Source organism: Nyctereutes procyonoides, unplaced genomic scaffold, assembly GCF_905146905.1.
Source record: "Nyctereutes procyonoides isolate TBG_1078 unplaced genomic scaffold, NYPRO_anot_genome, whole genome shotgun sequence".
Classification (NCBI taxonomy): Eukaryota; Metazoa; Chordata; class Mammalia; order Carnivora; family Canidae; genus Nyctereutes; species Nyctereutes procyonoides.
The window spans coordinates 56,871,375-57,105,162 of NW_026575131.1; the positions used below are offsets into that span (position 1 = coordinate 56,871,375).

Here is a 233,788-nt window from a genome sequence, read left to right on the forward strand (position 1 = left end):
CCTTACAGTGCCTCCTGACCCGAGCTGGCATGGGCCCCTAGAGCCAGGGCCTTCTGGGTCATGCGCTGCTTATGGCCACGGCCACACAAGAACAGAACAGCCAGATGGTCGTGTTGGCCGGGCCCCTGCGGCTTCTCTCCTCCCCTCAGTCCCGCCCCAGCGGCTTCCCGAGGGCCCTTCCAGACCCCCACCCTCACTGGCCAGCTCCAGGTCATCCTCAGGAGTGCCTGTCCATGTCTCGTCCTCAGGAAGTCTTCCGTGACCCTTGCTTCCTAAGGGTGCTTGTTAGGACTCCCCATGGGGGTGTCCCTCCCTGATTTGTCACCCAGGAGGGCAGAGAGGGGCTGTGGCCCTGTAACCCCTTCACTGCCTGTGGGGGACGTGCAGGAGGCCAGTAGCAGTCGGGGCTGGATGGGCGCATGTGCCACCCGCCCAGCATTGCCACCAGAGAAAACGAAGCCGGCTGGCCTCCAGCTTATCGTGGGGATCTGGGCTCTGAGGCTGCTGCTGGGAACTCGGTATCAGCCACGTGGCCTCTTGTGCACCCCTCTCCTCCCTCCCGTCCCATCTCCCCGCCGCCTCCGGCAGCTCCCTAATCAGAGGCCTCATCCCAGAGCCAAATCCTCAGCAGCTGGACAGTGGAGGGGGGAGGCACTGGGCGAGCTGCGGGCGGCAGCCCCCGGGGAAGGCTGTGACCCAGAATCCGCACACCCAGTGTGCCAGCATCCTGCCGGCCGAGCCTCTGCCCATGTGACAGTCGGGGGCCTGCACCGTAGAGGGTCCAAGACCTGGAACATCAGCTCTGGTCACTATGGAGTTGGCCCAGAAGCCTGGACCCCAGGGGCGGGGCGGGGTGGGGCCCGGTGGGGCAGCCAGAGGCCAGAACAGGGCTGCCTGGCCTCCAGTCCCTAGCCTCTGCACACCCAGGGCGGCTCGGCCTGGTCGCCCCCTGCCCCGCCATCACACACCCCTGCGCTGCACACCACCCCCCCGCCCTCCCCCGCCCCTCAGCAAGCGGTGAGGGCAACACCTGCTGTTCACAGCCACAAAGTCCGGGGCTCAAGTCTCCTCCCCTGGTGGCCGCATGGCTTAGCAGAAGTGTCCCCACCTCTCTGAGGTCCCATCGCGTAAGTTCAAGGAGAGGCATCACGTACGGACTCCGGCCGGACATGGGGCCGCAGCTGCGTGGGGCCCCGGTTAGCACAGAGCTCTGCGTTCAAGTCTGAAAATGAGAACAGGATGCTCTGGGGCCCTGGAAGGAGGGAGTCTCGCCCCTGGGGGCTCAGACAGCTCCCCAGGAAGGGGGACAAAACGGGCCTGTCCCACTTAACCACACCGTCCTGAACAGTCCGTTCGACCTGGTTTGTGAAAGACGAGACAGCCTCGCTGCCCGTTACCGGGGCGTCCGCTACGAACTCGGCTTCCTCTGCCCAAGTGTAAAGCGACTTTCTACAAAGAGGAAGCTCTCTCCACTTGGTGCAGTAGGGCCACCCGTTCTCTGCAGCTGTCCCCAGCCACAGGGGGAGTCTGCACCCCTCAGAACCCGGGGAGTCGCTCTGATGATTAGGGCTGTGGTGGCGGCGACTAGGAATTTGGAGCCGCCTCCCTCCCCCCATGACGTGGACGGCACCCAGCCCGAGGGGCCCTCGCGGGAGCACCGAGGCCAGCGCCGACCGCCCGCGGCCTTGTGAGGGTCGCACACGCCCGGCCCAGGCGCCCCCGCGGGGCTGAGAGGCCCCCCGAGTCAGCCGAGGTGACAGCAGCAGAGGAACGTGCAGCCAGGCCCCAGAATCACGAGGGAAAGTAGTCGGATGCCGCCGAGCCCGGGTGTTTGTGACGCACAACGGGCCTCAGACTCGCCGACACTGAAACAGTTGGGCGCGGACACGTGTGCTCTGACCCCATTTGTTCGAGACGATGGCGGTGAGATAGACCCCGTGTTTCTGTGCTTTTGTTTTTTTTTTTTTAAGATTTTATTTATTTATTTGAGAGCAAGAGAGAGAGAGCACGAGCAGAGGGAGGGGCAGAGGCAGAGGGAGAAGCAGGCTCCCCCTGAGCAGGGCGGCCGACACAGGGCTCGACCCCAGGACCCGGGATCATGACCCGAGCCGAGGGCAGGTGCTTCAGCGACGGAGCCCCCCAGGCGCCCCCTGTTTCTGTGCCTTTAAATGTATAGAGAAAGATCCGGAGGGATGGTGCTGCCCTGAAATTAAAGATGGTGCTGGAAGGGGGGTGTCAGCCCCTTATTAATGTTTCAGCGTCTCACAAGGAGAGATTTAATATTTAATATTATATTGGAATGTTAATACTTTGCGAGGAGCCAGAGAAAGAGAAGGCCAGAAACCGGGAGGTGCTGGGGGAGACGAGGGCAAGGCCACCCGGCAGGCGGGCAGGCGACACTGATCCCACCCCCACCCTCCCCACCTCAGCCGGCCGCCCGGGCCACGCACCGGCCTTGGCGCACGGTGGGCGCTGCGGCTGCCGGACGGGGCCTGGCCCTGCTCCACGTGCACACGGTCACCCGGCCCACGGCTTCCGGGTGCGGGCCGAGAGGCCTTGGGTGTTGTTGGCCGAGGCCCTGCTCTGGGAGGCGGTGCCGGCGCCCCCAGAGGACAAGGAGGAGGGGCAGGCCCCAGCGTGAGCCCAGGCCCCCCGCCACTCCGAGATCCTCGAGGACACCGCCCCACAGCAGAGCCTGGAAACTTCCGAAGGCGGGGAGGATGGCGATGCTGCTCGCGGTGAGCGCTGCCCGTCCCCACCTGGTCCCCAGCTGCCTGGCGCGGTGGCTCTGGTAGCGGGTAGGCCGGTGCGCACCTCCTGGTTCGCGAAGGCCTCCCCCAGACCCTGTCACGGCCGCGCTGCTGGGCTGCCCCCCGCGGCCTCTCCCCCAGCCTTCCCCTCCTGTGCTCCGAAGCTGCCCGGCCGCCGCCCGTCGTCACTGGGGCGCAAGGCTGGGAGGGGGGCACGCAAGGGGGGCGCACAGGGAAAGGAAGTAACCCCCTGCCCTCCCCACCCGGGCCCAGGAGCTCGGAGGGAGCGATCCCCTCGTGCTCACGCCGCCGGTCCCTTCCACAGCCAAGGAAGGACCGCACGCCGACCGCCGAGCACCAGCAAGAGGACCCGGATGGGCCGAGTAGCGTGGGACCCTCCGCCGTGGACCCGGAGCCCCCCACGGCCGCCGATGCCTGTTCCCAGGCCTCCTGGCCCGTGAAACGGGCGAGCGCTCAGTCGAGGACCCGGACGTAAGGGGCTTTGCACACGGGCGAGCTTGCAGGCTGGGGGCCCGCTCGTTTGGCGGCTGTTTGTGGGGCACTGCCGGGCCCGCCTCCTGCCGCCCCCTGCTGCCCCAGGCGTCCTCTGACACCCCCGCAGGGACCGGGTGACCGCCCATCTTCCGTGACCACCAAGTGCCGCATGGGACGTCCACCCGCCGGGGGCTCCGGAAGCCCCCCCCTGCTCCCCAGGACTTAGGAGCCCGGGAAGGGCAGCGGGTGGGAGGTGCGGGCAGCGGAAGTCCCGTGACTCGGGGCTCCCTGCGGGGTTGTCGCGGCCGCCATCCGGAGCCTCACGCCCCTGAGGCCGAGGAAGCAAGCTCTGTTCATCACGTGAGGATACGGGGCGCCGACAGCGGAATGGGGAGAGCGGGGGGTGCAGGGAGCCGGCGAGGTCCCCCTTTCAGGAAGCTGCGCCGGGTAAGCCGCCCGCAGGTGGGCCTTAGGGGTCAGCGGGCTGCTCCCGGGCTCCAGCGCCGGTCACCCTCGTGGGGGGGGGCAGCGGGGACCGGGGCGTAGGCCCAGTACCAGGGCCTGACGTTCAGGGAGGCGTCCTCCACTTCCCCTCGGTGTCCCGGGGTCGCAGGACTCCCCGTACCTGCTGGGGACCCTCTGGGGGGACCTGTCGCCGACTCCACGGCTTCCCGCACCAAGAGCGCGGCAGCCACTGCCGCTGTCCCGGGACGCCCGCGCCCTCCTGCCGCCACCGTGTCTCATCGCTTAGAACATCGGCGACGGGCTGCGGGCCGGTCCTCGCCCTGAGTGAGGGCCCCGCGCCACCCCTTGCCCCTCGGCCGCGCGGAGATGAGGGTTCTTCAAGGTTAGGCGAGCGGCGTGGGGCAGCTCCACAGCCCGGTCCCCGTGGGGAGTCGCTCGGTCCTGGGAGGGGCGGCGGAGCCTGTCGTCCCGCACTGTCCGGGTGGCCCTGAGCTCAATGCAGGAGCAGGGCCTGAGGGGCGTGCTCTGTCCCGGATGCCCTGCGGCGGGACGGGGCGTCTGGAGATGCAGGAACCAGGAGCCCCGTGGGGCCTCCAGGTGCCTGGGCTAAGCCAGTGTAGGGACGGGCCCCCGGACCTCCCCACTGGCTTGCAAGGGGCAGGATGGGGTCCTGGGGGACGCTGGCCTGGGGCCGGGAGGAACGTGCGTGTTAAGGCCTGGAGGCCTCGCTGGGCTCTGGGTTTACTGGGGTGCTGCCGTTGGCAGGGTTGATTATTCTTGCCCTTCAAAGGGGTTTCTACCAGCGTTACAAACCGAGCGTAGGGCACGTGGGGATTAACCAGATCCTGTCCCTGCGGGAGATGGCGAAAGGCGGGACCTGCTCGGGCCATAGGCTGGCCGGGGAGAGGCCGGAGCTTCCGCGCGGCTGAGAGTAGCTCCCGGGGGAGAGGGAGCCCCCCAGCCCCTCCACGGGGGCCCACGGGGTGGCCGTGGTCTTCTTGGGAGCATCCAGAAGCCTCAAGCCTGTCAGGCAGCCGTGGCCATGACTGGGGAGAGATGGGAGCGCGGCTCCTTTGGGCCTGGGGCTGTCCCTCTTCCAGGCCCCCATCCCATGGCCCGTCACTGGCTGAGCCCCGCAGCCCTCTGTCTGGGCTGCCCGACCTCAGGCGCCCCTCCCGAGGCTCTGGGTGCACATTCGTGGGCGATCGGAAGAGGACAGGATTCCCCTCCTGTCACACAGCTCGCTGGCCTGGTGACACAGCCCTCCGTGCCTTCCCCGGCAGGTGCGGGGGTGGCAGGCGGCCTGGCCGAGCAGGTGCAGAAGCCCCGGGTTACGGCGGAGGGCACGAGGCCCCCGGGCGGCCTTCCAGGCGAGATCAAACGTCTGCGTCAGGCCCGGGAAGTGTTGGGTGGCGGGTTGGGGGGGCCGGGGCTAGCGGCGCCGGCTGGGGCTTGGGTTGTGCCATCCCTCCTCTGGGGCCCTGTGTCCGTGGGGGTCGCCCCGGGGGCCACGCAGGCAGGACGGAGGGGCTATCCGTACGCGGCCCCGTGTGACAGCGAACACCACCCCTTTATGGCCAGACCTCCCCGCCCTCCGGCTTATCCTGGGGCCAAGCTGTGTTGCAAAATGGGAGCATCCTCCTGCCCAAGTGGCCCGGCCGGAGCTGGTGGCAGCGTTTCCCGATGCTTCCGGGGGGCTGGGGGGCATTGAGGATGCATGTGGGGTCTCCCACGGTCTCCAGGGACAGCACCCGGAGTCGCCGCCTGCCTGCAGAAATGCTCTCTGACCCTTCCAGAAACTCCTGGTCACCTGCGTGCGGCTTCGGTGGGAAGGAGCGAGTGTCCCTCTCTTGCTCGGGGCTGGAAATCGGTCCCTCACCAGTGCTTCCGGGCCAGCGGGTTCCCGGGTAGGCGGGAGAGAGAGCGCAAGGGAGGAACGCAGCCCCCCCCCACACACACACACACAAGGGAGGCGGCAAGGGGGGGGTGGGCTCGCCCACGCAGGGGGTGGCTCGCCCCGCTGTGACCTCCTGCCCGCACTCCGGACATGAGTTGCTGGAGTGGGTGCGGGGGGCTTAGGAGCGATCCGTGCCCGACCCGGATGTCACCAGAGGCTCAGAGCCTGGTTTCGAGGAAGGATTCGTGGGCAGTGGTTGAAGGGGAGGGTATGCGGGTGGGCCCGGGCTCGGTCTCTGTCCATCTGTTAACGGGGGACACAGCAGCCCCTCCCCAGGCAGGGATTTCTTGGGAGCACAGTGTCGTGTCTATTCTCCCGTTCGTGGTCGTGGCCAGGGCCTCTGGCCCTCCTTGCCTGCTCCACCTCCTCCACTGGGATCCCCCTCCTGGTTTCGGAGCGCTGCCCGGTGAGGCCTCGTGGGGTGGCTCTGGCTCTCGGGGAGGGGACGCTGTGCACCCAGGGCCTCTACTCCCTGCCCTGCTCCCACCATCCCTCGCCACTTGCTCAGGCCCCAAACCTCGGGGTCCCCCTGGATGCCTCCCTCCCCGCACATCCCTTCCATCAGCAGGTGCCGACAAGCCTCCCTTCGGAATCTATCCTGAAGCATTTAAGGAACAAATCACAGGGACACCCGGGTGGCTCAGCAGTTGAGCTTCTGCCTTTGGCCCAGGGTGTGATCCTGGAGTCCTGGGATCGAGTCCCACATCAGGCTCCCTGCATCGACCCTGCTTCTCCCTCTGCCTGTGTCTCTGCCTCTCTCTCTCTCTCTCTCTCTCTCTATGTCTATCATAAATAAATAAATCTCTAAATAAAAAAAAGGAACAAATAACATCCATCCCAACCCTCAGAAGTCAGAGGAGGAGGGAACACACACCTTGCCCCTTGTCCACTGCACCGCAGCCACAGCAGCCTCCCTGCTGCCTCCCGTCCCTGCCTCAGGGCCTTTACACATGCTGTTCGAGCTCCTGAGCGTGTTTCCTCCCTATGTTCACAGACCTCATTCCCCCACTTCCTTCAGACTCTTGCTCCATGGAAGACTCTCTGACCATCCTCCCCAAACAGCCCCCTTGAGCCTTGACCACCGTCGGCGCCTGCGTAGTTGGTCTCACTCACCTGGAGGCTCTGTGAGGCGGCGGCGACTGCATCCATCGCAGTGAACTCTGTGATCCGGGTAAGGTGCCGAGGACTCCGGGGTGTACGCGGCGAGAGTTGGGTGAGCGGTCGCAGAATCAACAGATGTGCTGCCGGGAGGGAGACAGAAACAGGGAGAGACAGACACGGAGACACCCTGTTCCCTAAAAGAGATGCGTCGACCAGCGGCAGGGAACAGACTGAATGTGGACCCAGCTTGAACACACCGAGAGCATTTTATGGGACAACCAGGGAAATCTGACACTGGCCGGACACTGGAGAATATTCAAGAATTACTGGGCAGCCCCGGTGGCACAGCGGTTTGGTGCTGCCTGCAGCCCAGGGAGTGATCCTGGAGACCCAGGATCGAGTCCCGCATCGGGCTCCCTGCATGGAGCCTGCTTCTCCCTCTGCCTGTGTCTCTGCCTCTCTCTCTCTCTGCATCTCTATGAATAAATATTTAAAAATAATAATAAAAAATTTAAAGAAATAAAGACCTTTCCATATCCATATCATTCTTAAAAAAAAAAAAAGAATTACTGCTAACTTTTTAAAGGGTGGGGGCACCTGGGTGGCTCAGTGGTTGAGCATCTGCTTTCTGCTCAGGGTGTGACCCCGGGGTCCTGAGATCGAGTCCCGCACCGGGCTCCCCGCGTGGAGCCTGCTTCTCCCTCTGCCTGTGTCTCTGCCTCTCTCTCTGTGTCTCTTGTGAATAAATAAATAAATCTTTAAAAAAATTTTGTAAAGGATGAAATGGAATTGTTGGATTTGGGCTTTTTTTTTTTTTTAAAGTCCTGATATGTTAGATGTGGACAGAATCACACACGTCTGGGGTGTACTGCGGTGGAGCCTGAGGCGCACTCACGAAGCCCCAGGGCCCCCGGGCGATGGGTTCGTGGGGGGTTCGCTGTACGACGCCCTCGGCTTTCGCTTGTGTTTGAGAATCTCCAGGAGCACCCGGTGGGCTCAGCCCATGGAGCACGGGAGTCTTGATCTCGGGGTCGTTGAGTTCGAGCCCCACATTGGGCAGGGGGGCCTATTTAAAAAAATAAAAATAATAATAAAATTTCTTTCTTTTTTTTTATAAAATTTCCATAACAAACAGTGATCGTACACAAGCGGTTCTACTGGGATCTGCAGGGGAGGCTGTTAATTTCCGCGTGTAGCAGAGCAGAGTGTGTGTGGTTTTTTTTAATTGTATTTATTTATTAATGAGAAGCACAGAGAGGGGGAGGGAGGCAGAGACACAGGCAGGGAGAAGCAGGCTCCACGCAGGGAGCAGGGAGCCCGACGCGGGACTCGACCCCGGGACCCCGGGGTCACGCCCTGGGCTGAAGGCGGTGCTAAGCCGCTGAGCTCCCCGGGCTGCCCAGAGTGGGTGTTTTTAAGGGTGGAGGCTGAATTCCATTCTGAAACGAGAACATGCTCCGCGTGGGATGTCCTGCGGCAGGGGGACGCTTCTCAAAGTTTCCGTGCTTAGATCCCTCCCACGTGGCCACACGAGGCCAATCCTCATGACCCCCACCCCGCCCCTGCCTAGAATCCTCTGGGCCTCCCTACTTCCCTTCAGAAAAAGCCTGAGTACCTCTTTTTTTCTTTTTTAAGATTTTATATATTAAAGTCATCTCTATACCCAACGTGGGGCTCAAACTCACAACCCTGAGATGAAGAGTCACACGCTCCATGGACTGAGCCTACCGGGCGCCCCCGAGCGCCTCTTCACACTCACCTTTTCTTGCTCCCTCGCTCTTAGATTTCCAGTCGCACTGTCCCCTTGTTGTGACTTTGTTAAATCAACAATTCTTTTTTTTTTTTTAGATTTTTATTTATTTATTCATGAGAGACACGGGCAGAGGGAGAAGCAGGCTCCCTGCAGGGAGCCTGATGCGGGACTCAATCCCGGGACCCCAGGGTCACACCCTGAGCCCAAGGCAGACACTCAACGGCTGGGCCACCCAGGTGCCCCTAAATCGACAATTCTTCAGCAGAGCCCCGGGGCACTGGATGGCGAGCCTGTTTCCATGGAAGGACCCGAGAAGTTCAGGACTCCCGGGCCCGGGGGAGCCGGACAGGGTGCCGGCAGTGAGAGCAGCAGGACCGGGCACATGCCTTTTAGGGTCCATGGGTTTTGGGGTCCCTGGGCTTCAGCTGAGGGACAGCAGGGGTTTTGGTGGGCTCGTCGGGGTCCTAGTTAGGGGGCCCCCTGGGGAAACCCCCCCTGCGGTGGGGAGACTGTCGATCCCAGGGCAGCCATGGGAGTCATGGCAGGGGCAGGCGCTTGGTGTGCCCCAGATGCACCCCCAGGGCGTGCGCCTGTCTGAGGGGCCGGTGCCAGGCTAACCCCCCCCCCCCGGGGCCCACCAGACCAATCAGAGTAGACACCGAGGCAGCCACACGGAGCCACGTGACTCAACTCCAGACCACCCTTCCGTGACACTCGCCTTGCAGGCCGGACCGGTGACCCCTTTGTCTCCCCAGTCCGACCACGGAGCTGCGCCTGGGGACCCGGCATCCCAGGTGCACGGCGCACAGCGTGCGGAAATGCTGACCCCGTAAATCATACCCGATAATCGCTCCTGGCCGTTGAGCGTGGAGCAGTCGGTCTCGCAGGTACGACCTCCCCCGTTCATCCTCTGACAACCTGGAGGGACTCGCTGTCATCCCCACGTTGCAGGTGAGGCCCCACCGGGGCCCAGAGAGGTTAGGTCCCCAGCTCGAGGTCACACCGCGGGGACAGGTACCTGGGGCCCAAGGCCTCCGTCCCTGCGCGCTGGCCTCTCGGCAACCGATGACTCCACTCCAGCTAGAGGGGAAGCCGTTCGTCCGGTGCCACACCTGCAGCTGCCAGGCCGCCCGCCCCACAGCCTCCCTCCCCGGCCACGACCACCAATCCTGCGCATCATGCTGGAGGGAGAAGCCACGGGGAGAAGGGATTTTAATTTTATTTAATTTTTTAAAAGATTTTATTTATTCATGAGAGACACACAGAGAGAGGCAGAGACACAGGCCGAGGGAGAAGCAGGCCCCCTGCGGGGAGCCCGATGAGGGTCTCGGTCCCAGGACCCAGGGGTCACACCCTGAGCCAAAGGCAGGTGCTCCACCGCTGAGCCCCCCAGGCGCCCCAGGGATTTTAATTTTGGAAACAATTACTGCCCCCTAAGGGCTCCTGCTGGCTTTCCCAGGCAGCAGGGCACGAGATGGGCGAGCCTGTGACCCAAGCACACCCCACCCAGAGGAACACAGCAGGGCTCCAGGAGCCCCCGGGGCAGGCTGCCACCTCCATGTCCCCCCCAAAGGCTTTCCCATCTGCAGCTGTGCTCCCCTCCAGGGTGGTCCATCTCCACGGCAACATCCCCAGCACAGGTGGTCGTCACCCTGGCAACCAGGTGCTACCACCCACCACGTGGGAGGCCTGACCCACCCCGATTCCACATGGTGCCCTTCCCCCGCTGGCACCCTCCTGCTGCAGATGGTGGGCACACCTCCCCCACCCTGCTAGACACAAGGGAGCAGCAGAGGCCAGCGTGCACGCTCTAGCTGTTTGCTGAGCACCCACTGTGTGCTCTGGGGACACGGCAGCGCATGAGACAGGCACGGTCCCTGCACTCTGCGGGTGCTGCCCTGGGACACACCGCGAACAGAAAGGAGAAGACGAGCCGTGGTTGCAGGAAGTGGTAGGTGCCAAGAGGAAAACTGGGGTGCCACTTCCCCACTCAGAAACCCCACCTCGGGCAGCTGGGTGGCTCAGCGGTGGAGCATCCGCCTTTGGCTCAGGGCGTGACCCTGGGGTCCCGGGATCGAGTCCCACGTCGGGCCCCCCGCATGGAGCCTGCTTCTCCATCTGCCTGTGTCTCTGCCTCTCTCTGTCGCTCATGAATAAATAAATAAAATATTAAAAAAAAAAAAGCAGCAGCAGCCCCACCTCTGGGAGCCAGTCCACGGCCGTGAACAACACTTGGGTCGCTCAGCCCTTCAACCAGTATCTACTGGACGCCTGCCGTTCCCAGAGCCACGGCAGCAAAGGAGGAAGCGTCCACGATAAAGAGGATAAATCAGTAAATTACAGAGTATCTAAGTGGGGAGAGCACCCGGAGCAGGCAAGGGGCGGAGACGGGAGCCAGGGGCGGCGGGGAGGACGGGTCTAAGGGCGCTGCGGCCGAGGGAGCAGCCGCGTGCGGGTCCTGAGCCGCCGCTGAGGCCTCCCTGCCCACCCCGCAGCCTGGCGGGGGCAGGATCCCCATTCGAACCCCAAACCCCGGGCCGTGGTCCCTGTCCACTTGTCTGCAGGGCTGGCCCCCAGCGCCCCTCCTCGCAGAAGCGTCCCTGCCCCCCACCCGCCCGGGTTGGGCACTGGGTGTCTCTGCTGAGATTTCCACCCGCTTCATGATTATTTCATGAACCTGCTTCCCCCGCCAGCCGCGGTGAGCCCCCTCATTTCCCGGAGCGTCTCCCCCCTCCAGCACGCGGCCTGGCACACCATAGGTGCTCAGTAACGCTCTCCTCCAGGGGTCCTGGGAAGTGGGTGTTGGGAGGGGCAGGTGTCACAAGGGACACCCAGAAGCCCGGGGAAGGGAAGTGACCACCCGAGGCCGCATGGCAGGCCCGTCACGATGACTCGTCTGTGCGGCCCAGGCTGCTCCTGGGGGTGGGGAGCCTCGCGGGAGGGCTGCCCACATCCTCCTTCTGGACCTCTCTGTGGTCAGGAAGGGAGCCACCCCACCCCCTGTCCTGCGGGGGGCCCTGGCCTGCGGCCTCCCGAGATGCAGTTTCTGGGCCTCCAGCCAACGCGACAGTCTGGGAACAGAGCCTGCTTGAGTCACAGGTGGCTGAGCGGACGCCAAGCTGCCATCCAAGCAGCTGGGAGGATGCGGCGGGCAGGGAGGACCGGGGGTGGGAGAGTACAAGGTTACACACCCAGGGCCCTCCGCTCACGGCCCTCCCTGGGGACAATGTCATCTCCCAGCCTCGCTTTGCTCATCTGTGAAATGGGACCGTGAGCGCGGTGAGCAGCAAAGGGCCTGCGTTTAAGACGAGCTGAGCACTGGTGTTCCTAGTGCGACGGGAGTGAGGGTGCCCCCACCCCCCGGGGCCCGCCGGACTCCACAGCGCACTCACCCCTGGCTGGTGTGGGACAGGCCTGTCCTGGAGGCTAGGACACCCCACTCCTAGTCCCATTCCTGCCCTGTCTTGCTTCCACGCGTGACCCGCCGTATCCCACCTGGCGGATGGAAATAGGGGCCCCGCGCTCCGTGACTCTAGCGTGTGTTCTGACAAGACGCCTCGCAGCAGGTGAGGCGCCTCCCGAGCTCAGGGGCCCCCACGGGCCCCCACACTATTCACAGCAGGTCCAGGTGGAAAGGCTCATTCTTCCTGCGAACATCCGCTGAGCACTCTGCAGACTGCCACGCGGGGTGAGGGCACAACGGTGGGAAAGCCCGGTCACTCACACACATGAGGGACTGCAAACTGGCCAAGGAGGGATGAAGGCAGAGGGCAGAGCAAGTGCAGAGGCCCTGAGGCTGCTGGCAGCAGCGCAGGCTTGAGGAAGAGCCGGCCCTGGGGGGGCGGGGATGGGAGGAAGGGGCAGGCGGTGGGGCCTGGAACACACTCAAACACACTAGGACTTCACACTTGATCCCAAGGGCAAGGAGCCCTGGTGGGTTCAGGAGCACCGTGGTGCGGTTTCCCCGGGAAGGGGCTGAGGCAGGTGTGCAAGGGCCTGGTGGTGGTGACCAGGACTGAGGGCCTGGCAGGGCAGGGAGGAGGGGGGCAGGGCCGGGAGCAGCCCAGCGGCCCCCCCTCTTCCCTGCACCGAGGCCTCCACGCACCCACCAAGGCTTCCGCCCCAGGGGTCCTCGGGAGTCCCCCCCCCCTTCCGTCCCTACTCCCCCCTCCCTGCGGCCCCTCCCCCTTCCAGCCCCCATCCCTGCTCCCGCCCCCAGAGCCTACCCCTGTCCCTGCCCCGGGGCCTGCCACCCCCGACCCCCTCCCAGCCCCCCTCCCAGCCCCTGCCCCCATCCCTGCCGACCCCCAGCCCCCGCCCCCCACCCCGCGCACGTCCCGGCACCTGCGCGCACGTGGCCCCGCGCGCCCCGCACACCTGCGGCCCCGGCGCCGCGCACCCCAGCCCCGAGCAGGCGGCGCGCACGGCCAGCGCAGCCCCGCGCGTCCCCGCGCCGAGAGCCGGAGCCGGAGCCGGAGCCGGAGCCGGAGCCCGAGCCCGAGCCCGAGCCCGGAGCCGGGAGCCGGGAGGGCGGCGGGGGCGCGCGGCGGGGGCGCGCACGGCGGCCCGGGAGGCGGCGGCGGCGGCGGCTCGTGTCGGCTCCGGGCGGCCCCCGCGCCGCAGCCCGCCCGTGTCCGCGGCGGAGCCGCCCAGGTGAGTGGCCGCGCCGGCAGGCGACCCCGCTCCGCCCGCGCCCCGCAGTCCCCCCCCGCGCCCCATCCCCGCCCCGGGGACCCCCGCCCCGCGCGCCCCTCCTGGGCTCGTGGCTCCCCGCCAGGCCCCCGGCGCTGCCCCTGGAAACTTTGGGGGCCACTCCCCAGGCGGGGGTCCCCCGGCCGTCGCCCGGGGCGCAGAGGAGCGGGGAGCGGGGTGGGCGTCTGTGAGGGGCAGTGGGGCCGCTGGAAGGATGCGCCCCCTTCCACGGGGAAGACGGGAGCGCTGGCTGGGTCTGGGGGGTGGGGGACGATGAGGATGAAGGCTTCAGCCGGGAGGTGGAGATGCCTGGAGATGCCGGGGAGAAGGGGGCGCCTGGGGTCCACACCAGGACGCGCTCCATCCCTGGGGCTGGGGACAGCTCAGCCTGCTGGGGAGGTATTTGGGGGCGCAGGGCTGAGCCCTCTGCACCGTGGGCCTGCGTCCAAGCAACACCAGAGATGGGGTGGGAAGCGTCTCTCCGTCCCCTGGGGTGGGCCTGGGTGACCCCTGGGCCTCTGGGGCCTGGCCAGTGAGGCCACTGAGCCCCATTCAACAAGTTGGGGTGGGGGGGACAGCACCTTGTGCCTGGGTCTGGGCCCAAGGAAGGACCCGCTCCTTACTTTGGAGAGCGCCTTAATAACTGGTTTCCTCAGCATGTTCTCTGGGCACAAAAGACGGGTACCCTGGCCCCCCACTTCTGGGGTTTGGGCGCCAGACACTGCTTATGAACAAGCAGACCCTGGTGATTCCAGATGTGAACAGAGAGGGTCAAGGACCTCTTGCTTCTGGCAGGGGGTGGGGGGTGAGAGGGGGGGCGTCTGGTGTGCCACGGCTGCAGGCAGGGGGACCTCTGGGCCTGCAGGTCGGTGAGACCTGGAGCAATCCAGCAGGGCTCCCTGGAGGAAGTGTGGAGGCTGGGAAGGTGTGTGGCGGGTGCATGGCAGGAGGCGGAGGACACAGGGTCTCAGCGCAGGTGAGGTGGTAAGCGGGGGGCGGGGGGGAGCTGGGCACCTCTGGGACAAAGCAGCAGCCGGCCGAGGCAGGGTCCCAGCTGCAAGAGCCCCCCGGGCCGACCCCGTGGGCTCCTCCCTTGGACGCAGCTCCACCTGGACGACACGGGGTGACAGCCGGGGACTGCCCAGACACAGGGGCTTGGAAGGGCTAACCCTGCATCGTCCTGGCCTCCTCCACACCCCGCAGCAGCCCGAGGGGAGCGCCCCTCTCTGACCCCCAGCACTGAGGCTGACGAGACCCCACGCGGGTGCGGGCTGGCGGCCGCCCCGCGCTCTCCCTCCCCGCCTCAATTGCTCCTCCGTAGAATGGGGGTGGCTGCTCCTCGCCGCCCCCGGATGGAGCCCGGGATCGGAAGGTGCGTCGCTGAGTGGGCACGGAGAGCAGACGAGCAGCAGCAGCTCCACTGCGCTTCCCACAGGGCTGTCATTCCCGGGCACCCCTGAGTCACCACTAGTCACCAGGTAGACACCTCCCGGGGAGCTCTCCAGGCAGAGCCTGTCCCAGGTGGGCCCCGAGCGAGCCACCCACCACCCCCACCTGTCAATCCCCGGGCGCAGACGGGCGCCCTCTGCCCTCCAGTAGCGCTCTGGAAGTTTCACGGAAAGGGGTTGGCGTCAGACCCACGTTCAAACGTTGACTCTTGAGCTTAGTGACGGTAGGGAGGCGAGCTGGACCACTCTGACCCTCCGTCTCCTTTTCTCCAAATGGGCTTTATTCCCACCGCCAGGGCTGGGCTCGAGGGCAGCCGCCCCGCGCTTCGCGGTGGGCACAGACAAAGTGGTTCTGGATCCAGAGGCCTCACCGGTAGAGGCCAGCTGACGGTGCCCGTGCGTTCGCTGGCGGGGAAAGTGGGTCGGGAGGCCCCCCGGCCCCCCGAAGGGTGAAGGGACTAACAGCAGACGGAGGCTAATTAGGGCTTAATGAATTGTCACGGATGGAAGCCCAGGAGGGCCTGGATCTAGGACGGAGGATGCTCCGAGTGGGGGAGGGGGCAGGGTCCGCAGCGCGTCCCTGAAAGTGGGCCTGTGGCTGGGCCCCCACCTTCTGAGTCTGTCTAGAAGGTTCACCAGGGGATGTTTCTAGGTCCCTCCATACCAAGCTCCCCGGGTGCCCTCCTGCCCCAGTCGTGGTGGGGGCGACGGGGGTCCGGGTGCCGAGCTCCCACCATGTCTCGCCTCTGCTGCTCCCCACCGCAGGTTCAGCTGCTGCCTCGGGGGTGGGGCCTGGCTGGGCGTCACCCAAGGGCATCTTCAGCATCCCCCGGCCTGGCAGGGGCAGGAGGATGTGTCCCCTGTGGCCCGGCCTGGGAGAAAGGAAACTCAGAATAGGGCAGATGGGTGGAAAGCGCTGGGGGTCTGGCCAGGTCACCTGTGTCCAAGACGGAGGGGCCTGGGTACCCCCGCCACACTCCGCCTCCTCCCTGGCTTGAGAGCTTTGTGGCGAATCAGCCCTGGACAGTTGGGGGGGGGAGGAGAGGCCCCCCCGTTCCCCAGGTCCCGCCACAGTGGACGGATTTCGGGACCCCTGCCCGGGGGGGTCTGCACGCTTAAGCTGGTGCTGAGGGCAGGGTCCATGGGGAGCTCGGCCGCATGGCCCTCCCAGGCCTGGAGGCAGGCACAGCTCCGCGGGGACCTCGGCCCGTCCCCTCGAGACTGCCTGGGGCTCCCGGGGCCGCTGTCACCAAGTGCCACCAAGTTAGGGCTTAAACTGCTCACACTGATGCTCTGATGGTTCTGGGCTCAGAAGTCCTGAAACCCAGGTGTGGGCAGGGCTGGTCACCCCCCCCCCCGGGGCCCCAGGGAGACCCCCTCCACCTTGTCCCACGTCCAGAGGCGCCCCCTCCCCAGCCCGCAGCCCCTCCTCCGTCCTCACGCCAGCAGCCCGGGGCCTGCATGTCTCTGGGGCTTCCCTGTCTGCCTCCCTCTCGGGGGGACCTGATGAGTACGCGCAGACACCCCAAGACATCCAGGACAGTCTCCCCATCTTGAGATCAGCTCATCGTTACCCTCAATTCCGTTTGCAAACAGAATCCTTACGGCCACACGGGGACAGACACAGGTCCCAGGGTGCGGACACGGGCTCCCTGGGGCGCCCGCCGCGATCTCCCGTAGTGTGGCCTGCACGTGGCCTGTCCCTACGCCTTCCCCGTTTATCACCCGTCCACAGAAAGGCGGGCGTGTGTCTCTTTTGTTCAAAGCCATTTGCCTCAAGAACTAGAACAGCACCGGGCACGCGGCCGGTGCCCCCAAAGCCCTTGTCGGACGGACGGACGGACGGACGAGTGAGTGAAGGAGGCGAAGCCCTGGCCGGGCGCAGAGCAGGGTGGAGGACCCGAGGCTCCCGGCCCCGCCAGCACCCAGGGCTGACTCTTCCAGAAGGATCCTACTCCACAAAGCACTTCTGGGCTGGCCCCCCCGCCCCCCGTCAGCCTGGGGGTGGCTGCCATCAGGGCCGCGGGGGAGCCCCTTTCACAGAAGAGGAACCCGAGGCTCATGAAGTCTCTGCCCGAGGCAGGTGGGCGCGTGGCCGGGCCCCCAGGAGCTCCGGGATCCGCAGGTCCTTTGCCAGGTTCGCGGGGCACCAGCCCAGTGCACGCTCTCGGGACATCGGCCCCCGGGGTGACGGGGTCAGGCCACGCAGAGCAGACGCGCCTCAGGCTCTCGCTCGGAAGCCCTCCTGGCTGCTGCTGCTCCCGGCGCCTCGGTGGGGCCGAAGCCCCCAGCCCCCACCCCCCGCCCCCAGACACGCACACGGCCCCCAGCCTCTCCTGCCTGCTCCTCGGGCACCCGGCTTGTTCCCACGTTGGGGACATCGCGCCTGCGGGTCCCTCCACCCGGAACGCCGTTTCCCCGGCCTCCTGGCTGACCCCCCGCCCACCGTTCAGGCCTCGGCTCCAAGACGCCTCCCCGGGCCACATCAGACAAAGGTCAGGCTGTCACACACCTGCACTTGTCCCCAACCCTCTACTTGGTGTATTCATTTCCGTGATTCTTGTCCCTTCGCTCACCCTACGCGACACTCAGGGAGGGAACCAGATACAGGGGACCCCACGGTGTGCGAGTCCACGTGTGTGACACGTGCAGGACGGGCTCCTCCACGGACGGGGAGGGGGCTTCGGGGGGGCCTCAAAGGGGACGGGGAGTGACTGCTGATAGGGACGGGACTATTTTTTGGGCTCATGGAATGTTCTGGAATCAGATAGAGGTGATGGTTGCATAACACTGTGAATGAGCCAAAAGGCGCTGAAGTAAGAAACTTGAAACGGGAAACGTGCACCCGTGGAGGCCCGGCGCCAGTCAGGTCTCCGGAGGAGAAGGGCGCTCCGGGTGTGATGGGGTGGGGGGTGCGGGAGGAGGGGTGCAGCGGGGGCGGCTCCCCGTGGCCGGGGCCCCCCAGGAGAGGCCGGGGATGCGGCAGGGTCCCCAGGACTGGAGCTCAGGGGGGTCATGCTGCCCGAGACACAAAACTAGGCTCATCAGCTGGTATTTGCCGGTACTTAGTCGGGGAGCCGGAGGAGAGCGCCCCCGGCCCAGGCAGGGAGGGAGGGTTTGGAGCATAGGGTGGGCGTCACCGCCCCCCAAGGCCACGGCCCCGGAGCAGGGAAGGGGCAGAGACAGGGTAGGAATCTGTCGCCGCGCCCCCGGCTCCTGTGGAGGGGATGACAGGGCGGCGCTGGGGAGGGTTCCGGAGGGGACACACCAGGTCACTGCGGGAGCGGCCGCGGGGTGCGGGGGACCAGCCATGCTGCCATCCCCGAGTGACTGTGGCTCGGGTGTCCGGGGACAGGCGAGGGCCGGAGGCTGCGGACCAGCGTCCTGCCAGCCCCGCTGCGGCGTCACTGCGTCACGGTACGGGGCCCCCATGGGCCGGCCTCTTGTCCTTCCTCCCCGGGCTCGTCCTCCCCCGTGTTCTGTGGCTTCTGTTTGGTCAGATTTCTTTCCAAAGTAAACACAGCTTAAAAAATTAAAAAAGTCCACGTTCCTGTCTGGGCCCGCAGCGCCGCGCCTGAACCGGCCTTGGCAGACGCTGTGCCCCCCACCCAGGTGCCCCTGAGCCCCCTCGACCCCCCCGCCCCTTTCCTGGAGTGCCTGGCAGCGGTGGGACGGGGTGTCGGGTGGAGGGCGGCAGCGGCGAGCGAGGGGACGCAGCACCACAGGCTCTCCGAGGTGGCGGAAGCAGGTCCTGCGGACTCCGCAAAACCGCGTCAGCTTAGCCCCGAGGCGCCTGGGGGGCTCAGTCAGTGGAGCCCGTGTCCCCTGATCCTGGGGGTGTGAGCTTGAGCCCACGAGCCCCACGTTGGGGGGCAGAGATGACTTACAAATAAAAGAAAGATGGAGAGAAATAGACCAGGACGGGGACTGTAGTACAGAGAGTCACCAGGGAAGTGACACGGGACGAGACTCGGAGTCGGGGAGGGAGTCATGTGGGGAAGGTGTTCTGGGCAGAGGGAACATCACATGCAAAGGCCCTGGGGCAAGACCGGGGGACCAGCACGTGGGAGGAACAGGCAGGAGGCCTGGTGTCTGGAACAGAGTGGGCGCGGGGGAGGGCAGGGAGGGGACGGAGCAGGTCGTGCTGGGCCTTGGGGACCTAATTATATAGTAGGGGGGGAATTCTCTGCTACAGAAAGAACCGACCAGCAGCTCTGTCCCCACAAGAAGCCTGGGTTTGGGGGCTGGCCCATGCCGTCCGCCCCCTACTCGGAGCAAAGCCAGAGAGGCCCCAGCTCCCTCTGAATCTGGCTGTCGAGGCCCTGACCCCAGTTCCTGGGGTGGGGAGAGGACGGTTACCCCTCGACCACAGGGAACACGCAGGCTGGCCAGGGACCTGGGACGAACCTCAGGTCCAGGGACACGTTGAAGGCAGGAGGTTTCCAGACACGTGAGATGGGCGGCTGAGCAGGGGGCCACCCACCTCGGCCCTCCTGTCCCCTCCTGGGACACAGCCTGTCCGTGTGCTGGGCAAGGGCAGCAGCACGGGGAGCGTGACCTAGAAACACAGCCTCGGAAGGAGGTTTGCCTCTGGGGAAGGACTGGTGTCCCCACGATGCCCGGGTCAGAATTAGGGACAGCTCCGCCCCCGTCCTGTGCCCCAGCTGACCACCGCTCGCTCCCGGGGCTGTTCCATGTGCTACGTGAATTCCCAGGCATGTGTGGGGTGGTGGGGGGGGGGTGGGCACCTGCACCCGTACTTATGTGCCCGCCCCAATCTAGAGTCCAGTCTGGTGTTCCGTTTCATTTTATTTTGCCATAAGTAGGATTGTAGCTGTCTGGCAATCCGGATTTATCTTATTTTGTTTTATTATTATTTTTTAACCCCCATCTAACTGCATCTCCGTGGTCTTTCCTTGGGGGTGCATTCAAATCTCCTAGAGTTCCACAGCGACCAGGGATTACGTGTTTTTTTTTTTAATCCCCTCTTGATGAGCACTTAGGTTAGTCCCGTTTTCCCTCCTTATAACCGGACCTCCGCTGTCTTCCTCTACCGACACCCGCGCATCTCCTTGACTCCGCAGCAGGACGCGACCCGGAATTCGGCCGACCCCCTGCTGATGGACACGTAGGCGGGTTAGCGCCAGTTTTTCCTGGTTTCAGATGACCCCATGACCCCGCAGCCAGGCTGCCCGTCCCTGCCCGTGTGCCCCCTGCACGCGCTCGTGCCGAGGACACACGGCTGCTCACTGAAGCCGTCACAGGGCCGCACAGAGGCAGCGGCTTGAATACACGGGGACGTATTCCATCGTGTTCTGGCGGCCAGAAGTCCAAGTTCAAGGGTCCGCAGGGCTCTGCTCCCCCTCACGTCTCTGGGGACGGGTCCTTCCTCACGTCCTCCGGCTCCCCGTGGCTGCTGCTGCTCCTCGCTGCCCCGCAGCCCCCAGCAGCACCTCCAACCCGCCGTCGCGTGGCTCCTGCCCTGTGCTTCTGCGTCCACGCCTCCCCTTTGTGTCAAAACAACCGGCGAGTGGCCCCAGTGAGGGCCACCTGACGCCTGCGACCTTGTCTGAACCAGATGGGTCCTGCAAAGTGCATTCACCCCCACCCCCCACCCCCTGGTTACATAATTCATCTCCGGCATTAAGCAAGCGGGCCCTCGGGGCCCCGTGGGTGCTCCTTCCCCATGGCGTCCCGGACGGATGTTCAGCGGATGAGGGCCTATGGCCTGAGTCCCCGCGGGAACAGGGCTCGTGGGCCCCGGCGGGTGCTGGGGGGCTGCAGCTGCTAAGGTGCTGGAAATAGCCGGCCGGCTAGTGGGCGGCCCCCTCCGGCTGCTGTCTGGCTGCACCGTCCGCACCCGCACCCCCACCTGCATCCCCAGGGCCAGGGCTGCAGCCCAGCAGTGGAGGGAGGAATAAGGAGGCGGGGGAGGAGGGTGCCAGTAGGCCCAAGGACCGTCCATGCCACATGCCATCTGGCCACCCACCCCCGAGGCCGGCTCTCACTCCTGCCTCAGAGCCTTTGCTGTTCCCCAGCCCGGAGCTCCCTTCCCCAGACGTCACGGACTTGGCCTCCTGTGAGCATCACAACAAAACACCACAAACCGAGTGGCTTAAGGTGACAGAAATCGATTCTCTCCCCGCTGTGGACGCCAGAAGTCTGAAACCAGCCCCTGCAGGGCCACGTCCCCTCCGAAGGCTCCAGGGAGGATCCTCTCTACCTCTCCCAGCTTTTGGTGGCTCCGCACAACCCCCGGCGTTCCCCGGCTTATAGACACGTCAGCTCAGTCCCGGCCTCTGTGTTCACGTGGCCTTACCTTCTGCTCAAACGTCACCGTCCCCGGTCTGCGGCTGCACCTCCTTCCACCCTGACTTCCAGGCTCTGCGGCGGTCAGGCCATGGAGACCACGGGCTTGGCTTGGAGAGGTTATGGCCCCTGGGAGGAGACCGTGACCAGGGCTCTGAGCTAGGTCATAGTCTCATGTGGTGGTTGGCCTGGTGCAGACACACAAACAGGGAACGGAGGGAGGGCAAGATGGGTGCGGGACCCGGTGAGGCCTCCGGGCAGGGTGCGGGGGGTGGGGGGCTGACCAGGGGAATATTTGGACCAGCCCTGTCCCCACCAGTAGCATGTAGCCAGCCGCAGGAGGGCAGGGTCTACGGCTGCCTTGCGCTCCTGTGTATTGAGAGCCGGGCCGACAGGAGGCACCTCATCCATGTTTGGGAGGGCTTGGACCCCACATCGTACACTGTGTTTGTAAAGTTCTCCTCCAGTTCAATAAACACTCTCTCTGGCGGTTTTTTTTAAGTGAGATCCAGTTCACGTAACAGAATTTGCCCTTTTAAAGTGTACATCTCAGGGGCTGTTAGTGTATTCGCAGGGTTGTGTAACTATCAGCCCTGCATGGTTCCAGAACATTCTCAGACCCAAAAAAGCCCTGTCCCCATCAGCGGTCACACCCACTAGCCTGCCCAGCCCCGCGCCCCCACGGGCCCCTTCCTGTCCATGGACGAGCCCATCCTGGACGTGCCACACACGTGGGGCCTCCTGTGTCTGGTTCCCTCCCTGCCCGTAGTGGCCTCAGGGTCCTACGCGTGTGGGCACTTCCCTTTGGTGCCAAAGGGATGTGCCCGTGGATGGTGGACGTGTGTGTGTCCGTTGGATGCACGTTTGAGCAGTTTCCACCTTCCAGCCATTAGGCATGCCTCCGCGATGAACCTGGGTGTCCAGGCCTTTGCGCGGGCGAGCGTCCAGGTCTAGGGTGCACGCGCCCCAGAGCGGGACTGGGGGCCCTCGGGGGATAGATGTGTCCTGCGCGCACTGCCAAGCGGCCCCGGTGCTAACGCTGCCCCCCCACCGCAGGTGCCCACGAGGATGGTGGCGCGGCCCTAGGCCCAGGCTCCGCACCATGACCTGCTGGCTGTGCGTCCTGAGCCTGCAGCTCCTGCTCCTGCCCGCGGCCCCACCCCCCGCCGGCGGCTGCCCGGCCCGCTGCGAGTGCACGGCGCAGACGCGCGCGGTGGCCTGTCCCCGGCGCCGACTGACCGCCGTGCCCGACGGCATCCCGGCCGAGACGCGCCTGCTGGAGCTCAGCCGCAACCGCATCCGCTGCCTGAACCCCGGCGACCTGGCCGCCCTGCCGCTGCTGGAGGAGCTGGACCTGAGCGAGAACGTGATCGCGCACGTGGAGCCCGGCGCCTTCGCCAACCTGCCGCGCCTGCGCGTCCTGCGGCTGCGCGGGAACCTGCTCAAGCTCATCCCGCCCGGGGTCTTCACGCGCCTGGACAACCTCACGCTGCTGGACCTGAGCGAGAACAAGCTGGTCATCCTCCTGGACTACACCTTCCAGGACCTGCGCAGCCTCCGCCGGCTGGAGGTGGGCGACAACCACCTGGTGTTCATCTCGCGCCGGGCCTTCGCGGGGCTGCTGGCGCTCGAGGAGCTGACCCTGGAGCGCTGCAACCTGACGGCGCTGTCGGGCGAGTCCCTGGGCCACCTGCGCGGCCTGGGCGCGCTGCGGCTGCGGCACCTGGCCATCGCCGCCCTGGAGGACCAGAACTTCCGCAGGCTCCCGGGCCTGCTGCACCTCGAGATCGACAACTGGCCGCTGCTGGAGGAGGTGGCCGCGGGCAGCCTGCAGGGCCTCAACCTGACCTCGCTGTCCGTCACACACACCAACATCACGGCCGTGCCCGCGGCCGCGCTCCGCCACCAGGCCCACCTCACCTGCCTCAACCTGTCGCACAACCCCATCAGCACGGTGCCGCGCGGCTCCTTCCGAGACCTGGTGCGCCTGCGCGAGCTGCACCTGGCGGGCGCCCTGCTGGCGGTGGTGGAGCCGCAGGCCTTCCTGGGGCTGCGGCAGATCCGTCTGCTCAACCTCTCCAACAACCTGCTGTCCACGCTGGAGGAGAACACCTTCCACTCGGTCAACACGCTGGAGACGCTGCGCGTGGACGGGAACCCGCTGGCCTGCGACTGCCGCCTGCTGTGGATCGTGCAGCGCCGCAAGACCCTCAACTTCGACGGGCGGCTGCCGGCCTGCGCCTCCCCGGCCGAGGTCCGCGGCGACGCGCTGCGCAACCTGCCCGACTCGGTGCTCTTCGAGTACTTCGTGTGCCGCAAGCCCAAGATCCGCGAGCGGCGGCTGCAGCGCGTCACGGCGGCCGCGGGCGACGACGTGCGCTTCCAGTGCCGCGCCGAGGGCGAGCCGGCGCCCACCGTGGCCTGGGTGACGCCGCGGCACCGCGCGGTGACCGCCTCCAGCGCGGGGCGCGCGCGGGTGCTGCCCGGGGGCACGCTGGAGATCCAGGGCGCGCGCCCGCAGGACAGCGGCACCTACACGTGCGTGGCCAGCAACGCGGGCGGCAACGACACCTACTTCGCCACGCTGACCGTGCGGCCCGAGCCGGCCGCCAACCGGACCCCGAGCGAGGGCCGCAACGAGACGCAGGCGGCCGTGCGCTTCCCGCTGGACCTCACCACCATCCTGGTGTCCACCGCCATGGGCTGCATCACCTTCCTGGGCGTCGTCCTCTTCTGCTTCCTGCTGCTCTTCGTGTGGAGCCGCGGCCGCGGGCAGCACAAGAACAACTTCTCGGTGGAGTACTCCTTCCGCAAGGTGGACGGGCCCGCCGCCGCCGCCGGCCAGGGGGGCGCCCGCAAGTTCACCATGAAGATGATCTGACCCCGCGCCCACCACCGCCGGCCGATGGGCACCTGTGCGTCTCCCGGAGGCCGCGCCGCTCCCGGCCGAACGTCCCCTTTTTTTGTAGAGACCCGAGCACGGGGCTGTTTTTCCATCAGGACACATCTTTTGCATAGTTTCTCAAGCATTTTCTAAAGGTTTCACCGTGTCTTCCTGCCCCTGCTGTGGTCGCTGAGCTGAGTGCGGTGGGAGTGTGGTGCGAGTTCAGAGACCCCAGAGCCCTCACCGTGGGGGGTTCGCACCCCGTGGCTGGGGGGTGCCGCACACACACACACACAGCGTGCACCCGGGGACAGAGGTCTGCATCCAGGACGTAGGGGGCCGCCCAGCCCCCAGGGGAGGCACGTGAAAGCCTGCACTGGTCACACCTCACATCAGCACACAGGTGGTCACACCCAGGACACACAGCTCCAAAACAGAACACACACACCTCCACCCGGCTGACCCTAAACAGGTGCCCCAGGCTGCAGACCTCACCTGGAGTGTGCAGGGCTCTCGTGAGAGCACAACCCACACCTGGGACATACCCACTCACACTCAGGACACACCCAGCTCACACCTGGGACACACAGACCACAGCTGAAACACACAGCTCACACCCGGGACATACGCAGCTCACACGCGGGACATTCAGTCACACTCGAGACACACACAGCTTAGACCTAGCTGACGCTAAACACGTGCCCCAGGCTGCAGGGCTCACCATGGGGACCCAGGGCTCTCGTGAGAGCACAGCTCACACCGAGGACAAACAGCTCATACCTGGGACATGCACAGATCACACCTGAGACACACGGAGCTCAAGCCCAGCTCCTACTCCACTGGCCATCTCTGGGGGAATCTCAGGGGCTGGACTGAGGTCTTCCCAAGGAGGTGATGCCCCCTGGGGGCCCAGCACACGGCGTGCCAGCCCATGTCCCACCCCCAGGCCCCCCCCCGGGACCCACTGGCCCAGCAGGGCGGGCTGCCCACTAGGAGAAGCCATCTCCCTCGCTTCCCCACCACCCCCAACAGCTGCCACTCCCTTCCTCTGCCCACGCCACACCAGAGGGGCAGCCCCCCTGGCCCTGGCTCAGAAGCATGGTTACTGGGGTGTCCCCCCTCCAGCAAGGCAGGTGGAGTGACCTTCAGTCATACCCCTGAGCCAGCCTCAGATGCGCCCCGGTACAGCCCTGCCGTGCCCAGCCCTGTGACCCACTGTGCATGTGGAGACGGAGGCCAGGGAGTGTGGGGGGTTTCCCGGGGGTCCTGTTCAGTGCACTAACAGGGCAGCAAGGGAGAACAAGACTGGGGTGGGGTGCAGGCTGCAGGGGGTCTGGACCTGGGCTCTGGGGAGAAGGTGGCAAGAACTAGGGCTGGGCACACAGAAGCTCGGGTTAAGAAAGAACTTCCCTGAGGTCACTGCCCTGTTACCCTTCAGGTAGTGAGTTCCCCCATCATTAGGGGTAAGCAACCAGAGCTGACGTTTTACAGAAATCCTCAGACACCAGACAGAGTCCATCCATGACCCTGCCTCTCCCAGGCTGATGACTGCCCCCCACCCTCCACTTGGGCCAGATGACCGGCCATCGCTGGAGGAAGGGGCACAGGAAATAGTGTGGGTGGGAGCCCTTGACTAGTAGGGGGTGGGCCATCCACCAGGAGGTTAGGACTGTATTTTTTTTTAAGATTTTATTTATTTATATATGAGAGACCAGAGAGAGAGAGAGAGGGGCAGAGACACAGGAGGAGGGAGAAGCAGGCTCCGTGCAGGGAGCCCGACGTGGGACTCGATCCCGGGTCTCCAGGATCATGCCCTGGGCTGAAGGCGGCGCTAAACCGCTGAGCCACCCGGGCTGCCCCTAGGACTGTATTCTTAAGGACCTGTAGGAAGCCAGGAAACCAGGTCTGTTCCCCGCCCAGGTGTGCACTTAGCCGGGGCCGGAGACCCCCCAGACCCCCCTGGCATCCTCCTCTGTCAAACAGGCCCCAGGTCAAAGCCACTGCTGCACATACGGAGCCCAGGCCCATGGACGGGCTTGGTGGTGGACTTGGATCCTGGATCCTTCAAGGTCTTTGCAAGACGAGCCAGAGAGGAAGCCGGGTCGGCCCCGGGGGCTCGGAGCACAGGCTTCAGGCGGAAGTTCTCGGGGCCGCGCGGCTGGTCCTGCTCCCACAGCGTGCAGCCGCCACCCCTGCCTCGGCCCCTGCCTCGGCCCCACTTGTGGCAGGACGTGGCGACGGCCGAACGGGGCGTCCGGGGACCCCAGACTCCACCCGAGTTGGGCAGAACCGACTGGTTTTCTCCCTTCACATCCTCCTGACCTTGGTTGCCATGACAACCCCAAGGGCCCCTCAAAATGACATCCAAGTGCCTTTAGCATCATCAGCGACGGGAGGAGCATGTTCTCAGCAGCGTTGGGACCTGCAGAACGGCAGCATATTGGGATCTCCCACCCCCTCCGCCCACCCCCATCCCAACATGAACCAGGACCCCCCCAGGCCCCTCCTGCTGTATTTGGTTGGAATCCAATAAAAATGAAGCCGATTTAATAACAGACTTCAAGTGGTTGTTGTTAATTCTCACGGGAGGAGTGGGGCTGGGGGGGCAGGGGGCCGTCTGGCTCCAGCCCGAGCACTGGCCCTGAGTCACCAGGGGCAGGGGGCAGGTGGGGACAGAAGGACTTGCGGTGATGGCCTGACAGGCGGCATGTCGGGAGCGCCCGTGCTGTTCCAAGTGCCGTTCCCGGCTCCTGCGTTAACTCCTTCCCCACAGGTGACAGCCTGAGCGCTGGGCCTCTTAGGATCTCACTTTACAGATGGGCAAAGCGGGGGGTCAGGAGATGGAGGGCATGTGCCCAGAGTCCCCAGCCGAGGGGAGGTGGGGTCTCCCAGCTGTCCTTCCCCACCCCACTCCAGGTGGCGGGTGGGGGGTCCCAGCAGTCTCCCTGCTTCTGGGGGCTCAAAGGCAGCTTTTTTTTTTTTTTTAGATTTATTTACTTATTTGCATAATCTCTACGCCATCCTGGGAGCTTCCCCAGCCCTGGTCCTCCCACAACAAAGCCAGGAGGAGCCTTCCCTGGTTCAAACCAGGTACAAGGCCCAGGATTTCCTGAATCCCGTCTCTCGTGCTTGGGGTGGGGCTGAGGGGTCCTTCATCCAAACCAAGGACCCAAACCAAGGAGGTGCTGCTCAGAGGGTGTCCATGGGGTCCCCCCTGAAACATAGGACACGGGTCTGGTCGGCACACCCAGGCCCGGAGGTGGAGGTGGGGTGGCCGCTGAAGATCCCTGCCTCGATGTCCCCTGCGGGATGGAGCGGGAGTGGTGTGCAGCGTCCTCCAGCTGTGGCCGCGCACCACGCTCCTCCGCGGCACAGACCAGGTTTCCGCGCCTCCAGGGAGACCCCGGGCCGCACACCGTGACTCCGGTAACGAAACTTAATGGTTTAAAACAACTGAGATTGGGATCCCTGAGTGGCGCAGCGGTTTGGCGCCTGCCTTTGGCCCAGGGCACGATCCTGGAGACTCGGGATCGAATCCCACGTCGGGCTCCCGGTGCATGGAGCCTGCTTCTCCCTCTGCCTCTGTCTCTGCCCCCCCCCCCTCTCTGTATGACTATCGTAAATAAATAAATAAATAAATTTAAAAAATAAAAAAAAATAAAACAACTGAGATTTACTAGTTGACAGTTCTGGAGCTCAAAAGTCTACAGTGGGTCAGCGGGACTGGTGCCCACCCCCTGGGGCCCCAGGGCGACTCCCACGTTGATGCACGGTCCACGCGGAGAGGCGTTCCCCTTCCTGAGCCTCAGCAGGGTGCCCAGCGGGTGTGAGCTGTGCACTCTGCTCTCCCCTCCCGCAGAGGCCCCTGGGAGCATCTGGGGCCAGGCCACCCCGAGGCAGGTGGGGGCTCCCCACGTGCCACCCGCCCACCACCCTGCCCCATCCCGAGTGCAGAAGTCCCTGGAGGTGTCACCCCGGTCCCAGCCTGGACCCCACCCCACTCCCCGCTTGGCCAGGTGGCCACCACAGCCCGGCTGGGACCAGGCTGGGGGGGCGGGGGGCAGTGAGGCCCTCACCGCAGGCACAAAATCTGAGCGGATGCCCGGAGCTCAGCCATCCAGATCAACGTTCCATAAACAAAATTAATTCACGTCCCAGATCCACAATGAACAAAACATCCATCTTTTATTTTTTTCTTTTTTTAAAGATTTTATTTATTTATTTATTTATGAGAGACAGAGAGAGAGAGGCAGAGACACAGGCAGAGGGAGAGGCAGGCTCTGTGACGGGAGCCCGACGCGGGATTCGATCCCAGGACTGCAGGATCACGCCCTGGACTGAAGGCGGCGCTAAACCGCTGAGCCACCCAGGCTGCCCAACATCCATTTTTTAAATAAAAAATAGGATCTGCCCTGCCATGACCCTGCCCGGCCCCGGTTCTAATAAAACTTCATTTATAAAAAGAGCCGGGCGGCCGGTGGCCGCGGTTAGCCAACAAGGTTCCCTAAAGATCACGCGAAAAGGCCCTTTACCTTGATCACAGAGTGGGGTGTTCTGGCCTCGCCTTCCATTCCGAGCCGGGTGCCTGCCCTGCATGCGTCTCCCCGAACCGCGGGCAGAGCCAGGAGCTGGCTGGGCAGCCCCAAGGGCCTCACGACGGGAAGAGCCAGCAGACGTGTGGGCGTCGAGGAGGCCGTGTCCCCGGCACCTGCCACCCTGCCTGGGGCCCGGAGTTTGTGGAATCCGTCCCTCCTCTGGGAACCCGCACCCTGCCTCCCGTCGCGTGGTTCCAAAGCCACCCAGTCACGGGGCGCCCCGCCGATTAAGGCCGGAGAGCGTCAATTCTATCCTTTCTGGGAGCTGAGCACCCGAAAACAGAAGATACGGGATCAAGTTAGGGAACCGCATGCTGGAAATGCCACGGGGTCAGCAGGTCAGTTTTGCCCAAAATGTGGCCGGAGGGCAGGGGCGGGGGGTGTGGGAGACGTTCACAAAGTGGCTTAACCTGCTTCCCCCTGCCCAGGGCCTGGTGGGCACGCACCGCCCCGGACCAGCCCCAGGACCTGTCACCACGCCTGGGCCGGCTGTGTGACCCCGCATGGATTCCCTACCCTCTCTGGGCTCAGTGCCCCAAAGGGAAAGAGGGGGCGCAGGGAGGGAAATCCAGCCCCAAACATGCCCCAGCTGCGATGCAAACATGCCGCTGCGGCCGCGCACACGGGGGGCTCCTGCTTCTCCCTTCGGAGCTGGGGCACCCCTCACACCCTCAGCCCGGCCCGGCGAGCCTCCAGCCCAGACACAGCTGGAGCGCAGGCGTCGGGGCCCCTGGATGTGCAGGGTCCTTGCTTTTCCACGTGTGGCAATCGTCATCTACCAACCGTCCCAGGGCGCAGGAGGCCCCGGTGGGTGGGGGGCGGCGAGGGCAGCGGGCGGCGGGCGGCGGGCAGCGGGCTCCGGGGCTTCTCCGATCTCCGCCCCCCGCAGAGGGGGAAGGAAAGCCACGAAAGCCACGCAGGAAAGAGGCGCCCTGGTGGTGGTCTCGCTGCCCAGCGTGCCCGGGGCTCCCTGCCCTGGCCCCGGGGGGGAGCCCAGCATGCGGAGTCTCCCCCCTGACCCCCCGGGTGTGACCTCTGGGACCGTCCCCGTGTCACAGCCCCCTGTCCCCCAGCTCAAGGGCCACGGCGGGCGGCGAGCCCTCTGCCTGGAATTCCCTTCCCATCTTCGAGGGAGGCGTCCTCTGCGGGCAGGCGGGGGGAAGTGATGCAGCGAGCACCCCCCTCCCTGCGGTCTGACGGTTGCACAGTGCTTCCGGGCGGCCGCGGGCCACAGGTCAGCCTGGCAGGCCCCGGGCGGCAGCTCCCCGGAGGACCCCCCACCCTGGTCACTCCAGTCCTGCAGGTAGGGCCCCCGGGGGGTGCTGGGGCCGGGAGTGGCCAGAGGCAGCACCTGGAGGGCGGGCGGGGCAGGGTGGGGGTCCCAGCTGCTGAGCTCTGGGAAGGAGGTGCCCCTGTGCGGGTCCCTGGGTGCCGTCCTGCCTCCCCACCCCCCATGGTCCACCCTCACCCTCGACATTCTGTTCTGTCCACGTCACAAAAGCACAGGGTCCTTCCTGAAAGATTGAGGGGTGACTTCCCTGCCTCCCCCGCCAGGAAGGGAGCCCAGAGAGGGCGGCGGGCCGACCCAGGACCTCCAGCAGGTCAAGGGTGGGAAGGAGACGGAGACTGCCCCCCACTCGCACCTAGGTCCCCGCCCCGCTCGCCACCCCGGCCAGCATGAGCAGCCCTGAGCCACCGACTGGGACCCCCGGGCCTGACGCCCCCACCTGGCCGACTCAGCCCACCTACAGCAACCTCGGTGAGCCCCCGGGGCCCGGCTGGGGGACGCGGGCCGGCGGGGCGGGGGACCCTCTGCCTGAGGGCAGCTGAGCTCCCTTCTAGCGGCCGGTTCCCCACCTTTCATAAAACGCTGCTAAAAAGGGGAAAAAAGCTGGGATGATGGCGTGTAAAAAATGAGGAAGCCGGAGTTCACAGAGGTGCGGTCAGGTGGCCAGCGCCACGCAGGGACCCGGGGTTGCCGGGCGTGGGCCGGACACTTCTCGGCTTCTGATGCATCGCTCCTGCCCCCTCCCCTGTGAATTGGGGGCGGCCTCCGTAGCCCGCGGGGCGCGGGCCACTAGCATTCTCTTCACTCGGCAGACCGGGCAGTCCCGGCCGAGGGGTGGAGACGGGTGCCCAGGGCCACGCTCGGGTCCTCACCCTCTTCCGTGCTCCTCCCTGCAGGTGAGGTCCGCGCCCAGCTGCTGCCCTCCAAGGCCTGCCGCCCCCGGGCACCTGGGCCCCCCCCGACCGACCCGCAGCCCCTGCCCCCGCCCCTGCCCAAGAAGACGCTGTGCAGGACCCGCTCCCTGCCCACGCACAGGGTCCCCAGCGCCAGCCCTGCCCCGGCTCCGGCTGGGCAGCCTCGGAGGCCTTTCCTGGGGTCCCACAGTGTGGACGAGAGCCAGGCGGCCAGTGACAAAGCTTGGTCAGCCTGTCCCCCTGCAGAGCCGCGCTTTGGCTCCCTGGACACCTCGCTGGGCGCCCCCTGGTACGACCTGCACCGGCCCGAGGCCATGCGCACCATGCTGGAGGCGCGGCAGCTGGAGGGGGTCCGCGCGGTGCGGGCTCGGCTCCGGGCCCGGCTGCTGGGGGGCCACCCGGGCCCCTGCCAACCCGGCCACGGCTTCCGGCTCCTGGACCGCTCGCCCTGCGTGGAGAGCGGGGACGCCCTCTACTACCGCATGGTGCGGGTGGGCGACGAGGCGTGGCACATGCTGGCCGCCAAGGTGAGCCCCGCCACCGCCCGCCTCCTTGGGCGCCTCCCCAGTTTCCCAGCTTGGGGCTAACGGGGCGGTGCAGCTTGGCCGACCCGCTTACTCTGCAACTAACGCCAACTAACACGCTCGGCCCCGGAACCACGTGCCTGAAGCGTGGGGCCGTGGACACGCGAAGCGCCTGCGCGTCCCAACCCCCCACGCCTCCCAGGAGCCCAGGAATCTGCACTTTAACTCGTTCTGCAGTGAACCGTGGCGGCGCCAGGCGGCCCCCGAGCTCACCCGCCGCAGCCAGCTGACCGCCACCACTTAACTACCCTGCGACCGTCCACATGTCATCTGGGCGCCCTGAGCCCCGCTGACTTCAAGGCGCCTTTACCCACCCAATCGCCACACTGACTTTACAGTGCAACTATCACCATATTTGTCATAACATCCTACCATTTTTTAAAAAATATTTTATTTTTATTTATTCATGAAAGAGAGAGAGAAAGAGAGAGGCAGAGACACAGGCAGAGAGAAGCAGGCTCCATGCAGGGAGCCCGACGTGGGACTCGATCCCAGGACCCCGGGATCACGCCCTGAGCCGAAGGCAGAGGTTCTGAGCCACCCAGGCGCCCCAGATCCTTCCATTTTTATGTGCCATTCAGGGGAGGAAAAGAAAAGATTCGTACTAAACCTAGCACCCCGCGTCAGACGCATCAGCATTTTGGAGGATCCTCACCCATTTGACAACATGTGCGAATAGGGGCCCGTTTTTACACCTGGAGCTCGGAGGGAGACCCTTGTTGCTGGCTGTGCGTTTCGGAGACAGTTGGATCCTGGCTCCAGCTGGGAAGGCCCTGGGGGTGTATTTTTAAAAACAGCGTCCCCCAGGTGGTTGTAATGTAATTTCCAGAGCTGATGCTCCCCTGACCTTCTAGAAGGAGCTTCACTGTCCAGAAGGGCAGTCGCTGGCCGGGTCACTTCTGAGCACTCGATATGGGGCTGGTTCCAACTGAGATGTGCCCTCACCATCAACTATTCCTGGGTCTCGAAGACTAATCTATTAGTGTCAAAAAATAACCCTAATGTAAAACATCTCAGGGATAGCTTTTATCTACGCCCACAACCGTTGCATGGTAACCTATTAGGTATATGGGGTCAAATAAAACAGAGTATGAAAATTATGTTAAAAAAAAAAAAAGTAGGGATCCCTGGGTGGCTCAGCGGTTTGGCGCCTGCCTTCGGCTCAGGGCGCAATCCTGGAGACCCGGGATCAAATCCCACATCGGCTCCCTGCAGGGAGCCTGCTTCTCCCTCTGCCTGTGTCTCTGCCTCTCTCTCTCTCTCTCTGTGTCTCTCATGAATAAATAAATAAAATCTTAAAAAAAAAAAAGAAAATCATGTTCACACTTCTTATCAATTTCCACATGTGGCTACTGGAAATGTTTAATTACACGGTGGCCTGAGTCGTAATCCTACTGGACAGGCCGGCCGTGGCACCTGAGCTGCCCTGTCCCTGGCGCCTCTGGCGGGCAGCATTTTGACCCCCGAACACTGTGCTCCTCAGCGCGGCTTTCCTTGAAATCGCGGCGACACGGCGACAGGCATCCGAATGAACATCTAACTCCTGGAGGCCACGCGGCCACTGGGCTCCGGAAGCGCCGCGGGGGCGGGTAGCGCTGGGCGGGCTCCCCGCGGTCAGGCCCTGATGGCCCCCCTTTGCCCCTCAGGTGTCCAAGCCCGGAGCGGAGGAGCCCCACCCCTGGGGCCTGCAGCTGCAGGCCTCGCTCGCCCCGCACTTCAACCTGCAGGGCCTGTGCGGCCCGGTGCCCGAGGGCGCGCTGCCCGACGTGCCCTGGAGAGGCCCGGTGGTGCTGGCGGCCGAGGTGCCCGAGCTCACGGTGACGCAATGGCTGGCGGAGGCGGGCAGGCGGCAGCGGCCCGAGGAGTTCCCCTGGGTGGTGGCCGTGCTGCTGCTGCAGCTGACGTCAGCCCTGGAGCACCTGGAGGCGCGGGGCGCCGCCCTGGCCGAGCTGCGGCCCGAGAACCTGCTGCTGGTGGCGCCCCGGGGCTGTGCGGCCGCCGGGCCCCCGCGCCTGCTGCTGGCCGACTTTGGCCGCGTCCGCCCTCGGCCCCCGGGCCCCCCGGGCGCCCACGCGCTGCAGCTGGGCCGCCTGCTCCGCGCCCTACTCGGCCCCGCGGAGCCCTGCGCCTCCCCCTTGGCTGCGGGCCTGGAGGCTCTGGCGGCGCGGCTGGGCCGCTCCCGGCCCTCGGCCGCCCAGGCGCGGGGTGCGCTGCAGGCGCTGCTCTGGGGGCCCGGGCCCGAGCTGCACCGCCAGGGAGCCCCGCTGGGGCCGTGGCTGCAGGTGCGCCGCGCGCTGCTCGTGCTGCACCTGGCGGAGCGGGCCTCGGCCGGGGAGGCGCCGGGCCTGGAGGACTGGCTGTGCTGTGAGTACCTGGCTGAGGCCACCGAGGCCTCCGTGGGCCGCGCCCTGGCGCTGCTGTGGGACTGACACCCCGACGGACAGGGCCTCCCTGAGCGAGCGGACAGCCTCTTCCAGACGGGGCCGGAAGGAGGGCACCTCCTCTCCAGCGCCCCCACTCCTGCTTCTACACCAGGGACTTAGGCCCAAGGCCTCCCCAGGAGAGCGGGGCCCGGCGTGTCCCGAGGCTTTCCGATGCCAGGACCTTCCAGCAGGCGTGAGGCTGCGCTGGCCGCGCTGGACTCTGGTGCGCACCGTCCTCCCGAGAAGGTGGACGCGGCCTCCGTGTCTGGCCCCGGAGCACCCCTTGTGCTGAGGGTGCCGGTCATTCTGAGCGCGTCCTTGTCAGGACCTGCTTGGGGTCCCTGGGGGAGGGGACGCTCCTAGGACCTGAGACGCCCGAGCGTGGCCTCGCTTCCCCGCGCTCCACCCTCCGCGGCCTCCTCGCTGCCCTTCTGTGAAAGTTGGTTCTGTGCAGCCGCCAGGCCTTCGCGTGGCTCTTCTGTCCAAGCAAATAAAGTTGCCGCTCCTGGGCCCCGTGGCTCCGCCTCCTGTCGCCCGCGCCCGCCCCCGCCCCCAGCACCTGTCGGCACCTGGGGGCGGCCACCTGACCACCTCCCCTCCAGGCTGTGGGTTCCCGAGGGGGGAAGCCAGGCTGAACCCACAGCAGGTGTCGACGTGCACACGGGACGGCGGCATAAACCGGCAAGGACGACGCACGGGGGAACCAGAGGGACAGAACAGGGCCTCGTTTACACCGCTGAGGAACACACGACCCCTGAAGGGTCCCACTGCGCCTGCCTAGGGCCTCCAGTCACGGCCCTCACTTCCCCGCCCCCGTCACGGTTAGCCCGCAGGTATGACAGGTTCCTGGGCTGCTCAAACGTCCCCCCCTGGCTCCTTAGGACCCAGGATACAGTGGGCTCCTCCCCAGGTTCCCCAAGCCCCGGCCAACCCTGCCGGCCACACTGCCCACCCTTGGAGCTTCCTGGCCTGCAGAGGAGCACCCTCCCCTCTCCTCGTGGGCTTCACACTCCTAGTCATCCCTCAATACCCCAACTCCAAAGCCCTTTGTCCAGCCTTGACTCCCCCCAGGCTGGAGGGTTGTGCAGCTCTGCGTCTTCGGACTTTGAAGGCCGGCCCCGTCCTCAGGCAACATCGCGCCCCAGCCCGATACTCCCCAATCCCTATGGGTTCTTTTCCTGCCCCATAGAAGATGCCCTTTCCCACCCCCACCCAGCCCAGGCCTGGGTGTGAACCTCTGGCCATGCGCCCAGATGTGGCCAGCAGGTGGCGCTGCGGCCCTGCCCAACGTAGCCTTGGGGGGGGGGCCTGACCCCAGCCCACCGGAGGACCCCTCCTCCGCCCACCCTCCAGTTGTGGCCCCTGCTGGAGCTCCTGTCCCAGCACCGCCCCACAAGGCCCTCCCCAGGGGCCGCTGTGCACACGGGGCCTACACAGGTGCTAAAGCGGGGGGCGCAGGACCAGACACCCCACACAAGTCCCAGGCAGCAGGCCTGGGGCACAGGTCGCAGCCCAGGGCAAGCAGAGGGAACTCTGCCAGCAGCCATGGCTGGCGTCCCAGATAAGGGCACCAAAAAGACGCCAGAGCAGGGGAGCAGGAGGCCCAGGTTCGGGTGGGGCAGCCTGACACCCAGAGCCACGCTCCACCCCCCACCCCTGGAAAGGACCAAGGACCGCTGGGAAAATGAGGCAGGGTCAGGAGAAGTGATAAGTGAGGGGGTCAGGAAGCTCAGGACATCCCCCCCACCCCCAAGCTCTGCAGCCCCCCGGGGTGGGGTGGGGGGGCCGGGGGAACACCACTGAGCCAACACAGTCTTGGAGGTGTCATCACTTTTATTCAGTTTTCAGAGCACTAGAAGGGTAGATTAACACCTATCTTTTCAAGGTAAGAGACCTAAGATTTCCAAGAGCCTTCAAATAAGAAACTCCTCCTCCAAATACAGGGACAATCGGAATCATCTTAAACCAGCAATAAAAAAGTAAAATATAAACTTTTATTTAGAATTAAAGCAAATACTTCAGTATCACAAACACAATATTAAACTTCAAGAAATATACCGCTAATTTGGAGTGAGCGTTTATTTGCACAATTACAACATGCGGACAAACCCAGCAGAGATGAGCAGGCCTGCGGTTGGCGCCCCCAGCGCAGCCGTCGGTCCGCCACCCGCACAAAGCACAACAGGCAAAGGGACCGCGGTCCAGGGCTCCGGCGGCGGCAGAGCACAAGGGCCGCAGGCGGCACTGCCACTACTCCTCCTCTCCCGAAGACTCTCTCTCAAACGTGTAGGCCATGAAGCAAGCGTCGGGTCTCTTGGGGACAAGGGGATGCCCCGGTCTCACAATCTCAAAGCCCAAAAAGCTGAAGGTCCGGAGCAAGGCGGCTGTGGAGAAAAGGCAGTTAGAGCAGCCGCGGGGCCCCCGGGACCCTGGGCTCTGCGCCTGCCTGGCACCTGTGGCCGAGCCCTGTGCCCCCCCCCCCGCACCCCAAGGCTCCACCACCCAGGGTCCAGCCCTCCCCTCTGCAGCCCCTACCTCTGTCATCGCGGTTCTTATGAAAGCAAATGAAGACGTGGGCGGCGTGCAGCTGCTCCTCCGCGAACTCGAGAAGAACTGCGAAGCTGAAGGGCCACAGTCAGCCCCACCTGCCCGCCAGGGACCCGCGGCCTCATTCCCAGGGAGCACACAGCGCCCCCGCGACCAGGGTCAGAGTCCCCCAGGAACCGCTGCTCAGTGTGCAGAAAGAAACCCCCCCACACCCCGCAACCAGGCGGGCAGCCCAGCCCCGCCCTCACCTGTCCTTGCTGCCCTCGGGCAGGGCGCCGCCTGGGATCTCGATGTAGAGGCAGCCGCCGCTCAGCACCGCTCTCCAGTTAATGTGTTTGGAGCCCGTGAGCCTGGTCTGGACGTTCAGAATCCTCGTCTTGCTGTTAGACGTTAGTTCCTCTGTTACATTCAGCCGATTATCCTGCAGGAGGAGAGCGCTCTATCCGCACCCCAGACACCTGCCAAGTCTCCCCACAGCCAACACTTTTGCAAAACCCAGAAAAGGAATGAGAGAACCCCCCATCCCCACACCCAGCACACTGCTGTCTGGACGCGGGAAGGGGGCTCGGGCAGGGGCTCCCGCCACGTCCAGACCTCGGCGGGCACCCCCCACCCTGCAGTGGAGTTAAAGCCCTGGGGCTGAAAGGCAGGTGCACACGGGTGCATGCCCCGACCCCCCCACCCCCACCCCAGCCAGAAACGGGGGTTACTTACAGAGTAAAATAAATTAGCTGAAAGATTGTGATCCCTCTGACTATTCCCTCGCCCACCTGGGATCTTCAGGGGTGGGTGAGGGACATCAGGAGCACCACCGAGGCCCTGGACCCAGGTTACTACAGCAGTGAGGAGACACCCTGGAACTGCGAGAAACGGGGCGCTCAGCCCGGAGAGGCGCCCCCGGAGCCCCCCGCCCCCCCACCACCACGGGCGGCTGTTTACACGGGGGACCCCGCCGCTTCCGCCTGTCAGGGCCCCGGCCAGCGCCGCCCTGCCCCCCGCCCTCACCCCCGCGCCGACCCCTCCGGTGCTCGCAGCCACTTCCCGTTTCCCACTCCGCCCGCGCGGACTTCCCCTTCTCCCCCCGCAGCCCGGCGCCCGCTCGGGGGGCAGCGGCCCCGGCCCCGCGGCCTCCCTCGCCTGCGGCGCCCCTCCCGCGCCCTCCCCGCGGCCTCGGGGTTGCGTCATCGCGGCAGCCGCGGCCCCGAGGGAGGTTTTCACAATCGGCGCGCCCGGCAGCGCCAGCAGCCATTTGCTGCGCAGTGTAAACAGGCCCCGAAGCCGCCTCCATTTTGCACGGCTCGCGCCGGGGCCCCCCCAGGCCGGCCCGTCGTCTCCGGGCCCAGCGCGGCGTCCGCGGGGCGTCCCCGCCCGCCGGGACCCGGGCACCTGCCGCAGGCGCGCGTCGTCGGGGAGCGCGGGGCCCGGAGCCCGCGGGGGGGGGGGGGGCGGCCCCCCAGGAAGGCCCCGCCGCCGCCTACGTGGCGCCCCGGGCTCCGCGCGTCCTCGGGGGTCTCGGGGCGCCGCTCCCTCCGGGCCCGCGGCCGACCCCCGGCCCCCGACCCGACTCGGCCTCGGCCCCCCCGCCGGGCCCCCGAGGCGCCGCCGGACCGTGGCCGCCCGCCCCGGCACCTCCGCGGCCGGCTCCCCGCGGGCCTGCGCGGCGGCCCTTCTGGAAGCTTCGGGCGGGGGCGGGGCGCTCACCTCTCGCTGCTGCGGCCTCCGCGGCTGTGCAGGCTGAGGAGCGGCATGGCGCGGGCGGCGTGGACGGTGGCGCTGGGTTTATCCCCTTCCTTCTCTCTGGCGAAGCAGTGGCTGTTGAGGATCCGCTGCAGGGAGGATTTCACCATCCGGCCGCTGGGGTCCGAAACCAGAAAACCTCCGCTGCGCTTCTCCGCGCCGCCGCCGCTGCTCGCCGTTCGCAAAATGGCGCCGCCGCCGCCGCCCGCCTTTATAGGCGCCGCGCCCGGGCCACGCCCCCACGCCGCCTGGAACGAGGCCGCGCGAGGGGGCGGGGCCTCGGGGCCCCCGGGAAATGCAGGCGTGCCCGCCCCCTCGGCGTCCGATTGGTGGATTGGGCCGCGTGGGGCGTGGCCTCGGGGGCCCCCGCCCCCTTCCCCTTCGGCCCCCCCCCCCTCCTGGCGTCGCTCAGTGGGCGCGCGGGGGGCGGGGCGCCGTGGCGTCCGGAACCCGACGCGCGCCCCGCCCCCATCAGCCGGGCCTGGGGGCTCCGCGGGCTTTCGGGGCCTGGCGGGGGCCGCGTCTGCGCCGTGGCCCCTGTCACTGTCGCCAGGGTCCCTGTCCCCAGCGGGACCCCCCCCCCGGGCGGCCGGGGGCGACAGAGGCCCCGTACTCGCGGGCAGGGGTCCCAGAGCCCCCTCTGCGGGGAGAAGGTTCTGTATGGAGGATACGCGGAGTTAGTGAAATCGTGCGTGTCGCGCCCTGGCTTAGCCAACCACCCTCCTGCTCGCACAGGAACGCGGACCCTCCCCCGTGGACGCGGACCCTCCCCGGGTGGACGCGGACCCTCCCCGGTGGACGCGGACCCTCCCCCGTGGACGCGGACCCTCTCCCGTGGACGCGGACCCTCCCCCATGGATGCGGACCCTCCCCGGGTGGACGCGGACCCTCCCCCGTGGACGCGGACCCTCCCCCGTGGACGCGGCCCCTCCCGGGTGGACGCGGACCCTCCCTGGTTGAAGCGGACCCTCCCCCGTGGACGCGGACCCTCCCCCGTGGACGCGGACCCTCCCGGGTGGACGCGGACCCTCCCTGGTTGAAGCGGACCCTCCCCCGTGGACGCGGACCCTCCCCCGGGGCCGCGGACCCTCCCCCGTGGACGCGGACCCTCCCTGGTTGACGAGGACCCTCCCCGGGTGGCCGCGAACCCTCCACCGTGGCAGCGGACCCTCCCCGGTGGACGCAGACCCTCCCCGGTGGACGCAGACCCTCCCGGGTGGACGCGGACCCTCCCCAGTGGACGCAGTCCCCTCGGGCAGGAGTCCCAGCCCTTGAAGGCCGAGCGAAGCCCGCCGACCCCGCACCCACCGACCAGGACCTGCCTCCTCTCTGGTTTTACATTCCGGGCACCGAGGCCGAGAGCGGGTAGATCTGAGGCAACTCCTGTATGGTTTTTTGTTGTCACAACTCCCGCCTTGTTTTCATCTCATTTTTATCTCAATCTGCTGTGTCCACTTGGGCTACAGACACACACTTTCCCCAAAAGGACCTTGAATGATTGCAAAACCCTCAGAAGCTAACTCTGCAAACACGGCCGAGTCCCTGTGTGTCTGGGAACCCCCTGGCGGGGGCCGCGCTCCCCCTCACCGCTCGCTACTTCCAAGTACAGGGTCTTACCTACGGTTCCGTGTGTACACTGGGAAAACTCCGCAAAAACTCAAGAGCCTAAGGCGGGGTGCAACCCGGGAATGTTCCTGGGAAAGAATATTGAATCCCTGACTTTGTTTACAACTGCAGCTCGTGGCGCAAAGTAAAAGCAAGTGAATTCTTAACTTTCCGATGGTTTTGAATCGTGGCGCAGAGGCGCCCGGTCTCACGGGGAAGGCTCCCTGCGGCCCCCCACCCCAGGGTGCTGCTTCCTTGTCCTCACTACTTGTAGGATTGCTGCCTTCCTTATAACGTAGGCCCCGGCTTCTCCGGGTTGTGAAATGCGTTGTTTTGCGGGGGTTTTGCGTCTTGATGGCTCCCCGGCACTTGGCACAGACCGGTGATTCTGGGCCAAGAATCCAGAATCCAGAGCTGCCGCTGGTCACGTGGTCATGTGGTGTTTACCCCCCCCCCCATGAGGTCAGAAAGCCACAGAGGTCACAGCTGCCCCCCAGCGCTGGTGGGTTGGAGAGCGTGTGGGGCCCGCCCCCCGGAGGAACCTGGTGGGGTGAGATGTCCTGCCAGAAACCCAAGACCGTCCCTTCTTCGATGACAGGCATTGCAGGTTGCTGGCCCGAGTGCTCTTTAGTTTGGAATCCTTGGGGGTGGAAAGGGGGGAAAGCATAGCCTCTTGGTAAAAAACGAGTTTCAGCAGCTTGCAGAAAATCAGCGCTCAGAGAGAAAAGGGGGTGCGTCGGGGGTCAGGTAGGGCAGAGCATCTGAGGGCGCCCAGCGCAGGGCAGGGATGTGAGAGCAGCAGCCCTAGTCTCCCTCGTCCTCTTTGGAAGGGTGGGCCCCGGGCCTGGGGGTGCTCCCTCTGCCCGGGGAGGCAGGAGGGATATTTGCGGCCGTGCTACCGGCTGCGGGTGCCAGGAGGGGACCGAGGCGCCCGCCCTCACTGAGACCGTAGGCGCCGAGGCCGGGTCCGAATGTGTTTCCAGATCTCATCCAGCTGCGGGATCCCGGGCACTGCGCGGTGTCCAGGTCCTCGGGCAGGAACACGTCCCCACTCTGCCCGGGCAGGCCGGGCAGGTCTGGGGCCCAGTCACCTCTGGTCCCTAGTGCTCGATGCCACAGCTGCCCCCGTCGTGCCAACCACAGCACCGCTGCGGGTACACCTGCAGATGCTGCGTCTGTGAGGAAGGACGCGTCCCCTCTCCGAGGACCACGGCGGGGATGGGGGAGAGGCTGAGCGTCAGCACCGGGGCTCAGGGCCGCCTGCCCGGGCTGGGCTTGCTGGGGACCGAGAGTCCCATCAGGCTGGCCTTGCTGGAACAGGCGTCTGTGAGAGGTGACGGATCCCCCCAGACCACAGAGTAGGAAAGAGGGGTGTCAGGGAGGGCTTCTAGGATGTATCACCTCACATGGTCTTGCAGAGGGGAGCAAGTGAAGGCCCCAGGGTGGGGGTGACCCTGGGTTCCCGGGGGCCCGGCGTCTCACCAGGTCCTCCCGAGAGGGTGGGAGCCCAAGAGACGGGCAGACCCTGCGCTACTGGTGGTGAGGACGGAGGAGGGGCCACAGGCCACGGAGCTGATGCGTCTGGAAGGTGGGGGGTTAGGAGCTGGTCCTCCTGGGGCCCTGGGGGGGATGAAGGGGTGACCAGTCCTGCTCGCGCCTGGGTTTTAGGACTTCCGAGGCCAGAGCCATCAGATAACCAATCCCTGTGGGTTGAAGCCACTAAAGTGGTGGTGACCTGTCACAGGGCCCCGGGGGGCTCCCACGTGGAGTGAAGGGAGCCCCAGCCCAGGCTCAGCCACGGGTGACGTGTGACCATGTGGACTTCAGCCAAGCGCGTGGATCCCTAGTTCATGCCGAAGTGTTGCAATCTCTACATCCGCCTTTATCTTATTTTTTTTTAAAGATTTTATGTATTTATTCAAGAGAGAGAGAGAGAAGTGGAGACTCAGGCAGAGGGAGAAGCAGGCTCCCTGCGGGGACCCCGACTCCGGACTCGATCCCGGGACCCCAGGATCACACCCTGGGCCGAAGGCAGGTGCTCAAGTACTGAGCCCCCCAGGGATCCCCGACATCCGCCTTTAAAACAAAATTTAGGGATCCCTGGGTGGCGCAGCGGTTTGGCGCCTGCCTTTGGCCCAGGGCGCGATCCTGGTGACCCGGGATCGAATCCCACGTCGGGCTCCCGGTGCATGGAGCCTGCTTCTCCCTCTGCCTGTGTCTCTGCCTCTCTCTCTCTCTCTCTCTCTCTGTGACTATCATAAATAAATTTTAAAAAATTAAAACAAAATTTAGTAAGTGAGACGGAGCCGCAGACACAGGGCTGGGCAGGCGGGGCGGGGGTGGGGGGTCCGCGGCAGAAGTTCCTCGACTGTTCTGCGCATCTGGCTATTCCCATAATAAAATGCTGAAAAGTAAGAAAAGAAGGAGCTCAGCCTCGTCCTGTCACGTCCGGCCTGGCCCTTCCTGGGAGCGAGCAGCGGGCGAGAGCAGAGGAGCGGCCCCCCCCACCGGCCCCCCGGGTCCCACCACGGCCCAGGAGGCCTGGCCCGCCCCGTGGCCCAGCAGAGCGCAGGCCGCCGGTGGCATCGGGCAGCTCCGCCGGGGACGGGGGACACAGCCGCGCAGGGCTCATCTCCAGCCTCCAGCGGCGCACACCTCCCGGCTTCGAGCTCCTTGACGCCGCCTGCCCACCCGCAGCAGCTTCGTCGCACACGACAAAGGTCTCCTCGAGGGTTTCGGGGTGGGGACAAGCGGAGCCGCAGCCGAGGCCTGACTGCGAGGGCGCGGATGCGGTTTCCCACCCGCATGGCCCCTGCTCCGTGGCCGAGGTTGTCTGCGGCTCTACCGAATTTCAGTGGCTAAATACGGGACCCGTGGGGCGCCCGGGGGCTCGGCCATGGGGCAGGTGACTCTTCGTCTCGGGCTTGTGAGTCTGAGCCCCACGGTCGGCATAGAAATGATTTAAAAAATAAATAAATAAAGGGGCACCCAGGGGGCCCAGCGGTTTGGCACCTGCCTTCGGCCCAGGGCGTGATCCTGGAGACCCGGGATCGAATCCCACATCAGGCTCCCTGCGTGGAGCCTGCTCCTCCCTCTGCCTGTGTCTCTGCCTCTCTCTTTCTCTCTCTCTGTGTGTCTCATGAATAAATACATAAAATTAAAAAAATAATAATAAACCCAAGAGCAACGGATGTTCACTGAGGAAACTTACTGTATACAGGCCTATTTCTTACTGGATCTTTTCTTTCTTTTTTTTTTTTTGGATCTTTTCTTTCTTGTATATTTTTAATATCTGTATTTATACTATGTGTTAATAAAATATTCTGTGTTATATACATTTGATATACTTAGATATTTATAAACATATATTTTGCTATACCTAATTTCATGTGTTTCTCTATGTACCTTATGCTATGTATTATATTTATAGCAAATGTATATTCTGAAGAATACATTTATTCTCTATCTGTATCTTCGAACTAATATTTTGTGACAGGTTTGTTCAGAGTTTGTATACTATGCAATATTCTCATTTTATTTTTATTTTTTTTTAATTTTTATTTATTTATGATAGGTACACAGTGAGAGAGAGAGAGAGAGAGAGAGGGAGAGACACAGGCAGAGGGAGAAGCAGGCTCCATGCACCGGGAGCCCGACGTGGGATTCGATCCCGGGTCTCCAGGATCGCGCCCTGGGCCAAAGGCAGGTGCCAAACCACTGCGCCACCCAGGGATCCCTCATTTATTTTATTTTTAAAATTTTGTTTATTTTGGGCGGGGGGCCAGAGGAAGAGAGAATCTTTTTTTAAGATTTTATTTATTTAACAGAGAGAGAGAGTGCGCAAGCAGGGGGAGTAGGAGAGGGATAAGCAGACCCTCCAATGAGCAGGGAGCTCGACACGGGGCTTGATTCCAGGGCCCCGAGATCATGACTTGAGCCGAAATCAAGAGTTGGACACTTTACCAACTGAATTACCCAAGACCCCCTGCAATACTTTCGTTTAAAGGGTACAATTCAATCATTTTTAGTATATTCATGGATACGGGCAAACAACACCACAGTCAATTTTTGGACGTTCACGTGTAGGGTTGGCAGTGGTGGGCACGGAGTCCTTCTATGTTTAGCTTTTCAGGAACCACCAAACTGTAACATACACTTAAGGGAAAAGAAAGTGCGGCTTACGAAGCGCGATGTTCAGGTGTTCGCGGACGACGGCGGTAATTTTTAACATTTATTTATATGAAAGAGAGAACGAGCAAGCAGGGGGAGGAGCGGTGGGGGGAGGAGGACAATCTCAAGCAGATTCCACACCGAGCACAGAGGCCGACACAGGGCTCCAGGTCATGACCCTGAGATCACGACCGTGAGATCATGACCTGAGATCATGACCCTGAGATCATGACCCTGAGATCACGACCTGAGATCAAAACCTGAGCCAACACCAACAGCCGGGCGGTTTACTGATAGCCACCCGGTGGCACATGATGGTAGTTTTATTTTATTCTTTTTTAGGATTTTATTTATTTGACAAAGAGAGAGCACCAGCAAAGGGGGGGGGGCAGAGGGAGAAGCAGACTCTCCGCTGAGCAGGGAGCCCCTTGTGGGACTTGATTCCAGGACCCTGGGATCACGACCTGAGCCTAAGGCAGAGGCGTCACCCAGCGGAGCCCCTAGGTGCCCCACGATGCCAGTTTTTAAAAAGTGAGTATGTAGGGGTGGCTGGCTGGCTCAACGGGTAGAGCGTGCGGCCCTTGATCTCGGGGTCGTGAGCTCGAGCCCTGTGTGGGGTGTGGCGTCTATTTAAAACACAGAAATAATATTCTGTAAATAATAATAATAATTATTATTATTTTGTAAATATTTAAAAAATTTTTTTTAATGATAGTCACACAGAGAGAGAGAGAAAGAGAGGCAGAGACACAGCAGAGGGAGAAGCAGGCTCCATGCACCGGGAGCCCGATGTGGGATTCGATCCCGGGTCTCCAGGATCACGCCCTGGGCCAAAGGCAGGCGCCAAACCGCTGCGCCACCCAGGGATCTCCTATTTTGTAAATAATATTAAAACAAAAGCTACACACGTGCCGGGAACGAACACTCCGGTGTGAGGGTGTCTGGGTTTGGACCAGTGCGTGCTGCATGTGCTAGAAACGGTCTCTCTGAGCTCGTCTGCATCGTTGAAATGTTCGAGTTTCTTTCTTTTTTCCTTTTTTTTTTAAGATTGTATTTATTCATAGAGACACAGAGAGAGAGAGAGAGAGAGAGGCAGAGACACAGGCAGAGGGAGAAGCAGGCTCCACGCAGGGAGCCCGACGCGGGACTCGATCCCGGGACTCCAGGATCACACCCTGGGGCTGCAGGTGGCGCCAAACCGCTGCACCACCGGGGCTGCCCAATGTTCGGGTTTCTCTGTGTCACAAGGGACAGTGTGAGCCCTGCATTGGGGTGCGGGAGGCTGCCGGCCTCAGCTACGTGGTGGGCAGCTTGGCCAGGTTTCGTGGTGGCTCCTGGGGACCTCTCAGCGGCCCAGAGTTTGTGGGGCCCAGACCCACTGCCCCTTGGAGACCCCGGAGTGGCCCAGGCTGTCCAGCTGCAAACGCCTGGGTGCAGACCGAGGATGTGCGTTTGCATCTAGAGAGGGGAGCCCAGAGCCGCCCAGAGCAGGGGACCCCGTGTCCCTGCACAATCACTTGGGGAGCACAAGGGGTCCAGGTATAGGAGTGTCTCGAAGCCGCTGTGACCATGAACCACAACAGGGCGGCCGAAAGCAGCTTCTGGGGGGGGGGAAGCCAGTGGGGTGCAGCTTCCTCGGGGCGTCCTCCCTGTCCCTGCAGCCTTTGGGGGCCATGTCCCTCCCCGCCTGCTCCATGTCATCTTCTCTTTCGGGGACGTCATCCTGGGGATTGGGGCCACTTCGCCCCGCGCGGCCTCCACTAAAGGCAGCGCCCCGTGTCAGTCTGCTCAGCCGCAGGACGGCGTCACGGGCCCACGGGCTGGGCCCACGGGCTGGGGGCACGCGCTGGGCTTCGGAGGCCGGAAATCTGAGATCCAGGCCCGGGCCCGTCTGGCGTCCGGCGGGGCCTCCTTGCTGGCTGGTGGGCGGCCGTCGCCTCCCCGTGTCCGCGTGTGCTGGGGGGTGGGGGGCTCTCTCTGGGGCCCCTCCCACGAGGCGCTGATCCCTTCCACGGGGGCTCCACACCCCGGGCCCGCTCACCCCAAAGGCCCCACGTCCACATACCATCGCACCGGAGGCTGAGTTTCAACATAGAAGCTTTGGGGGGCACAACTTTCAGTCTACAGTCGACGCCCCAAGGTCACAGTCTAAGCTTCTGGGTGGCAGGACGGGAACAGATCTCTTTGGGGGTATGATTAACCCACGATGCACAAGAGGGGTGTCGGGAAGGCCGAGCTCCGGCACAGGGCCTTGTGCGAGCCCCGGGGGGACCAGGGAAGTGCGGGGAGCAGGTCCTGGGGGCGACGGCGTTCCTGCCCCAGCGGAGGCCCGTTCCCCACGCAGGTGCCTCAGGCTTCTCCCCGCCACGAAGGACGGACGCCAGGACGCCCAGATTGGCCGGGCTGCCATCCGGGGTCTGTGAGTCAGCAGCCGCTCTCCAGCTCTGACAGGGCCCCCCCGCCCCCCGCGTGTACCGGGGTCTAACCTGCCGCCGGCTCTGCTGCGGGCAGTTCGGATTCCAGACGGGAGGCCCATCGCCCTCTGGGGGGGGGGCGGCGTGGGGGCCTGAGCAGCATCCGCCACACTCTCGATGCCAGGGGCACCCACGGGTGATGACCCCCGCCCCGAGGGGTGCAGAGTCGCCCCCAGCGGAGAACCACAGACCTACAGCCACAGATGTCCTATCCCGTCACAAATTTAGAACATCCGGCTCAAATGGAGGATTTAAATGCTTCTTGATGCTTTCGGGATAAGTTTGTGACAGTTGATGTTAGGGTTTGGTTTGTTCGCACAGCTCCTGCAGGAGGGGGTTACGTTTGGGGGAGGGGGTCCCTCTGGGGGGCCCTGGGGGCTCAGTCGGTCGAGTGTTTGTGATTTCAGCTCAGGTCTTGCGGTCGAGCCGGTTGGGTTTTGGTCATTCCCGGGTGAAGTGGTATTTCAAGATTCTACATAAGCTCACAGGGCGTATTAATTCAACTATACTACATGGAATTCATTGTTTTGGGTTTTTTTTTTTAAGGCTTATTTATTTATTTAGAGAGAGCACGCATGTGAGCAGGGGAGGGGCTGAGGGAGAGAGAATCCTCCAGCAGACCACGCCGAGCGCAGAAACGACGTGGGACTCGATCTCAAGACCCTGAGATCATGACCTGAGCAGAAATCGGGAGTCTGACGCTCAAATACTCAGGCGCCCCTGGAACTCACTGTTATGCAACCTCGATTTGTCTTCACGCATTTTTTTTTTAAGATTTTATTTATTTGTTCATCAGACCCACACACACAGAGGCAGAGACCCAGGCAGAGGGAGAAGCAGGTCCCTGTGGGGAGCCCGAGGAGGGACTTGATCCCGGGACCCCGGGGTCACGCCCTGGGCCAGAGGCAGACGCTCCACTGTTGAGCCCCCAGGGGGTCCCTATCTTCACACATTTTAATGTTAACTACTGTACTTCCATTTACGGGAGACCCGTGTGGTCCCTAAGTCTATCTCGCAGAGCAGGTGTTAAGAAAGAAGAATTGAAAGCAGGGATTCAAACAGGTATTTCCCGCCCTGTTCACGGCAGCTGAAAGGGGGAAGCAAATCCAGTCCATCCACAGGGGACCGGGGACACACGGTGAGGCCCGTCCACACCCGGGATACGACCCAGCCTCGGGGGAGAAGGGGCCCCACACCTGCCCCACGTGGATGGACCCCGAGGACACCGGGCTCGGGAGGGGACCAGACACAGGAGGCCCCGCGGGGTGGGAGTCCACGTGTGTGACACGTGCAGGACGGGCTCGTCCACGGACAGGGAGGGGGCTGGGGGGGCCGGGGGAGGGGGGAGATTGGCTAACAGGGAGGAGGGTGCTTTTGGGGTGAAGAATCTTCTGGAGCTATGACGGTAGTGGCATGCCGGTGCCCGCGGTCATCGAGCAGTTACGGAATACGGATTCTAGGCCCGACAGCTGGTGCCTCGCCCCGACGGCCCTCGTGCCCCAGGTGCCCCCCTCCAGAACAGGGACAAGCTGCTGAGCCGGGCACGCACTCGGGGCTTCAAGGGCCTGCCGACCACACAGGAGACACAGCAAGGTGACCCGGCGACCTCCTTTCCTGGGGCTCAGGGGCGCCAGCAGGGCCCTGCGCTGTCGGGTGGGCGGGTGTCACCCTCCGGCCCCGAGGGTGCCCCCCCGCAGCGGCCTCCCGCCCGCCCTCCTCCCCTTTGCTCTCCGCCCGTGGAGCCGATTGGGCCCCGCCGCTGCCCCCGGCCACCTGTCGCTGCCCGTCCCGGCCGCTCCCCGAGCTCTGACTGCCAGGTCCCGGCGGCCGTGCGGTAGGTGGGCCGGGGAGGCCTGGCAGCGCGGGGGTCCGTGGGGTGCGTGAGGGTCCCTTCTCCTGTGTGTGCCCCCTGCAGGCCTGGGGGGCACATACCCGCTGCCCCAGGGCCCGGCTGCAGCCCCAGGGGGGGGTCAGTGCTCTGAGCAGAGCCGTGGGGACACAGCAGCGCCGCAGCCAGGCACCCCGGAGGCCCAGAAGCGCGGCTCCGGGAAGCGGCAGAGCCACTGTGGCCCCCAGGCTGCGTGGACCCGTGGCTGGTGGCTCCGTGTGGCGGGTGGTGGTGGGTGGCCGGGCCGCACAGCCCCGAAGCTCCGGGGGCCGCCCCCGCCCACCATCGAGGCCAGAGGGGAGCAGGGCGTGGCTGCGGGGGCTCCTCGATGCGGGGCTGGGGGGTGGCGGGAAGGGCGCGAGGCTGCGAGACTCCCGGGGGCAAGGAGGGGGCTGGGGGGGGCGCTGGTCCAGCCGCTGGCCGCAGGCGCCAGATAAAAATAGTGGCTGGTCTCAGAGAACATGAGCTGGCCCTGGGGCCGCGGGCTCACAGCTCCGCTCAGCTGCGGGTGACCTTGGGTGGGTCCCAGCCCTCTCTGGGCCCCAGCAGCCCCTGCGAGCTCAGGGAGGGGCGCTCTGTGGGGGGTGGGGGGCGCTGGGCCACACCCACAGGCGCCTGAATTCGCCAGGTGAGGGAGGCTCCATGTGTGCGGGGTGCCCCCAGGTCAGCCGGGCCGCAGGGACCCAGCGAGTGCAGGATGCCGCTGACCCACGATGCCCCTTCCCCAGCCCCCCCCAGCTCGGATCCGGGCCCCGCCGTCTCCATGACCACCAGGGCGCTGCAGGAGCTGGATGGAGGCCTGGGCAGCCGCCAGGCAGGCGAGGACCTGTCCACACCGGCGGCCCCCTGCCCTGCCCAGCCCCAGGACGACAGGGCTCGAGGTACCCCCGGGGGGCGGGCAGGAGGGTGCCCCAGGCCTGTCCTGCTGCTCACGTCACAGGCCAGGACTCAGACACCCACTTTGCACTGACTCAGACTTGCCCCCCACTGCCGAGCCCTGTGTCCACGGGGGTGCCTTGGGGCATCTACATGGAGCCCCACACACATGGGTCCTGGGCCACACGGGTCAGGATTCCAATCCCAACTTGCAGACAATGCGCTAGGTGCCTTTGGGCAGGGCTGCATCACCTGGCCCAGCAGGGCCGGGGGGGGGGGTGCTGCTCGCGGCTGGGGGTGGTCTCAAGACCTTGCCTCTCCCCCTTTCCCTACAACAGCGATGCCCAGGCTGGCGGACTCCAGCAGCTGGCCCCACGTGAGTAGCCGGGGTCCTGGGGTTTGGCCAAGGGGTGGTTTTCCTACACCCCCACGGTTAGGGTTGGGGCTCTGTTGGTGGGGAGAGGGGAAGGAACCCCCCACCCCGGGGTCACTGATGACTCCTCCTAGGATTCTCAAGAGCCGGCAGCGGAGGGCAGCCCCGAAGGTGGTGCAGATGCGCGGCCCAAGAAAACAGAAAAGGAGCCTGTGGCCAAAGTGGCCCCAGGACCCGGGAAAGAGAGGCTGAAGGCAGGAGCAAGTAGGTTTGCAGAAGGCAGGAGTGGGGTGGGAGAGGGGCCGTGCCTGGTGAGGGGGGCAGGCCCTAGGCTGGGTCTGGGCGTCTAGGGGGAGGGGAACAGGGTGCGGTGGGGCTGCGGGCTATGTGCTGTCCCTGCGTCACCAGCTGTAACTACCAGGGCTGACCCCTCAGCTGACTCGTGCTAACGCGGCCTGCGTGCTGCGAGGCTTCAGTGAATTACCTTCTAGACTATTCTCTCCGTCCCAGTAAAGCTTTGAGGCATGCAGGGCCCCTCATGCAGGGTGCCCCGGGTGGGGCGCAGCAGACTTTGGGGTGCAGGGCTGCCCCCGGGCTGTGCCCAGCTTAGTGCTTGCTCCCTGCAGCCCCCCGGAGCCCCGCGCGCAGGAAGGCGCAGGCCTCGCCGCCCCCCCAGCGGCCACCGCCACCCCCGGCCCCCAGTGACGACCTGCCCTGGGGAGACCTGTCGCTCAACAAGTGCCTGGTGCTGGCCTCCTTGGTGGCACTGCTGGGCTCTGCCTTCCAGCTGTGCCGGGGTGAGTATGCGCCCCGGGCCCGACCGCTCCCCTCCCCTCCTCCCTAGCAGGGACTCGGTGAGGGGGCCTTGCTCCCCCTGCCCCACTGGGCTCACCCTTTCTGGCTGACCTGGGGTGCCCCTTCCCGAGGAGGCCCCCTCTCCTGCACTGGATCTTGGTGCACCTCTCTCCTCCGGGAACAGGTGCTCACCCCTCAGGGCCCTTGCTCCCCACGACTGGCCCTGGGAGTCCCCCATTGGCAGTGCGGCCCCGGGAGCTCCTGCAGCCCTTTTGCACGTGGAAGGAGGGAGACGTGGAGGGCAGGGGGCGCCTTGGCGGAGGCGGGGACCTTCCCCAGGAAGGACTTCCCTCCCCTCCTAGATGCTGTGGCCGGGGACGCAGACGCGCCCGCACCTGTCCCTGAGCCTTGGGTACCGCCCAGCTCGGCCCCGGAGCGCGCATCGCCCCCGGTAAGCGCTTCCTGCAAGTGACCCCGGGCGGCGGGGCGGCGGGAACCGGGCGGGGCGCGGGGAGGGGGGAGCTGACCGCACCACCGCACCCCGCTGCAGCCCAAGCCCAAGCCCAAGCCCGAGGCCTGGGCGCCCCCGGCGGGACCGGCCGCGCCCCCGGCGGAGGCAGAGGACAAGGCCGAGGCTGCGGGGAGCCCGGAGGCTGCAGAGAAGGCTGCTGGGGACGAGCGCGCGCCCACGGAGCCGGCGCGGAGGGAGAGGCCGCGGCGGGGGGAGAGGCCGCGGAGGGAGAGGCCGCGGCGGGGGGAGAGGCCGCGGAGGGAGAGGCCCCGGGCCGCCGGGGAGCCGCGAGGAGGCCTACCCCGGCGCTGGGAGGCCCGCGAACAGGGCCGGCGGCCGTGGGCGCGGGACCCCCGCGGCCCAGGACCCACGAAGAGGCCGGCCTGGGACTCCCCGCGGCGCGCGGACGAGGACGGGCCTCCGGGCCGCAGGAAGCACCGGGCGCGCAAGGGCCGGGACTGAGCCAGGCCTGGGACCGCCCCCCCCTCCCCCGGACGCCGGGCGGTGGCCCTGCGGCTCAGCCTAATAAAGCGAGTGTGCAGCCCCGGCGCCTGCTCCCTGGAGCCCCGACGGCGCGGACGCAGGTGCGGGCGGGAGCGCAGGGTGACCCGGCCTGGCCGCGCCGGCGCACGTACACGACGGCTGCTGCTTGCTGCTCTTTATTGGGGCGGGGCCCGGGGCCCGGGGCCCGGGGCCGACTGGGGTGCGCGGGGCCGCGCGGGGTCAGCGGCAGCCGCACTCGGTGGCCACCATGTTGGGCACGTGGTGCGCGCTGATGCGCTCCTCCGACAGGCTGATGAGCATCTTGCCGCCGTAGGCCGTGGGCACGCAGCAGGGCGGGCGAGCCAGCGCGGCGCCGCGGGCCTGCATCTTGAGCAGCAGCACCACGTGGTTGCCGTAGCGCGGGTTGCGGTCGGACTGCGGCCACCCGCACGCGCCCTGGCAGTTGTTGGCCTGGTAGGTCTCGGGGATGAGCACGGAGCGCTCGGCGCGCAGGTCCACGCTCAGCTCGCGCAGCGCGCACGGCCCCTCGGCCGCCGCCGCCCCCGCGCTGCGCTGTGCCCGGGGGGGCCCGCCCCGCTCGCGCCCGCGCCACTCGGCGCGCAGGCCCTGCAGCGCCTTGAGCAGCAGCAGCGCGCGCAGCGGGCCCCCCGAGCCCCCCGGGCCCCCCGAGCCCCCCGAGCCCCCCGGGCCCCCGGGGCAGAGGGCGAGCAGGCGCTCCAGCAGCGGCGCGGCGGCGGGGGGCAGCCCCGGGAGCCCACGGAGCTCGGCGGCCGCGGCCCGCAGCTCGGCGGCCACGCGCAGGGCGAGGCCCGCGGCCCAGGGCGCGGACGCGGGGGGCGGCGGCGGCGCGGGGGGCCCGGCCGGGGCCGTGGCGGGTGGCAGCAGCAGCAGCAGCAGCGGCTCCTCGCCGCCCAGCAGGCGCTCCTGTGTCGCGGGGTCCGACAGGTTGAGCAGGCCCTGCGGGAAGCCCGCGAGCGCGCCCGGGTCCAGGGCCAGGCGCGGCGGCGAGGCGAGGGTCGGCGGCCCGCGCAGGGCGCGCACCAGGCGCGTGAGCGTCTCCAGGAAGGGGTCTGCGCTGGGAGGGGGCTCCGCGGGCTCCCGGGAGGGCCTGGGAGGCGGAGGTGGGAGTATGGGCGGGTGCGCGGGTCCCCCCCCTCACCCCCCCACCCCCACCCCCACCCGGGGCCTGCGCACACCTGGGCGGTGGGAAGGGCACTCGGTCCAGCAGGCCGCGCGCCGGCACCGCCGTGGGTCCCGGCAGCCGCAGCACGAGCAGCGCGGGCGTCATCCGCGTGAAGCAGCGGGCGTCGGGCCCGAACAGCAGCTCCTGCAGCTGGGGGGTGCTCAGCGGGGCACCTGCGCGCCCCGGGGCACAGCTTAGTGCTCAGGGGCAGAGCCCACCCGGGCCCGCCCGGACCGGCTCCCGTCTTTGAGCGCCTACCGTCTCCTCGGGCGTGCACGGTCAGGGTGACCCTAGGGCTGTGCCAGGCCCCCACCGGGTGGTCCAGGGCCAGCACCAGGTAGCGCGTGTTCCGGGACCGGCAAAGGTTCTGTGGAGATGGGGGCGCAGCACAGCTGGGGCGCGGATGCCCATCCTGCTCTGCCCACTGCCCTTGACCATCCTTCAGGGTTCCAACCGGGACACCCCTATTCCCCGGGCGCCTGGCGGGCTCAGCCGGGTGTCTGCTTTCAACTTGGGTCATGATCTCAGGGTCCCGGGATCAAGCCCCGAGTCGGGCTCCCCACTCAGTGGGGAGGCTGCCGCCCCTCTCCCTCTGCCCCCCTCCCACTTGCACACGTTCACTCTCAAACCCAAACACTGCATCCTGGGCCCATCCTCGGCTGGGCAAGGTCTGCCCCATCCAAGCCCTGGTACCTGGGTGCCTGGCAGTCCAGCCCCTGTGACAGCGACGTCAGGGCCTGGCCCAGGGTAGAGCACCAGCAGCGCCAGCTCTAGAGGACTGGCTCCTCCGGGTGGGGGCTCCTGGAACTTCAGCGACAGCGCTGGCTCCCATGTCACTGTGGCCACGACAAACAGGGAGGGGACACCTGAGCCACTGAAGCCCAAACCCCTCCCCGAAGCCTGCCTTGCATTCCTGCAGGGAGAGCCCCCACCCCAACTGGGAGCCTCGGGGACCCAGTGGGAGAGGTTTGGCACCCCGATACAGGTAGTCCGCAGGGTGGGGGGTAAGGCTGCCACCTGTCACACTCACACTGGACTCCCTGGGGATCTCCCTGGGGGAAGCCACTCCCTACAGGGGGACTGTCTGTGGCCAGGGGCTCCTGAGGCCAGGCCACCTGTCGCGGAGTTGCCTGGATGCGGGAGAGGCACTCCCTCTGGCTCCCTCGTGGCGTAGCCGGGGGAGAAACGTGTTCCCCGAGAAGTGTGCGAGTGGGTGGCTTTGGGGACTTGGGAGGCCCTAGCCAGGAACGTAAGGGCGCTTGGCTCCTGGGCCATCGGTGTCTGTCCCCGGGAGGCTGGGGACGGCTCTAGAGCAGGGGTGCGCTGAGCACCCCATCTGGAGCGTGGCAGCGACCCCCTCCTCGGGAGACCGGCGCCAGCGCCCGCCAGCTCCAGGCCGCGCACCTACCTTCCTCCAGGTGCAGCACCACCAGCTGCCGCCCCCTGGGCTCCCCCAGCCAGGCTTGCAGCTGCCGCAGGGAGAGCTGGGTGGTCCGGCCGTCGCTGGCGGCGCAGGCCCCAAAGGTGGCCAGGTCATGGAGACCCCAGCGGGCTCGCTGCACGGCCTCGAGGAAGGTGTGCTCGTAGCCTCGGAGGGCCCCCGCCACCCGAAGCGGGGGGCTACTCCCGTTGCCTCCCTTGTCCAGGGTCACCAGGCACAGGGGGTCTTGTGGGGCGCCGGGCGGCCAGTCCCAGTCTGGCTGGAAGAGGAGACCCCCAGTGCCTGTGGCCGGCTCTCTGGGCGAGGCCGGGGTGCCCGAGACCTCACCTCTGGGGGCCTCGGCTCCCAGCAGGGGCCCCATCCCCGACAGCGCCAGGGCCAGCGACCAGAGCGCCAGAGCCCCCATTCCGGCTGCCGCGAGGGGCTGGGCTGCTCCGGCTTATATGGGCGAGTCTGGGAGGTTTGTGCCCCGGGGGGGCCTGCCTCCTCCTGGGATGTGACCTTGGGGGCCAGTGCCTGGCGCCCCACCACGGGCCACGGTAGGCCGGGAAGCCCGCTCTCAAAGCCTCTTCTGTTCCAGTCTGGCTGCCTATCTTACCCGCGATACCAGGGACAGTCTGTGACCAGCTTGTCACACTGTCCTTGAGCTTTTCCCCTCCGGAGGCGGGAGCGGGAACAAGAGCGACGCCGCAGACTATCAACAGCTCGGGCATCAGAGGTGGGGGGGCCTGGCCCTGGGCAGAGAACAGGTGCCCCAGAGACTCTGTACTGGCTCTGATGGGGACCCCATGGGTGGGTGGGCCTGGGCCGCGGGTGGTCCCCCCGGCTCAGCTGGGGCTCCCCGAGCACACACTCACTGTCCCCGAGTGAGAGCCACTGCTGGCTGGGCCTGTCCTCAGCCACCAGCGTCCCGTAGGGCACAGGGACACAGACACCGCATCGCGTACGGTGGGGGAGCATTGTGGTGTTCGCCGGCTGCGAGCGCCCCCCCTCCCCCGTTGCCCCCCACCCACCGACACAGCAGTTCACTCGGGTCACGAGGGGAAGTGTTTAATGAGCGCTGGGGACACGGTACAGCCCAGTACGAGAGCACCAGGCTTAGCTCGGAAGGAAAACACCAGAACACACGACACCAATCTTGCCTGGAGAAGGAGCTGCTTTTCAGTTGGCTGGGGGAGGGGGTGGAATGTTCCCAGGGCCTTCGGAGGGCAGTGGGGGCCTCAGCATTGGGGGCATAGGAGTTGGGGGGTGCACCCCAGGATTTGAGGGGTGAACCCCAGGAGGCTGGGGGTGGACCCCAGGAGCTGGAGGGTGGACCCCAGGAGCTGAAGGGTGGACCCCAGGAGGTGGGGGGTGGACCCCAGGAGGCTGGGGGTGGATCCCTGGGGCTGGTGGGTGGACCCCAGGAGCTGGAGGGTGGACTCCAGGGGCCTGGGGGTGGACTGCAGGAGCTGGTGGGTGCACCCCCGGGGCTTGGGGATGAACAGCAGGAGCCGGTGGGTGCACCCCTGGGGCCTGGGGATGAACCCCAGCAGATGGAGGAGGATGGACTCCCGGAGCTGTTGGGTGCACCCCTGGGGCCGGAGGGTGGACGCCAGGAGCAGGTGGGTGGACCCCAGATGTTGGTGGGTGGACCACCGGTGCTGGGGGGTGAACCCCAGGAGCTGGGGGGTGGACTCCTGGTGCTGGAGGGTGGACCCCGGATGTTGGGGGGTGGACCCCTGGTGCTGCGGGGTGGACCCCAGGAGCTGGTGGGGGCAGCTGGGGAGGGCCCGGAGGCCCTGAGGGAGCAGGCCCACTGGGTGGCATGGGTGGCAGAGGCAGGCCTCCTGGCGGTGGTGGGGGCAAAGACTCTGGCAGTGGTGGCCGAGGGGGCAAACCATTCATCAGGGGCGGTGGGGGTCTCTTCACCCCAGGAGGCCCAGCAGGGAGGCTCGGCGGGGCTGGTGGCTTCTCCATCTTGAAGTGGAACTGAAGGAAGAACTGGACAGAAACACAAAGGGCTGAGTGGGGCCCTGGAGCCCAGGGTGAAGAACAGGCCAGCAGGGCAGCCACCGAAAGCCCCAGAACTGCCCGGACCCAGACTGACTTACCTGCTTGGTTTCCCGATTCCAGTGAGTCCAGAACTTGCCTTCGGCCTTATCGATCTCCCTGCTTGGCACCTATGCAGGGAGTGGAGGCAGAGGGGCCTCAGGATTCGGCTCTGGGTACCTGACCTGGCCCATGTCGCCAGCCGGCCACCCTGGGGGAGGTCGTGGTCTGTCTGGGCCCAGGGCGAAGTCATGGGGTCCCTGACCAGCCTAGGAACGAGGGCTTCTTACGGCTAGGGGCACCTGGGGTCTCAGGACGTCCCTCCCCAGCCTGCCAGAGCCAAGGACCCAGATGGGGCACCCGTGAGTGGCTGGAGGGACACTCCAGCCTCGTGGCCTGCCCACGAGGATCGGGGGACCCCGCCTGCACTACCTTGAAGGCGATGGTCTCGTAGGGCTCAGCAGCCATCAGCAGGTACTGCCAGCGCCGGTCCGGAGGCTCGATCCTCTGCTCGTAGGCGGACATGAAGCGGTGGCGGGGCATGATGCCCTCGGCAATCTCAGGGTAGTCGATCTGCAGGGACACAGCAGGTGGCAACGCCGCCTTTCTTTCTTTTAAATTTTTATTTATTTATGATAGTCACAGAGAGAGAGAGAGAGAGGCAGAGACACAGGCAGAGGGAGAAGCAGGCTCCAAGCACCGGGAGCCCGACGTGGGATTCGATCCCGGGTCTCCAGGATCGCGCCCTGGGCCAAAGGCAGGCGCCAAACCACTGCGCCACCCAGGGATCCCCAACGCCGCCTTTCAAGGGACCCTCCCTCACTCAGGATGGGGCTCCAGGTTTAACCTTACCTGGAAAAGGAGGCTCTGCTGGCCCATCTCCGTGTCCCTCTGCTTGGTCACTGCAACACACAAGGGTCTCAAGTCCCGACTAGCGTGTCCCCCCGAAGATAAAGGACCGTGGGTGTGGCCTACTGCTGCCCACAAACGGCAGGGCAGGACACTGGAGGATACCGGCTGGCTGATAGACCAGAGCTACCTGCAGTCCACGCCCAGGGCCAGGAGGGTCCCCGCGTGAGATCACACAGGGAGGGGAGTGGGCAGGAGAGTGGGCTCTGCGGCCCTCACCTGCAGGGCCGGGATGGCACGATGTGGGTGCAGTAAGGCTGGCGATGCCCGTACCCGGCTTCTGGGAGGCGGCCCTCTTCATCAGAGGCCAGTGGCCGTGCCCACACTTCCAGGCTGCTCTCCGTCCAGCTCCCAGGCACGCCACACCCTCCTTCAGCCCTCAAGCGTCCCCCTACTTTACTCAGGACAGACACCAGTGCCCTATTATGGCCAAAAGGCCTCTGGTGGCCTCCCCACAAGGATCCTGGCATCCAAGCCCTAGCTTATGAAGCGCAGCTGCACGGCTCCGTCCTGCCTGGAACGCCTGTCACCCTCGCGGCGTCCCTACCCTTGGTTGGGATACCTGCCTGGTGTTTTTTCCTTTCTTTTTAGCTCCCAGGAACACATTCCCATACATGCTGTTTCTTACACGGACCCCTGCCCCCCCGAGGTCAAAGGAAAGGGAATCGCTGACCCTTCCCCCCATGGCCACACACCCTCACTAGGACTGTAAAGAATCCCCAGCTCCCGAGACACTGGAATACGGCGCAGGGGAGCCACGGCACCGTGATCGGTTGTTTGGGAACGTTCACAGGAGAGGCGGGGCCGGGGCACTAGCGGGGTGAGGGAGGGCCCCTGCTGCGACAGCCAACGGACAGCAGTCCCGGTGGCTCACGGACAGGGTTGGGGGTCTGCGCCAAAGGCTCGTTCGCGCGCAGCACCAGCAGCAGGCCAGGCCAGACCACACTCCCAGACAGAGTTACCTTTGTAGCCCGGGCGGCCGATCTTCACAAACTTCTTCACCTCCACCTTGACCTTTTCTGGTGCCGGCTGGGCGGGGGCCTCCTTGGCCTCCTTGGCAGCTCGCCGGGCCCTGCAGGCAGGACGGACACAAGCGCTGTGGCCCCTCCACACAGGCTGCCAAGGCCACAGGCCCAGGTGCTGGGAGCTAACCAGCCTCCACATTGACCTTGGGCTTTGTCTGGGAGGCGAGTGGTGTGGGGGGTGCTGGCTGGGGGTCCCAGGGTTTGCCTGAAGTGGGGATGGGACAAGGTCGGGGCACCTGTCCCTTCTCATCACGTTTCCCAAGGTCCTTTACTAGGGAGTCTCCGTGAGCCCTCATCTCTTTCCCGCTGTGTCATGGAAGCCTCACGCCCCAGCAAGACCGGTTAGCTTAACCACTCAGCCCCGAGGCACGGCTGGGCTGGGCTTCTTCTCGTGTGGCTCGCAAGGACAGACCCAAGTGCACCTTGTGTACCTCGGAGACCAGACACGGCCCTGGAAGGAGGCGGGGGTACTCACAAGTTGGTCTGATGCTTCTTCCCTTGGGTATGCGCAAGGTAACTGCCCTGGAGCGGGAAAAGCACACACATAGCCCAAGTGAATGGGTGGGCAGAGAGGAGCCGGCCTGTGTCCACGGGGCCTGGCGCGAAGCGGACACCGGGTCACCGCGGAATCAACTCTAGCGGGTCCGCTTGAAGCGCAATGAGACACACGCACAGTGGGACAGAGTAGGTCTGCGAAGGTCCGCAATCACGGGGTGTGGGACATGGCAGGTCTCGCCGCCTGTCGTGGGGGGGCGCCTACTGGACCTGGCTGGACGGTGCAGACTACTTGGCAACCGCTGGCAAACCCAGCGGTGCACACACCCTGTGACCCTGCGCGTCCATGCTGACCGCAGCCTAGGGGACCTCTAAGAGAGCAAGGTGAACCCCATGTGTTTTGGGACCACCAGGGGGACGCTGGGCCACGTTTGGGGATGTCTGTGGTCATCAAGATGAGGGACGCTGCTCAGCACCCCCCAGAGAATGACCCGGCTCTGACGTCAGCAGTGCTGAGGGGAACAGACCCTGACACGCAAGACTGGCCGAGTCAGCACCACTTGTACACACACTGAAAAACCACCAGAACATTCCACGGTGTGCAGAAGACCAAACGGAATCTATTTGTCACTGAGTGGGTCAGGGCAGCCTGAGCGCTCGTTAGACCGTTGTGGGACGATGTACGGCCATTCAAAGAAATGAGCTAGAGCCACACTAATGAGATCTCAAAAACTGAATCCAGAATGTCTGGGACTGGCCTGCCCCACACCTGCAAGTCTAGTTTGTGCGGGAACGGCAGTGACGGCGTTCAGGGGAAGCACGCCGGAGGGGCCCCTGGCGCACCACAGCGGCGGCGGGCTCTGGGGGCACAGGCTGAGATGGGGGGGGGCACTCAGTTGAGCGAGCAGATCCGAGCCTGTTGCCCTCATTGTTGCCCTGAACAACGTCCCAGAATTAGCAGGGAGAGCACGACCAGGACACGGACGGGCACAGAGTCCCGCCTGAGTGGCACAGGTGGCACCTGGACCTGGCGGCGGGAGAGCCAAGCCCGGGACTAGGGACGCACCTCGTTGTTGTGCAGGGTCAGGCACAGCTTGCACTCGTACGAACCCAGGTGGTTCTTCATGAAGTAAGGGTCCTGGGGAGGGAAGCACACTCCGTTAGCACCCATCGCGCCCCGTGGTCCCCGCCTGCTCCGGGAGGGGTGAAAGCCTTGTCTTTGTCCAAGAGGCACAGACCACCAGTTGCTGGCAGAGAGGGGCGGCTGCCCCGCTTTGGGGCAGGTGTTCCGAGGACAAAAAACTAGGAGCAGCCTGTGGCCTGGGCCCCCGCAGGGCCTTCTGAGGCAGCACTGTGGGACCACCTGGGCCCCTGCAGATACAGGCCACCTGGCAGGGCTGGGGGCCACCAATGCTGGCCCCCGGCCCCACCTCATGGCAGTACTGGGTCCAGAGGGAAGCAGAGTCACGAGGGCACTGTGGGGCGTCCACCTCCCGGGTCAGGACAGGGATGGGTGGCTAACCCCACTGGGATTCCAAGCACCACCGCACAGGCCAGACAAGGGAAGAACAAAAGCAAATGGGTTAAAACAAAGGCCCATAGAGACCCTTGTCTCGGCGTGCAGGGCCTCCCCGGCCAGACGGCTGACTTTCCACAAGCGCTCTGACCCGAGGCACAGAGCACACCAGTTGGGGCTCAAACTCTACCTCCTCTGCCCGGGGGCCCTGTCATCTTTGGCAGTGGTGGTCCTCCCTTCTTTCCTCATGAGGATGGTAACACAACTGACCTCAGAGGTGATGCTGGGAGCTTTGGGGGTGCCTGGCACATGGTGAGGGCTCAACACATCTCACAGAGGTTCAAAGTCTAAGGGGAACCATACTCTGACCCTTAGGGTCACACCCAGTGTGACACTGCCCCTAAGGGACACTGGGTGGTGTCTGGGCCTATCTGTGGTTGTCACAACTGGGGTGCTCCTGGGCACTGAGTGGGTGGGAGCCAGGGACGCTGCCCAGCTGCCAGAAGTGCCCAAAACAATCTGGCAAACAACCTGCCCTAAATGTCCGCAGCGCTGGTGGGGAGACTCTGGTCCACCAAGAGCTCTGTACACCTAAATAAAACATCGCCCTCTGACGTTTACAGCTAGATCATCAAGTCACGCGATGCTATCGTGACCCTCACCACTGACAGTTCTCCACATCTCTGGTAAATCAAACAAAACCAGAAACTTCAAGCAATAAAAAGACCCTTTGAACAGCAGGTGGTCTCTGGGGTGGACAGGAGGAGCTGCTCTAGGTCAAGGGCTCTCAATTACGGACCAGGACCCCAAGGCCGAGAGCAGGGCCAAGGGCACCAGGTGCAGGGAGAGGGAGTAACGTGGGTGGGGAGGCCGCCTGCCCACCCACCCGCCCGCCCCCGGTTTCACCAACCTTGTTGATGTCGATGGTCTCCAGGGCCAGCTGCCGGAGGCGCTCCCTGCGGTCCCGATTGCTCTCCGAGGAGGAGGCCACGCCTCCGCTCCCGGTCTTACCCCCAGGGCGATGCTGGAAGTCCATGGTGAGGGCCTTGGGGCTTTACCAGACTGGCAGAGAGACCTGCAGGGCCAAAGGGGAGGCTGTGAGTGAGAGCGCAGGACTCGGCAGCTGCTGCTGGGGCAAGTGAAGACCCCCCTTCCCAGCCTCCTCTTCCCTGTAGTCTGAGGGCCCCGGTGAGCCGAGCACACACTAACTGGAGTAAGAGCGAACAAGGACAGGTGGGGTGTCTATGAATGACGGCGCGCCGGGGGACTGAAGAGGAAGCCACTGCAGTCCGAGGAGTATAAAAGCTGGAGACCCAAAATGGCAACAGGGAAGAGGTGGCCAAGCTCTGTAACAGGTCTCACCGCCTTCAGGAAGCCTTCGTGGACTGCCCAAGTGTACGGTGTGCTCACCTCTGAATTATTTCCACTTGTCTATGTTCACTTTCCCCAAACTAAATTCTACTTCTGTGGCTCGGCTGTAAATCTGCTGAAGGCAAGGAAGATGCTACCTACCTACTTCTTCTGCCCAATGCACAAGAAATCCAAGACCTACTTGTGCCCAAGCAGGACTCTCCCGAGTCCTAAATAGCCTGGTTCCACTCCCTGCCACCACGCTCCCCATGTTCTTTCAGGCTCGGCTCAGATCCAACCTCCAGGCACCTCCCTCTGCCCTCCAAACACGCTCTCTCTTGCCTTGGGTGAGATCAGCCCCAGGCCCCTGGCGTAAACCCACGGTGTCTTGTCCCTGCAGAGCTGAGTTCATAGGAATGGGGCTCAGGAGTGAATATGACCCCACAAAGATGTCTCCATTCTAATCTCTGAAACCTGAGGATATGGAACCATAAATAGCAAAAAGGACCTTGCAGGGGCGGGCAAGTCCAGGTCCCTGAGGTGGGGGTGACCCAGGGATCCTCCTGGGAGGGAGGGAGAGGATGGAAGCCCTACAGACGGGCAGACCCCACGCTGCTGGTGGTGAGGACAGAGGAAAGGCCGTGGGCCAGGGAGGTGGCACCTCTGGAAGTGGGAAAAGGCAGGAGCAGGTCTCCCTGCCTTTACACTTTCAGAAAAACGACTTCAGGATTTATTTACCCATTTTAAATGAAGAGAAGAGAATAGAGGAGCAAAGGGGCGGTAGGGGGGGAAAGAATCTCAAGCAGACTCCGCACTCAGCGCAGGGCCTGAGGCAGGGCTCAATCACGCAACTCTGAGGTCACAACCTGAGCCGAAGTCAAGAACTCAACCCTAAATGACTGAGCCACCCAGGCAACCCCCCCCCTTTTACACTTCAGACCTCCAGAACTGCTCAGCAATATACCTGTCATTTAAACCACTAACTCAGGGCAGCCCGGGATGGAGTCCCACGTCAGGCTCCCTGCATGGAGCCTGCTTCTCCCTCTGCCTGTGTCTCTGCCTCTTTCTCTCTGTGTCTTTCGTGAATAAATAAATAAATAAAAACCTTAAAAAAAAAAAAAAAAACCACTAACTCTGGGGATTTGCTACAGCGGACATAGGAAAGTAGCACATCGGGTACGGCCTCCAGCGTGACTCAGGTCGGCCCCTAACGCTATCGGATCCAGACCTCTCCCTCACCTGGTTCTTCCCTTAATGAGCATATGAAGACCTCACACCTGGGAACCAGCAACACGACCATCCTGACGGCTGGCAAATCAGGGGATTATACACATCACAGGGTCAGACTTTTCATTATACGAGTCCACCCAGAGCTGCCCACTTTTAAGTTTTGTCAGGCAAAGCATGAAAAATAAGCACCATCAACTATGGCAATCGCCCTGTGAAACAAATGTTTCACTGTGAAAAAAAGGAGACTATGACACCAGGAGAGCCCTCTGTGCCACGCTGAGACCAGGGAACACTGTACCCCAACAGCCGTGGAGGCCTGTGGCCACGGTCTGCCCAGAGCTCCGTGGTCCCTGCAGACAGACCTCGCGGGAGGCCAGCACTGCCCCACCTGCTGGCGAAGCACTTGACTTCCCCTGAGGGAGACTCAAGGTTTCTGGGTGAAGCGATGAGAGGGATGTGCGTGCTGAGGGACCGGCCCTCTCGGCTCCACTGGCAGTGGGGATCGGGGGCCTGGGAGGTCTCTTTCCCACAGGTCCACAGGGACTTCCAGGGCTCCGTGGAGAACACCCAACTTCTCAAGGCTGTTACAGGAGGGTGTTCACCTGAACAATGAAAACTGGGTGCTTTTAGGGGTGGGAGTGTGCTCTGATCAAGTCAGCAGCCGGCCAACAGGTGGATGAAGCTGCGCCTGGCGTCACTAGTCAGAGAGAGCTGCAAACCAACAGCACAGTGGGACAGAACCTCACTCCGATCAGGGCTGCTGTTCCCACAAAGAAAACAAGGGCAGTGTGTGCTCCCCAGTTTGGCTGGGACCCAGGGGCCAAGACAGAGACATGCCCTCACTTCCTGTCACCTGTTCTAGCAGTGACATCTCCAGAACACCCCACTGACCCAGCGGTGGGGAGCCAGTAAGAGCCATAAGACTGACTTGGAGGGATCCCTGGGTGGTGCAGCGGTTTGGCACCTGCCTTTGGCCCAGGGCGCGATCCTGGAGACCCGGGATCGAATCCCACGTCAGGCTCCCGGTGCATGGAGCCTGCTTCTCCCTCTGCCTGTGTCTCTGCCTGTGTCTCTGCCTCTCTCTCTCTCTCTCTGTATGACTATCGTAAATAAATTAAAAAAAAAAAAAAAAGACTGACTTGGAAAGCAATGTGTTAACAAAGCCAGGAGATCCCCCCCCTCCCCAATCTGGTGAGGATTCCAGTCCCTTGTTAAGCCATCAGATAAGCCCCTCAAATGCTAGTGGCTGGCTGGGGCAAAGGCATCACGGGTGTTGCAAAAAGGGTCTACGTTTAGAATGATGGGCTCAGGAAGACGGAATGCAAACACTGAGCTGGTCACCAAGTTAAAGGGAAGCAGTAGCCACTGGAGACCCAAGGTGCCAGTTGCTCATAGCCCACTGCAGAGTGTTCCTGGCCCCCGCCCCCAGGGGAGGTCAACCCCTACAGGAGCCCAGGGGCCCTCACCCGACTGCCTGGGTAGGTTTTACAGTCTCAGAAGAACTGAACAAAGGGCCGCTCCACTTAGAGGGGCAGGCACAGAGGCAGACAGTTGGAGAGCCAGGGAGTGGAGTGAGGGCCAGGCTGAAAAGAAGGAATTCCATGAACACCTGCTCTGCCCCTGCAGCTTGCCCAGAAGGTCCACCTGGAGGTCCCCAATCCAGGGGCACAGTGAGAGCGCACTAGAGACGGTATTCTCAGACACTGACAGTGGGAGTCCCTTGCACCCACAAAGAAACCTAGGCCTGTCTGGTTTCCTAGGCCTGCTGGGCAGTGAGACTCGCTAGGTTAGAGGCTGGGAACTCAAACACAGACACATCCGCCAGCCTCCACCCCCACCCCCAGGCAATGTTAGCATCCTCCTTAATTACAGGGTGAGAGGGGGGATCCCTGGGTGGCGCAGCGGTTTGGCGCCTGCCTTTGGCCCAGGGCACGATCCTGGAGTCCCGGGATCGAGTCCCGCGTCGGGCTCCCGGTGCATGGAGCCTGCTTCTCCCTCCGCCTGTGTCTCTACCTCTCTCTCTCTCTCTCTCTCTCTCTATCATAAATAAATAAAAATAAATTTAAAAAAACAACAACAAAAACAGGGTGAGAGTTACTACACCTCAAATGCAGAGCACGGCACCAAAGGTTAGCAAGGGCAGTTAAAACCCAAACCCAAAACCTTTGGAAACAGCTGAACTTAAGAGCTTGCAGATACAAGTCAAACCAACCTTTTTCAACCTTTTACAAAGAAACGCAAAAGAGGGGAAAAAGTAAGAGAACAAGACTTAGATGAAATTTCGGAGCAAGAACAGCAAAAAGCATGGAAGGCATCCTCAAAGAAATCTGAAGGCATTCCCAAAGAAAGGGAAACAGCCCGGGCCCGGGGCCTGAGAGAATCTCATTGTTCGGACGGAAAAAAGGAAAAAGCCCGTGGACAGAGACAATCGGGGGGCGCGGGGGGCTCAGGTCGTGACCCCAGGGTCCCGGGCTCCCTGCTCAGCAGTCAGCCTGCTTCTCCCTCTCCTCCCCCTGCTTGTACTCTACCTCCCCCTCTCTAATAAACAAATAAAAATCTTTATTTTTTTTTTAAAATTTATGATAGACACAGAGAGAGAGAGGCAGAGAGGCAGAGACACAGGCAGAGGGAGCAGCAGGCTCCATGCACCGGGAGCCCGACGCGGGACTCGATCCCGGGACTCCAGGATCGCGCGCTGGGCCAAAGGCAGGCGCCAAACCGCTGCGCCACCCAGGGATCCCCAAAATCTTTATTTTTTATTTTTAAGGATTGTGTTTACTCATGAGAGACACACAGAGAGAGGCAGAGACACAGGCAGAGGGAGCAGCAGGCCCCCTGCGCGGAGCCCGATGGGGGGATTCGATCCCGGGACCCGGGGGTCACGCCCTGGGCCGCCTGGGGGCCCCCAAGAGGGATTTTCAGTCTAGAGTTTGTTACCCTAAATTCTCAGCACGAACGTTCGCGGACAACCAAAGTCAACGTCAGCCCCGGGACGCCAGGGCGCGGGCCGGTCGCGGGCGCCCCCTCGGCCTCACGCCCCCCCCCGCCCCCCCCGCCCCGCCGCCAGGGACCCCACGGCGCCGCCGGGCCCCGACCCGACCCGCACACTTCCGAGGAGGCGGGACTCGTCTGGCCCGACCCCGCGCGCGGCCAGGGAGCTGGGGCCCGGCGGCGCCGCGAACCCGAGAGCCCCCCGCCCCCCGCCGCTCCCGTCCGGGGAAGCCAGGGCCCCGGGACCGCCGCGCTCGGCCCGCCCGGATCCTCACCCCGCGCGACTCCTCACTCCGCGCCCGCCGCTGCCACGAAGTCGTTATGCGCAGGCGCGTCGCGGGCTACAGAAGCGCTTCCGGGGGCAAACGGCGGGGTCGGAGGAGAGGGGCGAGGGCTTCCAGTGTGCGCATGCGTGCTTCGCCAGGCGAGGCGGACCTGAAGCTCGAGAGGGCGAGGAAAGGGGGCGGGGCTGGGAATAAGGGCCGGAACTCGGAAGTGCGCGTGCGCACCAGGCTCTCCACGCCTAGCGGGCGCGGGCCCGGTTTCCGCGGGAGGGCGGGCGTGGGCTCGTCGGTAGAGGGCGCCACGGTCGTGAGGCTGCCTTACTGGGTTCCCACCTCGGATCCAGCTCGCTGCGTGGTTTTTTATAACGGCCGTCCGTGTCGGCCGGTATCGCGTGCACCCCCACGCGGGCCTGGCTTAGCGCCGCGCGCCGGCCGACAGCACAATGCGTGTCTCGGGGCCGCGCAAGCGCAGTGGCCGCGACGGCGCTTCCGGGACGGCCCTGTAGGACTTTTTTGGCGCGAGAGGGGAAGAGGGGACGGCGGCCGGGTGGGCGCGGCCCGCGCTCCGCGTTTTGGGTCCTGGCAGCGCCATGCGCTACAACGAGAAGGAGCTGCAGGCGCTGTCCCGGCAGCCGGCCGAACTGGCGGCCGAGCTGGGCATGCGAGGCCCCAAGAAAGGCAGCGGTGAGCGGGCCGGAGCGCCGGGCGGGCGGGCGGGCGGGCTGGCCGGGCGGGGGTGGGCGGCCGCCGAGCCCGCGTGAGCCCGCCCTGTGCCCGCAGTGCTGAAGCGGCGGCTGGTGAAGCTGGTGGTCAACTTCCTCTTCTACTTCCGGACGGACGAGGCCGAGGTAGGCCGACGGGCGGGGGTCGGGGCCGGGAAGGGAGCGGGGGCCCGCGGGGGAGGGGGGGGAGGGGAGGGCGGGGCCGGGGGGCGGGGCCGGGACAGGTGCCGGGGCGGGGGGAGGGGCCGGGAGCGGGGCCCGGACAGGTGTCGGGGCGGGGGGAGGGGCCGGGAGCGGGGCCCGGACAGGTGTCGGGGCGGGGGCGCCGGGCGGGCTTTGGGGCCCGGCGGGGGCGGGGGGGCGGGGGCCCGGGTCCCCACGAGGCCGGTCCCCACGAGGCCGGTCCCCACTCGCCCCCTCGCGCCCCGCCCGCAGCCCGTCGGAGCCCTGCTGCTGGAGCGCTGCAGAATCAGCCAGGAAGAGCCCAGCGGCTTCTCCATCTGTGAGTGCCGCGCCCGCCCTGCCCCTCCGGCCCGGCCGCCGCCGGTCTGTCTGCGCGGAGACAAAGTCCACCCTTCCCTGGGGTGCAGGGGTGCAGCTCCTCTAGGACCTTGTCTGCTGTTGGGCAGTACTGCACTGGGCTGCCGGGCCCTGCTGTGGGCGCCCTGGGGCTGGAGAAGTGACGTCAGCAGGCCTGCGGGGGATCCCTGTCGGGGAGGTTGTCCCAGGCGAGCCTGGCTTCCGGGGGTGGCCAGCAGCTGGCGGCGCCCTCGCCTCTGCGGAAGACTCCTGGGGTGTTCGTGTTCCCCCTTCATGTTCTCGAGGACGTCCTGTGCCGCCTGTTCTCCCCTGACTTATTAAGTAGCCACACTCTGAACGGTTCTGTATCTGGGCCACAGGCTCTAGGGTTAGGACTGGAACGTACCGTGTGGGGGGCACCATCCAGTCCACTCACAGCCGCTGGGAGTCGTCTTGGCCTGGAGGAGGCTCCAGGAGGCGGAGGCCCGTGGGGGGCTTCGGAGGGGTCCACGGGCAGTGAGACGGGACAGACAGACCGCTCCCTCTGCAGGCTTCATGGAGGACCCGGAGAGGAAGTACCACTTTGAGTGCTGCAGCGAGGAGCAGTGTCAGGAGTGGATGGGGGCTCTGCGTCGAGCCAGGTGAGGTGTGGGCCTGCCCAGGGGCTGGGGAGGGGCGGGCCTGAGTGAGCACATTCCACTTTCTCCCCCAGCTACGAGTTCATGCGGAGAAGCCTCATATTCTACAGGAATGAGATCCAGAAGATGACTGGCAAGGTGCGCAGAGGGCAGGGGGCCGGGGGCGGGGGGCCGGGCGGCGGCCTCTGGGGCCCCGGCTCATGCTGCCGGTTCATCCACACAGGACCCCCTGGAGCAGTTCGGCATATCTGAGGAGGCCAGGTTCCAGCTGGGTGGCTTGAAGGCCTGAGTTGGGTGGGGCTCGCCACCTTTTCTACCGGGACTGGAACAAGCACTCACTCCCTGTTCTCTCCAGGCCCTGGGTGTCCTGGTCAGGCCTGGATTTGCTGCAGCAGGTGCTTGGCTTCAAAAGCCCACGATGGTGGCGGGGGGCGGGGGCAGGTTGGACAGACAACCCAGTAAGCCCCCCCTATGCTCGTGCCTCGGGGACCCCCCTAGACTGGTCTGGTACCTGTTGGTGCCACATGCTGCTACCGGGGGACAAGTGTCCACTCCTAGAAGCTGCGCCCAGCCCCTTGGGCATGTCCATCTGGGGCCTGGCGGCACCTGAGGCTGGCACAGGTCTCCTGCTCTGTGCAGGCTGAATGTACAAGGCCAGACGATGCTGTGAAGGGCGTGGGGGCCACGCCTCCTGGAGCCACTGTGAATTTTCCTCCTGCTGATGGGGCAGCCCCTGGCCAGCCGCCTCTAGGCGGACCTGGAAGCATTTGCTCTCAGGCCAGCGAGCTTGTTCTGTTCAAATAAAGGTACCTCTTTTTCATGTGGGACGGTGCTGCAGTGAATGCAGGGAGGGGCTGCTGGACCCGGGTGGTTGGAGCTGGCTCCCGAGGGCAGTGAGGCCTCAGCGGGACGGCAGCCTGCCCCAGGTTGGAGGTTTCCATGCCCAGGAGGAAGGGCTGGGCTGCCCCAGTGGAGGGCAAGACCTCGAACCAGGCCAGGGAGAGGCAGGGAGGCAGGGACGTAGAGAACAGAAGGGTGATAGGATTAAACCCAAAGATGACCTGTGATCCCAGGTCTTAGACCTCCCCTCGAGTATAAGCAGGACATCAAGAAGGGTTTTGCCGACGTTAAAGTTCTAAGTCGGTTGTTAATTTAAAAAAAAAAGTGTCCTGGGTAGGCCTGACCTAATCAGGTGTAAGCACTGGGGGCCTGGGTCTCCCTGAGGTGGGTGCTTGCTGCCAGCCCCGAGGAGCTTACCACTTCTGCTGGGAGTCGCTGCCTACCCACTTGGGGCCCCCGGCCCTCATTCCTCTCACTTGCTGCGTCATAACCAGAAAGAAACGCTGCCACCAGACCAGGTTCAAGTGAAAACAAATATTTTATTACAGCGCCTAGAGGTGGAAATGCAGAGTGCATTGGATTCTCTTAGGAAAAGAGGGTCAAGCCAGCAGCCCAGGGAGGGACAGGCCGCGCCAGCACCCCCAACTGAAACACAATCTACCAGAAACACAAAGCAAAGCCCCGACTGAGTTACAAATCAAGGTTGAGAAGCGTGGGAAACAAACCAGTGTGGCTGGACCATGGGAATGGGGGGGGGGGTTTAGGAGGGGCACATGAGCCTTAGAAGAATCACAGTCCGTAGCTGCAAGAGACGGCGAGCTGCCGGGAGGGCCGTTTTCACTGTTAGGTTTTCCTGAGCAGAGCCACCCTGCGGCCTAGCTGACTTCCCTGAAGTTGCCTGCTGTCAGGGCGGCACCGGGCTCCGTGCACCAGCACACTGCCTCCCCTCCCGCAGGAGGCCGAGGGGCTGGCCTCGGTGCCAGGGACAGCTCAGCCACCATGGGGTGATCCCAAACACGCAGTCGCCTGTATGTGAGCGCTCGTGTGTGCATGTGAGCGTCTGTCGGGAGACCCTGTATGGCACGTCAGCAGGAAGTCCCACGTGAGTGACCGTGCGGGCACTCCCTGAAGTGATGCAGTGTGGTGGACACCAGGAACTCGTGCTGTGACCTCTCCTCTGTCCACCCTGTAGCTTTCTGGGGAGCCCTGTATGCCTGACCCAGGTGGGTGTGTGTGTGTGTGGGGGGGAGGGACCCTCTCAGAGATGCCAAGTAAGCACTACTCTGTCCTGGGGCCAGGGTTCGGGGTTCACAGGTGAGGCTCAGCACCTTCACACGCCAGGAGCACCAACCCAGAGGGAGGGAGCCAGGGCAGCCAGTTACAGAAGGACGGGCCAATTTCAAGAACCCATCACAAGCACCATCTTCTGCCTCAACTATTGCTCTGGGCCGGGAACGTGACCCCCAGGGCAAGCAGGAAAGCAGGGCTCGGGCAGGCCCCTGCTCAGAAAGCAGGGGTCCAGATGACTTCCAGAATGCAGTCAACGGCCAGACCCGCCCCGCATGCAGTGGTCTGCCTTTAGGAGGCGGCTGCAGGCAGAAGAGTGTTTTGTGGTGGCCCTCTGTGGCCTGCGCGACCCAAGCCTGCTGCCTGCCCACCAGAAGGGCCAGCCCCGGACTTGCCCCTGGGGGTCAGGAGGAAGCAGGCCTGGACCGGACCTCAAGGCCTCAACTTGGGCATCGGGCTAAGCCCACCTCTGGAAAGAGGCAAGTTCCCTGCGTTCCTTGGTGGGTGCAAGCACCTGAGGATAGGGCTCTGACCTCACCTCTACTCAGCCCTTCCTAGAGCACCCATCTCGGGACCCAGGTCCCCCTGCCAGGACCGTGGCTGATGCTGGCCCTTGCAGGGGACTAGGGGCTTCAGGACGCACCCTTTCGAAGACCGCGTACATACACAACACTGGTCAGCGTGGGGACACAGGACTGGTCACAGACTGCTACACCAGTGGGCTGGAGAGCCCTGCTGGCAACCTCTGGAAGCATCCAGAACAGCTCTCCTGGCTTCACCCTGGTCTCCTGCCCCCAGTGCATTCACTCCCAAGCACCATCAGAGCTGCTCCAGGGTGGGGGCGGCAGGGACGGGGAGCAGCAGCATGGACTGGCCAGAGGGACTTGGGCGGGGCGCGGGGCCTGTCCTCTCTGCCCCCACGAACTGCGGTGGCGCAGTCTGGGGCCGAGGGCTGGCCCTGGGCCCATGCCACTGTGTGCACTTGAATAAATAGAAAGGTTTTCCCCTCACTTTTCTTTCTTCTTTAGTTTACTGTGCATTATACAATCTAAAAATAAATGAAGTCAAGTCTATGAAATTTATAAATTTTCATCACATCTCTATAAAATACTGTCACTCATCAGCGTGACTCTCTTCTGTACAGACACACCAGGCACCCACAACTAACCTGCACCACGTCACCGGCCCACGTGCCGTGAGCTTGCTACGCGCTTTGGTGGGCTGCGGCGGGAGCCCGAGACGAGCAGAGACGGACAAAAAGTAAATGCACTTGTCGCACCAGCCAGCCCCGCCGCCATCGGGAGTCGGGTACCAGACCTTCCTCAAGCACCACTCAGAACGCGTCCGCGCAGGACTGGGGAGGGTCTGACCGTCCCGCGCCCGCCAGCCGTTCCTATGCCAAAGGCGCTGATCCCAGGACTGAGGGGCCAACAGTCTGATGGGAGCCGTTCACAGTGATGGGGCGGGGGCGGGTGCCCCCCTGGGGAGCGGGCCTCTTCTGAGGAATGTCACAACAGAGCGAGCCACCCTCCGCCTGGAGACAGCCATGCCTTTGGTATAGGAAGAGTGGCGGGAATAAATAGGGCAGGCGCCTCACGGCCTGCTTTTGGCGTTGGTCAACCTCCAGTCAGCACCAAGGGGACGAGGCGGCGGCGAGGCCTGCGTCGAGATAGCACCGGACCGGCAGTCAGCGCGTCCGCGGGCGGGCCAGTCCTTCGGGTGGACGTCTTTTATATAGATCCTCTCATATATAGTATTTACACTTCTCAATAGGTTGCTTTTACGACTTCGGTGGAGTAAAATAAGTCAGAATTGTTTATACTTTTTAAAAAACGATAAATACTTTATCTAAAACTATGGACAGTACGAGCTGGAGCCAGGCCCCAGCGCCTCCTGCAGGTCTGTGCAGCGCGGATTCACAGTAGAGCCTCGTCCCCGTCCTCGCCGTCCTCGCCGTCCCGGGGCCGGCCGCCGGCCCTGCCGGCCCAGCCCGTCCTTGCATAGGTCTCACGGTTGAGGTAGAAATCCTAGTTACCTGCAGAGACCAGTGCGGGAGGAAAGGCAGCAGAGCATTAGCGTCTTGCTCTCCGGGGGAAGCCCAAACATTCCCCCAGGCCAGGGAACCAAAGCCTCCTACGGACAGATGGACGGCGGACAGACAGAACATGGTCGCTGCAGACCGCACCTTTCCTGCCAGGGGCCCCCGGTGCCACGGCCCTGGTCCACTGAGAGGCAGCAGGTCCCCGTCCTCCCGTCCTCCCCAGGACCTGGCACCGAGGCCCTACCCTGGCCCCCACGTGCCAGGCCTTGCTCGTGGTCCAGCCCAGGGAGAGCGCCCGTGGCGGCCGCGGGGCCGGGGGACAGAAGGCAGTGGTCCCCTGCGGGCCAGGACCCGGAGCCTGCCGCCCAGGTGCTTGCCCACGCACACCTCTGACCTCTTCAGCTGGCTCCGGCCGCACAACGCCTTCTCTGATGGCGTGAGGCCACCGCACACGAAAGCTGCCCTACCTCCTGGGCTTTTCCAACAGGATGTGGCCCAGCCCATCCCCGGACCTCAGGTAAGGCCATCTGCTGCCCAGCACCCTGACTGAGAGGCCATCGGACCCCAGCGGCCCCACACCTGTTTCCACTTAACCACGCGGCAGATGGTCACGGACGGCCCGCCCCAGCGCCGTTAGCACCTGGCCTCCCTGCTCGAGTCCCGGGCCCAGCGGGCCCCTCGCCCCCGGGCCACCAAGCAGCACCAGCAGAGGCCGGCTGGCTGTCCCAGGGCCCAGCCCCTAACGCGGACACGCCGCCAGCAGAGGAGCGGACGGAAACCCCTCCTGAAGGCCTCGCGGCAACGTTCCTCACCCGCTTCCAAAGGCGGGCCCTTCCTACACTGCTTTGCACCGACTCCACGGTGACCGCCCGAGGCATGGGCCCCGTTCCTTGGAGCAGCGGGAGCTGTGCCGTGGCCACCATGACAAAGCACTGCCCACAGTCCAGGCCTTTGGCTCAGGAGCCTGAGGCACGAGCACCGAGTCTGGACGGCCCTCTACGCCTTGCCTTCTCTTAAAGCCCTCCAGGAAGCGTTCAGAGACACGGGCCGCGGGAGGCCGAGGAGCAGGCAGGCGGCAAGGCCGAGCTCTGGGCTCCCCTGGTGGCCCCCGTCCTTGGCCGCTGCACACGTGAAGCCCGAGGGTGCTGATGGGAGAGGCTCGGCCCAGAGGGGATGGGCCAGGCTGCCAGCCCTCTCCCCGTCGTCCTGCCACCTCCACTGGGCAGGGGCCCACAGGGGGCCCATAAAGGGCTGGGCCGGGTAGCGAGAGCTGGCCACTCCCTGGAGCTCCACGGTGGCTGCTCTGCTGCCCCAGAGACCGGAACACACTGCCAGCCCTGCCTGGCCACCCGGTTTCCCTCGCCTCCCTGTGCTGTCTTCCCTTGCACCTCTCAGAACCGTCTCCACCCGAGGCAGAACAGCCTGGGTCCCCTGGGGCCCTCCTCAGAGCCCTGCGGGCCCGTCCACTGTCTGCGGAAGGAAGGACAGATAGTTCAGGGTCTCGTACGGGCCCCCTGGTTGGGCTCTAGCCTTACCTTACAGAATACGAACTGCTAGCTAAGCAAGGTCTTTATCTCGGCTTAACCCCCGCAAGGCGCGCGGCATACGGAGGCGGCATGCCAAGGGAAACCCACACGGCAGACGGCCCCGTGGAGCTGGCCTGCGGGATCACGGGCGCGGCCTGGGCCAGGGCCAGCCCGGGCAGGGGCTGGTGGTGCACCGTGAAGGAGGGGCGGGGGGCCTTGTGCGGGAGGGAGGCGAGCTTGATGGACAGAGAGGCGTTAGCAGGCTGCAGAGAGGCGGCAGAGGAGGCGGGTAAGAAAGCCTGGTTAGCTGGGAGGGACGCAAGGTTCTGCAGAAGCACGGGCTCAGAGTTAGCCGGGAGCAGCGCGGGGGCAGGAGGCAAGGCGGCGTTAGGGGGAGGGGGTGCGGGGAGGGCGGGCTGCCCCGGAGGGGGCGGGGGTGGGGCCTGAAAGGAAGACGCAGGGGCGCTGGCCACCGCCTGCAGCGGGGTTAAGCTCAGCGTGGCGCTGCGACACGCAGCCCCGCTGCCGAAACTGGCTCCAAACGGATGAGCGGAGGCGGAAGGCACCGCGTGGTTAAAGACACCTGCAAACAGGAGAGAAAAACTCAGCTTCAACAGGTGGGCACTCTCCAGTCAAGCGCAGAGAGACACAACAACAGGGAAGCAGACAGTGGCCGCAGCTCCGCGTGCGTCGCAAGGGCAGGGGCAAAGCAGCAAGCAGCGGGGGCACGGGCGGCCAGGTGCAACTTACCTGCAGGGCAGCGCCGGGCCGCACCCCCTGTGGGCACGCCCACCCGGGCTCCCAGCCGCGGGACAGGGCCTTGGCCGCCTGTGCCCAGCAAGGAGCCAGCTGCGGAGGTCTGGGACCCCAAGGCGGCCTGGCCCGGCCCGGCCACGTGGCTCCTCTCCACCCCTACACGGTGCCACCATGCAGCAGGCGCTGTGGCCGCTCACTCTTGCCCAGCGCCAGCCCCCAAGGCTGCCCAGAACCCGTGGGCTGTGTCAGGTCGGACAGATGACCTCCACGGGGAGGAAACAAAGCCCTAGTCGTGGCGCCAGCTCTCCTGAAGGTACAAGGGACGCCGTCACAACCAGAGGGCCTGACGCAGGCCGACTCACGCGTGAGTGCTCTGCCCACACCACAGGCACATCTGCATCTCACGAAAAGGAACGAGGTGGCAGGTGCAAAGTGGACCCAAGGGGACAGGTGGGCACAGCCTCTCGCCCCTTAGGGGGCCCTGCAAGGGAACCTGGAAAGCAGTTGTCATTAGCCCAGTGGTCCAGGAGGGCGACGGTGTGCGGCCCACAGGACCTGAGAGTCAAATGGGAGAGACGTGTGTCTGCCTACCTCCAACTGCGCCGCCTGCCACCCCCGAGGAAAAGCTGCCCATGGCGTGCGAGTTGGTCAGTCTGGTTGCAGCGGACGAGACGTGCACCAGGCCAGCAGCAGCCGGCACGGAGCTGAACAAGGACTGCAGCACAGACGAGCCCAGGTTGGCCTGCAGGGACATGGGACCCAGGGCGAACTGCGGCCCGGGGGCAAAGGTGCCCAGGAAGGGGCGGTGAGTCTGGGCAGACGGGGCCGCGCTGACTGCCGAGGATGCCACCGTGGCGAGGCCGGGGCCGCTGAGGAGGCCCGCGGGAGGCACGGTGGCAGCAGAAATGAAGAGGTTGTGGCCATTCTTCAGGTCGGGCTCGCGGTCCCGGCCCTTGGTGGGCTTGCTGTGCGTCAGCGAGGCCTTGTCCGGGGGCCCGCACACTGGCAGGCCCAGCTCGCCCGCCTCCCTGCCCTTCGGGCCGCCCAGTCCGTCCAGCTGCCTCTTGTTCACAAAGGCGCCGGGCTCTGTGGCACCGCCCTCCTTGCCCCGCGGGGCAGGAAAGCTCAGGGGTGCGCCCAGGCTGGCCGCCTCGGGGACCTTGTGGGAGAGAGAAGCACCATCGCTGAAGCTGTGTAAACTGAGGTCGGCGGCCAGGCCCCCACCGAAGGCGAAGCCGTTGGGAGGGTTGCTGCTTGGGCTCAGCCCACCGGCCCCCGACAGAGCGCCGGGAAAGCTTTTCCTGGGGTGGGCAGCCAGCTTGGTGTCGGCCGAGCCGGGATCATCGAGGGGAGGCCGGAAAGTGAACAGGGAGTTCTGGCTCAGGGAGGAGCCGGCCTGCAGCGGGCTGTCGGCGCACTTGGCCAGGCCGAGGTCGGAGATGGGTGAGAAGGTGGACTTCCACTTGCTGCTGTTGGTGGGCTCGCTGGCAGGGGTCGGCTTCCTCCCGGCCAGGCCACCACCTGCCGAGGAGAGGCAGAGCCTGTGAGGTCCAGGGTCTGAGAGCCACTCCCTCCCACCAGAGGAGCCATGGAGCCCAAGTGCCTCTGTTGGGTGGTCAGGTGGTTGAGCAGGACGAGGGTGGGAAGGGACGGGGAGCTGCAGACGGGAGCATCTGTGCAGGGACAGCATGCAAGCACAGAGTGTCAGACTCTGGCCTGGTTCAACCAGGAGGGGATGGGACTGCCTTCCAGGGACTACGGTCCATTGGAGCGGCATTTAGCATCATGCAGAGACAATTCTGGAAGCCCAGCCCAGAGTAGTTGAGGGTCAAGGCCACACCCTGGGTCACTTTGAGCCTGGGAGTCACAGGCCAGTGAGCACAGCTACTCACCGCTTTCCAAGGTTTTTGGAGGGGATTTGCTTTCTAAGGAAATTGTTGCAATTTTTCTCTCGATTCTATCAAGAAAAAAATAGATAACAGATGTTTGAAATCCATTTGCACGCTGACTGCCCAGGGAGGGACAGAAGCAGGCTGACGCACAGCCTGCCTGGCCGCAGACTGCTCTACAGGGGACTGTGACCACCAGGCAGAGCAGGATACTGCCCACAGGGGACAGTGCTGAGAGCTCGGGAACGGGGGTGTCACTTCCCTTCACAAGTCCCAGGTGGGGCTGCCTGTTTTAACTTGCCTCCCAAGCTCTTTGTCAAACCTCAAAGGCTTGCTATAGCCACAGGCACTACATCGTCTACGGCGTGTCACCCACGTGACACGTAGCACACAGCACCCTAGAGCAAGTGGGTACTTGCAGTGGTGCCAGGCCATAAAACTGTGTATACTCTACGTGTCAGTACTGTCCACGCACATCCCGAAGAACACCATGACCTCTGGAAACACGAGAAAGCGGCGGGAAAAAATCTGGAAACTCCAAAGTCGGACATTCCCAGCACAAAAGAAAAGCACTGAAGTGCAAAATTTTTAAAAACATAATTTCTGTAGGTGGAAGTGGAACAGAACAGAGTCACCTAAACAAGACACCAAAGCACAAGCAATGAAAGAAGACAGAAATGGAACTGGATCAAAATTTAACACTTTTGTTCCTCAAAGGACACCTGAAAGAACGTGAAAAGAAAATCCAGAGAAAGGAAGAAAAGATTCACGGATCAGGTATCATATAAAGGATCATGTGTCAGGGCGCCCAGGGGCTCGGTGGTTGAGCGTCTGCCTTCGGGCCAGGATGTGACCCCGGGGTCCCGAAATCGAGTCCCGCATCAGGCGTCCCGCACCGGGCTCCCCGCAGGGAGCCTGCCTCTTCCTCTGCCTGTGTCTCTCATGAATAAAAAAATAAAATCTTAAAAAAAAAAAAGGATCACGTTTCTAGAACATATAAAAAACTCTTATAAAACAACAAAAAAGGACCCGAACAGACATCTCTCTGCAGACATACAAACAGCCATGAGCACACAGGAAGACGGGCAACACCACTGGTCAGAAGAGCTCCCCTCACACCTGCAAGAATGTCTACTAGGTTAAACTCTTGTGTAAATTAAAAACATTTTCTTTTAAGGTTTTATTTGTTTATTTAACAGAGTGCACAAACAGCAGAGAGGGAGAAGCAGGCACCCCGCTGAGCAGGGAGCCCCACACAGGATTTGATCCCAAGACCCCAGGATCATGACCTGAGCTGAAGGCAGATGCTTCACTGACTGAGCCCCCCAGGCACTCCTACTTTTTTTTTTTTCTAAGGTTTATTCATTTGAGAAAGAGAAAGAGTGCATGCATGTACACAGGCACATGAGCAAGGGAGAGGGGAGAGGCACAGGGAGGAGAGGGAGTCTCCAGCAGACTCCATGCTGAGAGCGGAGCCCAATGCAGGACTCCATCTCACAACCCTGAGGTCATAAGCCAAAATCAAGAGTCGAACATTCAACAGACTGAGCCACCCAGGGCCCCCAACTGTAAACATTTTCGAACAAAAACAGGTGTATGAAAGTTCACAGCAGCGTTATCCCCAGGAGCTAAACATTGGACACTCCTCAAATATCCACTGGCGTGTAATGAATGAACACAATTATATGTGGTTTGTCTACACCCGGGATACGACCCAGCCCCGGGGAGGAAGAGGACCCGACACCTGCCCCCACACGGACGGACCCCAAGGACTCTGGGGTCAGGGAGGGGACCCAGACCCAAAAGGACACCTCCTGCAGGACTCCCCTCCCAGGAGGTCCCCAGAGGAGGTGGTGGGAGCCGGGGGTGGGGTAGGGTGCGGGGGGTCAGAGTTAAGGTGCACGAGCTTCTTTGTGACATGGTAAGAATGTTCTAAAAATGATACCGGTGACATCTGCACAATTCTGCGAATATACCAAAAACCACTGGACTGCACTCCCCACACAGGCAATGTGCTACGTGAACCAGATCTAATCAAGCTGTTACATATCAGAAATCATTCACGATCCAACACTCCAGACGTGCAACATCGACGTGAACTGGGGAACTCTTTCTCGAGCCCTTTCCTGCTGCAGCCGCCCGCGCTCCCTTCATCTGTTCTAACCAAGTGACACTGGGGTCAGGAACGAGAAGGGACACGGTAGCCCCATGCCCCGGGGGCTCTGGGCCCAGGGGGCGGGCTCTGGCCTGGATGCTAAGTCTCAGGCGGGAAGACGGCTGGGGCCCTTCACGAGCAGCTTCTTACAAGTAAAGGTGAAGAGTCTCGGGCCACTGTCCACGTGGGGACGGCTGCTCTGTGGAGCTGTGGGCGCAGCTGAGGGCCCATGGCAGGGAAGCCACCGAGGTCAGGACCCCTACGCCCCCCAACTGACAGTAGTGCGATGCTGACTGGCCTCTGCCCAGGCGCTGCCCTGGGAGGTCCCGCCTCATCATGAGGGCCTCTCCCCCCCGCGAAGCCCCGCCTGGCTCCACTCACCTGGCACTGCCTGGCTCGTCCTCAGAGCCCTGCTCCTCATCTGAGGTCAGTGGGGAGTAGTGGGCCCCATTGGTCTGGCTCAGGGGCTTCTCCTTCTTGAGAACGGGCGGCTGGTCGTTGTCCTGGTAAGGGACAGGGGAGCTCTTCAGGCTCTCGGGGGACGAGATGGCCGTGATTTCCAAAGGCTGGTTAATGTTGCTGACCTGAGGGACCAGCACAGACACAGCACAACCCTGTCAACAGGCTCCCCCGAGCACCGGCACCCAAGGGCTCTGCTCGGGTCCCCCCTGCTCAGACCACTGGGAATGGCTAAGCCTGCCCTCTGCCCTCAGAGTAAGGTGGTCTGTGGTTGGCCTCCTGGCTGTGCTCCCGGGGCCTGTCTCCTTGGCCAGGCTGGGAACACGAGACACCATGGGCAGGCACCTGCCTGGGCCAGGTGGGCCGCCATGCCCTCCCCACTGCGTCCCTGCCCCCGAGCCTTACCATAGAGTTGAGGTTCAGCGGGGACCCTGAAGACTGCGTGAAGAGGCCGGCAACAGATGGCAAGGCCCGACGCTTAGGCGATACGCCTGAGCTCAGGCTCGGGGTCCCCGCCGAGGCCCGCTTTCTCCTGCCCCGCTTGCGGCTGTCCGACCCATGGCCCTGGCTGCTGTCCCCGCGGGCACCCGTGGGCAGAGGGCTGGGTTTGCTGGGAGGCGACTGTTTGGCACTGCTGCCACCAGCTGAGATGGTAAAGACAATCCTCCTCTTGGCTTCGCCCTCAGGGTCTGAGAAGCCCGCCTCGGACGGAAGGTCCCCTTTGTTGGCATCGGGGAGCGGGCCCTGGGCGACACTGCTGAGCCGCGGACTGGCACAGAGCGGATGGGCGGGTGAGGCTCCGCCGGAGCCACGGGACTGTGGCAGCAGGGGCGGGTGCTGCGGGGTGGAGCTGCAGGACCCCATGCTGGCGAACAGGCTTCCTGAGCCAGAGACCTCGTCGAAGGCGCTGGGCTCTGCTCCAGGAGCCAGGGGCGCTGGGCTGCCTGCCAGGGCCCCACTGACGGCCACCGAGCCCGTGTAGAAGCCTGCCGGGAGGGACAGGGTTTCTCAGGGGAGTCTGGGCCAGGGTGGCCGAGGCGCCGTGAGCCACCCAGCCCTGTGTAGCCTGTGGGGGCCTCTGCCAGCAGCAGTCAGAGGTCTCAGCTAGAGACCCGGCAGCCCAGACGCCACAGCAGCTGGACAAGGATATCACCAAGCGGGTAGGGCAGACCGCCCGGGCTGAAATGCTGCCAAAGGAAGCGCGTGCTTGTCAGGACGCTCCAGGCCAAAGCCTCATGAGATGTACTGAGGCCCAGACGAGAGCCCCCAACCTCCAGGGCTCGCTCTTTGTGCTGCTGCCCACAGCCCTGACACAGTGCAGACTCCATGGCCGGGAGAACGGGGCCGGCTCAGAGCCTGGTCTGGCCCACCTAGGGTGCTCACACCCCTTGCCTGTCCTGGCTCCTCCCTCTTCCAGCAGCAGCAACAGAGGCTGGGGAGGGCCGGGCCTCGGGGAAGGGCCAAGGGCAGGGACCCAGGAGCCAGAGGAGCACTGACCTGCGGGAGTTGAGGCAAGGCTTTTGCTTCCAGCGCTGTGGGTGTTTGTGCCCATCTGCTTTTCAAGTGTGGACGAGGACTCTCGGGTCTGCGGCACAGGGCTGGGGGTGCTTCTCTGCGGAGAAAAAGTACACACTGTCAGCAGAGCCAGGGCTGGGGGGTGAAAGTCAGGGAGGAAGACCCAGACATAGCCACAGGATGTGCAAAGGGCCTGAGGCAGGGAGAAAAGCAGGTATGTAAGAGCTGATGTACAGAAGGGGAAATGACCTGCTCAACGTCTGAGCACTGTGGGTAGCCACCAGAAGGTTCTGACAAGGTGAGGGGCAGATATCTGACTCGGGTTCCAAAGGACTGTTCTGGCTAACAGCAAACATCAGGCTGGGGACGAAGGGAGCAGGGATGTTAATGCCGGGCTGCAGCTAGGATCCAAACTCCTACGTGGGACGGGATGAAGATACACCCCCACACAAAGCCTGTGTACGCACATTCACAGCAGCGTGATTCGTAACGGCCAAAGGCGGAAACAAATGTCCACCCTCAGATGAATAGATGCACACAATGTGGACAAGAAGGTCACTGGGCTGCCAACAGGAGCGAGGTGCCCACACGCCACCTTGGGGACTAACCCCAAGCCTACAACACTTAGGGAGGGAACCAGACACAGGAGGCCCCACGGGGTGGGAGTCCACGTGTGTGAATGAATCTGTGAACAGGTAGCGGCCTCGGGACTATGAACAGACTAAATGCCACTAAGACGTACACCTTAATGGGTGGGTGGAATGTGAATTAGAGCTCGGTCACAATAGAGGAAGGACCACATCACACAAGATCCTGCTGCTCACGGGTGCACGCACGTGAGGCAGGACGAAGGGAGGCAGCCTTCAAGCTTCTACCCAACCTGCGGTTTTATTCCCTCTCCACCTGCACACACCACCTTCCACAGAAACAGATCCGAGATAAAAATGGGAACATATTGTAATGAACTCTGGATCCTGGGCTCTGTCTGGGAGCGTTGCAGTACACTCCAAACGTACGGCACGCAACCTAACAAGCAGGCCTCACAAGGAAAAAACATGACAAGACCCCTCTGCGTACACATGGCGCTCTGGAACGCACACTCCTGGAGCCCGAGGCCCCGGGCCAGTCCGACCAGGTGGCCAGCACCTTCCCTGCCCAGCGTCCACTCACCACTTTCTCGGCGCGGCTGGGCAGCACCACACTGGCCAGAGGGATGCTGACGGGCAGCTTACTGGGCTGCACGGTGCTGAGCGGGATGCTAACGGGCAGGCTGGTGATGGCCTCTCCGCTGCTGGCATAGGCACGCTCCTTCAAGCCCTGCAGACACACCACCAGACCGGCCTTGCCCCTGCTGACCAGTAATGCCCGGCAACCAGCAGCCCCCAGAGGGCAGGGAGGAGAGTCCTCATCCCCTGATACCCACGCACCACCCAATGGCTCCTCCTCCTGAACTCCAGGGCCCTCACACCAGTTACTTTCCCACAGTCTCTCTCCTTCCTGTCCTTTCGAGTGATGGCCCCCCCCACAGGAGCTCTGCTGCAGCACCACTTCCCAGGCTTATCCTGACCCCCTACCTGGAGGTGCCTCTGCCCTGAGTCCTCCGCAAACTGGCCTGGCCCTCCCCTGGAAGGCTCCTGCTAATGCCCCTACTCAGGACACCTGCTGCGCAACCCCCACAGCCTGGGCCCTGCCCTCACCTTCTCGCTGCCCCTCTCCCCTGTCATCTGTAAGGCCACGGGGGACGAGGGTCGAGGGTCCTGAGGGCTCAGCTTGATGCCATTTGTGATGCCAGGGCTCTGGTATGGAAGGCCGTTCTCCTTGGTATGCTCGGCTCTGGAACAAGACACATCCATGGTTTGCTCTCTGGGGAATCACCACCACCATGGCTTTGCATCTAGAGTTGGTGGCCAGGCCTAGCAAATATCCCAAATCTCTTCCAAACAGCTGAGCTCTCACTCAAAAGACCCCAAGGTGGCCTGAAGGCACCAGAGCAGGGCTAGTGAGCTCTGAGTGCAGACTCACCGTGGATGCAGCTCACTGGCGGCTGGCTTGCCGCTGGTCGCGTGGTCCTGGCTCAGGTGACGCCGCAGCACCAGCTTGGCCGGGGAAAGCCGGGTGTAGTCGGGCAAGGCCAGGCCAGACATCTTCTCGAGCCTCGACCGGCTGCTGTGGCTGGGGGTGCAGGGTACGACTTCCTGGTCCAGCGGGGAGGCCAGGTACTGAGGCGTGTTCTGCTTGGATGAGGGCCGGCTCAGCGCGCTGCAGAGCTCGTAGTTGGCTGCGTGGCCGTTCATGGAGAGCTCTGGGCTTGCGCTGCTGAAGTGGGGCAGAGAGAACTTGGAGCAGTCCAGGTCGAGGTGCAGTCGGCTGGGGTCAGCCTCCAGCTCCCGGCCCAGGGCACTCTTCCCACGCAGGTGCGCTGACAGGGCCTCGTCTGGAGGCACACAGGACTTGAGCTGCAGGAGCTCCTGCTGCCGCTGGCTCTTCTCCAGCTCCACGATGCTGATCTGCAGGGCGAGGCGGGGGTCAGGGCTGCTGCTCGGCTTGGGGGCCGGCTCACACCTACCCAGGGCCTGATGACAAGCCGGCCCAGCCACACACCCAGGGGAAGAGCCACGCGCCCAGCCCGGGTCAGGAAGCTCTGGGGTGAACGCACGCAGAGACCCTGTCTATGCCTAAGCAGGCTACAGACAACCCGTCCATGAGAAACCCCAGCACTGCGCTTCCTTCCTGGCACTCGGGACACCAAGCATTTTCTCTTTGATTTCTCAGCTTTCTTTGTGATTTCCCCCATCACCAACATGCCTCCTGCCTTCATTCCACAGGGGCTCAGCACCCAAGAGGCTTCTCTTATGGACGCGTCTCCTGCAGGCGTGTCCGCAGAAACAAGGCCTGGCTCTCTGCTCACGAGGCTGGCAAGCCTCTCTTTCATGACCCGCAGGCAAGAACACCTGGGCCACAACCCTTCAGAAAGCAGCTCAGCCCCATACCCCGGGATCTTAAACCACTTGCAGGCCCACTCTGCGGAGTAGGTCTTTAAGACACACATACTTAAAATGAGTCTTCAGTGCAGAACGATTCATTGTGACATCGTTTTGTAACAACAGAACATTTTACAGACCCTGAGGGCCCAGTGACTAGGAAGGCTTCACGTAAGTGGTGAAGCCAGGCTGGGGAGATGCCAACCTGACAGGAGGCCACAGCCTTGCAAATGGAGCATCCCAGGACCAATGATGCCCGTGCCACACACCCTGCTGTGGTCCTGCTGCCCCCGAAGGCTACCCAGCCAGTCAGCCAGCTCTGGGAAACCTCAAGACAAGACAGACCTGTTCGTTTCCCCTGCCCTCCCGGCCTGTTTCCCTGCAGACCTTGGCGAACACGTTACCCTTCCCGCAAAAAGCCCAAGCCGTTAAACCTTGGTGCTCAAGCACGGATCCCCTCAGGTGCGGCTTCAGAAATGACACAGCAGGGAGCACTGAGGCAATCCTAGGTTTTGAACGGGGCCCCAGACACTCTGGGCGCAAGGGAGCCCCTCCAATGCTCAGCCCATCGCTCCCCTCGAGGCCAGACAGGGATGCCCAGGCTGCCGTCACTGCAAGGCCAAAACCAATACCCCGTCCTCGGGAGCAGAACAGCTCCTGTGGGTCAGCTGATGGCATCGGCCATGTTCCAGCCACTGCCATGGAAGCCCTGAGAGGAGCCCCTGCTATGGCCGCAGCGCCCACCTGCAGCTCCAGGCAGTGCCTCTGCTTCTCGGAGATCTGGCTTCTCAGGGCCTGCTTCTCCTTCAGCAGGTTCTCCAGGGACAGCGTGGACCAGTCCAGCTTTAGCTCCTCACACCGAGCCTTGAGCTGTGGGGACAGGAGGTCGTGGTGGTGAGCCCTATCCGGGCAGAGGGCAGACCTCTGACCCGGGAAAATGTGCTGCTGTGGGGAGGGTGCGGTGGGGATCCTGCAGCCCGGCAGAGGGCAGACACCAGGGGCCCTGGGGGGAGACACAGCAGGGGTGTGGGCCGGTGTCCCCGAGGGCCTATGTGCCTGAAAAAGGGAACCTACCAAGGGAAGGCCAGGCTGAGGAGGCAGCCCGAGGATGAGGCCGGGGGTCTGAGTGTTCTTAAACACTCAGGGGGAGCAATGTGAGGGGGCCCTCAGGATGGACGAGGGAGGGAGGCCTTGTTAGAAGGGACTTTCCTGCACACTCAGTGACATGTGCCTGGTCCCCAGAGGAAGAAGGGCCCAAGAGATCTGTACCCTGCCCGTGGGTACATTGAGGAGACCAGCACGGGGTGCAGGATACCCAGGTGCAGGCCACCCAGGAAGCCCCGTCGAGGGAAAACATCAGAGCCTCTGGAAGGGCTGTGGGCCCCACTGGTGCCAGTGTGCTCCAAGGGCCCAGGAAAAGGCCTTGGGGTCCTGGAAAACTGGCAAGCACCCTCTCATGCTCTCTGTCCAGGGCCTGGTGCCCGCCCTCTCCCGGCACCCACCAGCTGTAGGCTCTGGCTCCTCAGCTCCCTGTTGTCCTTCTGCAGCTGCTCCGTCTGTTCCCTCAGCTGCTGATTATGAGCCGAGATCTCCTTCTGTGCCTGAATCAGGTCGTTGTAGGTCAGCGCCTTCACTCCCAGCTGGGGACACACGACAGCAGAGGTGGGCTTTCACGCAGGAGCACGGTATGGCAGGTAAAGGGCAGGTGGAGGCTCAGTGGGCTCGAGCCACCAGGGACTGGGGCTAGGAGGGTGGCTGAGAAAAGTCACCAACAGGACGTACAGTGGCCCAGGAAAGGAACAAGGGGATGGCCCAGAGGCACAAACCCACGCCAGCAACCCTCCAACTACACTCTCACGTTCTAGATCCTTCTATCAGAAAACGTAAAAAGGCAAAGCACCAAACAAGAAAAAGTCCTTCCAGACCTCAGAGCCCTGGCCTGCGCCCTGCCCCTGCCCACCTGAATCCTGCGCCTGGGGCCGTCTGCTGGGCCAGCAAGCCCAGGGCGGCAGCTGTGGTCTCCGGCTCCCCTACCTCATCCAGTTTCTGCTGGAAGAGCCTCTTGATCTCCTCTTTCTGGGCCTGGCAGTGGCCAAACAGCTGCTGCGCAGCACCTAGCAACCGGGCGTTCTTCTCCTGCAAGGACAGAGCATGGTGACGACAAGGCCCTGTCCCCACCACGTCCCTTCTCACAGAGGGCCTGCAGGAGAGAGGCTCAGCAGGACATGCCCCAGTCCAGGAAGCCGATGACCCTCAGCGATTCTCACTGGTCAAGAGTGTTCCCACCCAGCGAGGAACGAGACTCCAAGGCCTTTCTGAATGCAACAGGGACTGCGCACAGGCCGGTGAGGAGACTGCCACCTCTCTCAGGGCCAGGGCCCCTCCTGGGAGGGCGGGGCCGTCCATGCCAGCGGGTGGGGCGTGGGAGCGGCCAGCACAGGGCAGAGCTCACCTTCTCCTGGTCCAGCAGCTGCTGCAGGCTGGCCTTGTACTGGGCGGTCTTGGTGTACGCCAAGAACTGCAAGTACTGAATCTTGAAGGATTCTAGAACGGGTCAAGCACACGTTAGCGCGGACATGATCCCACTATGACCAGCAGGAAGGAGGTGGGCAGCCCTTCAGAAACAAGTGTCGGAGGGGCTGCCACCACCTGAGGCTGCAAAGAGCGTCTGTGTCACTGCCTGCCGTCATGCCAGGGCCTTCCGTCCCCACCCTGGGCACCCTTCATGGCTCCCGCCACCACCACCCCAGGTCTTCTTCCAAGACCATGCGGGTTTCGGTTAGTAAATCTGCCGCTTTTCTTAGCAAACACGTGCTGCTGATGCTGACCCGAGAAAACCACCAGCTCCCAAAATGTGAAAAGGGGTTTCTTCTACCCAATTTTTAGAAACAAGCTGCAGTTTCATCTAGTCCAGCAGCATGGGCACATACACACTCCGCTCAGCCACATGGGACACCAAGCTCAACCCCCACATAGCCTTCCCAACCCAAAGCCGCAGACATGGGCTGGGTGGATCCCTGGGGGCGTTCCGGTGCTGGGGAGTATGGAACAGCATCCCGGACCCCAACCCAGTCACCACAACCATCCATGTCCCCAGACATGACCCCGTGTGCCCTGGGGCAGACATCTGCCCTCCAGCAAGCTCGTGGGCCCAGCTGACTGTGGCAGCACAGACCCTGGGCCCCCATGACCTAGCAGCACAGGGGCTTGCTGGGGAAGGTGTGTGGGTGCGGCTCACCTAGCAGCTTCTGCAGTGCGGGTGGGGTGGGTGCCAGCAGCAGCTGGTCAGGGGGGTGCCGCTGCACACTGGGAGGTAGCTGATAAAACGGGCTATGAGGTGACTTGTACGCATCTGCAGGGAGACAGAGCAGCCACGTGTCAACAGCAGGCCAGAGTGCCTGGACACTTCCATAGACCACTTCAGGGAACTGGCCAGCTCGTTAAGACATGAGACAACACACAATTCCTAGAGTCCAGAGATGTGACCAGACACTGCATCTTGGCACTTGGAAAAGTGGAGTCGAACACCCGCATGACCTCAGAAAGGCCCATGAAGCCGTGTCCCTTCAGTGCAGCCTTCCTCAGAACCCAAGGTAGCAGGATGATGGGAAGGCCCCCATCGCAGCTGGCTCTCAGGCAGACCAGCTGGGCATAGACAGGCACGAAGATGCCCCACTGTGCCCCCAGAGGGTCTGAAACGTGGGCACCCCACCACTCGGCACTGCTGTAGGGGACGGGACAGAGACCCCACTCGTCGTACCAAGGCAGGGAGGCAAGGGGAATGCCGGGACCAACAGACTGCATGCCCGAGGGGCCCAACAGAGGCTGGCTCACCCTGCGGCGAGGGCGCTGCCGTCTGAGACGCGGCCTGGGCATGCAGGAGGTCCAGTGCAGTTTGGCTCTTCTTGGGCTTACGCTCGGGGTTCGCAGTGCTCATCTTCTTGGGACGCCCACGCTTCCGGCCGGCCATCTTCCGCCCCTTCTTGTTCAGCTTCTTCTTCCGGGCTTTGGAGGGAGACGGCTTTTTGATGGTGGTTGCCCCAGCCTTTTCTTCCTCGGCACCAGAATCCTACCAGATGGAAGGTGGGGGATGTCAAGGGAGCCCCAGGCCCTGGTAAGTACTGTGTATGCCCAGACACGGGAGCCCTCCCTCTGTGGGGTGCCGGGGGCATGGGGCAACAGGGCGCGCACTCACCATAGGGGTGTCGGCAGGCACAGCAGCCTTGTTCTCGGGCACCTTGGTGGGAGTGGTCGTGTTGCTCTTGTTTTCTCGCTGCTGCCGGCGCCGAGCTGCCTCTTGTTCCTCCTGGAAAGCAAGTGTCAGCCGTGTCTGCAGAAGGGCCAGCTCCACAGGGGCCCCTCCTGCAGCTCCAGGCGCACAGCCAGTCCAAGCTCGGCTCGTTTCAGCACAGGTGAGGAAATGGAGGTGCAGAGGAGCCGGAGAACGTGTGCAGGCACGCACACCCCCGGTTCTGTCAGAAACCAGGCGGCCCTCCAACCATGGACGGTACAGGACCCTGGTGCTAGGGTGGGAGGAGCCACCTGGCCATTTCTTCCCTCCTGTTGGCAGCCAAGGAGGGCCCGTGCGGCAAAGAGCATTCTCCTCCGGGAGGAAACACCACGGTAAGGGGAAGCACGGTGCCAGCCAGCACGTTAAGACTCAAGTGCCCCTAAATACAGTAGGAAGGACACGGGAGCCTAGGCAGTCAGAGCTGGCCATCTCTGAGGGGGCCTCCCGTTTGGACACTTGTCACCGAAAAGCAAAGCTCCTGCCCAGACAGCCACTGAATCCGGATGCAAATGAACAGCGGCCATGAAGCCGCAGGAGGGAGTGCTAGAGCAGGAGCTGGAAGGGACACGGGAACCACAGCGGGAACCAACAGCCAGAGCCATGATTCAGGCCGGCTCGCCTCGGACAGCATCGCAGAACATTCCGGCCCCCTGGGTTTCAGGTCAGGACAGCGCGAAGGCTATTCGCTGTCCTGGACTTGGCACAGCTCACCGCGTCAGCCAAATCCCGTTTAGAGACTCATTCAACTCATTCCCCAAAAACATGATACTGAAGCTTCTGAAGACGAGGCCGGTGTGCCCCCCAGGCCCCTGTCACTCACACCAGCTCCCATCCACAGAGCCATTCACAGCTGGCTCCCCCCACAAGCAGGGAACACACGTCTTTAAGGCAAGGAAGAAACACACACTTACCCTGAGTTTTGGATTTTTCAGACTAGAAAAATAGTTTTCAAGCTAAAAAAGAAAATAAAAAAAAACAGAGAAAAGAAAAATTCGTATTAGAAATCAGTCCCAAACCTTGTCAGGATGAAACCAACCGCCCGGGCCTGCTGACAGTAGACAATCTCATGGGGCAGGGCGCAGTTTAGCAGACAGACACCCAGCAGGGGACGCACGGCTGCCCTGACGCCCGCCTGCTCAGGGCCCCCACGGGGTGAGCCCCTGCAGACCCCGCAGCGCCGTCCCCCCATACCAAGGCGGGGCCGCCGCTTCACAGGCCATCTGGAACAAGGCTGCCGTGCCCAAGGGCTGAGGGCAAGCCTGGGACCCCAAGCTCCTGACCCACTCCCTTCCTGCTGAGGGCCGGCTGTGGGACCCCCCGACGTGGGGCACTCACTATGGTGCGGTCGATAGTGTGCAGGTAGTAGGAGACCGGCTTCCCCGTCCAGGACACCGAGCCTTTCAGGGGCGAGAGCTCCACAACGCGCATGATGGTGCCGATGTCTGCACACAACGGGCTGTGGTTAGGGCCCGTCCTGTGCCCGGGGTGAGCAGCGGGCCCTGTGTAGCTTCTGGGTGGCCCCCTCCCACACGAGACGCTGCCGGATGCCCGGGCGAGGTGGTCCCAGTGAGGTAGGAAGGGACAGAGCTGTACAGCCTGGCCACCGGAGGCACCTGGCCGCCAGCATGCTCTGGGTCGGGGAGGCGTTCACAGCGACCCCAAGGTGCTTGCCCGAGGGAAACAGTGACAAGCACAGTTTGGAAAGTACTTTGGAAAGCACTTGAGGGACCACTTAACAACAATGTGACTACAGGAACTCCCAGCAGCCCTGAGGCCCCCGGGCTCCCTGCTGCAAGCCCCTCCTATGCAGGGACAGGGCCGCTCCTGGGCTCAGGCCAGTCACAACAGGAACACAGGGTGCTTGGTAAAGCTATCCGAGTCCTCATGACCTCTGAGCTCCGTCCCGGGCCACTCTGCCCCCAGGGGACACAGGACCATGTCTGGGGACGTCTGTGCTTATCACATGGGGGTGCTCCTGGCACCGAGGGGGTGGGGCCGGGGCCACCACCCGGAGGACGACCTGCCCCGGTGTCTGTAGCACCAGGGGCACAGACCCACACTGACGCCCGTCAGGTACTTAAAATCATGTGTCTTAATAATTCAGCAACACAAGCCTCACTTACCGCTCAAGTTTCTGCTGTTTATCCGGAAGTTGAGAGGTGCGAAGGGCTTCGAGGACACAATTCTGCCGCCTGAAACACAAAACTAGTTACTGCCATTCGTCGGGAAACACCTCAACGTGCACCAGCAGCAGGAGAGTGGAGCTTGGAGGAGGAAGCGGCAGCCCCAGGAGCAGCGGGGCAGCAGCAGCACCGAGTCCCCGCAGAACCAGGAGCTGCTTTCCCACGCAAGTGTGCCCCATGGATGGCTCTCCTGTCCACACGTGCCCCGGGCCCCGGGCTGGCCCTGAAGCGTTGGCCTCAGACCCAGAGCTGCCTGCAGGGTTGCGCCGGCACGGGGCAGACACCCCTCGGTGAGGACACACTGGGAAGGCTGGCGCCCCCTCCGCCATCTCTGTCCTTGTGTGGACGAGTCCCACAGTCAAAACTGAGTCTGAGGGGCAAAAGCAAACCCTACAGTACAGATGACACAGACACCACCTGACCGCGTCATGGGGGCAGCCACACAGACAACAGTGGTTCTGCAGGCTGAGTTCTAAGGAGAGAAAGACGCGCAGAGGAACCTGCAGGCTCACCAGGGAGCTCACAGTGCATCTGCCCCAAGAACACTGTAAATAGGGATCCCTGGGTGGCGCAGTGGTTTGGCGCCTGCCTTTGGCCCAGGGCGCGATCCCGGAGACGGGGATCGAGTCCCACGTCGGGCTCCCGGTGCATGGAGCCTGCTTCTCCCTCTGCCTGTGTCTCTGCCTCTCTCTCTCTCTGTGACTATAATAAGTAAATAAAAATTAAAAAAAAAAAGAACACTGTAAATAAATACAGCCACTGCTCACAGAGGCCAACGTTCTCAGCAGGAAGGGGAAAAGAGCCACAAAGTCAAAGAAAATAATAATAATGTTACATTTAAGTTGGCAAAGTTCATTTGAATCCATTTCCACGTGCACATGCACAAACACTCCTGCCAGTGACACCCAGCCACCATCCTAAGAACTACCCCCAGCAGGAGCAGAGGATGATGGGCGCAGTGCTAGACTGGGCCAGGTGCAAGGTCAGGTGGCAGCCTTGTGCCAGGGAATGAGTCAGAGTCAGGGACTGCCGGGTCACATCAAAAGTCTCAGCGGCCAGAGCCTGAACAGAGTCCCATGGGACACTTAGAACCCTCAGGGCCTGTGAAGAGTGTGGTGCCAAGTGGGATGAACCCTGAGCTCTTGGGTGCTCCCATTAGGAAGACACCACCCTGTGCTGCCCACATGGCAAGGGCCAAGGGAGCTGGGAGGGGCCCCTGAGGGCACGTCGCTACAGGACCCCAGGTCAGGTGGCTGGGGACTGCAGGGCTCGCAGGCAGTCCCACCCCATCAGGTCCCCCAAGCCTGCCCACAGAAAACCACAAGGGAGAGACCAGAGCAGCAGCACCTCACATGACAATGGCCCAGATGCCCAGCAGGTGCCATCAACAAATATGGAGGAGCCCTGCTCTAGCAAAAGCCCACCTGGCCCCTGGCCCGGCCCAGGATGAGACAGCCAGAAGGAGGGCCCTCGGGTGGGCGGCAGGAGAGTGACAGGTAGAGGGGCCCTCCGTTCTGCCCTGATGGGGGTGCACAGCTCAGTGCCCAGGGACAGCCACTGACCACTCGCTCTTACAAATGATCGGGACTAACCTGGGTGGCATGTGTACGATCACCTGCATGCAGAGCCACGTGCACACGACACACAGCTGTCGGTGCCGAAGGCAGCTGGAAACCACCTGTGGCTGTGTGACCCTTTCACTTCCTTGAAAAGTTTCTAATTTTTAAAAATATTTTATTTATTTATTCATCAGAGACACAGGGAGAAGCAAGAGACACAGGCCGAGAGAGAAGCAGGCTCCCTGCAGGGAGCCCGATGCGGGACTCGATTCCAAGACTCCAGGATCAGACCCCAAGCCGAAGGCAGACGCTCAACCCCTGAACCACCCAGGTGTCCCCCCTTGAAATGTTTTGTAATGAGACGTGGGGGGACACATCCTGTTCCTCTCTCCTAGGAACACAGATGAGGAGAGCACGCAGGGCCTTCCTAGGACTAGTGACAAGAGGCAGCTGGGACGGGGCAGGGAAGGTGCTATGTACACAGGCTTCTCCCAAGTTGGAAGTGCCAAGGTCATGTTGAAGCCATCTCAGAATCTAGAAAACCTGCAGCAGCTTTAGCAGTTGCATTAGGAACTGCAGTGACCGGCCGAGGATGAGGACACTTCCTGGGGCTTCTGGCCCAGGCCCTGGAAGGACACTGCTGACCACAGGGCCCAAGCGTGCAGACAGCATGAGAGCCGCATATACAACCTCACACTAAGGCGACAGCCCGCGGCCCACTCCTCCAGCAGGGCGTGCCACACCGCGGGCCGGGGAGGCCAGGCTCGTTCACACCAGGAGGACCCTGAGAAGGACGGGCACCCGAGGTCAGAGCCCCGATGAGAACAGCAGCAGCCCCTGCCACTCCACAGAGCCTGGCTGCTGCTGATCCTCAGAGTTTGTGAGGGAGTCCATGACCGGGGTCCGAGCACTCGGCTGGAAGCCTGTGCCTGCAAGCAGTGGATTCCTCTCTCTCCTCAAACAGTGGGCGATGACCAAGGACTTTGGATTCAGAGTGTTTCCAAGCTAGGCCAGAAAATCTCCCAAGACTTTCTTCGCATGGAGAAACGAAAAATGCAGCAGCCAGGAACCCTGGACACTTGGCTCAGTGAAGACACACAGCAATAGGCATGAGGGTGGCGGACAACCAGGCGACACGGCCCTCACCCACGGGAGACAGACGGGAGGACCCACGGAGGCCCATGCGCTCCAGATGGTGCCCAGAGTGACCTGCACCCGGAAGAAGGTACAGGTGTTTCTATCTTCCCTCCAGGAGCTCGCTGAGTTTTCCGTCCTGTGCTTGGAGTCTGAGCACACACACTGCAATCCAGTGGCAGTTACAAAGGCCTGAATTGGTGTTCAAATGAAACTAGTTCACTCTCACCTACTTAGAAAGTTCTAGACTAGACAATCTCATCTGGCTGACATCCCAAATGCACGAGGGTTTCTGGCACAGCAAAGGGACAGAAGACACCTAACCTGCGCTGCCTGGTACCTGGCCCTGATCCCCCACTCCTGGCAGCTAAGATGGAGCACGAGGGAGCCCCCCCCCGTCCAGGCTCTGCGGGGAGACTGTGGGAGCAGGGCACGTGGCCCCACAGTACACGCCCCTCAGGTGCAGAGGGAGTCTCAAGGCTACCACTCAGGGTGACCATTCTCAGGTACACCACGGGCCGTGGGAGCAGCCAGGGACAGCGGAGTGCTCCCCGGGGAGGACTACCCTGCTGGCCAGACTGTACCCCAGCACACTGGCCTCTAGACTCAGCTTGCTAAAATTCAGAAAACAAACTTCTACCTAGAAGGTTCAGGTCAGACTCAGAAGAGGACCTCACTCCACAACACCACCCACACAATTCCAAATCCAGAAACCTCCACAAGCACAAGGAAAACTCAATCCTACCTAAATGCCAACTGACTCTCAGGGAAGCAGCCTGGCTGGAGAACCAGAGCATGGGCTTTCGAGCTCCTTTGGCACCCTGCCCCTCTGCTGTGCCCAGCAGCTCTGTGGCAAGTCCGGGACTCACTCACGGCAGGGATGGGAAGGCAGAGGATGGCAGAAGGGGTGGCTCTGGCCAGGGGATATGGGCCCACATGTGGGAAAAACCCAGAAAAAGCCTAAGAGGCCCCTAGGTTAGGGTCACCAGACAAAACGGGTGCCAGTCGAGTTTGCATCTCAGGTCACAGTTGAGTCACCCTCCAGCATAAGCTTGTACCGAGAACACCCTTATCCTGACAAGCTCCTTGCTGCCTGCAGGAAACCTGAGTGTGACTGCAGAGCCTGAAACCCGCTTGTCAGTCTGGCCACCCACCCCGCGATCCCTGGGCCCGGGGCAGCTCCCGTCACTGAGACAGGGCAGGTTTAAGGGGAAGTACGTTACCTTCCTTCATGTTCGCAAACCGCTCCTTCAGCTGGTGATCCACCTCAGGACCAAAGGCAAAATTATTCACAAATATAACACTGCAAAATAATATTCCAGTTGAGTAAAACGAAGGTTCCATTTGCACACATGCAGAGTCCCAGTGCACGCCACGTCTACCGCCTCCACCGCCAGCTCCCCCAGCCCGGGGACGGGACCCAGGCCCACAGGGCATGACGGCTGCCCCTGGGACGTCCCTGGGGTGGAAACACGGACAGCTCAAACATCACCCGGGGACACAGGGATGAGGACACCTAGGCAGGAAGGCAGCAGGGACGGAGGCCACACTTGAAAGTGAGCCGCCTGAGGACAGGCAGGACCAGAGGCAGAGCCCTGCCAGGGGAGGTGTGGCTCGCCCCGTCCTTCCTCCCTCCCACTCTCTCTGGCTCTCTCTGGCACCGGAGTTTGAACACACCAACCTGGGTGGCCAGGGAGGCACTGCCCTCGGGGTGGCTACGCTCTACTAGCAGCTGTGCCACCGCTCCTCTCGAGTCCCACGGGTAAGCAGCTCCCACGGGTAAGCAGCTCCCCACTTGGGCAGAGGCTGTGCCCTCCCTCATGAAGCGTCTGCCTCCAGATAAAAACCGCGCAGCAGCGAAAACTGTGCCGCAGAGGGCAGAACTGCACCCAGGACCTTTACTTCGTCTTTTGCAAATGACAGAAGACAGAGTAGGCTGATGGCCATCCCCTCGCTGCTTGTTTTGAGTCTCGACAGTTTAAAATCGAGACGCCTGGAAACCATCACAGCAACAGGGTGAAGAACAGTCACAGAAGACCTGACCAGAGCTGGAGCAGACACCGGATGGCAGCGGGCAGAGCGGCGGGGAAGAAATGCTGAAGACGTGGATCAAGCCCAGCATGCTCTCCCTGCGCCACCGCGCAGCAAAGACAAGGACAGGGGACTCTAGGCTGGGACACGCTCCGACAGGGAGTGAGGCTGGCCTGTCCCAGTACCTACTCAGGGACGGAGCCTGGGAAGGCTGGACACCAAAGGCTCAAGATGGCAGAGGCCATGACAGGGCGTGTGCCAGCCAAGGCCCCAAGGACGGCTCTGATGGAAGAAGGGTGCTCCAGAGGCAGCTGCCCCCCCACATCTCATTCACGAGAAACCAGCAGCAGAGGCAAATGTCCCCAGCAAGAAGGGCTGGTAGGGGAAGAGAAAGTACACCCCTGCTAGGAAGCAGAGCACCCAGGGGGACGTCAGGGGGACACTCTCCAGTTACCAAGACCTGTTTCCACTCTGCCTGCACGAAAAGGGGCCTGGGGGACAGTGCATGTTCCTTGAGCTCTCATGTTGCCAGGGTGACCACAAGATGTGACACCTCGGCCTGGATGCTGCTGGCCAATGAGGGTGGGGGTTCCTCCCCACTGACAGGAATGCCCACGGGGTGAGCAGGAGACTCTCGGGAAAAAGAGGAAGACATGGTGAGCAAGGGAGAGCAAACTGGACCCAATTCAGATGAAGACTTCTCATGGGAGAGCCACAAAGGAAGATGCTCTGGAAAGAATAGCGCACAGCTCTCCCTGTCAGTAGACAGGTGGGAACTACGGGGCAGCAGGAGATAAGTAAGTACACCTGAAGGACAGACAGGGAGAGGACAGATGGCAAGATCCCCGCAAAACAGTGAGCCACAGTTGGCAGAGCAGACTTCTGCCCAGGAAAATGGCTCTGGGGCGTGGAATACCTCTTGGGTCCCCGGGCTTCCAGCATCTCAGCTGATGTCCCAGCCCATGGCCTCACTGCGGCACCCCCAGCCCAAGGCCAGGGGAAGGGCTGCAGACCAGCTTCAGGCCCACAGCAGGTCCATAGGAAGGTGTGGGCAGCGCCGCAGCACCCCAGATGCACGGGACAGGACACCACTCTACCGCCGGGTGCAGAGAAAGAGCCCTGCCCCTGCACCCCGCCGGGAGAGGCATAGACACAGCAAGAACCCGCACGCTGAGCACAAGGCCCAGATAGTAGGGAAGCGCCCTCCTAGACGGGCAGCCGGGGGACTGGCACGTGTGAGCCTCAAGCCACACCTGGCCCTGCCCTGGGGCCCTGGGACCAACCCCTGGACCACCTGCTCTGCTGCAGGCGAGGGACAGGGAGACAAGGACCCCACCAGCCTCCACCAGCCTCCTCTCCTGTGTGAACCGCAGTGCACCCCGCGGCCTCGCACCCTCCCCAGGGGTGCCTGCCCGGCCAAGCCCTACCTTGTGTTGGCAATCCGCTCTCTCCACTCTTCTGAGAGGAAGTCGCCTCTTTCCAGCTGAAAGGAAGAGAACAGGAGGGAGGCTGACTCAGGAGGCCTCGCCCGGCCTCGCACCCTGCCCGCCCACCTGCCCGCGGAGAGAAGATGAAATGAGCGCAGTCACTGAGGTGGGGAGGACATACGACCAAGGTGGCCCAAGGTGGCGGCGGCTCCAGGGTGAGGGCCCCGCTCATGGCAGTCACTGGGCAGCGACCCCGAGCGGGAAGGGAGGTTCCAGCCACGCCACAGGATGCGCTGCAGAGTCACACAGAGCCAGGTGGGGGCGAGCTCGGGGCACGGCCACGCATGGTTCTCAGCCAGCTGTAGGCCGGACAGAGGCGGGCTGGCAGGCCAGGGCAGCACACAGAAGAGCTGTCGTGATTCGGGAGGCGCTCAGGCCACAGAGCACTGTCCCGGGCGCCCCGGCACCACACACGGTGAGGCCAAGGCTTGCTCTCTGACCCCCCGCAGCACCAGCCTCCTGGGGGCTGGCTCGCTCTTCAACGCCTGCTCTCCACGCCGCGCATCCCAGCACACCAGCACTGTGACGCCCGGAGCACCCAGTTCTTACTGACTAAGGTGTCCAGAGCTGTGGCACTCAGTGAACCAAAAAGTTGAAGTCTAATTTTATTATTCTTTAAAAATGCTCAGCATACGCCAGAGAGAAGCAAGAGTATACATCCCCACAAACCTGTGCACGCCCAGTCCTGGCAGCACAATTCAGAAGAGCCAAACAATGGAAACAACCCAAAACTTCCATCAGCGTGTCCACTATGCACAGGCACGCCCCCCAGCGTCAAGCAGGAGTGAGGCCCCCACACGCTGCCCCGGGGACAGACCCCCAGCCCATGAAGCTCAGGGAGGGAACCAGACACAGGAGGTCCCATGGGGTGTGACACGTCCAGGACGGGCTCGTCCACAGACGGGGAGAGGGTTAGGTGGGTCGGGGGGAGGGGGCAGGGTGACCAGGAAGGCCCACTCTCCTCACGAAGACAGCAGGCACCCACTGGGGCGGTGGACCTGCTGTCACTCAGAAAGGGGCCGAAGAAAGACCGAGCAGAGACGGGCCTATAAGCACTGCGCCCCAGTGCAGAGGCTGTGCGCCAGGGCAGAAGCAGCTGCCAATCCTACGCCCTCCAGCCCATGTACAGATCCCACCTAGGGTGCAGGGGGATCGGGGGATGGCGCAGCCCACCCGAATGTGCTCAGGCACCGGGGGTGCTGCCCACACCCTAGCTGTCGTTATCCCTAAACACTCTCCCCACTTGTGGAGCTTTCTGAACCTGCCACTCTCCCCAAGACAGCCCTGCTAGGCCTCAGTAGGGACTCAAATCCAATTTTACTGGTGCTGTGCAAGAGAGCACTGGCACGGCGGCCCTGAGACCCCTCCCCAGACGCCCTCTGCCGCGTCTGGAACCAGACGCCCAGCTCCCGCCACCTCGCAGGCTGAGCCGTCTGTGCAGACACGGGGTTTGTGCTGAGCACCTGCTGCCCTCCTAAGCCTGGGGTCCCGGGCGAGCCGGGCAGAGGGCCCCATGAGAACGACCCCAATGGAGAAGCTGGGCGCCGGGTCTCTGCCAGCCCCGAGACCACACCTTGCGCACATACTCACGGCTCGTGTTGGGGGAACTGAGCGTGTCATGTGGGTCACCCAGGGGAGGACCCTGGGAGCTCGAGCCTGGTGTCCCCGCCCCACCCCCCAGGCCTCTGCCCTGAGCTCATGTACACGGAGCTCACATCCTCTCCGTGTAAGGCAGGGCCACAGGGCTGAGTGTGTGCTGAGCCCTGGGCCCCCGGCACGTCCCGCACCTGGGGCCGGTCCTGGGGCCTAACTCGGGGCCTTCAGGCACTTGTCCACATGGCTCCCCTTTCCTGGGGGCCCCCCTCTAGGCCGTGCTGTCAGGCCACGGCAGCACTGCTGTGCCGAGGCAAGAGAACAGCCCCGTCCTAGGCACTGCCCGCCATGTCCCGCTGCAGTTCTGCTCTGGGCATGGGCTGCCCATGATCCTCCAGGAGGGACTGGCTGGCTGGGGCACCCGAGTTAACAGTGGCCAGAGAAAGGTGTGTGGCCTTCCTGTGCCCCTGCCCAGGGACCCCATGCCTGGCCCCAGCACCACTGGGCCCTCCAAGTAGGAGAGGGCTCTGGCACACACAGGTGCAGAGGGCTTCAGTCCCCCACCTCCTGTTCCACAGGCACCACTGGTCCACTTGAGGCCTTGGGCCAACAGGCAGGGCTAGGGCAGGACACAGGTGGAGTGTGGGAGTGTGTGCAGCCACACACCCCAGCCACCGCAGTCCCACAACAGGGTCCTGGAAGCTGTGTCCATGCCTGCATGGAACACACACACTCTCTGGTAGGGAAAAGAGCACAGCTTCCAAGAATAAAGAGACTGAGGTCAGCCCCACCCAAAATCAGGGGGGCAAGAGCCACCCATGGGCAGTCCTGCTACTCAGCTAACGTGCCAGTAGATGCTGCAAATCCACAGACGCAGGGAAGCTCAGTCGAACCACCAGACCCTGTCTCTTGGCAGCACCCGCCTCCCAGAGATCCAACTCCAACCGAGACCAGAGGGGAGGTGGGCCAGTGCTTCTGAGATGCATGGTGCCCCAGATGACATGGCCCAGGCACCCCGAGGGCCACACAGATGCCATCCTGACGTGGCCAAACCTGGAGGGGTGGCAGGTGCCCAGAGGGAGGCCCCCCACGGCCCAGGATAGAGAGTCACCGGACCATGAGTACAGGAAGTGCCTCAGCACAGGCCAGTCCACAGACACCCTAGTACGCCCCCCTCCTTGAGGCCACAGCTGCCCAAAGTAACAGACTCTCAATGTGCGAGACCTGCTGTATACCAGGCCCACTGCCAGGCGCCGCAGCATATGGGGCTCATTGTCAACAGCACGGTTACCGTGTTATGGGGCTCAGGGGGGCCTGGATGCCAGCCTGGGCAGGGAGCTGGACAGAGAGTCTCCCAGGTAGAGGCAGCACCCTGAGGTGACACAGGCCTGCAGGCAGAAGCCATGCAGAAGGAGGGAATGGGGGCTGTGACAGGAGAAGGCCTGTGCGCGGGCAAGAAGGGCTGGCTCCCAGGCACCACTGCACTGCAGGACGGGGAGGTGGAGGCCGAGGCTGGCAGGGGACATTGGCTGGGCGGCGCCTCTGCAAAGGCAGGGGGAGTGGGGGGTTGGGGGACAGAGGAGGCGGCGGCCACACGGGAACCCTTGGCCTGCAGCAGCAGGCTCTAGGCCTGGAAGCACACACTGGGCTATTTTTAGACTCCTCTTGGCTCTGTTTCCTCTTAGATTCTTAAGTAACAGGAGCAGGACTCTGTCCGCCAACGGGGACGCCTGGTCAAAGCCACAGAAAGCTGGGGGAAGGCCTCACAAGACCTAAGACATAAGTTCCCGCCAAATTTGGGTATTCAGCAGTCAGCACATGCTCCCCACGCCCCCCGGAGCCGGGCTGCTCGAGACAGGACGCCCTCTGGAAACAGGCAACAGAGCAGCAAAGGCACGGTGGTTGCCTGTCCTGCGGCCAGCTTTTTCCACACACCCACTGCCAAGATCGTGCCCAAGTGTCCTTCGAGCCAAATTCTATTCCCAGCCACCTCACAGGGGCCACGGCAGGGCTAGCGAACAATCTACACCACACGAGACCTAAGGGATGAGACGGTTTCCACATGGGGAGGCCCGTGTGCCAACCACCACACCACGAAGCCCTGATGTGCCACTCACCCCAGACGGAGACAAGAGAAGGAAGGAGGACGGCGGAAGGAGAGGTGGCCGTCCAAGGCCTTACCCCTGCCCCTTGCCCCAGCCGTGAGGAGCATGCCTGAAGCTAAAACCAGCTACGAACAAAGTCCTGGAAGCCCTGCCTGGAGTACCAACGGCCATTTCTGAGAAATGTGGCACAACTTTTACACTGAGGGCTGGTGGCTGTTTGGCCTTCTCATCAGAAACAAGAAGTAGTTTAAGATGGGGAAACCTCCATTTCAGGAAGTCATGGACTCTCAGGAAAATGCGGGAAGCAACTCCCTGGAAATGGAGGCCAACTGAGCTTCCTGCACACGCAGCCTGAACAGCAGACATCAGGGAGCCTCAGACGTGGGGGCACAGGAGAGCACAAAGGCCAGACCTCTCGCCTTTCACGCAAGGCAGAGAATTCCAGAGGAAACTGCCCCAGGAGACAAAGAGGAGAAGCCGGGCCCCAGTCTGGATATCCAAGTCCTGGCCCCAGAAGAGCAGAACAGAAGCAAAGGGACACCCAAGGACGTTACAGGACAGACTACAGGCCAGGATCTCTCGTGGACGCGGACGCAGTCTCAACAACACAGGTGAAAACCACCATGCACCACGACTGGGTGGGACTGACCCAGCACGCAAGGCCGGCTGGACACCCAATGCTCACCATATCAACAGGCCGAAGAAAGATCACAGACAGGATTGCGTCAACACACTCAGAAAAAGCATTTAACAAAGTCCAACGCCCATTCGTAATGAAGATTCTCAGCAAATTAAGAAGGGGTTGTGTCAACCTGATTAAGAACACCCACAAAATACCTACAAACTCACATCACCTCCGTGGTTAGAAAGTGGAAGCTTTCCTGGTAAGATCAGGAACAAGGCCACGGCGCCCCTTGCACCGCTGCTTTTTGGCAGCACGCTGTACATACCTGCTGTTACACTGGCTATGCAGTGAAACAAGAAAAATAAAACATACGCAGATTGGGAAGGAAGACGTAAAACTGCCTCTGTGCACAGATGACATGATCATCAATATACAAACTTTGAAAGAATCCAGAAAAACAAACCAACCTTCATCTAATAAGCCATTACAGCAACGTTATGGGGTAAAGGTGTTACCGTCTGTTACCATGCAATGTACAGAAGCCAACTGCTTTCCTGTACATCAGCAACGGACAAGTGCAATTTGAAATAAAAAAGTATCGTTTATACAAGCACCAAGACAGACAGACACACTGACAGACTTAGGTATAAATCCAGCAAAACACGTACAAGATCTACAGGAGACAAAACACCAAACTTAGATGAATGAAACCAGTGACAGACTACAAAGCGAGGCAGGCCACGTCCAACGGCAGGAAGACGAGGTACTGTCCAGGAGTCAGTTCTTCCCAAGCGGACGTGCAGATTCAATGCCATCCCGACCCCAATCCCTGTGTGCTCTGAGATGGATACCCACAAACTGACTCTACAGTTTATCTGGGGAGGTGAAGGCCCCAGAGCAGCCAGCACCACGTGGAAGGAGAAGACCCAGGCCAGAGGACGGGCGGACGCTGCCCGAGTGAAGACTCGCTCCAGAGCCACGGTAGGCAGTTTGGGCTGCTGAGGGAGTGAACAGAGAGCAAAGGCTGGGCAGCAGGGCAAGGGCAGGGCTGCACTCACGGGGCACAAACAGCTAGGCCTCCACGTGCAGACAGAAGGATCCAGGGGCCAACCCTACAGCCTCCCAGCCCCACACACGAAACAGAGCTGTACGACTCCCAGAAGACACCAGGGAACAAGTGCGGGTGACGTCGGCCTTGGCGATGACTTTCAAACACTACATTTGTGCAAGCAGTAGCCATCACGGCTGTCCTGAAGAAGGGGAAACCTGCCCTCTCCCTTTTTCCCCACACCCCAACCAACCCCCAGCCTGTGATCACAGGCTTTATTCTAGTCCCCTAACGCAACAAGGAACATCGGTTCCAGCTCAACAGTCAACGCCCCACGCGATGCCTTGCTCTGGGCTGGTGACAACGGAGAGTACAAGAGGTGAACGCTTGTAACACATCTCCAGGAAGGAGGAGCAACAGGGCTGGCCGTGGAACCAAGTGGAATCTCAGTGGTTTGGGCCTCGAGCTCTGGGTATGTGCAGGTAATGACCTGAGATGGGGAGAGAAGGATGAGTTAAAGATCTGGTCTGGACACACTCTGTCTGGGTGTCCCTGCAGTGGCCAAGTGGGTGCAGGCTGTACGGCCACAGTGTATCCACAGCAACAGAGAGGAAGGGATGAGGCTTGGGCCCAGACACGTTTCAGGCCGTGACCCAGATGCCCTGGACAGGAGGCCAGGGGTCTGGAACACTGTTCGGCCAAGGAACATGGGCATCGCAAAGCTGGGCCGAGCAATGGAGGCTGAGGCGCAGCAGCAGCCAGGAGAGTTGGGGGTGTGTGCCGCCCCAAACCTGAGCCTGGCCAGGAGGGACTCACGCTCAAGGTTGCATGCTGCCAGGAAGGCAAGAAGAAGATGCTACTGAGCTGTCCAGCGGACAAGGGAAGAGGCCTCCTTGTCCATATCCCACTGCCCAGCCCTGCGCTGCTGCCACAACACACGCATGCACGACATGGAAAGAGGGCTCCCTGAGACCCACCAGGTGCCTGGAGACACGCTGCACACGATTGCCTTGGTGCGGCTGAGGGCTGGGAGAGAGGGGCACCGCCATGTGCCACCTCTGTTGTCAGAGAGTGCGGGGTAGGAGCAGCTGTAGCCCCCCCCCAGGAGGCCCAGAAAGGGTGGAAGAGGCAGGAAGAGAAGAGGGTATTGCTGATGCCGAGCGGGCCTTCCCCCAACAGCACTGCACGCCCAGCTCGGCCGTGCACACCGCGCTCCACGCAGGGAGGGCGTCCCCAGGAGCGAAGAAGAACGGCGGGTCAGGGGAGGAGGAGGCACAGAAATGGAGCTGGATCGTTAGCCGCAGGGGCATGGAGCGATGGCACTCACTGTGTATTCTGCATGCTTTTTTCCATACCATTTCATCCACTTCCTGAACTCTCGGTCCATGGTCTGCAAGGGAATGATCCGACAGCCCGTCAGCGCCTCCCCTCAGCCCCTTCCTGCCCCCACCCTGGGACAAGCTGGGGCTGCCCACCTACCAGCCCTCAACACAAGCCTTTTGAGAAGCCCCAGATAAGTCTAGGGGTCGCAGGGGAGGACACACCGTGGCACCTGAGAGTCCACCAGAAGTGTGGGTCACATGCTCTGGAGGCCTTTCTGGAGACGCATCTACCCCCTACAGACCTCACGGACCCCACCCCAGGCAGACAGGCCGAGCGGTGATGCCTGCTGACCACGGTGCGTCTGGAGGAGACAGGCCCAGCCTGAGGGAGACGAGGCTGTAGTCCTTGCTGGCAGCAAACGCAGTGGGGCCCAGATGTGCATGCGGAGACCCAGCAGCCCCCAGAGCGCCCACCTCGTTCTGTCTTCCCTCCCAACGCCCCATGGGTCATGGCAAACAAGGTTCAAAATTACAGACACACACACATGCACACACACGTGTCCCACTCCAGAGTCACTCACCTCCGCGTACTTGGCTGGGATGTCAGCTTTCTCCACGCCATAGTGATGTTTGCAGTTGGTGGCCGCGGCGACCTGCAGCACAACCTGGCCCACTCCTTCAGAGAGAGAGAGGTACTGTCAGACGTACCCCCTAACACAGAGGCGCCACCTATGCAGAGTCAAGGCCCCAGCCAGGCGGGTGCTGGCCATGGGGGCCAATGGACAGAGGCTCCTGGCTCTCCAAGAAGGTGCCAAGCACTCCCTAAGGTCAGTGAGGACAGGCTGGTGAGCTGAGCCCCCTCCAGGGGATGGCCATCTGGCTTACACTGCCTCGTGCAGACAACACTCCAGGGCTCCTGCAGTGGGAATCTGCTCTCTGTCTACAAGACCTACATGGCATCAACTGTGCAGACACAGCTCCACGAGACTCAGTAACACCTCTGGAAGGCTCCCGCGTTACCACCGCGGTGCGGCACAGCTGGCCAAATCTGAAATCACCCTGAGAATACCTGTCAATGCTCAGCATTGACTGGGGTTTGATGCGGGATTGGAGGTTGCAGGAGAAGCCCCCTGCACACAGAAACAGGGTCTCCAAACCACTGTCATCTGGTGGCATCACTGGGCAGCCCAACGAGCAGGCCCAACACACCAATACACCCAGCTGTCAGCGTCACGAGGGGCAGTCTACAGGTGCTCCAGCGCCGCTGCGACACCATGTGCACCAGGAAGCTCCTTCCACAGTTGTGCCTCTCAGATACGTTCCAGGAACCTTTGAGTTCACACTTTGAATAGAATATACTCAAACAATAAAAGTAAGCACACCAGGGTGTTCGGCTGGCTTGCCTGGAGTACAAAACTCTCAATTTCAGGGTTGTGAGTTCAAGCCCCCCACTGGGGATAGAAATTACTTAAATGAATAAAAAAATATCTTAAGAAAGAAAGCAAGAAAGGGGGGGGGAGGGAGGGAGGAAGGAAGGAAAGAGAAGAAAGAGAAGAAAGAAAAGAAAAAGAAAGAAAGAAAGAAAGAAAGAAAGAAAGAAAGAAAGAAAGAAAGAAAGAAAGAAAAGAAGAAAAGAAGAAGAAAAGAGAAGAAAGAATAGTCCCACTATTTAGAAACACAGAGTAAATGCCAAGGCCCATAGCAAGAGGATGTAAGGGTCACGGACAGCGATGTGGAGGGTGTTAAGAGCTGGGTATGAGAAGCTGGGTGGGTACTTTTCAAGATTCCTAAAAATTTTTTTTTTTTAAGATTTACTTATTTATTCATGAGACACACACACAGAGAGAGGCAGAGACACAGGCAGAGGGAGAAGCAGGCTCCATGCAGGGAGCCCGATGTGGGACTCGATCCCGGGTCTCCAGGATCAGGCCCTGGGCTGCAGGCAGCGCTAAACCGCTGAGCCACCTGGGCTGCTCCTAAATCTTTTAGTACAGATAAGTTACATGGTCTTTTAGATAACTGATTTTTGAAGCACATGAATTTTTTTTTTTTTCAGAGAGAGAGAAAGAATCCCAAGCAGATTCTCTGCTAAGTGCAGAGCCTGACACATGGCTCAATCTCACGACCCTGAGCCAAAACCAAGAGTCCAACCCTCCACCAACTGAACCACCGAGGCACCCCCGAAATATACACATTTATTAAAATGTGAATTTAAATTAAATTAGAAAGGCTCAAACTAATGATGACATCAAAAAAGTCCTCATCCGGTGTGCTGGCCCTTTTCCAAGCACCGAGGCCGGGCCGGTTTCAGACGGGACTTTGAATCTGCAGCACAAGGCTCTGTGTCAACCAAGGTCACATCCAGGTGGCAGAGCTGCCCCAGGGGAGGGCTGTGCACAGGGTTCCCATGTCAGCCCTGTCAGCTCAGCACGTCCCACTGGGAATCAACCAAGCCGAGGTGTTTGTTCAGTAAAGCTTATAGTTGATCGTGCAGACACCTGCGAGGCTAGGCCGAGGCCAGGCCCCTGCCCTCAGGAGACGGGAGATGCTGGTGCCGGAGGACCACCCATACACAAAGGAGGGGGCGACTGGTGAGAGCCGGGGAGTGTGCAGGAGGGGCGAAGGCTCCCAGCAACATGGGGGGCTGGTCTGAGATGCTCACTGGCATCCCCTCTGAGCCAAGAACAAGTCCCACAATATGAGTAGGGGTGAGAGACAGGGAGGGGCCCTTGGGAGCAGGAGGAACTGGCCTCTCCTCTGCACAGAGCACTGGCTTGCTGCACGGAGGGGCGACTCCCCGTGAGGAGCTGTGGGCAACACAGGGTGGTGACCAAGCTGTCCCTTCCATCTCCGGGGGCCCGGTAGCCTGGCGGTGCTTACAGCACGACTGCTCACACTCACCACTGCCCAGGTCCACAAACAGGTCATCCTCGGTCATCTTGATCTCGTCGATCATCTGTGCAACCAAGTCAAAGGAGGTCTCCCCGTACACCTCCGGGGAGAAGGGCTCATAGTTGTTGAGCTTCTCGGGGTCCGTCACCGAGTGGTTGTACACCTGCTGCAGGATATGCCTCAGGAGCCCGTTGGACGGCCGAGTGTTCAGTTTCATGGGCTGAGTGGTCCCCTTCCACTAGGACATTAGACAAAACACCAGCACATGTCACATAAGTGACGGCCCAGGCCCACACCCTGTTCAGCTCATACAGGCCCGAGGAGGGACTCGGCCCTGGGGCGCCTCTGAGGCCTGGTGCCCTAACCTTTCAATCTGCCCCCTTTAGACTCCCGGCAGCCGTCCTTCGGCCACCTGCAGCCTGTGACGGCAGCACCGATGGCTCCCAAGGGCCCTCCCAGCCTAGAGCCAGTCCTCCGCCGTGCAGGTGAGTAGCGGCTGCCCACTTTGAGCGGCCCAGGTCAGCCCCAGGCCCCACCTTCTGCCCAGGACAAAACCAAGGGGAGGGCTCTGGACCAAGGCAGTGGGTGGGGGCCCACACAGCTGACACCCAGAACTTCTGTGAACCCCGGTCTCTGGCACAGGAGGCCCAGACATGCTCGTCTGACTCAGCATCCCTCTCCCCTCTCATCAGTAACAGTGATGGGGATGACTGCCAGGTCCTCGGTGCTGCACGGCCCAACACCCTGCCATAGCTCCCCTGACAGCAAGGCTCCTGCCAGAGAACCGCCCCCTCACCAGGAGCCCATGCTGCCTAGACAGTGAAACGTCCTTGGGAACAGGAGTGACACACTCACTAGAACCACTTTTGGGGCGGGGCCTAACCTGGCTGTCTGTTCTTTGCTAAGCGAAGGCTCCCTAGACCCCAGCACGGCAGAGAGAGAGGTGAGGACAGAGCACGAGGCCTCCCCATAATCAGAATGTCCGAAAGGGAAGGCAAGAAAACACTCCTAACACAACTGGCTGAGGGACAGGAGAAGCCCCGGGCAGGCTCCTGACCGCACCCCACCTGTCTCAGCCTGTGGGGACGGGGCACCGATGTGAAGGTACATATGCACTCGAGGCCCTGGGGATGCCCACCCAGCATGCTGGGGACAGGGGCTGAGAATGCACCCCACCCCCAGCCTGCTCCCAACAGCAGCACCCCAGGTGCCTCCCACTGGTGGTCAGCAGTACCCGGCCCCACGCCACAGTGTGAACCCCCACACTCCGGGGTGGTCAGCAGGGGTCTGTGAGGCGTGTCATTAAAACCACCCAGGAAACGTGATGGGCAGCTGGGCTGAGCACTCCAGCACATGCCCCCGACAAGCAGAGGGGCATGAGGGGAGGACAGAGGCCACCTACCAGCTGGTGGATGCTGTCGATGGCACGGTTGTATTTGTCACAGAGCCTCTGCATGCTTTCGAAGCTGAAAAGGCAAAGGAAAGGCGCCGGTCACTATGGAGCTCAGAACAAGCCACAGGGGCCTGGCGGGGCTCTTGGGGGGGGGGGGGGACGGCTCATGGACAGGCAGAGCCAGCTCTCCCCTGGTGAGAAGAAAGAGGTCACACGTCACAGCAAGGCTGAGCCAAGAGTCTGGGGCTGAAGCAGTCTGGCTACGTGGCCAGATCATGTATGATCATGTATCTCAGGGCAGCCTGCAGAGACCATGGATCACAGGTCAAACTCAGGGTCAACGGTGTGCCCAGCAGGTGTTAGGTGAGAAAAGGGGCTCTGCACAGCCTTCATGAAGCCCTGCAGTCAGGACCCAGGCCGGCCCTGACTCCCCACCCAGTGGGCTGGGCCTACTGCCCTAGGGCAGTGGTGCATGGGCCTTACGGGGTTCTTCCTTCCCTGGCTGGAGGGGGCCCCCATCTCGGGACGGTCATGGGGGCCACCCAGCAGAGGAAAGGGCCCCCTGCTCTCAGGCTGGCAGAAGAGGACACTGCCCAGCACCTGCCCCTACAGTTTCCAACACCTTCAAAGATGTAAGTAGCATGTTATTAGATGCCTAATGAGAACCTGCTTGGCAGTTTTTCAGTGAGACCGGACTCTCCCAAACCTATCATTTTTACTCTAGATATGACTTTCAATGAGATCCCCTAACCCAGGACACTGTACAAAGCCTGGGGACATCTGCAGACATTCTGGGTGCTCCTGGCATGGAAGGGGTGGGGCCAGGGATGCTGGTCTGCCTGTGACAGTGCCCGGGATTCCCCGCCGAGAGGGACCTGCCTGATGTGGGAGAGTGCAGGGGCGGGGGTGGGGGGGTAGGGACACATGCTTCAAGTGTCTGTGCTATACTGGAGAGGGAGTCACCCAGGGGGCTCTTTCTGTAACACCTACATGCGTACACAGCAGCAAGGAGGCTCCCTCTCTGAGCTGGACGCCAGGAGCCCGGAAGAGGCCCCTATGCACATGGGACACAGGAAGCAATGACCACACAATGGCTTGGGGACACACATTGCTCCCCAAGCCACCGCCCCACTGTCTCCTGCATCTTTGCTGGCGGCCTGCCCTTCATCCCTCAACCTGTGACCCCTGGTTTCTCATGCAGCCTTCAGGGGAAAACCATGGCACTACTTTTTAATTCTATTTCCTTGTGGTTCCCCTCGCCCTGGACAGCTGTGAGCACCCAGGCCTCGCCCCCGCCCTCCCCCACCCCCAGAAGGATGCACAGACGCTGTAGGAAAACTACCCTCATGAGATCCACCCCAGGAGCTCACGAGCACCTTCTCTTTACAACAGAAGTAGAAGGATTCAACTAAGCTGGCTCTGCTACAGCAAGTCCAAGGTCTCCCATACGACAGCCGTGATGGAAAAGCGAGAGAAGTGGAGAGCAAGCAGGAATAGCAGCCGCTACCAAAGCCTGATGGGTCCTCACAAAGGACAGTGACAAAGCAACCCCCAGGGTAACGTGGTGAAATCAGGACACAGGACAGACACAGGTGCTGCAGGCGGTTTAGCCACCTCCCCAGCTCAGCGCCAAGCCAGGTGGAACCAGGACGCAGGAGTCCACAGTCCCCGCAATGCTCTCAACCCCCGAGTCCAGTGTCTGGGTGACACTCCTTCACCCTCCTAATTTGTAAAATGAAAGATCCAAGACCTGTGACCCCTGGTTTCTCATGCAGCCTTCAGGGGAAAACCATGGCACTACTTTTTAATTCTATTTCCTCGTGGTTCCCCTCGCCCTGGACAGCTGTGAGCACCCAGACCTCGGCCCACCCCAGAGGAGGCCTGCCCCTGGAAGATGCACAGATGCTGTGGGCGGACCCTGCCGCCACATTGCCTGAGAGAAATGGGGATGCCTCACCACAAACCTGACCCCGCAGCCACACTAGGCCCTCGGATGGATGCCTCCAGACTGGCTGCCCACTTCCAGTCTTTCCTAAGCCATCTGAGTACAGGATGAAGAACCTCAAACACCCCCCTTCAAATAACTTGTAGCAAAACTACCCTTAATAGCCCTGGCTGCTCCTGGCCAGGCACAGAGCAGTCATCCCATTACTGAAGGTGTGTTTCCCTGGCCAAATGACTAATGTCCAAGGGTCAGCGCCTGGGTACACCCTCACCCTGGAAGCGGGAGGGGTTCACTCCAGTCCTCAGTGCGGGCCCATGCTGCCAGCTGCACGCACACCACGTGACACTCTGGATGAGGAGTGAGCATAGTTTTCTTTCTCAAATGCTGGGCTCATGATTAAATGGGGAACAAGGCAGGAGGCCAGGGGACTGGATTGGGGCTGACAAACAGACCAAGAAGCCCTTCAAACACAAAAATGAGACCAGGTGAACACCCCACCTGGGAGCCGGGTCCTATTAGGGGCTTTGGGTATCTTTTGGGCTGCACCCCTTATCAAGAGCGAGCTATCAAAGCCCACAGATGACTCCAGTCCTTCAGGGAAGACTTCAGTGCCGATTCTAATCCTGCCAAGAGCTAAAACGGCAGGAGCAGGGAATGTCAGCCTTCCTTCTCAAAGAGAAACAAAAACTCCAGGCAGGCATTCCAGAGATGGCCTCGCCCTTCTCCACCCACAGAACTCTCCTCTGAGATCCAGGACGTGCCTGCAGGAAGCTGTGAGAGGTAGCCAAGGGGCTGGACACACAGTGACAGACCAAACCCAACTGAGCCCCAGACGGGCTGGCCAGAGCCCGAGCCCTGGGAGGCCAGAGCAGAGGCTCCCGGGTGGGAACGCTGGCTGCTGGTGGCCGCCCGCAGGGAGGACGGCCACTCGGCGGCTAGCTCAGCCTGACTTCACACATACCAGGCGCCGCTTCCGCAGTGTGGCATTTCCAATTACGTCCTTGCTCTGACAGCCTCTGCCAATATTTGATAAACATTTCCTACCAAAATAACTTTGTGGAGGCGACAGCCAACTCTAAAAGGAAATTTCAGACCAGCTTGCACCGTCGAAGAAGAGCTGATCAGAGGTTGTGTCCCCAGCAAGCGTTGAGAGGCAACTCGGGCAGAGCTCTGCTCACCTTTTGGTGTCGTAGTCGATTAAAACGTAATTCTCCATAGCAAGCTTGAGGTCTGGGATCTCTTCACAGACCCATCTGAAACACAAAAAAGCAGAAACAACAGTGAAGAGTATTCTTCACGCTCTATTTTTTACTCTCAACTGTGTCACTGTTTACTCCCAAACACTTAAAAAAAAATCCTCACCATTCAACTCAAAATGCACAAGAGAAACTAGTGTAAGAGAAAATGCGCATTACTTCAGGGTAAACCATGTAATGCCGTGGATGAAGCTGCGCTTCACGCGGTCTGGGGAGCTCCCGTCCCTGTGTCACTGTCAGCTGCTGGGAGCTCCTGGGGGCTCCTGGCCCACAAGGGACAGAGCCAAGGAAAGCAGCCTACTTCAGGCAGAGAACCTGGATGGCAACACGTGCACCGGGAGCCAGCAGCTGTCAGGCCATGCGTTACCCAACCCCAGGACACGGGGGCTTCTTCAGCTAACACGCTGCAGTAAACAGACACGGAGGGAGCCTACACAGTAAAGGACAGAAACACACACCTGCCAACCCCAAGGCGTCACGTCACCCTTGCTGGATCCCAATGCAACCCTGACAAAGAGCCTCGGGAGAGGAGTCGATGCTACAGATCTTCCAGAGAAAACATGGGACGTGATGGAAAACGAACGTCCCGCCAAGGGATGTGAGGACTTAGATGAAATGAACTAATTCCTGGAAAGACACATGAGCAAAACTGACACGAGAAGAAAGGGAATCTTGGAACAGCCCTGAGCCTACTACATACGATTCCCTCGCTGCTCAAGCACCTTCCCACAGACACGTCAGGTCTCGCTGGCCTCGCTGCACAGTTCTACCAGACATTTAAGCAGGAGTGACACTAATCGTTCTCAGTTTTATGAGGCCAATGTTACCCTGATACCAAAACCAGAGGGAGGCAAAACTGGAGAACACGCTATCTACCCACCAATATCCCTCATGAACACAGACACAAAAGTCCTCTAAAAGCACTAGTAAACTGAAGTCAGCAATACATGCTAATCAGGTGGGGTTTATGGCAAGAAAGAATCACTACTCACCTTACCTAACAGGATAAAGGGTAAAAAGTGATTATCTCAACAGATACAGAAAACGTCCAAGACAAAACCCAAGCCCCAGGCAGGATAAAAACTCTGAGGAAGCAAGAGGTGGAGTGAGGTGGGGCTGTGACCACATGCCCACTGTCCTGCTCTGCCTGTGGCCTCCCTGCCAACTCCACTTTGTGGGGACGGGAGGTCTCCAGTAGGAGGGAGGGACACCCTGTGCTGTCCTATGGGCGTCTCACATCCCGTGTCCCTGTGTCCTTGAGCCAAACTCCCTCACCAGAGCAGGAAGCAGCTGCTGAGTCCAATTAGCAGTTTCCTTCATCATCATGTCCCACCAGTTCCCCCCAAAACACACACACACACACACACACACACACACACACACTCCCACCTCATACTCTGGAGCCCCTCCCCACAAGACCCCTTCACACTCACAGTCACCAGAGCCAGCTGGGCAATGCCCACCTCCAAGCATCAACCTGCCCAAGGGTCCCTCTAATACATCCGAATTTTCCCTCCCTTCCCTTCTCATGAGCATGTCCTCGCAGTAAACTCTCTGCTCAGCAGCACACATGGTGCATGTCAGGAGACCTGACAGTACAGGAAGGTACAGGTCCTACAGGTGCAGGACTGAGCACTCCCAGAAGGGTGGGGACAGGCAAGGACACAGGCCACCACCATTTCCCTTCAACACCCTACGACAGGCCCCGGCCAGCAGCAAGTGGCAAGAAAAATAACTAAACAGTATAAAGACTAAAAAAGAAGAAGCGAAATGTCTCCATTCACAGACACACAATATGATACACAGGCCATCCCCTAAGAATTTATATAAAAGCTTCTAGAATTTACATGAATTGAGCAAGGTCACAAGACATGAGGTCGATGGGCAAAACTGAACTATGTATGCATATACCAGCTCCAAAGAATTGTTAAAATTTTTAAATGCCATTTAAAATAACAGTAACACATAAATACCTAAGGATAATTTTTTAAAAGATTTACTTATTTATTTTAGAGATAGTGCATTCAGGGGCAGGGCAGAGGCAGAGGGAAAGAGAGAATCTCAAGAAAGCTCTAGCCCAGCGCAGAGCCCAACCTGGGGCTCGATCTCACAACCCTGAGATCACAACCTGAGCTGAAACCAAGAGTCAGATATTAAGTGACTAAGCCACCTAGGCACCCCGTTAGTGACAAATTTAATAAAAATTTTCCAAGACTTCTATATTGAAAACTGTAAAACATTGCTGAGACAAATCAAAAATGAAGCAAAGCAAGGCAAACTATGTTCATGGAACAGAACACTCGACGTTGTTAAGATGACCCTTCTTCCTGAACTGAACTGCCAATTCCAAGGAATTCCTAGAACAAGCCCAGTAGGCCTGCTGAGAAACAGACAAGCTGATTCTACAACTAACATACAAAGAGAATCTATGAGAGCCTACATAATCTTTAAAAAGAACACTGTTAAAAGATTTAACTGCCTTATTTTGAGACCCACTGTAAATCTCCAGTAACCAAGAGAATGTGTGCTGGCATACAGAAGAGAGAGATCAATTAGCCAGAGCACAGAACAGAGGCAGACTTACATCTCAACGGGCTGACTTCTTTTTTTTTTTTAAGATTTTATTTATTTATTCATGAGAGACACACACAGAGAGAGGCAGAGACACAGGCAGAGGGAGAAGCAGGCTCCACGCAAGGAGCCTGATGTGGGACTCGATCCTGGGTCTCCAGGATCACACCCTGGGCTGCAGGCGGTGCTAAACCGCTGCACCACTGGGGCTGCACCACCAGGCCTGCCCTCAACAGGCAGACTTCCGATAAAGGCACCAAGACAGTCTGATGGGGAAAAGGAAGTCTTTTTTAATAAATGAAGCTGGAACAACTGAATAGAAAAAAAAAATGAATCTTAATCCCCACAAATATAAACCCCCATTTGACATACACAAAAATCCATTCACAATTGATCTTAAACCTGAACACAAAAGCTGAAACTACAAAGCTTCTTGAAGAAAACAAAAGAGAATACCTTCGTAACTTGGGCAGGAAAAGTCTCCTGGACGTGACCCAGAAGAGTAACCACCAAAAAATGAACTGACACACTGAAGACGTCCACTAGTCAAGTGGAAGCAGCACTATGCGTAATACAGTATTCTCATGGGGCACTCACTGCCAGAATATGTCAAGAATTCTCACAACTCAGCAAGAAGAAGACAAACAACTCCATCTCAAAAAATAGCACAAACTACTCTCCAATAAAAAGAAACCAGAGCTCCTCAGAGATGTGGCTGATTCAAAGGTTTGGAACATGGGAAATTCAAGATGACTCTGAAGCATCTGTGGCTCTAGAAAGTGAGGATGTACTCAGGAAGGCGGGGCAAGGACAGGGCACACACCGAGAGAGCCCCAAATGGCCAGCAGAGGAACAATGTGAGTGACAAAATAGCAGTAGTGGGTTATAGCCCACAGAATGAAATAAATACATATGGAAGAACAGCTCTTCCTTATAGAAGACTCGCAGTCTATAATATGAAGAGAATGAGGAAAGAGAAACCCACCTTTAGAACAAAGCAGTAACCAGCCACGGCAGGTGAGACCCACCTCTGGACACCAAAATCTGCGGCAAAAGTCCAAGGAGAGATGAGGTATTTACATGGTCTCCAAGGATCTCCTCCAAGGTATTTATTAATTAAAAAGGGAAAAACACTGGGCAGGGGGATGAGTAATTGGGTGATGGGCACTGAGGAGGGCACTTGATGAGATGAGCACTGGGTGTTACGCTATATATATGTTGGCAAATCAAAATTCAGTCAAAAAAAAAAAAAAAAAAGGAAAAACACATCAGAGAAACATGGTAGACCGGGTGAGCAAGGTTAAGGTCACCACAGTAAGACAAGGCCTGCACTGAGGGCTCTTATCATGAACAGAGACTTTTTGTCAAATGCTTTTTCTGCACCTGTTCCCTATCATTCAGAAACTCACCACAGATACTGTTATTTCGTTCATAAACACCTCAGCATTCATCTGTAAAACTTATAGACTACTTCTTTTAACACAACTACAGCACCATGCTCACACCTAGGAAAAACAACACCAAGGACAGCAGGAAATTTCCTCAAACTCAAACAGACCATCTATGAAAACCTACAGCTTTTACCACTTCTACACAAAATTGTGTTGATCCTAGCCAATTCAATAAGGCAAGGAAAATAAAAAAAATCATAAAGACTGAAAGGAAGAAGTGAAACTATCCCTATTCACAGATGATAGTTATTTCTACAGCAAGTCCTAAGAAATCTACAAATCAAGTACCAGAATCAATAAATTTAGCAAAAGTCATGGTTAATATATGAAAATCAACTGCATTATTAGCAGCAGGCAAATGAAAAATAAAATTTAACACAGAATCTCATTTACAATGGTGTCAAAAACTTAATTACCTATCTGGGACTAAATCTAACAAAAGGTGTTCAAGATCCCACACTAAGATAAAAGAGCACTGCTGGGAGAAATGTGGAAAGATCTAAGTAAGCAGAAAGATATACCATGTTCATGGGTTGAAAGATCCAATATTGGAAGGCTCAATGGCCAATCTCCAAATCACTATTGATTCAATGCAATTCCTGACAAAATTATGCAAAAATCAACAAGCTGATTCTAAAATTCATATGGAAATGCAAAGGAGATGGAATAACCAAAGCAGTTGGAATAACCAAAGCAGTACTTTTTATTATTATCATTTTTTCAAAAAAATTTTTTTTAATTTTTATTTATGATAGTCACAGAGACAGAGAGAGAGAGAGAGAGAGAGAGAGAGGCAGAGACACAGGCAGAGGGAGAAGCAGGCTCCACGCACCGGGAGCCCGACGTGGGATTCGATCCCGAGTCTCCAGGATCGCGCCCTGGGCCGAAGGCAGGCGCCAAACCACTGCGCCACCCAGGGATCCCCTATTATCATTTTTTCAAGTAAGCTCCACACCCACTGTGGAGCCCAACATGGGACCCGAACTCCAACTCTGAGATCAAGACCTGAGCTGAGATCAAGAGTTGGATGTCTGGGATTTTTTAAAAGATTTTATTTATTTATTTGACAGAAAGAGAGAGAGAGAGCACAAACAGGAGGAGCACCAGGCAGAGGGAGAGGAAGAAGCAGGTTCCATGCTGAGCAGGAAGCCCCACGTGGGGCTCTATCTCAGAATCCCGGGATCATGACCCAAGCTGAAGACAGATGCTTAATCAGCTGAGCTACCCAGGTGCGCCAAGAGTTGCTTGTTTAACTGGCACACCCAAGCACCCCACCAAACTAATATTTTAAAAGAAGATCAAAGGTGGAGAACTTACTCCGCCCAATTTCAACATTTACTATACAGCTAAATTATTTCTTTTAATTTTTTTAAATTTATTTATGATAGTCACAGAGAGAGAGAGAGAGAGGGAGAGGGAGAGAGGCAGAGACATAGGCAGAGGGAGAAGCAGGCTCCATGCACCGGGAGCCCGATGTGGGATTCGATCCCGGGTCTCCAGGATCGCGCCCTGGGCCAAAGGCAGGCGACAAACCGCTGCACCACCCAGGGATTCCTATACAGCTAAATTAAGCAAGTTTTTCTTTGGTGAAAGAACACAGACGTGGGTCAGCAGAACAAAACCAAGCCTAGAAATAAACCAACTCCTACACTGTCAACCGACTATTGACAAAAGTGATAAGGAAATTCCATACAGAAAGGGCAGTCTCATTAACAAATGGTGCTGGAAATATTGGACATCCACATGCAAAACAATCAACTTCAACTCATACCCTGTACCACATGTCAAAATTTACTCAGAATGAACAAAAAAAGTTAAATAGAAAACCTAAACCATAAACGTTCTAGAAAGCATAGAAAAAAATGCTTGTGAACTCAGATTTGGCAAATATTTCTTAGGAGGCAGAAAACACAAATTATAAAAGAAAAATGATGTGTACAAACTGGACTTTTATTAAAATTTAAGCAATCTATGCTTCAAAAGACACTGTTAAGAATATGAAGAGGTAAGCCAGAGACTGGAAGAAAACATTTGCAAAATACACATTGATACAGGACTAGTAACGAGAATAGGTAAAGAATACTTAAAATTCAATAGCAAAATCAATTCTTAAAAACAAGCAAAAGATAGAGATCATTAATTATTAGGAAAATGCTTATTATTATTATTTTTTAAAGATTTTTTTATTTATTCATGAGAAACACTGATAGGCAGAGACACAGAGGGAGAAGCAGGCGTCTTGCAGGGAGCCCAATGTGGGACTCGATCCCGGTACCCTAGGATCATGCCCTGAGCCAAAGGCAGATGCTCAACTGCTGAGCCACTCAGGCGTCCCAGGGAAATGCAAATTAAAACCACAGCGAGATACCACTACTCAGCTCAAATTAGACCAGCACAACCAAACCATGTCAATAGCACATGCTGGCGCGTTGGGGAGCTACTGGGACCTTCCTGCATGATCCCTTTGGAAAACATCCTGGTAGTTCATCTTAACGTAAGTTGCTAGAAAACCCAGTAATTCCACTCCTGGGTATTTGCCCAAAACAAACAAAAAACATATCTACTAACAAAACCCACGTGAACATTCCTAACAGCTTTATTTATAATCACCAAAGTCGAAAACAGCCCAAACATGGACATCAATCTGGTGGGATGAACAAACCATACATAGTTCCCTACAGTGGAACACTCCTCAGTAACAAAGAGGTAAAATGACTAAAAAATTACACACAACAACAGGGAGAATCTCAAAATCATGTGCTGATTGAAAGCAATCAGGGGAGAAAAAAGTATGCACGGAACGAGTCCATGTTGGTAAAGTTCTAGAGCATGCAGAGTAACCTGCAGTGGCAGAAAGTGGGTCGGGGCTGCCTGGAGACAGTAGTGGAGGGAAGGTAGATCACAGGGGAAGCAAGGAGGCCCATGTGGCTGACGGAGACGCCCGCTACGGAGGCTGCCTCACACATGTGCGCACACACCCACGTCGGTCAGAGCGTGCACCGTGCCTGCCTATGCTTTCTTGTACTCCCACTGTATCTCAACTGCATTTTTTAAAAGTATGAACACAGAAAAGACTACAGTGGATGGAGGTACAGATGACACTTGAGTGGCAATGAGTGGGTCACTGTGAGGCTGCGTGGTGAGTACATGGTTTCGTGACAGCCTCTGCCTACCACTGTATCTGCTGGGAATTCTCCATTATAGAAATTAAATTAAGAGACCATCTCACCAGTGAACAGAATTTGCAGAGACAAAAAGGAACAAGGTGACGTTGTTTTGAGACTCAGGACATGAGGCTCAGGCCACGGCCAGCTCCAGGAGAGGACAAGCCACAGCAAACAAAGGGCTGGCTGGGCAGCTGCAGCACTGGTGCTGACCCCCTGCAGCGCAGGGACAGGCACCCTGCTCGGCAGATGAGAAACCGGCATAGAGGCCACTGGGGCACACGCCAGGCCACCTGACTCAGAGCTCTCCTGGTAACCACAACACTCCCACTTCCTAACCAGCAACCTTCTTTAAAAATAACATAAATCAAACTAAGGCAACTAATTAACACTATTGATTGCTTTCAGGCCCACCCTGCAACATTTACACGGATTATTTCATTTAAATTGAAAACAATCTTGCAAGGAGGCATTGCGTGGCCCCAAGAGCAGAGCACGTAGGTTCACTGCCCAGCTACCACGCGGCAGGGAAAGGACTCCCATCGCAGCTGGACCTCACACCCCACCTTTCTCACAGGGCACCAGAGCCTAGCCCTGCCACCGGCCACTGCAGGTTCATGCAGACATCATGACCAGGGCCCAGATGGTTGCTACATGGTTAAGGATTAGGGGGACCAACACAGCAACCGAGGCCAAAGCCACACATACACATGAACGGCTTTACTGCAGACGCTCAGAGAAGGATGGGGTCTCTGACCACAGACGTGTAGAGCAAGCAGCAGTTACAGAATTGCACCCAGCAGCCATGGCCGGCACTCCGGGGGTCCTTCCAGACCCCAGGCCACCACGGGAGAAAGCCCACCAGAAACAGAAGGGCAGGCAGCCTTCCTGCAGGTTCCGTCAAGGCCGCCTGCCTGAGGGGGTGGGGGGCAGACCTTTTCTCTGCACTCAGAGAACAAGCCAGCGGAAGGCTGTCCAGGCTACTGAGGGCAGGAGCAGCCGCAGGAGAGCTGAGTCAGCACCAAATCCAAGAGGGGGGAGAGGGAAGCAAGGTGGAGAGGGGAGGTGGGGGAGCCCCCAAACCCTGCCAGCTGGGCAATTCCCTCCCCTTCCACAAGAAGAAGCCAAGGCTCAGAGAAGCACCGAGACCTGTTCGGGGCCACATGCAGACGACCTGGACTCCTCTGACCAAGCTGTCACTGCTTCTCAAGTCTTCTCGAGGTGCTCGCCGTGGAGCCACGCAAGGCAAGGCGGGGTCAAAGGCAGGTAAGCCCAGAGAGCACAGGTGGGGTGGCCTGCGTGGGGGCCCACCCTGTGAGGCCCCGCCCACCCCGGCAGGTGCCGCACTCACCGGATGGTCTCGATGATTTCATGAGCAGCATCGTGGTGTTTGTCCTGAAAGACAAAGGGACAGGGTTTACACCCTCCAGTGGTGCAGGGTCCGGGGACCCGGCAAGGCCAACGGACAGCCCCGGCCCAGGGCATGAGAGGCTGCTCTGGGACCCCTGCCCACGCTGGACACACTGCCCTTGAGGAAGACCTGTTCCAACGGCACTCCCTCCCGCAGCGGGCAATGGGGAAGGGGCCTGGGATAGTCTATGCCCTGACCCTCCTGTCCCCACCCCGCACCCACCACTCTGCTGACCCCCACCCGCACCCCCATGTGCTCCTGCAGCCTGGAAGCCACAGTCCTGGCTCTGACTTACTGAACCTCTCCAAGCCTCTGTTTTCCCATCTGTAAAATGGGGAAACACCAGTAACACAACAGTAGCGTGGCCGTCCTCCCGCAGGAACACAGACTAACCCCACCACTGATCAGGACAGGTCCCCACCATGCCCGCTGCACAGGGCTCACTACTGCTCCTTCCTCAGAGGAGGCAACTGACTGGTCTGGGCAGCCAACTGACTCCAGACCTCGCAAAAACCAGGACCAGATGTCCCGAGAGGCCTTTCCTGGCCCTGTCGCTCCCTGATACAAGCTCTGGAGCACTCCGCCACTGCTCCACAGAGGGTGTATACACACCCTGCCATTTGCACCACCTTACAACAAAGGCCTGGGGGCAAGAGCCTGGGCTGGGGGGGCCTAGAGCAGTGCCTCCCCTGCATCCTTTGGTAAGTGTCAAAACAACTCTGAGTACCCGTGTGCCCTAACCTTGCTTCCATAGGGACAGCTCTATCAGGATAGAATTCTCACAGAACAGAGCTCGCCCACTTCACGCACGAAACTCCGTGGCATTGCAGAACTTCCAGGATTGTACAAGCAATGCACCAATTCCAGAACCACCCTCATCACCACAAAAAGATATCCTGCCCCAACAGCCATCACTCCCCAGCCCCTGGCAATCACTAATCCACTTTCTACCTCTGTGAAAGTGCCTGCTTCTGGACACTTCACATGAATGGAATCACACATTGCATGGCATTTTTCACTAAGCCTTATTTTTATTAAGGCCAATGAAGAACCATCCCTTCAGTGTTCTTAATAATGTCCTCCAACTAAGGATCAAATGACAAATGTTACTTGCAGTCCAGTTATTTGGATGTGACACGGCGGGCGGGGAGGGGGGGGACAAGACAGCAAACAGGCAGCCGGCTTGGGTGGCACCATGCAGCCCAGTGGACCCAATCGAGGGGCACCTGACTGGCAGCATCAGCACGATCTGTCACGTCAGAAACTTGGGCTGGGGACTGCCAGTGGGAACCAGCAGCCCCAATATCTCATGTCAGAAGACATATGGGGGCAGCTCTGCTGGGCACGTGAAGACAGCTTTGGCCCAACTTCAAAAGATCTGAAAAGAACGACGGGAATTGGCAGGAAGGAGAGCCGCCTCGCAGGCCCAGCACTACATGCACCCGGCCTTCTGGGGCGGGAACATGGAGGGGACAGAGACCCCAGGCCCCTGACACAGGAGCCCCGGCTCTATCGGTGGGCCATGCCAACCTGCGCAATACCCTCTGGGTCCCAGGGAAGCGGGAACACACCCACTGCTCCGATTCACTGGGAGGGTGGACAGGAGTGAAGAGCTGGGTGACCCCACAAGGGAACATAGCTTCTCTGCTCATCTTAGCCTCTTCTTCACACCTCCTGCCTCACCAAATGCTAAGCGCCTCTCACCTGAGCACCAGCGGAACCTTCAGAGTCCCTACAAACCCCTCGTGGGCATTTCCCTACTATATCGTGAGACGTTTGGCACTATATTGTGCTCGGATGGCTTGCCCAGAAGCCCACGCCACTGAACACCAGAGTGCCCCATGCAGTGCCATCCTTCCACATAGCTTGACCGGCGGGCATCCAGGCCCATCACTGCGCTCACCTATCAGCTCAGCCCGTGGCCCTCAAGGTCTACACCTGCCATCCAGGCAGCAGCAAGGTGGGAGATCTGATAGCCACAGCAGCAGGAGTGCCCGACACACACATGGAAGTGTGTAACATATCCACTGAGCTCACGTGTGCCAAGCCCTCTCCATGTGCATGGCCAGCAGTCCATTTTGCAGATGGAGACACTGAGCACCAACTTGCGCAGAGCGCCACAGCTCTCATGAGGCAGCGGTGGGACCTGAAGGAAGGCCAGGAGACAAGCAGCACCCAATGCTTTGGTGAGGAGGGTGCAGGGCAGAGGGGAGGCAACCACAGTCCCTGCCTGGCAGCGACACACCCACTCCCAGAATAATCATGTTAACCTCCGCTTTATGGAGGTGGGGACAGGTAAATTGCACTTCATCCAAATGAAACAAAGATGCTTCCAAGGACAGCATCAAGAAAGTGGAAAGACAAACCACAGAATGAGAGAAGAATTCTGCAAGTCCTCCTCTGGAAAAGCATCTGTGTGGGTCTCAGGCATGCCTCACTGGGCTGCACTGTGGAGACGGGGTGCTTTTACATGCTGAGGGCTACAGCCCCCAGGACGAGCACATCTATTAGCACCGTCTGTCCAACAGCAGTTCCTCCCTTTGGGTCTGCATGCCCCATTCTGGTAATTCTCACAGTATTTCAAACTTCTTCTTGTTATATTTGCTATGGTGATCCGTGATCAATGATTCTATCTCATTGAAAACTCAGATGATTAGCACTTTTTAGCAAAGTGTTTTTTCTTTACGAAATATACATGGTCTCTTTTTCAGATGTCCATCATGCTATTGCACACTTACTAGATACCATACAGCATAAACATGACTTTTATATAACTGGGAAACCAAGTAATCCCCATGAGTCATTTTACTGAGACATTTGCTTCACTGCGGTGGTCTGGAACCAAACCTGCAAGACCCCCGATGTGTGTACACGGGACTCGAACAACTCAAAATAAAGACACATAAGGCCATTAAAACATGAACTGACACGGTCACTGCTACAGAGAAAATACTCCAATGGCCAGCCTGCAAGGACACAAAAAAGACGCTCCACCTCCTAAGCCAGAAAGGGACACAAATCTAAACCACAAGAATGGCTAGAGTCAAAATGATGGACACTAAGTGTTGGGGTGGGGAAAAAAGAGCCTTCACACCTGGTTGGTGGGAATGTAAAATGGTGCAGTCACTGTGGAAAGCGGCCTGGCAGTTCCTCAAATATTTAAACAGAATTTCCATATGGTCCAGCAATTCCACTCCTAAGTACACACCCAAAAGAAACAACATACATCCACACAAAAATCTGTATGCACACTCAGAGCAGCAGCATTCCTAACAGCCAAAAAGTGGAAATGCCCCAAGAGTGTCCATTGACAGATGAACAGAAAAACACAACCTGTCCACCAAACACACACATCACTCGGCTGTGAACAGGACTGAGACTCCCACACACACCCCCCTGGGAACAGACCCTGAGCCCACAACGCTCAGGGACAGAACCAGCTACAGAAGGCCCCATGGGGTGTGAGTCCACATGTGTGACACATCCAAGACGGGCTTGTCCCGGGGAGGGGGCTTGTTGGTGCCAGGGAGGAAAGGAGGATGGGGTTTCTTTGGGGGTGACAGAAGGTTCTGGAATTGATAGTAGTAACGGTTGCACAACTCTGTGAATATTGCACACTCTAAATGGGTGAGTTGTCTGGTATGTGAATTATACCTCAAGAAAGCTGTTAGCAACAAAAAAACATCCAAAAAGTGATGCCGCCTATCATTAAAAGCACCCCCTCACCCCAGGAGGAAAATACTGCGTTTCTAAGACACTCAAATGATGCCCCTACTGTGCTGCTGTCCTGCAACATTTAACGAAATTTGATGAAACCTAGATTCACAGTCTTGGCAGGAGCTTACCTGACTCCCAGACTACCTGTCCTGAGAAGCAGACAGGACACCACGCTGTGTCCCGGGGTCTACAGAGGAGACCATCAACTCACACAGCACAAGGACAAACAGCTGCAGAGGTGATGAGCTGCAGACATTAGTCTGGAACTTTCCACCAATTCTCTCTCTCTCTCTCTCTCTCTCTCTCTCTCAGATCACTCTCTCTAGGGAAGCCGGCTGCCAGGTCATGAGCAGCCCCACAGAGAGGCCGACACAGTAAGGAGCTGAGGCCTCCCTCCCGCCAGCAGCCCTGCAAGGGCACCAGCATGACCGGCTCCTCTCGCCCCCGTCCAGCCTTCCTATGTGCTGGCCTCTGTGCTGACGGGAGAGACCCCTGCGCCAGGACCACCCAGCTAAGTCAGCTCCGAGATTCCTGACCACAGGAACCATCAGAAAATAAATTCGTGTTGCTTTAAGCTGCTCAACTTTGCTTAATTTGTTAGGCAGCCACAGCTAACCAATACAGATTTTGCGTTAAGGCTGAGAAGCCAGTCTGGGAGCACTGCCTAGGAGAAAAAGTTCTACAGTAACGGGACTTGACGGTGATTCTAGAAATGCCTGTAACGGCAAGGGTCTGTCTGACTCAAGTCAGCACCGCAAAGCTACAAAACAAGCTGCACAGCCCTGTGAAGCTCCTCCCGAGCGCAAGGCAGGGGCAAGCACGCTGACAGCAGCCCTGAGCAGCCGCTATGCAGCAGACCCTTGCCGGTGTGGGGCTCACACCACTCCCCCTGTCCTCACAAGAACCCGCCGCAGCCTGCCAGGCTGACTCGGCTCACACCACATCCCGTGGACCTGGAAAGGCAGAGGTGCTTGGAATTTGATCTCATCTTGTGAGAAGATGAAATCCAGCTTTCCCAAAGCTTTAAAAGCAGAAAAAGGGAAGAAAAAAGTTTGTAACTGTGACTCCAAAGGTTTCAGAATGATCCTTTTAGGGACTGGCCAGCTGCCACTGGCGGCCCTGAGATGTGTAATTTAAGATGCACTGATCACCATAAATGATTCAGAAAGTCCAACCTCTTGGACACGGGCTCTTCTTAGTACTCTACAGGCCTTCAGGAGAGAGAGACCAGAAGCTGATCTGGAAAGGTTAGAACAGCCCCTAGGAAGCCTGGATTTATGAGCAGCCCTTGTGTTGTGACCCAGGGATACCCACCCCTCCTCCATCTCAGGAGCTCAGGAATCCTGGGTCTGCGCCCCAGCCCCAGGGTCCCTACAGCCCCCCCCCCCCATATGCACACACAGCCCACATCCCCAGCCTGGTGCAGGCCACAGCAGGACGGTGTGTTTGCTGAATTGGGGACAGACCCTCTCTTGTACTGCGAGTTGCCTCAGAGCATCCGCAGGGAGCAGCGGGAAGACGTTCTTGCACATGAGCCCTGCTGAGCGAACGCAGCTAACTGGGAAAGTGGGCGGCGAGAGGCCCTCTACTTTGGGGAGTCCATGAAAACAGCTATGACAAGGACAGCATGTTCCTGCCTCCAACCACACGGCGCACAGGGGGACAGTCATCACATCCGGAGCAGACACAAAACTCCTTCCCAGCTCCGGTGGCCCTCATGTCCTCAGCACTGCCCGGCAAAGACGGTATGAAGGGAACACATGCAGAGGGACAGAGCGTGGGGGAGACCCCGGCTGTCGCACTAGCCCAGCCCAGCCCCCTCTCGTACCCCGAGGACAAACCCGAGAGTAAGCACCCAGGACAGCAACCCCAGGTCTGGCTCTGCCACCAGCCTGTCTCCATCCAGCAGGTGTGCAGTCCCCCCTCTCAACACAAGGAGTGTGGACAAGAGCGTCTTTCAGATGCCCTTGTGCAAGGCAATGAGCCCAGGCTCCCGAGCACTCGGACCTCCTTCACTCTAAACGTCCGCACAGCTGGAGGGCTGTCTGTGCCGAGGGCGCAGGGTGAGAGGCGGGGTGCAGAGGCAAGAGGTGAACAGAGAAGCGTGTGCATGGGGAACCCGCCCACCAGCTCCATTCTCCTGACTTCCGTTTGCAACAGGAACGACACCCAAAGAGCACCCTCTACCCCTAGCAGGAATCACAGCGGGAGGGCAGAAGCCAAGAGGTCCCTGAGGCAAGGGTCCTACACTGCGCCAACTGTCAGAACCCCCGGGGAGGCTTGTGAAGCACAGATGGGGCCCACCCACAAAGTCTCAGATTTGGCAGGTCAGGGGTCTGGGAATCTGCATTTCTAACAAGTTCCCAGGTGATGCAAACGCTGCCAGCTCCAGGACCCACTCTGAGAGCCACCACCCTGAGGAACTGTGGACTATATTCATGTGCACCGTGACACAGGAATTGCCGTGGACAGGAAGCTGATGTGTAAACAGCCCTGAGGAGTAGAGGACAAAGAATGAAGGTGGGTGATGGCACACAGCAGAAGGTCTGTGTCTGTCTGCCTCGGTGGCAGGGCTTTGACCGTAGAGATTTAGTTGGAGGAGTGAAGAAAGACACAGTGCAAAATCAACAGGCGACCGGGACACTCGATCCAGGAAGAAGAACCAGAAGGCCGTGGCTACAGAGCCCAGTCAGGTGGAGAGCACAGGGCCCAGGGGCCTGGCTGGGGTGTGTGCCCGCACACCTGGTACCAGGGGCAGGAAGCAGCATGATGTGGCACCTGCAGGACCTGAGCATCAGGAAGGGAGAGGCCTTCACGTGAAAATGAGCAGATGCATGAGCGGCTGCAGACAGCCCCAGGTGTCTGCACATCCCCAGCAAGGGGAGAGCAGGGTAGCAACAGTAGGGTGCCTGCCCCGTGGGCTCTGGGAAGGTGGTGGAAGCAAGCCCCGCCAACCATACCTGAGGACAAGACAGGCCACCGCCAAGGTCGCACAACAGCCGCAGGCCTCGTATAGGAACGCAAACAGAGCGCCACGCCAAGCCAGGGCTATCACAGGCGGGGGAGCAGGCACGGCCAAGTGAGCTGGGTCTCCAGCCAACACACTGCACAGAGTAAGAAGCTCCACAAAGACACCAACACGGAAGCACTCTTGGGGTGCTGGAGGAGCCAGGTGCTAAGACACAGGGAGCCGGCAAAGAACGCAATGTTTGTGCTCCCTAGATGCACATGCTAGAGTCCTGGCTCCCAGTGGAATGGTGTGAGGACACAGGGCCTTTGGGAGGTGACTAGGGTTAAGTGAGATCACAAGGGCGGCACCCCTGCTGGGATTAGTGCCCTTGCAAGGGGATGAAGGGACCAGAGCTCTCCCTCTCTGTCCCGTGGGGACACAGGGAGAAGGTGGGGCCAGGACAGGGGCCCTCCCCAGGTACCAACCCTGCCGCACTGTCATCTGGGACTGCCGGCCCCCAGGACCGTGAGGCATCAGTGTCTGTGGTACCCTATCGCTGCAGTCAGAGCACCTGCGACAATGGCCCGGGGCACAGACTGTGAAGAGCCAGCTTTCACAGGGTGACCCAAGAGGAGAGGGGGCGATGAGGAGCTGGCCTCGGAGCAGCAGGCCCCGGCCGAAGGCAGGGAGGAGGACGCAGGTGGAAAAGCAGCAGCCCCAGCAGAAGCGGCAGCCGGGAACGTGGGATTCCAGCCGGCTCAGCACCCAGGCCCTGAACCTCGCTGCCCATCACCCGGGGAGACGCGGGCGGGGGGCCTCCGCGCCAACCACCACGCGGGGACACCAGCCCTCCGAGCCGCGGCGAGGCCCGGGCAGCCCACAGCTCCCCACCCGGCTTCCAGTGCAGCTCCACGCGACCGCACAGCAGCCGCGGTCCTCTCCTCGACGGGGACACATGGCGGGATCCAGGGCTGGGGCGAAGAAACACAGGGGGAGCCCGGACATCCCGCACACCAGGCAGCAAAGACGGGGCTGCGGAGGGGCGCAGGCAGGCCCCGGGCCCAGGACGAAGCCTGGAGGCGCTCCCAGGGGCCAGCTCAGAAGGTGAGCGACCGTGTCCTCACAGACTGGACCACCACCCAGGAGTGAAGGCCACGCGGAGGCTCTCACCGTAAGTGAGTAAGCAAAAAGCAGAGCAGGTCTTCCCAGGGAGGAACTCCCAGGAGTGGGATGCAGGGAAGAAGGAAGGCAAGGTCCCCCGGGTCCTGGACAGCCTCAACACACCCCTCCCTGGGGCTGGACAGGGGAGAGACCCGGCACCGTCACCCCGACCAGGGCTCAGGGTCAGCACCGTCTGCAGTGAGCCGAATGGACGCCAGTAGCCTCAGGGGATCCCCGAGAAGACACAGCGTCCAGCCTAGGGGACTCCTGCCATGGCACGATGGCCTCCAGCCCCACACAAGGGCCCCCTGCAGGGTGGGCAGCTCATGACAGGCACCAGCTTGCCCTTAATTGTGAGGGACTGGCACAGGTTGTAGCAGAGGACACAGGACAACTGAACAGTAAGGAGACCCTGGGCTGGACCTAAGCAGACACGGACATGGGGGGAGAGAGTCAGGAGCATCCTCAGTGCTGAGCCACGGCGGGGATCCTGCTGCCACGGGCAGCAGAGTGAGGGGTACAGGAACTCTCTTCTATTTGTACACCACTCTTCAGTCTAAAAACCTTTCCAGGGGGATCCCTGGGTGGCGCAGTGGTTTGGCGCCTTCCTTTGGCCCAGAGTACGATCCTGGAGACCCGGGATCGAATCCCACATCGGGCTCCCAGTGCATGGAGCCTGCTTCTCCCTCTGCCTGTGTCTCTGCCCCCCCCCCTCTCTCTATCATAAAAAAAATAAAAAAATAAAAAATAAAATAAAATAAAATCCTTTCCAGGAGATCCCTGGGTGGCTCAGCGGTTAAGTGCCTGCCTTCAGCCCAGAGTGTGATCCTAGAGTCCGGTGATCTAGTCCCACATCGGGCTCCTTGTGGGGAGCCTGCTTCTCCGTCTGCCTGTGTCTCTGCCTCTCTCTGTGTGTCTCTCGTGAAAACAAATTAAAATATCTTAAATAAATAAATAAATAAAAATAAACAAATAAACAAACAAACAAATAAATAAATAGAAAGAATCTTTTCCAAGTGCAAAAAGTTGCACAGGAACGTCAGACAGAAAGTTCTCCAAACGCAGACAAACCAGAAAAGTGCTTTCAGGGTTTGCATGTGCTCTGCGCACATGCATGGCGCTCGGCCCACTATCGGCCTGCGCTCAGCTCACCCTTGCCCTCGCCCTTGCCCTCGACCCCGCCCCCACCCCAGAAGGCCTTCCTATCCACCTGATAGAAACACTGCCTGCTGCCTCCTTCTTTGGCAGGTACACTAGAAAGATAAACATAATACACTTAGGGGCACCCAGCCGGCTCAGTCGGAAGAGCATGCAACCCTTGATCTCAGGGTTGTGAGTTCAAGCCCCACGTTGGGCCTAAAGGTTACTTTAAAAAAAAAAAAAGCGTATTTGAAGTCTTTTGAATATATTAATGATTCCATTCTTCCCCCTCTAAAACTTTATATTCCTCAACTCAGAAATAAGGAAAACATACAACATCCACATTAAAGAATATAATAAATCACAGTCTGACTCTGTTTAAACATCTCAAAACTCAACACGGCCAATTTGCTCTTAATAATCACTTTAAATTTCATCCAAAACCTGTCCTTTCACAGATATTACAACACGGCCCTGTGACAAAACAAGCGCTCATTCCTAATCACTGTAGAACAGAGTGCCACTCTGGTCTCAGTTCACGATTAAGCTACGCAGTTAATTTATGGTTTGGTCTTCACATGGCCAATTCAAGCATTTATAGTGATAGCACCTTTTCCAGTTCAAATAAGCAAGAACCCAAAAATAGACACCATATGTACAAGCAAGTGAAGAGCAAAAAAACAGTAAGAAGGCTGGGGTAGGAGGGTATTAATCCACCCTGGAGGTCAGCCTGGAGGAGAGGAAGGTCAATGTGTGGTGCCCAGAGCAGGCAGGAAGACTCTGCGAACTCCCCTGAGGCAGAGAGCAGCTACTGATGGTGGTCTAGGAGGTGAACAAGGGGTCAGGTCTGCGGTTCACACTTATCCTTCAGGATGGAGTGCAGAGCGGGGCAGGGCGAGAAGCGGGGGATGAGGGGCTGGGCAAAGATGGTGGCTCAGGTGCACCAAGGCCGCCCCTGTTCAAAACACGGTTACCCATCTCCACAGCATTAAACCAAGCAGGGAGCCCTTCTGCAGGAAGGCTTGCAGTCTGGAAGGAACAGGACCGCAGATGGGTCTTGTAATCTCTGTGCGCGGCTCCCTCCTTTGTAAACCGGAGCCCGTAGGGACACACCTATGCTGAGGAGCCCTCCTATCTGAGCCAGTCCTTCTCCCAGACCCGCTCTCAACTGTCTGGGTCTTCAGACACCACATAACCACACAGTGAGACATCTGCGCGGGGGAGAAATCTCCCAGCTCACAGCCCTGGTGTCTACGCAGCAATGGTACCCCAGGGGGCTCTGGGCCTGCTGTCCGTAGCAGGAGGCGGCACAGGGAGAGAAGGGGACAGCGAGGCAAAACATCCCAATTACGCAGAGACCCACACGGTGACTATGGTTACACTGGGGCACCTGCCTGGGGTGTGCTGGTTCCTGAGCTGAGTGACGAGGAACAAGCCACTACCCCGCGATGAAGCACGGGATCCGTGAGAGCAGCAAATGCGCTCCCAGGAGCTGCAGAAAGTCAGGTTCACCCAGTCACTGGTTTTGAGCTTCACTAGTCTTAAGGACTAAACTTTCGTGGCCCCTGAAATAATGTCACACTGCAAAGGGTCCAGAACAAGGGCAGCTGATGCTGCTCAGATAACTTCTCGGGGGGGGGGGGGTGCCAAGCCAACCACTCACCTGTGACGCATCCTGGCTCTCATGGAATGTTTCTGCTCTGTGACGACAGCCAGCAATGACTCACCAGGAAGGAGGCCTGGGCTCCCGCCACCACCTCCGCCGCACCCCTCTTCATGGGGCCATGCTACCCAGCACCAACTGTGACCTGTGCAGGCCTTGCAACAAACAAGGCTGCTCAGAGGACAGGGCCACATCTAAAAGCACCTGGCCCGGGATCCCTGGGTGGCACAGCGGTTTGGCGCCTGCCTTTGGCCCAGGGCGCGATCCTGGAGACTCGGGATCGAATCCCACGTCGGGCTCCCGGTGCATGGAGCCTGCTTCTCCCTCTGCCTGTGTCTCTGCCTCTCTCTCTCTCTCTCTCTCTCTCTCTCTCTCTCTCTCTGTGACTATCATAAATAAAAAAAATAAAAAATAAAAGCACTTGGCCCACCATACCTGCAGCCCCCAGTGCTACAGGGCAGGAGAATCCCGCCCAACACCATCCCAGCAGCACGCCAGGCCTGCGGTACGGCCATTAGCACAGGATCATGAAGAGGCACTCCACTGAAAGAATCAATACACGAGACCCTCCAGTCACAGCAGAAAGGGCCACAGGGATGCCACAAGGCCAGCCCCAAATACAGCTTGGAGTGGAAAGAGGGAAAACCGGGGAGGGCATGCTGAGGAAAGCCTGAGAGCAGTCTGAGGGGCCAAGCACAGGCTGGTATGGAGGCATGCACGCCCACCCCGCCGCTCAGCCCAGCCAGAAGGCCAGAGCAGCCGGGGCCATCAGACCTCACTGAGGCACAAACTCAGTGGTTCACAGCCCCGGGTGCTGTGCTAGGAGGTCTCCAACAAGCAGGGGGTCTGGAGGAAGGAGCCCCCACAAGGAAGGAGTGTGGAACTGCGCCATCCTAGCAGCACCCACTGACCACCTAGTCCATCCAGTTAAGGGAACATCACTTGGCCATAAGCAGGAGCCAGGTGCCCACACATGCCACCCTGGGGACGGACCCTGAGCCCACATGCTCAGGGAGGGAACCAGACACAGGAGGCCCCACCGTGTGTGAATCCACATGTGAGACATGTGGCTCGTCCACGCATGGGGAGGGGGCTCGTTGAGGCTGGGGGCAGTGAGTGGGGTATGAAAGCTGATGAGGATGAGTTTCCTTTTGGGTGATGGAATGTTCTGGGACTAAAGATGGCAGTGGTATGACCCTGTGAATGGACTAAAGTCCAAGGAATTGTACTTTAGATGGACAGATGGAGTGGCGTGTGAATTATAATGCAGTAAAACTGTTACTTATAAACAAAAACCACAAGACCCACCGCTGCCCCTGCATCCTGCTGACTGTCCTCCTGGTCCCTCCCTGTGTCTCCTTGCCAACCAGCCCTTGCACCTGGCCTCTGTATTGGCACATCTTGGTCTGGCAGACAGCCCCGACCCCAAACCAGGTACTACAGCCCAGGATTCGCCCTCAGAGCAAGAGTAGACCAACCTGCAATGAGCCACATGCAGATCAGGGGAAACACAGAACCCCGTTAACCCCTTAAGCAGATCATAGCAAAACAACCGTTCAGAGCAGAAACCAAGCCCCCTGCGGGCTCCTGGTGCCCTGCAGGCCACGCTTCACCCCCACTAGCTGTGCCCCCTCTATCCCTAGCCCTACCACAAAGCCCAGAAAGCCCTGTCCCTCAGCGCCCAAAAAAAAGTATTGGGCTTTTAAATGACAAAGTGTTGTCTGAGCGAACATCCATCACTCACCCCTGTCCGCACCTGGAGTGAACCGAATGCTTTCTAGGCATTAGCCCACACACCCCCATGACTAGCTGAGAGGAATTCAAGCCGCATGAACCCTCTCTAGAGAAGAGGAAACTGAGGCTTAGGGGGGTTGCACAATAAAGCACAGAGCCCTTGACCTCCTGACCTCCACTGGCAGCACCCCAGATGCTGAGCAACGGACAGGAAGAGGGACCCGTGCAATGCAGGGGAGAGAGCCTGAGAGGCAGAGGCCAAGGAACAAGGCCCAAGGGCTTGGAACTAGAAGGGTGGATCCAGGCAGGTAGGGGAGAAGACTGGATGTGGTCAGGAAGAGGGGTTAGGAGAGCAGAGGAATGGCGAGGCACTGAGGGACATACCAGAGCCACACGTGGGCCATGGAGTGGCAGAAAGACACACACACCCCCCCGAGATGCGGCAGGTCCTCGGCAAATACACAGAATCAATGCCATGGGCTTGGGCTACCAGGAGCCCCTGCCAGTGGGAACGGCAGGGACAGCTCAAGGGGACAGGGAAAGCAAGAGAGAGTCTTCTGCAAGTACAACCCTGACCCAGAGAAAGGAAATAGGAACATTATTCCCACAGGCAGGGAGCCCCAGGCACACTCTGCACGGGAAGTGAGGCAGAGTAAGAAGTTCCCCAGGAGAGAAGTATGGGGCCAGGGCCCAGCACTCCCAGAAGCAGACTGTCAGCAGTGGGCAGGTCCCTGTATTCAAAAGAGAACCCCAAAATGCTTTGTTTCTTGATTGTTCCAATACCAACGATACGCTCATCTTGCTCTCTGGTTGTAAGATGACACAACTGAGGGAAGCTGGATAAAGAGAACACTGGATGTCTCTGTTATTTCTTTTTTCTTCTTAAGAGTTATTTGAGAGAGAGAGAGAGAGAGAGAGAGCTCGCGCAGGCACATAAACGCATGAGTGCACTCAATGGGGGGGGGGGAGCGAAGCAGACCCCTCGCTGAGCACAGAGTCCAACAAGGGGGCTCAATCTCATCACCCATGACTACATGACCTGAGCTTGAACCAAGAGTCAGACATTTAACTGACTGAGCCATCCAGGTGCCCCTGTTATTTCTTATGGGTTCAAGTGAATCTATAATTATCTTGAAATTAATAGTTTAAGAAAAAAGGGGGAGAGCTCCCAGGGGGAGACTGGGCAGGCCGGTCCCCTGCAGCCCTGCCACCGCCTCCCCTCATGAATATCCGAAGTTCCCACTCCCTGGGTCTCCTACCCATCTGGAACAGGGGACCTGCAGGCATTTGGATCCTAGGGACCAGACTATGAAAACTAACAGCCACATATGACATAAAGGCTTTCCCGATTGTCCCACCCCGTTTAAAGCAGCTACTCTGCCCACACAAGGTTGGGTAAGGGTTAATCTGCCTTCCACCTGAGTGCGGATTAGGGAGAAGGCTCACACAAGAGGAGGTCAGCGTCAGAAAATATTTTCTGAGTCACAGGGAGGCTCACTCTGGCCGCCCACTTCAGCTACTACTCATCGCCCTGCATAAAGGGCATGACTGCTCAGAGGGCATTCATCAGAGAATCGTGGGCTCCCCAGAGGAAGCTGTAGGCGGGGACAGTCACGCTGGGGCTGCTCCCCCGCCCACAGGCTTAATAAGTCATGGAGGGGATGGACCACTCCACCCGCCCTCCCTCGCAAGGTTCTTGCCCTGCTGCCAGAGAGCCAAAAATACCACCACCTCCCTTCCAGTTGAGACCCGGTTTTCCCACCAAAAGCAGGGCCACGGTGAGCTGCAGGCAGGTATCCTAGAACTTGAAGTCATGGAAGGAGCAGAACTCAGCCTGCCCCCCTCCTCCTATTTGTCAATTTCCCAAAAACTCTATTTCTGCCTATTTGTCAATTTCCCCAAAAGCCTGTTTCTGACTGTAGGCATTTCCCAGTGTGGGTGGTTGTGGCTGTCCCTACTTCCTCCTACAGACGCCCCCACCTCCAAGAAACCACCCATACCTTCCCCAGGGCAAAACCAGGAGCCCCTCCCTCCAGGACCACCTCAGCTGACAGCCATCTCTGCGGTGGCAGCGTAACTGTCGAACTTTTGTGTTTATAGATCACCTACTTCCCTACATTTATAAGTTTCCTGGGGATGGGAATACCATCTACTGCCCTCTGCATCCGCAGGGACACTAAGTATCCGGTAGGTGCCAGGCAGAAAGAATGGATCCATGAACAAACAGGCCCCGTCATTTCACACAGGCAGTCAAATGATAATCCGATCTTTCGAAAAGTTAACTTATGAAGCTGTCCGTTTTCTTAACGTGTTCATCACTGAATCGTCACAAAACGAAGCCTTCTAAAAGGACTGCCCCTCCCTCTTCATGAGAAAGCAAACTTCCTCCTCAGCAGGGATACAGAAAATTAACAGACTTCGCTACAAGGCTGTAGCAAGAGCGTTGCTTGCCACTGCAGGGAGCTGAAGACTTTGCGGGGCCCACCTGCCCACTGGCCTGGCAGCGGACAGCCACACCAGGAAAAGGCCTGTGACACCAGGCAGAGTGCCCGGCCAGCCAGGCAGCACGATGCCCTCCCCTGCCAACCGGGGGGCCTGGCCGGTGAGGGAAAGACACTCTGTAGTTCAGAACCACCGACCCCTAGAAAGCCAGGTCCCAGCAGGTCCAACACAGAAGGCCTCATTTACAACAGGCACGAACCGCCGCAGCCTTGCTCTGCTCCAAGTTAAAAACGGTGATGATGGATGGGGATGATGCGGCTGCCTGGATGAACTTTCACCAGGGTATCCAGAGCCTGGACAGTGGGTCCCAGGGCGTTTCTTCACCCTCCCAGGACTCCGCAACGCCGATGGGGGGGGGGGATGCACAAATGTCGCACGCAGCGGCACAGGCCTCACCGCCCTGCCCTCCTCCTGAACGCTTCCCAACACGGAAAGTCAAGTTCATGCAGAAACCTGCCTCCACATGCTCGTAGCAGCTTTATCCCTAACCACCACCCCCTGCCTGGAAGCATCCCGCGCGCGCTGCGGCCCTACACCACTGGCCAGCACAACATGGCAATGAAAAGGTGGGGGACTGGACACGGCCTTCCCATACCCACGGCAACACGGCTCTGCGCAGCCGAAGCAGCCAGAATCAAGGGCTGCCAGCTGCCGATTCCGTTTATCTGACTTTCTGGAAAAGGCATAGGGACAGAGCAAAGAGGTGAGCTAGCTGGCGGCAAGGGGCGGCCGGCCGGCCTCTGCTGTCTGCTGGGGATGGTGCATCTGTCAAGACTCCCAGAGCCGCGCCGGGCTAAAGAGCGACCGTGCTGCGTGCGAGCTGAGGACGGAAAAAAAAAAAAAAATGATGATGATGATGATGATGATGATGATGATGATGATAATTCGATTTTAAAGAATGCGCCGGCCGGCCAACGGGCGCGTGCGAGCGCGGTCGCGGTCGCGGTCGCAGGGCGGAGCGGCGGGGGCCGGTGGGACGGTTGGAGTCTTGAAGGTTCTCCCCAGTTTCGTCACCTCGGACGTCGGTCTTCCCGCCTTGCGCCGTGCTCGGGCGGCCGGACGGACGGACACGCGCGCGCACACGCACGGACAGACGGACACACGGGCGCTGCCCGCCGGAAAAGCCAGGGCCCGGGCTCGACCGCGCCTGCGGCCGCAGGATGAGCGAAAACAGAGAAACTCCGGGGCGCGCGCGGCGGGCTGGAAGCCGCGAAACCCCGCGGCGGCGGAGGGCGGGGGCCGCCGACCCCGCCCCCGGCCGCCACCGCTGCCCAAAACCTGACACCCCCGGGGCGCGCGAGGGGCGCGGCGCGCGGGCTCCCCCGCCGGGACCCCCGGAGGCCCCGGCCCGGCCCGCCCCGCCCCCCCCCCCCGCGGGTCCCCGGCCCCGCAGCCCGGCGCCCCCCGCCCCGCCCCGCCCCCGCCCCGCAAACGGCCCTCGGGCGGGGGCTCCGCGGGACCCGGCGGGGGCGGCACTCACGTAGACCGGCAGCGGCCACGGGTAGACGGCGGGCTCGGCCCCCACGGGCGACTTGAGCCTCAGCTCCAGCTTCTCCCCCATGTCGGCGCGCGCGGCCGCCGCACCATGCTAGTCGGGCGGCTGGGGGAGGGGCGCGGCGCCGCCGGCGGGGGGCGGGGCGGCGGGCGGAGGAGGGCGGGCGGCGCGCGGGAGGGCGGGAGGCTGAGGGGAGGGGGCTGGCCTGGGCCTCGGCCGCGCCGCCGCCGCCGCCGCCGCCGCCGCCGCCGCGCTCCCGTCCGGCCCCCGGCTCCTCTTTGTGGTCACAGGCCCGGGGCCTCCAGCGCCGCCGCCATCTTGGGCCGGCGTGAGGCGAGCACAATGAGCCGGGGGCCGGGCCGAACCATTCGCCGCGCGCGCGCGGGGGGGGGCCGGCGCGAGGAGGCGGCGCGCGCCCGCTGCCCCGCCCGCCGCGCCGCGCGCGCCCCCCCCGCCGCCCGCCCCGTGGGCTCGCCCGCCCGCACGCACGCACGCACGCACGTCCTCGGCTGCCCTCGGCCGCCCCCGCCGGCCCGACGCGGGGACCCGGGGAGACCCCGCGGGCCGGGGATGACAGGTTCGAGCCCCGCCCCGGAGGAGCGGGGGCCCCTCCCTCCCTCCCTCCCTCCGTCCGCACGCCCAGGGCCGCCGCGACTCCCGCCGAGCCGGGACGCCCGCCGCGCGCGCTGGACGGAGGAGCGTGTGCGGGGGGCGCCGGGGAGCCGCTCGCTCGGTGCGGCGGCCTCCAGGCCCTGGCTGCGGCGTCGGCTCTTCCCTGCGGACTTGCTGGCTCGACGTTAACACGACTCAAGTCCCTAAAACAGCAGTATGTGCGGGTGTATAGTACGGAGCTGTGCGTTTGTGCGTGGGCGCCCATGCGCGGGGCAGGTGTCTGCTCACAGGCGTGTGCACGTCGTGCCCGTGTGTACCTGTGTTATCCGTGCGAGCCATGCGTGCACACCTGTGTATGCACCTGCGTGCCGCGCATGCCTGTGCCTGTTGTGCACGTGTGCGTATGTCTGCACATGTGCATTGCATGTTTTTTTTTTAATTTTATTTATTTATTTATGACAGTCACAGAGAGAGAGAGAGAGGCAGAGACACAGGCAGAGGGAGAAGCAGGCTCCATGCACCGGGAGCCTGACGTGGGATTCGATCCCGGGTCTCCAGGATCGCGCCCTGGGCCAAAGGCAGGCGCCAAACCCCTGCGCCACCCAGGGATCCCCGCATTGCATGTTTTATGCGTGTAGGTGTATTGCACGTGTATACAGGCCGTATGCACACCTATACGTCTTTGTGTGTGTGTGTAGACGTGCACACACAGACCTTCTACGGATTCTCGCGTGTCTGGAGAACCCTGATACGCCTGTTATAACGGAGCCCCCGCTATGTGTCAGCAAGGGAGCCACACGCACCTGCCCTTTCGGTACCTCCCTGAGGTGTCCCAGCTTCCCAGGAGCGCAGGTGACGGTGTCCGTTCTGGCCAGGTGAGGAGCCTGAGGCGCAGTGACCTGCCCAAGGTCAGGCAGGTGGAAGGTAGAGCTCTGACAGCGCCGCAGTACCGCAGTGGCCGCCCGATGCAGAGGGAAAGAGGCGAGGTCAGAAAGACCAGCTGCAGTAGCTTCCATTCATTGGAAGCTCTAGACCAAGGCCAGGTAACCGAGAGCATTAGAAGTCAGGACAGTGGTTACCCCAGGGGTCAGAGGGGTTACGAAGGGACATTCACCTGTGAGAAGGTATCTGTCATGCACTCTCTGTAGGTCTGTCATATCAGTAAAAACCTTTCTAAAAACAGCCCTGGTTGCTCTGCAGAGAATGAGTCCGGAGGTTTGGGTGGGGCGGTAAGGGAAGAAGCAGGAAGAGGAGCGAGGGGGCCAGACGGTTACCCAGGTGACAGGGAGGGAGGGCTCCGGAGAGGGACAAACCGCCCATGGATCACACAGCCAACCTGAACTTTGTGAGCTCAGGACAGCCTGCCAGGCCCTAGAGACGAGGGTTAGGGTCCCCAGCCTGAGGAACCCGAAGCCCAGAGCCACCCCTTGTCCTCCCAGGATGGAAAGCCAGTCAGTCATCTCGGGGTCCCCGGCTCTCAGGCTATTTTTAGCTTCCATCCGTCCCACAGGACACAGAGGCAGCCAAAGCATGTGTCTCAGGAAACACCCTCTCTTCCTCCTCCCTCTTCCCGCCTCCTCCATCTCGTCCCCTCCCTCCTTCCCCTCCCCTCCCCTCCCTCTATCTATTATCTACCCTCTCTTTGCTGTGCAGAGACCCCCACCAGGGACCTTTCAGCCGCTGACTCCGGCAGCCAACCAGAGTGGCCACAGACAGCTAGCTGCTTCCCATCCCACCCCTCCCCTGCCCGCCCCCCACCATCTGAGGGATGTCAGGCCAAGCCCTGGAGGAGTGTGACCTTGGCCTGGGGCCATCAGCACGTGCCTTTCCTCTGCTTGGAACATTCTTCCTAAGACTCCTCCCTCTGCCATTAGTCTGGTTCTCTGTTCACATCCTCCAGAATCTTCCTGGACCCCACAGACAAGGTGGGGCCGCAGAGTCGGTGCTTTACACCTGCTCCGTACCCACAGAATTCCAATCCTGGCCCACCCTTCCCTGCCGGCTGACTTTGGGTGAGTCTCTGAACCTCTGCTGATTTCCTCATTTGAGCAGCTGATGCCAGCAGTCCCAGCCTCAGGAAGTTTGAGAGGGTTGAGTCAGTTACCACAGAAACTGCTAGAACAGTGCCTGGTACAAAGAAGTTATTTGCCATCAGCATTGCTGTTGGTACCGTTACAGTGGTCCGTAGGGTGACCTGCCATCCAGTTTGCCCAGGACTGTCCCAGTCTTGGCGCTTGGAAACACGGGGAACCCCTCTGTTCTGGGCAAACAGAGATGGCTCGTCAGTCTACTGAGCATTTAACTTCCACCCCCACGCAGCTGGAAAGGAAATCTTCCCCACCTGCCTGCCTTCCTGGGAACCTTCACCCATCCACTCATCTCTTTGCTCACCTCCTTTATTCGACAAGCATTTCTTTTTTTTTTATTATTTTTTTTAATTTTTTTTAAAATTTTTTTATTTTATTTTATTTTTTTTTTTTTTCGACAAGCATTTCTTAAGCATCTGCTACAAGGCAGGTCCTCTTCCAGGTGCTGGGAACATAGCAGCCCGGACAGTGGATGGAAACCCATGCCCTCATAGAGCTCGCGTCCCAGAAAGGGCAGCAAACAATAAGCTGGTAAGACTTAATTTAGCATGTGGGGATGGTGCCGAGGAGACCACCGAAGAGAGGGAGAAGGGGCAGCTTTAAATGCAGGTCCTGAAACGAAAGGGGCCCGTGTGAGCTGCCCCAACACGGCTGCTCTCACCTCAAGCGATCCTGCCCCCCCAGGGGACACTGGGCCATGTCTGGGGACATCTCTGCTTGTCACAACTAGGGGTGAGGCTGACATCGAGTGCGTGGGCCCAGGGATGCTGCTCAAACCCCACAGCGCCCAGGACACCCCCCCAGAGAACAGCCTGGGCCCAGTGTCAGCAGTGCCGATGGGGAGAGACTCTGCTCCAACATTATTCTGACCAATTAGTTCCCCTAGAATCCTGCCAGGGCGGGGACTCCATCCGGCCACCTGCACCCTTGGAGGTGATGCAGCGAGAGGCAGCCAGGCCGGGCTGAGACAGGCCCTGGGGATGAAACGACAGGCGTGTGCGCCCATCCACATGGCACTCAGAGCTGGAGAGGTAGTGCCGGCCCCCCACACACTACAGCCTCTGTCACCCGCCTGGGGCTGCTAGCTCTTTGCAGAGTCACCTCTTCTGGCCACAGAAGTTCCCCGGAGTCGACGCTGAGATCAAGGACTCGAGTGCATGTTGATGATTTGAGAGGCGCAGAGAAGAGCCTGGCATGGGGGAAGGTGGGAGACGGAGAGACAGGCGTGCTCTGCCACCAGTGGCCGCAGTGGGACCCCCACCCGTGCACAGGCGCTGGGGATATGCAACCGCAGAGCTCAGCTTGAGCCCACCAGGGATCAGAAGGGCTGGGTGCCCGGAGAGGTGAGTGTGCTTCGTGCCCTGACGTGCACTTAGACATGGCTAAGACGGTAACTACACTTACGTTGGTGAGATTTCATAATGTATATAATTTTCAAATCACCTGTACACCTGAAACTAACACTATAGCATGTTAACTATGCTTCAATAAAAAAATAACATTTACCATCTGAATCATTTAAAAAATTTTTAAACATATTTTATCACAATTATATTTAAAAAGTGGAAGCGAATATAATCATGATAACCAGCTTTGCAGACAAGGATAGGCTTCTGTCCCAGAAATATAGAACCCCCTGAGAACCCTCTCTCGGTATTCCTGTTGTGTCATTTGCTTTGTCCTAGGGTCAGTGAGATCACTCTTGGCAAGAGTGGGTGCACGGATGCATCTGTGTGACAGGGAAGGAGGATCACAAATCTGTATGCCAAGTTAAAGGTCATCCAGCAGATGAAACTTTAAAAAGTGTCCTCATGGAGAAAGATGGACACGATAGGTTGTATTTAAAAGAGCAGGGTGCAGATTAGCATGATGAGCAAGTTCATATTTGTGTTTAAATATATGTATATACGTATATAGGTACGTAAACATGCTTGCAAATACGTTGCTCTGTAGGTTAGCTAGCAGTTTGGACCGAGCCCAGATATTTCTCCTGCTGGTCTTGCCTGGGATTTATTCACATACATGTGGTCATTCAATGGGCCAGTGATAGGCTGGTTGGTCTAAAGGGCTTCAGCTGGACTGGCTCACCTCTACTTTCTGGTCTCATCTTCCAGTAGACGAGCCTTAAGGCGTTCTAATGTCAGTAAGAGGATAAGGATGGAGGCTTCCAGGGGCACCCGCGTGGCTCAGTCTGTTGGGCATCTGAATCTTGGTTTCAGCTCAGGTCATGATCTCAGGGTCCTGAGATCGAGCCCCGAGTCAGGCTCTGTGCTCAGCGTGGAGTCTGCTTAAGACTCTTTCCCTTGGGATCCCTGGGTGGCTCAGTGGTTTAGCGCCTGCCTTTGGCCCAGGGCGTGATCCTGGAGTCCCGGGATCGAGTCCCCACGTCGTGCTCCCGGCATGGAGCCTGCTTCTCCCTCCTTCTGTGTCTCTGCCTCTCTCTCTCTCTATGTCTATCATAAATAAATAAATCTTTAAAAAAAGACTCTTTCACTCTGCCTCTGCGCTCCCCCCTCTGAAGTAAATAAATGAATTAAAAAAAAAAAGAATGGAAGCTTCCAGACCTCTTGAAGTTATTTTGAGAGACTTTAAGGGCACATACTTTCTCTTTTAAAGAGGGTTGGCTTAGGATAGGGTCTAAGCCAGCCCACTTTCTTATTTTTGTAAATAAAGTTTTATTGGAACACAACCATATGCATTCATTTGCACATCAACTACCACTGCTTTTCCACCACCACTGCACAGTTGAGCCAATATATTGACTCCCTGGTCCTTTACAGAAAGTGTGTCAGCCCCTGATATGAGGCACAAGCACTCTTGCCTCTTGGAATCAGCTGCCTTGCCATGCATGCCTACCACGCATGCTTGCAGGGGGCTGGGGCAGAGCACCCCCGTGTCCCCAAATGTAACACCCCCCCCCAATTTTCCTGCACCATTTGGCTCCAGGGGCTGTGGTTTGCTGACCCTCTGGTTTAGGTTATGGGAGCTCAAAGCACAGTAAACAGTGGATTACCTCCCCATCCTTCACCCCATGCAGAATCCCAGCCCTCCATCTCTGTAACAAGTATTTTCTTCTAGTGGAAATTTAGCTCATGACCATTTCCACTACACTGATGGCTTTTATGACACACCCCACAAGGCCCACAAATAGTTTTTTTTTTTTTCTCATGGTAAAGACCAACAAGCACAGGATAACATCTGATTGCCAGATGCTCTGGGAAATCTCGGTGAATTCACCAAATTTTCCCCAGCAGGGAAATGGTGAAGCTGCCAGCTGGTGGGGGCCCACTTTAAAGTGAGAAGTAGCAGCAGTAATAGGAGAGAACAGATTCCTTCTGCTCCAGGATCCGGGTCCCTGTACCTCGGAAGCCCAGGGTTTTCTGAGTTCCCTGCAATAAGACTGTTTCACAACTCAACCATTTCCAATTATTGAGCACTGACTGTATGCCTGGGCTAAGCCAAGCTCTCTATACACAATCTCACGTGATCTGCAAGGACCCCAGGGGGGCGATATTCTTTTTGTATCAGTTTCCTATGGATGCTGTAGCCAAGAACCACAAACTAAAACAACACAAATTGGGCAGCCCCGGTGGCACAGTGGTTTAGCGCCTCCTGCAGCCTGGGTTGTGATCCTGGAGACCCAGGATCGAGTCCCACATCGGGCTCCCTGCGTGGAGCCTGCTTCTCCCTCTGCCTGGGTCTCTGCCTCTCTCTTCGCTCTCTCTGAATGAATAAATAAATAAACCTTTAAAAAAATAAAACAACACAAATTTACTGTCTTACATACATTGTATCTCTGGAGTACTCTGAGTAAAGCATCAGGCTAAAACCAAGGTGTGGGCAGAGCTTTGCTCCATTCTGGAGGTCTAGGGGGAGGATTCATCTTGCCTTTTGCAGCTTCTAGAAGCCACCTGCATTCCTTGCCTCATGGCCCTTCCTCATCTCCAGGGCCAGCAGCAGCTCCAGCTGCTACTTCCCTGACCATCTTCCACTTTTAAGGAGCCTTATGATTACCTTGAGTCCACCCAGACAATCCAGGATAAACTCTCATTTTAAGGCTAGCTTGTTCACAACTTCAATTCCATCCACAACCTTAGCTCCTTTTGCCATGTGACCTAACGTTTCCATAAGTCCTGGCGATTAGGAGGTGGACATCTCTGAGAGACATCCACTTTGCAGGTGAAAAAAAAAAAAAAAAACCACTCAGGCTTGGATGGGTTTAGGGATTACCCGAGTCACAAGCAGCTAGTCATGGTTGAGCTGGGTTGGTCTAACTCCAGAGCCCAGCCTGTTAACCAGAGCTGCGACATGCAGGATGCCAAGCGCCTGTGGGCAGGAGGAAGGCAATGCAGAACTGAATATAGGATTCAGAAAAGCAGGAACCCAGTTTCTCACTAAGGCAGATCTACTGGAGAGTTCTCCACCCCCCAATAAAGTTCCTGGGATCTGAGGTTACATCTCTCTCACCCACTTTAGTCCAGGCTCCTGCATCCCTGCTCCGCCCCCCCCTCCCCCGCCGGCCGGGCCCCTCCACACACACTCTGGCTGGATTTGGCCCTTTAGCCTTTTCTGGGCAGCTTAGAGCTCTCCATGGTACTGAAACACTCCCCCCATGCCCTCCCCCCCCCGCCCCCCACCGCTTCCCTTTCACAGCCAGGGGGTTGGGACTCTGCTGTTCTAACTCCTACTTCGTCTTGCTAACTACACCCCAGGACTCCGTTTTTTTCCAGGTCCTTACTGGGCCTCCAGTTGGGGGGTGGCTTAGGGGAGGTAGTTCTAGGGCAGTCCAAGAGCTTAGAGCTTCCCTGGAACCTCTAAATATTTTCACACTTGGAGAGTCCCAACGGATGAGCAGTAAGCAGATCTGTGATTGAGGAGAGCCCTCCCTTTACTGACATATCTCTTAGGAATTATGCAAAATCATTCCTGGACAACCTCAAGTGTCCAAGTTTTGGCCTCTAAATATTATACCAGTTGTTTTGAGCATGCTGATTCAAAACAAAGGACAAACAAACAAACCAAAAAAGAAACTGTATTCTGTTATTTTGACCACGTGGCAGCCTCCAGAAGCCATCTATCTGGTCAAGCACATAGGATTCTTGGAGTCTGCTGGTGCTGCTGTTGCTGCTGGTTTTAATTGTGGCAAAATACACATAACATAAAATTTGCCATTTTTAAGTTTACATTTTGGTGGTATTAAGAACATTTGCAGTGTTGTGTAACACCACCATCTATCTCCAAAACTTTTCATCATCTCAAGCTGAAATTCTGTCCCCATTAAACACTTACCTCCCCCAACCTTTGGCTCCCACCACCTACTTCCTGACTCCAGGACTTTCCCCAATTCTATGTCATTTTTGGTTCCAGGATCCCATCCAGGGGACTGCATGATATTAGTGGTCATGTCTTCTTGAGCTCTTCTTGGCTGAGGCAGTTGCTCAGATTTTCCTGTTTTTTTTTTAAGATTTTATTTATTTATTCATGAGAGACACAGACAGAGAGAGGCAGTCACAGGCAGTGGGAGAAGCAGGCTCCCTGTGGGGAGCCCAATGTGGGACTCAATCCCAGGACCCCGGGATTACAACCTGAGCCAAAGGCAGACGCTCAACCACTGAGCCACCCAGGTGCCCGATTTTCTTGGTATTTTTTTGTTTTTGTTTCTGTTTTTTAATGACCTTGACAGTTTTGAGGAGTGCTGATCAGGCATCTTGTACAATGTTTCTGAACTGGGGCCTGTCTGCTGTTCTTCTTATGATTGGACTGCAGTTATAGGTTAGCGAAGAAGATGACAGAGGTGAAGGGTCATCCCATATTAAGGGTCCATTCTAGGGGATCCCTGGGTGGCTCATCGGTTTCGCACCTGCCTTTGGCCCAGGGCGTGATCCTGGAGTCCCGGGATCGAGTCCCGCGTCGGGCTCCCGGCATGGAGCCTGCTTCTCCCTCTGCCTGTGTCTCTGCCTCTCTCTCTCTCTCTCTCTCTCTCTCTCTCTCTCTCTCTCTCTCTATGTCTATCATAAATAAATAAAAATAAATCTTAAAAAAAATAAGGGTCCATTCTATCAATATGACTTATCACTGGTGATCTTGATCACCGGGTTGAGGTGTGTTTGTCAGATGTCTCCACTATAAGTTATTCTCCCCTCACCTCTTTCCATTTGTTTCCAAGCTGTTATGCATGCCTCACATTTATAAGTTGGAAATTATGCTCCCTCTCCTTGAGGGTTGAGTATTTATGGGAATTGTTTTAGAATTTTTCTTCCTGGGAGGTCTATTTTGCCACTAATTTCTTTAATCACTTATTTACATCAATATGGATTCATAGATATTTATGTTATAATTGAGTTTAATCCAACCTGGCTGTATTTCACTACAAAAATTGTTTCAGCTTTGGGCACTGGGCTTTCAGTTGGTTCCTGCGTCCTGTTGACATAACCCCATCTTTGTAGTGGATTTGTTTAAACACTGACTTCCTGGTACTACAAGATGCTCCACGCTCATGTTGTGTATTTCCTCAGTCTAGAAGCAGCCATCTCTCCACGGAGTCCTGGTTCCTTTTGTTGGAGAATGGTATTAGAAAATCAAGGTCTGGGTGCTGGGTGCCACGGACTTTAAGTCTTCCAAGTAATGGGACAGAGATATATGATGTGAGTCTGTATGAATGGCTTCTGTTAATCACATTAAAGATATGGTGCAGGGGGATGCCTGGGTGGCTCAGTGGTTGAGCATCGACCTTTGGCTCAGTCAGGGCCTGATCTGGGGGTCCTGGGATCAAGTCCCACATCGGGCTCCCTGCAGAGAGCCTCCTTCTCCCTCTGCCTCTCTCTCTCTCTGGGTCTCTCATGAATAAATAAATAAAATCTTAAAAATGAAATTAAATAAATAAATACAATCTTAAAAAAAAGATATAGTGCAGGGAGCATCTGGGTGGCATCTGCCTTTAGCTCAGGTCATGATCTCAGGATCCTGGGATTGAGCCCCACATCGGGCTCTGTGCTCAGTGTGGAGTCTGCTTCTCTCTCTCCCTTTGCTGCTCCTCATGCTTGTGCTCTCTCTCTCTCTGTCAAATAAATAGATAAATTAATTAATTAATTGATTAATTAAAGTTTAAAGATAGGGATCCCTGGGTGGCGCAGCGGTTTGGCGCCTGCCTTTGGCTCAGGGCGCGATCCTGGAGACCCGGGATCGAATCCCACATCGGGCTCCCGGTGCATGGAGCCTGCTTCTCCTTCTGCCTGTGTCTCTGCCTCTCTCTCTCTCATTCTATGTGACTATCATAAATAAATAAAAAATTTAAAAAAAAAATAAAGTTTAAAGATATAGGAGGGACAATGTTGTTCTCTAAAATCAGTTTCACTGGTGGGAATGCAACTTGCTCTTGTCTGGAGGGTCTAAACCCGCTAGGTCAAGTTGACCCAGAGAAGTAGTCTGCATTTCCCATCCAGGTGGGGAGCTTCTAGGCTGTCTAGACACAACATCTCACATGACAGTTTCCAAGGAAACAAAACTCCATCTCTGCATCTTAGCCCAATCTTAACACCAACCTCTTCACTCATAGCTCTGGCTAGCTTTGAACCCGTCAAACTCTGCTTCATGTAAATATTACCCAAACTCTACTTTTCCCTCAAATCCGTCGTCTGTTTCCTTTTCCCCCCCTTTTTTCACAAGACACTCCATACATCCTCTATTATGTGGTCTCATATGCTGTGGCAAGTTAATAAATCTAACTTCCTGGGACCACAGTGGAGTCCCTGGAGGTCCGTATCAGATGGGCTTTCAGCCCTGAAGCGGACAGTGGTGGGGAAAGGGTTATCCAGAAACACAGAGAAAGAAGTGGGATTAGCTGTTGCTAATGTGAGATGAGCCATCCAGTAGCTCCAAGCCACAGTTCCAGCATAAACATAAAGAGGTCGGTACGTTGGTTCATTGTTCAGACTTCCAGGGGATGTTGGGATCATTCAAGAGAAGAGAGGAACGAGACATATTTCTGTCTTCTTCATGGGAGGAGAGAAGGGAAAGAAACAGGGGGAGCGGGGCTACAGTACAGGTGGGAGCAGGTAGGACCAGGATCCACAAGCCAGAAGGGCTTTAGTGCCCAGGCGGGGATGGAGTCCTCACAAGCTTCTCCCCTCTGTCATCCCCCCACCCCCACCCCCGTCCTCCCTGTGAACTGTCTGCGGTAGGGAGTCTCTGGAACCAGCATCGCCAGATCTAGCAATTAAATATACAGGATTCCAAGTTAGAGTTGAGTTTCAGATAAACAGCAAATAATTTTTGTAATGTAAGTACGTCCCAAATATTTAACAGGACATGCTTACAGTTAAACAAAAGTCAGTGTTCATTGGAAACTCAAATTTAATGGGCAGTCCTGTATCTCAGGTGGATCTCTCTCTTCCCCAGAAATGCAAACACCTGCCACAGGCACAGGGGGGCCTTTGGGGGAAGTGGCCCCCCTCACTTTTGGGGCCGGAGCAGCCAGCTGTATTTACTGTCATGTGATGCTGTCATGTGATCAGAGTTCCTTCACAGGGTTTGGCTACCTCGCCAAAGCATCCAGCCCTGTAGGTTGGAGGAGCAGCCTATCAGGTGGGCGGGAGTTCCAGCCAACAGAGGCCTTGGACCGTGACGAAGTGGCCCAATCAGAGCTTCCCAATGTGGGATTTTTGAAGGTGGGACACTGAGGTTGAAATATGAGTTCAAATCCTGTCTCTGCTGCTTAGCAGTTGCATGTGTTGTGGAGGAGGGGGGATCAACCTTTAATTTTTTTTTAAATTTTTATTTATTTATGATAGTCACAGAGAGAGAGAGAGAGAGAGAGAGGCAGAGACACAGGCAGAGGGAGAAGCAGGCTCCATGCACCGGGAGCCCGATGTGGGATTCGATCCCGGGTCTCCAGGATCGCGCCCTGGGCCAAAGGCAGGCGCCAAACCGCTGCGCCACCCAGGGATCCCAACCTTTAATTTTTTTAAAGCATTTTATTTTTTTAAATTTTTTAAAATTTATTTACGATAGTCATACAGAGAGAGAGAGAGAGAGGCAGAGACACAGGCAGAGGGAGAAGCAGGCTCCATGCACCTGGAGCCCGACGTGGGATTCGATCCCGGGTCTCCAGGACCGCGCCCTGGGCCAAAGACAGGCGCCAAACCGCTGTGCCACCCAGGGATCCCTATTTTTTTTTTTAAAGATTTTATTTACTTATTCATGAGAGGCAGAGACACAGGCAGAGGGAGAGGCAGGCTCCCCTCCCAAACCCCATGCAGATGTTCCAATGGTCCCAGGACCCTGGGATCTTGCCCTGAGCAGAAAGCAGATGCTCAACCACTGAGCCACCCAGCCTCTGATTTTTTTTAAATTTTTTATTTATTTATGATAGTCACAGAGAGAGAGAGAGAGAGGCAGAGACATAGGCAGAGGGAGAAGCAGGCTCCATGCACCGGGAGCCTGACATGGGATTCGATCATGGGTCTCCAGGATCGCGCCCTGGGCCAAAGGCAGGCACTCAGCCTCTGATTTTTATATGAACCACGTATGGGCATCAAATGACGTACCATGGACAAAACTTAGAGCAAACGCTCAATGTTTATGCTCATTATCGCAATTAGCAATGTCAATATAATGAACACCTTTGCCCTCCTTTCTTCCCATGAGATTAGGCCAACGGGGAATAGCATGACCACGCTTCACAGCCAAGAAGACAAGGACCCGCTGTCGGGTTGTGTTCCTGGTGGAGCGTTGACCCGGACCAGGCCCCTCCAGGCTTCCTAGCCACCTCCCAGGAAGCCTGACTTGCACTTCTGTTGCCACCTCACTTCTGCATCCCCCCAACAAACCCGCTGCCTGTGGTTACCAGGACCACAAGTGATGCAAGATGATGGCTTCATTGCTGGGACCTCCTCCCCAGCTAGCAGGGCATTGAAACAGCCTAATTGGTGTCTCTGGGGGAAGTAGGGGGGAGGTACCAAATTGTTCACCCAGGAACCGGGCCTAGCCCTCGGGGACACCTCCCCACACAGGCACACTGGGAAGGTGCTTTCTCAGTCCGAGGAAAGCCGCTAGTATCCAGGTTCCTGGTCTGCCAGACAGGCACATAACAATCACGTATATGCATGTGTTCATTGAATAAACATTGTTGACAAAACCGAGTGTTGGCGGGAGCAGATAGTGCTGGAAAACTCAGCCACTGATGCGGGGATCATAAATTCAGATAACTGTTTGGCATTATCTACTGAAACTAAGCATAGACATAACCCATGGCCCAGAGATTCTACTCCTGGATGTGTGGCGGGGAGAAATGAGAGCACATATCCATTAAAAAATATGCACACGCATGCATATAATTTAGATAAATTACACATCATCAGAATGAAACCCTTTTGCGCTTAACAGAACACCAACAAGAAAATGAAAAAGACAACCCACAAAATACAAGAAAATATTATCTGCATATCAGGTATCTGATAAGGAACTTGGATCTAGGATATATAAACAACTCTTACAACTAACTCAACAATTTAAAAATAATCCAATTGAAGGGCACCTGGGTGGTCCAGCAGGTTAAGGATCATGACCCCAGGGTCTTGGGATCCAGCCCTGCGTCGGGCTCTCTGCTTCTCCTCCCTCTGCCTACTGCTCTGCCTACTTGTGTGCTCTCTGTCAAATAAATAAAACCTTTTTTTTTTTTTGAAAAGTAAAATAGAGGGATCCCTGGGTGGCGCAGCGGTTTGGCGCCTGCCTTTGGCCCAGGGCGCGATCCTGGGGACCCGGGATCGAATCCCACGTCGGGCTCCCGGTGCATGGAGCCTGCTTCTCCCTCTGCCTGTGTCTCTGCCTGTGTCTGTGTCTCTGCCTCTCTCTCTCTCTCTCTCTCTCGCTGTGACTATCATAAATAAATAAAAAATTAAAAAAAAAGAAAAGTAAAATAGAAATAATCCAATTGAAAAATAGGCAAAGGATCTGATAGACATTTCTCCAAAGAAGATATACAAATGGTCAATGAATGCATGAAAAGATGCTCAATATCATTAGCCCTCAGGGAAATGCAAATCCAAAGTGCAATGAGTAATTGCTTCATACCTACCAGCATGTCAAGAATTAAAAAAAAAGGGGATCCCTGGGTGGTGCAGCGGTTTAGCGCCTGCCTTTGGCCCAGGGCGCGATCCTGGAGACCCGGGATCGAATCCCACATCGGGCTTCCCGTGCATGGAGCCTGCTTCTCCCTCTGCCTGTGTCTCTGCCTCTCTCTCTCTCTGTGACTATCATAAATAAATAAAAAATTTTAAAAAAAAGAATTTAAAAAAAAACATAAGATCAAGTGTTGGAGAAGATGTGCAGAAACTGGGACACTTATACCCTGCTGGTGGGAACGTAGAACAGAGCTACTGATTCAGAAAATAGTCTGGCAGTTCCCCAGAAGACTAAGCATAGAGATATCGTACGACCCAGCGATCCCACTCCTATGGAAATGCCTAGGAGAAATGAAAATATGTGTCCACACAGAAACTTGTATATGGATGTTCACATCAGCATTTTTCATAATTGTCAAAAGTAGAAACAATAGAAATATCCAAAAAAAAAAAAAAAAAAGAAATATCCATGAGTGGATGACTAGGTATGCGCACACGGGTTCATCACTCGGCCTCAAACAGGTGCAAGGCGCCCACACACGCCGCCCCCGGGAAGGCCCCCGAGCCCACCTGCTCAGGGAGGGAACCAGACACAGGAGGCCCCATGGGGTGTGAGTCCATGTGTGTGACACGTCCAGGACGGGCTCGTCCACGCACAGGGAGGGAGCTCAGGGGGGTGCTGGGGGCTGGGCAGGGGGTGGGGAGTGATTGCTGATGGGGACAGGAGTTTGTTTTGTGCAGAAACTGTCCTAAAATTGGAGTAGCGATGTTTGGATAATTTTGTGAATATACTAAAAACCACTGAGTTGTACATTTAAAGGGGTCCGTTTTATAGTATGTAAATCATATCCTGTGAAATAATAGCAAATATATATGTAGGTCTCTGTCCCCCAGTTCCTGTCTAGAGCTCCTAAAACTCTTGAATTTCCTGAATGAGAAGAACGCCTGGGAACATCTTTTGTTCTGCTATTGAGTCTCTGTCCCCAGTTCCTGACCCTGAGTACCTAGATCCCTTGGCAGGTCCTGGATGATAGAAGCATCTTTTGTTCTAATGAGATGACCTGGTGGGCTCCTGGATGGGAGCAGGTCACCAGAGAGACCATGAGAAGCTTGGAACTTTCAGGGCCACCCCGCCGGCTCAGTTGGTGAGGCGTCTGGCTCCTTGGTCTTGGGGTTCTGAGTTTGAGCCCTACCCTGGGTATAGAGATTGCTTTAAAGATAAAACCTTTAAAAAGAAGCTTGGAACTTTCAGCCCCACTCTCACCCTCCAGGGAGGGAAGAAGGGCTGAAGATTGAGCTGATGATCAATCATGGCTATGTGATGAAACCTCCATAAAATCCCCTAATTACCAGGTTTGGGGAACTTCCAGGTCAACGAACATGTGGTAGTACCAGGAGGGTGGTGTTCCCTGGGGAGTCAGATTGTAGGGCTCCCGGCTGATGTCACACCTGGTGTCAGAGTGCTGTCAATCTGATGGTGTGAGAGCTAAGGAGACACACATGGGGGGGGGTGAGTTTTCCTGGGCACATCTTTTTTTTTAAAAAAAAGATTTCATTTATTTATTCATGAGAGACACACAAAGAGAGGGGCAGGGACACAGGCAGAGGGAGAAGCAGGCTCCCTGTGGGGAGCCTAATGCAGGATTCAATCCTGGGACGGGGCCGGGGGAGGGGAGGGGCAGATCACACCATGAGAGGAAGGCAGAGGCTCAACCGCTCAACCGCTGAGCCACCCAGGCGTCCCAAACATCTCAATAGCTGTTATTTCAAAAGAGGGAGGGAGACACGATGGCAGATGTGGCTCCTTGTTTCATTCTTCCATGTTCCTAACCCCTCCCTGTGTCAACACACTGTTCAGGTGAGGCTGAAATTTTTCTAACTGTAGGAAGTATGTCCCTGCCCCATGGGGTGAGACACCCCTGACTTGCTCTGGCCAATAGGATGATAGCGGGTGCTCAGAAGTCGCTTGGGAAGGGACAGGGCCCCTGGGTGTGTAGAACAGTGACATGTGGAGCTGGCAACGTGCTGACGTCAGCTCACACTGGCTCATAAGGGCTGATTGTTAAGTATTTAGTTATTTTGCGGCCTGGGTTTTAGACACAGCCAGTGTTAGGAGTTAGGGTATGTAAATGTACACTTAAACAAGCTATATGTAAAACAAAGGTGACCAATACTCAAAACTCACTATCCCCATTCGTTTTACCATTCTCTTGGGGTTATCATGTGTGTTACATGCTTCAGATTATACAGATATAGGCAGGTTGTAGCTTCAGGTTATTTACATCAGTTGCATCAGAACTGTCCCCTACAGATTCGTATCTTGAGGCCTAACCTCCAGTGTATTGAAATTTGGAGGTGGGGCCGTTGGGGGACTGATTAGGACATGAAGGTGGAGTCCTCATGAGTGGGATTGGTGTGCTTATAAAAAGATGGCCCCAGAGAGCTTCCAGCATCTTGATCTTGGACTTCCTCGCCTCCAGAACAGTGAGAAATAAACATCTATTGTCTATAAGCCCCCACCCCGCATTTATGGTATTTTTGTTACAGCAGCCCACCTGGCCTAGGCAGTGTGTAACGGCCTGCCACTGCTCACCTCTTGTCACATTCGGTGATGTCACAATGGTCGATTGAGACAAGCCACAGTGGGAGTATTTACACCACAGAAATTGACAAAGGTGACAAACACCTCCATCCCCACCCCGGCCCCCACCCCAAGGACGGCTATTAAACATTTACCAGCACACCCTGTGTGGAAGGCACATGGGGCAACATGAAGCTTGGAACCAGGAGCAGCTAAGTTAGCTCTACTGATGCCCAGCACACCTGAAGATGGGAATAGACAGATTCCTGTCAAATAGATGATTATTGGGATCCCTGGGTGGCGCAGTGGTTTGGCGCCTGCCTTTGGCCCAGGGCGCGATCCTGGAGACCCGGGATCGAATCCCACGTCAGGCTCCCGGTGCATGGAGCCTGCTTCTTCCTCTGCCTGTGTCTCTGCCTCTCTCTCTCTCTCTGTATGACTATTGTAAATAAATAAAAAAAAAATTAAAAAAAAAAAAACAAATAGATGATTATTGCCTGAGTTTGGTGTAGTTTGTTACACAGCATTATCGCGACACTTGGTGACAGATACAACAGGTGTTCACCTTATTGGCCTGAGAGAGCTTTAAAGCAGTGAAGCCGAGTGCAGAAGAGAGTCTGTTAATGGTGACACAGTTGAGTCCAAAGGTTCCTGGGAGCAGGAGACAAACATGACACCTGGGTCCATATATGGCAACTTAATTAGCTATGGAGTTTTGGCTCATTGACCGCCCTTCTCTGAGCCTCTGCTATCAGGAGCAAAAATTGCAATGACCCCCACCCATTGTCTTGAGGATCAAAGTAAAAGAACACGTGTGGGGCATGGCACAGGCACTCTATGAACACTCCTGTAAGGTGACGCCTAGCCACCTTGCCCAGCTCACCTTCTACTCCCCTCCTCACTTACACTCCAATGACACCAGCTTTCTCTCCGTCCTTCCACCATGCTGTTTGTTCTGATCTTTCACTTTGTCCTAACATCTGCGTGGCCGTTTCCCCCAAAACTTCTCTTGGCTGTGACTTGGCCCTCCATGCCTGTTCACTGCCAAAGTCGGTACACGGTAGACACTCAGTATGTTGTTGTTGAATGAATGGATGAATAGACAGAAGCACGGACAGATGGGAGGTTGGTTGGATGGATAGATGATGGATGGATGGATGGATAATGGATGGTATGGACGGTGGATAGGTGGATGATGGATGAATGGATGATGCATGGATGGATGGGTCATTTATAGGTGAGAGCACTGATTTAAGGCTGGAGCTGGAATTGATGTCAGTTGCCCAAACCTCTGGTCAGGTTGCCATGCTCCCAGCTCCCAAGCCAAGATCATTTCAGGGAAGGGCGGCGCCATGTCTGACCCTGGCTAGCACTGCTCTCTGCTGGCTGTCCCGGATATTGCAGGCAGCCCCCCAGAACCAGGTAGGTAAAAATTGGCCCTTGTCAAAACCATTCTTCAGTACACTCTGGAGGTCACAAGTCCGACTACGGTTTCACTTGACTAAATCCAGGTGTGGGCAGGGCTGGTTCCTCCCAGGGGCCCCAGGAAAACCCATCTCATGCCTTTTACAGCTTCCAAAGATGCTGCATCCTTGGTCCACAGATCCTCCTCCATCCTCCCAGAGAGCAGTGTAGGGTCTTCCCATCTCTTGGACTCCCATCCTCTGCCTCCCTCTTGTGTGGACCATGTAAGGACTCTGCGTTCCCTCCCTACAGGTAGTCCAGGGTCATCCCCATCTCAGGGTCCTTATCCATAAATCCCTTTTACCATATGAGGTGGCATATCCACAGGTCCCAGAGATCAGGATGTGGGCATCTTTAGGGGCCATTATTCTGTTCACAACAGCATCCGAGACATGTTGGTAATTGAAGGCAAGCAATAGATTAGCATGCTCTTATTGTATGAAAATGCATCCACCCCCAAATGGAACAAGTAAAGATCAGCATGCATAAATGGAGAGAGAGGGTCTGGAAGGAGACATCCTCAACTGCTAACAGTGGCTTTCCTCTGGGGAGAGGGTATTGGAGCATGAGGAGAAGGGGTTTTGAGGAAGGCTGTGAGATAGAAAAGCCAAGAGGTATGCAGTGTCCCAGCAAGTCTAAAATAATAGATGCCATAAATACTAAAATATCGGATGAAAAATAGGATGAGAAGGAAGATATTACACAACCTCCAAATATCTCCTCTAAGATATTTATTGATTTTAGAGGGATATTTTAGGGTTTTCCAGATATCACTATTTCCAATTCAATTACGTTGTAGTCGTGAAACATTTTGTACATATTGAGACCTGTTTTATGACTCAGCTCATTATCTAATCATCTTGATGAATATTCTGTGTGTTTTTGTTTTTAAAGATTTTATTTATTCACGAGAGACAGAGAGAGAGAGAGAGAGAGAGAGAGAGAGAGAGAGAGAGGCAAAGACACAGGCAGAGGGAGAAGCAGGCTCCATGCAGGGAGCCCGATGTGGGACTCGATCCCGGGTCTCCAGGATCACACCCCGGGCTGAAGGCGGCGCTAAATTGCTGGGCCACCGGGGCTACCCTTTCTGTGTATTTGAAGAGTGTACATACTGCTCTTTTTGGCTAATATGATAGTATTATTCAAGTCTTCTATATTTTAACTGATTTACTACTTACTCTACTAATTACTGAGAGAGGAATGCTGAAATCTCTTGCCAGGGCACCTGGGAGGCTCAGTGGTTGAGCATCTGCCTTTGGCTCAGGTTGTGATCCCGGGATCCCGGGATCAAGTCCCACATTGGGCTACCCGCAAGGAGCCTGCTTCTCCCTCTGCCTATGTCCCCACCTCTCTCTGTGTCTCTCATGAATAAATAAGTAAAATCTTAAAAAAAAAAAAAAAAAAAAAAACAAGAGGGCAGCCCCGGGTGTCTCAGTGGTTTAGCGCTGCTTTCAGCCCAGGGCCTGATCCTGGAGACGTGGGATTGGAGTCCCACGTCGGGCTCCCTGCATGGAACCTGCTTCTCCCTCTGCTTGTATCTGCCTCTCTCTCTCTCTCTCTCTCTCTCTCTCTCTCTCTCTGCATCTCTCATGAAGAAATAAATTACAATTTAAAAAAATAATAATAATAAGTTAAAAAAAAGAACTCTCTTGCCGTAATTGTGGATTTGACTATTTTTTTCTTTTCATTCTAGTCAGTTTTGCTTCATGTATTTTGAACATAGTTATTAGGGGCATACATGTTTAGGATTATTATATCCTCTTGGTGAATTGACCCCTCCAACATTTTGTAATCCCCTTCCTTATCCCTGATAATATTCTTTGTTTCAATTTTTTTTTCTGATAAAAATCCAACTACTCCATATTTTTTGAGTACTCTTGGGATGGTGTATCTTTTCCCACCTTTTACATTTTTTTCCTGACAATGTAAAATCCCCTCAACTTGTAGCATTTCCTCCACAGCTTTATTGAAGCATACTTTACATACAATTAAATTCACTTACTGTAAACTTACATTTTGATAAGTTTTGGACTTTTTTTTTAGATTTTATTTATTGATTGAAGAGAAGCACAGAGAGGCAGAGATACAGGCAGAGGGAGAAGCAGGCCCCCCGCAGGAAGCCCAATCTGAGACTCGATCCTGGTACTCCAGGATCATGCCCTGAGCCAAAGGCAGATGCTCAACTGCTGAGCCACCAAGCCACCCCATTTTTGGACTTTTTAAAAAAGATTTTATTTATTTATTTAGAGAGGGAGAGAGAGAGTGAGGGAAGGGACAGAGGGGGAGGAGAGAGAGAATCCCAAGCAGTCTTGTGCTGAGTGTGGAGCCTGATGCAGGGCTTGATGTCACTACCCTGGGATCATGACATGAGCTGAAATCAAGAGTCAGATGCTTAACTGTCTGAGCCACCCAGGCGCCCCTAGTTTTGTCAGTTGTTTATGGTTGTATAACTATATCACAATCACCAAATAGCACATTTCCATCACCCCAAAATTATTTCTCCTTTACAGTGAACCCTCCACACATCCTGGCCTCAGGACATCAGATATATTTTCCATCAATATGGTTTTCCAGTGTTTTTTGAATTACATAGAATGGAAGCATACAGTATGTAATGTTTTGAATCTGGCTTCTCTCATTTGGTATAATGTTTTTGAAATTCATCCAAGTTGTTGTGTGCATCAGTAGTTCATCTATTATTGTTGCTGAGAAGTATTCCATTTGGATGGACATGCTATTTTTTTTTTAATCCATCCATCTGTTGATGGATACTTAAATTGTTTCCACTTTGGGGCTATTATAAATAAAGATGTCATGATCATTTGCATATAGGTCTGTGTTTGGAAATATGTTTTAATTTCTACCCAAGGGAAATTCTCTTGGGTAGATACCCAGGAGTGGAATTGTTGGCACATATAGTAAACGTATCTTCAATTTTGTAACAAACTGCTAAACCATTTTCCAAAGTGGTTGTGCCATTTTTGTTTACTCCAGCTGCGTATGAAAGTCACAATTGTTGTGCATCTTTGCCAATACTTGGTGTTAACAGGCTTTTAAATTTAATCTTTCTTTCTTTTTAAGATTTTATTTATTTATTCATGAGAGACACAGCGAGAGAGACAGAGACACAGGCAGAGGGAGAAGCAGGCTCCCTGCAGGGAGTGTGATGCGGGACTTGATCCCAGTACTCTGGGATCACAACCTGAGCCAAAGTCAGTCGCTCAACCACTGAGCCACCCAGGTGCCCCCAAATTTAATCTTTCTAATAGATGTATTGTGATATCCCATTGAGCATTTTCTTAATGACTAATTATGGCAACTATCTTTTCATGTGCTTATTCAATATTCATAATCTTCTTTGGTAAAATACAGCTGTTCAAATCTACTCACCTACTTAAGAAATTGGTCGTCTTATTTTCTTATTTTTTATTAGCATTTAATTTTGTCACATATATGTATTGTTAGTACTTTCTCCAGTTGGTACTTACCTTATCATTTTTTAAAAAAGATTTTATTTATTTATTCACAAGAGACACCCAGAGAGAGGCAGACACAGGCAGAGGGAGAAGCAGACTCCTTGTGGGGAGCCCAATGCAGGTCGTGATCCCTGAACCCCAGGATCACACCCTGAGCCAAAGGCAGATGCTCAACCACTGAGCCACCCAGATGCCCCCACACTTCTGTTCAGCCATTTTCCTTCTATCCAAAGAACATCCTTTGACATTTATTTCAATGTCAATCCACTGATCACAAATTTCCTTGGTTTTTATTTGTCTGAAAATATGTGCTGTCTTTGCTTTGAAAGATATTATTGCTAGGTAAAGAATTTTAAGGTTTTGTTTTGATTGTTTTGTTTCCTTTGGTACATGAAAGTTATTACTCCATTGTCTTCTGGGGTGAATTGTTTTTATTAAAAAATTCTGTCATTTGGGGCACCTGGGTGGCTCAGTGGTTGACTGTTTGCCTTTGGCTCAAGTTGTGATCCCGGGGTTCAGGGATCGTATCCCGCATCAGACTCCCTTGCTCAATGGGGAGTATGCTTCTCCCTCTGTCTACCCCTACTCGTTCCCTCTCTCTCTCTCTCCTCTCTCCCTCTCAAATAAATAAAATCTTTAAAAAATAAAAATAAGGGCAGCCCTGGTGGCTTAGCGGTTTGGCGCTGCCTTCAGCCCAGGGCGTGATCCTGGAGACCGGGGATCAAGTCCCACGTTGGGCTCCCTGCATGGAGCCTGCTTCTCCCTCTGCCTGTGACTCTGCCTCTCTCTCTCTGTCTCTAATAAATAATAAATAAAATATTTTTAAAAATAAAAAATAAAAGATTTTTTCTTTATCTCTGGTTTCTAGTACTTTGTTTTACTTTTAAAGGTAATCTCCATGCTCCATATGGGCCTTGAACTCATTACCCTAAGATCAAGAGTTATTCAATCCCTTGCCTAAGCCCGTCAGGTGCTCCTCTGATACTTTAATTATAGTGTGTGTGTGTGTGTGTGTGTGTGTGTGTGTGTGTGTGTGGTTTTTCTATGCTTGTCTTTCATGGCATTCTTTGAGCTTTTTAGATCTCTGGGCTTATGGTTTTCATAATATTTGTAAATTTCTTTGCCATTCATGGTTTTTTTTTGTTTGGTTGGTTGGTTTTGTTTTTTTTTTTTTGTCCTTCCTTTTTCCCCTTCTTATCTGGGACTCCAATTATATGTATGTTGGATTACCTGATGTTATTCTGTAGGTCACTGAGGTTCTGTTCATCCTCTAAGCATTTTTGTCCTCTGTATATTTCATTTTAGCGCTTTTTTAAAAAGATTTTATTTATTTATTCATGAGAGACACATAGAGGCAGAGAGACAGGCAGAGGGAGAAGCAGGCTCCATGCAGGGAGACTGACATGGAACTTGATCCCGGGTCTCCAGGATCACGCCCGGGGCTGAAGGTGGCGCTAAACCGCTGAGCCACCGGGGCTGCCCATAGATAGCTTTTATTTTAAGTATGTTTTTATGTTATATTCATATCATATTATCAGTATGCACTTATATTACATGTTATATAAACACATTTATATAAACATGTATATATTTGTACTATTTTTTGTACTATATTTTACCATAAGTACATACACTTTTATTATAAAATCCTTAAATTCACCAGTCTGTCCTCAATATCTACTCTTTTGCTAATTCCATGCAGTGAGCATTTTTCATATTTTACTATTTGGGGCTAGAAGTTTATTTTTATTCTCCCTGTTTCTCAGCCATTGTTTTTTGCCTGGCCTAGTGAAGCTTCACCACATGCACATGCAGTGACCTTCAGCCAAAGACTTGTGGGGGCCCCTTTGAAAATATCTTTCTCAAGATAGTTCCCTGCTCTCTGGTACATTGCCCAAAAAGTTCTAGCCACCTTGACCTCCCTCATCTCCCATCTTCATCCCCTCACTTCACAAAACCACTGTGTTTTGTTGGGTTTTCCCTTCTGACCACAGCCTGGCTACCACCTACAGGCAGAATCCAGGAGTAACTGTGGGGCTTCTCTTGTTTTTTCCCTTCTCTCGGGTGTCATAGTCCCGTACTGCCTATCATATGCTGTCTGAAACACATCGTCTCATATATTCTGTCCAATTGTCCAGCTGTGTAGGGTGGGAAGACAATTCCCATAGCAGTTACCTGCTACACTCTTTTTAACAGCTGGTCAGGAATCTCTTTGCACGGATATGCCAGAACTTAAGCATCTAGTCTCCAGTTCTCCTATGGACAGCTGTGTAACCTATGAGTTACTTAATTTATTTATTTTTTAAAAGATTTTTTATTTTATTTATTCATAGAGACAGAGAGAGAGAGAGGCAGAGACACAGGCAGAGGGAAAAGCAAGCTCCATACAGGGAGCCCGACGTGGGACTCAATCCACGGTCTCCAGGATCACGCCCTGGGCTGCAGGCAGCGCCAAACCGCTGCGCCACCGGGGCTGCCCTGAGTTACTTAATTAAAAAAATTTTTTTTTTTTTTTTTTTTTTTTTTTAGAGAGAGAGAGAGAATGAAAAAGAGAGCATGTGCATGCACAAGTTGGGGGAGGGGCAGAGAAAGAGGGAGAAGCAGACTCCCCTCTGAGCAGAGAGAGCCCGTTTCAAGACTCCACCCCAGAACCCGGGACCATGACCTGAGCCAAAGAAGGCAGATGCTCAACCAATTGAGCCACCCAGGAGCCTCGAGTTACTTAATTCTTTTTATCATAGATTAGGTTTTCCTGTAATTGAACTTCACATTAATAGAATCATGTCATGCACACCCCTTTGTGTTTGGCTTATTTTATTCCACACTGTGTCTGTGCAATCTATCCATTTTGTTCTGTGTATTAATAATCTATTATTTTCACTGCTGCAGAATGTTGTCATATGACTACCACAAGTTGTGCATCCATTTTCTGTTGGGGGACATTTGGAGTGTTTTGGATTTTTGACAAATATAAGTGCAGCTATTGTGAACATTCTTATCCAAGTCTTTGGTGGATGTATTTTTGCATTCTTATCTGGAACAGTAATGAATTTTCTGAGTCATAAAGTATGTATGTTCCCCTTAAAACATACAGCCAGGGGTACCTGGCTGGCTCAGTCAGTGAAGTGTGCTATTCTTGGTCTCAAGGAGGTGAGTGCAAGCCCCATATTAGGCATAGAGCCTACTTTAGAAATAAATAAATAGGGGCGCCTGTGTGCTCAGTTGGTTGGGCATCTGCGTTCGGCTCAGGTGGTATGCTGGAGTCCTGGGATCAAGTCCTGCATCAGGCTCCCTGCGAGGAGCCCACTTCTCTCTCTGCCTCTCTCGCTCTGTGTCTCTCGTAAATAAAAATCTTAAAAAACAAACAAACAAACAAAAAAACCACACACACACCACCACAACATACAGCCAGACATTTTTCCAATGCAGCTGTGTCATTGTATATTCCGCTCAGGAGAGTAAAAGGAAAATTCCAGTTGTTCCACACCATGTCAATGACGCTTGGTACCGTCATATTTTCCGATGTTAGCCACTCTCCTAGTAGTACAAGGGAATCTCGTTGTTTAAATTAGTATTTCCCTACTGACCGATGACCTTTTCCTTTATATCTTTTGGCCACTGGTATGTTTTCTTTCTTTCTTTTCTTCTTTTGCATGTTTTCTTTTGTGAAGTGCACGTTGGTCTTTTGCCGTATGTTTTTACCCGGATTGCTGTTGTCTTAGAGATTTGCAGACACCTCTGAGCTGTTCTGCTGTTTCTGTGTATCCACACTGCAGCCAGCAGTCCTCAGCTAATGCACACACTGCCGCTCTCTCACGCAGTCTGGGGCTTCTTCGCTCTGCAATGGTGCATCTGGAGGGCGGGCGCCACGTGCCTGGTCCATCAACCCCCACCCCTCGCCGCCCCCGGGGGAGCCCGTCGCGCCCTCATAAAGGTGGGTCCAACCGATGACCACGTGGGAGTGCCCGCCCCGGGCCTCCGCGTCTGCCTGTGGGCACGCGCATTCGTGTGCTGTCCGTGCCACTGGGTTTTGTGAGACACGCAGGAGCCATGGTGTCCGCTCGCCGCAGCGCTGGCCGTGGAGACTCGCTAGCAGGGTCTGCCCCGCGGTGGCGAGAGGGCGGAGCCGGTTTCCTTCCCGGGAACTTGCCTGAGAAGCTCCACGTGGGAGCCCCGCCCACCGCCGGCCCCACCCACAGCTGTCACTTAGCCGAGGGGCGGGGCAGGGAGGCTGCTCTTGGGGGGCGTGGTTAGACCCCGAAATGAGGAAGTAGGCGGGGTTCCGGAGGCTCTGACCAATTAGAGGCAAGAGCCCTGAGCCGGAGAGGGCGCGGCTGCGCGGACGGCGAGGGCGTTGTCTGCGTTTCCATTGGGCGGCCGGCGTCGCCAGGGAAACGTGGTGGCCCGGAGGTGGTGGGGCGGGGCTTCCTCGGGGGCGGGGCTTCCGGGGGCGGGCCTCCGAGCCGGGGAGCCCGTCGTCAGCTGACCCGCCGCCATCTTGTCCGCCATTTGCCAGCGGCGCGGCGCGGAGCCGGAGGGGAGCGGGAGTGCGAGCGCGGCCTGCTGAGCGGGTCGCCGCCGCCGCCGCCGCCCCGCGGGCAGCCGCCGACCTGGCCTGGGAGCCCGCCTCGCCGCGGCAGCAGGCAGCGCAGCGCTCCGCGGGCGGCAGGCGCGGCCCCGGGGCCCCCGCACGGTGCCCCGCCGCGGGCCCCCCGGGGCTCGAGCCCGGCGGCGGCCGCCGCGATGGCCCTCAAGATGGTCAAGGGCAGCATCGACCGCATGTTCGACAAGAACCTGCAGGACCTGGTGCGCGGCATCCGCAACCACAAAGAGGACGAGGTGAGCCCGGCGCGCCGCGCGGCTCTGGCCGCCCCCGGTCCCCGCCCCCCGCCCCCCGCCCCCGGCCCGGCGCGGCGCGGCCCGGCCCGACCCGGACCCCGACTCCGGCCTCCAGCCCGCCTCCGAGGCCCCGCTCCGTCTCGCGCCGCGCCTGCTGGAGACCCGGGCCGCCCCTCGCCCGCTTCCTCCGCCAGCCTCAGTTTACCCCCGAGGGCCGAAGACGGCCCCGGACGGCACCCGAGCCGCGGTTCGCAGGACCTCTCGTACCTCCCGGTGCGTCGGACCAGCCGGCGGGAGCCTCCCCCCGCCCCGTGGCCTCGGTTGGCCCGCTGGGCCATGGACGCCCGCCTCCCCTCCTGCAGGTGGCCGCGCCGGAGACTTCCAAGGGCCCTCGGGCCTCCTCCGCAGGGCGCCGCACTCCTGGGTGGGCGCCCCGTGCCGGGATGCGTGCGCGTCCAGGGCGCTCCCCGGGCCCGGTCCGGAACCGGGCCTTGCCTCCCTCCTGCGCCCGTGTCCCCGGGAAGGTGGGGCCGCCCCTCCCGGGCAGGAGGCGGACCGCGGGAGCCCGATTCGAAATACGGAAGCCGCGGAGGGGTCCTGGAATGGGGAAGCCGGCTTCGGCTGGAGACCCGAAAGCCCGGGGAGGGGAAGCTTTTCCAGAAGTGGAATCGCCACCGCGGGCACCATTTCCTTCCCTCCGCCCCTCCCCCCAGCCCGTGACCTCGATTGGAGAGGAGTGGGGGACAGTTCGTGGCTCCCCGGAGCCCACTCCCACGCGAGGGCCGAGAGCGGCATCGCGCCTTTCTGGACGGGGCGGGGGGCGGGGGGCGGGGAGAGGCCGCCCCGAAGGGAGAGCAGCCCTTCGGCGCCCAGCGGGCCCACGACCAGCCGCTCCCGCCGGCCGCGCCATGGCGCCGGGAAGCCGGGCAGAACCGGCCGGGAGGTGCGGAGGGAGGTGCGGAGCGGCGGGGAATTCGCCGGGGGCACCCTCAGCCTGGGCCCTGCTGCGCGGTTGCACGTTTTCCGAATGGGCGTGACCTCCCCCGGAAAGTAATGGGGTTGTTTCAGGTCGTTTCCATCCTCCTCCACGACCGTGGCTGCCCTGGGGTCTGCGTGGAGTTAGAGGCTCTGGGCAGCAGTGTCGGTGACTGTAGCTCAGGCCTGGTCCTCAGTCAGCGTCTGTGACTTGGAGAAGTAGCCGGCTGGCCAGAGCGGCCCGGCCGACGCGGAACACGCTCACACCCTGAGGTTTCCTCTGGCACTGGTTGACCTCCTGATTGTTCTCTCTGGGGAGCGGGTGTTACTGGGCAGCCTGTTCTGGGATCCTGGGGAGGGCCCGTGGTCCACTCCAGGCAGGGCGCTCACTTTAGGGCTGTCCCCGGCTGTCCCCAGCTGTTCCCCGGGCCATACTCATTCATCGAGAATCGCTGGCACCATCTCCACCTTTGGGGCCCTTTTAACGGGGATGTTGGGCGGTGGGGAGGCTGCGGTCGGAAGTCTTCAAGGCCAGCGTCCTGCCCCCGACCCGTGGGCAATTCCCAGAGGACACGGCGTCTTGGTGCCCTGGTCTCCTCACCAGAAGACGGTGGTGATCGGGAGGCTGGTTACTGAGGCCTACCTTCTGACCCTGGGTGTTGTCTCCGCCCCCATGCACGCAGCAGATGACCCCTACTCTTCTAGTTCCCCACTCTGGTTCCAGTAGGCTCTTCCCTTCTACCTACCACACCCCAGCAAGGACGTGTGTTTTTGCAGGTCCGTAGTTCCTGCAAAGTGTATTGCTTATAATAGATTTTTAGCTTAAAGCTTCTGTGCGGCATCCTACGAATGAGGCTCTACAGGGACTTGAAAACCCCATGAGAATGCAGCGTGATTCCCAGTAATTTAATCGTGTGACTTGGAGAAGTAGATGGCTGTGATGTTGGGAGACCTGTGTCCGGGTTCTTGGGTCTATTTGACTGGGTGAGGTGGGGAGAGCCTCCCTTATAAAGTGCATTGAGAGCCACCTCCCCACCTTGCATGCTTCGGAGGGTACAGATGGTGTAATGGGGGCTTCTGTGAGCACCAGAGCACCCCATGAAGCTGTCTCCTTGGCTGTTTCCAAACCTCAGCCTGCATCCCCTTAGTCGGTTGTGAATTCAATTTAGTGGGTTACGTTAAAAAAGAAACTAGGAAAAAAAAAAAAAGAAACTAGGAAATCCCAATCCGTACGCAACAGAGTAGCTGCTGTTTGTTGAAACTTATTTCAGCTTTTAACTGTGTGTATGCGTGCGTACTGGGTTACTATGGAAATATGTTTCCTAAAATGAGTCCAGAAAGCTTGCAGAACTGGTCTAGTTCATATGTTTCTAGGGTACTTGAATTTATTTGGAATCTTAAGGTGTACTGAAGAGAGAGTACAAGTGATGTTGGCAGGTAGGGTGAAATCCACTTACAGATATCCTTGCTTCTAAATTTTGGATATGATCAGGGGAGAAAGACCCAAATGACTTCTAAGTTTATTCTAGGTAGTCTTCATATTTGGAGGAAAGCTGTTTTTTTAGTCTTTTTAAGTTGCAAAGTCATACCCATACTTTAAAGATATGCTCGGTGTTTATTAAAGAAAAAGAGAACTTCCTTCCTGTATATGAGTTTGGACTATATGCTTTGAGTGTTTTTTCTGTGCATAGAAATCGTGGGCAATTCTGAGTGCCTGTTAAGAATCTCTTTTGCATCCAGGATACCTGGGTGGCTCCATGATTGTCTGCCTTCTGCTCAGGGCGCGATCCCGGGGGTCCCACTATCCCCTGGGTCCCACATCGGGCTCCCTGCAGGGAGCCTGCCTCTCCCTCTACTTATGTCTTTGTCTCTCCGTCTCTTTCATGAATAAATAAATGAAATCTTAAAGAAAGAAAGAAAAGGAAGGAAAGAAAGGAAAGGAAAGGGAAAAGAAAAGAGAAAAGAAAAGAAAAGAAGAAAGAGTCTTCTGCATCCTGGGACACCCACCGGCTAGCTCAGCCTGTGGAGCCTGCAACTCTTGATCTCGGGGTCAGAGTCTGTGCATGTTGGGCATAGAGTTTTACTTAAAGATTCTGTTCTGCATCCTGCTGGTTAGGTAGTGGTTCTTACTGACTGCCGGATACAGTGGATCCACTAGTATCTGAGTAGTATCAAATTGTTTTTGCTTGGGTGTAAACATTTCCATTCTACTTAACTGGAGTTTCAGAACTTTAAAAATTCAGTTTGCATAATGTTTTGGAATAAGATGTAATCGGAGATTAAGATGGAGCTGTGTGGAATTGCTGAGGAATTACTGCATTGTTTCTGACTTCGGCCTCCACCCAGGAGGTTGGTAATGGGGCCATGCAGGCCATGGGGGCCTGTACAGAACTGGGGTCCACTGGGTTACTGCAGGGACGGTTACTGCAGTGTAGGCCAGGTTTGACCTGGGTCAGCTACTCAGGGCTTTGTGGCTGTTTGTAAGAGGTTCTTTTTATTTTAACAACTTCTAAGGATAATTAGATCCTGTTTGTGCTGAGTTTTCTTCCTTTAATAAAATGGGTCATTACTTGAAATCAGGGTCTCTCCCCTCGGCATTACTGACATTCAGGACTGGATCATTTTCGGGGGATTCCAGGCACTGTAGGGGCTAAGCAACATCCCTGGCCTCACCCACTTGATGCCAGGAACACCCCACTTGTGACAACCACAGATGTCCCCAGACATTGCCCAGGAGAACTCCTGACCCATATTGATAAGAAAAATCTCCTCAAATTCCCTAATGCTCTTCCCTTCATCCATGCTCCCTGTGCACCCCATTTTGTCGCCATGTGGACCCTATGATATTGTAATATAGAAATACATATTTTGGTCTTTGTCCCTGGCTCTAGGAACAGAGCTTCTAAAATCTTTGTCATTCCCTAAGCAATAAAGTCTTAGGAACATTCTTGTTTACGTGTTTGGTCTCCACCCCCAATTTCTGACCTTAGTGCCTAGATCCTTTGGCACGTCCTGGGTGATAGAAGCATCTTTGGTTTAGCGAGATGACTTGGTGGGCTCCTGGATGGGAGCAGATCACCAGAGAGACCATGAGAAGCTTGGAATTTTCAGCCCCAGCCCCATCTTCTGGGGGAAGGGAGAGCCTGGGGGTTGAAATAATCTGTCCCACCTGTGTGAGATGCTCTGTGAACATCTCTAACCTGTGGGCTTGGGGGAGAGTCTTGGCTGGCAAAAGCATCTGTGTGCCGGGAGGGTGGCGCGGCACGAAGCGACTCTGCAAGGACAGGGGCTCCTACACTTGGGACCCTTCTGGACGCCTCCCTGTGTACTTCACGTGGCCGATCTCCTGTATGTTTGTCCTAGCCTTTGTTATGTACTCAGCTGCCAAAGGCGAACAGGGGCTTTCCTGAGTTCTGTGAGCTGCTCTGGCAAATTAATCGACCCTGAGAGGAGGGGGTCATGTGAACTCGTTTATAGCCGGCAGTCAGAGCACAGGCGACAGACCACCCGGACAGGGGGCTGGCGTCAGAGGTGAGGACAGTCGTATAGGACGAGCTCTGAGCTGGCAGGTGTCCCTCCCAGGCTGGGGAGCCCAGGAAAACCCTCCCCAGACAGGCACGCAGAGCGTTTTCTAGATTTGCTTTTTTTTTTTTCCTGACCTTACAGATTGTGAGGTTGTCGTGCATAGGATGTTAGATCGTTTAATACTTAGAGTTCCCTGAGTGTAATTTTCTTGCTTTGGTTATAATTTTATCACTTACACTTGCGTCCCTAAGCAGTCTGCGAACTTCTACCCAGAGCACAGCTGTCTGGCACCCGGCCCCTTGCTGGCCCTCTGCTGTAGGGGCCCCTCCCCACAACCCCCTCCCAGGGGCTCACAGCATCCATTCTGGACATCCGGGGGTGGGACTGCTGTTGTGCGGGGCAGGAGCTGCCTCCACCTCGCTGGTTGCTGTCACTGCCCTGTCGCCCGCCTGCTGGAGTGAGTGCTCATTCCCCGCAGCAGGCCGGGCGCTCAGGCCGGGAGTGCCCAGGAGCGCATTTGGATGGTCAGAACCTGCAGCGCGGTCCCTTCCTGAGTCCCTGACCACATACAGGTGGGTGTGCTTTCCTTGGTGTGTGGCCATTTATTTGCATTCCCTGTGACATTGCCTCGTGGGGGCTTTGGTCGCTTTTTCTGTTTGTCTGGCTGCCGGTTTGAAGGGGCTGCCTAGAAGGGCCCACGGAGGCTGCGAGCACCTGTGTAGCCAGGCCGGGGCAGCTGCAGGGACCAAGGCTTGGGCTGGGGTGGAGTCTGCTTTGGACCCAGCCCCGTGTGGCCTGCGCTTGCACTGCAGCCAGGAGCAATGGGAGCGGTGGGCGAGGGAAGGAAGGGCGACCTAGGTACGCTTGAGGCCAGGTTCTTTTCCTCTACTATGGGGCCATTGTGGGCACTCACTCGCTGCCAGGAGCTCCCCCAGTCAGGACAAGCACAGATGTCACCTGGGAGGGCACGGTCACTCCCCCCCCCCCCCCACACACCCTCTGTTCTGGGAGATCTGCTGGTTCGGGACTGGAGGTGGGGGGGTCCAAGGTTGGGCTTCCCCCACCCCCAGCCGATCCTGCTGTGCCCAGGGCCTGTGGGGGCACAGAGACGGCAGGCACTCCCACCTCTCTATCCCTCCTGGCCTCGGCTCCCCCAGGGCTGCTTCCATAGGCCAGAAGTGCAGCCACATACTATGGTTCTGTCCCTGCTAGGCAGGCAGCCAGGTGCATGGTGGGGGGGTGGGGGGGGACCCCTGGTGTGTAGGGGTCACTTTATGCCTCTGTTTGGAATCCACAGGACAGATATTCTTTCAGCAGAAGGACTTAGGCCTTTAACCTATCTGGGCAGCTCTCTTCGCCCAGCTGGGTGTCTGGTGGCTCCTGGGGGGACTGGGTCTCTAGGGTCGGTGCTTGCTGCAAGGGGAAGGGTGCTGCTTGAAGGGCACGGAAGAGCACGCCCGGCACAAGTGCCCTGAGGCCCTGTGTAAAACCGGAAGCAGCAGGTCCACCCAGCTCTTGTGTGGGATAACGTGTTGGGATTCTGATGATCTAAGGTGGTTTTTCCTTTACGCAGTTTTATTGGGATGTGATTTACATACCATAACACTTATTTGCTTTAAGCTCGAAGTTCAGAGAAATATTTTTAAATTTCCATTTATGGGGCAGCAGGGTGGCTAAATTAAGCGTCCGACTCTTGGTTTTGTCTCAGGTTGTGATCTCAGGGTTGTGAGATGGAGCCCTCCCTCAGTTGGGCTCTGCGCTCAGTGGGGAGTCTGCTGGAGACCCTCCCCCCGTGCCCCTCCCCCTGCTCACGCACTCACTTGCTCTCTCATAAATGAATGAATGAATGAATGAATATTTTAAAAGGTTTTATTTATTCATTCCTGAGAGACAGAGAGGGGCAGAGACACAGGCAGAGGGAGAATCTCAAGGAGACTCCCCACCGAGTGCAGAGCCTGCCACAGGGCTCCATCCCAGGACCCTGAGATCACGGACTGAGCAGAAACCTTGAGTCTGACTTTTTTTTTTTTTTTTTTAAGATTTTATTTATTCACGAGAAACAGAGAGAGGTAGAGGCATAGGCAGAAGGAGGAGAAGCAGGCTCCATGCAGGGAGCCCGAGGAGGCACTCAATCCCAGGACTCTGGGATCACGCCCTGAGCCACCCAGTACTCCTGCACCTACGGCTTTTTTTTTTTTTTTTTTTTTTTAATTTTTATTTATTTATGATAGTCACAGAGAGAGAGAGAGGCAGAGACACAGGCAGAGGGAGAAGCAGGCTCCATGCACCGGGAGCCCGACGTGGGATTCGATCCGGGGTCTCCAGGATCGCGCCCTGGGCCAAAGGCAGGCGCCAAACCGCTGCGCCACCCAGGGATCCCCACCTACGGCTTTTGAATGGTGCTCCCGCCCCTTAGGTGGGCCTTGCTACCCCTACTGAGAGTGATGTGGGCCATGAGGGTGGTGGGAAAGACCATGACTGTGCACAGGGTCTGAGAGCTGACTGCAGGGAGGAGGTGCCCCTGAGGTGGGAAGAGGGGCAGGACGGGGGTGGGGTGCTCACTCTCTTCGGTTGCTGGAACTGTAGTGGATCTGGGCATCTGCGTGGGGCCTTTGGGTTTGTGCTTCTCCAAGGTCGCCGCAGCCAAATGGGGTCGAGGACAGCAGCCTCTGTTGTTGCTTACACTTGAATATAGCCAGTAGGACTTCTTTTCATTTCCTCACTGATTTACTGGATTTTTGGGTTAAAATGATTGAAATGATGGTGATGGTAGACAGCAACCAGGTGGTCCTCTGCAAAGTGGGTAAAATTGTCACCACCCTGTTCCAATTGTGTTGATTTGAAATTTTGTGGTCTGAGAAATTCAAATGGCTTGGAACACTGATTTAATTAGCCTCCTCAGTAGGACATCCCTTGTACGCTACGCTCTCGTGGGCTCAACCACGTAAGGGGCCCAGAGGTCAGCAGTTCTGTGACCTCTGGGCCCCACGTTCATGTACAGGGTGGTGTGGACTCCAAGTCCCTGAGCCGGGGAATCATTGGGGCCCACAAACAACTGTGGGGAGTGACAGAACCGGCACATTTGGAACAGTCCAGAGAACCTCTCAAATATGATGAAGCAAGTGAGGTGCCCTTCGACAGGTGAGCTGGTCTGTCCAGCACTAAAAATGAGCCGTGCAGCCAGACAGAGACACAAGGAAGCCACACACCACGTGGCTCCAGGTCTGGGACCTTCTGGAAAAGGCAGAGCCGTGGAGGTGGTGACAGGGCCCACAGTGGCTGGGGTGGGGATGGTGCTTCAGCAGAGCAGGGGGTCTATAGGGCCAGGGCCTCCTCTGGGCCATGCAGTGACGGTGGCTCGCTGTCCGTGACATTCATGCAAACCCACAGGGCGTGCAGCAACGATGGTGAGCCCTGGTCACCTGCAGGCTGTGGTTGGTAATGTCCCGATATTGGTCATCACCTGTCACACATATCAGGCTCTGGCGGGGATGCTGGTAATGGGGGAGGCTGTGCGTTTACAGGGAGACGGGGCCTTGGGGAACTTCACCTTCCACCCCATTTTGCTGTGAACTTAAAGTTGGTCTTAAAACAAGTCCAGGGTCCAGCCCATGGTCTTCGAGCTGCCTGCACCTCAGAACCAACTACAGGGCTTGCAAAACCCACTCTGGACCTCACCCTGGATGGAGACCCTGACTCTGCTGATTCAGGGACAGCCTAGGAATCTGTTGTGGGGTTTTGTTTGATTTTTATGGGTTTTTTTGTTAGATTTAAGTAAAGTGCTCCTGGGAACCCTGCTAAGTGGCCAGGGTCGAAATGGCTATGCTATTTTATTTTATTTTATTTTATCTTATTTTTTTTATTTTATTTATTTTTAAAGATTTTATTTATTCATGAGAGGCAGAGAGAGAGAGAGGCAGAGACACAGGCAGAGGGAGAAGCAGGCTCCATGCAGGGAGCCAAATATGGAACTTTATTCCGGGACCCCAGGATCATGCCTTGGGCTGAAGGCAGACATTAAACTGCTGAGCCACCCAGGGATCCCCATGAAATGGCTGTTTTAGAATAGACCTGAGGAGTTCCTGAGTGAGGGAAGTTTGTATCCTTTGATCTAGGTTAAATTCTCTAACAGAGAAGACGACGTGGAAAGTGGAAAGGGCATGCGTTTCGGCCTTTGATTTGCTCTGTGCTGAAGTGTGAGTTTGCACAGAATAGGCTGAGGTGTTTGAGAAATTGAATCATGCTTGCACCTCTAATTTTTTTTCTTTTCCTTCCTTCTTTCTTTCCTTTTGTCTTTCTGGGTGTGTGTGTGTGTGTGTGTGTGTGTGTGTGTGTGTGTGTTGGGGCTCCTGGGTGACTCGGTTAAGTGTCCAACTCTTGATCTCAGTCCAGGTCTTGATCTTGTCAGGGTTGAGTTCAAGCCCTGAGTTGGGCTCCACACTGGGCCTGGAGCCTTAAAATAAATAAATGTCAATGGCATTTAGCCATCTGTACCTTAGACTTTTTTTTTTTTTTTTTTAGTTTCTTTTCTTTTCTTTCTTTCTTTTTTTTTTTTTTTTTAAGAATTTATTCATGAGAGGGGATCCCTGGGTGGCTCAGCGGTCGGTGCCTGCCTTTGGCCCAGGGCGCGATCCTGGAGTCCTGGGATCGAGTGTCACGTTGGGCTCCTGGCATGGAGCCTGCTTCTCCCTCTCCCTCTGCCTGTGTCTCTGCCTCTCTCTCTCTCTGTGTCTATCATGAATAAATAAATCTTAAAAAAAAAAGAATTTATTCATGAGAGAGAAAGAGAAGCAGAGACACAGGCAGAGGGAGAAGCAGGCTCCATGCAGGGAGCCTGATGTGGGACTCGATCCCGGGACTCCAGGACCATGCCCTGGGCCGTAGGCAGGCTCTAAACCGCCGAGCCATCCAGGGATCCCCTGTACCTTAGACTTTAAAGTCTTTCTAATTTACATTTTAATAGAATTTTCTAGATCTAGATTATGTCCACGTGCCCTTACCATTTTTGTGAAAAGGGGAATGAATACTCTGCTGCTTTGTTAGCCGTGTTGTGTGTGAGTAGAAGGTGACTATGATCTCTGTGTCTGCTTTCTTTACATTCCCGTGAGGTAACACTAAAGTCCTCCTGTGTGAGCAGGAGACAGATTCTTCTCTGTCCTTGTCACTGTCCCCCCTTTTCCTATCTGCAGGAGTCACAAGCTACGAGCTGTTTTCCCACCTAAAAACTAACATTCAGGGCAGCCCGGGTGGCTCAGCGGTTTAGCGCCTTCAACCCAGGGCATGATCCCGGGGATTGAGTCCCGCGTCGGGCTCCCTGCATGGAGCCTCCTCCTCCCTCTGCCTGTGTCTCTGCCTCACTGTCTCTATCTATCCCTCTGTGTCCCTCATGAATAAATAAATAAAATCTTTTTTTTTTAATATCCATTTTTATTTTTTTTTATTTTTTCAAATTTATTTATTTATGATAGTCACACAGAGAGAGAGAGAGAGAGAGAGAGAGGCAGAGACACAGGCTTAGGGAGGAGCAGGCTCCATGCACCGGGAGCCCGACGTGGGATTCGTTGCCGGGTCTCCAGGATCGCTCCCTGGGCCAAAGGCAGGCGCCAAACCACTGCGCCACCCAGGGATCCCAAATAAATAAAATCTTAAAAAAGAAAGAAACACGTTAAGACAGGGCCTTCCTGAAAGCCACTTCTGTGAGTCCTCCCGGCTGAGTGCTCTGAGCTTCGGGGGCAGTTGTCGGCGGTCTCCACGCAGCTGCCTCTGTTCCCTGGGGATGCTGTCGTTGGGTAGAGGATTCAGACCAGCAGTTTTTCTGCCATTGCGGTGCCTCCATTGTTTCTGCGACAGCGTGGAGTCCTTTCTCCCTTGTAGGTAGCCCGTCCTTTCCCTCTGGCTGCTTTCGAGATATTCTCCCAGGGTGTCTGGTGGGCTCAGTTGGAAGAGCAGGTGACTCTTGCTCTCAGGGCTGTGAATTTGAGCCCTACGTGGAGTGTAGAGATTGTGTAAATAAATTTTATATTATTTTCTCCGAATTTTCGGGTTTTGGCAGTTTGACTTTGACTTGTTTGGGTGTGATTTTCTTTTCATTTTCCATCCATGGGTGCTGAGCTTGAACCTGTAAATTTATGTCTTTCATCAAATTTGGGGAAATTTTAGCCATTAGTTTTTCAGATATATTCTGTGTCCCACCCTTTCCTTTCCTGGAACACAGTTATGCGTACATTGCACTGTGCCCCACAGACCCTGAGGCTTCTGTCCTGCTTGGATGGCTTTGTTATCCCAACTTCAAGTTCACTGGCTCTCTGTCAGCCTCCACTTTGCTCTTCACCCATTCAGTGACTCTTGTTTCAGAAATTGGTTTTCAGTTCTAGAATTTCCATTTGCTTGTTTCGTATAACCTGACTTTCTCTACTGAGATTTTCTCTTTTATTCTTGATGAGCAAATTTTCTGGTCCATGAGAGCATAGTTACAGTTGCGAAGTTGAAATCTTTGGGTGTTAATTCCATCATTGGGGCTAGCTTGAGGCCAGTGTGCATTGATTGTCTTTTTTTCTGGAGCATAGTAGTATTCTCCTGTTTGTTATTTTGAATAGCTGGCTCATATCCTGGATATGGTGCCCTGGTATATTGTAGAGGCTCTAGACTCTGTCGTGCTTTCTGAGAAGTACTGACTGGGGACACATTACTTTAGGGGACAGTTAGATTGCCTAGCTGAAGCTCTAGCTCTGCCTTTGTTGCCGTGGGCAAGAAGCAGGTGAAATGTCCGTTTTTCCTAGCTTTCGCTGGACTGTGCAGAATGTGCCGTGCATGCCTAGTTCTGGGGTCACCTGGGATTCTGGCTGAGTTTATATGCCGAGTGTGGGCACCACCCTCACCCCCTTTCCTCTGGGATCTCCATCTTCGCTTGGTAGCTGCTATGTTTGCCCTAGTCCCTACTTTCTTGTTCTTGAAGCCAGGAGACATAGGTCTCAGCTACTCTGTAGGGTGCTGGAGATAAAAGCCACGAGAAACATGATGCCCAGTGCTTTTGTGGGAGGCTTGGCCTGATGGGAGCTGCTTGGCCATCAGCAGGAGTGGACTGTGCCCAGTGCTTCTGAAAGTTGGCAAGGCCCCTAGACTGTTGGGAGGTCATTGTGTGCAGGTAGACCGCCTTTTATTGATCCGGCAGCAGCAGCAGAACATTTGTGCTTCTCCTTCAGATCTGTCAGGATTTGTGCTGCTCTGTCCATTCAGGTGCCGTTTTTTTGTTTGTTTTTAAGAATTTATTTATTCATGAGAGACACAGGAAGAGAGGCAGAGACACAGGCAGATGGAGGAGAAACAGGCTCCATGCAGGGAGCCTGATGGTGGGACTCGATCCCAGGAATCCAGGATCATGCCCTGAGTTGAAGGCAGAAGCTCAACCACTGAGCCACCCAGGCGTCCCTCAGGTGCTGGTTTTTGTTTGGACACCTGTTTTGGGTGTTCACCTAGGAGCAGGACTCTGTGTTTACCCATCTGAGGACCTGCTGGACTGTCTTCCTTCCCTGTCATCTGTGTGTGAGGCCTGGTTTCTCCAACACCTGTGGCTTTTTGTTCTTGCCCTTCTAAATCATTAACAGTCGTGACCCAGGACGCAGGAGGAGCCATCCGTGCACTGTGATGGGAACTGAAGATCCCTGAGTGGGATTTAGTAATTTGAAGCCTGTTGCGGGGATATAGTGACACTTGTTCCATGGCCCTGACTCTCAATCATAAAATATTCATAATATGTTCTGTGGCTGAGAGAATGCTCGGGGAGCTCCTTTCCCCGTGAGCCTGTGTTTCAGGCAGCTGAGGGTCTCGGACTGGAGCAGGCTGTGGTCTGGGGGAACGTGAGCGGAGGGTGCGGGGTCGGTGTACAGGGCCCTTGGAGCAGGAACTGCTCTTGTGGTCTCCACCTAGGTCTCTTGGGTTGGTGCCGCAGGGGCTGACCCTGGAGTCCTGGCCCTAGTGGACGGCTGGGCACTTTCTAGCGGTTGTTGCTGTAGGTCAGGTGATGGAAGGCTCCATGTGCTTCATGAGTGCCGGGCTCGCTGAAGCGTGCGGCGTTGGTGGACAACCTCACTGAGCAGGCGGTGGCCACTCACGTCCTGGGTTCTCTCTGGCATTGCCGTGACCACACCTCTGCGTGTCTTCGGGGCAGGGCTGATCGGAGCCTTGTGCCCCGCTGCTCCCAGGAGGGCTCGTCAGGGGCTCCGGACCTCGTGTCAGAACCGTTCCTGATCAAACCTGTTTAAGTGGTAGACACGCTGAATTTGTGAGGAAACCCAAGGGAATCCTAAAACATATGTTCCCACAAACACTGCAGCTTGGCTCACAGGAGTTGAGAGGTAGGAGAGGGGATCCCTGGGTGGCGCAGCGGTTTGGCGCCTGCCTTTGGCCCAGGGCGCGATCCTGGAGACCCGGGATCGAATCCCACATCGGGCTCCCGGTGCATGGAGCCTGCTTCTCCCTCTGCCTGTGTCTCTGCCTCTCTCTCTGTGACTATCATAAATAAATAAAAATTTAAAAAAAAATTTCAAAAGAAAAACATGAACTATACACACAAGTTGGGAAAATGGAATAAATAGATCTTGAGGCACTTGGTCCCAGAACCCTCCTTTCCCCTTCAGGAGGATTGTGAGGGAATCCCGGGCATCTTACCACACTGAAATGGCTTTTTATAAAGATTTATTTATTTATTTTAGAGAAGGAGGGTGAGAGCACGCATGTGCCAATGGGGAGCATCTCAGGCAGACTCCCTACTGAGCCCTGAGCCCAACTCACGGTGGGGCTCGATCTCATAACCCTGAGATCATTACCTGAGCTGAAATCAAGAATCCACTGCTCAACCGACTGCGCCACCCAGTAGCTTTTTAAAATAATGGTTTTTAAAAATAAATAACAGTTTTATTAGATATTCACACACTATACAACTCACCTATTTTTTTAAAAAACATTTCATTTATTTATTCATAGAGACACACAGAGAGAGAGAGGCAGAGACACAGGCAGAGGGAGAAGCAGGCTCCATGCAGGGAGCCCGACGTGGGACTCGGTCCCGGGTCTCCGGGATCATGCCCTGGGCTGGAGGCGGCGCTAAACCTGCTGAGCCACCAGGGCTGCCCTACAACTCACCTATTTAAAGAGTACAGTTCGGTGGTTTTTAGTTAGTGCATTCACAGCAGCACAGTCAGTTTTATTTTTGTTTTAATTTTTCATTTTTATTTATTTATGATAGTCACAGAGAGAGAGAGAGAGAGAGAGAGGCAGAGACACAGGCAGAGGGAGAAGCAGGCTCCATGCACCGGGAGCCCGACGTGGGTTTCGATCCCGGGTCTCCAGGATCGCGCCCTGGGCCAAAGGCAGGCGCCAAACCGCTGCGCCACCCAGGGATCCCGCACAGTCAGTTTTAGAAGATTCTGTCACCCCGTCCACCATAGCACCCCTTGCTCCTTCCCCAGCACCCACAAACCCTCTTCCTGTCACTCTGGATGGGCCTGCTCTGGATGTTTCACAAAAATGGAATCACACACTATGTGGCCTTTTGTGTTTGGCTTCCTTCTGCAATAGTTATTCTTAACTGTTCTTGTCAGGCACTAGCAGTTTTTCAATTATTTTTCCTTTTAGGCAAAATACATCTCTCAGTGCATTGATGAAATCAAGCAAGAGCTGAAACAAGACAACATCGCAGTAAAAGCAAATGCAGTCTGCAAGCTGACCTACGTAAGTACTGAGGACTGTTTGCTCAGGGGACAGCACTTCAGGGGACTGCCCCCTCCTACACCCATGCAGCGGTCAGGCTGGTTATCCATCCTTCCTTCCCTTCCCTCCTGTTGTCCACCCATTTATCCACTCACCGCCCATTTCTACTCACCTGCCAAACGTGGATCAACAGTAGCTCCAGGCACTGGCTTTGGCACACAGGACAAATTCTCAGAGTTGAGGGCGGGCATGCTGTGATGACCCTGTGGCACAGGGCATGACGGACCGCACCTGGACTGGGCCAAGCCCCCCCCCTCATCTGGCCTCTTCTCTGGTCACATGGGAGGGGGAAGGCTTGCCAGGGGGATCCCATCACCTTGTACCTTTTAGAAGGAGCAGGTCCACTCATTGATAGGAGTTTTAACCAATGCTCGTGGATGCTGGCATTTCAGCTGCAGATGCTTATCCGCCGCCTCTGTGATTAACCTGTCCCTGTGTGAGGACTAGCATCAGAAGAAATGAAATCCTCCAGGGTGTGTGTTTGGCAAGGCCCACCCACTGGGAGTGTGCGTGGTGTTTGCTTCTCCGCCAACTGAGACAGAATGTTGAATGTTGGAGTTTAGGTCTTGGCGTGTGAATGGAAATCACTGTGCCTGTCTTTCCAACAGTTACAGATGTTGGGGTATGACATCAGCTGGGCTGCCTTCAACATCATAGAAGTGATGAGCGCCTCTAAGTTCACATTCAAGGTGAGGCAGATGAACTTGCTGTGGGACCTGAACCCCGTGATGACGGGCAGAAGGGCATAAGAGTATCCCCTGGCGGGAGGCCACACCAGAAAATGTGGGATGCGAGCCTCAGTGTTTGTTGTGTTCTTAATGAATTCTATCTACATGATGTTTTTCTTTCAACTTTAAGGGAGGTCTGTGAAATGATGGGTCCATAGGGTTCGTTATATATTTTGTAATATTAGTTTGAATAAAGTTATAACTCTATCCTAAAACAAGCAAACACCGTCTCACACAGAGGCCACCATGTGCCCCCCACCCCAGGGCCTCGTAGTGGTTTCTGAGCATTTCCCTTCACCTCAAGGGGGCCCCCGCTTGCGAGTGATCTGGGGAGCTGCCTCCTTCTCACTTGATATCGTAGCGTGAGTGTGTCTCCCATCTTAGTAAATATTTTGCAAAATGATAGTCAACACCCACAGCCCATTGGAGAGCATTGTGTAGTTTCCCTGGGTTGCAGCACCCACCTGTGGTCACTGCCTGGGTCAATCTCGGGCTCCTTCTGGCAGATGCAGTTGTCCTGCCTGCGGGCTACTCTTGGTGAAGAAGGAAAATGCTATAGTCGCCAAAATTGGGGAGGCGTTATGTGCACGCATGAAAGCATCACGTACACGTACGCACGTGACGTAGATGTCCGTGTCGGCCTGACAGGGAGATCTGAGTGCTAAGAAAAGCCAACACTTAGGATGACTTCCATATTTGATCCCAGGGGCAGTTCCTGGCTGCCAAGGAGGTAGTCAGAAGACATGTTAGGAAGAGGACTGGATGGTGTAGATGACCTTACAAGACCTTTTGTGTTTCAAAGACTGCATCCTCTGAGTTCTGGGGGGGGCTCCTCCTCCTCCTCTTTAAAGGACTTCCTGCCATCCACCCACCTGTGGCCCCGCAGCCTGCTGTAGGCTGGGGCTGCCTGGCCCAAGGGCTGCTTGGCACAATGCTTGAAGCTCAGGGGATGGGCTAGGGCTACTTCCTCTGGAGTGTGCAGCCCTTGTCTCATGTCTGATGCCCTCGTGTCTGACTCACAGCGGATCGGCTACCTTGCTGCTTCCCAGTGCTTTCATGAGGGGACCGATGTCATCATGCTGACAACGAACCAGATCCGCAAGGTAGGCAGCTCTCCTGCACCCACGGCCGTCAGTGGCCCTCACTGAGTGCCCTCGTGTCACCCTCTCCCCGCAGTGTTCTCCATGCTGGCCTTTCTGGTGCTCCAAGTGAGCAGTAAGTAGAAAGCACTGAGGTCAGCAAGCTCTGGCTATTGTGACCCCTTCGTAAGCCTGTGGCTTCTGAACACGGTGCTGCTATTGTCAGAGGACACCCGGAAGTGGTGTAGCTGGTGTGTGTGTCTGCTCTCAGGCACTGGGCAAGACCAGACAGTTGCTAGACGTCCCTCTTCCCTCACTGGTGCCTCTGGGTGCTGGCAGGCTGGCTCCTGGCCGCTCTCCTCTGGGGGGGGGGGGGCGTGCTCACTGAGGTTGCACACTCTTCCTAGTGTGGACCTTTCTGCCCACTGTGTCTTTTTTTTTTTTTTTTTTTTTTAAGAAAGTTTATGCATTGGGGTTGGGCGGTAGGAGGGGAGCAGAGGGAGAGGGTCAGCAGACTCTGTGCTGAGCGCAGAGCCCGACTGGGGCTCCATCTCAGGATCCCGAGATCATGACCTAAGCCAAAAGCAGGAGTCAGACATGTAACTAACTGCACCACCGAGGCACCCCTACCCACTAGGTCTTTTGAGTCCCCATACGTATGTCTCAGTCATGTGTGGAGTTATTTTGTGTCTGGAGATGGTCTTGAAGATCACGAGTAATAAATTTCTTCGTTGGCTGTAGAGCTTTGAGCATCTCCTGTGGTGTAATGAGGGGGAGAATCCGGCTCGGCTGTGGTTGGGTGTACAGGCCAGACCACTTGAGTTGTGGTTGCCCCATAGGGGGACCTGGTGACCTAGGCTGGGCTTCTGAACAGGTCCCGCAGCACTTGGGCAGCACAGCACTGGCCAGGGTGTATCTTGGCACTTGGCACAGGACGAGCCGCTGGGCTGAGCACGTGAGCCTGTGGTTCTGAGGCCGCCAGCCGTGGGTCAGGTGATGCGGCAGCACAGGGCATCGTGGGCGCCATGGGGCTGAGGGACACGCTCAGCTGGGAGCAGCGATGGAGTGTGTCACGGGAGGGCAGCAGGAAGAAGGAACATGGGGGTCTCTGGCCCAGCTTGGGTTTTCCTGCAGCCATCTGGGCACAGCCGTGCCCCCTACCCATCCTTTTGTAGCCACCTCTGCGTAGACATAGATGGCTGCCGCCTCGGGCAGAGGTGTGCTCCAGGCAAGTCACCTAGATCTGCTCTGCTGGGAGACGGCCTGAGCCTGAGACGTCCTCATAATTGAGCAGAGGACACACCTGCCCTGTTAAAAAATATTGTTCTCCATTTTTGTCCCTGATGTTTGTGGTCGGCATGTGTGTCATTATCAGTAAACGTATGACTTCTGGAACAGCTTCTGTGGACCGTCCCTGTCCCCCACCCCTCATCCCCTTCGGTTGGAGCTCTCCCCACTTAATGGGGACCTGAGTGTTTTCTCCACAAAACTCCATTTCTGAAAAGCCCTATGGTGGCTCTTCCCTGGTCCTTTGTAAATCCTGCTGTATCAGGGGTCTGGCTGTCTGGGGCCCAACAAAGTTATATCACGTCAAGCTGGCCTGGAATGGATTCCAGAAGTCAGTGTTTTCAGGTTATTATCGCAGTCTAGGAGGTGACCTCTTAAAGTGCCTCTCAGTGTGTTTTTACCACGTCTATGTGAAGTTTGGGAGTTCCTTAGGTAGGAAAGTCTCCCTGGAGTGAGTTTGTGATGCGGATGTCATTTTGCTGGTTTTGAGGCAAGGCTGTTCTCTGGTCAGTGCAGTGAGAACAGCACCGAGTGATCAGAGATCTGGGGTGGGGGTGCCGTTCTCATGGTGGATTTTCCTGCTCACCTGAAAGGTGAAATTCGGGCCAGAGCTGCCCTGCCTTTGGGAGGAATGGTCCTGGCTCTCGTGGAGGAGAAACCCCAGTAGAGGCAGAGGTCCCGGGTTCTGCTCTGCCCTCATCAGCCTCCTGGGGTTCGCAAGCAGGCAGTCACCTCGAGAGCTGAGCGCTGGTGCCAGCTCAGCCCCAGTGGTGGCGCTGGGATCCTGGGCTGTGCCTAGTTGAGGGCAGCGCTCACTGTGTGCCTCGCCCCACGGGGCCAAGACAGCCCTCCCTTTGCCATCCTGGTTCTTTGGGGACAGAGCCTGGAACTGGCTGCTGCTGGTTCCTCCTCATGCAGGCCCAGCCCCAGGTCCTGAGCTGGGAGCCGATGATGCACAGTTGGCACCTGCCTGCTGACCCCTCTCCCTCCCTTTCCAGGACCTGAGCAGCCCCAGCCAGTACGACACTGGCGTTGCGCTGACTGGCCTGTCCTGTTTTGTTACCCCAGATCTTGCCAGAGACTTGGCCAACGACATCATGACACTGGTGAGTGAGTGTCCCCAGCGCCCCTTGGTCTTTGCTCTGTGACATGATTTGGTCCATTCAGGGCCTGGAAAACCAAGGTTAAACATCACACCGAGAACAGAAACGGGCCGGATTCCCCCAGATGAACTGGGGATCTAGTTGCAGTGTGTGTCCCTCCACTATGGGGTCTGGTCTCAGGCCATTGTCGCCCTCACATTCTTTCCTCGCCTCCTTTCAAATAGTCCTGCTTGGGGATGGAGGTGGGTGGCCCTGGGGCGAGCGCCCATGCCGCGCAGTGCGTGCCCTGTCGGCTGCCGCCTCCCTGCAGCAGGGGTGCCAGTGGTGGTTCGCAGGCTGTGCGCGCACAGTTGGCGGCGGTCCTTCCTTCCTGCTTGGTCCCTGACGCCATGTGTTCTTCTCTGGCCACAATTTGACTTCCTGTGCTTCAGTCCATCTGGAGGGCAGAAGCCCCAGCCATTGCTGATCTCCCGGGTGTCCAGAGCGTCTTTCTAAATAACATGTGTCCTCTCAGGAGTCGTGGTCCTTAAGAGGCCTGTGGTACACCCGAACCTCCACCTGACTGGCAGGCCTCTTCCCACTGGTTTTATCCAGGCAGATCAGAAAGGTGGCTCCTTTCCTCCCTGGAGAGTTCTGTCCACACGGGGTCGGCCTGTGTGCCGGACAGATGGATAGGTCCTGGCTTGTGGTTTCAGACCGTACATGCTAGCAGCTTCTAGTCAGGGGCCGGCACACCACAGCCCTGCCATGTGCTGGTGGCCACCCATTGTAAGTCGCTTTGCCCACCCGCTCACTTGCTCACGTGGTGTCCCTGGTGGCTTCTGCGGTGTAACAGCAGCACCACAGATGCTGCCCTTCGGGCCCAGACAGCGTGTCGATGCCGTGCTGGCGGAAACAGCCACACTAAGTTGTGGGACTTAGCTTTCTTAGGGTGTGGCTCCCCGGGGCCCTGACAGGTGATAAGTGCGCCCCCCTGAGGGCAAGAGGCCTTCCTGGCCAGAGAAAAGTTCCAAAAGGACAAGGGCTCCAGGACAGTCCCATGTAGAGGTGGGGGAGGCCTGGGCAGCTCTTGGCATCCTACTTGGGGGACAGGCCTTTGCAGCCAGAGGAGTCAGGCCAGCATTGACTAGCAGAGCCTCTTTTTTCCAATTAGGGTCCCCTCCCTCCCTCTCTGTCCTTCATTGGGTTCACGTGAGTCTGAGAAAGGGCCTTGGCCTCTGCAGGGCAGGTCTGAGGTCACGGACATAGGGAAGCTGGTGTCAGTTCCGTCCAAGATCCTGTTTTATGATCCCTGTGCTTGGGGCAGTGAAGCAGGTGTGCAGGCCTGACACCAGTTGAGCTGGAGAGAGGGTTTCCCTCCAGGTGACAGAGGGGAGACCGGGGTGGGTATGGGGGGGGTGAGGCGTGGCTAGGGGAGACGGAAAGACCTGGGTGGTGGGGGAGGGGAGGGAACAGCAGGAGTGTGGAGGGGAGCTGACCGGCCCTCTGCTCCTGCAGATGTCACACACCAAGCCATACATCCGGAAGAAGGCTGTGCTGATCATGTACAAGGTGTTCCTGAAATACCCCGAGTCGCTGCGCCCTGCTTTCCCCCGCCTGAAAGAGAAGCTGGAGGACCCTGACCCTGGTTGGTTGATTTATGATGGGACAGCGGGGGCTGTAGGCCTGGTGGAGGGGGTTGCAAGGAAGGAGTTGAGGGGCACTAGGTCCTGGGCCTTCCGTCCTGGCATCCCACCAGATGGCATCTCCTTACTTCCTGGCTCCATGAGATGCCAGGTTTGCCTTCTGCTTTCCCTGCTCTGGCCCCAGACGCCACCGCCATTTCTCCAAGGAACCTGGTCCCATTTGTTGGTGTGGGATGTAGACATCAGGCCCCTTGCTGCCAGGCAGTAGACACCCAGCATCCACACAACTGTGCCAGGCTGCCTAGCTGGCTGTCCACACGTTAGCATTCACGGCTTTATTCTGACACCTTGATTTAAGTCCCACACCACAGGGCTCATGCCAGCTTTCTACCTGTTCTCTGTAAATCCTTCTCTCGTCAAGGACTCTCTGGAGTGAGCACACATCAGACAGGTTCTCTAAACAGGAGGCAAGGTCCAGCTTGTTCCGGTGGAACCTGCCTTGTATCAGGGAGAATGACAGAGTATGGAAAGTTCTGATAGGGGAAGTAGGAGCCAAGGTGGCAGGTGGGGGGTGCCCTGCACCAGAGTGACTTTGATCCTGCAGGGGGCCAGCCCCAGACTCAGGCAACTCCTGGTTGGTGCTTGAGCCACCCCAGGCGATGGGCATGGTGCAGGCACAAAGCAGAGGTCCCTGCACTTGGGGTGACTAGCCAACTGAGGAGGACCCTCCCGGATAAGGGTGCAGCCCTCATATCGATGATGCTCTTACTGATGACGTGGTCTCCCCTTAACTTCAAAGGGGTGCAATCAGCAGCGGTCAATGTCATCTGTGAGCTGGCCAGGCGTAACCCCAAAAACTACCTTTCCCTCGCCCCACTGTTCTTCAAGCTGATGACCTCCTCAACCAACAACTGGGTCCTCATTAAAATTATCAAACTGGCAAGTAGCCCTCCCATCCTTCCCTTTTCTCACCGTGTGGGAACGCCCTGAGCGTACGTGGGTGGGGGGTTGGAGTCAGTGTTGTTCCTGCCCCCAGGGACCCACTGGCCTCTCTTGTCCCTAGTTTGGTGCTCTGACCCCTTTGGAGCCAAGGTTGGGCAAGAAGCTGATTGAACCTCTCACCAACCTGATCCACAGGTGAGCACTTGGCCCCCGCGCAACCGCACCATCTGGCGTGCGCAGGCCTGCATTTCTTCTGGACCCTGGGGAGAGTCTCAGGGTCAGGAAGCAAACACCCGCCATGTGATTTTGCTCCAGGGAAGGAGCTGTGCTGCTGGGGCACCCGCTGGCCCTCGTAGGACACTGGGGGCTGGTCTGTCCTTTCCCTGGGAATCAGCTTTGGAAACCGCAACAGTAAGAGCGAAGAGAGCCCGCGGTTATCCTCTAGCTCATGAATAGACGTAGGTTGTCTGCTGCAAGAGCTATAGCCGTGTGTTACTTGTCGGTTCTGGAGCGTTGCAAGAGCTCCCACATGGCTCCAGGGGCCTGCACTTAAACTTGGGAGCTTGGTGGCAGGTGGCACAAGGGCGAGCTGGGGCCCGAGGCCACATCAGACCTGGAGCTATGTGCCCTGCGTGAGGCCCCAGCCTCCGTCCCTGGGCTTACAAGCAGATCAGACAGTGAAAGGTAATTGGGTAGAACTGGCGCTTGGGCCTGAGATGTTGTTGGTTTTAAATGTCCCCCAGCACTGCGGGTATGGTGTGGCCCTGAGGTTTTCAGAGGAACTAGCAGGAGGCCCTCAGTCTTGTGACCATGGATGTGGATGGGCTAATGGTCCCGCTTCTCTGGGACATGTGGCAGCACCACACTCGGGTTTAAGTGACTTGGGATCCAGAGTGTCACCAGTGAGGAGGTAGGAATGGAGTAGATGCACCTGGTGCCCGCCCTCAGTTGTCGCCCTGGCCATGCTCGCCACATCCCCTGAGAGTGGCACTGCAGCCATGGACTTCTCTTGCCTGTGTGTGGCCACGTCTTACTGCCCCCTGCCCCCGCCCAGCCCCCAAGGTGGAGCTAGGTGCTGAGGTCCTGGGTTGGGACAGACGTTTAGTGAAGTTTTTCTTCATGGGCATCACAAGATGGAAAGGTTCCAGGAATAGGCTCCACTGGTGGGAGCATCAGAAACCACCGTTGGCAGTTAGGGAGACTTGTGTCCCTTGGGGAGTGCTGTGGACCTGGGTGACAGCGGCGTACAGGGGGGCCAGCAGGCATGTGCTTTCCCTGCATTCCTCAGGCGTTCTGGTTCTCACGCCTCTGCTCTTATTCCTCCTCCAGCACGTCTGCCATGTCCCTTCTCTACGAGTGTGTGAACACCGTCATCGCAGGTGAGGGGCTGGCCACCGGGTCTACAGTGGGCGGCTGTGGCACGTGGAAGGCCCTCCCCACTCCCACCTGGGCGTCGAGGTGGGGCCCCGTGGTGCAGGGAGGATCCCAACTTTCTTTGCCCCCGTCCCTGCCACCCTCGTCTGGAGCCCCTTGGGAGGTGTGGATGGCTCGTGGCACATCTGCCCCCAGAGCCCCCTGGCCCCAGTGCTGAGTCCTGCTGCTCTCGGCCACTCGTTCCCCTGCCAGCAAGACCATTTTCCCTGAGGATTTTAGAGCAAATCTCAGGCACCGTGCCCTCCCCCCGTGGATTCTTTTTTTTTTTTTTTTTTAAATTTTTTTTATTTATTTATGATAGTCACAGAGAGAGAGAGAGAGGCAGAGACACAGGCAGATGGAGAAGCAGGCTCCACACACCGGGAGCCCGACATGGGACTCGATCCCAGGTCTCCAGGATCACACCCCGGGCCAAAGGCAGGCGCCAAACCGCTGCGCCACCCAGGGATCCCCCCCCGTGGATTCTTAAGCGCAGGAACCTACTACGAAAAGGTTTCACGAGCTGGGACCAGGAGGCGCTCCTCAAAGTCTCCCTGGAATCCCACTAAGTTTGAGTCAGTCTCCCACCAAGGGCTGATGTGTTTCACACACTTGACGAGCCTGACTGCCCATGTGATTGGTTTGAACCAGAGTCATGGCCCACGGGGTTTACCTCCTCGGTCCCCGCCTATCTGCCCAAAGTTGGGAAGCCAGCCTTACAGTCCTTCCTCAAGGCCCTGTGGGGACTTGAAGTTCCACAGTTCACAGGAAACCAGCCAGGGTCCACACTCCACGGTGACAGCTGTGTGGGCACGGAGGCTCAGTGGCACAGTGGAGAGGAAGGGTGGGCATTTGGGGCAGGCGAGTGCCCAGAGGCAGCAAATGCAGAAATTGGAGAATGAGTCTCTGTGTCTGCAGTGGTCGGTGGGGAAACGGGTGCAGCAGGATCAGTGCTGTGCTTGGTGATGGACAGGGGGTTTGGGGGCATAGGGCAAGGCAGCAGGCCTGGCAATGCCTGTTTGGTGGGCCTTGGGGGGGTGGAAGAGCCAGGCAGGTAGGGTTGGCGCGGGTTCTGTGGGACTGCCCTGGACAGGGGTGCCTGCTTTGGGGCTTTGGTCTGTGCTCAGCAGCCAGATGCTGTCTGGTCAGCCAGCCTCTCAGGAGAGCAGTCAGCCCGACAGCTCCCGGTGTGCGGTGTTTCTGGCTGCTGGCCCCGAGTGAGTGAGCCTCTGCACGCCTGGTGAGGTGTGGGGACTTCCTGAGGCCAGGTTTTCTGTTTCAGTGCTCATCTCCCTGTCCTCTGGCATGCCTAACCACAGCGCTAGCATCCAGGTATGTCCTTGCGTGCATGTGGTGGTCCACCCTGCAGCCATCACTCACACGTGGCACCCTGCTCTGGGCCCTGGCCAGCTTGTGTCTATGGAGTTGACAAGCCGGGGGGTGGGGGGGACACAAATGTTAGTGCCCCAGAAGTTACTGACATGTCATTGTGTGCTTTGGGGGACATTCCACAAGCGTGTGTCCCTGTTGGTGGTTGCAGGCAGCCATCGTGCTGGGTGCTTTGCGGAGTGGGGCCTGGTATCCTCTGTCCCTGCCTGGTCCCAGGGACCCTGGGCTGGATCAGGGTGTGAGGCGGGCCTGGGGTCACTGACTTCAGTATTGTCTCAGAAGGCATGACTAGTGTCACCTTCCCCTTTGCAGCTCTGTGTTCAGAAATTGAGGATATTGATAGAAGACTCTGATCAAAACTGTGAGTCCCTCCTCCCTCTGCACACCCGTAGGTCCTGCGCCTCTGTAGCCCTGGAGTCCTTGAGCTCTAGGAGAGCAGGTGCTTGTGGTGGTGAGCTGTGCGGCCTGGCGTGTGCAGGCTGATACTCGAGCTTCAGGAGTGTTTTAAAGACACCAGCCTTTGGTGGCCTAGCTATGGCCCCTGCACCCACTCTCCTCGTGCGTGCGGGGCATCCCTGCTGCCGTCTTGGAGTGGGACTCAGCGGGTAGGGCCAGCTGGAAAGGTGGGCCCTGGGCAAGGTCCTTGAGCAAGACGTGGCTCCTCCAAGCCCCAGTTCCAGCACGGGGCTCAGGGAGGTCAGTAGCAAGCCTCTGGGTGTGGCCTGGAGCTGCCGGTGCCGCTCCTCCAGGGTCTCCTGTGAGCACTTGGTCCCGTGGGAGTGCCCGCGGTTTCCTGGGATTGACAGGGTGCTTTAGCTCTAGCTCCTGGCAATCCTGGCACTTCTCCAAAAGAGTTTAACCCTGGTGCACCTTGCTGGCTCACCTGCAGGGGTCTAGCCAGTCACATGCCCCCAGGCAGGAGTGGCAGGGGCTGCTGAGGACTCTGCATTTTTGTTTGGTGCAGGGGCTTCCACGCCTGTGCTGTGTGAGGCCAGATAGTAACTTTTCTCAGCTTTGCCGACCCTGCATCGTCTGCCACTGTGCCAGCGGTGGACACGGCCGTGTGCCTGTGCCAGTGGTGTTCACAGAAACGGGCTTCGAGTCAGACCTGGTCCGTGGCCTGCAGTTCATCACTGTAGTTTCAGAGGGTTGTGTGTTTGGGTTGCTTGAGGGCAGTCGCACCTGGTATGTGTGAGGTCCCTGGGCGTGCAGGGCCTGGAACTTCTCTCCCAGCACCCATCGTGCCGCTTAGGACCCCTGGGGGCCCGCATGCAGCTGGTTCTGACCGAGTCTAGGTTGTCGGGCCCGGGCTGCAGACCCGGCCTCGCTCTTTCTGTGCAGGCCCTGAAGCACGTGAGGGCGCATCCAGGTTAACTGCATCTCGCCATCTCTGCAGTGAAGTACCTGGGCCTGCTGGCCATGTCCAAGATCCTGAGAACACACCCCAAGTCTGTGCAGGCCCACAAGGACCTCGTCCTACAGTGTCTGGATGACAAGGACGAGTCCATCCGCCTACGGGCCCTCGACCTCTTGTACGGAATGGTGTGTGCCCCGCCCCAGGCCTGCGTGCCCTGTCCCAGCTTGGTCTGGCCCCTCCCTCAGCAGCCCCCTTCTCCTCACCCCCCACCCCCCAGGTGTCCAAGAAGAACTTGGTGGAGATTGTCAAGAAGCTGATGAGCCATGTGGACAAGGCCGAGGGCACGACCTACCGCGACGAGCTGCTCACGAAGATCATCGACATTTGCAGCCAGTGCAACTACCAGCACATCACCAACTTCCAGTGGTCCGTGCCCCACAGCCCGGGGGGGCGGGGGCTGGCGCCAGGGGCACTCCTCAAAGGCTCCCTTCTGCAGGTACATCAGCGTCCTGGTGGAGCTGACCCGGCTGGAGGGCACCCGCCACGGCCACCTCATCGCTGCGCAAATGCTGGACGTGGCCATCCGCGTCAAGGCCATCCGGAAGTTTGCAGTGTCGCAGATGTCTGCGCTGCTCGACAGCGCCCATCTGGTGGCCAGCAGCACCCAGCGCAATGGCATCTGCGAGGTGCTCTATGCAGCCGCCTGGATCTGCGGGGAGTTCTCCGAGTGAGTCGTGCAAGTGGTGCTAGGGGCCACCTGTGCTCCCTGGAGCGAGAGGGGTGCCAGCAGACCTGTGTCCCCGGTCCCCTGGCAGCTGCCCCAGTCTCTCCTTCCTGGGGCTTTCTCTCTGCTGAAAGAGCTGCTTTAAGCACACGTTTTCCACCGAGAGAACAAGCGAGAAGCTGGTCACAGTGTGGCCCAGGATGGCTGTGTCATAACCCAAGTCTTGTCTTTTCCTTGCCTATTGCAGCCAGGGAAGCTCCATCACTCTAATTGTGCTGTCAGTTTTGGTTTTGCTTGCTCTTAATCATTTTTTCCTACGGGTACTTTGTGGTTGTTCCTTTGTCTAATTTCCTTAGAGTTCTTTTTCTTCTCTCCTGGATGGGGGGAGTGTGTGCACGAGACCCCTGTAGCGGGGCGCCCGCAGGGCTGGCAGCCACAGGGGTGGCATGCTCATCAGGCCCTCCTTGTCTGCAGGCACCTGCAGGAACCCCATCAGACCCTCGAGGCCATGTTGCGGCCCAAAGTCACTACCCTGCCCGGCCACATCCAGGCCGTGTATGTGCAGAATGTAGTCAAGCTGTATGCGTCCATCCTGCAGCAGAAGGAGCAGGCCGCGGAGCCAGAGGCGGCCCAGGAAGTCACACAGCTCATGGTGGACCGGCTGCCCCAGTTTGTACAGAGTGCGGACCTGGAGGTCCAGGAGCGGGTCAGTGTTTCTCCGGGGGCTCCCATCTCTGGAAGAGCCCACATATTGTGTTTGTGTCTTCCCAACGGCGGCCAGCTTTGCCTTTTCCCAAGAGCAAGGTGCAGAACTCTGTTTTCCAGGGCTCCGCCTCAGCCTGGGGATGTGAGCAGGTCTGGGCCCCCGTGGTCGGGGAGGCTGTGGGTAGTGGTCCGCAGGTAGAGGCCAGGGAGGGGGGTGGGTGACGAGAGGATGAACAAGTGGGAGACGCTCTGACAGTGCGTCATTGGTCTTCGGGGGAAGCATCTAGTTGGCAGAAGGTTTCTGGGTGGGAGTTCAGGGTGGCAGTGTAGGCATCCACGGCCAGGCTGCTTCTGATGGCCTGTGGGCTACATGGGGCTTGTGGTTACCCAAACTGCACGTCAGCATTGAATGCCACTTGGGTCCAGGTGCGCTGTGGTTGAGGGCAGCGGCAGGACATGAGCCCAGCTGGTGGCCGTGGTCCCCATGCATCCATCTGGGAGCCACACTCCAGTAGAATCCCAAGTCAGAGCCTACAGAGGACCAGCCGCTGTGAGGCGCCCGGGTGTCTCCTGGAAGGAGGCGCTGCAAGTCACTTGGGGCCTCACCGCCTGTTCAAGGGCTTTTCTTGGACAACCGTGCTCTCTGCTCGTGACGCTGTCTCATCTGTGGGCCTGTTTCCCTCCTCAGCCTCTTGCAGACTGACACAGAGGCTGGGGCTGGTTTCTTCCTCGGCACATGCTTCCACGAAGCCCATGGCTTCTCCGAGCTTTCCAGACATTCTCAGTACGGCTTGGGCAAGGGGCAGCCATGCTCGCTTTCTCTGGGCTGGGCATCCACAAGGTCTGAGCAGTTAGCTTTGGCGCTCAGTGGCCTTCAGGACCAGTTCTCTCTGACCCTTTGTGACTCCTCTGTGGTCCCCTCAGGCGTCCTGCATATTGCAGCTAGTCAAGCACATCCAGAAGCTTCAGGCTAAGGACGTGCCAGTGGCTGAAGAAGTGAGTGCCCTTTTCGCTGGGGAGCTGAACCCGGTGGCTCCCAAGGCACAGAAGAAAGTTCCAGTTCCTGAAGGGTGAGCTGCACAGCCCATCAGAGGGTGTGGGCCGGGGTGGCAGGAGGGAACTGCAGCAGGGCGTTCACTGGTGTCTCTGTCCCAGTGGCTGGGAAGTGGATAGAGGCAGCCCTTGCCTGCAAACTTTGGGGCCTTGTGAGCCTGCACAGGATCCTCAGGACACACAGGGATCATGAGGGCCAGCCCTGCGCCGGGGGCCCCTAGACGAACTGGGATGGCTGTGATTTCAAGTAGTGGCCTAGTCTTCGTGTCCTTGTTTCCAAGAGGTCGGGGTGTTCCTGATGCACATGCTGCTTTGAGTGTCCAGGGCCAGGCGCACAGCCTGGAGCTGCCTTGTGACCTCACTGTGTCTTGTAGCCTAGACCTGGATGCTTGGATCAATGAGCCACCCTCAGACAGTGAGTCTGAGGACGAGAAGCCCAAGGCCATCTTCCACGATGAGGAGCAGCGCCAGGCCAAGCAGCGGCAGCCTGAGGCGGATGAGGAGGAGCTGGCCCGGGTGAGCACTGACCCATGGAGGCAGGGGTTCATTCGCAGGGGCAGATGGCCTCACTCAGAGCACAAGTGACTACACAGTCGTATTGTCCTCTGGGCAGCACTGAGCTACCTTCTGAAGACTGGGGTTTGTTGAAATGGGTAGTAGCGTCTCTTGAGGCCAGAGCTCCTCAGAGAGAGGCATGGGGGCTTTGCTCCTTTCCTCTTGGGTGAGGGATTTACAACATGCAATGTGGAGATGGCCTGGAAAAGAACAAAGAAACTGCGGCCCCCCAGCTCGCCACCGCACCATGTCTGGCTCCCTCCAGGAGCCCCTCCCCTCCTCATGACCTGTCCTGCCCTTGTCCCACTCCTCTGCAAGCTGAACCTTTAGGCAATGTGATCTGACTCCTAGCTCAGCTCTTCTTTGTTTTTTTTTTATTTTTTTTTTTAATTTTTTTTATTTTTTTTTTATTTTTTTTTTTTTTATGATAGTCACACACACAGAGAGAGAGAGGCAGAGACACAGGCAGAGGGAGAAGCAGGCTCCATGCACCGGGAGCCTGACGTGGGACTCAATCCGGAGTCTCCAGATCGCCCCCTGGGCCAAAGGCAGGTGCCAAACCGCTGCGCCACCCAGGGATCCCTCAGCTCTTCTTTGGAGCTGAGTGGCCTCAAATAGCTCACCCAGCCTCTCTGAACTCCCATTCTTGAAACAGAGCTGGTCATCTCCACCTCCTGAGCTCCTTCCTGACCTCAGTCCTCCTGCGAGAGAGGGAGGCGCAGAGACATAGGCAGAGGGAGAAGCAGGCTCCATGCACCGGGAGCCCGATGTGGGATTCGATCCTGGGTCTCCAGGATCGCGCCCCGGGCCAAAGGCAGGCGCCAAACCGGTGCGCCACCCAGGGATCCCTGCTGTGGTCTTCCTATTGGCTAAGGGTCAACAGTAAAGTTCTGTGGCTTCCCAGGCCTGCCTGAGGCCGGGAACATGGAGGTAGCCCACGCCCAGAAAGGAGGGGATGTGTTCCACCTGTATGTAGTCACTGACATGTGTCTTGACTCCTGTCCCTGCAGCGTCGAGAAGCTCGGAAGCAGGAACAGGCCAACAACCCATTTTACATCAAAAGTTCCCCGTCCCCCCAGAAGGTAAGGCTGGTTCCAAGTCGTCCTGGTAAACATTTCCTCTCCCATAGCCTCATAAGAGCCCCGTCCACACTCAGAAAGACAGCAGGGGTATCCTCTGCAGGGTGGCACTTCATTGTCACAGTAGATCCATGTGACCCAACTGCCAGGAGGGTCCTGCCTACGACACCGAGTGAAGGCAGCGTTTAGATCATAACACAGGTGGTACCCACTGCCTTCGTCCACATCCTTCACCCACTGGGTGCCCCCCAGGTAGACCCGGCTGCACATGAGTAGTCTCTTGGTTCCCTCCTTTGGGATTGCCAGGTAACCTCGTGACTCTGCTCAGCCTTCTCAGGGGCCACAGATGGCCCCCACCACTCCTGCAACATCTGGTTTTCTGACTCTGGCCATCCTGGTGGGCGCTAAGTACTCGTTAGGTACAGGCCTTATATCTGGCTTGGGCTCATTTACATAGGCCAGTCTCCCAGTCTAGCCAGCCACTCTCCCCACCATGCCCTATTGGAGCCACAAGGCCCCAGGCCGTCTGCCTCTTTTGTGCTGGGCTGCAGCCCCTGCTCAGGCATCCCTGTCTGTCCCACCTGTTCTGTCCAGTAACGCCCTGATGCTTACTTCTCCAGCGGTACCAGGACATGCCTGGGGTGGAACATATACCTGTGGTGCAGATAGACCTCTCGGTGCCCCTGAAGGTGCCAGGCAAGTGTTTGCATGGGCAGCATAAGCCCGCCCCAGGAGTTCCCATCAGCGAGGGCAGTGGGAGCTGAGTTCAGGTCCCAGATGCTGTCATGGGCCAACCTTGAAAGCCTCCAGCTTGGCATGCTAGCTCTCTGCTGCACCCCATGCTGCCTCCTTGGCTAGGGCAGGTCCCAGCTTGGGGGCTGGACAGGAGGCACAAGTCAAGGACCCAAGTGTCTTTGCACTGTTGCCACCTCATTTTTTCCCCAAGCCCTAGCTCCCCACGTGTCCCTGCTGCCCTGGGCCTGCACGTCAGCATTCTGAAAGCCTCTGCCTCCAAGCAGCCAGAGGGGTGGTGCCTACACGATTCCTCACCTCCCTCCAGCATAGACCACAGAGGGCTGTGGGGCCCCCTTCCTGCTGAGTCTTGGGGGCCACCCGCCCCCACCTGGCTATTAGGGCAGCGGCCAAGCACTGGGTCATGTGCACACCCGCAGGGATGCCCATGTCGGACCAGTACGTGAAGCTAGAGGAGGAGCGGAGGCACCGCCAGAGGCTGGAGAGGGACAAGAAGAGAAAGAAGAAGAAGGACAAGGACAAGAAGGGCAAGCCTCGGCGCCACGGCTCCCTGCACACAGAGAGCGACGATGACCTGGCCCCAGCGCAGCAGGTGGACATCGTCACCGAGGAGATGCCTGAGGTCAGCCTGTTGGGCCTTCCCGTCCTCCCGCTTCTGCTTCTTCTATGGCCCGGGGAGGCTTGCAGCCAGCACTCGCTGTGTACCAGGCTGCAGAGCAGGGTCTCGAGCTGTCAGCCGGAGACCCTGGTGCATCCCGACCTCACTGTCTGCCCCAGATGAGCTCCCCTCATGGGTGTGGGCCTCGCTGTCCATTTCTGAGAAGGGGGTGTGGGGCTCCACGGACCCACCAGGCTCGGGACTAGGCAGACTGGATGGTTTTCCTTTCTTCCTTCAGAACGCTCTCCCTAGTGATGAGGACGACAAAGACCCCAACGACCCCTACAGGGCCCTGGACATCGACCTGGACAAGTAAGTGGGGGCAGCCCGGGGCTGCCCTTGTTCTCCAAGTCCCCGTCTTCTCCAAGTCCCCGTCACCACACTCTGTGACCCACCCACCCTGCCCCCAGGCCTCTAGCTGACAGCGAGAAGCTGCCTGTCCAGAAACACAGGAACGCGGAGACCTCCAAGTCTCCTGAGAAGGAGGACGTCCCTGTCTTGGAAAAGAAGGTCAAGAAGCCCAAGAAGAAAGATAAAAAGCACAGAGAAAAGGAGCGAGAGAAGAAGGAGAAGGGGAAGGAGGCGAGGGTGGAGAAGGAGGTAGGTGGGCCCCACAACCCCCCATGCTGAGCTACACGTCCCTCCGTGTCTGCACATGTCCACCCATGTGGTCACACCAGGGGAAGGGTTGCAGGTTTAGAGAAGTATCTGTGGGTCGTGCTGCTTTCTCACGGCCTGGCGTTGGGACGCCTGGGGCTGCTTGTTCTCCTGGCGGTGATAGAAGCACCTCCGCAGCCTCCAGACCTGACATTGTGGTCAGCTCCCTGTGTGTTGGGGTCCCATGGAGCTGAAGCCGCCCTGTCTGGTCGGGGTTGACCCCTGCCATGCTCTGCAGCCTGTTCTGCTGTATAAGCCAAAGGTCTGTCTTCCTGTGGTTTCAGGGTGAGGACTTGGATTTCTGGCTGTCTACCACGCCGCTGCCTGCTGCAGCCCCGGCCCCGGTAAGAGCCCAGGGGGCAGCCGTGATGCATGTGCCTCTCCGAGGCGTCCAGGGACACCTCCTCTGGCTCTGCCCTCCGCAGGGTTGTGTGGGCGTGGGGCACCCCTGCACAGATTTGGGCCAGCCTGGTCCCTTGCCTGAAGTCTGGCGCAGTCAGTGGCTGCAGGAACAGCCCCCAGAGCTCCAGCCTGGCTCAGGCCTCTGCCAGCTGCCTGCGCTTTCTGGTGGCCATGCGCTCCTGCTGACCAAATGCCTGGTGTGCTGACGCAGATGGGGTCAAGATGTGGTGGGGGTGGAGGACACCCTAGCCTGGGCCCTGGCTTCCCCCTCGAGCCCCAGCACCCGGCTCCCTGCAGGAAGAGCCTGGAGTGAATGCTATCATCGCTGCCCCCAAGGAAGAGGATGAGGAACCCCAGAGAGAGGAGCAGGGTGACGAGGAAGATGATGAGGACAATGAGCGGGACCCTGAGAAGGTGAGGATGCCTACCCTGGGTGTCCTGAGTGGACTGTGGGGAGAGTTATTGCTTGCTGCCTGACTGCGATGCGTGGAGGTCCTCAGGGCCTTCGGGGAGGCATCCTGTTGGTGTGCTTCTGGGCTTTTAGTTTTCATGATAGCGCTGGTATTACTCGCATGCTGTGAAATTTATCTTTTAAGGTATGTGATTCAGTGCCATGGAGTATATCCACAGGGTTGTGCAGCCGTTCTCTCTTTCTAGAACATTCTATTAGCCCAAAGGAAACCCCATCTCTATAAGTTGTCGCCCCCACGAGCCCTGTCCCCGTCTATGGAGCCTGTTCTGGACATCTCACATATGTGGACTCACACACCGTGGGGCCTCCTGTGTCTAGTTCCCTCCCTGGGCATCCTGGGCTCGGGGTCAGACCCTGGGGCGGCATGTGGGGGCCCTCGCTCGTCTATCTGCGTACCCACTGAGGTTTCCGCCTTTCATTTGTTGGGAATTGTGCCCCTGTGAATGTGTGTTCTCATCTGTCTTGGGAGCACAGTGAGGAGCTGGTGTCGGGCGTCCTGCTGGCCTCCCCGGGGGTGTAACCTGTAGGCAGGGACTGTCTCACTGAGCAGTGGGTCCCAGGTCCTCGCCCCTTCCCCGGGAACCTGGGGCCTGCCGCTCTGTCCGCTCCATCACATGTGCTCCTTAGTGCGGCCCACTGATCCACGCCTCAACCCCTGTGACACATGGGAGCGTGGCCTGAGAGCCACAGCGTGTGGCGTTCCTCAGGGGCCCCACCGGTGGGAGGAGATTGAGAGCTGACCGTGACCTATGTGTTTTGTTCTAGAAATCTTCCAAGCATAAGAAGAAGAAGCACAAGAAGGAGAAGGAGGAGAGAACTAAAGACAAGAAGAAATCCAAGAAGAAAAAGCCTCCCGGCGACGAGGCAGCAGAGCCTGTCGAGAATGGCGATGGCGCGCTTGATGAGGAGCCCCTCCCGGTGAGGGGTACTTCACTCGCCTCCCGAGGGGCCCCCGCAGCCCGCCAAGGCCTCGACACAGGGGGACACCCGAGTCTAGGAGCCGCGGCAGTGGGGCCTCTGGGCGCGGGGTTGTGGGGGAGCCCCGGGGGCTCTGGGCGTCAGGGAGGTGGCGCTGCCTTGTGGCTGGAGTCCCTGCGGTACAGGCTCGTGTGGTCTAGGACGCAGGGGTGCACTTGCCCCCTGGTTCTTTCAGTCCCAGTGTTTCCCACCTGGAGCGCTCCGCAGGTCGTGACAGGCCCTATCCTGTGGGCAGCCGCTGCCCTCAGGTTCTCGCTGGCCAAAGCTCAGTGTTTCTCTTTGTTTCCAGCCCATGTCCAGCTACTGCCTCCTGGCCGAGAATTCCTACATTAAAATGGTGAGTAGTATGGGTATTTGAGGGTGCCAGGGCCCGGGGTAGGCTCTGCGGTCCTTTCTTTGTGAGGAGAGGGCAGTGGAGTGTCAGGGACAGTGGACCCTCCCAGGGCTCCTGCTTCTAGAGCCTCCCTCAGTGGAGCCTTTCTGGGGGGAGAGACGCATGTGGGTATTTCCTGCTGCATGGGACCGCGATGTGGGTGGGATGGGATTGGCGTGATGGCTGGCCTCCGCCAGGGACAGGGCAGGGGCAGCTTGAACCATGGACGGCACAGGAATAGTGTTCTTGCGTAGGGATTCGGGTACTTTCCCTTCTCAGAGGCAGTCCGCCTTTGCACGAGTGTCACTGGCACTCCCGAGCCCCTTGTGTGGGTCCAGGCTAACCCCGACCTCGCCCTGCAGACGTACGACATCCAGGGCAGCCTGCAGAAGGACAGCCAGGTCACCGTGTCCGTCGTTTTGGAGAATCAGAGCAGCAGCTTTTTGAAGAACATGGAGCTCAATGTGCTGGATTCACTCAACACCAAGCTGGCCCGGCCAGAGGGCTCCTCCGTCCATGACGGTGTCCCGGTGCCTTTCCAGTTGCCCCCAGGTGTGCAGGCCATGGGCAGGACGTCAAGGGCTGGGGGGAGGTCGGAGGCTCCTGCTGCACCCTCTCTGCTCGGTCCTGGGACACCCTGTCCTGGGACATCCTGTCACCTGGTGTCCCTTGGGCTGAGCCCAGCTTTCTGACCAGCATGGGGTCACGCACGTTACTGCCACCTGCCAGGGTGCCAGACAACAGCCAGGCACCGCCCCATGCCACACTCAGGCCCCACTCTTCCTCCCCTCCCCAGGCATCTCCAATGAGGCCCAGTTTGTGTTCACCATCCAGAGCATCGTCATGGCCCAGAAGCTCAAGGGGACCCTGTCCTTCATCGCCAAGGTACCAGGGCTTGAGGTGATAGTGGGAGCCCACAGGATGGCCCCTGCCTCCTGCTCACTCTCTGCTCCTGCTCCCGCAGAATGACGAAGGCTCCACCCACGAGAAGCTGGACTTCAAGCTGCACTTCAGCTGTACCTCGTACTTGGTCACAACGCCGTGCTACAGGTGTGCGGCCACACACACCCCTTACGTTCACACTCTGTGCCGTGAGCCGGCAAACGTCCTCAGACCTCAGGCATGAGAACGTAGGGCGTGTGATTGCCCCAGGTCAGCTTGGACCTGGTGGCACGGACAGCAGATGCTGGTTCTCGCAGTGCCGGAGGCTGGCCGGCCGTGATGGGGTGTCGGCAGGGCTGGGTCCTCTCCGTGACCCCCTCCATGGCATGTAGACCCTGCCTTACCACACGGTCTTCCCTGTGCGTGGGTCTGTGCCTCGACCTGCTCTTTTTAGGGCACTGGTTGTATTCCATTAGGGCCCTGTCTCAAAATACAGTCAAATTCTGAGGTCCAAGGGTCAGGATTCAGCACAGGCATTGTGTTGGGGGCATGGGATAGCCCATGACATCTCCGGGACCCTCAGAGACCTCAAGCTGCAGGTGCCACCCAGGGGCGGGGCTGGGGAGCCTGCCTGTTGTCAGCCTCTCTGCCCCGTGTCCTTCCCGCAGTGACGCCTTTGCCAAATTGCTGGAGTCTGGGGACCTGAGCATGAGCTCAATCAAAGTCGATGGCATTAGTATGTCCTTCCAGAACCTTCTGGCAAAGATCTGTTTTCATCACCATTTTTCTGGTAAGAGGTGGGACGTGGCTTGTACGCCTGTGGGGTTGCCCCTCTGCCCCCTGCGGCCCAGCTCCAGCCTCACCGCACGCCCTCCGTTGCAGTGGTGGAGAGAGTGGACTCGTGCGCCTCTATGTACAGTCGCTCCATCCAGGGCCACCACGTCTGCCTCCTGGTGAAGAAGGTGAGCCCCGGCCCACACAGGCACCCCTTGGCCCCACCACCTCGCTGCCAGAGCCAGCCCTTGCCCTCCGGGCCCTGACGGTTGTTGGGTTCCAGCGTGTGGCTGAGGGCCAGTGAGCCTGTGTTCGGGGCACTCGCAGCCTCCTCGGCAGAGTTGGGCATGTGCCCCCTCCTGTGTCTCCTGGGAGACACTGTGCGTAGGGCCCGTGCTTGCTTGCTCCTTTCCTCGGGCGGCTGGGGGCGGTGCCAGTCCTCCCGCCAGGTTTACCTGCGTCCTCTCAGGTGAACCCGGGGTCATGTGCTCTCCACCTGAGCTGGCAGATCCACGTGGGTAGAGTCCTTGGTTCTCTTCTTCACCATCAGCGGGTCTGTGGCGGTGTCTTCCCTCGGTCCTGCGTTGGCAACGTGTGTTCCAATTTTTCTTGGTCTTCCTGGCTGCGGGTTTATCAGCTGCATGTTTTTCTTAGCTGTGTTTCTGGGGGCCTCCGACTGTCGAGCTCAGGTCTCTATCTCAGGGTCACGAGATCAAGCCCCACGCTGGGCTCCACACTAGGTATGGAGCCTACTTCAAAACAAATGAAACTACCTTTATAGAAGTTTTGCTATTTTTGAGCAATACAGATTGTTTTCTTCCTTTTTGTTTACTCTTTTGTATGTTGGTTTAGGTGGAAGCTGAGACTCTGCTCTTCTCAGAGATTAGTGCTGTCCGTTTCCCTCAAAGTAGCACGTTAGCTGAACCCCACAAATTTTTATAGGTTCTGTTTTTGTATTTCTATACATTTCATGACATTTTCTGATGTCTGCTTCCAGTTCTGTGAACCACAGGTTCCTTAGACCTGTGGTGTTTAGTTTTCCAGCATTTCGATGGTTTTCTACTCCTGATTTCTAGCTTGACGCCACCCTGGTTGGAGAATGTGCTGCTTCTGATTTCGGGTCTTTGAAAGTATGGAGATTTGTGTTCTGGCCGCAGACGTGGTCACCTGTGGCAGGTGGTGCTCCATGGGTGCGTGGAGGGTCAGGGTTAGGGTTAGGATCAGTCCGTTGCTGTCATTGGGCCCCGCATGGCGATGGTCTCCATTCCTCTGGGCCCTTGCAGGCAGTCTCGCTGGCTCTGTGGGTCTGTTGGCAGATGTGTTGACTGAGCGTCACGGCATCTTGACCCACAAATGTCTCTCTTCCCATTGGGGTTTTGTCTGCTGTCAAGTCCTTTATCCAAAAAGCCACTCTTGCTGTCTGGTGATTGGTGTCGACGTGGCGTTCCTTACCTTCGAGCCTGACTTTACCATGCTGGCGGGAGTGCTTTCGGGTGCAGTCCATGTGTCCTCATGGCTGGGTGTGGTTAGACCACGCTAGGGTTTCCTCCTCCTTTCTTCTCCATCTGTGCCTACCGTTCACCTCTGCCCTCCCTCTCCTGTGTCTTGGGCTCAGCATTTGCCCCCCACCAGCCCCTCAGCCTCCTTTCGTGGGACCTGCTGTCAGGGATCACAGGACAGCTGCTGGAGACCCTCAGCCCCAGTGATCACCACAACCATCTGCACCTGCCTCCTGGTGGCTCTTCTAGAACAGGCCTGTGGCTCAAGATCCTGTCCCCAGGACTAGTTCTGGTGGGCGCGTTAGCCTGGACAGACCTTTCTCTAGGTGCTTTAAAATCACACCGCTTTCAGTTGATCTCAGGGTCATGAGTTTGAGCCCTGCGTTAGGGGTAGAGATGACTTAAGTGTTTAAAAAAAAAAAAAAAAGTCTAGGGCAGCCCGGGTGGCTCAGTGGTTTAGCGCCACCTTAGGTCCAGGGCGTGATCCTGGAGACCTGGGATCGAGTCCCACGTCTGGTTCCCTGCATAGAGCCTGCTTCTCCCTCTGCCTGTGTCTCTGCCCACCACCCCCTTCTCTCTTTCTGTCTCTCATGAATAAAATAAAATCTTAAAAAAAAAAAAAAAAGTCCTTTCTTGGCACTGGGTTACTCATGTCCCTGTGGTATCCCAACAACAGGGACGTGTGTTTGCATTCTTAGAGTGTCTGCGGCCCGCCTCCCCGCCCCTACCCTCTGTCCAGGTGAGTCTCTCCTTCGGCCCGGGTTCCCAGATTCTCTTCGCTGTTGTGGCTGTCTGCCATCAGTCTCACCCAGTGCATGTTCCATGTTGAGGATGACGTGTTCACATCTAAAACTTCCATGGAGGAGGTGGTTCTTGAGATCTTACGTTTCTTTGCTGAGGTGTGCTGTTTCCCTGTGTCAGTGACATTCGGGGATCCTCACAGTAGGCTTGTGGGCCTGTGCCAGATGGCCCCACAGCTGCCTCATGGTGGCCTGGCCGTGGCCGTCTTTCCTGCTGAGCTGAGCTGGGCTTTCCCGGGTCTTTGGATGCTGAGTCACTCGGGGCTGTGTTCATGCTGTGGAGGGCGTGCGCACAGGCTTCATAGCCTCTCTCCTGCGTGTCGGGGCTGCTGCGTGTGGGCTCAGCCCCAGGCTGGCCCGGCCATGATCCCGTGGTGCGTGTGCTCGTTAGGGGGACATCTACATATCCCAGTGCTGGGGGACCAACCCGGTGGCTCACAGACGACTTTACAGACTGCTTTCCCCACGGTCCTCCCCGGGACCTTCGAGGCTCTGGATGCTCCTCTCAAGGTCCCCCAACGGGCTTTTGGCATAATTCCCACAGTCTGCTGAGGCCTCGCGCAGTACCGGATAGGGGTTCTCCAGTTCGAGGGTCGGGCCGCCCCACATGCCTTGCTGGTTCCGGACAGACACGCATCTGACCTGGGACCCCTCCCTCATTTAATTCTCTGAGCACAGAAGGCAGCCTCGTGAAAAACTAAAAGGATGAACATACCATCACGAGGCAATATCTTTGTGTCGTATTTCAAAATTCCATGGTGGTTTTCCCTCTTCCAGGGGGAGAAGTCCGTATCCGTCGATGGGAAATGCAGCGACTCGACGCTCCTGAGCAACTTGCTGGAGGAGATGAAAGCCACGCTGGCCATGTGCTGAGCCCAGCCTGCGGCCTCGCCGGGACAGGGCACCCACTGTTGACGTGGCGAGGTGACATGTTGCGTTGATGTATCCTGTCGTTGTTTTTACTTTGACTCTTTGCACTCTCTTTGGCGAGAAACCCGGATGCAGTCCCCACCGGCGGGGGCTCCAGTAGCTAGGCCGGCTGCCTGAGGATCAGGCCTCACCGCCATCCAGGCCACGGGCGCTCGGTGGCCGGTGCAGGGCGGCGTGTCCTGCTTCTGTGAGGCCATCCGAGTCCCACGAGGCGCCCGGATACCCTGCCTGGGGGCTCCTGCTCACCACAGAGACACTCCCTCCGCCCTCTCCGCTGTGGCCAGAGGGTCGTGCAGGCTGCTGTCTGTTGTGTTCTCTGCGTCCTACTCACGTGTTCGTGTGTCAGACGGGGGCTGCCACCTGCCATGGAAGTCCAGTCACCATCCCTGACGGAGCACAACCTGCACCCTTTGGTTAACAGTTTTTTTTCTGTTCAGTGAGATGTGTCTCCGTCAGCATTGTTTGGTGAGTGGTAGGACTGTTGGGGATTCCAAGTCCTTCCTGTTGCTCAACGCTCCACAGGGTTGGTTCCACGTCGTGCCCGCAGCTGCTGGGAAGGCTCACTCCTGGGGTGGCCCCAGCCCCTGGAATGCACCCCACGGAGGGGGCATGGGGACCTCAGGCCACGCCCATGAGATGCACTTCCTCAGAGGTGATGGTCTTCAACGACGTCATGACTTCCTTCTGACGAACACTGTCACTTTAGCATGTAGAGTAATCTATTACAGAATCCTGTGCGGTGATTCTAGAACCTCAAAATTGTATGATGTGTTATATAAGAATTGATTTGCTATCGACATTCCCAGATAAAGGAGAGAGACATATCACGCTGCTGTAATGATTTTGTGTCAAGATGATCCAATAAACTTGTAAAACAGATGTTTATCTGTTGGATGTCCTGCCCATGCCAGCGTGTGGGGACCGCCTCACAGTCCTTGAGCAGCCCTGTTCCCTCCTTCCCCAGGTGGTGGTGGTGAGGTCATCCCCACAGCGTCCAGGCGCCTGAGCTTGGCCAGTGTAGCAGGGAGCCGCCTGAGCCCCACCCATGGGGCTCTGGGAGGCCCACCAGCAATGCACGGTGGGCATGCCCTGCCTTCCCTTCCCAGGGGACCCCACTAGGAGGGGCTTTGTGGGCGATGGTGGGAGGCAGGTCCTACTTGCTCTAATTTGCCACATTTCCGCTGGCTTTACTGACACGTGGACAAGAGACAATTTGAGACAAGTAACGCTGGGTGGGGAGATGGAAAGCTGGACGGCTCGTCGAGCTTGAGTCCCACGCTGGAGAGTGCGGAGCCCAGGCCCAGACAATTCCCGGCTTGGGGTGCCCTCATGAGACCGGCCTTCGGCAGCCCACCTTCCACCAGTGTCCCTGTTTGAGAATCACCTGCCCCAAACACCAGCCACAAGGCTTTCTCACTCTTCTCAGTGGAAAAAAGCCACATGTCACATATTCAGGCCAGATCCCTTGCTGGCCCTCACCTCCCTCCCCAGGGCCAGGAAAGGTAAGCCTGGAGGGGCACACCCCACAGTGACGCGGCAAGGGCTCTGCTGGCCCCGCTAGCTAACCAGCCTTCGCTCCCAACACCCATCCCCTCGGACGAGCACTTGGCCCAGGAGACTGTTCTGCACAGCTGCCAGGACGTCATTCTCAGGTGCCCTGTGCAACTTTCCTGACCTGCATGGACCCGCTGTGGCAGCCCTTCCAGGCACTAGGCTGCGTCCTGGTAGGACCCTAGTTCCCAAGTCCCTGCTCGTCTGTCTACATCATGCCATTTGGGGCCCATCTCTCTTAACCCACGTGGAGGGTTTGCAGAAGGAGAGGACACAGGTGGACTCCTGTGCTCCCATGGCTCAAGTTTAGTGCAATGGGGCGTGAACCCCAAGAGGCACAAAAGTTGGCCCTGGTTTGTACCAAACTGCGGCTCGCTAGGAGTCCTCAGGAGCACCCACCCGGCTCCACAAGCTTGGTTCCATGCAGAAAGTCTGCCCAGCTGTGTTCAGACGGATTGCGGTAAACAGGCGTGGACATCTCTGGGGCCCCAGCCCCCGTTCCCTGGACAAGGATGCGCGGTGATGAGAAATGTGAGGGACATTTAATCATTGCATCTAATAGCTCTGTGACCCCGCCCGACAAAGCCACACACTGCTCCCGGCCCAGCCCCAGGCTCTGATGGGAGTGCAGGGGCTCGAGGCAGCGGCAGGCCTGCTCCATGGGGTCAGGCTGGGACAGTCCAGCTGAGTCTGGCTCCACCTCAAGGCTAGGGCCGCTCTGGCAAACCCGGTGGTCATCAGTGCTGGGTCAGGCACTCGGAAGCATTTTCTAGAGTCAGGTTGGCCAAGTGTGGGGGCTCAAGACATGTGAAGCTTGGTGATATCAGACTGTTGGGGAGACATGGGTGCCCTCAGCCCTTCTGCACCTGCCTTGCCCCCCCGGCCCCCCAGCCCAGGGTCTTCGCTGGAGGCCTGGGGCGCCGCAGACAAAACCCTCCAAGCTCAGTATGGAGGCCCTGGCCAGCACTGGGGTCACACCCAAGACTCCCACCACAAGCTGCAAAAGTGGGGGGCAGCCCTTGGGGAAATTGGCCATTGGGTTTTCATCTCTGGCTTAGGCTCAACCCTTCGGTATGGAGCCCCCCCCCCCCCCCCCGCCGGCAGAACCCACCCGGGGCCTCACAGCCTGCTTCCCTCTGGGCCACTCACAAGGCTGGAGTGGTTCTGTGCGTCGTCAGGAGGAGAAGCAGCTGATGTTTATTGATGAACTGATCACTTGGGTGTGGTTGCAGAGGTGACATCGGGGTTGTCCCAGGTGCACAGAGATCCCTGCCGGCTGTGACTGCCCTGTCCAACTGTCCCTGTCTGTCCCCAACTGGGAGGCCCCCATTCCACCCCTTTCCTGACTGTCCCACATCCCTTTCAGAAGACCCAGCCAGGGTTTTGGGGAGGCAAGTGGGGCACTTACCTTGTTTTGGTGTCCTGTCTGAAATACACCACAGAGTCCCAGTTAGCCTCAAGCTTTAGGGCCTGTGGCCCCCTGGTCCCTCCACTGGGCCAGATCCATCATGGGGGGGCCCTCCCCAGCTCTGGCCACTGTCCTGCCCCCTGTGCAGCTGGGGTCCTGAGCATGGGGCCAGCCAGGTACTGCCTCCTGTGGCTGCCCTGGCACATACTCACCCACCAGGACTCACAAGCGCACTGCCTCTGATAAAACTCACGTTGTGGTTGGGGACAGGGGACTTACTTGTGCCACTTATTTCTACAATGACAGCAGGGTTGGAATCAGGTAACGCCAGAGTTGGAGGTCACAGTGCCCTCCCAGAGCCCAGCTGCCCCAACTCACATGTAAAGGAGGAGGCCCTGTACGGCTGTTTCCCACTGTGCTGACGACCTGCGGGCACACGGGCGTGGAGATGGGGAGGCCCCGGATCCAGAACCCAGGGCTCACGGACAGGCCCCCACCGCGCCCCCCCCCCCGGGGACTGGAAGGCCACAGAGGGTCAGGAGGATCCCTGGCAAGCCCGTCCCCACCCCAGCCTGAGCCCTACTCGCAGTTGTAGCCAAAGCAGACGACGTGCGAGTCAGTGCAGTTGAGGCAGGAGATGGTTTCGTACTGGAAGATGCCTGCAACACAGGAGAGGCAGCCACGGGCTCCCCCGCCTCGGCCTCCAGGGCCGCCACCACCACTGGGTCCTCCGGGCTGCACGGGGGCTCACTCACCACAGTGACGCTGACAGTCAATGCGGCCTGTGGGGACAAGAGGACCGACCTGTCCCTAGCTCCTGCCCTCCCCAAGGCTCACCCCGGGTGGCCCAGCCTGGGACGGAGCCAACTGCCCTGGGGCAGGGCGGCAGCACTACTCACCCAGGCCTCCAGGCCCGGGCAGGGGGAGGTGGCAGGGAGGCGCCGGGTTTATCCAAGGGACCTTGCCGCTGCCTACGGGATCGAAGGGGGACCCTGCCTCGGGGAGCTGCCCCTCTCCCCTCGGGTGCCCGCGGGCCCATTCATTCATGTCCCTCCAGCCCCAGCCTCCAAGGGACTCCTGAAATAATACAGTGGCCGTCCCCCACCACGAACCCCCTCGGCCCTCCATTGCTCACTTTCGATGATGGCGTTCTGGATGAGATGCACCTGCTCCCGGAAGATGGCTCGCAGCTCGTTGGGGAAATATCCTGGTGGGCGGGTGGGCGGGTGGGCAGGAGGGAGGTCAGGCGGCGGCGGCGGGCGGAGGGAGGGGAGCCGTCCGGTTCCCGCGCGTGGCGGCCGCCCCCTGCCCCCTTACCGGGGAAATACATCTTCCCCTGGTACAGCTGGTCCATCTTCTGGTACACGGCGTCCGCCACTTGGTCCAGCTTCTCCCGGGCTGGGGGCGGGAGGAGGCGCAGGTGAGCGGCCCGGGCCGGGGCCGGGGCCGGGGGGCGGGGCCGGGGCCGGGGGCGGGGGCCGGGGCCGGGGCCAGGGCCGGGGCCGGGGCCGGGGGGCGGGGAGGGGGCGCGCCCGGGAGGCCCCGCCCCCCGCAGCCCCCACCCGCCCTCACTGATCTCCGCGGGGATGGCCAGGTGCAGCTCCTTCATGGTGTCCCGGCTCCAGTCGGCGAGCAGCGAGCCCGACACGGGGATGTCGCCCACCCACCAGGACTTGAGGTTCACGTGATGGCGGTAGAAAGAGAACTTCTCCGAGAAGTTGCCGTGGCAGTGCAGGCAGCCGCGGGCCAGCGCCGCGGTCAGGCCGAGGCACAGCAGCAGGGCCATGGCCCGCCCGCGCCCGCCGCCCGCCAACCAACGGCGCCCCCCGCGCCCCGCCCCCGGCGCAGGCCCCGCCCCTCAACGGACAACGGCCGGCCCCGCCCACGCAGGCCCCGCCCCGCCCCATGACGCTCCGCCCCGCCCCCAGGCCGCGCCCCACGCATGCGCCCATGGCACGCGCAAGCTCCTCCTCCCGGGCTGGCGCAGGCCGGAGGACCCGCTCCGCCTTCCCGGCACCGCGCAAGCTCCGCCCCTAGGCCGCGGGCACCAGCCAATGGCGTCCCGACCCGTTTCCGGTTGCCCGGCAACAGGAGAGCGCGGCGGCGGGGGCGCCCCTTCTCTGGACCTCGCCCCCCTTTGGCTGCGCTTCCGGGGAGGCCCCGGCCGGTGGCGGAAGTTCCTCTGCCTGGGCGGGGCGGCGGCGGCCGGCGGTGCGCGCTGTTCTCGTCGGCGGCGGACGGGACCGGGCGGAGGACGCCGGACACCGGACAGCCGCGAGCGCCGCCGGCTGGTGGGGCGTGACCGCAGGTGAGTCCTCGGGGGCGACCGTGGGCGGCGGGGAGGCCGGGTCCTCGGGGGGGGCGACCGCGGGCGGCGGGGAGGCCGGGTCCTCGGGGGGCGACCGCGGGCGGCGGGGAGACCGGGTCCTCGGTGGGGCGACCGCGGGCGGCGGGAGGCGAGGTCCTCCGGAGGGGCGACCGCGGGCGGGGGGGAGGCCGGGTCCTCGGTGGGGCGACCGCGGGCGGCGGGAGGCCGGGTCCTCGGGAGGGGCGACCGCGGGCGGCGGGAGGCGAGGTCCTCCGGAGGGGCGACCGCGGGCGGGGGGGAGGCCGGGTCCTCAGGGGGCGACCGCGGGCGGGGGGGAGGCCGGGTCCTCAGGGGGCGACCGGGGCGGCGGGAGGCCGGGTCCTCGGGAGGGGCGACCGCGGGCGGCGGGAGGCGAGGTCCTCCGGAGGAGCGACCGCGGGCGGGGGGGGGGGGGAGGCCGGGTCCTGGGGGGCGACCGCGGGTGGCGGGAGGCCGGGTCCTCTGGGGGTGGCGACCGCGGGTGGGGGCAGTGCTTGCCTGCACTCGGTGACTTTGGGGCCGCCCACACACGGCCCCAGCCAGGCCTCCTTGCTCCCCGCTCTCCGCACACGGAGCTCAGGGCCCTTACTCGCCTGTTTTAGGGGGTGAGCCGAGCCTGCGGCCATACCTGGCGGTCCTCAGGGCAGGGCCTGCAGCCTCCCCGACTGCCCAGTTGACGTGCCGAGGACTGGTTGTGTCCCCGGGTGTTTGGGGTCACCTGTCGGGCTCTGTTCTCAGAACACCCTGGACCCATCGACTGACCATGGGTGAGCTAGTGGGCGTCCTGGCTGCCCCCACCCTGCAGACAGCCAGCTCCTGCTGTGTGCCTTCCCCTCTCACTCACCCCTCCAGAGCGGAGCTGTCGGCCTCAGCCACTGGCCACGTGTGGCTACAGCCCTTCAAGCCCGCCTCAGCTAATCAGGGCGCCCGGCAGGTGCCACAGACACCCCAAGTCCCAGACACAGAGCACATTTTTTTTTTTTTTGAAGTCAAAACGTCGGTGATAATTTCAATTTCCAGGAGGTGTTGAAATGACATTTTGTTGTTTTTCGGTCAAATGCGATACACTATTAGTGTTAACTTCACCTGTTTCTTTGTACTTTTTTCACTTTATAGCAAGGCTACTGGAAAATTTTAAGTTATGCCTTTGGTGCAGGTAATATTCCTAGTGTTTTCTGTGACATTCCTTCCACAAACGTATGTCCTGCTTTCGCAGGATTCATTGTCTTCTGTGGCTTTAGTCTTAAACAGGGCAAGCTACTCAAGGATTTAACCCAGTGCTGGGTGTATTGTAGTTGAATTGGTGTTGGCTATGATTTTTTTTTTTTTTGCTGTTATAATTTTTTTTTAATTGTGCTTATTTTTTGGAGCAACTTTAGGTTTACCGCAAAACGGGGTGGAAGTTCCCCCAGGCCCCATCTCCCCGTAAATGCACAGCCTCTCCCATTACCAGCATCCCCGCCAGAGCCTGATATGTGTGACAGGTGATGACCAATATCGGGACATTACCAGCCACAGCCCGCAGGTGACCGGGGTTCACCGTCACTGCTGCACGCCCTGTGGATTTGCATGAATGTCACAGACACCGAGCCACCGTCACCGCGTGGCTCAGAGGAGGCCCCAGCCCTACAGATCCCCTGCTCCACCGAAACACCCCCCCTCCCCAGCCACTGTGGGCCCTGTCACCACCTCCACGGCTCTGCCTTTTCCAGAAGGTCCTAGACCTGGAGCCATGGGGTGTGTGGCATCCCCTCCATGTCTGTGTCTGGCTCAGGGGTTTTATTTGAACCTCTCTGAAGGGAGAGCACGGCCGTATCACCCTTACGTCGCTCAAAAAGCTGAGTGCGGTGTTTGCGAACCCGGCACCCATGTAACCGGGAGTTGAGTTCTAGGTGAACCTCCGTGTCTCTCTCTCTCTCTCTCTCTCTCTCTCTCTCTCTCTCTCTCTCTCTCTCTCGGCAGAAGCAAAAGTGGTTATTTTAGTTCCTCAGGGAGGCCTCAGAAATGCTAGTTCAGTTCCTGGACTTTTTTTTTTTCCGAACGATTTTCAGTCTGTTTGTTCCGTGTGTACCAACGCCGCGCAGCCAGGACAGGCGTCAGCCATCGATCGGGTTTCCGGGAGCTGCTCTCCCTTCTCTAGCGCCTCATCAAACGGAGCTTTAGCAGAAATTCCCCGAGCAGCCGGCTCAGAGCCTGGGCTTTTTCTCGGGGAAGTTCAAGACATGCCCCAGCTGGAGAGCCCTGTTCCTCATTTCCTAGAATTTCGAGGTTCAGACTGCTTAAGCCGAAAAGAGGCAACAGCAGCTTCAGAATCCAGGTTCTGGGAAGGAGGTGGGCGTTGCTGCGTCTCCTGAGACCAGAACAAGGCGTGCGTGGTGGGGTCTGTCTCTGCGGGGAGGGGGTCATTAGGGCTGTGGGAGCTGAACGCTTGATGCCTGGAGTACCCTGGGGGTCCCCATACGTGGCCCAGCGTCCCCGGGGGCAGAGTGGCGGGCGCAGCACCCTGGACAGAGGGTGGCCGGGAGTGGACGTGCTGTGTCCCCTCAGACCAGGGTCTTCTCAGCGGCGAATGCGTGTCCCGGGTGTCCTGATGTTAGTCACTGGCATAGGCTCTGCTGCTCCTGCCCTGCCCCTTGAGACATGCGAGACCCCAGGCCAGGCCCCCGAAGAGGTGCGGCGGCTCCTCAGCCGACGGGGGCGGCCCTGGTGGCTTGCCGCCTTTCATCTGCCTTCTGTCCCCCACCCCCACCCCTGAGACAGGATTCAACCCATGAGAGAAGGATGGGGAGTCACTGCTGATGGGCACAGGGTTTCTTTGGAGGTAGGAGAATGTTCTAGAATTATGGTGATGGTTGCACTGCCCTATGATTTTACTAAAACCATCAAATTGTACACTTTAAAAGTTATTTGTGGTACATGAATTGTATCACAGCGGGTCATAAAATAAGAGGATCCGCAGGAGGGCGGGACCGCGTAGGACCCCTTGAGAGCACCTGGCCTGCAGTGGTCTCAGCAAACCGCTTCCTGCCTTCCTGCATCACAGATTGGGGAACTTGAGCCCGGAAGCAAAGACATGAGGGCCTAATGCCAGTAGAGCACCACCCCCCTGGCGGGGCGGCAGGCGGCACCCTCTGTGGTCCTGCAGGACGGCGGGGGGACTTCCCCCCGGGGAGCAGGGCTGACATTTAAACCGCAGCTATGGGGGGCGGCCTTCTGGGACGGGACAGATCGGGGCCCCAGAGCATCCTCCCACCCACCGTGCCCAGGGGCCGGCCTCTGAGCTTGGGGCCTGTCCCCTCCCGTTCCCCCGGCCCCAGGGCAGGGTCCCCGTAGTGGGGGGTGCGGGGTGCGTCAGTGGCCAAGACAGGATGCAGAGGCACCGGAAGGAAGTGGCAGCGCCTCCCCGGGAGGTCATGCAAGGCAGCTGCCTGGAGGAACTGTGCTTTGTTTGGTTTTCAGAAGAAAAAGGGGGGGGGCAGAGGGCGTGTGTTGGAGCCGGGGAATTTGTCATCTTCATCAGTCTAGAAGTTTCTAAGTACCGCCGGGCACATGTCCGAGGGAAGAACCTGGCCATCAGCAGAGCCCTGAGCCCCAACAGGCCTGTCCCACCGAGGACGGCGCCCGGGAAGAGCCGGTAACCAGGATGGGGCTGGCAATGTGGGGTCACCTCCAGGCCGCGGGGTGTCTGCGTCCCATAGAAACCTGCTCCTGAGGGGGATTCTGGACATCGGGGAAGTTTCCTAGAAAATGGTTGCTTCGCTTAAAAAAACCTGCACTTTCTGAGAAGAGACCAAGGGCAGGAGCCCTGTGAGCCGCCCCCCCCCCTTGCCTGGGCCCAACTTCCAGAACTGCCCTGGGGCGCGTCTGGTCCCCGCACGGAGACACCCCCCCCCAAGCCTGCTTCTGCCCTCCAGTCTCAGGTCCCCAGGTGCTGTGGTTGCGGCTGAGGCCCCGGAGCCATGTCCGACAGGCCCCAGGACGAGAGGCCCCAGCGGGCACTGGTGGGTGGCACTTTCCCCCGTCCGCGGCGGCTGTCAGGGTGCGGCTCAGCTTGGGGTTACATAAGGGGCCCGGAAGCGAGTCGATGCGCAGGAGCGGCTGGACAGGGACGCAACCCCCACCTCGTCTCTCAGGCGGAGGGTGTTTGCAGGTTGAAGTAAGCCCTGGGATGGGGAAGTGGCCAAGCCCTGCTGTCAGGCGGCTGGAGCAGAGGTGACTTGCCCTCCCAGTGGAGGACGCTGGCCCTTTACCTGCGCCAGAGTGGCCTAAGCGTGGCCAGGTTTGCAGGTTAACCTCCGGGACAGGTATGCAGGCCCCTTGGGCCTTATTGGTCTCAGGGGGCCCCGGGGATCACCGCCGGCCTGCCCAGCACAGCCGCCGCGGTGTGAGGGGTCCTGGTCCTGGGCCACTGCCCTGCGCTCTCAGGCGCCACCTTCCCGCCGTGGGGCTCTGGGTGCCCCGGGCTGTGCCCATCCACCGACACCAGGGAGGGTAGGCGGCCCGGGGCCCTGGACCTGAGGCACCCGTGCAGTTCTGTAGAGGCCGTGCGGAGGTGCGGGGGGGGGGGGGGCAGCGGACAGCGCCTGACGCTGGCCTGGGGGCGGCGACGGACGCCTGCGTGATGGGCAGGTGGTTCACTGCGCCGGGTGTGGCCTGGCAGAGGAGGCTGGCTTCACCCACGCGCCCAGGTTCCCGCTCTGGCTCGTCCCTGTCCCCGCCACTTAACTCCTCCTCAGCGGGGTAGCGCTGAGTCACTATCTTCCATACGGGGTCTCAGCCGGGGCGACCCCCCCCATGTCCGCAGGGCCCAGGGGGCCGAGCCAGTAGGGGCCCATCCTCCCTCCCGTGAAGTGTGTCTGCCGCGTTCCTCCAAGGGTCCCGGGAAGTGCCTGTCAGGGGTCAGCTGAGGTGGCAGGACGTGGTGGCGGCGGCCAGAGCCAGCCGTGGGGAGGGAGGCCCCCACGCTCTGCTGACAGGCCCGCGTCCTCCTGCTCCGGAGCTGGGGCTGCCGGGAGCCGCCCCGCTGGTCCTCACGGGGTGCTTCCTCTGCCACCCGCGCCCACGCCTTCCCCGTCATGGGCCCAGTGAGCAGGGGTGGCAGCGGCTTGGGCCCAGAGTGTGTCACTTAGGCCCGGGAGGGAGGCTCTTCTCCCGCCCCTTTGCCCACCGCGTAGTCACAGCCCCGTTAGACAAGACCCACGTAGCCCGCAGCCCACTCACTGACACACACAGCTCCATTTTCAGGACGTCCCCAGCCTTGCACAACCACCGCCGCCGTCTGCCTCCATGCCATCCTGTCACTCCGGGGGAGCCCATCCCCGTCAGCCGTCACTCCCCTCCCGCCACCCCCCCCCCCCGCCTGTGGACAAGCCCGTCCAAGACGTGTCACACACGTGGACTCACACCCATGGGGACTCCTGTTCCCTCCCTGAGCGTCGGGGGCTCGGGTCCGTCCCCGGGGCGGCGTAGGGGGGGCCTCACCCCTGCTCACGTGGCCGACAAGGCCTGTTCGTGTGTTCACCCGTTGCGGGACGTGGGGGTCGTCTCCAGCCTTTGGTGAGAACGTGAGTTGTGCCGCTGCCACCGTGTGTGCACGAGTCTCCGTGTGGATGTTCGCCGTCGCCTTCGGGGTGGCCCTGGGGTAGCTCCGCCTGACCCTGGGCTGTTCCCCGCAACAGCCGTGCTCCCCGTTTCCGATTTCTGCACGTCCTCACCAGCGCCGGCGATTGTCCTCGGTGCTTACAGCCATTCCCGGGGGGCGGTGGTTCCCTCGCCTTCCCCGGGGCTCCTGTTGTCCTTGGCCGCGCCTCCGTCCCCGGGCTCACCTTCGGGGTCCCTGTGGTTCAGGCTGCTCAGGCGGGCTTGGCCGCTCGGCGCAGAGAAGGGGACACCCCGGCCCACGAGTAACCGGGCCTGGCTGACGTCGCTGCTCATCAGGCGGTCGTGCGTAGCCAGTGACAACTGGCTCCTCAGTTTCCTGGGGCTGCTGTAACCAGTGACCACAAGTTCCATGGCCCTAAAGGAACCCAGATCTGTTATCCCGCGGTTCTGGAGGTCACAAGTTCAAAATGCCGTGGACGGGGCTGGTCCCCCCGGGGCCCCAGGAAGACCTGCCCGGCCTTGTCCCGCGTCCACAGGCACTGCCTCCCCGGCCCGCAGCCCCCCTCCGTCCTCCCCGCCAGCAGCGCGGGCTCTCAGGGTGTCTTCTCGGGGCGGCGCCTGCGGGTGTCCCAGCGAAGCTCCTACTGCCCATTTGCTGGGAGCAGGGCACCTGTCGTCAGCCCGTCGTCTTTGCCCCGGGGCCACTGCGGGCGCTCACCGGGCCCCGTAGGAGTCTGGGCCTGGGGTCCCTGGACCTGGCCTGGCAGCGCCCGGGCTCTCATGCTCTTCCCTCAGCAGGACCGGCGTCGAGCCGGCGCTCTCTGCGGGGCCGCCCTGGTTCTGGGCGGTAAGGGGCGTCCCCACAGAAGCAGGTGTGATGAGGGAAGCAGAGGTTGGAGGGTGCAGGGCCTCCTCTGGACTCGGAGAGGCAGGAGCCCCCGGGAGTCCCATTTCAGATGTGGAGCCTCCGGAACTTTCTGATACTACAGCTGGGCTGGTAGGAGCTCTGGGTCTGCGGTAATTTGCTGCGGCACCGGCACCGGCACCGTGCTGGGTCTGGAGGGGCACTACCCGCCAGGCCCGAGTTAGAGGAATGAACCCCACCGTTTAAGCAGAGAAGCGGGGTGGGCACTGACTAACGTACATGGTTGCACGTGTGCAGGTGCACGATGTGGCGTGGGGCCACGGGTGGGCCCTTCCTCTTTCCTACTCTCCACACACTTCCCCTTCTGCACCTTCCCCCCGGTGAACTCCCAAGACCCCCACCCCGCCAGCCCCTGGGGCATCCGGCCCCCCTAACCCCGGCCCCCGCCGTCCCAGTGCACCGCACACTTCCGGGAGCGGGGCGGGGGGCGGCACCACCGTGGCAGGGTGGGGAGCACACCCGGCCCGGCAGGGTGGCTGCATCCCCAGCATGAGCCCAGCCACCACTTCATGCGCCCCACCTCATCCTTCACGCTCTCTGACGTGAGCCGGGTACTGTCCCCACGGAACAGAGGAGGACCCAGCTCAGAGAGACGGCGGAGGGAGGGGCGGGGGGTGGGCTCTCGCGGCAGGACCTCGTCCCAGGGAAACCAGTGAGGGTGGGCGTCCGTCGTGGTCCCGTGTTGGTCAGACAACACGAGCAGATGGGCTTGTCCAGGCTTCTGGAATGGGCCCTGCAGTGGAGAGTGTCCCCCTAGAATTCCAGTCCACCCGTCGGGAATGGGGGCTCTGCACACATCCTCGGGTGGCGAGATGAGGGTGGGCCCCGGTGCAGCGGGGAGATTAGGGTGCAATGCAGAAACACAGAAATTCTCCTTTCCCAACTCTGGAGGCCAGACCCCCGGCCAGGCTGTGGGCAGGACTGGGCCCTTCGGAGGCCGTGGGGACAGTGCTCCGGGCTTGCGCCTGGCTCTGGCAGTGCCGGCCCCCCTGGCGCCTCCACCCTCGTGCAGCTGTCTGCCATGCGCCTGTGTCTCCTTTTATAAGGACGGTTGTCATCGCACCAGGGACACCTGTGTGATCTAGGAGGCACGCAGCCCGAGATCCCTGATCGTGTCCGCACAGACCTTCTTCCAAATGAGGTCCCGTCTGCAGGCCGCAGGGACATAGACGACTGTCCACGGAGGGCGCCGCTGACCCGCCGCGCTCTCCCTTGGTGTCTGCGGATCTCCAGCCCCTGCTGCTGTGCGAGAACGCCTCCGGGCGTGGGGAGGATCCACCGGCTCCGGCCTGTTGGGAGCTGTCTCTGCATCTTCTGGTCTGAGGCAGTGGGGACCTGCCACGGACCATTTTGTCTGTGGAGCAACTGGGGCCCCCTTGGTGGACTGAACGTCACAAGTCCTGGGAGCCCCCGATCCGCCTCCTAGTCCTTACAGAGCAGGGTTTCCAGAAGCAGGTGACGGTTCCTCCCCTTTCCGTGTTCCAGGTCTCCGGGAAGCCGTGGGGTCCAGCAAGTCTCCCATCGCTGCAGCGCCTGCCTGACACGGTCGTCCTGCCTGGGCCCCTCCACAGAGGCATCGCCAGGGAAGGGGGCCGAGATGTCCAACCCCTTCCTGAAGCAAGTTTTCAACAAGGACAAGACCTTCCGCCCCAAGCGCAAGTTTGAGCCGGGCACCCAGCGCTTCGAGCTACACAAGAAGGCACAGGCGTCGCTGAATGCCGGGCTGGACCTGAAGCTGGCCGTGCAGCTGCCCCCGGGCGAGGACCTCAACGACTGGGTGGCCGTGCACGTGGTGGACTTCTTCAACCGCGTCAACCTCATCTACGGCACCATCGGCGACGGGTGCACGGAGCAGTCCTGCCCGATCATGTCGGGCGGCCCCAAGTACGAGTACCGCTGGCAGGACGAGCACCAGTTCCGCAAGCCCACGGCGCTCTCGGCCCCCCGCTACATGGACCTGCTCATGGACTGGATCGAGGTGCAGATCAACAACGAGGAGCTCTTCCCCACCCACGTCGGTGAGTCGGAGTGGCCGGGGCGGGCCACGTGGGCACCGGGAAGGGCAGGCCCCACTCGCTCTCACGTCGAGCCAGGATTCACATGCCCGCCGTCTACCCATTTAAAGTGTACAGTTCAGTGGCATTTATAATATGTTCGCAGAGTTGTGCAGACCATCACTGCTAGTTCCAGAACATTCCACCACCCCAATAGCATCCCCATCAGCCATCATCCCCGCCCCCCACCCCACCCTTGGCTCCCACCATCTCCTCTGTCTCTGTGGATGGGCCTCTTCTGGGGACCTCCTGGGAGTGGGGTCCTGCAGGAGGCGTCCTTCTGGGTCTGGCGCCCTCCCTGAGCATCGTGGGCTCGGGGTCCATCCCCGGGCCAGCGTGTGTGGGCACCTTGCTCCTGCTCAAAGGCGAGGGATGTGCTCACGTGTGGTGGACACATTCTTCTTTAGGTTAAGGGCCCTGAGACAGGAGATGACTCTGGATGTCATCAAAGGGTCCTTGTAAGAGGAAGACAGAGGGAGGTTGGACACGCGAGGGGAGAAGGTGGTAGGACAGTGGGGAAGGAAGGATGGGCCATGAGCTTAGGAATGCCGGCAGCTTCCCAGGGCAGCAGGGGCACGGGTTCCCCCTGGCGCCTCTGGTGGGAACCGTCCTGCGGTGCCTCAGCCTCAGCCCAGTGACACTGACTGGAAACCGTGAGAGATGCACGTGAGTTCTTTAAGCCGCTCAGCCGGTGGTGGTTTGTGACAGTGGCACCAGGAGCCGCCCACAGCCGTGGCTTTCTGTCACCATCAGCACTGACATGGCACCCCTGAACCCCGGCTGGGCAGACAGGTCTCAGGCCTAGCTCTGCACCCGCTCGTTCCTCCCCTGGGCCCTCACTCAGCATCTGCACCGCGGAAGGGCTGACGCTGGCAGAGGCTTTCCAGGGACTATCCAGGGAGAGGCCACCCCCGGCCCGGGATTCCCAACAGTCCCTACTTCAGGTCGCCGGGTCCATGGGGAGCCCCGGAGGCTGTGTCATTTGATTCCCAGCCTTGCTAGGCCCCGTGCGAGTCCCACCGGGTCCTCGGGGGTCGGCACCCTAGAACTCGAGATGCCCAGCCTGCCCCGCACCCGGGGAAGGTGAATTCCAAGTTTACCAAAGAGGATGCTGGGGAGAGGCAGAGAAGAGGAACTGGCAGGTGGCACACGGCTGTGCAGCGGGACTCTGAGTCCAGGCTGCCGGCCTCGCGCAGCGCTTGTTCCCCAGGCGCCCGTGTCGGGGGCCTGCCTGGCCTGGGCCACCCCTGCCAGCCCTGTTTCAGGACCCCAGCCAGGCATTCAGAACGACGTGCTTCCGACAGACAACCGTGTCTCTCCGCTTCTTGTCTGTGCCACTGCCAAGAACCGTGTGGCCGGGCAGAGAGAACGGGTCCACGTTCAGTGCAGCTCCCGTGTTGCTTCTGCTCCCGCCTGTACACCCCTTAGACCTCGTCGTGTCAGGCCAGCGGCTGGCACACTTCTCACTCTTCTCATGGGGACCAGCTGGCAAATCTTTCCAGCCTCACAGGCCAGACAGTCTGTCTTAACCACTCAGATCTGCAGTGTAGACCAAAAGCCACCAGAAGCAATTTACAAACAGGGCTCTGTGTTCCAGGTAAACTTTATTTATAAGAGCAAGTGGGGGGCCAGGTTTGTACCCCTGCACAAGAGACCACTGTGAGCGTGTGCAGTGGCGTCCTGGAACAGTCTACTCTGAGCCCATCCAAGCCAGGCTACCCGGGATCGCCGCCGGGGAGTCCTGTGCTAGGAGAGAGGTGCAGGGCGGTGGCCTTGGACCAGGGCCCCTGGAGGTGGCTGGCCCACCCCACGGCCTTCAGCAGCTGCTCCTCGGGTGCCCACAAATGTGGGTCGAGGACGACCATCAGGGTTCATCCTTGCAGAATTGAGTGGCGGGGAAAACAGCTCTCAGTGATGCCGGACAAACCGTCCAGGGGGTTCGTGGCCTGGGAACTGGACCTGGTCGCCCTTCACAGATGCTTGTCAGCACGAGCTGCACACAGGCACCCCTGCTAGGGCGGAGCGGCCATCTGGGCCCAGCTACGGAGGAAGGGGTGGGCGGGGGGCACGAGAGGGCACAGGGTCAGGCTGGGCCTGTCTCACAGCTCACGGAGCACCGTCGCCTTCCCGCTCGCCTTCTGTTCCACACACGTCAGGTCAGACCTCCCCCAGTGGAGAGCAGCCACCTGGGCCCCACTGTGGGGGGTGGACGTCCCCGTGCGCCCTGATGAGCACACTGTTGTCCAGATCGCGTGTGCTGCCCCTGGGCTGTTAGCCCATGAGCCCCCCAGCCCCCAAGTCACGATGGGGCCAGTGTGTTCTTTCCGGTCCCGGGCACCCACCCGGTGGTGCCGACTGCACCCTGTCTATATAGGACGAAGTCACATGATTGAGGGATTGAGGGGGTGCAGAAAGGAGCATGGGGGCGCCTGACACACAGGCTGCCAGAGGGGCTGGCACGGGGGCTCCCCTGGTCGGGGCGTTTGACCACAAGGAAGGGAAGTGAGGAAGACACTCCTTAAGCTCCATGGCAGGAGTGAGCACACGTACACGTGCACAGCGAAGCTGCGTCGATGCTCGAACGTAGATGATGCTGTGAAGATGCACTTGAGGCGGGCAGACCCCGCGTGAGGAGTATCAGACGTCAGGAAACATGTTTTTGTGGGTCGTCCCGTTCAATTAAGAAGAGCAAGCAGAGCTAGGAATAGAAGCGCACAGCCCAGAACCCGGGGGGGGGCAGTGGGGCCCGGGGGGGCCGCAGCCTCCCTGACCCCCGCCCTGTGTGCAGGCACGCCGTTCCCCAAGAACTTCCTGCAGGTGGTGAAGAAGATCCTGTCCCGGCTGTTCCGCGTCTTCGTGCACGTCTACATCCACCACTTTGACCGCATCGCGCAGATGGGCTCCGAGGCGCACGTCAACACCTGCTACAAGCACTTCTACTACTTCGTCAAGGAGTTTGGCCTCATCGACACCAAAGAGCTGGAGCCACTGGTGAGCAGGGCAGGCATCCGGCGGGGGCGGCGGGGGACATGGGGGTCCCCAGGGCCCGGATACCCGGCTTGGTGGGTAGCCTGACATGGAGAAAGGGAAGCGGAGGCAGGTTCTTTGGGTCTGGGCCCAAGTTTGTGACACGGCGACAGTGGTGTGGCCACTTGGATTCCGGCACACGGGATCCACCCACCGGGCTTGTGTCTGGTGCTTTTGCTCCCTACTCCGCGGGGATGCGGCTGCGTGTGTGAACCACCCGTCCCCCCCAACCCCTGACAGGCAGAGGCCCTGAATCCTAGGGCTGCTGTGCCCTCGGGGCCCCCTAGGAAGGTCACCCCGCCCCATAGCCCAGAGCCATCCCAGGACGGGCCCCAGAGTCGGCTGCTCCTTCCTGCAGCTGCACCCCCTTTCCCTGCGGGAGACCCTGGGGGCCTGGGTGCTGACCCTGGGCAGCCCCGTCTCCCCTGCCCACGTCCCCGCCTCCTGCCTGGAGAGCAGGCAATGATGTGTTTCTAACTGAGGTGAAAGTCACATAAGTAAAAAAAAAAAAAAAGTCACCTAAGTTAAAATTGTCAACTGAACAGTTCAATGGCATTTAGTACATTCACAAGGGGCTACAGCCATCACCTCTGGTTCCAGAACATTCCGTCGCCCCAGAAGAAGCCCCATCCCCATCAGAGGCACTTTCCCAGCCTGTGGCAACCCGCTCTGTGGCTGTGGATTTGCCAGCTAGACCCGTGTCCACCGCAGCCTGGTGACGGGACGGCTCAGGCAGCAAGGGTGGCTCGCTGGGCCCCTCCCCCAAGGCTCCCGCACCTTGCTTTGGGCTTTTAGCCAGACCTGTGAGGTCAGAGGGCGGCAGGCAGCTGCCCTCCAAGTTCCCACCAGCTGCTGCCACTGTTCCCCAAGGTCAAGAACATCCCCCCAGGTGAGGTCCCAGGGTCGTTCCAGGGGATAGGGCATCTCCCCAAGCATGGAAATGCTACAATGTTCCGAGAGCCTGCTGGGTCTCTCTCAGCTTGTTTTTTTTTTTTTCTAAGATTTTATTTATTTATTCATTAGAATACACAGAGGGGAGAGAGAGAGAGAGAGAGAGAGAGAGAGAGAGAGAGAGGCAGAGACACAGGCCGAGGGAGAAGCAGGCTCCATGCAGGGAGCCCAACGCGGGATCTTGGGTCTCCAGGATCACGCCCTGGGCTGAAGGTGGCGCCAAACTGCTGAGCCACCCGGGCTCCCTGGTTTTCTTTTCTTTTCTTTTCTTTTCTTTTCTTTTCTTTTCTTTTCTTTTCTTTTTTTTTTATTTATTTATTTACAATAGTCATACAGAGAGAGAGAGAGGCAGAGACACAGGCAGAGGGAGAAGCAGGCTCCATACACCGGGAGCCTGACGTGGGATTCGATCGCGGGTCTCCAGGATCGCGCCCTGGGCCAAAGGCAGGCGCCAAACCGCTGCGCCACCCAGGGATCCCCCAGGTTTTCTTTTCTTAATAAGCATCCTGATTCCTTGTTATTTCTCCCACATCGATGCTCAGAGTTCTTTTTTTTTTTTCTTTTTAAGAGTTTGTTTATTTAAGAAAGAGAGAGTGAGCACGTACAGGAGCCGAGGGGAGGGCCAGACGGGGAAGCAGACTCCCCCGTGACAGGGGTCCCGGCATTGGGCTCGATCCCAGGGCCCCAGGACGGTGACCTGAGCTGAAGGCAGGTGCTCAGCCCACGGAGCCAGCAGGCGCCCGATGCTGAGTTCCTTCCCCAGGCGGAGGCAGAAGAAATGCGCTGGAGCCATGACCCCCCCAGGCCATGTGTAAACGAAGCGGGTGGTGATCTGCCCGCTGCCCCTGAGCCCGGCGGCTTCCGGGGTCTGTCCTGTACAACGTGGCGGGAGGGGCGCCTGGGCGGCTCAGTGGTTGAGCGCCTGCCTTCAGCCCAGGGCGTGATCCTGGGGTCCCGGGATCGAGTCCCGCATCGGGCTCCCCGCACGGAGCCTGCTTCTCCCTCTGCCTGTGTCTCTGCCTGTCTCTGGGTCTCAGGAATAAATAAGTAAAATCTTTAAGAGAAAAGAAAAGAACGTGGCAGGAAGCCTTCACACCTAGATTTTTTGCATTTGTCGTTCGTCTGTTGGGACAGACTCCCGCGGCTGCTGTCCCCGGGTGTAAAGGTTGTATCAGGGTGACGTGACGTCCTGCTTGTTGTTAACAGAAAGAGATGACCGCGCGGATGTGCCACTGAGAGCCCCTCGGCCCCGTGGTCACTGAGGCACTGCCCAGGAGACACGCTTGAGGGCCGTGTCTCTGGAACATGGACCCATACTTTCTAGAAAGCCCCGACAGTGAGCGAGCTCGGCGCCGTGGGTCTGCACGCAGCCACCCTGAGCCTGACTCCTTGGCAGGCATCGAACTTGAACTCCATGGTTCTATGTGTGGAGCTCCTGGGAGAACCCACTTTGTGAACCACTTGCACTTGCCCCGTGGACCCACTGGACTGGCCGCCACATGCAGCCGGTGACCCTGTGTCTGCTTTGCGACGCCCACAACGACCTCGCACCTGCTCCCCAGCTTCCCTGAGCCCCGTCATGGATCATGAACGATTGGGGTTTTCTCCCTGTGAGCCCCCCTCCCCCTCCTGAATACACGGGGTGACTCTCCTGTCGGACCCTCTCCCAGGCTGCAGTCTTTACAATTTTGCCAAATATTTAGCTGGAGTCAGCCTTCCTGCAGATGCCTGACAACGTGATGTGGAAGCCGTGTGTTTGCGTGGCCCTGTGTGGGGACGGGACCCCAGCCCCAGCACCGTCTCCCGTGGACACTGGGGCGGTGGCCAGGGCTCTGCCTGGGGCCGCACGGAAGTGACCACAGGAGCCCCGTCCTGCCCGTGCCTCCTCCCCGCCCGCACGCAGCGTCCTCAGTGGCCTTTTGCCGAGGCAGCCCTTCCAGTCTGGACTGCACCGGCTCCGAGTACCTCTGGGTGCGTGGGACGCTCGCAGGGGCGAGGGTGCCATCACCCAACACCAAGCAAGTGCAATTAACGTGACCTTGGCCTCGGTCCTTCTAGAAAGCCCCGGGTCCAGCTGGAGGAGGCCCAGCGAGGCAGCCCCCCCAGGACCCGAGATGACCGTCTGATTGAATGTAGTCAATGCAGAACCTCGGCCGAGCACCGCAACCACTGTGTCCCGGGGCTGCAGGCTGTCCCCGCGGCCCAGCGGGTCGGGGAAGGTGGCGGGGACTCTCCCCACCCTCCCTGCCCACGGGTGTTCCCGCGCGAGCATCAGAATAAATTGCCGCCTTTGTACCTGGGGCTGCTGGTCGTCATGTCTGTCTCCTTGCCCGAGGCCTGGTGTTGGCCACGTCACTGTCATCGTCACCTGGGAGCCCTTGTCCCCATGCTGAGGCCTGGGGGCCCATCCGAGTGCCCCCGCGTGGCTGAGCCGATGCACAGAGTATCGTGCGATGAGGATTCCGGGGGGGTCAGGCTGGGCTGTGGGATGTAGGTTCCTGGAAAACAGGCTGAGAACGTGAGGACGGCACCTGCTCCCCGGCCCGCCGGTTGCGTCTGGGGCTTTCCGGGCCCTTCAACAGGATTCTCACTGCGTCTTGCTGTGCGCCCCACGCAGGAGCCAGAAAACCGTGGTCCCTGTGCAGGACAGATCGGGAGGGCAAACCGGCTGGGCCGCCGCCAGCCAGCCCTGGCCCAGAGCCCCTTCTCCGTGCCAATCGCGCCCCGGGGGGGGGGGGGGGGGAGTGGGAGCAGGTGGGGCAGGAGCGGGCCGCGCTGGCTGTCACCCCTAGAGGGCGCGCCGTCCCGTGGGAAGGAGCCGCTTCCCCGCCACCAGGCTATTTGGCAAGACCTCCTCCTGGGCCATTGTTGCCTTCCCCGCTGATTTTGCAAATGCACCACAATTTCCAGAACCCACTAAGAATTCGGGAGCTGTTGCTAATTGTAATTTCCCCCCAAACACATCCCCATCCTGTTCCCCTGGGACCTGGGACCTGTGGGCTCACGTGGCAGAGGAGACCTCGTCCGAGACCCCGTCGTGGGGGTGACTCTGGGTTCCTGGGGGGGCTGACGTCCTCACCAGGTCCCCCCAAGAGGGAGGCTGTGGGGGGAGCCCCAGAGGTGGGCAGACCCTGCGCTGCTGGCAGTGAGGACGGAGGAGGGGCTGCGGGCCGGGGAGGGGCCACCTCTGGAAGGTGTGGGGGCAGGAGGGGGTCTCCCTGGGGCCCGGGGTGGGGGGTGACCAATCCTGCCCACACCTGGGTTCTAGGACTGAGCCCAGAACCATGAGAGCATCAGTGTGAGCAGTTTAAGCCCCGAGTTGGTGGTGACCTGCCTGTGGCCCCGGGAGGCTCCGACCCCCATTCTGTGCACGGGACGCCTGGCACCCCTTGCCCTGGGCCCCTGGGAATCAAGTCGGGGAGGCCAGCTCCCAAGGGCTCCTCCGTCCGCACCCGGAGTCACTCGCCCTCACAGGGCAGGTCACCCCAGAACCTGCGCAGCCGGGAGGGTGATGGAGGACAGGTGTCGGCGGCCTTGCTTGGACAAGCCGGCGGCGAGGGGCTGTCATCCCCGCGGCACCAATCCATACCCTTCCACAGACGTGACACAGCAGGCGGCCCTGCCACAGGGGACGGAGCCGCGGGCCGAGGCCGTCCCCCCTCAGGAGCCCCTGTTGCTGGAAGCTTCCCCCCGGGGGCCGCATCATCCCTAGACCCACGCTGGCCTGCACCCCGAGCCACCAGGGGCAGGGGACGCCCCCAGCCCCTTGGGCACCCAGGCCCCGGGCAGCGTCGCCAGCCCCCGTTGCTGTTCTCAGCAGCTGCTGCCGGAAGCAGAGTCAAGGCGCCAACGGGCCGAATCGTAAGAACCATCGGCTAAGTCCGACTGTGATACTGGTTCCCGCCGGACCCCCGAGTGGAGGGGCCGCGTGGGGCCACCGAGGGGGGGCAGTGGGGCCTGCAGGAGCCGGGCGGTGTGCACAAGCCCATGCACACCTCCCTCCACGCAGAGTCCTGCACCGTTTGGGTCCCCAGGACTCATCAGTGACAATACATTCTCCTCTAGTCGAATCTTTACAAGTATCCCCGATTCTGGTTATAGGTAAAATGCCAGGGTTGGCGTCCGTGTCAGAGGCAGCACGTCATGGGGCGTTTTGATGAGTTGTGACGTAGCCTGCAGTAAGGGGCACCAACGTACGCTTCCATCAGCACATTTCATGGATCCTGTTTCCTTATGTCCCCCTCCCAACGCTGGATGTTAGGCCATGTGACATTTACCTATTTGATAGGAAAACGTCCTCACTGCATCTTGACCATTGATATTCCCAATTTATATCTTTTGTCCATTTTTCCATTGGGAAGTCGTCTCTTCTTATTGATTTATAAAAACTCTTTACATATTGAGCTTTACGATTTTTTTTGGTAAAATTTTATTTGTTTATTCATGGGAGACACAGAGTCAGAGACACAGGCAGAGGGAGAAGGAGGCTCCCTCTGGGGAGCCCGATGCGGGACTAGATCCCAGTACCCTAGGGTCACGCCCTGAGCCAAAGGCAGATGCTCAACCACTGAGGCACCCAGGTGTCCCCTAGACTTTTTAATATGCTTGTTTATAAAAGCTTTTTTATATATAATCTGTCATGTGTTACACAAATTTCTCCTGGTTTCTTGTTTATCTTTAAGATTGCTTATGGTTATTTCAGCATACTTTTTCTGCTTTTTTGGAGCTTTCAGTTTTGGTAATTATTTTCCTTAATGTTTTTTTAGCCTTGGTGACAAGCTTACAGACTTGGGCTGGGAAAACCTTTATGTAAATATTCATCATCTCTGTTTTCCTCTGGTTCTCTATACTTTTTTCTTCTTTTTTTAAGATTAAACACTAGATAAGTTTCACAGTTTAGTTTAGTTTTATTTATTTCTTTTTTTTTAATTTTTTTTTTTTAATTTACGATAGTCATACAGAGAGAGAGAGAGGCAGAGACACAGGCAGAGGGAGAAGCAGGCTCCATGCACCGGGAGCCCGATGCGGGATTCGATCCCGGGTCTCCAGGATCGCGCCCTGGGCCAAAGGCAGGCGCCAAACCACTGCGCCACCCAGGGATCCCCTATTTTATTTATTTCTTAGAGACGGGGGAGCACCTCCAGGAGGGGCAGAGAGAGAGAGGAGACTCCCCACTGCACACGGAGCTGACACGGGGCTCAGTCTCACGACCCTGAGATCATGACCTGAGCTGAAACCAAGAGTTGAACGCTCAACCCACTGTGCCACCCGGGTCCCCCACAATTTTTTTTAAATAACAAGGAACCCCCTATTCCCGCACAGGGTGACCGTCCACACAGATCAGAGACACAGACGTTACTTACTCCCGCGGTGCTCCGTGTCTGGATTTCCTAGCACTTCGCTCCTCCCACTGCACTTTTAATGGACATTATAAAGTTAGAGTACTTACAACGTCCGGCAATATCAATTCTTCACTATTATTGTTTTTTAATATTTTCTGGTCTATTTTCTAAGTCATAGTCCAGATGAACTTCAGGATTACTTTAAAAATAAATAAATAAATAAATTTTGCTTTGATGATTTTAGTGGAAAAGAGTAAATTTGCAAAACACCATGGGCCCGGGTTCACTCTGGAACATGCCCCCTGTGGCCTCACGCACCTCTCCTCTCCTGTCCATTTACTCCAACCACGCCCATCCCTTTGTCATTTCCAGCACGTGTCGCAGCTCTGCACACTGCACTTCCTTTTCTTTTTTCTTCATAGAATTTTTGAAATGGATATATGTGACATTATGTAAAAATTGCCATTTTAAAGTACACAATTCAGTGGTCGTTGGTACAATGCGCAGCTGTGCAACCATCACCATCAAATTTCAGAACATTCCATCACCCTAAAAAAAAAAAACAAAAAAAACAAAAAAAAAAAAAACCTGTCCCTATTAGCTGTGACTCCCTCCCCACACCTCCCAGCGCCTGGCAGCCACGAATCCACTTTTTATCCCTATGGATGTGCCTATTCTGGATATTTCATATCCACACATTTCTTTTAAAGTTAATTCTTAGTTATTTTGGGTTGTTGTTACTATGAGTGAGATGTTTTTCCGTGGCGTCTTTTGTTTCCATTGTACTTTCTAAATGATTATGTTCTGAGATATGTAAGAAGTCTCTTGATTTTGTGACTTCATTTAGTAACTGGCTTCTTTTCTGAATCTTAAGTTGATTCTCTCCGGATTTTCTAGACAGAGATCTACGTTTGCAGGTCATGTTAATTGAATATATTCACTGGTTTTTTGTTGTTGTTTTTGTTTTTTAAAGATTTTATTTATTTATCCATGAGACAGAGACAGAGAGAGAGAAAGAGACAGAGAGAGAGGCAGAGACCCAGGCAGAGGGAGAAGCAGGCTCCATGCAGGGAGCCCGATGTGGGACTCGATCCCAGGATCCCGGGGTCACGCCTTGAGCCGAAGGCAGATGTTTAACTGACAGAGCCCCCCAGGCGACCCCCGTAATCCTTTTTTAGGAGCAGAATCAATAGATAACATTGCACAGATGACTGAACTGGCAAAATTAAGTGCAGTGTGCTCATATAATGCGCATATATATGCATATATGTTTATATATTTGTACCCACACATAGTTAATCACCAAAAAAGTGTAAAACATATATCCTTTTTGATTAACTAGAGAGACAAAGACAGGAAAAATAGCCTCCACAAAAGATCAAGATTTCAGAAAACAGCTAAGATGAATATTTTTTTTTATTAAGATTTTATTTACTTAAAATATTTATTTATTTGGAGAGTGTGAGAGAGTGTGTGCAGTCGTGAGCAGGGGTTTGGGGTGAAGGACAGGGAGAGTCTCAAGCAGCCTCCCTGCTGAGCATGGAGCCGACCGGGGCTCGATCCCACGACCCTGAGATCACGGCCTGTGATCAGGTGGGTGCCCCACCAACTGAGCCACCCAGGCGCCCCAAGGGTGAATATTTGAAAGCATGACACAAGATTAGGTCACGGAATCAAACTCATCACTTGTGGATCAGGATGGACTAAAGAGCCCGCGGCCTGTTCCCGTAAATAGGGCTTTATGGGCACGCAGCTCTGCTCCCTGGCCGATGGCGCGGCCGCTCTCGCGCTACAGTGGCAGAGCGCCGCAGCTTCAAAGAGACCCCTTGGCCCCACAGAGCTGAAAATAGCCACACAGGCTTTTCCAGAAAAAGTTCGCAACCGCCTGATACAGCGATCCAGGCTGATCCTCCCGTTAAGGTAGGAGAACCTCAGGGACGCCCGGGTGGCTCAGCGGGCGAGCACCTGCCTTCAGCTCAGGGCGTGACCCTGGAGTCCCGAGATTGAGTCCCGCGTCGGGCTCCCCGCATGGAGCCTGCTTCTCCCTCTGCCTGGGTCTCTGCCTCTCTCTCTGCCATCTTTCATGGACAAACAAATAAAATCTTAAATATATATACATATATATACATGAGAACCTCACATGGGAGTCAAACCCAAATCTTCACACTTTCTTCTTTTCAAACAAACCCAGTGGTCACGGTTGCACAGCTCTGAATATAGTCCAGACCCCGCGCTGCGTGCTTCCAGTGGGAGAAATCTTACGGTATGTGATTTCAATCCAAATAAAGATGTGATTTAAAAAAAAAAAAGACATAGAATAGTTCAACAAAGCAGTTCAGGCAAAGATTTATCAAAGCAAAGCCAACCATGAGAGAGCAGGAGTTGCAAAAAAAAAAAAAAGAGAGAGAGAGAAAGCAGGAGTTGCGATATTAATATATACAAGACACAGTACAGTTGACCCTTGAACAGCGCGGGGTGGTCTGGGGGACTGACCCCCCCACAGCTGAATATCCACATACAGCTTCTGACGTCCCCCAGACCCAAGTGCTGGTAGCCTCCTGTTGCCCAGAAGCCTCAGCGGCCCCATCACCGTCCACTAACACATACCTGTGTTACAGGTATCACACACCGTGCTTTTTACGGCAAACTAGGGAAAGACAATGTTATTAAGAAAAATCACCAAAAGGGGATCCCTGGGTGGCTCAGCAGTTGAGCATCTGCCTTTGGCTCAGGGTGTGACCCCGGGGTCCCGGGACAGCCGGCCGCCCCGCGACCCGCCTCCACGCTCCTTCACAGACCAGCCGCACACCGGCTGCTGCTGCGCCCAACGTGATTCGATGTCGTGGGCAGGCTCACAGGTCACCCACTCGCGGTGAGCAGTTCGATGGTATTTGGCACACTTGCAGAGCTGTGCAATCATCACCTGCGTCTAGTTCCCAGAGATTCTCACCACCCGAAAACCGACCCCGACCCCATCAGCCATCACCCCGCGCCCCCTCCCCAGCGTTGGGGGCTCGGTCTGTCCCTGGGGCGGCGTGTGGGCGCCTGGCTCCTGCTCGCGGCCGGGGGACGTGGCCGTGGGTGGCAGGTGTGTTGCGTGCGATCGTGAGACTTCCCGGCCGTTGCCACCTTGGCTGCCCCGAGCCACGGCAGGGTTTGTGCAGGTCTGCTGTTTACACTACACGCTGCTGACCTTCTGATGCCACTGCCGGTCACCGCCCGGGGAGGGGGGGTGCGTTCCTAGATATTTCTGGAGCCATCTGCCCTTCTTTCCAAACCAAAGACAGCAGATGAAAAACAAAACCGGCTGCTCCACTTTGCCGGTCCCTGCTGCGGGCCTCCCGCCCCCGGATGGGAGCCCTGCTCTGGGGGGGGGGGGGGGGGGCGGGACAACAGCCCCGTCTGCCCCGAGCAGACCCGGGCGAGGCTGGCCCCCCACACTGCTGCGCCGCCCGGGGTCCGCTGAGCTCACACTGATGGAGCATCGGCCCTGGGCTGGAACGCGGGGCAGAGTCAGGGGGCCACCTGGGGCCCCGCCGCCCAGGGGGTCCCCGCCACCCCGGGGGGACCCCAGCCCTGACCCTCCCCGTGGCTGCTCCGCCCACCCCCCGCGCCCGGGGCCCTCCTGCTGGCCTCATGAGGGATGGGCACCACTGGCCAGGACCCCACAGGGGCGGCCCGAGCCCAGGTCCCTGTACAGGCCCCGCACCTGTTGGCCCCGCACCCTGTCCCCACCCCGCGGAGCAGAGCTTCCTGCCCGGGACCCCCAACGTGGGCCACCCGCCAGGCCAAGGCACGGGCGGGCCTCGGGGAGTCGTCCTGGAAGAGCGGCCGCAGTGGTGGCCCGGGCGCAGCCGGACCTGCTGCTCTGTCCCCGCGGCCACAGGAGCCGCAGCGGGCCCCTCCCCGGGCGGCCCCCGCGGTCAGGACGGTCAGGACGCGCTGACTTCCCGGGGCTGCCGCAACAGACCACCAAACCCCGTGGCTCGAAACCACTCGCATTCCAGGGTCCCAAGGCCCTCTCAGGGCCAGCTCCTTCCAGATGCTCCAGCTCCAGGAGAGAAGCCTTTCCAGAGGCGCCCCCTCCGGGGTGCACGGTCCCTCCCTCCGGGGTCACAGCCATCTAGCACCCAAGCTGGTCCCTGGGGGACGGAGAGCCCACCCTAGCGGTGCCGCCATCAACCCTGAAGAGTCCTGGGCACGTGGACGAGCTTCCCACTGGCCAGGGACCCTGGGCGAGCGTGGGGACCACGGACCACTGACCGGGAGGGACGTGATGGGCCAAACAATTGAGGCGCCTGGGTGGCACAATCGGACGGGCACCCAACTCTTGGTTTTGGCTCAGGTCATCATCTCGGGGTCGTGGGATCGAGCCCCACGTCGGGCTCTGCGCTCAGCGTGGAGTCGGCTTGAGATTCTCTCCCTCCCTCTTAGCGCCCCCTGCACTCTATCACATATGTAGACGTATTTGATATATATACATATTTTCTGTGTATCTTTTTAGTCTTTTAAAAATATGTATACATATATTTTTAAAAGAAACTACTTAACGATAGTGGTGTGCTTTCTTTTTTCATTTCGGTTCATTTTGAACTAGCTGTAGATGAGAGAAAAGTTGCAGAACCGGAGCTGGGAGTTTCCAGATACCCCACTCAGGGTCCCCCAAAGCCGGCACCCTCCATGGACCTTCCGTGGCCAGGGGACAAGGGTCAGAGCAGGACACCCCGGGGGGGGGGTGTCGGAGGAGGCTGGGCTGGGGGGGATGGAGGGACAGGAAGGCAGGCCACCGGGGAGCTGCATCCACATCCTAAAGCCTGACAAGGACCGAGGACCCTGCCCCCAGATCTCTGGGTCCTGCCACCCCTCCAGATAGCCGGATTCTTGGGGGGCCACCTCTGGGGACACTCTGGGCCTGGGACACGAGGCAGTGAGTGGTTTGGGGCGTCTCTTGGGCTGCAGCCAGGTCACTTCTTACCCCCATCGGGGTTCCCGTGGACCTGGACCAGCGGAGCCCAGGGTGGCCCTCACAGCCCACGGGGACCACATCTTCACCGCCACCCTCCGCTCGCCGCCCTGGGGCAGAGAGGAGCCGAGGGGGCCCTGCCTGAGCGAGGAGACCAGAGGTCCTGGGGAACCGACCCCCTGGCCCGACAGGTGGGGAAGGGGCCTTGGAAAGGCCGTCCTGGCCCCTGCGCACACAGTGGCGCCGCATAAATGCAGGAGTCCCCTTCCGGGAAGCAGCGGGCTGCGGATGCGCCACTCCCGTGCCCCTGATACGCGCACTTGAGGAAACTGAGGCTCAGGGAGACCCGGGGTCCCGGCCCGCGCACCCCCACTTCCGGGCAGCGCCCTCGGTCCTGAAGTCAGGCGCGGAGAGACGGTCCCTTTAATAGGGGCGCGGCCCTCCTTGCGCGGCCCGGAGGGCAGCAGCCCCATTGGCTGGAACCGGCCTCGGCCACGCCCCCCGCGCTCAGTCCCTGGAATCCTATTGGCCCAGCTCCAGGGCCCGTCTCCCCCCACGCCGGGAGCCCGGGCACCGCGCCAGGTTCGGTGACGCAAACGCGTTGCCCGGCAACCGCTCCCGCCTCGGGGCAGAGGGGCCCAGCCCGGAGCCAGGGCGCAGGCGCGGACGCCGCGAGTGCCCGGGGCGCGCGGCCGGGACCCCGAGCCTTCCCTGCCCCCCAGGGCGAGGCCGGGCGGGGCGGACGGGGAGGAGGGGTCTCGGCGTGGGACCCGGCTGGGCGCCGCGGGGAGGGCGTCCTGGAGGCTGGACCCCGGGCCCTGCCCAGCCGCCCCGGCCCGGCTCCCCGCGCCCTCCCAGCGGCCAGGCTTGCGCCCTCCGTGCCTCCCTCCGCGCTGCACCGGCCTCGCCCTGCTCATCTGCAGAATGGGAGCTCGGGGCGCCCAGGCCTGCGCGAGCCCCCGGGGCTGTAGATGACCAGATCCAGGCCTCCGATGACCGACCTCTCTTCTGTGACACTTGGGGAGGTCGGGAACGCCACACAGGACCACGGGCTAAAACCCCCTTCGTCCCCGGACCCCAGGGAGACCCGCCCCCGCCCCCCCCCACCTTCCAGAGCCGCCCCTCCTGCGTCCTCGCCAACAGCAGCGCGGGGTCTGCCCGCGGGGTTTGCCCGTCTCTGGGGCTTCCCTGCTCTGCCTCCCTCTGGGGGGGACCTGGTGAGGACGCCGGGCCCCCCGGGAATCCCGACTTCAGGGTCCTATGTCTCATTTGCAGAGTCCCTTCTGCCGCTAGATTTCATGCCCATGGTCCCGGACATTAGGACAGGATGTCGGTGGGACTGAGCTGTCCGCAGCTGGAGCCAGCCCTGCCCTCTGCCTGGCCCTAGGGGGAGTGGGCATCCGGGTCACGAGGACACACAGTGCTCGGTGCCACCCCCGCCCGGAGCAGCCTGGCCAGGAGCTGCCCCAGGGAAGCAGCCTCCGCCAAGCGCCAAGCCCGCCGTCAGCCAGCAGGGACAGAGGCCGGGAGGCAAGAGGGCCTGGGGCAGGTGACCTGAGTGGTGGCCCTGGCGCAGCATGGGGCGTCCCCTACCTCTGCCTCCCTTGCCCTCCCCGCCCCACCACCCGTCCATGCCCCTCCCAGGACCTGCGCACATGCCTGAAAGCCCCCTTGAAACCGGGGGCCCAGCTGGGAGTGGGAGATCTCACTTTCCTCAGAGCCACCTGCGTGTCCACTGTCTTGGCCCACGGGGCAGAGAGGAAACAGGACGACAGGCCAAGGGCCCGTCCGCGGTCACTGGAGCACAGTGGTGGCCCCGGCCACCTGCTGGCCCGGCCCTGCCAGCCCCCAGCCTCACCCAGCCCCCGCCTCGGGCACCCTCGGTGGCTGACCCCGGAGACAGGACGGGCGCGGGCCAACGGCGCCCAGGCACCCTCAGCCTAGCAGGCCGCCCGGCCACACCCACGCCTGCTTTCTCCTCTCGCTGCCCTCCCCGCCCCCACGGAGGACGGCCGCCCTGGCTCCATCCCCAGGACTGCTGAGCCACCGGAATGGAGCGGGTTGTGAGTCAGTCAGCAGGAAGGGACACTTACAGCCACTTGCATCAGATGTTCCTGCCGCGTGGCCCCACGGCCAGAAGCCCCAGCTCGTGAACCCAGCTTCTCTGGGGAGCTCCAGGGGCTTGGGGTTCCTGTCCATGGATGGCCAGACACGGAGGGACACGTGGAGAAGGCACAGGCTGGGTCGGGCACCGGCCTCGGACTCCCAACTCCACGTGTCCCCTCTACCCACAGCCACCAAGTGCCAATCCTGGTCCCCACACCCTGATACCCCTTAGAAGCTACACAGGGACCCAGGTCCTCCCGCACCTGTGCGGGGCTTTAAGGCAGCCCTGTGCCCCCTCTGAGTCTCAGGGGCCTGGCTCTGGGTAAAGATCGGGAGCCCCAGCCCTTCCCTCAAATGCACTGGCTTGTGAGGATACTGCAGACACCCGGGCACCGGCCCCACGGCCCTGCCCCACACACGGGCCCGCTGCTCTCTCCCGGTGTGCACACACTTGCTGGTGCCAGGTACGTAAGAGCTAGCTTTGGGGCCCACCGCCCCCCACCCTGCTCCCACGCGTGCACAGACTCAGGCTCTGTGCTTCTCTAAACACGCACGGACACATACACACCTGCATCTGCTCGTGCTCGCACACACCCACACCAAACCTGTGCCTCGTTTTTAGCGTTGGGGGAGAAAGGTCTTTACCATCACCTCCCGGCCGGGTTGTCAGGTAAAATACAGGATCCAAGTTACATTTGATTTTCAGGTGAACAATAACTACCTGGGATGTGCTTCTGCACGGGCTTTCACTGAGAAGTGTTCATTGTTTATCTGCGGCTCGCGTGTAACCAGGTGTTCTGTATTTTATTGGGCTAAATCTGGGCGCTCTGTCTGCTGGGTCGTGGAGGCCCTGAGCACCCCAGGGCACCCCCCCCCAGGAGGTGAACGCTGTGCACCCGAGCCCTTGGATCCCAGGGCTCTGGCCACTCAGCCAGGCCAAGGAGGGGGTGGTCAGAGAGGGCAGCACCCATCACAGCTGGCTTGCCTCCTGGCTCAAAGGAAGCAGGGCGAAGCAGAGGCCCTAGGGTGGAAGTCAGGGCCTGCCTGGTGCCTCCTCTGGGGTTTTGGGGGAGACCCCACCTACGACATAGGTGAGCATCACCCTGCAGAAGCCAGGGGCTTCTCAGGGTCCGATGGGCAGAGACTCAGAAAGAGCCGGGTCCCTCCACCTCTCCTCCGGAGAGCCCCTACAGTAGCTGGGGGAGGGGAGTGGGGGAGGCGTGGGAGGGGAAGCCCAGGAGCCAGGGAAGTGCTGCAACCCCTGCAGCAGGCTGGCCTCAGCCCCCCGCTTCCTGCTTGTCCGCCTTTTTCAGGCAGCCTCTCCATCCTAACTGGCCCCTGGTCCCCCAGGGCCACCCTGAGCCCCCTCCCAGGCTGGCTGCCCTCCCTGGAACCCTTTGGGTTGAAAAGTATCCTTGTCCAGGGCCCTACCTGTCCTGGCCCCCAGCTCTTTGGCCTTTGCCTAGGCAGGAACCAGGGATGGCACCTCCCGGCTCCCCGGGGACGGGCACCAGGAGCTGGGCAGGCGAGGAGCAGGGGCCAGGGCCTAGTCTTCCTGCCTCACCTGCCACCCCCAGGCAGGTCAGAGGCGGCCGAGGGGTGGGCAGGCGGCTGGCTCACACCTCTCAGCCCTCCCTCCCCGGCCCCTGGGCACCCAGCTCCTAGGAACGGGCTCTTCCTCCAGGAAGCAGGTCGGCCGCCTGGATCAGCGGCAGGCCCCAGCAGGACGGGACTGAGCGCCCCCGCTTCCCCGTGCCCACTGGCGGCCCCACTGCCTCGCCCCTGGCCAGCGTGACTCAGGCACCAGGCACCTGCTCCGAGGCCAGCCCCAGTGCTCAGGCCTGGGGGCTCCGGCACCCCTGGGGGGCTCTGACCAGTCCTGCTCAGGGGGTGCGTGTGGACCAATTAAGCACAGCTGTGCGGAGCCCTGGACACACCCGAGTGCAAGTGCCTCAGTGCATCCCGCTGGTGCCGTCCATGGCTCGGGGTGGGCACAGAAGCCCGGGCCGTGTGCCCATCCCAGGTGCCTCCACCCATGTAGAAGCGCCCACGTGTGTGCAGCACAGCCGGCCCCCCGCACTCACACGAGGGCGAGCTCCCCTCGCGGCCCCCAGCGTCCCACGCACAGGGCCCGTGAATCGCAGGACGCGGCTCACCGGGTGGGCAGAAGCCGTGGCTCTCCTCCGGGGGTGAGCCTGCCCCCCAGGGGACACTGGGTGGTGTCTGGGGACCCTTGTGGTTGTCATGACTGGGGTGCTCCTGCGTCAAGGGGGCGGGGGCCTGGGATGCAGCTCCACAGCCCGCAGTGCGCAGGGCAGCCCCCAGGTCACTCGTGTTGAGTGGGAGGCCTGCCGGAAGGCCCCCGAGGTAGCGGCCACCTGCCTGTCTCCCAGCTAGGCAGTGCCCACAAGGGGACCACGTGGTCAGGCTGCGTGAGCGCGAGGCAGCCAGTCTTGGGCCTGGCTTCCGTCTTGGGGAACACAGCTGCCCCCACTGGCTGCTCCAGGGTCAGGCTCCGGGACGAGCTTGGCTGCACCTGCATAGACGGGCGGGAGCCAAGGCCCTCGTTCATTTCTGTTCCCTGTGGTGGGTGTGGACGGCAACCCCACGCAGGTCCACACGTGACGGAGACGCCCACCGGGGGGACAGAACTACTCTAGGTGTTGGGACATCTTCCCCAGAAAGGTGTGTCCACGACCCACGCCTCGGAACCGTGAACGTGGCATTTGGAAATTGGGCCTCGGTAGGTGTAATTCGTTCAGATGAGGTCGCCCTGAGGCAGTGACGCCAGAAGAGGGGCGGAGAGGAGGAGAGGACAGCCACCTGAAGGTGAGGCCGGCCTGGGGGAGGGACGGGGACGCCAGCCATCACTGGAAGCTGGGAGAAGCAGGAGGGATCCTCCCCTGGAGGCTCAGAGAGGGGGTGGCCCTGCCGAGACCTTGATCCCCAGACTCCGGGTCTCCAGAATCGAGCATCACCAGGTGTGCGGGCTCCGCTGCAGAAGCTAGCACAGTCACACAACTCCTGTACGAGCGCACACGGGCACACACACGCACGCACACACACAACTCGAACACATCCATTGTTTTCAGCCGTTCCACGAGCACTTCCTGTGTGCAGGCCCCGCGCTGGGCTCTGGCCGCAGTGAGCGGATCTGTGCTCTCGTGGAGCCCGCCCTCTGAGGGGGAGCAGTGGCCCAACTGTACCCACCCGAGCCACAAGCCACGCAAAAGTGCCGGGATATCTGCAGGTGACCACGGATGCACAGAGAGGGCTCTGGCCTGGAGGCAGAGGTGGGAGGGGACAGCCAGGATGAGGGAGGATGAGGAGACTTCTGGGCAGGCAGGTCTAGCAGCCCCACCCCAGGCACCTGGAGCCAACGTGGATGTCTACACAGGCGCGCAGGGGACAGAGGAGGTCGGGGAGGGGGTGTGCTGGCTGCAGTCAGGTGTGGCCTCGGCAGGAGGCACAGAGGCTCCCCCACTGGAAGGGGACAACTCGTCTTCAGGTCAGCAGGGCCTGGTCGGGGGACAGCTGGCTTTGGGCGGCGGGAAGCCTCTAGCGGATGAGCTGAGCCCCGGAGGAGAGGCAGGTGGGTCCACCCCACAAGCTTGCACTTCCATGGGCCAAGGTACGGGGTGAGGGCCCTGCAGAACGGGCTTCGGGGACAGGGGTCACGGGGGCCCTAACCACAATGGGCTCTTTCTTGGTCCAGGGTCCCTGGCCTCCCTGAAACGCTCCTTTGCAGCACTGAGGGAAGGTCCTGCACAGACCTCAGCGGTCCGCTTCCCTGCCAGCAGCTGGGCAAACTCTCGGGGAGTCCCCTGGAGGAGGCAGCTGGGTCTCAGAGCCTGCCGGGGTGCAGCAGCGGGACAGCCGGGGCCAGGATCGGGGCGTGCAAGGGGGCGCGGGCAGGCTGCAGCAGCTCTGCGGTTGGGGAGCTGCAAGAGGGGCCCTGGGGTGTTCGCGGGAGGGGAGGCTGGCCGGCACCCTGGGGGCTTGCCAGAGCGCGGGGCCCGGCTCCAGGTCGGTGCCAGCGCCCCGCGGGCCTCCCAGGGCCTCGGGCAGCGCCGCCTGCAACCGCCGACCTCCCTCCAGGTCCTCC

At 59.1% G+C, this 233,788-nt stretch overlaps 11 protein-coding genes and 1 long non-coding RNA gene across 21 annotated transcripts; 7 read left to right on the top strand and 5 right to left on the bottom strand.

Moving 5' to 3' along the window:
* Positions 1-22,072: 22,072 nt before the first annotated feature.
* LINGO3 (leucine rich repeat and Ig domain containing 3) lies at positions 22,073-23,851 on the top strand. The gene has a single exon (XM_055342737.1). The coding sequence runs from the start codon at positions 22,073-22,075 to the stop codon at positions 23,849-23,851; it is 1,779 nt and encodes a 592-aa protein (XP_055198712.1).
* Positions 23,852-29,689: 5,838 nt separating this feature from the next.
* Positions 29,690-34,039, top strand: PEAK3 (PEAK family member 3). 2 transcript variants are annotated; one of them, XM_055344436.1, is made up of 4 exons: positions 29,690-29,752; positions 30,004-30,208; positions 30,634-31,178; positions 32,882-34,039. In XM_055344436.1, the coding sequence occupies exons 2-4, from the start codon at positions 30,127-30,129 to the stop codon at positions 33,662-33,664; spliced, it is 1,410 nt and encodes a 469-aa protein (XP_055200411.1). In that variant the 5' UTR covers positions 29,690-29,752; positions 30,004-30,126; the 3' UTR covers positions 33,665-34,039. The 2 variants fall into 2 exon arrangements, with proteins under 2 accessions (XP_055200411.1, XP_055200412.1); XM_055344437.1 differs by having other exon boundaries at positions 29,720-29,752; positions 30,097-30,208.
* A 1,599-nt stretch (positions 34,040-35,638) lies between these two features.
* On the bottom strand, positions 35,639-38,128 carry OAZ1 (ornithine decarboxylase antizyme 1). The gene is given in 6 exon segments (XM_055343695.1): positions 35,639-36,042; positions 36,194-36,279; positions 36,454-36,626; positions 36,920-37,006; positions 37,008-37,065; positions 37,907-38,128. Coding segments are annotated over 6 exon segments (684 nt in total). The 5' UTR covers positions 38,053-38,128; the 3' UTR covers positions 35,639-35,908.
* A 9,476-nt stretch (positions 38,129-47,604) lies between these two features.
* Positions 47,605-51,177, top strand: JSRP1 (junctional sarcoplasmic reticulum protein 1). Its single transcript, XM_055344370.1, has 8 exons — positions 47,605-47,663; positions 47,889-48,025; positions 48,808-48,960; positions 49,294-49,331; positions 49,463-49,592; positions 49,955-50,125; positions 50,486-50,574; positions 50,674-51,177. The coding sequence occupies exons 1-8, from the start codon at positions 47,605-47,607 to the stop codon at positions 51,094-51,096; spliced, it is 1,200 nt and encodes a 399-aa protein (XP_055200345.1). The 3' UTR covers positions 51,097-51,177.
* A 180-nt stretch (positions 51,178-51,357) lies between these two features.
* AMH (anti-Mullerian hormone) lies at positions 51,358-54,168 on the bottom strand. Its single transcript, XM_055342916.1, has 5 exons — positions 53,730-54,168; positions 53,015-53,157; positions 52,580-52,688; positions 52,335-52,494; positions 51,358-52,246 (listed from the first exon to the last, which is right to left on the bottom strand). The coding sequence occupies exons 1-5, from the start codon at positions 54,166-54,168 to the stop codon at positions 51,358-51,360; spliced, it is 1,740 nt and encodes a 579-aa protein (XP_055198891.1).
* Positions 54,169-54,796: 628 nt separating this feature from the next.
* Positions 54,797-65,651, bottom strand: SF3A2 (splicing factor 3a subunit 2). Its single transcript, XM_055343126.1, has 9 exons — positions 65,585-65,651; positions 60,649-60,813; positions 59,289-59,360; positions 58,203-58,249; positions 57,665-57,774; positions 56,646-56,695; positions 56,226-56,366; positions 55,856-55,924; positions 54,797-55,745 (listed from the first exon to the last, which is right to left on the bottom strand). The coding sequence occupies exons 2-9, from the start codon at positions 60,772-60,774 to the stop codon at positions 54,924-54,926; spliced, it is 1,437 nt and encodes a 478-aa protein (XP_055199101.1). The 5' UTR covers positions 60,775-60,813; positions 65,585-65,651; the 3' UTR covers positions 54,797-54,923.
* On the top strand, positions 65,600-68,297 carry PLEKHJ1 (pleckstrin homology domain containing J1). 2 transcript variants are annotated; one of them, XM_055343128.1, is made up of 6 exons: positions 66,045-66,277; positions 66,374-66,441; positions 66,751-66,817; positions 67,385-67,475; positions 67,547-67,610; positions 67,696-68,297. In XM_055343128.1, exons 1-6 carry the CDS (start codon positions 66,184-66,186, stop codon positions 67,759-67,761), a joined length of 450 nt encoding a protein of 149 aa, XP_055199103.1. In that variant the 5' UTR covers positions 66,045-66,183; the 3' UTR covers positions 67,762-68,297. The 2 variants fall into 2 exon arrangements, with proteins under 2 accessions (XP_055199102.1, XP_055199103.1); XM_055343127.1 differs by lacking the exon at positions 66,751-66,817 and having other exon boundaries at positions 65,600-66,277.
* A 534-nt stretch (positions 68,298-68,831) lies between these two features.
* DOT1L (DOT1 like histone lysine methyltransferase) lies at positions 68,832-134,885 on the bottom strand. Of its 7 annotated transcripts, none has more exons than XM_055343118.1 (28): positions 118,323-118,585; positions 109,708-109,782; positions 106,594-106,657; positions 105,201-105,429; positions 102,881-102,975; positions 102,305-102,367; positions 95,547-95,602; positions 93,312-93,391; positions 89,336-89,404; positions 88,548-88,654; positions 88,124-88,165; positions 87,117-87,227; positions 86,756-86,990; positions 86,160-86,273; positions 85,374-85,465; positions 84,956-85,057; positions 84,424-84,561; positions 83,666-83,791; positions 81,963-82,447; positions 81,638-81,773; positions 81,111-81,257; positions 79,923-80,037; positions 78,831-79,411; positions 78,348-78,550; positions 75,815-75,879; positions 74,514-75,443; positions 73,176-73,749; positions 68,832-71,634 (listed from the first exon to the last, which is right to left on the bottom strand). In XM_055343118.1, exons 1-27 carry the CDS (start codon positions 118,454-118,456, stop codon positions 73,211-73,213), a joined length of 5,133 nt encoding a protein of 1,710 aa, XP_055199093.1. In that variant the 5' UTR covers positions 118,457-118,585; the 3' UTR covers positions 68,832-71,634; positions 73,176-73,210. The 7 variants fall into 7 exon arrangements, with proteins under 7 accessions (XP_055199093.1, XP_055199099.1, XP_055199094.1 ...); XM_055343119.1 differs by lacking the exon at positions 68,832-71,634 and adding an exon at positions 134,730-134,885 and having other exon boundaries at positions 71,641-73,749; positions 118,323-118,366; XM_055343124.1 differs by lacking the exon at positions 73,176-73,749 and having other exon boundaries at positions 118,323-118,583.
* A 2,164-nt stretch (positions 134,886-137,049) lies between these two features.
* LOC129521548 (uncharacterized) lies at positions 137,050-138,957 on the top strand. Its single transcript, XR_008666829.1, has 2 exons — positions 137,050-137,368; positions 137,886-138,957. It is a non-coding gene; the product is annotated as an uncharacterized LOC129521548 (long non-coding RNA).
* Positions 138,958-160,624: 21,667 nt separating this feature from the next.
* AP3D1 (adaptor related protein complex 3 subunit delta 1) lies at positions 160,625-200,287 on the top strand. 2 transcript variants are annotated; one of them, XM_055343370.1, is made up of 32 exons: positions 160,625-160,923; positions 175,057-175,152; positions 175,800-175,880; positions 176,942-177,022; positions 179,284-179,391; positions 180,886-181,015; positions 181,813-181,952; positions 182,077-182,150; positions 183,285-183,334; positions 184,651-184,700; positions 185,070-185,118; positions 186,154-186,299; positions 186,392-186,540; positions 186,611-186,841; positions 187,313-187,544; positions 188,468-188,613; positions 188,971-189,112; positions 190,162-190,233; positions 190,851-190,926; positions 191,403-191,605; positions 191,880-191,953; positions 192,052-192,241; positions 192,583-192,642; positions 192,998-193,114; positions 193,938-194,090; positions 194,440-194,487; positions 194,886-195,075; positions 195,320-195,408; positions 195,488-195,573; positions 196,074-196,195; positions 196,288-196,367; positions 199,256-200,287. In XM_055343370.1, exons 1-32 carry the CDS (start codon positions 160,828-160,830, stop codon positions 199,349-199,351), a joined length of 3,657 nt encoding a protein of 1,218 aa, XP_055199345.1. In that variant the 5' UTR covers positions 160,625-160,827; the 3' UTR covers positions 199,352-200,287. The 2 variants fall into 2 exon arrangements, with proteins under 2 accessions (XP_055199345.1, XP_055199346.1); XM_055343371.1 differs by lacking the exons at positions 160,625-160,923; positions 175,057-175,152; positions 175,800-175,880 and having other exon boundaries at positions 176,940-177,022; positions 179,354-179,391.
* Positions 200,288-201,513: 1,226 nt separating this feature from the next.
* IZUMO4 (IZUMO family member 4) lies at positions 201,514-204,174 on the bottom strand. Its single transcript, XM_055344076.1, has 10 exons — positions 203,940-204,174; positions 203,685-203,765; positions 203,503-203,574; positions 203,123-203,149; positions 202,951-203,026; positions 202,746-202,793; positions 202,647-202,661; positions 202,368-202,385; positions 202,109-202,123; positions 201,514-201,787 (listed from the first exon to the last, which is right to left on the bottom strand). Exons 1-10 carry the CDS (start codon positions 204,151-204,153, stop codon positions 201,697-201,699), a joined length of 657 nt encoding a protein of 218 aa, XP_055200051.1. The 5' UTR covers positions 204,154-204,174; the 3' UTR covers positions 201,514-201,696.
* A 385-nt stretch (positions 204,175-204,559) lies between these two features.
* On the top strand, positions 204,560-219,572 carry MOB3A (MOB kinase activator 3A). Its single transcript, XM_055344882.1, has 4 exons — positions 204,560-204,675; positions 212,726-213,258; positions 216,083-216,285; positions 218,479-219,572. Exons 2-4 carry the CDS (start codon positions 212,838-212,840, stop codon positions 218,506-218,508), a joined length of 654 nt encoding a protein of 217 aa, XP_055200857.1. The 5' UTR covers positions 204,560-204,675; positions 212,726-212,837; the 3' UTR covers positions 218,509-219,572.
* The last annotated feature ends 14,216 nt before the right edge of the window (positions 219,573-233,788 follow it).

Bases quoted from the DNA above. Each gene is read 5' to 3' on its own strand.
- LINGO3 (XM_055342737.1), top strand. From the start codon at position 22,073: ATGACCTGCTGGCTGTGCGTCCTGAGCCTGCAGCTCCTGCTCCTGCCC.
- PEAK3 (XM_055344436.1), top strand. From the start codon at position 30,127: ATGAGCAGCCCTGAGCCACCGACTGGGACCCCCGGGCCTGACGCCCCC. The intron at 30,209-30,633 runs GTGAGCCCCCGG...TCCTCCCTGCAG, and splicing joins GCCCACCTACAGCAACCTCG to GTGAGGTCCGCGCCCAGCTG. The intron at 31,179-32,881 runs GTGAGCCCCGCC...TTTGCCCCTCAG, and splicing joins GGCACATGCTGGCCGCCAAG to GTGTCCAAGCCCGGAGCGGA.
- JSRP1 (XM_055344370.1), top strand. From the start codon at position 47,605: ATGCCGGTGCCCGCGGTCATCGAGCAGTTACGGAATACGGATTCTAGG. The intron at 49,332-49,462 runs GTGAGTAGCCGG...GACTCCTCCTAG, and splicing joins ACTCCAGCAGCTGGCCCCAC to GATTCTCAAGAGCCGGCAGC. The intron at 50,126-50,485 runs GTGAGTATGCGC...CTCCCCTCCTAG, and splicing joins TGCCTTCCAGCTGTGCCGGG to ATGCTGTGGCCGGGGACGCA.
- AMH (XM_055342916.1), bottom strand. From the start codon at position 54,168: ATGGGGGCTCTGGCGCTCTGGTCGCTGGCCCTGGCGCTGTCGGGGATG. The intron at 53,158-53,729 runs GTAGGTGCGCGG...TCGTGGCCACAG, and splicing joins GGTGCTGCACCTGGAGGAAG to TGACATGGGAGCCAGCGCTG. The intron at 52,495-52,579 runs GTAGGCGCTCAA...CGGGGCGCGCAG, and splicing joins CGTGCACGCCCGAGGAGACG to GTGCCCCGCTGAGCACCCCC.
- SF3A2 (XM_055343126.1), bottom strand. From the start codon at position 60,774: ATGGACTTCCAGCATCGCCCTGGGGGTAAGACCGGGAGCGGAGGCGTG. The intron at 58,250-59,288 runs GTGCGTCCCTAG...TTCCCGCTCCAG, and splicing joins TGACCCTGCACAACAACGAG to GGCAGTTACCTTGCGCATAC. The intron at 56,696-57,664 runs GTAACTCTGTCT...TGTGTGTTGCAG, and splicing joins CGGCCGCCCGGGCTACAAAG to TGACCAAGCAGAGGGACACG.
- PLEKHJ1 (XM_055343127.1), top strand. From the start codon at position 65,631: ATGCGCAGGCGCGTCGCGGGCTACAGAAGCGCTTCCGGGGGCAAACGG. The intron at 67,476-67,546 runs GTGAGGTGTGGG...TTTCTCCCCCAG, and splicing joins GGGGCTCTGCGTCGAGCCAG to CTACGAGTTCATGCGGAGAA. The intron at 67,611-67,695 runs GTGCGCAGAGGG...TCATCCACACAG, and splicing joins TCCAGAAGATGACTGGCAAG to GACCCCCTGGAGCAGTTCGG.
- DOT1L (XM_055343118.1), bottom strand. From the start codon at position 118,456: ATGCCCTGGGCCGGGGCTGTCCGTTGGCCTTGCCGGGTCCCCGGACCC. The intron at 81,258-81,637 runs GTGAGGGCAGGG...GTGTGTCTGCAG, and splicing joins GGGAGAGGGGCAGCGAGAAG to GGCTTGAAGGAGCGTGCCTA. The intron at 80,038-81,110 runs GTGAGTGGACGC...TTTTCTCCGCAG, and splicing joins CCAGCCGCGCCGAGAAAGTG to AGAAGCACCCCCAGCCCTGT.
- AP3D1 (XM_055343370.1), top strand. From the start codon at position 160,828: ATGGCCCTCAAGATGGTCAAGGGCAGCATCGACCGCATGTTCGACAAG. The intron at 181,016-181,812 runs GTTGGTTGATTT...TTAACTTCAAAG, and splicing joins GCTGGAGGACCCTGACCCTG to GGGTGCAATCAGCAGCGGTC. The intron at 181,953-182,076 runs GCAAGTAGCCCT...TCTTGTCCCTAG, and splicing joins TCATTAAAATTATCAAACTG to TTTGGTGCTCTGACCCCTTT.
- IZUMO4 (XM_055344076.1), bottom strand. From the start codon at position 204,153: ATGGCCCTGCTGCTGTGCCTCGGCCTGACCGCGGCGCTGGCCCGCGGC. The intron at 203,766-203,939 runs GTGAGGGCGGGT...TCCCGCCCCCAG, and splicing joins GGCCATCCCCGCGGAGATCA to CCCGGGAGAAGCTGGACCAA. The intron at 203,575-203,684 runs GTAAGGGGGCAG...CCCGCCCACCAG, and splicing joins GGGGAAGATGTATTTCCCCG to GATATTTCCCCAACGAGCTG.
- MOB3A (XM_055344882.1), top strand. From the start codon at position 212,838: ATGTCCAACCCCTTCCTGAAGCAAGTTTTCAACAAGGACAAGACCTTC. The intron at 213,259-216,082 runs GTGAGTCGGAGT...CCCTGTGTGCAG, and splicing joins GCTCTTCCCCACCCACGTCG to GCACGCCGTTCCCCAAGAAC. The intron at 216,286-218,478 runs GTGAGCAGGGCA...TGTTGTTAACAG, and splicing joins CCAAAGAGCTGGAGCCACTG to AAAGAGATGACCGCGCGGAT.